General features: G+C 43.6%; 1 protein-coding gene and 1 long non-coding RNA gene across 3 annotated transcripts; one reads left to right on the top strand and one right to left on the bottom strand.

Annotated features, from left to right (window-relative positions):
• Positions 1–24,740: 24,740 nt before the first annotated feature.
• Positions 24,741–225,174, bottom strand: LOC136621800 (uncharacterized). 2 transcript variants are annotated; one of them, XR_010791274.1, is made up of 4 exons: positions 225,092–225,150; positions 212,919–213,087; positions 173,257–173,365; positions 24,741–24,908 (listed from the first exon to the last, which is right to left on the bottom strand). It is a non-coding gene; the product is annotated as an uncharacterized lncRNA (long non-coding RNA). The 2 variants fall into 2 exon arrangements; XR_010791275.1 differs by lacking the exon at positions 212,919–213,087 and having other exon boundaries at positions 225,092–225,174.
• An 11,801-nt stretch (positions 225,175–236,975) lies between these two features.
• On the top strand, positions 236,976–239,346 carry ID2 (inhibitor of DNA binding 2). Its single transcript, XM_066597502.1, has 3 exons — positions 236,976–237,391; positions 237,883–237,947; positions 238,610–239,346. Exons 1-2 carry the CDS (start codon positions 237,044–237,046, stop codon positions 237,937–237,939), a joined length of 405 nt encoding a protein of 134 aa, XP_066453599.1. The 5' UTR covers positions 236,976–237,043; the 3' UTR covers positions 237,940–237,947; positions 238,610–239,346.
• The last annotated feature ends 22,389 nt before the right edge of the window (positions 239,347–261,735 follow it).

Raw genomic sequence — 261,735 nt, 5'->3', positions numbered from 1 at the left:
TTTTTCCATGACCGACTCCCGATTGCAATTTGCATATTTAAAGCCATTCATATGGGGCGCTGCTGTGTGTATTTTAAAAAAACATGCTGAAGCAATGACACAAACGATCGGACTACAATGCTCAGAATGACAATAAATCTTGTTATTTGTATAGTGCCAACTTATTCTGCATGTAATTTATTTATTAACCCCACCAAGCTGGGTTCTCATTTTACTAACCTTGGAAGGATGGGGGACTGAATCAACCTTGAGTCAGCTACCTGAACCACAAGGGGATTGAACTCTCAACCTTCCGGTCATGAGCAAGAGCTTAGGCCTGCATTTCTGTGAGCTGTCTTCTTTTCCCAGCATTGTACACATGTAACTCCCTCCCCTTCCCTTTTTTTCCAGCTGCCATAGAAGTCTATGGGAGCTTGCAGCATAACATGACCAAACATAGAAAACGGATCAGTGCACCATTTTCTTCTGCAGGGAGTTAGTAAGATATGTGTATATTGATTTTCCATGCACGCAGGTTCCAATAGCAGGCTACCTGCGAATACTGCTGCAGAACTGAAAATGGCTTAAACCTACCTGCAATCAGACCTCCAGATTTTAGTCTGCAATTCCATAGCTGCGGATCTGGCTGCGTCCTGCGGCGAAAGGTCACTAAGGCTCCCTCCCTAAAACAAAGCAAGCCGCTCGCTTTTCCCGTTCTCAGCGCTGTTTCCGGCATCGAGGGCCACTTATTTTGATTTCATTCCTATTTACATGTAATGAAAAGCCTGAAGGCCTCCGATGACAGATCCTCTCCTACTAATACAGAGAAATATGACATTTTGCTGACATTTAATCAAATATTACGCATGAGTAGAAAAAGGAAAAAAAAAAAACTGCGATAGAGAAATACAAAAACTGAGGCATGTTTTCAGCATTGCAGATCTTACCCTGCAGTGTTCAGCGTCCCCAGAGATAGTATGTATCAATTTGCCGAAAGGTTAAACCTCCCCATCGGAGAATTTCTCTCCTCGGCCTTTCAAGCTGCTTTTGCTTTAAGTATCATATTCTTGAATCATGCCTGCAAAGGGAGCCTTCAGCCAGCATGCGTCTTAAGTGATAATCAGAGAAATCCTCTATCACATGTTTGTGTACTGTGAGTTGGCATTACTGGGATGAAAAGACATGCAGATGTTGCCCAAATGCTTCCATTAAGTTAATCTTGCTCAGAAGAGCCCTTATGCTGCCAAGTACTTAAGATTGTCACTTGGGATTTAGATGACATTTTTGTTCACTGCAGAGGACCGGTCATGTGGAGGAATCTGCAGGACTGATAATAGGGTTTAGGGAAGAGCATGAAAATAGATTACTGACTGCAATAAAACAAAACACAATGCAGCTCTTTATTGGTTTCAAAGTGCATCTCGTCTTCTAAGTCCATCGCTGCCCTCTGCTTATTCTTCCCCCAGTCTGCACTTTGTTAACCTAGATAGTACCTGCTGCCAGTAATCCCTGGATTGTGTGTCACTGCTGTGATCAGAGGGCTGTTGGAAGCACGGCGGAGTATCCGAAGGAATGGACAACACATGGCACATCCCTGTAAAAAGGGATGGATAGATAGGCAGACAGCTAGCTAGATAAGTAGATAGATGTCTGCTGCGCTTTTATATACGTTAAATGCCAGCATATGACAACTCAATGGAAGCCAAAAAGACACTCTTTTAGCTTCCATAGGATGAAGTGGCCTCTATGTATATATTTTTTGAAAGTGCAAACTTGGCCACATAACATGATGTGAACACAACCTTAAGAACACAGCCTAAAGAATACAGCCCTATGAATACAGGCTTAAGAACAGAGCCTTAAGAATATCCACTGTCCCCGCCTCTCGGACGTATATTTGCATGCTGACCGATGCAAGTTGCATACGAGAATGTTGGGCACAACTTGCATATGGACTCGTGAATTCAGGGTTAGGCTGGATGTACACGTACAGTGTGAATGAATTGCACCAAAGAGAGTCAGGCATAACTTGTATCTGACATCACGCGGATACCTGTCCGATAAACAGGGGTCCTCTGCTTTAGTGTCTAGATAGGAGATAGATAGATAGAAAGATAGATAGATAGATATGAGATAGATAGATAGATAGATAGATAGATAGATAGATAGATAGATAGATAGATAGATATGAGATAGATATATAGGAGATAAATAGATAGATAGATAGATAGATAGATAGATAGATAGATAGATAGATAGATATGAGATAGATAGATAGGAGATAAATAGATAGATAGCTAGCTAGATGGATAGATAGATAGATAGATAGATAGATAGATAGATAGATAGATAGATATGAGATAGATAGATAGATAGATAGATAGATAGATAGATAGGAGATAAATAGATAGATAGCTAGATAGATAGATAGATAGATAGATAGATAGATAGAAGATAAATAGATAGATAGATAGATAGGAGATAGATAGATAGATAGATAGATGGATAGATAGATGGATAGATAGATAGATAGATAGATAGATAGATAGGAGATAGATAGATAGATAGATAGATAGATAGATAGATAGATAGGAGATAGATAGATAGAAAGATAGATATGAGATAGATAGATAGATAGATATGAGATAGATAGATAGATAGATAGATATGAGATAGATAGATAGGAGATAAATAGATAGATAGATAGATAGATAGATAGATAGATAGATAGATAGGAGATAAATAGATAGATAGATAGATAGGAGATAAATAGATAGATAGCTAGATAGATAGAGAGATAGATACGACATAGCTAGATATATAGATATGAGATAGATAGATAGAAGATAAATAGATAGATAGATAGATAGATAGATAGATAGATAGATAGATAGATAGATAGATAGGAGATAGATAGATAGGAGATAGATAGATAGAAAGATAGATATGAGATAGATAGATAGATAGATAGATAGATATGAGATAGATAGATAGATAGAAGATAAATAGATAGATAGATAGGAGATACATAGATAGATAGCTAGCTAGCTAGATAGAGAGATAGATACGACATAGCTAGATATATAGATATGAGATAGATAGATAGATAGATAGATAGATAGATAGATAGATAGATAGATAGATAGATAGATAGGAGATAAATAGATAGCTAGATATGACATAGCTAGATAGCTAGATATGACATAGATAGATAGATAGATAGATAGATAGATAGATATGGAATAGATAGATAGATAGATAGATAGATAGATAGATAGATAGATAGATAGATAGATAGATAGATATGAGATAGATATGAGATGGATGGATGGATAGATAGATAGATAGATAGATAGATAGATAGATTTGCCTGCATCACATGACCTAGCCACATATAACATAGGCAACAGTCATTTTACAGTTGAGCACGAGACAGAGAAGCTGCATCACATTTATATGCCCATATAACACGGGGTCTGCTGTTAAGGCCAGATATTCCACAGAGGATATACTTCTGCTGGTGTGCGAGCTTTTATACTTGGGTTATATTGGAGGATACAGAGAAAGAAGCCGTGCTTATATGCCTATAGGAAATGTGGGCTGTACATTAGAAGAGGGTATAATTCTGCTGTTATCAACGCATATACAGCAAAGCAGACAGCCAAACTGCACTTTGACATAGGGAATATTGCAGTTTTCCATTTGTGGCCTCAGACATCGTTCAAAGTTGCCAGTCCGGCCTCTACAATTTATTTGCTGACCTTACGCAGCTAGCAGTTGGATTTGGGTTATTCAATTATGCTGCTTCAAACAGGGACAGATGACAAAAATACAAGCTATATTCTTTGGCCTTCTGTTCTCACATATCGTATCTCCCAGGGATTGCAGCTTATTTAGTTAATATAAAACAAAACAAACAAACAGGGAAACAACAAATACATACAGTGCCGCAACATCAACATCAGTCTGACAACTACATCTGCTCATGGGACTTGTATGCAGCCTGAGCATTCTTTGAAACCGCAGGTGATGACATAAGAGTGGTCACCTGTGCCCGGGTCTCCATAGGAGGCTATGGGCAGTATTTGCTGCAGAACCCGTGGGCAGTCGCCGGCCCTGGATTCTGCAGATGCAGCATCTGTACATGTATAATAATCATCCCATAAAGAACATTTTTTGCAAAGGCAGATAGGGCCAGGATAAAACAGACTAAAATCTGTGCCTGGGGGTAGCTATTTTATGTTTGGGGTAACGTACAGAAGCATATTAATGCTTGAGCACCTGACACTTATGCAAAATGTGCGTACTCTATGTCATGCAGAATGCCTTAGAGCAGGCCCTGCAGCGCGCCTTTTCTTGTTATCGGGTTATGTGGGGTATTGATAAACAGAAAGTCTCATTAGACATTTTCAATATGTTGTGGATTGGGAAATTTGTGTGCTTGATTTTTTTTCACCCCCCCCCCTTTTTTTTTCTCTAATAACACATAATCCTTAAGATGTCATCTTTTTGCAGGATGTTTGCCAAATCTCTCCACTCCTCACTTTTCAGCAGATTTGGGTATTCCCAGGGGCTTCCAGAACAAGATTGTAGTAAAACACCTAAAAGATCTGAGGCAAAAGGATTATATGTATTGGTAATTACCTCCCCGAACCTTCATGTATTATTTCATGTACAATGCAGCTTGAGAAAATAGTCAAAAATAATTGCTCCTGTCATGTGATTCTTCTAATAGACTGTGCAAACTGACATAGGGCAAATGAGGTCACAGGCAGAGATATCGTGACAGTGTTTAGAGCTGTAAGCCAAAGGACCCGGGCACGATGTTATTAGGTTATGTTGTTGGATGTAACCTGTCGGCACTATATTCACTACTATGAAATGTTCCCATATTGCACCATGCAGGATCCGGATCCTGTGTTGATAAACTGCTCAAAAATCTTCAAGCTAGGACGGTTTTATATCTGCGTCAGAACCTCCAACCGATGTATCCGTCGCAGATCCAGCTCAAAATACCAGAGGAAAAAGTGCTACATGCAACACCCTGTTTTTGTCCAAAAGCCAGTCCACTGGGCAGAAAGATGTGCATCCACATGTGCTATGGGGCTGTCTCTATGTTATGCATGCCCTTCTAATTAACATTATTTTACTAAGCATACAGAGTAACAACTGATCTATGTAATGAAGGCATTGTAAGGGGTTAAATAATACACATGCATATCTATGTATATTATATGCTTCTTCTAGGACCTTCAGAAAGATCACATGACTTTGTTTTTTCCTCAGACTTTGCTGCTGTGGTTCAGCTGCCTGTTGATTGTCTGATGGGCTAGGTATAAAAGACAACTAGGTGGTGACTCAGCAGTTTTTTCCACAGTGTGGAGAGCCTTGTGAGGAGTAAGCTGTCCCAGTGCTGATGGAGAGCTGGGTTTTCCAGTACCAAAGAGAGAGTGAAACTCAGATTCTTGAAGTGGTGCTACCCAGCTGTTGCAACACGAATGCCAGAGGGATATCTGACGATCATCAAAGGAAACCACCTGAAATTCACGTTATGCATGTCCTTGTAATTAACATTATTTTGCTAAGTGTACACAGTAACAGCGGATGTATGTGTTGAAGGCATTGTAAGGGGTTAAATACACATGCATATACTGTATATCTATGTATATTATATGCTTCTTCTAGGACCTTCAGAAAGATCACATGACTTTGTTTTTTCCTCAAATTTTGCTGCTGTTGATTAACAAGGAGTGAGCTTCCTGTTGATTGGCTGATGGGCTAGGTATGAAAGACAGCTAGGTAGTGACTCAGCAGTTTTTCCACAGTGCGGAGAGCCTTGTGAGGAGTGAGCGGTCCCAGTGCTACTGGAGAGCTGGGCTTTCCTGTACTGGAGAGAGAGTGAAACTCAGATTCTTGAACTACTGCTACCCAGCTGTTGCAATGCGAATGCCAGAGGGATATCTGCTGATCATTCAAGGAAACTTTACCTGCAATTGCCAACTGCAACTGCCGAGCATTGCCTGGAGAGAGACCACCAACAAGAGCAGATATACCAACAGCCAGTAGCCAGTTTAACGCCTCCCTCACACAGGGCGTTTGCAGAAACGCAGCGTTTTTCAACGCTGCGTTTACTGCAGATTCCACCCCGTTTCAGCATACTTTATGCCAGCGTTTTGGCTGCGTTTTCAGCTCGGCTGAAAACGCAGCCAAGAATGCTGAAAAGAAAAAAAAAAAGCAATACTCACCTAGCCGCTGCAGTCGGGGGCACGGCCGCTGGTCTCTGCCGCTGATCCGGGCTTCCTTGGCACTCCCAAGTCTATTGCCAGAGGCCAAGTTCGAGAACCTCGGCTCCGGCAATAGAGTGCTGCGATTGGTTGTCGGTGCTTGCTCGATGCCCAATCACAGCCCTTCATTGACTGTCTCAGCCAAGCAGAGCTTGCCGGCGCTGATTGGCTGAGACAGTCAATGAAGGGCTGTGATTGGGCATCGAGCGTGCCGACAACCAATCACAGCACTCTATTGCCGGAGTCGGGGTTCTCAAACCTGGCCTACGGCAATAGATTTGTGAATGCAGGGGAAGCCCGGATCAGCGGCAGAGACCAGCGGCCGTGCCCCCGACTGCAGTGGCTAGGTGAGTATTGCTTTTTTTTTTCTCTAGCCAGCTGGGACTGTTTTTCGGGGTAGGGCTTCTATTGCAAGCCCTCACCCCGAAAACCGGTGAGCGGTTAACGCTGACAAAAACGCGGCACCAAGTGTTCCCCGTTTTCAGCAGTGCTAAAACCGCTGCCCATTCATTTCAATGGGCGACGCAGGGCTGAAAACGCCCTAAAATAGAACATGCATCGCTGTCAAAGCGCAGCGTTGGAAGGCGCTGCGTTTTCAGCCCTGTGTGAGCAGCCCCATTGAAATGAATGGGAGTGTTGTACAGCGTTTAGCGCTGGGCTAAAAAGGCAGCGCTAAACGCTGTATAAAACGCCCTGTGTGAGGGAGGCCTAAGAGATGTGTATTCATAAGTATCATCTCCCAGGCTCTACACCAGTAAATAATAATTTCTTCCGGGGACAGTGACTGCATATTTCACTTAGTGGATTTAGTCATTTGGTTAACCGAATTTCCTGCAAGAATAAGTTACTTCAGAGCAGACTCCTATTTTTAAACAGCATCTGTGGAGCTATTCACCTCGGGCCAAGGTAAACCATCTATTGACTGTGATAATTCTATATTGCATGCACAATATTAAGGACCATATTCGTTGGGCACGGACTTAGTTATAGCGTTGATTCAATGTTTGAAGTTAACTGTTTGCATTGTATCCAAATAATACTGTTGCATGTTATTGCCATATTATTCTTTATTGTACATTCAGTAGAGCCTCGTTGGTTCAACTAAACTGGTGTAAAGCCTTCTATCACCGGCGTTACAGAGGGACATAATGGCATAACTACCAACGGAGGGATCATCTTCACTGAGCTTATATATTCTGCTTTGGGTTTCCTCTGTAAATTGGTTTACAGCCCAGCATGTGCACATGTATGTGTAGGGTCCTGGGGTAGGAAAACTTAGACTTCCAAGCTCCATTGAGGCTAGGCCTGATATGAGTGCATGCAACCACTTTTATAGAGCAACATTAAATGTTGGAGCTAAATAAATAAAGAGCTGGAATAATAAAACGGTAATTTATGGTGCTATAAAATGTAAAGCCATAGCCTGCATGCCATTATGCACCTACTTTGTGATATTACAGTCTTATATGTGGCAACACGAAGGCTGAGGGAGTGGAAAATTGTGCTACTTCTGAGAGCAGGAGCCGAATAGATCAAGGTGGTCCATGCTGAACGCTGGCTTGGTACCCAGCTGCTATAACAACCATTAGGGTTAACCTGAAGGCTGCAAGTCTTCATAGAAAGGGTTATGGAATTTAGATCTTTAGGATAAGAGTACCCCATTTAGTGCCAACACCACATACGCTACAATCTGAACTCTTGTGATAGACAAAGGGGTTCTGTCCTCACTGACAACCCCTTGGCTGTCATAGGTTGGCAATGAACTGACCGCTGCAAGTCTAGCATCCAAGACCATGGCAGATCATACATGTTTTAAGACAGATGTTGCTTGCGACCAAAAAATTTGGGCATCCTTTTTGTGACTTGCTGTTGCACAACTGTTTTAGAGCTGTGTTAAAAAAACAGCCAAATCATAGATGGGTTACAGGTAGAGATGAGCGAGTATGCTCACTAGGGGCAATTGCTCGAGCGAGCATTGCCCTTAGCGAGTACCTGCCCGCTCGAGACTGCAGGTTCGGGTGCCGGCGCGGGGGAGCGGTGAGTAGTAGCAGTCAGCAGGGGGAAGCGGGGGGAAGAGAGGGAGGGAGAGATCTCCCCTCCATTCCGCCCTGCTCTCCCCCGCAGCTCCCTGCCCGCCGCCGGCACCCGAACCTTTTGTCTCGAGCGGGCAGGTACTCCCTAAGGGCAAAGCTCGCTCGAGTAATTGCCCTTAGTGAGCATACTCGCTCATCACTAGTTACAGGTAAGTCACAGTCAGATGTGATTTGCATTGCAGTCTATGAATGCAAAGTCACCTGTGACTTGTGACTTTAGTGTCGCGAGTAGCAAAAGTGGGAAACAGGCATTGCTGCGCAACGCATTGTAGTGTATAAAAGGTGCTGTTCTGGAAATGGTCAGGACTGTGCGCCAGTAGAGACGAGGAGAAAAAGTTGGGTTCTGCGCTATGGGCAGGCTCCATAGTGAGGCTATGCCAGGGAGTGAAAGAGATGAGTCCTGCTATTGTGGATAATTACTCCTCCGGAGTGAACCCGATATTGCTTACCGATTGCGGAACTCGGGCATCTCCACATGCAGGTTCCTAGGAGAGACTCAAGATGAAACATTGGCCATTCCCAATAAAGATAAGGCTTGTTTCACATCTGGGTTGGAATCTCCGGTCAGAGGTTCCTCTGCAGATGCGGCGTGCATGCAGCACTTCTTCTTCTGTCTAAAAACCAGGCAGCTGAGTGGAAACCGAATGCACCCTATTATAGGCAATGGGATCCATTTGGTGCTGTTGAGTTCTGTCCTGAGACGGAGCCATTCGGCCACGGGTATTCCCTTTTCCAGCTCCCTGAGCAGGAGCTACCTGGAGCTACAATGGAGCAGGAAAGTGGAACCTGAGTGCAGATGTGAAACCACCCTAAACTGCGTGTTGCATCATAGTGCAGTGAACCACCGCTCGACACCAATAACCTGGACCGGGGTCTGGGAAAGTCCTGTAACCAATCATTTACATATAGGTTTCCGATTGCAGTGAACATCATGCCTGCTTTGCTTGGTGACATCTACCCTGCACCAAGTGCCGTTGAGCAGCCTGAGACCTCCCTGTTGCGAGAAGTCCGTAAAACCGTCCTATCATCACCTCCCCCTGCTGGTCCCTTAATTTATTCTTAGCCTGCTTCATTTATTTTGCCTGTTTTAGAATGTGTTTAAATCACAAGTTAGATAGTTTTGAATTGCTCGGGAGAGGTGGAGGTAGGGGGGCAAAAAATTTCCGAGTCTGTCTAGCCCACCAATATACCTCGTCTCAGCCTGGATGTAATCTAGCATGTAAAGGGTCACAAAACATATCCTGAGTTGTGTTGAAAGTTTCCGCGGCGCGTGCACCTGCGTGTAATGTACGCGTACGTTCTGTTTATCTACGACTTGGTTTTTTACAATAACATTAAGTGAGCAGTAAAACTCATATGAGCTGCCAAAAGAATTTGAAATGACTTGACAGGAAAATCTCTAGGCTACAGAATGCTATTATAAGTACAATATTCTCATTAAAAACTCCGTGCTTTCTTTTCTCCCAGAGGGCAGAGTCCTCGTGAGACTGTCCCTCTGGCATAACATGTGATAGAGCTAATCTGTCTTCACTTGGACAGCACTGTGGATATGCAAACCCAGGTGGCACTAATAGGTTTACTGTAATAACTGTGGAATTGGATACAGTATGTTACACTGAGAGAAATTCCCACAGATCCATTTTATCTGCAGAAAAACTTTAACCACCAGGCAAAGCCGTTTCACAGAAAATGAATGGAAAATGTGTCCATACTGCGCGCCGGGTAGAGCGGGCTATAGTATAAAGACGTCGCCGCACTAAGGACAACATCCATATATTAGACAATGGGATTCCGGAATGGGTGCTAACGGCTCTACTGTCACTTTAAGAGTATCGTTCTTGTCTTCCCCATCTGATAATGGATGCCTTAGGGGGGTAAATAAAAGAATGAAATACCTGCAATACTTATATATATGTTTATTGTATGCAATACCCAGCAGCCGAATTATAATGTATGGATGCTGTAAAGTACCACTGGAGAGTTCGTATAAGGTAAAGTATGGCTTCAAGGGGGTGTATAAGAATACAGAAACTTGGCTTACATCCAGAAACAGCGCCACTGTTGTCTAGAGAGTCATGCTCAACTCTAGTGAAGTGAGCTGCAATACCACACACAACCTGTGGATGGGTGGGGCGCTGTTTTGGAAATAAAGCAGTCATTTTTTAGATTTTTTCCCAGAAATAGTACCACTCTTGGCCATAGGCTGTGTCTGGTATTGTAGCTTAGGCAAGTCTCCCACGGGCATATTTGCACACGCTAAATTTGCAAGCACAATACAAAGTGAATAGAACCCATTGATTTCTATGGGTTTGTTCACGGGTGTGTATTTTTCCTGCAGATTTCGGGCGCGCAAAAGAAAAGGCAGTATGCTCTATTTTCCTGTGCATTTGTGCATAAATGGTTTCCATAGAAATCAATGTGGATGTGAGCAAAATGTGTTTAGAGATGCGTAAAAAAAACTGCGTAATTGTGCCGGAAAAAGAACACACCTGGAACTCATTCGACTAATTAGCCATTTCAATCGATGCATTTTTTTTCCTGCATGCAAATGAAAATGTCCTTGCACGCAGAAAGAATACAATAAAATACGTTGATACGCGTTCGAAAAAAAGATTGTTCATCCTGCAAAAACGGCATGCTCATGTGAGCGCAAATACGTGTATGCTTGTGTGATGCCAGCCTAATACCCATTCAAGGGAGTGGAACTGATCTGCAATACCAGTGGACAAATGTGGCACTGTTTATGTAGAAACAAAATAAACCCCATTTTCTAATCTCATGCAACCGGAGTAAATATCAGCTTCATTCATTTCTATATATTGGTTATCTGAATGGAATATGTTTAGAATGCTGGACGAGATTCAATTTACTAAATGGAAGTAGATTTTAGACATGGATTGATTGGATGGTATGAATTGTAATCAACTGATTGAGTTGTGACCATCTGCATCGGATCCACTGGTCATGAAATGTGAGGGGGAGGAGCAGAGATACCTGGAGGCGATTTGGAAAACATGTTCCAGAAGAGATAGGGCACTTTTTCTTGGGTTGAAAATTGCCCAAAAAATCATTTAAAAGAGCGAATACAGGCCACTGTGGCCCCATGATAGCAAAGAACCTGACAGAGAAGTGAGCAAGAATCAATCACTTGTTGGAGTCGCTCGGTTTTTAGCATACCTAAAAACCGAGCAACTGTCAACCCTTTTATACATGTGGTCGTTCACCTATGAATGACTGCCTATTTACTCTGAATGTAGACAGAAGAGATCTCCGGCGTTCTCTGCTTCCATTCAGTGAGCAATCATCGCTGGACCCAATCAACACAGGACTGATCATCATTACCACGGCTGTCGGGCGCTTAAGCTCTCAACAGTTGTCCCATGTAACAGTAGTCTTTGGGTGTAACATTCTAAGTGAAATACTGTACTTCTTGTATTGACTTTCTTGGAGTTTTACCTGCAAAAAACATTGTAACCAGATGATGACTGTAGGTCAATAGAGTGTTACACAACTCACTGCAAATGGTTTTGCGAGTTACTACCCTGTTTTCATGAAAATAAGACATACCCTGAAAATAAGACATAGCATGATTTTCCAGAATTTTTGAGAATGCAAAATGATTTTTCTGGCTTTTTGAGGATGCTTGAAATATAAGCCCTACTCCAAAATTAAGCCCTGCTAACAGTTAATTAAAAAAGTCAATTTAAATAGTGTCCAGGCAGCTATACATGTAAAAAAGTTAAACCTTTTTGAACAAAAATTAATATAAGACACTGTCTTATTTTCGGAGAAACACAGTATTACAAAATATGTCAGTTTTCTTGTGCCAGGTAGCTGTCTTATATGATTTGCACCACATTTATGATACGGTTTAGATACTTTAGGAAACTTTTTTTGTTATGTTTCGAAAATAGATGTGGTTTTGAAAGAAGTGAATGGGCAGGACAGGGTGATAATGGGGACAGAAACCTAAAGGACATTGGTGAAGCTGAAGAGTAGGACAAGGCCCATGATCTTCCGTATAAGCCGGGACCAAATTGTTTCCAAACTTCTTTATTTTAACAGAATGACAATAACAGAAAGTTCTTAGGTATGGCTGAACGTTAATAGTATTATAGGCAACAGCGGTGATCAGAGGAAAGTTCTGAGCTGCAGGCTGCTACTGGCACAGTACCGCGGTAGCAGAAGGAAAACGAGTCTCTTTGGCTGGTCTGTTGTTTTTCTGCTAACGATAGTGCACCAATGGAAAATGCTGTCAAGCAGGAAGTGGTCTCTCCCACAAACAAGCACTGGAAGTGAAGAGCGTGAAGCAGAACCCAGTCTTCACTAGAGCGGTATTGTGCTGTAGCTATCCAACTTTACAACTTGCTTTTCTCAACGTCTACCACAAACTGGTCTTAGGCCCTCCTCACTTACGGATCTCGCTCACAGAACAGACCTCCCCTAGCTACCCAAACATTCCCCTTAAAGTTACAGCATATAACTAACAATATAAGGCATATTCAAACTACAAAACAATATAACAGTGACACTACACATACAAAACACAAGCGGTATCTCCTCTTACAGTGTCATGCTAAGAGTTGTGTTATCTCTGGAAAGGAGGCCTAAATGTGTGATTGTGAGCTAAAATTAAAGCCAGAATGGCATAAAATAAGCCAACTAGTAAGTGATATAAAGACCACTTATTCTTAAGCAGAACTCAGCCTTTACTAGAGCGGTATCGTGCTGCAGCTATCCAACTATATAACTTGCTCTTCTCACACTCTACCACAAACTGGCCTTAGGCCCTCCTCACTTACGGATCCCATTCATAGGACATGGTGCTGCTGGTGTCTGGTATGTAACAAATATGGCATTGTTCATGGCAGTTATTGGCCATGTGAAGGAGCCCTCATTGAGACCATCAATATTTTTGTTTTGCTTTCCACAGTACCAATGGGTTTCACTGAAAATTGATTATGTTAAAGCTCCTCTCCATACAGATAAAACCTAGAGTATTTCACTTGTGTATAGTCCAGGGATGCTTTTCTATCTGCAAAGAAGATGTCTAAAACCACAGTCAGCCGCTCTGGAGGATAAGGACAGCTGTCTTCCGGTCATCCAGTCACCCACCTGCATGTAAGTGCATGTAGACGTTTGCGTGCACTCCATCTTATTGTCCGTCTTTTATATATTACTGCCATGTAATTTGCTTCTTCTGTACACAGGGCATGAGACAAGACACTTCTTTACATACATATACGTGTTAAATGTAGATAATATGTAGACACGTCTCTGGAAAATACTTTGCACTAATAGCTGGAGATATAAGCCATTATAGACATTATGGAATATATGTAGAAAAGTCTATTTTTTCCATAACTGCATTCATTTTTGTAGGAAACTCATTATTGTGTTTCCTTCCAACAACCACAACTGCGTGCAATTCATGTAGACTGATATAATAACATCTGTCTGGGTTTACACCAAATTGTATTGCCAACTCCCTCCCAGATATAAGACTCTGTTTTCTTCCTTTAGAGGAATATTGCAATGGAAAGTAGCAAAGTATAGGAATATACAGGCATATACAATGGCATATGTTGCCTATTGACTCCCATAAAAAGTGGGGAGTTACTTAGATCGGCGTTTCACAAACCGGTCTTAGTAGAAGCAGCTCCCAGCTATGAGCAGCACTAGGTGACACTTCATGACTACTGCAGTTTCAGAATAATTCAACAGAATCCCTCATGGGGGCACACATTTGCCAATCAGGTGTTGCCTCGACCACGCCTGATGCATCTAATTAATCATTAGTAACATCAGGTGTGTTTGAGATAAAATACATTAAATATCTGGACTGGCTAAGGCTTTGTTGATTAGGCCATTTGGCTGCATATTAGAAATATGGCTAAGTCCTTTTTACATGGGTACGAGAAATCATTTAGATTCCGGAAATCATCGAGAATCGAAAGAATTGTTCAGTCTAAATGAATGCATGATTAAGAAAAAAATGATAAATTTATTCAGTTTCCACATGGATGAAAACTGTATGACAGATCAACACAGGTAAACAGGTAGTCCTCCATCCGGCAAACTGGAATAATCCCTAGCACATTCTGCCTCCATTCACTAGCAACGGTTATTCCTGGTTAGGCCTCATTGCCGCAAGAAAATTGCCACGAGCATTGCTGGTCCATACAATATTGCTGAGCAATGGGGATGGGGCTTTAATATGAGCCATACCCCAAAAATAAGCCCCAGCTGCTGTCCGCGGCTCTGATGCATCTTCTTCCCGATCCCCGTAACAGTTTTCCATCTCTTTTGTCTGGGGATTGAAAAATCCCCACCTCCTGGAAGCATTGGCTGTGATTGGCTGACGCTTATCCAATCAGAGCCCCGGCCAGAAGAGATGCAGAAGAATAGTGCCGTGGACCCGGGGAGAAGCTGCACGGAGATGACAGCATATCTAAGGTGATGTGTACATTTTAAAGAAAAAATGTCCTGCAGTTAGGGCTTAGGTTATGGGTTTGACAGTAGGATTTCCTACTGTCAAAGTTGCATTGCACGAAAATTGCGTTTTCATGCAATGCGATGCAACAGAGAGGAAGGCTCCATAGGGAAACATGAGCTACAAAACCTCACGAGTCACGGGAATATCGTGGGACCTGCGAGGTTTTTGTGTCGGGATGTAGCATGCTACAAAACAACGCATGTATGAAGTAACCCATAGGAAAGCATGGGCTTCACATACATGCGATTTGTAGCATTGTAGCAACGTGACAAAATCGCATGACTTTGTTATCCGTGTAAACAAGGCCTTAAAAGCAAAGGACGATCATGGCTGGGAAAGCCTGTCCCAAATAAAAGCCCCTCGACTCAAAAGAGTAGTCCAAAAAGTGAAGCGATCATATCGTTGCACGAACAAGGAAAACAATACAAAGAGATACCAAAGGCACAGAATGTTCCTAGTAATACAGGTGAAAGCAAAATTTGCTAATTTAAAGCTAAATGAACTCTGGCTACACTGGACGTGGAAGAAAGAGTCAGCTATCATTGGCTACCAGATTCCTGAGGAGGAAGGTAATCAAAAAGCCTAAAATGACTACAAAAGAACTGCAGCAAGATTTTGTGTAGGGATTTGCTGACTCCATTGATGTGGTCTAGGGTAAATATACTCATCGGTGTTCTCAAAGCTTCTACTATCGAATGTTCTACTAGGATCTAGAGTTGTCGGGAACTCATGACACACGAGCTCACAGAAAGCTTTATTTCTTGAGTTTCTAGTGTGCGTGCTCTAGTGGGATAACATTGAACTAAGTAGTATAGTGTCCACATTGGCTTCTAGATAGAGATGACCATCACCACTGTGCATTACACGGTTGTAGGGTGCACCAAAATTTTTTATAAGCAGACGGCTCACAGAAGGTGAGCTTTTAAGAGACTAGCTGTAATATAAAGTTGATGTCTATGGTTTATTTACTTTAAGCTGTTAAGGGGTAGATTACATTAATACAGTATTTTCTATATTGAGTCTTTAATATAAAGTCTGCGCTCCATTGAGTTGGCTCATTTTCCAATTTTTTTGGAAACAACTTAAGAAAGCTGGATTGTATTTTTATTTCAAGGTCAAATCAATATTATTTTAATTAGTTTTTTCAAGGGTCCCTAAAAAGTGGGAGGTACATAGGTCGATGCCTACTTTGCCTATTTGGTAATCCGGCATTGAAATAAGCTACTGAAGTTTTGGGATTCTGTTCTGTGGAGCGATGATACAAATCTGGAAGTTTTCAGTCCTATGGATCAGCTGTATGTCTGCTGGCTGAAGAATGAAGGCTATGCTGAAAACAAAACCCTGCCTAGAGTGAAGCATGGCGGTGGCTCGTTGATGATCTGCCAATGCTTTGCATCCTCCGGCACAGGTTTACAGTGTGTGAAGGGCAAAATGGATTTAATCAAGGAAATCCTAGGAAAAAAACTTCATGCCTTCTGTAAGGAAGCTGAAGCTTGGGCATCATTGGACCTTCCAACAGGACAATGATTCCAAGCATACCTCATAGTCCACCAAGGCTTAGTTTCAGTCCTGGAAGATTCTGGAGTGGCCGTCACAGTCACCCAACTTGAGCTCTGTAGAAAATCTTTGGTGGGATGAGAAGGAAAGGTTTGCAGCACACAAACCCAAGAATGTTACTGAGCTGGAGCAATGGCGCCCATGAAGAATGGTCTTAGATTCCTCTGCTATGTATCATGTATCGAGCAGGTCATAACAGCAAAAGGTGCTCTACTAAGTACTAAAGCTGCTTGTCATGAAGGGGTTGAATAATTCTGAGACTTCAGTAGTCGTTAAAATTGGCATTTTGTGCTGAATTTGGGGAAAACTCTTGTTATCCCACTTGTGTTGAGTTTTTAAATTGCTCTTGTCTGATTTTGTTTTTCGGGGAACAGCTGAAAGTTTGTACATTTGGCAAATAAACCTAATTTTGTAATGGGGGTTGAATCATTTTGATTGCAACTGTAATGGAAATCCTGTGATATTTTGATCCATTCTAAGCATACACAACAAAAGAAATCCCTTTCTGTATTTTACCTTCCCCAAATGAGAACAAGTGTAAATCCGAATACCAAAATTAAAAATGACAATCTGTAATACCGTCCATATAAATAAAAGGTACGGTATGAAGATGATATAGTCGCCCGGGTAAGTTACCCACTTGGAGACGTCCCTTTGTGTGTTGTGAAGTACGATGGTGTCCAATAATGTATTCTGCGCCTTAAGGCCAGTCACATCTTAAAGTGTCCCTGGTTTTTCCTGATAATTTCCAGTAAATTAAATCATGTGATTAGTTCATGTTGGAGTACAGAGCCAACAGGAAGTGTTTTGCTCCTGGCATATACACTTAACACATACCAGCCAGCACTTGTTCATGATTAAGGAGCCTGAGATAAGCATGCCGCTTGTTTTTTCTATATTTTTGTCTCCTATTTTTATTACTTGCAATTAAGCAATATCTTCACTGATGTCACAAGAAAATGCCACTAAAATTCATATATGAGATATGGGAACAATGTTGGTTTTAAGAAAATTATTTTTATTATGTTTTTAGCTATTTTAGGATTTTTACATGCTCCGTTTATCATTTGATCTCAGAGAAAGAGTGCATTTATTAGCTTGTAGCAGTAATGGAGACCCTGGGCAATAAGCAAGGTAGGGCCCCCATTTATCACTTTTAGGTTGGTATCTTACATAGACCTTCTGCATACAGGTAGATTTGCACATGTATATCAGGGGACAATACAGAGATCTCTCCCATCACCTATTCATACCCAGGACTGTAACAAGGGAGCGTTCTCTATATCTAGAGGAAGGAAGGTTTCTACACTAACATAGAAGGGGGTTCTTTACTGTAAGAGCGGTGAGACTATGGAACTCTCTGGCTGAGGATGTGGGGATGGCGAATTCGATAAAAGAGCACAAGAGGGGCCTGGATGTCTTTCTTGAGAGATACAATAGTCTATGTTATAATCATTAATAAATTCAGAAGGGTCGGTGATCCGGGGATTAATCCGAGTGCCAGATTGGAGTCAGGAAGAAATTTTTCCCTAAATGGGGAAAATTGTCTTCTACCTCATTGGGTTTCTTTGCCTTCCTCTGGATAATGTTCTTTCCACAATAATGCTGCGCTCATGCGTGCGCAAAGAAAACTCGTGTGAAGCCGGCCTCATTTTTATTTTTCTTTTCAAAAAGACTGCAATTTCTGCATTCTTTTTTAACGCCAGTGTTTATTTTGTGGGAAAAAAAATGCTGCGACCAGATGTTAATCTTAGGTCAATAGGTGATTATCGAATATGCTACAAACAGTGCATTGTTTGATTTTTTTGAAGGCGCACGTGGCTTCAGCCAATCACACCCATTCAATGATGTCATTGAATAGTGTGATTGGCTGAAGCCACGTGCGCCTTGAGCCAATCACAGCCATTCAATGCTGTCATTGAATGGCTGTAACTGGCTGACGGCGTGTGTATTAGCTTTTACTGGAGGCGGGGATTTCAAGCCCCGCATTCAGAAAGCAATGCTGCGCCGGGGACGAGGAGCGAGCGACATCCTGCCGGAGCGCGACAGAACACCGGGGGAGGTGAGTAATGATTTTTTTTATTATAAGACATACCCCGAAAGTAAGACATAGTGGGGCTTTTGGGGATAAAAAGAAAGTAAGACACTGTCTTACTTTCGGGGAAACACGGTAGTCCTGCATATTCATGAGTTAGTCACACCGACTCAGCCCTCCAGCCAATGATTTGCAGCTCTCTCTGCATGCACAGTCAGGGGCGTAACTATAGAGGATGCAGTTGCACCCGGGCCCAGGACCCTTAGGGGCCCCATAAGGCCTCTCTTCTCCATATAGGGAGCCCAGTACTATGAATAAAGCATTATAGTTTAGGGCCCTGTTACAAGTTTTGCATCGGGGCCGGGAGCTTCAAGTTATGCCTCTGTGCACAGTAATAGACAAGCTGGAGGGCAGGGTGGGTGGGTATAGCTAGCCTGCAGCTCATGAATATTCAGTATTACTTTAAGTAGTCCTCTGTGCATGTGCTGCTGCTGATAAAATATAATGTTCTCCAAATCTACAGCACAGATTGACACAGCAGACACATCACTGCAATCAGCGTGCCTGTTGTAATATAAAGAGATGAATAAAGTGTCCACCCAGCTGTCCAGTATCAATCAGCTGCCTTCAGGACACTAGGAAAGTTGGGTTGACATCCTTCCCACTTGAATTTGACCTTACTAGATGAGATAGAAATTGAGGTGAAGAGACTTTAGGCTGTAGCCTGTCAGACATTCTGTGTGTATCTCAGAGTTCATTTTTATATTAGCCCATTCAGTATGACGCGGCTACCTTAGTCCCACATGGTTTTGTAACACTGCTGTGCAGCTTGTAGGTGCAAGGGTTAAAATCCTTTTCAGTATCTGGGAAAGCTGAGTACTGGAAAGGAGCTTTGAAGTAGACCAGCAGAGCCTGTCACATCCCCCCAGGGGGGTCGGTGGTGTCCTTGCTAAACTATAGCTAGCAAATGTTTATGTTAGGAGATAAGGATAGGAATAAGTCTTCACATCCCAGTAAGCTTCTCCACCACATTTCTGGGAGCTGGACAGAAGATCTGATAACTTTTGGTGGCCAGTCCTAACAAAGAGATTTCACTCTGAACAAAGAAAAAATGTAATCTGGAAATTATGGCTGATTGGTAGGTCGCACCCCGCTGACTCCCATCCATGTGAGACGTTCAGAGACTCCAGAACCGCATATCTGGAAAAGGATATACCCGAAGATACCCATGTGTAGACTCAATGTGTAGGTAAAATCATGACTAAAATAGGCCAGGCCTATATTACCGATCAGATACCCGATTGTAAAGATATGACTGAAAGTAGGGAATTATGATTTTTCAGAGTTCCTACAAACCCAACGCTCTCTTCTCTGTGTGACCTCAGAGGGTGTGTACTGAGGGATCCTTTAAAATGTGGGACCCCAACATCCCCAAATGGTCAGCCCCTTGGAGGTACGATATGTGAGAACTGTCCGATTTTCTGTGCGACTCCACACAATAAAATGGTAACACTCTTACTCAGAGGCGTAACTTGAAGCTTCTGGGCCCCATGGCAAAATCTGTAACGGGGCCCCCAACTATAATGCTTTATTCATAGTACTGGGCTCCCTATATGGAGAAGAGAGGCCTTATGGGCCCCCTAAGGCTCCTGGGCCCGGGTGCAACCGCATCCCCTGGCATCCTCTATAGTTACTCCCCTGCTCTTACTTTAATCCCTGTTATTTTACTGTCTGTGGATATCATATGTAAGTCTCTTGCCGATTATCTTGTAACGTAATTTTTGTATTTTTCTGTAAATAAGCACTGCTACTTTTTAGGATTAAACTTTTAATTAATTAGAGAACCTCATCCATGTTAACACAAAACCATATCTCTAAAGACATAATTGTGGGTAATTAGCATTCGGGTCCAATGCCTATCAGCATTGGTGGTGGCAGCATGTTTTGTAAGAGCATTGTAGAGCTCTGGAGTGCGCTAGAACGGCTAGGTGGATGATTAGAGCTTTCACTTCGCATGCGTGCAGAAGCCAGGGAAAGCTGGGTACAAGTCAGCTGGTATTCTAATGACTTCAAGCTTGCAATCTCAGCTATATTGGGCACTGGGCTAGGCGGTTTGCTGTAGAGTTGTGGCAGAAGGTGATTGTTGCTTGTCCGGTTGACATGCAGAGTCTTGGAAAGTTGGGTACCAGTCACTCCACAATCTAAGACTTCCTCTCGCCACGTGACACCCGTACTACCCGTACTACCTTATGGTGCTCTCAGAGAGGGGTGCAGAACGATGGTGATAGTCTCTTTAAAATGATTTAGTCTAAGTTTGCACTGCATAATTATTAGACAGTATTAGTAAATTTGCCCCTATGTCTGTAGGAAGCCTTAGGGCTCTCTGATATTGTCCTGCGTGCTGCAGGCAGATCTTCCATGTAGGGAGGACACAGCAGTACGCAGGGCATTGTGTACTGCTGCATGCCAACAAATCCCCATATACAATCTTGCGTGTATGTACGTGTAATATGCACCAAGGTAATGCATGTCGCATTCTTTCTTTCACGCAGTGTGAGAGGCGCCAGTGAAAGTAATGTAAAGTTACCGTATTACTTGTGCAAAACCCGTGCTCTTGTAAGAGCGCCCTTAGACACTTGTTTGCAGAATATTAGCCCACACAATACTGCTATACTGTCTTATAGTGCTAATATAACATTGCCATATATGCAGCCCACATACTACAAGCATATAGAGCCCAAATAATATGCAGCATTGAATAATACAGGGAGTAGTATTTGAATAGTGCATATTATTTGGGCACTATGGAGCTTATTTATGTAGACCAGCATTTCCCACACCGATCTAAGTAAACTTTGCGCCTGGCTTTGAGTAGAGAGCTAGGTTGGGGGACAGAGAGGTAAGTGCCCCCATGCCGGTCCCCCAAAAGTACATGTTAAAGGCTGCTACTCTAATCCCTTCTGGCACGGCGTGGCCTTCAGTGGAACTATCATGCCGACTCCATAAGCTGATTATAATACTGGCTGTTTGGGTGGCCACTTGGGACTCTTTGCTGGTCCATTGCCGTCCAAACTACCCATAGACTTAACACACGACTGTGAACTTAACTATTGGCCACCAGGAATCCTTTGTGGTAGCCGGACTGACAGCTGACTTCAGGAAGGAGATGCTGATGCACGTTTTTTTGGCAGCGTTGACTCCTCTCCTCACCTCTCAGCAACGGTTGCTGTGATGTCAGTAGTGCATCCCGTGGCCACTATGGCTACCTATTGGTGATATTTAGAGATGAGCGAGCGAGTAGTGCCTTAGCCAAGTATCCTCCCGCTCGTCTGTAAAGATTCGGGGGCCGGCGCGGGTGACAGGTGAGTTGCGGCGGTGAGCAGGGAGGAGCGGGGGGGAGAGAGTGAGAGAGAGATCTCCCCTCTTTTCCTCCCCACTCTCCCCCGCTGCTCCCCGCCCCCTGCCGGCCCCAAATCTTTAGAGACGAGCGGGAGGATACTTGGCTAAGGTACTACTCGCTCGAGTAATGTGCCTTAGCGAGTATACTCGCTCATCTCTAGTGATATTCTTACCGGCTGTAAACAAAGATGCCGGCATTGACTCACTGGAAGAAACAAGTTGAGTTGAGTAGTTTTTTTTTTCTTATTTTATTCCATTTGCATCTGTTTTTAAAAAATGTTTAAAGTTGTCTAATAACCCCGTTCCTTCTCATCTAATAGGATTTACGGCTAATACTAATTACCAGCGTAATAGTAATAGAAATAATAAAATATTAACACACAATGTCAGGTCCACTTTAAGTCTTATCTCATAAAGCCTTGTAAAAGGATTGAATTTATTTCACCGGCGAAATACTGCAAAATGTGCCAGCCGGGAATAATAAGAAATGGAAACTGACAAGAACAGGAATAAGAAACCTTAGAGGGTCTGTAAGCAGGCAGCCTATCTCTTGAGGCAGGGGCTTATAATGAAAGAGCGGACGTGCAGGGCCCAAGTGCCAGCCGGGAGAAGGAAACATAAAGAATTCTTTGGCATTTTCTCAAAGGGTATTCTTCTTCTGGAAACAAACGTGAACTTCTCCGAGATGAGGAAGCATATGCACTAGAGAGGAAACTCTGATAATGAATCGAGGTATACACCTGTCACAACCTAATGTTTATTAAGTCGTAAAATATTACTATTCGGCAAGTGACGGCGTAAATTCTCTGTTTGTTAGTAAATTAAAACAACGAGTTGAGACATATCTCATATCTCCATCTGGAAGGGGTCTCTGTGGTACTGCCATCGCTCTGCTTCGTTTCCCGGTGCAATGTGTTTCGCTATGACCATGTGGCTTGGTAGTTAGCGAGGCCCAGTTTTTAAATCTCTTTTTCAGGATTTGTTCTCCATAGGGACAATCATCTTCCCAGAAATAGTCTTAGTAAATGGAGATCTTTTAAAACAGAACTGTCAGATCCAGCCGCTTGTGGGAAGATTTCCTCTCCAGATTTGCCCTAGATATATTAGATTCTTGTCTTGTACTTCTCATCGCTGCCCTACTGAAATGAGATGAAGTGCATAAATATAGAAAATAGACCACAAGATGTGACACGTATTCTTAGGTACAATTAGGAATAGATAGAACACCTAAAGCTTATCCTACTATATGCAATGGCGGTTGACCCTTTAGGTGTATCTGTCTTCAAATGTACTTCTTCCAGGATGGAATACATATATTCTGCACTATGGGAGAGGTACAGGGGGTGGACGAAAATATGGAAACAGTTTACGAAATGCATACCTTGAATTACATGAGATTTTTAAATGAGACATGCAGAGACCGATTTTAAGTGGAGGTACTATGACACGGATACTGATGAGTGGAAGTGAACATCTGCCCGAGCAACAAGGTTTCATTGGTCAGGAGTTTAAGCCACTCAGCTGCTGTTGCTCCCCAAACCACCCAGAGCAGGGCAAGAGGTGAAGTAAACACAAATTTGGTGGCAAAGCTCTCAACCAAGTAAGGGTCAAATTAAAATGTATTAAAATCCCATGCATTTCCAAGGTGTTTCCATATTTTTGTCCACTCCCTATAGTTTTCATATAACTCACACTGCGGTTCACTTATACTTTATATGTATGGATCAGTCATTATGACTGATCATGAATATTAATAAGGGGTTAGGAACGTTTTTAAACATGTAATTAATCAGTTTTCTCTACAAGATGACTTGCCTTTCATTCACTTCTATGCAGGGGCCAATTTGATTGGCTAAGGGTCCTTTTACAAAGGATGATTGACGGGCGCTTCAGTGATAATCGCTTTACATGGGCTGATCATCGTTCGATTTTTACAATGAATTATCGTTCGTGGTTCAGTTGCTGCCAGCATTTATATTTGTTCAGATTCTTGCAGAGAATGGAACCCATTGATGCCAATGGGTAAGTACACATTTCCTGATTTTGTGTGCTCGCAAAAAATAGAACATGCTCCGTTTTTGTGCGCAAGGGTCCCCTTAGAAGTCTATGGGAGGTAGAAAATGCACACACAGATGCACAATATGCTATGCAATTCTGTATTGAGCAGCAAAGGCCTGCATAGAAGTCTATGGGAGGTGCGCAAATATGTGCGCAAAATGCAGGAACGTGCCATACAGTCAAAAACAGAACACATCCGCACCTCATTAGGCTAAAGTGCCTTTTAAATCAGGGCGGGGGTGTATTGCACGCATGTGAACATGCCCTCTGTGCGCAAGAAGTACAGTATCATGCGCCGATGCACGTGCAAATCTACCACATCAACCTCGTTCACTGTACAAATATGTTGCCCTGAAGCGTGTGCAATTGCGCATACGGTCGTCTGAAGGAGCCCTTAAGGCCCCTCAAAAATGCTTTAGTAAGCACAACACATTTGCGTCATGAATGATACACTTTTGCGCATATAACTCTACTTTTTGCACTTGTAGGGCCAGTTCACATGCACACAGGACAACCCCTCCCCCCCCCCCCCCTCCATCGTGATTTTAAAGTCTATTTAGCCTAATGAGTTCCAGATGTGGGGTTTTTTTTCCACATGGAACTGGGCACCTTTCATAGACTTCTATGGGAATCTTTAGTGTGCAAATACGCAGAAAAATAGAGTATGGTGCGTTTTTTTTTACACGCTTGATATGCACACGCAAAAAAGAGTGATGAGAATCAACCCAAAAAAATCAAAGGCTTCTATTCTCTTCGTATTACATACACAAATACATACAGTTTTTCACTGAGCCAGTTCTGGTCCCGACCCTCCACCCCAAGCAGTGACCTACCTCCGGTCCCGACCCTCCGCTCAGAGCACATAAATACTTCCGGACCCAGGCATCATCCATTGACATCACCCAGTCATGGACAAGAGCAGAAGAAGAAACTATGGGCATGATGTCAGCGGAAGATATAAAAATGCTGCTGTAGAACACAACGTGACTGTCTTCAGTATGGGGATCCTAGCAAGTAAAAAACACTTTATGGACACGAGACATTCGAATGCTTGGAGTAAAAGTCAAAATGGTCCCAGAAAAAACCCTTTAAATTAATTTACTAGGGATAGAGTTTTATAGCATGACAATTCTGAAGCTCAATATTGTGGGAGTTCTGTAACTAAAATTACAGAATTCAGCAATTTCAGTGTTTTTGCCTCTCGTCAATGTGCAGTAGTTGGCTGGCTGGGTAAGAGGCCTATGATGTGGGTCAGGAGGGGTACAGCTGCTGCTTGTGGAGACTACCTAGTACACATGAGGAGATCTAAAAGGCAGTGCAATGCTCCTCTGGAAAGTTTGGTATGAAAATAGCCAATTTTACAATGCCTTGGCAGTAGCACCTATCAGAAGATAGATTTCCTGCAAGTCAATCACGTGCAATGTTTCAACCTCCAAAAGGCTTGAGAATGACTTCTATGAGGCTGAAACATTAAAATCAATCAAAAGATACACCTAGCGAAAAATATAATTTTTATTCGGTATATTGTAAAAAATTCCAACCAATACGCATTCCAAATGACACAAAGGACATCCAAAAGTGATATTGCTAGAGCCCTCTGGTATCTATTCTGAACCTAAACATTGTCCTAAGAGACCCTGTAGCGTAACAGCCCTGAAAGAGGCAACCCTACACTCCAACTTCATTCTATTAATCCTTATATTGACCTATTCACAAAATGACCCTGTGGGTGTTACAGACAGGGGGCACATAGATATTAAGATACACCCTATGGAAAATACCAGATATCTACACAATATCACAAAAGTATGCAAATGTGTCAAACAACAAAAGTAGCAAAATTTTCCAACCAATCAATATCTCTGTATCAATGCATTACTACTAGAGATGAGCGAGCATACTTGCTAAGGACAATTACTCGAGCGAGTATTGTCCTTAGCTAGTACCTGTCTGCTCGGAAGAAAAGATTCAGGTGCCGGCGCGGGTGAGTTGCGGGAATGAGCAGATGGGAGCGGGGGGGGGGGAGAGAGGGAGAGAGGGATCTCCCCTCCATTCCCCCCTGCTCTCCTCAGCGGCTCCCCGCGCCCTGCCGGCACCCGAATCTTTTCCTCCGAGCGGGCAGGTACTCACTAAGGACAATGCTCGCTTGAGTAATTGTCCTTAGCGAGTATGCTCGCTCATCTCCATTCGAAATGAGGTCCTCCAGCAGATCAGTAATGATATAGTAGAGAAGTATTGGAATAAATGTATTATAAACTCTATGCAGTTTCTTGAGTGCTATTTTTATTTTCTGCATCTTTATAACTCTCCAACTAAATAATAATAGGACCCTATTATTGCCAATTTTAGTCCCATCCTTACCATTGTGACACTGATGACAGGTATCATCGAGGCTGCACCCGGCAAACCCGGGAAGATGACAGATCCCACTAAGCCAAAGGGGCCCACTATTTCTGGAAATGGGGAATTATTTTCAAAAAGGGGGCATTAAAAGGACATAAACAGGGACATTATGTCTAAAAGGGAATATTTTTTCTAAAAGGAGGCAAACTGGTGCATTATTTTTGAAAGGGGACAAATGGGGCATTATTAGTGAATTGGGACAAAAGGGCAACTATTACTGAATGGTGGAAAATAGAGTATTATTACTGAGTGGGGACATATTGCCCACAGGGGCACAAAAATGGGGACAGTACTGCTGTGTGGAGTACCACAGGTAGCATTATTACTATGGTATCCTGGGTACTATAGAAGGGGGGATTGAGTAAAGGAGTAGATAATGCAGAGAGGGTGTCAAAGATGTTTGTGTATCAAATTCCAGAGAGACAAGTTGTAGACAGCAGAAGTTGTCAGGGCAGTCTGGGACGGCTAAAGAAGAAAACTCCAATTAGAGGGGACATCACTTGTGATCACTGGATATAACAGTACTGTAATCATTTATATGGTCTGCAAAACACCTGTATAAATCTGGTATGTACTGTTGTATGGTCACTGTATCCGCTGTTGCAGATTTACTGCTGCATGTATCGTGACACACTACAAAGGGGTCCACTAAGATTCTGCCACCCAAGGGCCCGCATTTACTTGGAGCCAGCCCTGGCTATCATTGACGTATCATAATTGTCTGTAATTGTAAAACTATGTAAAAAGTAATAACTATGTTGGGTATTTTGCAGCTGGACTCCATGTAGTCAAATAAGTAAAGATGAAGTAATTGCTGCTTCATCCAGACCCTATAGACATAATATAACATCAATATACCATTTAACAGGCACTTGATGCCCATATTAATTTCATGTTGCTTTAGAGAGCTAACATTAAGCTGATATTGAGCAATGGGACCAGAATATATGCCAGATGTATTTTTCAGAGTCCATTGACTATGGAGATATTTAGACTGTTATGGGCATAAAAGTGAATAGCTCCACTGACTCCTATTGGGCCATTTTACCTTCCCCATTGATGGGTGTGAAATAATTACTTTGGACATTTTTCCTTATGTTTCCTCTCTGTAGTACTCGTTCACCCCAATGCTATCGTTTTCTCTACCCCTATTACAGACTTTCACATTACGAGCTGCATCAACAAGCACTTGTTCTTTGCTTACATAATGACAAATAGGATACCAGAGAGGAAGTACAAAGAATTCATTCTTTGACCCTTAAGTATGGAAATCCAATGTTTTTGTCCATGCCATTGTTAAAATTGTAACTAGTTTCTATGACAAACAGGCAGGTAAAATATCAGTACAACTGTCATCTGTTACGTCCATGCGGCGCACTAAAGCGCCATGGCTCAGCATGGACGCAAGTTGATGTCCCAATAAAACCGCAACAACTCTCATAATGTTGCATAAACCAATTACACCTCTCCAGGTAAAGATGGAAGAACACCTGTCCCTTACTAATCAGGGAAAGTGGGGAACGCCTGCCTAAAAGCGGGGTGCTCGTCCCAATAAGATCGGCCCCACTGTCTTCATCTGGGAACTGGCTATCCCTGATTAGGAATCTGGAAATATGTACAAAACACGGGACACGACACTGTTCACACACACTGAACACGACTGTTCATAGCTCATGTCTGGCCACCTGCACAGACATTCAGAACATGTTGCTGTTCACAACTACACACACAGTAATGCACACCACACAGAACAGGAACCCCACCCAGAGCACACATGCATACAGATAGAAAACAATAGCTGGTCCAGGTGTCCTCACACCAAGGGGTAGAGGGTCAGCCACCGTGCTGACATACAGAGAACAGTGTCAGGCATCACCCACCTGACACACACATAAGACACCAGACATCTGAAGGCTGCACCTATATAGGGATAGAGAGAAACCTGTGGGTGTATGCACCTGTGCGGTCACCGTACCACACGCTACTCGATGCATGCACCCCAGAATGCAAGGATGGGAAGGACAACAGGTGTCCAGACCATCCTCAGGGAAGGTGAAAGAGACACTTTAGATATGCATGCATAACCAGCTCTGGGTAGAATTAATACACAGTGCAAAGAAAAGATAAAATGAGTAAAGTGACCAGCATATTCTACCAAGAGATGCTGGTATTTATGTGCAGCAGACCAGAGTAGATTGGCTTGAAAAACACCACACCCAGCCAACTTAATAACTCACCTGTGAAGCTGTGCTCATGGAAACCTGTAGAACCACAGGTCCCAGACACACAACCTAACATCATCTGAGATGAGTACTCAACATTAGAGCTAAAGCTGAAAAACAATCTCCACAGTCAAGGCTCGAGGCTGAAATTGCTTTAATTCACTAAACAGTTTTGGGTACGTTCAAACCACAGATTACCTCAAGAACTTGGTGTCTAAGTATGGAATATCTGACCAGGAATGAAAAAATACTAATTATATTACTATGAGTTTTAGTTTAGTTAGGCTCCCACAAAATGGGCCAACACCAGTTGTTATCTACATATCTCAGCCTACAAGAGTACTGTGTACTAGAGAATAAAGGCCCATTTACACTGGAGGAGTGTCGGGCAAACCATGCCCAACACTCGTCCCTGTGTCTCTACGCTCCTGAACTCCTACATGGGAGCTTCCACAGCTGGCTGGGTCATGGAGCGGCCAGCAGGGGGGCAGGGCAGTGCAGGAGATTTCTCTCCTCTCGCTACCCCACCCCCTCCATTGAAACAACACAGCGGCCATTCGCTACTGAACGGCCGCTGTTTAAACTGCATGATGAGCAATGAGCTTCGTCTCTCATCTTTTATGCTGCATAAAAGAATTTGGGAATACAAATTTATAACAACTTTTGACACTTTCAAAAGAGGGTTAAATTCTTCAAAAGAATGGGAAGTATGAGACATCTATAACACAGATAACACTGCTGACCTGATGATCTCCTAACACTAATTCAGGGAAAATAAATTTATGTTTTTATTTCTGTCATAGTATTCTTTTAAGGGCAAATTAATCCCACCATGTCTGTGCCTTGTCATAAGTATGTGTGTGTGTATATATGTATGCTTCTTTGTATCCATTCTATTATACCTTGATGAAGAATCCTAAAGAAGATGAGGAAAATGGCAGCATGCAGAAATCTCATAAAAAAGTTATGATCTTTATTATTCCATGATCATTCTATCAAAAAAAAGGGTAAGCTACGTTTCGACCCACATGAGGCCTATTTCAAGGCTTGAAAATCGGTGGGGATTTGTCGCTCCGAATCGCTGCCAATCATTTCTAGTGAGCATTGTGACCTTTTCTCATGCTAGTGACGTCATGTTCTTTCATCACATGACCTAAAAGCAGCTTTGTCCCATTCAAGTGAATGAGAGGCAGTAGAGAAACCAGGCACAGCAACTACACAATGTACTATTTTTGCCAGATATGGACCATGCAGTGTGAAGCTGTCATTTCAATTAGCTAATGGACCCTCACTGATCAATGACCTATCCTGACAATGGGACTGAGAGAGAAATGTCCCCAGCGGCTGAACTGTAAGTTACTGAAACTCTTGTGATGGGGTGTACAGGGGGGATACACTAGTACCTCTTTGCAGCCACAGAGATGGGACACAGTCACTGTGCAGGGCCTGTATCTATTGCATGGTGACTGCATTATTTAGTTTTGGGGTTTCACAGATGAAAATCCACGTCAGAAACCATGTCAAAATCCACACCATTGCTGTGGATTTTGACAAAGATTTTTGGTGTGGAACCGGAGCTTATTTCACCCTTTCAATAGAAGGGGTAAAGTCTGTTGCCAATCCACATCAAAATATGTTGCCTATTGTTGTAGATGTGACAAAAAGACTGTTTCATACTTCACAGGAGACACTCTACTTAAAGGTCCATTTACATGGGACCAATGTCGGGCAAACGATGCCCGACACTCGTCCCTGTATCCCCGCGCTCCTGCATAGGATCTAGCAATGCTGGCTGATTCATGAAGCGGCCAGCAGGGAGGCGGGGCAGTGCAGGAGATTAATCTCCTCTCGCTCCCATGCCCCTCCATTGAGATACACAGCGGCCGTTCACTACTGAGCAGCCGCTGTTTAAACTGCACAATGAGCTTAAATAATACTGTGTGAACCCTTCCCATATACTAGAGGTGAGCCGCTGTATCTAAACCCCATGCATTGTAGATATGCTGTCTCTAATATAACTTTTTTTTGGGGTGGTGGGGCTCTAAATTTTGCTATGGAGCCCCATGACTTCTATATACACCCCCGCTAAAGACTGAAGAATGAACCACCCAGGGAAGAAAATCTCTGTACTTTCCACAAAGCAGTGAAAGGACTAGTACCATATTGTATTACCCACAATCGTCAGCACACATCCTTATTTGGCGTGTTCAATACATGAATACTTTGAAGAAGAAGACTTTATGTATTTATGGATTTAGTACAACTCATCAGGTCAATAGTTATCATTCATTAAGCTGGTTGTACGTAATTAGCAAGGCACTGACGTCCGACACTGAATTGTGCTATTGTGTAGCTGCTAGAGCTGACCGGAGTTCAGATGTTGCAACCTTTCTACGGTTCAGGCCAACAGATATGATTTAATATGTATTGTTATACAATAGGCACTTCTGTTAAGCGGAAGGACATGATAGAAGGGAGTAAAGAGTTTAAAGGGAATGTGTCACCTTTTTACTATTAAAATATATAATGAAGCATATCCTACCTCCTGATTGAATATTATTAATTCTGTTATTATGGGCCATGTTACCGGAGCTTTTGCAATAGTTTTTCCAGTGATTTCCTATGCAGTAAGTACATCGACATAAGAAAACTCAAAGGGTTGTTCCGAAAATTGACTTTTATCACCTATCTACAGGTTAGGGGATAAAAGTAAGATTGGTGATAGTCTTCTTGCTGAGACTCCCGAGATCTCGTGTTCTCCCCTTCTACTCACTGCACCCTCCTACAGTGAGGAGGAGTTTGAATGGAGCAGTGGCCGCGCATGTCCAGCTGCCGCTCTATTTATTTCAATTGGTCTGACCGAAATAGCTGAGTACAAGCGCTCGGCTATCTCCGGCAGTCCCATTGAGAAGGAATGTTACAACAATTCGTATACTCAACCGCCACGCAATTCAATCTCCTCCTCACTGCTGCTGTATATAGTGAGGAGGAGAGGGGGACATGGACATTCGTTCTCGGGATCATGAGAATTTCAGTGCTGAGACCCCTATTGATCAGACTTTTTTTAGCTTTTTTATGGCCCTCATCAATGTACAGTAGGATGCTGACTGCATGCGTGAAAGGCCTATGACATGGCTCGGGAGGGGTGTAGTTTCTCCTTGTGGAGGACACTTATAAGGCCATTAAATGCTCCTCTGGGAAACAATATGCAAATGGCAGATTGATTAATGCCTTTTCCCATTTGCATATTAAAATTTCCCAGAGAAGCATGCATGACCTTATAAGTCTCCTCACACCAACTAGGTGCTCTCCACAAGGAGAAACTATACCCCTCCTGACCAACTTTGGGAGAACATATGGACTCTAACTAGGTGCTGGTCCAGCCTACATGTAAACCCAAAGGCCGGAGATGCAAGGAAATATTAGTAGTAATCACTCATTTTGGAGGGTATTGCGCAGTTACGTTATAAATCATAACAAGCTAAGGTTATGTTATGCTGTAAGCTGCGTTAGTCTATAAATACATTCTTTGTCAAAAAATAATCTAGCCCCAAGAAGTTTTCATTTTGCTGCAAAACTCGGCATGCAGTTCCATCTCAGACAGATATGGTTAGAGTTGTGGCGTGATTAGATGAACAGTCTTGTCATCCGAAGACCCAAAAAGTGGTTCCCCCCTTGGCCTATAAGAGGCTCTCGGAGGCTCCTGGTATGTAGTGACCTCTTCTTCTGCTTAAGTAGAGCTTTTGACCACTAGACGCCTCTACGACGCAATTGAAGAGTGGCGGCCCAACGGGGTACTAGAACCTCCCTTCAAGTGTTCAGTTTGCCTTTTGCTCTGATATTGTAATCACATGTAATATTAACATTACAATCACACATAGTTTCATTTCATCTCGACAATTCCTTCTAGGGGAGGGATTTTTTTGACAATGTGCGTATTTGCTATGTTTGCTTGTGAATTGAATTATGGAAGGGGAGGTGGGTGGCAGACGGGAGCTGTTGGCCCTATGCTTGTCATGTAGTACATGAAGTTCAGTTCTTGTGATTAATTCTTAAAAGTGTGCACTTGCTTACACTTCCGAAACTTTCTGTCAATCATGTGCTTTGAAGGTGCTGCGGGGTTTGTAGGTATATTACCTGTCAATCAACGTAGGGATGACTGCTACAACTCACATACATCCTCTTAAGCAGCATGATGGAAACATAGTGAAAATTGCTTGAAAGAAAAAACTAGTAAAAAGTGCCCACGTTAAAAATAAAAATGGCAATTATGTTTTGATAACTAGAAAAATACTATGAAAAACATAGGACTGTAACATAGAGAGGGCTATATATTTATATATTTATCCATAGGCTCCTATCAACCTTCCACATGCCCAAAGGGTGTCCCTTTAACATACAGGTAGGAGTATTCTCTGGCATTCCTATTTTTTGCTGCATTAAAAAGTATACATTTTGTAAAAGAATTTGTTTTTATATGTGGCCCTTGACCTTCTGGTAGGGCCCCATTCAAGGATGGTTCAATAACAGAGGTGTACATCACTGGCAAGTATAAAGTGGTTTTGTCATTAGAAAAAAAATCAATACTTACCTATTCCTCCCCAGCCAGTCTTCTTGCAACATATTCTCCTCGCCGATCCTCAGTCCCCCAGGTCACCTCACCGCAAGCAGGCCGGAGCCTCTTCTTCCTGTTTTGGAGCCTCCATTAGCTGCAGTTCACTTCCTGTAGGGCAGTGAATGCTACGAGAGACGTAGTGTTTACTACCTAGCAGGGAATGCCGAATCCTTTGCAGCTTGCTTTAGCACGCATGTGCGATATCTCGCTGCTAGTGTTTCATATAGTATATGAAACACTAGCGGCGAGACATGCGCAGTCACGCTAAAGCAGGCTGCCGAGGATCGGCATTCACTGCTAGGCAGTGGACACTATGTCATTAGTGATGTAGCATAGATTGACCTGCAGGAAGGAGAATGCCGGCAATGTACTCTTCGTCACCGGAAGAGGATCTGGACGGCTGGAGGTTAGGTGAAGATCAGGAGGAGATTGTCGAGGTGAAGATCTGGCAAGGAGACTGCATGGGGAGGAATAGGTAAGTATAGAGTTGTTGTTTTTTTTAATGACAGAACCCCCTTAAGAATACTTTAATTCACAGGAAGCACAAAGCACAGCAGTTACAACCACAGTTGGCATAAGCTTAATGGTTTATTTAAAGCACGATGCTTGATGGTTGCAGTCTCTCTATGAGGGCACTCAGTTTGGCAGTTTGAGCAGAATACAGGGTAGTAAGTTATGCCCAATAAATTGGTCTTCTTGGCAGCCCTCACAGGGTTCTGGGTAGGCGTTGAGAACTTTACCCAGAATAGTTGCTAAAAGAAATGAAGCCCTTCTAAATTGCTCTATGGTGGACTTCATAAGTAACTTGTGCCCAGCTCACTCACATCGGACCTGGGCTCCTTGTTATTATGTAGCAACCACATCATATAATACTATTGCTTTGCTTGTCAGATAAGCCTTCTGATTGCTTAAAAGTGGTTTTACACTAGACTAAATCAGTGATGGGCAACCTTTTGAGCTCGGTGTGTCAAAATTCGCCAAAAAAACGAGCATAACTCGGGTGGTGTGTCACTTCGAGAAAAAAACCATATTTATAGTTTAAATAACAAAAATGTATAATTGTAATATATAACTGTATTTAATAAACCCAAAACACCCATAGCACAGGCCCTCGCCTCTCGCTGCCTCCCCCTCACTTATCTCAGTAATGATGAGCCCCCAGCAGTGACAGTGCCCCCACAGCGGCCCCAAGCAGTGACAGTGCCCCAAACAGCGGCCCCCAGCAGTGACAGTGCCCCCCCCCCCCCACAGCGGCCCCCAGCAGTGACAGTGCCACCCACAGCGGCCCCCAGCAGTGACAGTGCCCCCCTACAGCGGCCCCCCGCAGAGACAGTGCCCCCCCTACAGCAGCCCCCAGCAGTGACAGTGCCCCCCACAGTGGCCCCGAGCAATATTAGTGCTCCCAGAGCGGCCCACAGCAGTGACAGTGCTCCCCCTACAGTGGCCCCCAGCAGTGACAGTGCCCCCCACAGCGGCCCCCAAGCAGTGACAGTGCCCTCCGGGACCATAAACTTACCCTCTCCACGTGCTGGAAGCTCCACTCCTCCTCTGCCCAGCGCCCCGCTAGCAGTGATGATCTCTGGCACACACTGTAACGTCAGTGTGCTGCCGGACGCCTCCTCCCCCGGACGCTCTTGTGGAACCAACAGGTAGGAGACGTCGGGGGATGGGGGAGGAGGATCCCGGCTGCAAACTGACATCCCGGTGTGCGTCGGGATCAGTGCTGCTAGTAGCGCTGCTTAGTGAATATCGGCAGGGTCAGCACTAACGGGGTGAGCGGCCGCATGTCAGCGACTATGGCTACACGTGTCAGTGCTGACACGCGTGTCATAGGTTCGCCATCACGGGTCTAAATAATCACTCGAGACTGTTTGTGTGCTATTACACAAAGCAATTGTTGGTCACTTATTCGGTTTCATGATCATTGAATGCATTTTTTAGAGCATTTCCAGGGTCCAAATATTGTTCTTCAACTAACTATGAGGTGCGAGGTTCTTTGGCGGGTGTGTATTTGCAATTTTGACTACTCCCCATAGCATACTCATTGGTAGCCAAGTCTCACTGAACACACAGAAATATGTCTGAATGGTCTTTGAGTGAACACTCGTTGCTAGCCACAGAACCAAGTATCCTATTGAAGACCACAGCAGCGAGTATATCTTCGAAGATCAAAACCAGCCAGAGATGGCAGCACTGAGTCATCTTTTGAACACTAGCAGGAACTGTTTATGTGTTTTCAGGAACCAATGAGTGTTAAGCAGGGGGGCAAAATGTTCAAAAAAAGTAGGGAGCCAATCAGCATTCGATGGGAGGCGCACACCTCTGTACAAGTTGTCGGTTAGTCGTTGAAAGACAACAATTACCTGCTTACATCAGACGATAATTAATCAACCAGGAACTATTTTTAGTTTACCTAATATGAAACGACTAGTTAATGAATTTTTGCTCGTCACCCTATTGGTGGCGACAGAACAAGTGTCGCTTACATTCACTCTATGGAGTGACTACTTGTACGATAGTTATACCTTATAAAGCCGCCATAACTGATCAACCTCTGGATTATGGATAATATCGTAGTACTGGAAACATGTACCAGTCCATAAAATGACGGATTAAAGACAGTTTTGGAGACTAATTAACCTTTTGAACAATAATAGAATAGAATTGTGCTTTGAGGCGCGGTGTATTATATTCTGTGCCCACCGTTCGCTGGTATCTTGCAGCGGTGGTCATTATCAGGTAGGATACAAGTGCGCTCAGTAGTCTGGATGGCACTCCGCAGACATATGTTCTTCTGTTCTACTAGCTCTGCCGTGATTAGTGAAGCTGCACAAACAGTTTTTTTTCCTTTTTCTTTAACAAAGTGAAGGTGTGATTTTCTCAGGTTCTGTGAGAATAGACACACATATTTTTACAAACCAATCTGTTTTTCTGTAGATAGATGTCCGCAGGGTCTGTGAGCCTCTGTGAGGTGTTGGAGTCGTACCATGAAATTCTGAACGGTGAGAGAAAATAAAGTACAAGCAGCAAAAAGTGAATGTCAGGCCCAACCAAGCCTTATGAATAGAAGAAAAGGATAGTCTACACTTCCGACTCAAGAACTGTTGTGGTACAACAAGTCTCAGCAGGCACTGCTAGCTGTAACTTAACCGGATGCTGGAATTCGTAGTCTCATGATAGCTGTTAGAGATGAGCGAGCATATTCGCTAAGGACAATTACTCGAGTGAGCATTGTTCTTAGCGAATATCTCCCCGCTCGGAAGAATAGGTTCGGCTGCCGGCGCGGGTGAGATGTGAGTTGCGGCGGTGAGCAGGGGGGAGCGGGGGGGAGAGAGGGAGAGAGAGAGATCTCCTCTCTGTTCCTCCCCGCTCTCCACCGCCGCTCCCCGCCCGCCGCCGGCAGCCGAATCTCTTCTTCCGAGCAGGCAGGTACTCGCTAAGGACAATGCTCGATCGACTAATTGCCCTTAGCGAGTATGCTCGCTCATCTCTAATAGCTATATAAACTGCCAATAACGATGTGTGGATTTCATATTTGAGCGCGTTTTCTGTGCATTGCATCGGACAAAACTCGCGCCAGAATATTGCTGGGGTGAATAAACCCTTAGTCTGTATTTACGTGCACAGGTTTCCTGTGTGAGTTTTGTGCGTTGCAAGGCGCACGAAAATTGACCCCATTGTTTTATACATGCGATCTTTCTCTCGCAGTGATGGGGCGAGATGGAAAAGTAGCAGCCTGTTGTATTTCTCTGTGATTTTGCAGAAAGCGCGCCATTATTTCCTATGGACGAGTTAAATGTCGCATCGCATTCATATCTATATGCGAGTACGATGCAATACAGTGAGACCTTGGGTTAAGAGTGCCTCAGCTTACAAGCTTTTTGACTTGCGAGCAGGCTCTCTCCCGAATTTTTGCTCTGATTTAAGAGCAAAAACTTGGGTTAAGAGCCTTGCTCCCAATAGGGCCCCTGCTGCTGCCGGCGGCCCCATTGAAAGCAATGCAATGCCGGCAACCCTTGCAGTGATTTTTGGGGAAGGGTTTAAATATAAGCCCTTCCCTGAAAATCATCCCTAGCTGTAGTAAAAAATATATACTCCCCTGTCCGCCGCTGCCGGCGCTCAGGTGTGTATAGCCGCCACTTGTTCTCCCTGCACTTTTAATCCCCGCCTGCTGAAAAGCTTCAGAGCAGTGCAGGGAGAACAAGCGTCGGCTAGACACACCTGAGCCCCGGCAGACAGGTGAGTATATATATTTTAATTTTTTTACTACAGCTAAGGAAGGGCTTATGTTTAAAGCCTTTCCCCAAAAGTCACTGCGGGGGTGCCGGCGTCCTATTGCTTTCAATGGGGCAACGGCAACCCCATAAACAAGGCACCACTGTATATTCTTCCCATTGAAAAAACATGTGATTTTCACTCGCATGAAAATCTCACGTGATAACTGTCTGATCAGTGATGCGATGTCATTTGCCAGAAAACTCGCATAGAACATCGCAATTCTACAAACGCGATATCAGTCCAAGTTTCTTGGATTGATATTCTACTACTGTGTGTAATTACAGCCTTAGCCCCAATTTCATAGAATTTGCTCTCCCTACTGGTATGTGCATTAATAGATAAGATAATAATGTGCAATAATTACATCCTAACATAATACCACCATACAGCGACTAACAGCTCATTCACTAGAGCTCTGTGGCGTGCACTATAGCCGAGAGAAAAGATCGCGGCTCTACTGCTATAAAGATCACACCAACAGGTTAATTCCGGCTACTTGAAGTAGCCTGCTCACACAATCGGAGGTGCGTGTTTTCCAGCTCCCATAGGAGTCTATGGAAAGCATGCAGCAAAGATAGGTCAGGTCCTATCTTTGCGTACGCCACGGAGCTTAGATGCAAATTTGCACTCGCATGTCCTATCTTTGCTAGTTGCGCGACTTTAGTATGTCTGACAATCGTTCATGTGAATGCTTCTATAGGGACCCGTTGGTTCCTATCGAAGCGCGTTCTGTGCGTGCCTCTATTGTAACTTCTGTACAATGATGAAAATTACCACCTTACATGGAATGAATATTACCAACATATACCCACTGAATCATACTACCATACACCGACTGATTTATGCCACCACACACTGACTGATTACTACCACTATACACCAACTGATTAATCACTCCTATACATACTGAATAATACAACCATACATTTATCACATACAACTACTGTACCACACACTGGGCGAAAATTACTGTCATACATAAACCAAATAATATCACCATACAATGACTAAATAATACCACCATATATGGAATGAGTAATAACCACCATAGACATACTGAATCATACCATCATACACTGACTGCTTAATACCACTATACATTAACTGAATAATATCATTATATTTTTATTAACCCCTTAGTGACCAAGCCTGTTGGTGCCTTAACGACCAGGTCAAATTTTGGAAATCTTACGTGTCACTTTAACATAGAATAACTCTGTAAAGGTTTTGCATATCCAAGTGATTCTCACATTGTTTTTTCACCTCATATTGTACTTCATTTAGGTGGTAAAAATAGACCGATAGAATTTGTGTATATTTATTAAAAGTGCAAAATTAAGAAAATTTGGGGAAAAAAATGTCTTTTTTTTTCACATTTTTAATTGCAATATCTCAAATATGTGCAAACATACTGTACAAATTTTTGATCACATATGTATTTCCATCTGTTTACTTTATTCTGGATGCACATTTGAAAAACTTCATTTTTTTTTTAACCATTTAGAAAACGTACAAATGTAACCTTAAAGGGGTTGTCTCGAGGAAGCAGTGAATTTTTTTTTTTGCCCAGTCCCCCTAATTAAGCATACATTACTAAGCCCCCCTGTAAATGACTTTTCTAGCTGGTTTCTACTTACAGTTCCAGCGTTTCAGCAACTTATAAAAGTTTCCCCAAGATGGCCGCCGGCTCTTTTCCCGTCGCTTGCTGTAGCCCGACGTGCGCGCTCCCGAGACGCTACCAGCTGTGTCTCCCTGACAACCAGACGCCCCGCAGCCGCCGACCGGACCCCTGGATTGAACGCCGCCGACCAGTCACCCACCGCCAGGCAGCAGGTAACCGGCGCTAGCCCCCGGCTCCCCAGCGCTACCCCCCGGCTCCCCAGCGCTACCCCCCGGCTCCCCAGCGCTAGACCCTGACAACAGACGAAGGCCCCTCGGCCCAGCGCTAGGTTCCGGAGCCCAGCGCTAAGCCCCGGAGCCCAGCGCTGGGCCCCGGAACCTAGCGCTGGGCTCCGGGGCCTTCACCTGTTAGTGAACATCACCCCCGACCCATCACTTACCTGGGCGGCTTCTCGGGACAGCTGGGCGGCTTCTCGGCTGGGCAGCTCCAGTTTCTGCACCTTCCTCTAACAGAGGATGGTACAGAATGGCCGCTCCAGCGCGCTCCCGAGCAGTGACAGCTCGTCTGCGCATGCGCAGAAGAGCTGTAGCGGGGAGCACACTGAAGCGGCTCGTGCTGAAAGGAGAAGAACGGACTGCGCAAGCGCGTCTAAAAAAGCAAGCTGCCAGCGAATTTAGACGGAACCATGGAGACGAGGACGCTAGCAACGGAGCAGGTAAGTGAATAACTTCTGTATGGCTCATATTTAATGCACGATGTATATTACAAAGTGCATTAATATGGCCATACAGAAGTATATAACCCCACTTGATTTCGCGAGACATCCCCTTTAATTATCAACATTTTGAGGAACACTTTGTTTCCCTACACCAAGGCAAGATTGCAAAGGCTCATGATAGATATCCCCACAAATTACCCCATTTTAAAAATTACACCCTGGTTCTCCGGCACTCTTCTGAAGCATTTTCTCCTGGCCAAGGATTTAAAAATCCCCGCCTCCTGAAAGCTCTAGGTCTGATTTGCTGAGTGCTGTGGCGAATCACAGGCAGCGCCGCTCAGCATTCATTGAATTCAATGAATGGCTGAGTGCTGCCTCTGATTGGCTGAGCGCTGTGACCAATAACAGGCAGCACTCAGCTGTCATTCAATGAATAGCTAAGCGCTGCCTGTGATTGGTCACAGCGCTCAGCCAATCAGACCCAGCGCTTTCAGGCAAGGAGAAAATGCTTCAGAAGAGTTCCGGGGAGCCAGGGAGAAGGCGCACCAGAGTGCGATGTATATTTATTTTTTATTTTTTTAAGCAGCTGTGTGGGGGTTGCCTTTTCCCCATTGCTTTCAAAGGGGCAGCAGCAGCGCCAGCCCCATTGAAAGCAATGGGATAGCATCTCGGGCCTTTGGTCATGCACATTTGGCAGATCATTGGAGCCCTTTTTTTTGTGCACAAGGATACGCAAAAAAAATCGCTCATTTGACCGAGCCCTAACATAGTATTTTAGGCTGAATGGAGACAACAACCATCTAGCTCAGCCTGTTGATCCAGAGGAAGGGAAAAACACCCAATGAGGCAGAAGCCAATTAGTCCTTTTGGGGGAAAAAATTCCTTCCCAACTCCCTAATAGCAGTCAGAATAATCCCTAGATCAACATTTGAAAATTTCTAACTGACTCCAAGACCCGGATCAACAACCCCGCTGATTATTAATGTCTATGTCCTGTAATATCATAGCACTCTGGAAATACATCTAGTCCCCTCTTAAACTCCTTTATGGATTTTGCCATCACTACGTCCTCAGGCAGAGAGTTCCACAGTCTCACTGCTCTTACAGTAAAGAACCCTCTTCTATGTTGGTGAGGAAAACTTTGTTTTTCTAGACGTAGTGGATGCCCTCTTGTTACCATTACAGTCCTGGGTATAAACAGATCATGGGAGAGATCCTTGTATCGTCCCCCCATGTATTTATACATAGCTATTTGGTCGCCGCTTAACCGTCTTTTTTCCAGGGTGAATAATCCCAATTTTGATAGCCTCTCTGGGTATTCCTGTCCCCTCATCCCATATATTAATTTAGTTGCCCTTTTAATGCACCCCAAGACTTTATTTGCTTTTGCAGCAGCTGATTGGCATTGATTGCTCTAGTTAAGTCTACAGTCCACTAGTACCCCCAGGTCTTTTTCCATTTCACTTTTGCAGTATCCCATTTAGTGTGTATTGGTGACATCCGTTTCTCCTGCCCATGTGCATAACCTTACATTTATCAATACTGAACTCCATTTGCCATTTTGCTACCCAAGCCCCAAACTTATGTAGGTCTGTTTGTAGCCGCACATTGTCCTCCGTTGTCTTGATTACCTTGTATAATTCCGTATTGTCTGTAAATATCGATATACATAGATTAGTATGGAGCCCCTATGCTTGTAGGGCCCCCGGGAAAGTGTCCATCAGGCCCCTGCGTTAAGATAGCACTGCTTATAGTGACTAAATAATATTACCATACACTGCCCAGAAAATACCTCTATTCACTGACAGTCTAAGGCCATATTCATATGGGCAAGCTTAACTACCGAGATCTGTCTGAAGGCGACTTCAGACTAGCGTATGCGCAAATACGTTTGCCTCAGCACAGCGTAATTGCGCAGCTAACGAGATTGAGTTGCACGCATATCGGCGCATAGTAATCTACTTTTTTGGACACACAGGGTCAGCTCACATTAGTGACGCACCCCCGCCCTGATTTAAAAGGCTATTTAGCTTAATGAGGTCCAAATGTGTTCTACTTTTCACAGAGTTGCACCCTTCTTTGGGGCCCTTTGGTGCGCGAGTACCAAGAAATATAGAGCAGGTACTTTTTTCTGCACACGTAAGGCTCGTTAATTAGAATGAACTTATAGACATCAATGGATTCTATTCTCTGCGTATTGCAATGTGTGGTACAAATATGTCCGTCTGAAGCATCTTGAGTTTGCAACTGACAGAACTACAACCCATTAAAGAGAATGCAGTTATTCAAGAGTACAATTTTTTTTTCACAGACCATGCTAAAAAATCGCAAACATGCCTTCTTTTTTTTTACGAACCAAAATCGCCTATTAAAGAGGTTGTCCAGGGTTTTAAAAAATGGCTGCTTTCTTCCAAACATAGCACCATCTTTGTGCATAGATTGGGTGTGGTAATTCAGCTCAGCTCCATTGAAGTGAATGGGAGCCGAGCTGCAATACCAGACGCAACCCACAGACAAGGGTGGCGCTGTATCTGAAAAATGGCAGTCATGTTTTTTCCCTGCCCTGAACAACCCCTTTAAAGTTAATTGGTGCTTGAAAGAAATAAAAATACATTTACATGGCAACACAAAACTGATGTAAAACACACCTACACTTGCAGTGACATCAGTCATTTTTCCACTGACTGCAATTGCATTCACCCATATGAATTACTCCTCATTCCGATGGCCCAAGATCTCCGTGCACAGTGGATATTGCATATTCTATTCTCATCTATGATATGGACCAGAGTAGGGCATGCTGCGATTTTTTCACATGGATTCCCACAATCAGATGCTGCCCTATTGTTCTAGTTTTTCACATGGACTATCCATCCGTGTAAAAACACACCCATGTGAAGCGCATCATAGGCTATAATGGGTCCATGTATTGTCCGTGATATATACAGACAACATACAGACGTAAAATATGGCCGTTTGAATAAAGCCTAAGGCTAGGAGTACACGATGACTTTAGCTATGACACACATCACTCTACCAACCCTACTAGCATTACGTGCAATGGAAGTCAATGTCATATTGCGATTCACAAGTTGCTGCGACCGCAATCCAAAGTTGCAAGAAGTCTCGCAGCTATGATATTTACACGTGACTACAGGATAAGGCTACACGGGGTTTGTTTTGTTGTCTACAACTATGGACACCACATTGTTGCTAGTGTTGTATCAATGGACTTCTTAAGAGAACCAACGATGCAGAGGAAAGTTGTGGGAGGGCCTCCGTGCTGAACATTTGCAACTTGGCTCACAAGCCCTTGGCTATGCCAAGGGGCATAGCTAAAGGCTCATGGACCCTGGTGCAAAAGTTTCTCTTGGGGGCCCCAACTTCTCTTAACCCCGTAACGCAGAGACGTAACCTGAAGCTCCTGGGCCCCAATGCACAATATGTAACAGGGCCCCCAACTGTAATGCTTTATTCATAGTACTGGGCTCCCTATATGGAGAAGAGAGGCCTTATGGGCCCCCTAAGGCTCCTGAGTCCCAATGAAAAACCTGTAACAGGTCCCCCAACTATAATGCTTTATTCATAGTACTGGTCTCCCTATATGGAGACGCCTTATGGGGCCCCTAAGGTTTGTTAGCCTCCACTGCATCCCCTATAGTAACGCCAGCGGCTATGCCTCTGGTTGGACTGTAGGGTTCCACAACCACATGGTGAGGGAGAACTTATACTACGATGCCCAGGTTCTCTCGAAGAGTTCCTCACAATCACTGAGAATGGCCGCCAACTTCTCGTTGACCATTATCCAGGCCAATTTTATTTTTACCAGGTCTATAATGACTGATGGTTTCCTCTAGGAGCGTGCAATAGCAATACATGCAGGAAGAAAACTTTTGGACTGTGGGAGGAAGCCCACACAAACACAGAGAAAACATAAAAACCCCATCCAGATGTTGTCTTTAGTCAGATTTGAACCTAGGACGCCTATGCTGTGAGGCAGCAGTGCTAACCACTGAGCCATCATACTGCCCGGAGTTTTCCATGTTTGCTTATTTTATTTGATATTGGAGCATACATACAATAACTAAGTGGTTGTAGAATGAGACATACCTATTAAAACTAATTGGACAAGCCTTGCTCCTTTGTTTAACACGATTTTTCTTCCTCAAACCTAGTTCCACCAGGAACTAAAAATTCACAGAATTCCCTTCAGCTAATGGTGCTAAAAACAGAAGAAAATAAATATATATATAATTGTATACAATACGATGCATTGACAGATCTCTCCTTTTATGGTTTTGCGAAAAATATTGACAAAAACACAAAGGACCATTGAAATGTGTGTGTATTCATACGTATTTGGCTTCACATGGCGCTCTGGCACCCCTTCTAAGCCCCCACAGCAGTCAGATGTGCGCACTAATCACATCCAAGGTGGTTGCTATAGAAGTCCTAAAAAATTAGACGTCTTCCTGATTAAATTTCAAGGTGTCTGGAGCAGATATCGTTCTCCTTGTGTTCCTGCTTTGTGCAAGGCAGCCTCTATGTCATGTAATATTACTTCATTGCGTCTACAGCACTTGTACAGTGAGACTTAATTTTCCATCTGCACATTTTCCACAAGAGTAGATACTTCTTTCTCGTTCATATCTGATAAACAAGTTGATGAAAGTCTTCTTGCCCCCAGTGCACCTGTTATCACATCCTGCATTCCTGCTACTCGAATCTCTGAATGAGTCATGGCAGCAAACAAGACAGAAATATTGAAATCAAAGGTATCTGTGAAGCGCTCGTTAAATAAAGATGTTATTGGAAAGTGCAATGCAAATAAGTTGTAAAGATTAAAGTGCACCTGTCATAGGGCAGTGCACCTCAAACATGGGTTTCTACAAGATGCCCATAAAACATTTAAAGGGTTTACACACAACAACCATACCTGTCCATATATGATACCTAATTGGGGCATATGGACAAGCGAAGAGAGACCCTATGTAGAAGAATATAAAAAGAGAGAACAATAGAGTGCTGCTAAGTGTCTAAACATTAAATGCAAGGATTCAAAGCAACTATATTCCACATTTGCAGAGGATATATATACATGCACGTATCATAGATGGCAGTAAAAATAGTTACAAAAAGTACAAAAATAAGTAAAAATAAAATAAATATATATAAATATAGATAGATAGATAGATCTATATATAGATATATCTATATATCCATATATATGAATGTATATAATATAGGAATGTATTGCCTATATTTTTTACTAATTAAAACCAGGTAGTGAGACATATTCTATATTTCTAATATGTTTTTATATATTCTGATTGTAGACTTTTGTAATTCTCTCGCCTGTACATAAATACAATGGTGGCCAACTTGCCTGCACTGCAGTCAACAGCATTTACAGCAACCATATGGGCCATAGACACCATAAATAGAAGGAGACCCATTGATGTCTATGGGAGAGTGTTGTGGGCATGCTCTGTTATCTGTGCAGGGAGAGGTAGAAGGTGAGCTGTGATCATCACTTATTGAGAAAAATAGAAGAAGGGTCTCTGCAGCACACCAAAAAAGCCCTAAGGCTTGTAGGAATAGTGAGATATGGCGATAAGCCCAAAAATAGCGTAAGAGCAAACAGATGCACGCTTACCGAGGGATCCGGACTAGAAGATACTAAGTAAATCCTGGAAAAATGTCAAGGAGAGCAGCATCCAATGGAGCATATCAAACAGAAATTCTGAAGTCCTCAGCGGATAAAAAATCCAATAGCCATCTTTATTGTTTAAAACAACTCCATAGGCAGAGCACAAAAAATGCGACGTTTCGTCCTATGCAAAGGACTTTGTCAAGCAGATTTTTTTTGAGTAGCTATTTAACTGCTTCTGCCTTCTTTCATGCAGGCTACAAAGTGCTCAATGACCACTGGTTGCCCCTTGCCACAGCAGGGCTGCAGGGTCCTAGCAGACCCTGATTAGCTCTGATAGTGACTACTGTTACTGCAGGGGGATATTTTCTCCTGTAACTTGGGCTCGTATAGATACCCCAGCTACAATGGAAAAGTGTGAAATTAAAAAGAAAAAAACACCATGTGAATGATCCCCAGAAATTGTTAAAACTGTTACAAAAATAAGTAAAAATAAATAAAATTATATATATATATATATATAATTTTATTATGTATCTTCTTTTTCCCTATATTTGTAACTACTTTTTAACATCTATGTCCCCCTTGACATCATACATATATATATAAAGAGAAAACAACCCATTGCTAATACCAACCACATCCGCCGCCACATGAGGAACCCACTCCTGTACTTTTTTTTAGTGTAAATATACTCATTTTAAAAATCTTTTTTTTTTTTTTTTTTATAAATCAGATTTTTATTGATTTTAACAATAATGTTACATGGGGGAGAATACAATCATCACAAGACCGTATAAGCATAGTCCTAAGCACATTCTTACAGCAATACTATCCATTTATAAGCGCCAGAAGTAATGCTGTTACTCTGAGGTCCACAATAATAGCATACAGTATAGTGATAACAGGGTAGGGGTTATCTGTAGAATAGGAGTTCCATTACAATCCAATAGGATTTACTTTAAATCTCTGACCCATTCAACAGAAAACAGTGTGGGGGAGGGAGAGGGTGGGTGATATAAGGTAGAAGGGGGGGAGGGAAAGAAGGGAAGGGGGGGGGGGAGTAGGGAGAGTGTAGCAGGTGAGAGTATTATCTCCAGGTACCTAATGCGGTTGATAGCGGGATACCCATACATCTTGTGTGAGATGGGGTTCTTTCAGTGACCATTATTCTGTGCGTCCGCAGCCTGGATGTGGTGGGGCAAGAGAAGGAAGAAGGGGAGGAGCATCTCGTACAAACGCCACTGGGTATGCATAGTACAGGGATGGAAATGGGGTGACCATCCTCACGCACGCCCGGCGTCCAAGCCATGGGACTTATTTCTTATATACTATTTCTGATCCTACGCCAGGGGTTCCAGGTTTTTAGGAAGCTCTCGTGCGTACCAGCATGCCAGCTAGAAAGCTCTTCTAGATTTGATAATAGGTCAACCCTATCCCTCCAAAGAGACACCGTTGGGGGTTCCTGTTTTTTCCACATGAGCGGAATCAGCGCTTTGGCTGAGTCTAGCATAAGTGCAATCAGCTTGTGCTTCAGAGGGTGGAAGGCAGGGGACGGTCTCCACAGGAGAACCACCTCAGGGGAAAGGCTTAGAGTTGGAGCAAACCTTTTCAAAACACCCTCCACTCCCTTCCAAAAGGGAGCAATAAGGGGGCAGCTCCACCAAATATGTACGTAGGAGCCAGGGAATGAGTCGCACCTCCAGCACTTGTCATGTGAAGCCAATTTATGGTCAAATAGCCACTGTGGAGTCCTGTACCACCTTGCCAATAGTTTGTAGTGCGCCTCCTGGGAGGTGACACACGGAGAGACGCCAAAGGCCATTTTAAGGATAAGCTTCGTTTCCTCCTGGGTGAGCGTGATTCGGAGTTCTCTTTCCCATGAGGTCAGGAACATCGGCTTCGTGTCCCTGGGCGGGGAAATTAGGTTTTTACGTATAGAAGAAACCTTCTTCAGGGCACCCGAGCGTCCCTTAAGCGCGTTCTCGAACGGAGTGTAAGGTCTAGATGACTTGAATTTTTTAAGGAAAATGCTAAGCATTTTTTCGAGGTGTGAGGACACTAAAAAGGGTAGTGTTTGGTTGGGGAGAAGTTCTTTTAGAATCTCTGCTGTGGGCCTATGAGCCAAGAGCATCACGTCATGGATGCTTTTATCCGCAAACAGCCCCCAGACCTGCGCTGTACAGGGATCCAAAGGTACCTCCAGTAACTTGTAAATTGCACGCATTGGAGTACATGGGGAGGGTTTGGGCGCCAAGGTCTCTCTCATACTATCCCATATTTCCGCGGGGCCCTTTAGAAGCGGAAAAATCTTTTATTTTGTTAGCGTTTTACCCTCAATAAAACTAAAAAACAGAAAAAAATATGTGAAAAAAGCTATTAAAAAATAGCCCTATATGTCACGGGAAAAAAAACACCAAAAATAATCTTGGTAGCTGGAGAAAATAAAATAGGGTCGTAAAACCACCACATGGGTAAAGTCCCTAAAAAGTGTCTGCTCCTTTTGGACCAAAGCACCCCTATCCTTAACCCTTTCCAATCCAATTTGTATCCTGGTTTTCCTAGGGGGCTTACTCTTTTTCTGCTGTTAAACAACGGCGCTATATGCTGGCTAAAGCCAATACTGCACAACGTGACACGTTGGAAAGGCTCCGACAGCAGAGAAGCTGGCAATATGCAGCAAGAGAACCCCGACGGACATCTTCCAACATCGGAGCTGTACAGCCTTAAATCATAATGTCTTCAGAGGTCAAACAGTGGATTTGAAAGGGTTAAGAGGTATGTGTTGTGAGCAACACATACACAGTTGTGTTCAGGCATAGGGATCAATTAAGTCAATACAGTATGTGAGTAATATTACCATCACTGAATTCTTTCTTTCTTCTCTGTAGGGGTTGCAGGTGAATTCGACTGTTTGAACAAACTCTAAAGTTCGGTCTACACAGCAATTTGGGCTGTGACAAGGGTTGCACAACCAAAACCCTTGACATCATTGAACTCCATGGGTTTGCAATGTGATTCGCAGGTTGCTGCGACTGCAAAAAATCTGACCTGGGTAAACTTTGTTGCAACCGCACAATTGCAGCAACCTGTGAGTTCACTGGAAATGGGATGTTGTTACTACACATCGGTAAGACCCCCATTGCTAGAAGAGTCAACATGCAGCCCCAACATTAAAGTCATACACTTGAGTATGACTAAATCAAAAACTCAGCATTGTTATAAAAAAAATAATTGTGTACATGAGGAGCCTTCTCCATATAGTACAAAGCTAATAGTTTATAACCTGAGTCACATATAACACATGCATTTTATCCATCTACTCATCCATCTCCTATATACTTGACGTCAATATGCAGCTAGGTAACTTCACTGCTACTAAGGTGTAATCCCATTACCATCGAGCGCTGACTGCACAGCACATGACTAAGTCCACCACAAGTTTCATTAAACACAATAATATGGCACATTAGTAAGCGCTGAATGACTGGATGCTTCCTCCCACTTCTCTATTGTAAGCAGTGCCAAAAACATTGTAAATGTTAATGCAGAATTGTACGTGAACACCTTCTACCCCCTTAAGCCATCTGGGAGAGAACAACATGGCACCCATTTTTCTAAGATAAAGCATAGCTTTAAAGGAAATATTTGATAGAACATTAAAGAGGTTTTCCAACTCCATGATTTTCTTTACAAACAGTGGATAATAGTATAAAATAACAAAAGGACTAATAGTCACCGTACTAAATCCCTGCCGTTCTCATGCCGATGCCTTCATGGTCCACTGGTGGTCACTCTTCACACGGTTCAAGTGACATTGTCTCAACGTGTGACCACTGAAGCTAAAGACTGGCCGAAGCAGTGATACCACTTCATTGCTAGAGACTGGTGAGGGAGCAGGTAAGAGCGCATATCTGTGAGGTCCCATTGAAATCAATGGTGGCGTTGTACCACGGTTCGCACTGCGCTCGGGACAGCGCACAAATCGCAGTAAAAAGCGGCATGTGTGAGAGTGGCCTCAGTCTAGGGCCATTTGACACTTGCATTTTACATTCCGTTTTCCATTTAGCTGTTCTATCATGGGAGAGAAAACATTCGTTTTCCAGCCGATAGGAATGTATTGAAACTGAAGAGCTTTAATTTGAATTCATTTTTGTATTTTCTGTATCCATTCTGTTTTTCTCAGTGGAACAGACTGCTGCGCTTTCGTTTCTAGTTCAAAAAAAGAGAGGCAAAATGGATTGCAATAGGTCCTTTTTTTAACATTGCTGGTAATGGAAAACAGAAGCAAACAGTAAGCTTTCCGCTTGCTTCCGTTTTTCATTTCCACTTATCTTCGCCTATAATGGAACAGCTAGACAGAATCAAAAAATGATAGTGTGAACTTAGCCTTGCAGATACAGCCCCTTAGGAAAGTATTCTTATATTACTATGAACAGTAGGATAACTGTATTATATATCAAAATACACTCATATGCGTGCGACTGAGTATGAAGACTGTTACTTTAAACCAGCGTCCAACAGACCACAAATGCTGAATATCATCTACTTATTTCCTGCTGTTACGGCACTCCACTGCCGCTCGTCTGGCTCACCTATCACTGGAGCCATGGTCAGGCGCTGCCATTCTATACGCGCTGCATGGTGCATCTTGTCCAATATTGGGTCTCTTCAGTCTGCCCATAGGACACACACAGCCAGTGTATGCACTCCTAATACGTTCCCTGTCAGTCACCAGTCACCCATGCTATATTAGTCAATAGAGATGAGCGAGTATACTCGCTAAGGCACATTACTCGAGCGAGTAGTGCCTTAGCCGAGTATCTCCCCGCTCGTCTCTAAAGATTCGGGGGCCGGCACGTTTGACAGGTGAGTTGGACGGGGGAGAGAGGGAGAGAGAGATCTCCCCTCCGTTCCTCCCCGTTCCTCCCCGCTCTTCCCCGCCGGCCCCCAAATCTTTAGAGACTAGCAGGGAGATACTCGGCTAAGGCACTACTCGCTCGAGTAATGTGCCTTAGCAAGTATACTCGCTCATCTCTATTAGTCAACCTTCGCTCAAGGAGGATGCTTAAGTAATTGGTTCCATCAGCAAAGACCATATCCTGCTTCGAATATAATTAGAAAAAGTGCAGCTCCAAGATCCAAAAATGTCAAAATAAGTCTCCTAACTGGAGGTAACTCACCTGCTGTCCTGGGTGACAGACTGTTACACCTAAATCCAAGATGGCCTAGTCAAATTTGGGCCTGTAGGATCTCTGAAGGGTAATACACCTTAGTCGTATACATATAAAACCAAATAAAGAAATGAGTCCCATTAGTAAAAGCCACTACTACAATAAACCAAAATGCTTCTATTAAAGGTGCCATTACTCCAGCACTAGTGGCCACCGTTTTACAGATAATTGTCAAGCTGAACTTCCAAGTGCTGAAGCACCCTGGAAATTAGCCCTAAATTGCGAGCACTAGTGGCAATTGTGTACAGGCGCCCACATAGTACCCTCTATAAATGGTGCCAGACCAGTGCCCCCATAAACAGTGTTGAAACACTGCTCTAAATAAACCACAAAGCTAGCAAAGTCTCTCACATAGATGGTGCCAGCTAGATGCCCGCAAAAAACTAATAATGTCAGCAATGCCTCCCACATAAACTGTGCGGGCAGAATGCCCCCTTACAGACAGTGCCAACATAGCGCTTAGAAACAATTGAATCCCAAATCATGGGACATTTTAGGCCATGGGTTGTTCCAGCCAAAAAATCCCCAGAACAACCAGAAATGCTTATTCATATACAAATTTACATAAATCTCATCTTGTTTGCTGGACTGTCCCACAAAAATTGGAAATTTTGGTAAGTTTGATAGTGCTACCTTTTATACAGGAAAAGAGTAGGCACATATGAGCTAAGGATATAACATATGCATTATAATATATGGGGAGGGCCAAAATAAAAATGGGGCCCCCTCTTGGATCTGAATCAATAATTTCCCTTCCCTTCTTTCTCATCCGTTTACTTTGCGCCCCCCTGCCCTTCTTCACAAGCTTCATAACCTTTATTGTATACATGCCTTTGAGCATGCACAAGAAACAGCTTGTGCCACTTTTGGAATATAAACCTTTTGTACCATCACACCACCTGTTTTTTTTTGTCCTTTTTGGGAAAAATATGGCTTTACAGTAATCATCTGGATGAATCACTGCCATCAACAATACTGGAGTTCCCATAACTTGGTTGAAGTGACCTACAGGCACGGTCTACAACATTGAATATGTTTGACAACTTAACCAGGTGACAACACATCCACTCACTTATCCTTGCTTTCATCTTTCTGATACATGTTAGGATTGGCGCTCACTATGCTAAGATAGCGCCCTTTGGAAGGTCCATCTATCGCCAATGTTTACTAAGTTTGCATCCAGAGTCATTGGATGGACGAATGCTTCATTTTGAAATAAAGATATGCCCTATGCTATGTACCCATCACCATTCTTGATGGAATAGGTTGGTAGTGTACACACAGTGATTCAGGGGCATGGCTAGTGGGCCTGGTGGAACATGTGCCCAAGTGTTGGGGATGCCAATAAGCTATTCTACTTTGGACGAGGTGTTTAGATAAAGTGCGAGGGCAATAAAATTAATGTTTGCTCCAGGTGAAAGAAGACTTTTTTAGGCCTTAGTCACACGGGCGTTTTTTGCCGCGATTTGCGGATCGCATGACGGATGCGCATCCGCAAATCACGTGACCGAGGCCGAAAAATCGCCCGAAAAAACTGCTCCTAGCCGCGTTTCAATAGAAACGGGCCGGAGCTGTCCAGCGCATTGAAATCAATGGAGCCGGCAATACATGAATTCATGAATGGGTGTGAGTGAGAGCTGCCTCTGATTGGCTCAGCGCTGAGCCAATCAGGGGCAGCTCTCACTCACACCCACTGCAGGCTGGCCGCGCTGAACTCCGTCTGCCGGGACAAGGTGAGTATATATATATATATTTTTTTTTTACACATTTCTGGATGAATTGCAGGGAAGGGCTTATATATTTAAGCCCTTCCCGACAATTCATCCCACGATCGCCGGCAGCACATTGCTTTCAATGGAGTCGGCTGTATTGCTGACTCCATTGAATTCAATGGGCAAACATCGTTCTTCTCTGCCACAGCTGTTACAGCTGTGGCAGAGAAGAATGATTTGTCTTCTATATGTTCTCAATGGGGTCGGCGCTGCTGCCGCCGGCCCCATTGAGCGCATATAGAGAAGAGAACAGGAATCGCAGATCGCAGATAGGTGCGATCTGCGATTTCTGTTCTATGATTTATCGGACGAGCGCATAAAAAGCGCTCATGTGTCCGATACCATTGCAAAGCAATGGTTTTAAAAAATCACCGGACACATGCGCATGCACAAATCTCGCGAAAAAACGCCCGTCTGACTAAGGCCTTACCCATATCCCTGTGAACAGCCTGATGTTGTATATTCGTTTCTGGAATACAGTTAGTCAAATACAGTTGATAAAAACTTTCCGAACATCTATCAATTGTTCCGTATGGAATCTCCTGCATGTTTGCTTCCGATTCTCTGTTTTAGATCATCCCAGCACAGGACAGGCTTATTACAACAGTTACATATGAAGAATAACTGCCAGTGATGACATAGCAGAATTACCCATTTTTTGTAGATTTACAGGTTGTCATAAATTGCCATAGACATTTAGAGGTCTCTTCAATGCTTGGACATATATTCTCCTGCTGCTTTGTGGTAGCTGTTTGTCACCACAGTATTAACATATTATGTTATTCCCTCATTAGGTCCTTCGGAGGAGTCTGAGTCAATCATAGCAATGATTTTCGTCCTGGGAGCAATAATTCTTTTTGTGGTTGTGTTTTTTTACTTTGGGGTTTTGCTACAAATCTTCGTAATTACTGTCTTGTCCCGGTATGGGAGTCGACTTGATTTACTGGCCTCCACAGTCAGGAGAAGGAACCATAAGGGGATGTTTAAAAACTTTCCTAAATGTCACTAATGGCTATAAACATGAAGAACATGTAAAGCACAAATCCTGAGCACTACTGAGTCCATATTTTGCTGATATCTGCGGTAACTTGTCATTTGTCACTCTGTGAAGTCCTTTGGATTTACATAGCACTGCAGATAAGCGGGTACAGCATTATTTCTACTCTGAGAGCTGTCATAGTGCACGAACAATGCAAAATGATAAAAGTGAAAAGAGTATTAAACACAAAGTGGCTCATACACCTTCAATAGCTTTCAGTTAAATGCTAGTCTGGCCAAAAGTTATCCCTTCCAACGCCCCCATACACGTGCATACTCCGTTAGGACAAGAGTTCATGTGTTTTTTATAGGGAGTAAGCCGCCTCCGCCACCCTTGGGTAGCGTCCTACCTCCAAGGAGAATAAAAGGATTGGGCACTGGAATTCAACATGCTTGATCCTCTTTTGCTCTAACATGATCTGTCAAGGAAAAGTCAGAAGGCCTCAATGAGAGTGCTAGGTTTAAGGTTTCCACAGATGTCTGAGTCGGTCTTGTTCCAGCAGGAGGCAAGCAGATCTAGCTCCAGGGCAGGGAGTGCTAGACCCAGCTCCATGAGGGAGGTCATACTTCCCTTGTCCTGCTGTGTAGGGAACAACAAGGCCTCATGGCCCAGTTCTAGTCATACCAGTTGGCTGCTCTAGCATGGAGGTGCTGTGGGAAGCTAACATAGGCTCCAGAAAATGATATTTATGCTTCCAAATGATGAAATTTAATATAACGGCAATTCAAAGAATGAATTAGGTCCCGGGTTCCAGGGTTGCTGAGTCTTTAAACCGAACAACCGTCTCCGTTTTCCATGCTAGTTGTAAATTCAAAAGGAATGATAATTTTCTTCTTCAAACTGACATTGTTGGAAGGGAGGGAAAGAGGATCCACTTGACTCTGAATTTTCCAGTTTCACATACCTCAGCTTGGGGCAACATAATGCATTCCTACTGTTGCACAATCCATGGTAATTAACAGTTAACAGCAATGCCACGTCAAATGGTCAACAATAGCCATAAGTACCCCCCTTATATGTCTATACACATAGGAGAGTCAAGTCTCACTAAAATGCACAGGTTTATGCAAATTTTCTCTACTGTATATGGGAGTCTTAAAGGGTTTGTCCAAGAGTTCAATAAAATGCCGACTGTCCAGTCAGCCTGCGGCAATCCAACCTAGGATAGGAGAATGCATCTCTAGGCTAGAATATATGAAGCCTAACACAATACTGTTCATTTCTGTTAGCTTTGCAGCACCAAATAGTGTAGAGTTAGGCTCTGCCCCACCCATTAGTGGTCTGACTCCACCCCTTTCCAGTCTAACGATGCTTTCTCCTGTCCTAGGATGGGTTTCCACAGGCTGCAATGATCGGAGCCATTTTATTTAATTCCTGGTCAACCCCTTTAAGAAATAAGGCTACAAGAGTGCAGCACAAAACCAGTCACATACTGTATATGTATATAAGGCTCACACGATTCATCAAGTAGTCTATACTGCTCTGACTGGCCAGTGCTGCTCATATAGAGGAGAACACCGCATAATACCCCCCACCCCCCACCCCAGCCCCCCAGTTCCTGGATAAACTTTATTCTCAGGTCCAAAATGTTGCTTTTACTTTATTAGATCTTTTTATACTACTATATTGTATATTAAAGATTGTTACACCATATGTATATATCTCCAAATAATTCTCTCTTATCCTCTCTGTGTCCCGTGTATTTTCTTGTGACTATGTATCACTCATTGTACCTTATGACCAGCCTATTAATCACTGCACTGAACTGATGTTTTCTATAGAAGTTAAAATACTTTAACTATATTCACAACTGTGAACGCTGGTTATATGATTACCGTCAGAAAACGACATTATTTAAAACTCTTTTTTATTATTAACAAGATATTGAACTATACAAGCTGTTGAATTCAATTGACTATCATGATTATGAAAATACTTGAAATATTGCAGGTTTCTCTTTAGCCACAGAGTACTTGTCATCTTTGCTGTATAGACTGGAACAGAATCAGCAGTCATCTCTTTTTCATTAGATGCGGGATGGGGGGGGGGGTTGTGACAGCTTTATTACTCTGCTGGAAGTCTAGATAAAGCAGGAAATTAAGGGTGGAGATTAGAGTTGAGCGAACATGCTCGTCTGAGCTTGATGCTTGTTCGAGTATTAGCATACTCGATGGTGCTTGTTACTTGAGCGAGTACCACGCCGAGTTCGACCCCTCCCCGCATTACCACTTCCTGCTGTGACATGCCAGCGTGCGCAGGAAGAGAAAAAAAAAAAAAGCCCAACAGCCGGCAGATCCAATACAAAAATGCTCAGGTCTCCCATTGACTTCAATGGGGTTTGTTACTCGAATAGAGCTTTAAAATATTACGAAAAGCACGACTCGAATAACGAGCACCTGAGCATTTCGATAATCACTCATCTCTAATGGAGATACATAATAGACATCTGTCCGCTGGACATTTATCTGACAGCTACCTACTGACATTCCAATACACATGCATGCTCAGCCAAACATACATGTATTCTGAATGTAGAAAATAAAGAAAGCCACTGACAGACTTCTATAGTGGTGGCTTATCTCCCTGAGAACAAAAGGATCAGGCAGTTGAAATCCAATTGTCTGATCCTTATCTCCCCCAACACCTGCTGTTGGAGAAGAGTCAGTATGCCCCCATACAAATTAGATGATCATCTGTACCCCAGTAGTTGTGGGGATGTGAACCAGAACCAGGCAGGAGAAGCCATTTTGAAATATGTTAGCCCTGTAAGTCTGAAAAAAGAATTTGGTACGGTGTTAGCCAGTAGAGCAAAATGTGATTGTCCCCAGTAAGAGAAACCAAGTAATCTTGTAGACATGATGTTATAGCAAGCTTTCGAACCTACCTTGGCTTCTTCCTCAGGCTTAATGGAATAGATCCAAAGATGCTTACTTATATATATATACACACATACATAAGAAAAGGCACAGACATGGTGTGATTAATTTGCACTTAATACAATACCAGAACAGGATGAGTAGAGGAGTAAATACTTAATCCACTGATAAGGATGTGGAAGTTTTATAGGCGTTATGTTGGTGTTAGGGGGTCACCAGGCCAGCGTGTTATCACTGCTATAGATTTCTCATATTTTCCAATGATGCATGAAGCCTCTTGAGATGTGTATTCCTGTTTTGAGAGTGTAAAAGATAGTTATAAACTTGTACTTCCAAATTATTCTATGACGTTGAGATTTGAAGTTGCCTTTTAATATAGTAACCTTTTAATATCCAATTATAAGAAACCTCTGCTTCCATCTAGTACCTGCCGGATACTGCAGTGCAGAGCATTGTGACACCTGTAGCTAAATGACAGCATCAGCTGCATCTGAAGTCAAATATTAAAAAGTAAAATAGGACATAAATCCATATTCGGGTAAATCATTGAATGGCTGAATCAAAATGCTTATGTTGCAATCAGTGACCAGACTCTGACTATAGTTTACGGAAGAAGAGGTTAATCCTATGCATCACATATAGCAATGACCTTTTTCCATAGAACATACTTCCTTCTATTTATGTTAAGGACTTCCAGTTCCCACAGCATTCTCAGAGCTTTCTCATAAATACATCTTCTGTTCCCTTTTTGAGTAAATGGTAAAAACTAGCATCATAAGTACTATACAGAAGTCTACCCACTCATGCTACTTAAAGTGGACCAGTCAACTGTGTGCAAGGGAGTAACCGTAACCTATATTTTTATAGTATAGACAGGCTGTCTAATAGCGCATGTCTACAGTAAAGTACAGTAGTAGATACGCTGTAATCTCCTTTACCTGAACAAGGATGAGCTGTTTCTTTGAATACAAGGTAAAAACAGCTCCATGTTATTTTCTGGTACACTGTGTTTTCTGTACAGCACCCTGAAGACATTCCTCTTTTCATCAAAGACAAAGGGTACTGTACCTAAAGGGGTTGTCCCACTTCCAGCTGTTTTGCTGCTGGAAGTAGACAGCTCTATGCATTGTGCAGTGGCCAGAGTTGGTACTGCAGGCTGAGTCTCATTCACTTTGATAGGACTCAGCATGCGGTGGCGAACTGGTCCTCTGTGCAATGTACAGAGCTGTCTGCTTCATGCATCAAAATAGCTAGAAGCGGGACAACCCCTTTAAACGTTACATAATGTATTACCACTAAAGAACACAAGGGTTTCATTTCTATTCTGGCTCACTTTCATACACAGGCTTATCACTGAGAAGGGTATGTTTTTCATCGCTCCTCGTACTCAACAACATCATCTTCAGAACTTGGCAACATGTCTTTAACTGGTAACATCCTTACCACCCAAGTGGAATCAAGTTACAGTCTCTTTTGTCATACAGTGGAACTGGTGTAGGTTTGGAGTCACAGTCAACAATATAGAGATTGGCGCTTGAAATTTCTCTGGTGTTAAGGCCTCTTTAGTCCTGCAGGTTCGTGGCTTTCTCTCTTACAGCCCAGTGCTTTTGGCTGTTTCAGTACTCTTGAGGCTCCAGGGCTTTTCGCAGTTAGTACCCAACCTTTAACTCACACCGGTCTCTGACTTGCAATTTTCTTCTCTACTCTCTCTCTGCTTGACCATTGCTCTTTTTATACCTGACAACTAACAGACCCTTCATGGAATTCTCATCAGCATACAATCCCCACCACTGAACAGTTCTCTTTTCTCACTTCTCTCTGATATTAGGACTTCTCTTCGCTTTTCATTTAGCCTTTCTTTCTTTCTGTCATGGAGCTCTTTTTCTCTCTCCATTCTCTAAACAGGCCTCACCTTCCCTCTCTGGAATGCACAGGAGCACCCTCCTTTCCTTTTCTCATCGTGTGTCACTTCTCTCTCTCTTCATCTGTGTAGCACCTCCTACACAGAACTTTACAAGGCCCCTCAGTTCTGTAGGCCCTTCTCAGTTTGCAGGTCTTCAGTCATTTAGCCTCTGCTGCTATCTGGGCCCCTAGATGTTTCCAATATGGGGATATGGTTGCATGTGTGGCTAATGCCACTCTCATACAGCTGTCTCTGCTCAACTCCTCTGTCTGTCGGGGGTGGCCTCTGCCACTTCAACTGTCTCCTCCTCTCTCTGCACCATCACTGCCCTGCATCACTTACTCTAAAATGGCACTTTAATGCTGTCCCCTCCAACCAGCCCATGTCATTGTTGATGTTCTAGTCATGTTACCAGGGGAGGCAGAACCTTTCCCTAATGATCATCTATCTTCTTGGCCAGTGACACACTAGCCGCATCACCAACCACATCACTGAGCACGTGGGCTTCCCACCCAGTGCTCCAAGCCCCTGTCAGTCCCTCTTTTCTCGACCGCATCAACAAGTAGCCAGGCTGCAGCCGAAGCTTGTCAGAGTGGCTGATGCCGCTCAATCTTTAATAGAGGAGTGGATAAACTCCTCTAACACCTTACACCATGACCCCTCCATTGCAAGACCAACACCCCCCGTTGAAACCCCCATTGCAAAATCGTACTAAGTGGCTAACATACGACTTCTAACCAGAACTGCAGTCAGTATGACACTACTGAAATACATCATTAGTTCTTTTTATTCAACAGCCCTGTATTTTGAAGCATCATATAGTGAAGTGATTTGTATTCTGGTAAAGCATTGCTTGTTTCGTATTAAGTAGTGGGGCTGTATGAAGTAGATCTAAAATCATCATTCTACTATTGTTTGAAGTATTTTTACACTGGGCACTTCCCAATGACTTGTTCGTTTTCACTATGATCTCATTATAAATTTTCCCTACTTGCCCTTTGCCTACAGGTCTCCATAAACTTCTCTATTTCTACTGAAAACAAACACATCTTTAAATAAGACCCAGGAAGTCATTTCCTTTACTTATTGAGATAAAGGTGGCTTAATTATAATTATATTACACTCAATTTAAGATATCCTATCAAAAAGTATTCAGCAACCCCATTATCAGATGTTCATAGAATGAAAACCCTCTTGTTGCAGCCGTTCTGGGGCCTGCACCTGGCTTGCAGGCCAGACCAGGTTTTGGGTGTGCCCTTGCTTCTCCGGGAGCTGAGGGGTGTGATAGCTGCAGGAGTAATGTCAGTCAGCACCAGGTGCTGAGTAGCCTCGCTCCTACTTAAACAGTGCCAGCATTATCTCCTGTGCTGGTCAATTTCTTCAGTTGCCTTTGGACAGCGACGGAGCAACACAGCTTGGCTGAAGCTCTCCAGACTAGCTAAGTGCTTTTCTGTTTTGGGTTTTCTGTTTCGACTAGTCAGTGGCCCAGGCACGCGTGCGGGTTCGCACTTTTCAGAGCGATCGGTCCGCCGAGTAGGTAGGGCCCCCTCCCGGGTTAGGGGGCTATAGGGAGAGAGTTCCCCCTAGTTTTATGTTTCCTTTGCACAGTTGTGCCTTTTGTTTGTGTTATTGAGGTTGCACGTCCGGAGGACGCAACACCTCTAAGGTTCAATATCTCAAGTCTCAGATCACATTCAATACAAGGAGTTGTCCCGCAAATAAACACTCATCTACTTTGTTAGGTCACACAAAACATAAGTTATAATAATGATTATGTAGTTGCAAACTTCTTTTTGCCCCTTCTGGTGTCTTTAAACCCCTTTTGAGAACATCCTCCTAACATGTCCAGTGCTGGTGGTCACACATGCTCAGTAGCCCCATTGCTCCTCCTATAGTTGGATGTGAAGTGACAGCTGCTATTATGCATGTGCTAATCAGAATCAGTGCACTAGAAGCAGAATCTTTTCATCAGCAGTGGAGACATTAGGTGGATATTCACAGAGCGATTCAAAAGGAAACCAGGGGGCGCTATAACAGGTAACAGCAATCTCTAGACACAGGAGCATTTTTAAAAATGCCAATTAAAAAAATTGTTTTAGAAATATAATTTTCAATAGTGGAACAGTGCTTTCCAAGTGGTATTCCAGGTTTTTTATATTGGAGGGAGTCTGGCACCCTACTAATCTATTGTTTGCAGGATCCGTGTTGCTCTGGAACTAGCAGAGCTCCATACATTGTATAGTGACAATGAATAGTAAGTACTGCAAGTTCCATTTTGTTCCTTTGAATGGGACAGAGCTTGCACTGCTATTCACAGCTGCAACACAGTGAGGCGTGTTTACTTACAGTGGCGGTTAATACGCTGGTCTAAGTATACTATCCACTGGTGTTCCTGCCACAAAGGTATTAAGAATCTTACTCCTCTTAATACATTTGTTGCACTTACCGATACCTTGTGCACCAGATGGAAACCTATGACAGCTCTGAGCTGGCATAGGCTTCTGCTATAATGTATGTCCGGTGTAAATTATAGTAAATATGATGGCCCCAATGATTTTCGAAAAAAGTGGCAGGGCCCGATGTAAAAGTCAGGAAAACTGACATACAAAAGTTAATAGCTATGCCCCAGTGTACCACATTGTGGGAAATTCTAGTGCTCCGCTACTTCTACAAACAGCTAATCCATGGGGTTGCCAGGACTCAGGCCCCCAATAATCAGATATTAATGAACTATTTTTAGGATATAAAAATCACAGAATACATTTTTTTAGTGTAAGAGCTTTGTTCACACATATCTGGAGCCTTTCAGCTTCACCTTGAGCTCTTTCAACTTGGCGCATATTCATCATTGCATTCCGAGCATGCTCAGAGCATGGAAAACAAAGAAACCAGGCTTGCGGTACTGGGCAGTGACTGCTCTCAGCTCTATCGCTCACACTCCTGGTTGGCTGTATTCCATCTCTCCTCAGTCTTGGTTTTTAGGTTTTTTACACGCCAAGCATGCTCGGAATGCAATGATGAACATGCCCTTGAAGAAGGCCCATTGTAGAGCCAAATCCTATTAAGGCTCCCTTAAGTTGCAATATTTATTCGTTCTGGGATGACCATTATAACTCAAAATTAGTACTAGTTTCCTAAATTGTCAGCCTAAAGTAAGAAAAAGTCCCTACATATTCTCTATTGCCCCCCGCATTCATAAAATGGTTCTAAATTGCATTGCCTTTTAGATTCATATACTGGATGCAATTATTTCGAGTCTCCATTAACTTCTATGGGCAATTCTCAACGGCAAATCGCATCGGATGATGCAAGCTCCACTTTTATTTTTACGCCATCTGAGTTGAATTATTATAGGGTCGGTGTGCAGACAGTATGGCGCTTGTTCTAGACTAGGCTACCACACAGACATAAAAATGGTTGTGTGAATCAGCCTTAAGACTGATATCATTTTACAACTTATGATAAATATCACTTATTCTGAATTTTACACCTATAAAATTACTATTTTACACTTTGTGTTGCTTCCAGTTTCACCCTCAGGCTGCTTCGCTGTAAGCCTACGCCTGCCTACACTATTCTAAATTATATCATTAAAATTAAGTAGTAGCCATAAAAATATGTTTAAATCACACCCTCATTGAAGACCCCATAACTGAGCTGACACCAGAGGAAAATACCCATCATATTTTATGAAATAAATTGAAACTGAGACATGTTATAAGATACATTTCTGGGTGTGTACTAATTGCTTGCAGATCATTGCAGCCACAATATTACGTATATTTGCATTTTTGCTTTTGCAAGCAATATATTTCTGTAAGGTGGCATTAACAAATCCATTAGAAACCACTAGAAAACCCTAACACAAAAATATAAAGCATGCATATTGATAGAACAGTTCATGGAAAAATAAGTGAAAATTATTAGTAAGTAACGTTGCTGTAAACTGGATTCCTTCTTAATTTTCAAGAACCCGGTCAACAGGATGCAATGCCAACCAATAATCTTATACTGGCATGTTGTGCCAAGTGAGTATCTGCTGTTCATAAAGATGAAGCATAGATAAAGCTGCCCTAAATGGGTTCTCCAAGTGAAAACTTAGGATAGGTCACCTATAGCAGAGGGTCCAACATCCGGGTTCCTCACTGATCAGATGGTGAGAAGAAGCATAAGATGATAGCACTTCCTTAAAGGGATTCTGTCACTATGATTATGAAATTTGACTTGCAGTTGAGGTCCGAGTCACGGAGGTGGCCTGCCCACAGCATGCAGAATGACAGCTCTCTCCCGATATAAAAAGGGGAGAGATCTGTCAGTTTACATAATGCTGGCAGGGCTAAGTCACCATAGCTCACCTCTGTGACTTGGAGCTCAAATTCCAGGAACTTGGTGACAAAATCTCTTTAAACCTGTTTCACACAAGCATATTACAGGAACATTTATGTGTCTGTTATACAGACGAGTATCCTGGCCTGACCACAGGTATCCTGACCTGAATGCAAAACATCATACACTAGTATGAAGCTGGCCTTAGTAATGTGATCCCTCTTTCTAGAAAAATTGCAGTCCAGAATATTCAATGAAGACCACACACATGGATGTAGATGCGATAGTAGCGCAAAAATTGTAATAGTGGCTCCAAATATACAAAGTAGCAATATTTCGGGCCAGGGCAGCCCTTTATCAAAGGCTCCACAGCGATTGCTTATCCCATTTTCCTACCTCTCCAGCTTTGTAAAAGGCTGCCCTGGCCCAAAAGATTGCCCGAAAGATAAACTTTGTATATCTAAAGCCACTATTAAAATCTTTGCACTACTATTGCATCAACATTGGAGTGTGCTCTCCCCATTGTATGTTCTGATCAATGATGAGAAGGAGCTGCAGACATTTGAAAGGCTCTAAACACTGTCTACAGCGTGGTGACCAGGTATGGTAGTGCAGCTCTCTCCCACTGAAGTTATTGGGACACGCTGCGCTATCATACCAGGCCACTGTGCCACAGATAGAGTTTTGAGCCTTCCGGTCATCTGCAGTTCCTTCTCATCAGCTGATTGGAAGGAGTCCCATGTGGCATACCGCCGCTGATCTGCTATTGGTAACCTTTCCTGAGGATAGGTAAAGTGACCTGGAGGGTCAGATACTCAGAATTCCTTAATACCTGTCTATGAGACATAGCAGGTATCGTACAGGAGAGAGACCTAGTCTTTTCCCTAATTCATGGGTTAAAGTTTTTCTGCCCGGCAACAGCTTGCTTCGGATTGGCTGCTTGTCAGTAATTTCCCTGATTTGTCAAGGGAGAGGAGTTGTGAGAAGCCCAGGAAAGTGAGCAGCGTAAGGCAGGAAGTGCATCTGGGTTAGGAGAAGAAGTGCGGGAAAACTAAAGGAAGTAGAAGAGGAGTCAGGGGAGTCGTCGTTGGGAGGCGGACGAGAGAGGAGGTGGTGTGCAGGTCTGCAGTCATTAACAAGCTACCGGAGAATGAGAGAGGGAGGAAAAAGAAACAGAAAGAAACACAGTGTGGAGGAAAAGACCCGAGTACAGTCTACACAACAATGAGTGTAATTTGTCCCTGAGAACTGAAAGTCAAAGGAAGTGCAGGAGGCCCAATTTTAGTCACACCGTATCTCTACTACAAAAGCTATGTGGACTTGCATCAATTGTTTCTTTACCACCAATCCAGGTTCACCACTCAAAGGTACTGTGTCATGTGACATTTCACCAATAAACACCCTCATAGCTAGCTTGACATTGCCACTGTGCGCGACCGAGCTAGGCCCCTATTTAGCCATTGCGGGGAGGGATCAAGGAGCCACTGATGACCGTCATATTGTTTTTCCCTGAGGTCTCACCTGTAACGGCCGGCGCTCCACTCGGGTGCCGCATAGGTCAACAATAGTTTTTATCTGGAACACCCCTTTGAATGTTCTTATAATGTTTAATGTCTGACTATGCAATGATTTGGGAGATTTTAATGGCCTTCTCCCTCCAGATGTTGATAGTGAAAGGACCGATTTGCAGTGATTTGATATTCTATCCTCATCTGATCTGATTTATTTTGTAATATTTAGCATAGGGATTGTATATTTATGCAGTAACTCCAAGATGTCCTAACAAGAGTGAAGAGTTTGCCGAAGATAACACCTTCTGGTGAAGATCAGGTTGTACAAAGGAATGTCCTACAGAGGGAACCTCAGGAGGAATATCAGTATTGGTCAAACTCCAAATATTTATAGTCAGCTGGTCAGTGAAGATAGTGACTGGAAATTTTTCACCTTCCAAAAGATGTCATCATTCCTCTAGTGCCAGCAATGGAATGATTGTTTTCAGCAGAAGAAAAATTCTTGGAGAAGAAGCCATATGAAATGTGCTGTATAACCTTGGACTGTTGAAAGAGAACCATTTAGACTGTAGAAAGCATTATCCTTCAAGTAGAATGCCTTACTGGGGTGAGGATGATGATGAGGATGAGAACTAGAACCAAAGATAAACATGTCTTGAGAGACAGCAGAAGGCTAGAACTGCAAAGGCTGACCAATCTTGGGTATTGGTCTCCTTTTAGGGCAGTGGTTGGCGAGACCACCTGAGAGAAATTTTGAATGAATAGATGTTAGTAGCTTGCAAATCCCAGGAATCTCTGGAGAGCCTCGAGACCTACAAGTTGAGCCCAATTATGAATAGCAGAAACCTTCATCAATCTGAAGACTTTTGAAGAAGATGATATAGCCCAGGAATACATTTTCAAACAGACACTTCTCCAACTTGACACTTTTTTTCAGAGCTGAAGCAGCACAGAATGAATGTGAGAATGATGAGTTTTGAGATCTTTGAGATGTCATCGAGATAGACCAGGTTACACTGATTGACTACATCCAAAAAGAAATCATTCACAAACTGCTGGAAACCAGCAGGGGCATTGAGGGCCCAAGACAGGACAATCACTCCAGTTGTCCAGATGCTAGCTTATCTTCTTCTGCGGCAGTCTTTACCAGACAGCTATGCTCGTTGCACAGAGTGGATCATGTCACTGCTAGGGCATCTGCCCTACTGCTTTTGGTGATGCTTTACACACTTTGACACTAGGTCCATGTTGGAAAGACGGTAATTACGTAATCACAGTGTAGCTCCCTACCAATCATGGCATCTGGAGCTGGACTTCCCCAGTGCCATGTTGGTTAGGCAGGAGGACCACAACTCTATTACAACATAGAACATATATGTTATGCAGTCAAAGCAGCATTACTAACTTGAGGACCTGCACAGACATAAACATATGACCACAGGTCCTCCTCACATATAACACAATGTAATACAGAACAATGTAGTCTATTCACGAGGTGGCAACACGGCAAGGGACTTTATATAACTCAGTCTCTATGAAATGACATATAAGCTGTAAGAGCTCCACAGATATATAAGACACAATGAGCAATACACATATCTATGATTCAGGGGCATAGCTAAAGGGGTTGCAGAGGTAGCAGGCCCTTGAGCCTTAGAGGCCCCTATAAGGAAGGATCAGTATGGATGGTTGAGGGACCATGCTACAATTTAGCCTATGCCTAATCTTTTAAGATTCTAGCGATGTTTCTGGCTGCTAATGTTGCATTAATGAGAATCTTAAGTGACCCAACGATACAGAGGAAAGTTGTGGGATAGCCTCCATACTGAACTTCTGCATCCGAGGCTCTGAGCTTTTAGCTACGCCTCTGCATGTAGTCTACTGAGTGTTGGAAAACGTCTCCCCTCAAAATCTCAACTCTAGCTGAAATCTCTTCTGTTCTGAAGCATCTACACAAGTCGTAACTTAAAGCTCTTGTGCCCTATTTCAACTTTGTAACATGGCCCCCTACCTACCATGTGCCATTTGCAATAACAATATGTCTTCTTATGTGGAAGAGGCACCTTTGAGCCCCTCAGGCACCATGGCCCAAGTTCAACCTTTCACATCTGCAACCCCTATAGTTAAGTTCCTTACATCAGCCTTTGGCAGCCCTCTCAAGGTGTAATAACACGTAAAGTCACAGTATATACACTATCAACAGAAACATTTATGCAATATAGTAAACGGATATTATATTGATACCCAAAATATACAAGTGAATGTACTAACCCTTCCATTCTAATGAAATCAGGTGCAGAGACCTTTTTACAAACCACATCATGTCAGCTTTTTTCCCTAAGAAAAGGGACTTTATTGGAGGAGGAAGCAGATGTTAACGGCTTGTTTGCAGATGTATAGCGCTCGTAAAGGAAGAAACAAGGTGCTGTCCCCATTGTAGTATATACTTAACTGAGTATTAAAAGGTAACATCTATGAGTCACAGACATGGCTGCGATTGCTACCATGCACTTAGATCACAAGCACAATTTCTGAAGTCCATACGACAGCATCACAAAGTTCTTCTAGTCAGTAGGTCGTCTCTATTTGGTAGGTAGAGACATATGTTCCAGATACATTTATAAAAAAAAATATGGAAGAAATGAGAAAAGTTGGCATGGTTTTTGTGTGTTTTTCTTTTAAATCAGCTTACTTACTTAAAGGGGGTGCGTAAAGAATTTGGGCAGGACTTTAGTGATTTTAAGCGCTGCGGAATAAGTTGGCGCTATACAAATAAAGATTATTATTATTATTATTTTTCTTATTGATGACTTGTCCTTAGGATGATCTGCCGCTCAGGATCCCGGCCGACCAGCTGATTCCCAGCACTGTTGTCAGTACAGAGAGCGGAATTGTTCCATGTTGCAGCTGCCCAGGTTGGTAGAGTACAGTTGCTAAACTGAAGCAGGCACTACCAAACCGGGCCACTGAAATACAGACAGCGCAATCTACTTCCTGTGCTGTCTGAACTGACATTGTTGCCTACTGGGAATCAGCTGGTTGACCTTGGATCCGGAGTGGCGGAGCATTCCAAGGACATGAATAGAAAAAAATCACAAAATTCCCGCATGAGTCCTTTAAGTACCCCATTTAAGTAAATAGGCTGATTTACCTCCACTGAGCATGTATTGATGGCCGATCCTGAGAATACTGTAGGTCATCAATAGAAAGAAAATCCCAAAAGTCCCTTTAAGTGTTTGAGTGATGGCTGCTACTACCCTGTTTCCCCGAAAATAAGACGCGTCTTATATTACTTTTTTCTCCCAAATATGCGCTACGTCTTATTTTCAGGGGGTGTCTTATTTCGCCGCGGCAAATCCGTCTGTGGCCGCTAATCCCTCAATTGGCCAGCTTTGTGGATGAAATTTCTCAGAAATCTCGTCCACATGGGACAGCAAATCTGTCACGGCAAAGCTGGGAGAAGCCGGTGTTGTGGTGCGGATTCACCGGCCACAGAAACGGAAAAGCGTGCAGCCAGGTCGCTTCAAAACAAGCGGCTGAGTGCCGTGGGTTTTAAGCAGCGCTTTCCCGGCGGAAATCTCGCTGTTTATCGCTGTGGTCAAACCGCGACATTTCTGCTGGAAATACGCTCTGTGAGAACCCAGCCTTAAGAATCACACACAGGTTGTCTGACTCACACACAGAGCCATAAAAAAATAAGGGCTGTAAAGTAACGTACCTGTCTGCAGACAGAAGTTCCTGTACCACTTGTAAGCAGGGATGGTATTGCAGCTTCTGGCCACCAGGGGGAACTCATCAAAGCAGACATGTACAGCAGGAACAGAACATACAGTATGGACTTTTCCAGCCAGCAAGGGGAGCTCACAACAGCACACTCGTACAGCACAGCAGGGACAGGATAACAGCAGACTGTCTGCAGATCTACCTATACATCTGGAGGTAGGAGACAACGGGGATGGCAGTAGGGGACAGGCCTCTTGACTTGCCTGCACACTTTACTATGCCTTACTATTGGGGGGTGCCTTATATTTGGGACTTCTGCAAATTTCAGGGGGTGTCTTATTTTTGGGGAAACACGGTACTTACTGACTGGGCTCCTTATCATCTTTTCACCCGTGGACTTCAAAGGGAGGTGACCATCAATGTGTAACTTCCCCTCCACCAGGAACAAAGCAATGGCCAGCCAACAACGGCATTGTTGAGAACCCCCTTAAGGGCGCCCACCCACTGGCGTTTGCGATTTTCGTGCGTGAAAAACGCCGCGTTTTCGCGGCGTTTTTTGCCGCGTTTTCGCGGCTTTTCCATTAATTTCCATTGACTTTCATGGGTGCATTATTAGAAAAATAAGGACACATATGCAACTGACAGTTCCTATGTTAAAAAACGCAACGCAACGCAAAACGCCAGTGGACAGGAGTACATTCAACTCTAATGGCTCTGCAGGAAAAACGCAAAACGCAAAGAAAAAAAAAACGCCAGTGGGTGGGCGCCCTAACAGATATATCTTTTCAGTATATCTTAAAGTGTACCCCCCCTTTCAGATAACTTTTCAGTATAGGTTGCTATGTGTGTACATGAAGAATAACAGTCTCTGGCCATTATATGATTTGTAACCTGCAATTTTATTCAGTTTTCACATTTGCAGGCTCCATCTCTAATTCTCAGCCTTCAGCAAGTGTTGGGTGGAGACTAGCTCTTATGATATCTTTCATGCACTGTACACATAGGAGAGCAGGGTATTTCTATCTCTCTGTAGCACACTCTCTTAAGTAACAGCATCATAGAGAGAATTATACAGCAGTACTGAGCAGTGTAGATGTGATTTAAGTAACCATGACACAGTAACACACTCACTGTTAGCTGCAGCAGTATGTATGTGTGAGTCTGTCAGTTTCTCTCTCACTCTTTCAAAAGCTCCCTCCTCCTCCTGCTAATCTAGCTATAGACTTATATGGGTAACATAAGACAACACCCTCCCCATTTTCCTGTAATCCATCTTGGTGTCCCTGTTACTATTGACGAGCATCACTTGGCAACAGGCAGTGGACAGCAAATTAGAAGAAAGGGAGACCTCTAGTGGCTAGCACTTTGGAGTTACTTTTCAGCACAAAAACATAATTTTAGGTAAATAACGTGATTTGCATTTTCGTTAGTTATCACATTGGCTATCATATTAACACAAGATGTTTCAAAGTGCAGTGACCATTTTTAAATGACTCTAGCGGAAAACTCCTTTCAACAGAATAAATGATATCAAATATTTAGGTGTCATCCAAAAACAGAACATTTCCTGAGTTGACTTCTTGAACAGTTTTTTTAATATTCAACTGAGGATTTTTTGGGTGATCATAGATTGGTAACATCTTCTGGGTAACCATCATTAAAGGCAGCCATTAAAGTGTCTATAAGGGGTTGTCAACCATATTTCCTTAGATCCAATTGCAGTTCTGCTCTCTCTCCAATGAAGCAAAAATTTATTGCATGTGTATTGAAGACCTCGTACTATCTTAAGGGCGAATGCCCACGGATGAATTGTCGCTGCAGAATTCGCGGTCAGACACACGCCACGAATTTCGTAACAATGTCCATCCATAGACATGCCATGTTAGACAATTCTTCCCTGCCTACGGGTGAAAATCGCAGCATGTTCTAATTTGTGCGTAAAATCGCACGGACGGCTTCCATTGTAGTCAATAGAAACTGCCCGTCCCGCGATACTTCCGCTGTGAGCACAGACACTCGCGGCAGATCCGGGCACATAAGTATGGGGTCTCTGGGGAGCACCGGGTCTGATTACGCTGTGAGATTTCGCAGTCGGAATCCATTTCGGCCGTGGGCATGAGGCCTACATCTATTGTGTCTCCTCAATTTTGATCTCAAATTGTGAGAAGCAGGGGCGTAACTAAAGACTCAGGGGCCCTGATGCAAAACATGAGCTGGGCCCCCCGTCTATCTGTAACCGTACCCATACCTAAACCATGCTGCACAGAGACATAATTTGAAGCTTCTGGGCCCCAATGCAAAACCTGTAACAGGGCCCCCAACTATAATGCTTTATTCATAGTACTGGGCTCCCTATATGGAGAAGAGAGGCCTTATGGGCCCCCTAAGGCTCCTGGGCCCGGGTGCAACCGCATCCCCTGCACCCTCTATAGTTACGCCCCTGGTGAGGAGCCATAAATCCAATGATTAAGCTGATTGAGGAGGGCAACGCTTTCTATTGCTGCTTCCCTGGTTGGCCAATCAGGATTCTCATCTGGGTGGCTTTGGCTTGGAGTAGTCCACTAAGATAGTTGGATATTGGGTCTCAGTAGAGTTTGGCAGGCAATTGCTCTAATGCATGTAAAAGAAAGCAATTTCTCAAACAGTCCTAGTTAAAAAAAGATCCTACCATTTTGTGTATACAGCTCCTATGCAGAGCCATGTTTTATGGTTACAGACTGCAAACAAACCCTGTGTATAAACTGATCCTGCATTTTTTTTATAACTATTGCTTTCCTATTATTCATAAATGACTTCATGGTCTCAGGAAGGTTTTTTTAAATATATGCACTGGTCCTTAATATAAAGGCCATGCCCTCAAAACACTCCCCAACCAAATGCTGTTGATTCCTGACTGTGCACATGACTGCTGATCCCACAAAATCACACAATAGTGCAAGTTACTGTGTCCCAATAAGTGTCAATTTAAGTACCCACCACAATGCTCCTAATACAGTCCCAACCACAGTCCTTATAAAAGTGTCAGCAAAGAACCTCTACAAGACTGCTAGCCACAGTGTTTATAAAATAGTGGAAACCACAATGCCAGTACCAGCCACTGTTCCACCAAAAGCTATGAGCTTGTCTCTGTTGCTGTATTTTTGTTATGAGCTTGGTTCAGCTGCTGTATTTATGTTATATGTTTTGTTCTGCTGCTGTATTCATGTTATGAGTTCGGTTATGATGCTGTATTTATGTTATGAGCCTGGCTCTGGTGCTGCATCTATGTTAGGAGCTTGGTTCTAGTTCTGTATTTATATACTGAGCTTGGCTTTGGTGCTGTATTTATGTACTAAGCTTGGTTCTGCTGCTGTATGTATGTTATGAGGTTTGTTCTGCTGCTGTATTTATGTTATGAGTTTGGGTCTGGTGCTGTATTTATGTTATGAGCTTGGTTCTAGTTCTGTATTTATATACTGCCCTTGGTTCTGGTGCTGGATTTATGTACTGAGCTTGGCTCTAGTGTTGCATTTATGATTTGAGCTTGGTTCTAGTGCTGAATTTATGTACTGAGCTTGGCTCTGATGCTGAGTTAATGTTATGAGCTTGGTTCTGGGGCAGCACGTTGACTCAGTTGTGTGTAAATCCCATGTTCTCCCTGTGTTTCCATGGGTTTCCTCCAGATACCCTGATGTCGTGGCTTGTTGGTCGTGACAGCATCGTGGCATGGTGGCCTCAACGCAGGCCAAGACCTGTCGGCTTGTTATGCAGGACAAGGGTTAATGCACCATGTGCAGAGACTGCTGGTTGCTGTCTCTCTATGCTGCATGAATGCACGCTGATGATTAGTCATTCCTGGGAGAAGGTTGGAGGTGTGGTTCTCTAGTTGCTCTGCCAATCATCAGGTGTGGATAGCCTTATATTCCTACCCCTTCCTTTGCTCACCGCTGCTTATTCAGTTCCATAGAGGGGTAGTTGGAGAGTGGTGTTCCTATGTGCTTGGTGTATTGCTACTTCCAGATAAGTGTTTCCTTTTTAGTTGTATTTGTTTTCATTTTTGTATTGCTTTGCTGTGTTGGTTCATCTCTCCAGGGGTTCCTATAGTGACAATCAGGGCCCAGGAAGCAGACCATGGGGCTGCCTTTATCAAGGCGATAACTCCGCTTCTGGGCAGGGATCCTTCATCTCCCTGCTTGGTTAGGGCCAGGCTTCCTTCTCCCTGGAGTGGTGCTACTTATCAGCATAGTGTGGTGTTCTACTATATCCAGCAGTGTGTATGTTATCCTACGCCATGCTGAGCATAGTATTCTTGTGCCGCACAGGCTTTACATACTGGCACGGACGGTTTCCATCCACACTCCAAAAATATACCAATAGGTGAATTTAAAAATTGTAAGCCCCAATAGGGGCAGAACCATATATCACATGATATAAGGTGCTGCAAACATTATATGTGCTATATAAATAAAGATGGTTTATTACTGTATTTATAATATGAGCTTGGTTCTGGTATTGTATTTATGTACTAAGCTTGGTCTCTGTACCATATTTATTCACTGATCTATCCTGGTGTGAGGATGCTGCTATCTGTACAAGCAAAATACAGGCAGACTGCAATATATATCATGAGAAATAGGGGGCACAAAAAAACCAAAAAACTCTGCACATGGTGCCATCCAACCTGAGGCCGGCGACATATGTTCACAGTCAGTGTCCTGGGATAGAAGGGATATTGAATGTACTGTTCGGCCATGAAGCTTTTTCATACTCTGCTTCTTCAGCTGTTGTAGAACTACAACTGTAAGCATGCCTTGACAACTGGAGCTTGCCCTGTAATTGTAGGTGCAGGATGGAGATTAGCAGTCTATATCAGTGTTCCCCAACTCCAGTCCTCAGGGATTGCCAACAGGTCATGTTTTCAGGATTTCCTCAGTATTGCACATGTGATGTAATTATCATCAGTGCCTCAGACATTGCCACAGGAATTCTTACCATAGGATATCCTGAAAACATGACCTGTTGGTGGTCCCTGAGGACTGGAGTTGGGGACCCCTGGTCTATATTATTAGACTCTTCCTCCCGTTAAGGGGAGCTCATCCTTGTTTTAGGAAATTGCTATTTTACCAATTTCCTTACACCATCCCCGTCTTAGCAAAGTGACTCTGAGTGAAACTTTATAAACTTTGTCTCGCTACACAAAACATAGTGACCTACATACTTTACCTGCTAATTCAAAAATCAGAGCGCAAGGCCAAAGTGCTCTGTAAGATACACATCCATAAAACTCAATGCAGCAGTTATTGCCCCATACTGCAGCATAAGACCTTTTTTTTTTACAATCATGGGAACGGAGCCATTGAAGTCAGGGTTCCCTGCACTGCTCAATGACGCAATGCCAAGATCCAGGTGTACGGAGCAGGGGTTCATATTATGATTTCACTTTATAGTCTCTTTAATAAATCAAAAAGTTTATTGGCAGGCGCTCGGCGCCTAAGAGGTTAATCCCTTACATAAACAGAACAAGACTATTAAAAAGTGAGAAGTTCATGAAACTTTTTTTTTTTTTTTTGCTAGGCCTTTTCACTGTACATTCCAGTGGGACACAAAGCCCCCAGTAACGGGGCGAGCCAGACCTGCAGACAGAAATGTGTGCCATCTCCCACACAGCCCGCCAAAGAGTTTTATGGCATTTTTGTTCATTGGTGATTGCTATAGAGATCCCAGCATTGCAAGTGGCAAGACCGTCTCAAGTACTAGGCTGTTTCAGAAGAGCAGATTTTCTTGATTAATAACAAAGGGTTTTGTTGGGATCGGAGCTGTTTCCCACCATTTCTATGCAGTCCCAGCAACACAAACTGTGTTCATTAGCATTTCAAGGAGCTTCATAATAGTGATGCTAAGAAAGGCCACTCTCGATGGGTGAAATCCATTTTGTCCTCTCTGGTGACATCTGTTCTAACTTTTAAAGCCAGAAAGGAAGCCAGATAATGCCAGCGAGCCTTTTGATTTACTGTATTGGCACTTGTAAGGATTCTCCTGCATCTTGCACATAAAGACGCGTAACCTCAGTGTTTACACATGAATGTGTAAGTGTAAACATCCCGCTATTCCCACAATAAGCCGAGTGCTGGAATCTGTACCTTTCCGCTGGGAAGCCGTAATCATTCCGATGGGCATCATACCCCTATACATGACAATAGCCGAAAGAAGAAATGTTCTATGCAATGGGTCTAGCAGCCAGCAGAGTGCATGTGCTCTAAAGCCAACAGATTATGGCTGCCCATGGATTTGTTCCATCGAAGATGAATGTATTGTTTAGACACCTGTGTAGGATTGGCAAGGATGCATATATAATAGATAGACAGACAGACAGACGGATAGATAGATGGATAGATAGATAGATGGATAGATAGATGGATAGATAGATGGCTGGATAGATAGATGGATAGATAGATGGCTGGATAGATAGATGGCTGGATAGATAGATGGCTGGATAGATAGATGGCTGGATAGATAGATAGATGGATAGATAGATAGATGGATAGATAGATAGATGGATAGATAGATAGATAGATAGATAGATAGATGGCTGGATAGATAGATGGATAGATAGATGGCTGGATAGATAGATAGATGGCTGGATAGATAGATGGATGGATGGATGGATGGATGGATGGCTAGATAGATGGCTAGATGGATAGATAGATAGATAGATAGATAGATAGATAGATAGATAGATAGATAGATAGATAGATAGATAGATGGATGGATGGATGGCTAGATAGATAGATGGCTAGATTGATAGATGGCTAGATAGATAGATGGTTAGATAGATAGATGGATAGATAGATAGATAGGTGATACATTGTATTTCTTCTAAGAGGGTCGGTTCTTGTGTGTGGCCCTTGTTCCACTCGTAGATGACTAGACACTAGCAATAAACTTAAAGGGGTTTTTCCACTACTTAAAATCACTCCACCCTGTACTTCCTGATTGCTGATGATCAGGACATGTGACTGCTGCAGCCAATCACAGGCTATAGAAGATCACTGCCGGGGCTAATGATTGGCGGCATGTCCTGATCAACAGCAACTAGGAAGTACAAAGTGATTGTGAAGCAATTTTAAGTCATGGAAAAGCCCTTTAAGAAAAATTCATTCTATGCTTAGCATTCACACCCATGGCGGACCAGGACCAATCACATGCATTATAATATAACAGGTAGTTAACAAAAAACATGGCAGACAATGCAGCAACAAATGGTGATGTAACACTTACCAGTCCCAGTCATGGTCATTATGACTTAGGGCTCCTGCCCACGGACATATATTTGATGCCGACTCCACGGAGGGCGTCCGCACTGCGGATCCGCAGCAAATATCGCCCATAGCATGCTATGGAAAATCGGTTCTTCCTACACACTTGTGGAAACCAATTGCGCTTTCCGTAAGCGGAGGAAAAATCGCAGCACGCTCCATTTTTTTACAAATTCGGCGCGGACGGCTTCCATTGAAGTCAATGGAAGCCATCCGATCCGCAGCACTTCTGCAATCACATTGCGGAAAGGTTGCGGATTCTAAGTCATCGCTAGGTGATGACGCAGGAAAAGCAGAAAGTTCAAAAGAAAAAATTCTGTACTGTGCATGTCCAATGGCGAACTGTGCGAACCATCTGCTGTACAGAAAAAAAAATAAACTAACCAGGTACGCGCAGATGCTACTGCTGGCAGAGATTGATTCTGCTGTGGGATTCCACATGCGAAATCCGGCTCTACTGTGTGCATGGGGCCTTAAGGGTAAAGTTGGGATGAAGATGGACTGAACAAAATGTGACAAAAATTGCACTAGAATTGAAACATACACCAAACTTTTTGTCAAACTTTAGTGCAGTGGAGCTGAGCGTGCCCTATGTATGCTTGATGATTCCTGATGCCTGGCCATAAAAGATGACAATTTCTTCCTTCGCAAAAGGGAGCACAGGAACTAAGAATGGAGCTGGATGCAGGGTTGAGAGGTGAGACGGTGCCAAACCAGGACACCCAGAGGCTGCTGACTGCAGAGGACAATAGACAGTGACTTGGGGAACAAAAGGCTGGAGCGGTTCCAACCAGAGGACTGAGAGCGGAAGTGTAGAGGAGCGTAGCTGTGAGATCTCTGGTGTAGGTAAGTGTTGCGCCCCCTGCATAACAAACCGTAAGTGAGGCCAGCCTCAACACGGACGCTAAGTGTGCATTTTGGTAGGGACACAAACAGTGAACCAACAGGCCTGTTGCAAAAGCCAAAAGTCGTCCTGAGGAAAGTGCACTGTTTAGCAAATTGCTCAAGCTTTCTCTACAGACTGAGATATTTTTACTGGAAGCAACGTATGAGCCTTAAAAAATAGAGATATTGCGAGTCGGTTCGGAACGTTGTATTGTTAACAATGTATATTGGTAGTCACAGAGTGTTGATGCCATTGTACATCTTGGTTACCCCATCTGCTGCATCGTATCCTGAATCCTGCACCACTATACCTACAACTGCGACACAGTCATTACTTTTTACCCGAATGTAAGCCAGCACTGTATCAGGTTCTCCAGTGTTTGTGGACCAAGCATAGTGGCTCAAACAAAAAAAAGCTTTTCCCCCAAAATGAAGAAAATATCTTTGGTATCGCCATGCCCGTAAAAATCAGATCTATCACAATAACATATTATTTGTCCCACAAGGTGAACGTTGTCAGAAACAATTTGCTATGCCAGAATTGTGCTTTTTTTGGCCACCCAGGTCTCCAAGAAAAAAATAATAATAAAAAAGCAATCAAAAAGCTATATAAACTCCAAAAGTACTAACAATAGAAACTACAAGATTTCCCACAAAAAACGAGCCTTGCATTGCTACATCAACAAAACAAAAATAAAATGTTATGGCGGTCAGAAGACGGCGACAGAAAATAATTTTACTTTTTTACAAAGATTTTTGATTTTTTTAAAGGTACTACAGCAAAAAATACAAACATACAAATTTAGTATTAATGTGATTGTACTGACCCCTAAAATAAAGTTATGTTATTTTTGCTGCAGTGTGTAGGCCCTAAAAACAAGAACTCCCAAAGATAGCGGATGTTTTTTTTCCACTTCACTCCACTTAGAAATTTTTAACCCTTTCCAATCCAATTTGTATCCTGGTTTTCCTAGGGGGTTTACTCTTTTTCTGCCCTTGTACAATGGCGCTATATGCTGGCTAAAGCCAGTACTGCATGAAGTAACACGTTGGATAGGCTCCGGCAGCAGAGAGGCTGGCAATATACAGTAAGAGAACCCCGACGGATGTCTTCCAGCATCGGAGCTGTACAGCCTTAAATCATAATGTCTTCAGATGTCAGACAGTGGATTGGAAAGGGTTAAAAGTCTTCCCACATATTGTATACAACTTGTCCCACAGAAAAAAAAAATACCCATGTCTACAAAAAAATATAAGAGTTTTGATTTTTTTAAAGCGGGGAGGAAGATATTTAAAAAGGGCCATATCATTAAGGGGGATCCCACTCATACAAACCCACCTGCTTCACCTCATCTTCAGTCCTCTCAGAGCTGATGGGAGGAGACTGGCAGCTGTGCAGTGTTCTATAGGCTGTACAGACAAAACTGCAGATTCTGCTCTCTGTCTGTAACTGACATACAGAGAAATAACATCATCATGTAGGTCAGAGTACAGCAAAAATGAGTAGTGTAGATGTGAATAAATAGCAGCGGATAACTTACCATTATCTCCAGAAGGATGTCTGTATGTGTCTTTCTCTCTTCCTCTCCCCTTCCCCTCAGTTCTGATTGCCCTCCTCCACTTCTTTTTCTGCCATGGGGATGTCTCCAGTAATATACTGGCAGCTGGCAAAAGACAGCAAGTTAGGAGGTAGACACACCTCCTAGTGGCCAGCATGTTTAGTGGGGGTTTTTTCAGCACAAAAAGATCATTTTAAGTAAAGAAAGTAAATTGCAGTTTTGCTAGTTATCACACTGTGAAACTTTGAACCTGTGAAAAGTTAGTGACCATATAAGGCTAAGTTCAGATATTTGTTGGACGATTTCTGTCACTGGTTCTGTGTAAAATGCTGGAAAAATTAGCACAGCATTTGTGCAGTAAAATGACAGAAAATATGAAGGAATCCAAATGAAACCCATTATGGTCCATAGTAGAACAGAATAATGGAAATCCAAACAGAGTTTAACTCCTTAAAGGGGGCATACCAGTATTTCCAGTTATCCCCTATCCACAGGATATGGCATAACTTGCTGATCAGCGAGAGTCTCACCACTGAGCCCCCACCGATCTCAAGAACAGGGGTCCCGTGCTCCTATATACTCACTGTTGGGGTACTGCACCCCCACCCCGTCAGTGAGGAGGAGACAATGGAGTGCCGTTCATGCAAGCGCAACAGCACTCCACACCCTTTCAATGGGACAGCCAAGATACCGGAATGGCACCGGAGTCTTTTACACTAACTGGTGTAAACTGTATGGGGACAAATGATCATTAAAAGGATATTCCAAGACTTAACTATCGATGACCTATCCTCAAGTTTCGCCACTCGGAATCTCTGCCAATCAGCCGTTCGCCTGGCCCGCTGTCAGTGCGGATGGAGCCAGGAACAGATAGCTCTGACACTGCTGCAGCAGTATGGGTTGATATTGCAAACGCACTTCCCATTGAATTCCATGCAATACCAACCGCTGCAGAGCAGTCTGCTCTGACAGCGGGATGGGCGATCAGCTAATCAGCAGGGAACCTGAGAGGTGTATCGCAGCCGAGATAGGTCATCAAAAGTAAATCCCAGCAAGCCCCTTTAATGCGATCATGTGGGCTCCATACAGTTTTCATATTTTTGGTAGCACATCCTGTCTACATGGGTAGAGGAGTTGAAAATAGACAATTACATATGCATATTCAGTCTGAGGCCCCCTTTACCTGGGTGTATTTGCGTGTGTATTGGTGCACACAAAATTTGCGCGTGCAATACTCCAGAGAATAGAATTCATTGATTTCAATTGCTTCGTTCACATGCGCACATTTTTTCAGGCGCATTTTCGTAGAAAAAAAAAAGCAAAAATGCAGCGTGCTCTATTTTCCTGTGCATTTGTGCAGCAAACCTTCCCATAGAAGTCAATGGGGAGGCACGCAAAATAAGCAAGGAGATGCATGAAACACTACGTAATTGCGCAGAAAAAAGAACTCAGACTAATTAGCCATTTCAATGGGTGCCTATTTTTTTGCCGCATGCACATGCACATGCGTTGCACGTAGAAAAAGTACAGTAAAATACGCCGATGCATGTGCAAAAAAGCAAAACCTCTACGCTTATGTGCACACAAATACACCTACGCTTGTGTGAAGCCCCCCTTTAGGCTTCCAGAGGGGTTGCCACCTAGCTTTCCTATGTCTCTTGACTGAAAGCTCTCACTAGCTATTCATTCATACAAGCCTTAATCCTATGATGATGCATGACTGTGCGCATCAGAAGACTGAAAACGCTGGGTGACAAGTTGACTCCCAGCTCTAATGGCTATAGGTATATAGATATTTATGATACAACTTGACAGATGAGGAGAACCGAAAAATGTAAATGTATTGTTGCATTTTTATGGAAATGTCCCATATTAGTGATAATACACTGAAATGAGGACTTCAGTTTACAAGGATTCTAACTTTATAGAAAAAAGTTCCAGATCGCATAGTTTTCAGAGCAGCAACAAAAGTAGTCAGACACAAAAAAAAACATATCCAAGCAAGATTAAAAGCAAAGTAAATCCTGCCAGTTTGTACCACTTCAGGCCATCTGTGCAGGATCGTTCCTGGGTCTTTTACACTGGTCATCTTGAGAACAAAGTGGAAACCAGATTCCAGCAGTTTTTTCAATTCACTATTCATTGAGGGTCTCATCGACTCCATATGGATCCAGCCAACTGCTGTGTTAAATCAGGACCTTTTCCCAGAATTGACATGGTAATGAAGTCATGGTATTACTTGCAGAAAAGACCTCCGTAGGTATTCCCTTTTCTTACAAATCCAGCCTTTTCACCCCATTCTCTCCCGAAAATTATCTCATATCATTACAACATCTGTGGCCAGTGTTTTCCTTCCTTTTATGTTTTTCTTTCCTTTTTTTGGGGAGGGGGGTGTTTGGCATGGTTTATCGCTCTCATATGCCTATTCAAACTAGTTAACTGGGGGGCACAGGAGCCTGACATACCGATTATTAAAAAAGGAAAATAGAAAAAAATTGCTCCCCTCCTGACCCATAATTACCCTCCGCTCACAATTTACTGTATATTTAACATTCATTATAAATTCGGCCTTTTGTTATTAATAGGCTTTTAAATGGCTTCCTTTTTCTCTGTCACAACAGTTGCCTTCACTGTTTGCAGCAGGACTTAAAGGGCACCAGACCGCGGAGGGAGTTTTTTTTTTATGATTTCTTACATTTATTATGTAGTAAATGGATGCAAAAAAAATATTGCAGAATTGGAATTTTTGAGTTAAGGGCATCAATTCTGTGATCCGTATCACGGTCAAGAATAGGACATGCAGCGTCCACTGTCCACAGATATCAGATAGCACACGTGTGTCCGTGCGCTCTCCAATGCAAGTTGTGCCGGAGAATCTCAGATGCTACTCACATATTGCCATTTAAATGGGGCCTTAAGGCTCCTTCGGACGGACATATTTGTGTGCGCAAAACACAAAAAACGGAACCCACTGATTTCAATAAGTTAGCTCTCATTTCCCCTTTTGTGCACGTGCAAAAAAATAGGACCTGCTCTATTTTCCAGTGTATTTGCACATCAAGGGTCCCATAGAAGGGCGGGGCGCAAATGCGCAAGCAAAACACAAGAACATGTACATTATGCTGCGCAATTCTGTGAAGCATAGAACACATTTGGACTCCATTGGACTAAATAGTCTTTTAAATAAGGGGGGGGGGTCGCACTCGCATGTGAACCGGCTCTGTGTACGCAAATCGTACAGTACTACGCACCGATATGCACACAAATCAACCTCCTTCACTGAGTAAATGCTTTGCGCTGAGGCATTCATAGGAGCCCCAGTTACAGGGAAAACATCCCCTGTAGTGACAATAGTCACTGGCAAAGCTGATCAGGATCTGCTTTGACCCTGCAGCTCTGCTATAGCAGGGAATCCGGGTGGTCACGTGTCTGCTGGCTCGTGTAGTAGACGTCATACTTCCACTTTCACTTTTTAGTACATAGCGTTCATTGAGCGCTGTGTACTAAAGAAAGGGGGAGGCAGAAAGGGTTAAAAATCCCTCCTGCCCTCTCCTCCGGGTTATCAGCTGTGACTAACAACTGACAACCCAACATGCTTCTGATTTATTGCAGAAGCAGGGGCTTTAAACCCCCACCGTATTTTTACTACCGGCTGGGTTTAAAGCCCAGGACCAAATTTATTGTGCTTGGTCCTTAATGGGTTAAATGGCAGAACTTGACTTCCCCATTAGCAGTCGTCTTTCTTGGGTACTAACCTTGTTTCTCAGATACCTTCAGAACTTACAGTAGGGTCAAATGGTGTAACAACCGGAGCATTTCATGAAAAATTTAGATGATGCACGTATCAGCGATATAGAAAACACAAATACAAAACTAGGGACTGACAATTAGATGTCAAGGGCAGAAGGTGATTGTAACCAGAGGATAACGATGAAGAAGAAACTAGTAGAGACTGGAGCAGATGGTATGGAACAGAAATAACAACCAGAGAAATCCTGTCCTTAATTCTAACTCTCCCTACTCTCCCTACATCTTTCCCTAAACTCTCTCTCTGACCCTAACACCAGACACCATTGTCCCCAAGAAACCTTCAGTTATCCCTACTGGTGATCCTTATCTGAACTACTGTCTCTGAAAACAAGGGAACACTGTGACCCAGACAGGAAGCCTAACATACAAGCTGAATAATGAAGCAGGGCTAGGCAAATACAAACAAGTAAGGCAGACAAAACCAGAGACCAGAAAATAAGACAGAACTACAGAATTATAGGAATAAGACCACACTGACAAGAACAACCTAGACTAGAACAAGGTAATAGAATTTAAACAAGGAATACTGGATTAAATGCACATTGTTACTGCTATCACAGCAACCACACTGCAGAAGCCAGGGATACTTAAAGGGAGACTAACCAATGAGGAAATCCTCCCTAAATGATATTGGCCAAGCAATGAGGTGAACTGATCCACTCCAATGGATCAGCTATAAAGGAACTCTCCCGACAACAGATCAGAAGGTAGGAGATGATGATCCAGCAGGAGATTTCCTGCTGCTAGTAACACTCCTATAATGAACTTATAGAAAGTTATATATGATGTAAATGACATGCAAGCTATATAAATATACCAGACAGAACTTGAGAACTGAATGGATGGGTATTGTCTCTCCTTGAGGAGAGCATCTAGAAAGTGAGTGAGGAGATGTATAAGGCCATGCATGCTCTTCTGGGTAATATGCAAAAAAGGAAGATGGAACAATACCTCTGGAGCGCCACCTATTGGATTGCAGCATTCCTGTAAATCAATGTCCAACCCTTTATATAGGTCTTAACAAACATTGGTAATTCCCAATCTTTGTTAGGACCTGTATAAAGGGTCAGACATTGATTTGCAGGAATGCTGCCATCCAATAGGTGGCGCTGCAGAGGTATTGTTCCATCTTCCTTATTTGCATATGTCTGTAGGCTACACGTGGAGACTGTGCAGCTCTATTTGCACTCCTCTGCAGGAGCTCCTATCTTGCAGCATCGGGGTTTAATGTAAACAGGGAAAATGACAGAAATCATCTTCCCATGTTTTCGTTGCTTGCTTTCATGCTCCAAAAATATAGTGCATTCCGGGTACGCCGTGAATCTTTTGATAATACTCCTTCAAGAAGTCTAGGCTGGGAACTGAGCAGTCACACTACAGTTGATACAGTCAGTCAACAAGTTCCCTAATTACTCATTATTGTTGTTATGTGGATGTGGCCACCTACTGGGAACAGTCCTAATCATTATAGATTCCTGCCATATGTTTAGACTTGTACCAGCAAATTACTGGATTTACCAACTCCAATTAGGCTACAACTAAGGCGGGGGTCACACGAGTGTATTTGCGTGAAGAAAACTTGCGCGACCAATGTTTAGAGAATAGATCCCATTGATTTCAATGGGTTCGTACACATTAACTTTTTTTTTCCCGCGCATTTTGGTCGTGCAAAAAAAGTGCAGCATGCTCTACTTTTTTGCACATATGCGCACCAAAGGTCCCAATGGAAGTCAATGGGGAGTGCACAATACGCTAGGAGATACGTAATACGCTGCATAAATCCACTGGTAAAAGAACTCATCTGGAACTCATTAGGTGAATGAGCCATTTAAATCGGTGAGTCTTTGTTTGCCGCATGCAAATGAGCATGCCTTGTAGGCGGAAAAAGTACATTAAAATTTGCCAAAACGTGCACAAAAAGGCCTCGTTCAGTACACAAAAAAGTTGTGCTGAGGTGTGCGCAAATGCTCATATACGCGTATGACATCGGCCTAAGGGGCCTTTTGCATGGAATGATTACCGTTAATAAAAAATCGCTGCATCTCGCAAATTAGGGCTTCAACAGAGAAACGTATACGCAAATACATTCTCAGCTTTTGCCCACAGGTAGCGCTGAGCGGGGAGCGAGAAGCACTGCACGAGTGCTGATGACCTTAGTAGTGACGTCAGCGTTCGTGCAGTCACTGAAAAGACTGTTAGGCCTCAGTTACACGGGCGTAAATATGCACCTACGCGCGCGTAAAAACACACCTACAACAGATAGAACATATTGGTGGCAATGGACATGGGCACGCATTTTTTTTACGCGCGTATTTACGCCCGTGTGACTGAGGCCTTAGGCTGTATAAAAGGGGATGGCCATGAGAAGCACCGCCCTCTCTGGCCTAAGACTCGGCTGGTCGGAGGGGAGAGCTGTCCTTGCATCCCTGCCAGTACATGAACCCTCCTGTGGCGCGAAATAACATTTTCATTGTTGTTCATCAGTAAAGTCATTTTGTAAAAAAATGCCGCCTCTGTCGGTCATTGCTGCGCCATTATATAACCTGCCACTGGGTACATACTGTCAGCCCCCTTCAGCGGGATAAAAGGGGCACTATTACTTTACGGGGGCACAAAGAGAGGACTAATACATTATGGAGGCACAATGGTGTGCGTGACCGCTGACATACAGTTCTAGCTGACATCTAGTTCCTCGATCGGAACAGCAAACTGCGCATTCTTTAGACTGGCACCATCTTCTGTTCCTGTCCGCCCCTCATGCTATGCATAATTAAGCTGGAACTGATACGGACAGGAGCAGAAGTTCAAAGACTCTGAAAGATGAATATGATGTCGGCGGGAAGCAGAAAATTGTTAGATAACACGACGGAGGGATGAAGAGGCAAATTGATCGGATGTCAGTAAATTGGCAAAAATTAAAATGACCCTAGAAGAACTTGAAATTAAATAGTAAAGCCTGTCCCTTAATACTCCTTTAAAACTTTTTAATATGCAATGCAATCAACATAATTATGCAAAGCCAACTATTATCGACACGTTCATTGATCCTTTCTAAATTTTGGCAGACAATACGACCAAACCAAAAACTGAATGTCATTTGGTCGCCTTCCCCCCCTACTGCAGTTCAAAGGATGTACTAATCTGTTCTCAGTGAGCGAAAACAGTAGGACTCAGCAAATGCAATGGACTCCATCACAGCGCAGAACAAAGTCAGCTCCCTGGCTGTGACCTCTAGGCCAAAGCATTTGTAAACCATCAATTTCTGCCAGGAAGAGGAATAGCTGGACATAGAGTCGGACAATCCCACCACAGCGTTATTCAAATGAGTGCAGTTGACAGATTGGTGTCCATTGACTGAACATAAATGGGAGATCTACTACATTTCACTGACCCGACCCGACCTGACCTGTATTGTTCATGGCCCAAGATGCTTGTAGGTCTCCGTATAAATTATACATCTAGATGCAAGGAACAGATTAGGGTCATATTTAACAGTTTTACGATTTTTAATATTCTTTAAAAAATGTTAAAGTAAACTCCACAAAAATGCGACTCAACCTCCCCCAGAATGCGTCTGCCACCTAGTAGACGTCTCATTTTTCTTTACCCAGATGTGAAACAACACTCTTCCTTCTCTTGGTGCCCTCACTCCCTGTTGTTCTAGGACAGACCGCACAAATCACTTTCTAATTAGCAGCACAGAGGAGCGTAGGGGTAGGTTAAGTAAAACAAGTTAGTGAGATTCATTCTGTTACCCTAAATAACGTACAACTATTTGGGTAAACATGCTTTGGAGAGCTGGGGATCCATGATCCATACATAGTTCTGTCTTTCAGGCAGTGATGCACAACTTGAGGCCACCATACACGTTAGGCAAAAATTGTTCCAAAACTGATTGACTGTCTAAGGCTGCCTTCCCATTTGCAGCAGGGATTCCGCTTTCCTGCTCTATTCGTGGAGCAGGGAAGGGGAAATCCCCTGACCGAACAGGTCCATCTTATGATAGAACAGAACAGCACTGAATGGACCCTACTGACCACAATGGTGTCCATTCGGTTTCCGCTCAGCTGCTCGGCATTTTGCCAGAAGAAAAAGTGCCGCATGCAGCGCTATTTCTTCGACTATTTTGTGCCGGATCTGCGATGGAACCTCCGACTGGATGTGAAGGCAACCTAATATGTATGAGAGTTTCCTGAATCTCTCCTAATATTCAATGTTGGAGAAAAGAAAGTTTGAGACTGTTGGATTCCAATAACTGTTTGTTATTGTACATGCATATGGGGGTGGAACAGCTGTTAGCTGAATGAGGGCTTCTAAAACACATGACTTTTATATAAACCAACCTGGTAGCAAAATTAAAAAATATCAGTTATTAAAGCAAAATAAAAGCCAGTTTCACATCTGTGTTGGAACCTCCAATGGAGGTTTTGCACAGATCCGGCTCGAAATACTGGAAGAAGCACTTGCATGCAGCACTTTTTCTTCCCTCCAAAAGCAGGGCAGCTGGGCGAAAAGCGGAGAGACTTTACTATAGTCAGTGGGGTCCATCCAGCGCTGTTCGGTTCCATCCAAAAACTGAACCATTCGCACACAAAGGGATTCCCTTTTCCTGCCCCTCAAATGGAACAAAAAAGCAGAATACCCAACGCAGGTGTGAAACCACCCAAATAGACTGCTGGCACAAAAGCTTCTGCACTTGTCTAGTATCACTGGAGTCCTTGGTTTTGACAAGTCTAGCAAGCCTAAAGTAACTTATAGATGAACACACATCTACCATTCGGATAGCAGCCCTGCCACCTGCATGGGATCACACATACTACTGTTACGTTTCAAGTTTTTAACCTGTCACCATGTTAATCCATAGGCTATTCCTAATATTTGATCTAGCAAAGTAGAGTGAGAAGGTTCAATTTACATGAAGCGATTTGCTACAGCAGAAAAGCGCCAATCAACTAGATTGGCGCTTGTCTACCCAGCCTTTACACGGGCCGATTCAGACTTTATGCTGTGTAAATGATCATTCACATGCGGAGATTTACAGCCAACAACAATGATTTTTTTGGCAACACAAAAGAAACGGTGAGCGAATGTTTACTTGTTCATTGGCTAATCAGATATAGCTTTACATGGGCTAAAAGTCAACAAACAACTGTCTGTATAAAAGTTGGTGCCCGATTGTTGGCTTAAAGGGGTTGTCCCCCGCCGAAACGTTTTTTTTTTTTTTTCTCAATAGCCCCCCCGTTCGACGCGAGACAAACCCGATGCAGGCATAAAAAAAACAAACCGTCCAGTACTTACCCGAATCCCCGCGCTCCGGCGACTTCTGACTTACCTTGTGAAGATGGCCGCCGGGATCTTTACCCTCGGTGGACCGCAGGTCTTCTGTGCGGTCCATTGCCGATTTCAGCCTCCTGATTGGCTGGAATCGGCACACGTGACGGGGCGGAGCTACGAGGAGCAGCTCTCTGGCACGAGCGGCCCCATTCAGAAGGGAGAAGACCGGACTGCGCAAGCGCGTCTAATCGGGCGATTAGACGCTGAAGATTAGACGGCACCATGGAGACGGGGACGCCAGCAACGGAACAGGTAAGTGAATAACTTCTGTATGGCCAATATTTAATGCACAATGTACATTACAAAGTGCATTAATATGGCCATACAGAAGTGTATAACCCCACTTTGTTTCGCGGGACAACCCCTTTAAGTTAAAAAAAACCTTAAGAGTCACTTCAAAGAATATTTTGGCAATAACCAACACCAGTATTGCTTGACTTTACAAGAGTGAGCATCCTAATAATACACGAGGCTGTAGGCAATACTTTGTAGGCCTAGTAAGCGGTTTAGCTATGGTTTAAGGGAGCAGAGGTGGTAATTGCATCAAGGGATAAAGGCCCCTATGCCATCAAAGGAACCTTTAGGTCAAGATACAGAGATGCAACTTACACATAATGAATACGATAGAGAGATAGATAGATAGATATGAGAGAGAGAGAGAGATAGATATGAGAGAGAGAGAGAGATAGATATGAGAGAGAGAGATAGATAGATATGAGATAGATAGATAGATAGATATGAGATAGATAGATAGATAGATATGAGATAGATAGATAGATAGATATGAGATAGATAGATAGATAGATATGAGAGATAGATAGATATGAGAGATAGATAGATATGAGAGATAGATAGATATGAGAGATAGATAGATAGATAGATAGATATGAGAGATAGATAGATATGAGAGATAGATAGATATGAGAGATAGATAGATATGAGAGATAGATAGATATGAGAGATAGATAGATATGAGAGATAGATAGATAGATAGATAGATAGATATGAGAGATAGATAGATAGATAGATAGATAGATAGATAGATAGATAGATAGATATGAGATAGATATGAAATAGTTACATAGATATGAGATAGATAGAAAGATAGATAGATAGATAGATAGATAGATAGATAGATAGATAGATATGAGATAGATATGAAATAGTTACATAGATATGAGATAGATAGAAAGATAGATAGATAGATAGATAGATAGATAGATAGATAGATAGATAGACAGACAGGACATAGATATGAGATAGATAGATAGGACATAGATAGATAGATATGAGATAGATAGTTATGAAATAGTTCGTTACATAGATATGAGATAGATAGATGGATGGATGGATAGATATGAGAGAGATAGATAGATAGATAGATAGATAGATAGATAGATATGAGATAGATAGATATGAGATAGATAGATATGAGATAGATAGATAGATAGATAGATAGATAGATAGATAGATAGATAGATAGATAGATAGATAGGAGATAGATAGATATGAGATAGATGGATAGATATGAGATAGATAGATAGATAGATAGATAGATAGATAGATAGATAGATAGATAGATATGAGATAGATAGATATGAGATAGATAGATATGAGATAGATAGATATGTGATAGATAGATAGATAGATAGATATGAGATAGATAGATATGAGAGAGATAGATAGATATGAGATAGATAGATAGGAGACAGATAGATAGATATGAGATAGATAGATATGAGATAGATAGATAGATATGAGATAGATAGATAGATAGATATGAGATAGATAGATAGATAGATAGATAGATAATCCTGAATGCTCGTATATAATAAGCAGAATAAGCAGTGATATTCTCACATAGCAGATACATGGAAGTTCGCAGCACTAAACCTATAAAATTAGAAATACCTCAAAAGAGTGTATTCTTCTCAGTTTATGGATTAAGATAAAAGCTGCATCTGAGCACACACAGAGGAATATTGCGGAAAAGGACATCAGGCAGGAAGGTGGATTTGTTTGAGGAAGAAAAATCAATAGCAGCCATAACTAATGCTAATTCCCACAAGACCTTGTGTAAGTGCTGCAGATATTGCTCCAGAAAAGCAAATATTTTGTAGTAAAAAGTCCCGGTGTTCAGATCTATGCAAACTGTGTGTGTTCCATAGTGAGCGCAGGCCTATCTTATACAGGTTTAGTTGCTAGAGTAACTTTATTGCACTTTGTACTTTGTTTTAGGAAGGTTGTCCCAAGCCAGTAATGTTTTGATGATACAAGGTGACTGAAAATTCTAAGAATGGTTATCGGTTGATCTAGTTTTTGGACTTGCTATATGTTTCTGATTCTGCAACAGTAAGAAAGGGAATTGTGGGATCAGCAATCGCAGTGATGGCCCGCCTGAGGTCAGCTCTTATGTTCAGATACACCTGACCAAATGACATTTTCATAGACAGTATAATGGTTTTTGGCAACAGAATGTGCCAACTTCTGACTCTGTCCTTCTAATGTTGTAATAAATAGGCTCAACTGAGATACTCTAGAAGGCTGAGGTACTCATGACGGCATTTAGGTTACTAGTTTCTCAGACTATATTTACTTCAGTACTCAATCTGAACATCCGTCTGCATTTCCTCTTTCATTTCCTCCTCCAATTATAACAGTATTTGCATATTTGTTCCGTAAATACACAACTCTAATCATATACTGTCAATTTCTAAAGTAATCAGCATGAAAAATAATAGGATTTTTTTATTTTTCCCATACCAATAAGTGTATCCAACCATTGCTTCTTTATGGCAATTGTAATACTTGTAAGTGGGTAGATACAGGGAGTGGACAAAAATACGAAAACACCATACGAAATGCATAGGAATTTAATAATTAGCACTGAGCTGCCCTTTTGACTCTTGCTTGGCTGAGAGCTTTCCCACCAAATTTGTGTTTACTTCACCTCTTGCCCTGCTCTGGGTGGTTTTGAGAGCCAGCTAATAACAGCAGCTGGGTGGCTCAAACCCCTGACCAATGGAAGCTTGTTGCTCAGGCAGATGTTCACTTCTGCTCTGTAGCATGTGTGTCATATTACCTCTACTTAAGTTACAGGAGATTATAAATCATATTTCAATAAAACATGTAGAGAGTGATTTTAACCCCTTAGTGACCAAGCCTGTTTGCGCTTTAATGACCAAAACAAATTTTGGAAATCTGACATGTGTCACTTTAACATTGAATAGCTCTGTAAAGGTTTTGCATATTCAAGTGATTCTGACATTGTTTTTTCACCACACATTGTACTTCATTTAGGTAATAAAAATAGACCGATAGAATTTGTGTAAAAGTTCCAAAGTTGGGAAAATTTTGAAAAAATTGTTATATTTTTCAATTTTTAACTGCAATATCTCAAATATGTGCAAACATACTGTACAAATTTTTGATGAGGTATATATTTCCATCTGTTTACTTTATTCTGGATGCACATTTGAAAAACTTCAGGGTTTTTTTTAAAACCATTTAGGAGACGTACAAATTTAACAATAATTATTAACAATTTGAGGAACACTTTGTTTTCTTACACCAAACCAAGATTGCAAAGGCTCAAATGATCCCATTTTAAAAAATAGACATCACAATGTATTCACTGAGGGGGGTCAGGAGTATTTTGGCTCCAGTTTCTTTTCAAGATTTAATGCAAATTAGAGAAGAAAAAATGAAATTTCATATTTTTGAAAATATGTCATTTTAAAGACCGTTTTTATTTTTCTATAGTGCATATGAGAATGAGGATTTGCACCCCAAAATGGATACCCCTGTTCGTCCTGTGTTCAGAAATATATCCATTGTGGCCCTAATCCTATGTCCGTATGTACAAAGAGGCACAAACCAAAAGGAGCAGCAGGTAGCTTTCAGAACAGACATTTTGCTTTTAGAGTCCTTGAGTGGCCAAAACGATGACCGCATTTTGAAAACTAGACCCCTTAACAAATTCACTGAGGGGTGTACTCTGTTTTTTGACTTCACAGTTTTTGAATGAATCTAAGCAAAGCAGAAGGCAAACATTTTCTTTTTCCTTACACTTTTCTACTAGTAGCTAGGGCATCTATAGGGGCCCCAGTTACAGGGGAAAATATCCCCTGTATTAACAGTAGTAACTAGCAGAGCTGATCTGGATCTGCTAGGACCTTGCAGCTTTGCCTTGGCATTGAAGCCCTGGCAATTACCTGATCAGTGGGTCGAATAGCAGAAGTAATACTTCCACTTTTTCTCTTCATTGCATAATGATCATTGAGCACTATGTAGCCTGTAAAGAAGAAGGCAGAAGCAGTTAAAAACAGCTTCTGCCTTCTCCTCCATATCCTCGTCTTTCACTAACAGCCAAGCACCCAACCTGCTCCTGCTTGATTGCAGGAGCTTTTATCCTGCACCGTATTTTTACTATCAGCCAGGATTAAAGCCCAGGACCAACTTATTTCTGCAATATGTTATTCCGAGCCATTGAAAAGTTATTGTTATCTTGTAAAGCTATTCAAAGGGCAAATAATCTGGTGAACAAGAACTTAGTGAAGAGTTTGAAACCCGTTCTCTGTTTCCTGTTTTTTTTTGGCACTTTTTCTAATAAAGCAGAACACACTCTTTCAAAGAGTCAAATCAAGTTTTTGTGCTGTGCATTGTCTTGCTGGAAACCACCAGGACTGGGCGGGTGGATCTGACACGGGAAGTTTGTCTGCAATAGCAGTAGAGTGCAGGCTCCTAAGAACAGGTGAGCTTCTCTACTTCTTTTTCTTTCCATGCATCATAGAAAGTTATCACAACACGTGGAGTCAAGTTAAACTTTGCCACATTTCTACGTAATAGGCTACGGTTGGGTTTGCAATTTCCAAGAAATGGGTTTTAAAGGATTGTTGAAACATTTTAAAAATGGTGCCAAGACTAATAGTGAGCAAGAAAGTTCAAAATGATAGGGGCAGCTCAAGAGGAGTCATGTGGTCCTGTATTAGAAGAAAGAGGCGGTATTTGTGGAGGTGGTATGAGGGTTTGAAATTAGATTCACAGAGAGTCTTATACACAAATCAGCATGAAATTCCCACAAGAATATGGATTCCCACAAGATAGGCCATAAATATCTGATAGATTCATGTCACACTTCTGGTACCAACATCTAACACGAGAAAAGAGGTCTTCCGACTCCAGCTACACCGTTTCTGTCATTTCTATTTACTTTAACGAAAACAGCAAACTTGGCTGTTTCCATAATCCCAACCACCTCTGCATTCAATCAAAGCATAGATGTTGCCTCGCCAAGCAGGATAATATCGGGGGACCTCCATTCTTGAGATAGGTGTTGCTCTCATGGGTGGTATTTAGGCATTTAGCAGACTTTTATGACATATCCTATAGAAGGAAATATCCCTTTATAGTTGTCTCTATTTTACAATTTTTAGCTCAATACTTGTGTAAAGCTTTTCATATGTCTCCTCTGCGTGCGCTCCTCCTTGTGCAGCCGGGGAACATTATTTTCCATTATTTCTAACACTTTATAAAAACACGTGGGACTTAAGCCTCATCTTTGACCATTTCCTAGACTGTGTGTTCTTAGTCAACGTGACTGATTATATGAAGCAGATGTGAACAAAAAGAGAAAAAAAAACATCAAATCTTCTAAAACTGATAAAATCTTAAATCCATCATGAAACCTCTTTGAAGACCACAGCCTAAATTTCCCCCTTAAATTAACTTTGTAGCTTAGTTCAAGATTGGAGACTGGGGGCTACATTGTATTTACATTGCACAGATAATAATACCACCTGCAAACACAAGCCATATAACAGATCTACAACATTGTAGACATAGAAGACTAGAGAGCATCTCATGGAGCAATGCATCCTATTCAATGGCCTCAGCTTCTCTTTTCTGTCTGGCTACACAAATTAGATAGCTGTAGGCCAAACACTTGTTCAGTCGACAAACATGATTACTTTAGCGGGAACAGGGGAATATGCTACCCCTAAACAGTCCCTATGTAGCTAATTGAAGGTCTAAGTTCATAGTAGACTTGGTATGTTGGTCACCAGTAAGATAAGTAGTTGCAGGTAATGCCAAGCAGCAGCTGCAAAAGCAAATACAATTTCAAGGTGCAATAAAAAAACATGTGATCGAAATATAATGTTGCCCCTCTATAAATCCTCCGTAAGGCCACTTCTTAAAGAAGTTGTATCAAGATTGCATTCCCTATCTCCAAAACAGAATGCCTATGTTCATTTCTTCCTGTCACTGTGGGGGCCGCTTCTTCACCCGCAGTGATGTAAGCATGAAGGGAATGTTGCCCAAGCATTTGCGGCTCATTTCAATGGGCCTTACAGAATTACCAGAGCGGCTGCAGCTTGGGCATCTCCACAGCCCCATTGAAAGTGACTGGAGCACTCATGTACTTATGCGACCAGCACTCCATAGGCTGGGTTCACACAGGGCGGATTTGCTGCGGTTTTGCCGCGCGGAATTTCACCGCGGCAAATCCGCCCGCGGCCGCTAATCTCGGGATTAGCCAGCCATTTGGACGAGATTTCTCAGAAATCTCGTCCACACGGGACGGCCAATCCGCTGCGGTAAGTCCGGCTCGAACCGCGGCTGCGGTGGCCGCAGCCGCGGTTTCAGAATATGCAGCATGTCCATTCCTTTTTTCATTCCGCTGCGGCTGCACTCTCCCCTATGGGAGCGCCGGCCGCAGCGAAAGAGTGAGCGGCCAGGCCGCTTCAAAGCCGCCGCGGCTTTTTCTGCGGCGGTTCTCCCGGCGGAAATCTCGCGGTTTTTGCTGCGGCCAAACCGCGAGATTTCCGACAGGAATCCGCCCAGTGTGAACCCAGGCATACTGTCTCCTCTTGACTGTGGGGGGTGGAGTAACCCTGTAGTGAGGAGGACAAGAGACAAGGGACCCCTGATCTCGAGATTGGCAGCGGGTATCAGCAGTGAAAGTTTTGAACTTTGGACTTTGTGCTATAAAAAGGATATAAGGACACATTCACATCTGCGTCTGTTGCTTCGAACAAAAAAATACCAAAACCGCTGGACCCAGAACATGCCAGATCTGAATGCTGCTAAACAGACCTAATTGAGTACAATGGGGCTTCAGGCACTGCATTCGGCATTTTCCGAGACAAAATAGCACAGTGTGTAGATTTTATGCCTGATTTGCACTGGAGGCTTTCGAACTGAACCCCCAATGTATATGAGAACCCAACCTAAGAAAGCAAGAGAAAGTAGGTAATTAGATTAATAAATGGGATTGGAGAACTCAGATAATAAAAGGCTGGAAAACTAAGCTAGTTCAGCTTGACAAAACATAGTAATGATCTTGTTATGTTTAAAGGCGTTATGCAGCCCCCCCCCCAAAAAAAAAATTTTAAACAAGCCCAGGGTGGTGGAAATTTCATGAAAGAAGTCATACTCATCTCACCTGATCCACCATGACTCCAATTCCACTGGAACCCAATCCCTGCTGCTCTCTACTCCTTGCTGCATTGTGACAATGTGATATGTGACGTCTGCAGCCAATGACCGGCCAAAGTGATCCAGTTATTGGTTGCAGCGGTCACTTGTTCCCGATGTTGGTGATATCATCACTACAGCAGGAAGTAGACAGCAGTGGGGTTCAGGGCCTCATTGGAATGGGATCAGAGGGAGATTAGGTGAGGTGAAAATGACTTTTTTGTCTTTCCACCACTATGAGCAAGTTTGAAAAACTTTTTTGGGCTGGATAACCCCTTAAATATATACAAGGTTGACACCAAGGATTGGCACATGAAATAATTCCCAGAACTGAACAAAGTGTCAGAAGACCTCATGCATTTTTGGACGAAAGGTTTTATTGTCACCTCTAAATCAAACCATTAGGACTATAAAGGTGGCCACACATATCTGGTAGAAGTAGGTTGATAGTTGAACAATAGTTGAATGAATGATCGTCTGGTCAGTGATTGTTGAACGAATGATCGTCTGGTCAGTGATTGTTGAACGAATGATCATCTGGTCAGTGATTGTTGAACGAATGAGCGTCTGGTCAGTGATTGTTGAACGAATGAGCGTCTGGTTAGTGATTGTTGAATGAATGATCGTCTGGTTAGTGATTGTTGAACGAATGAGCGTCTGGTTAGTGATTGTTGAATGAATGATCGTCTGGTTAGTGATTATTGAATGAATGATCGTCTGGTTAGTGATTGTTGAAGGAATGATCGTCTGGTCAGTGATTGTTGAACGAATGGTGGTCTGGTCAGTGATTGTTGAACGAATGGTCGTCTGGTCAGTGATTGTTGAACGAATGATCGTCTGGTCAGTGATTGTTGAACGAATGATCATCTGGTCAGTGATTGTTGAATGAATGATCGTCTGGTTAGTGATTGTTGAATGAATGATCGTCTGGTCAGGGATCATTGAACAAATGATCATGTATTTTTTATTGGTACAAATTTGGGATACATATGGTTTTTTGATCATTTTTCTTGGATAATAAGTGACCAAAAAAATAATAGTTTGGCATTGTGCATTTTTTCCCCCCCCGATGGCGTCACAGTACAGTATTAATAATGTGATATTTTAATAAATTAGACTTTTACAGTCACAGTAATGCCAGTTTTTACTTTTTATTTTTCATTTGTTTTATATTTTGATGTGATGACTAGGAAAAGATTTTTTTTAGCATTTAATATTTATCTTTTCTAAGAATGAACAAATCTTTACTTATTTTTCCTTTTTTAATACTATAGTATTGCATTATACTGTATATTGACTGGGGTTCTTTTAAAACATGCGACAGGCACGTCTTAATAGGCAATCATTCATGGCAGCCCTGGGGGTCTTCAAAAGGCCCCAGACACGGTGGCACCCAGAGAGGAGGTGGGGCATTTGGGATAACTGAGTCTTGGCTGGGACATTTTAAACACTGTTGTCAGAATTAACAGCAGCATTTAAAAAGGTTGCAATTGGTATTATCTCTAATCATGGCTGTTCCATGAAGGTGTTGGCTGTCAAAGATAGCTGACACCCACAGTGTATGAAACGGGCTCGGGTCCGAAGCCCACTTCATACAAAGACACCAAACATACACTATACGTGTTGACAAGGGATTAAATTACTGTATGTGGATTCTGCACCAGAAATCTATGGAAATTCCCAGTATAACTTTGGCTATAGATGAGCGTACGCGTACATATGCACGCTTCAGCACAACGTATCTGCGCAGTGAACGATGTTGATTTTTGCGAGTATCAGCATATTGTACTGTACTTTTTGCGCATACTGGCTCTGTTGATATGCGTGCACAACACATCCCTGACCTAATTTACAAGACTATTTAGCCTAGTGATATCCACATGTGTTCTTTTTTAACGTAATTCTGCAACGTACTGTGCATCCCGTTGATAATTGCGTACCTCCCATAGACTTCTATGGGACTCTTTGGTGCGCAAATAAGCCGTAAAATAGAGCAGGCACAATTCGCGTACCAAAAATTCGTTAGTGTGACTTTACCCATTGAAGACGCCCTAAGACACGTGGATTCAGTTCTATGGATATGAACAGCAATACCACACACAACCCATGAACAGGTGCGGCACTGTGTTTGGGAGAAAGCAGCCATGTTTTTCCTAATTCTGTACAACCACTTTCAAATGTAATACAGTTTTTATACCAAGTGCTACAAGTTTCAAGCCATGATGTCACTAATGAGTTTGATGATTTTCATTCTCGCGGTTTCATGTTTTTACGAGAAAAATGCTTAAAATGGTTTCAGAGAATAAGAAAAAAAATATACTTCCAGTAAAAAGTGCTTTTCTCGAAAAAAATAAATAATTCATAAATGAGATGAATTTGGCGATACTACAGCTTTTTGCTAGGCTCATGCAGAACTCATTGCCCACCTTGAAAGGAGCAATTAAAAAGAAATATGTTCAAAGTATGACATTTATTGGTTTTTAAAAGCCACAGTGAAACACAGGGAAAAGCATGACTTTTTGGGTTAAGAAGCCCTCCATCAGCCTAATTCCTTAATTGCCACTTTCATGGTGTGCACCTGGCTCTTGCAATGTTGTTCATCTCTAAACGCAGAAATGATTTTTCACTGTTAAGTCTTTCAGGGCCATTGACATGATATATGTCTCCACTGTCAGGAGGTGTTAATTTACTGTGGCTGGGGGGAACATGGAAGACCTACAATGTTTAGATTACCGCATACCATCCAGCGGCTCCCAATTAGCGGCGACACAATCCCCGGTTCTAGCTATATCTGCTCTGCTTTATTTAATAATTGGCATGGAAAAGTGTGCTATGTATCAAATCAATGGAACTCTATTTAATTGGCGCTGCAGCGGGAAACTAAGGACAATTTGTTAGTCCTGAAACGCGTAAGCACTTTCCTGCAACCCCTTGTTTTGTACTAAAGATGTTTTTAACCTAATGAAATAAAATTGGAAAGACGAGAGCTTGATATTGCAAATTCTTCAGACTAATGCCACTGCAGTGAGAGAGCAAGAGCAAAGTCTTGCAGAGGAAGCAAAATTAGGTTTCGTTAAGACGGTGTATTTTATTCTTTTTTTTTTTATATAAAATGTTCTGAAAGTGTAGATTTATAGTGCACATGGGTGGCTGGGGGCTTTTTGGCATCCATGATTTAAAAAACTAAATTTCTGGACATAATTAAAATATATAACATGTCGTGATAGATAGATACATATTAAATTGATCGACAGATAGATGGATAGATATGAGATAGATAGATAGGAGATAGATAGGAGATAGATAGATAGATAGATAGATAGATAGATAGATAGATAGATAGATATGAGATAGATAGATAGATAGATAGATATTAGATAGATAGATAGATATGAGATAGATAGATAGATAGATATGAGATAGATAGATAGATAGATAGATAGATAGATAGATATGAGATAGATAGATAGATAGATAAATAGATAGGAGATGGATTGATAGATAGATATGAAATAGTTAGATACATAGATATGCGATAGATAGATAGATAGATAGATAGATATGAGATAGATAGATAGATAGATAGATATGAGATAGATAGATATGAGATAGATAGATAGATAGATATGAGATAGATAGATATGAGATAGATAGATAGATAGGAGATAGATAGATAGATAGATAGATAGATAGATAGATAGATAGATAGATAGATAGATAGATAGATAGATAATAGATAGATAGATAGGAGATGGATTGATAGATAGATATGAAATAGTTAGATACATAGATATGCGATAGATAGATAGGTAGATAGATATGAGATAGATAGATAGATAGGAGATAGATAGATAGATAGATAGATAGGAGATGGATTGATAGATAGATATGAAATAGTTAGATACATAGATATGCGATAGATAGATAGATAGATAGATAGATAGATAGATAGATAGATAGATAGATAGATAGATATGAGATAGATAGATAGGAGATGGATTGATAGATAGATATGAAATAGTTAGATACATAGATATGCGATAGATAGATAGATAGGTAGATAGATATGAGATAGATAGATAGGAGATAGATAGATAGATAGATAGATAGATAGATAGATAGATAGATAGATAGATAGATAGATAGGAGATGGATTGATAGATAGATATGAAATAGTTAGATACATAGATATGCGATAGATAGATAGATAGATAGATAGATAGATAGATATGAGATAGATAGATAGATAGATAGATAGATAGATAGATAGATAGATAGATATGAGATAGATAGATAGATAGATAGATATGAGATAGATAGATAGAGATAGATAGATAGATAGATAGATATGAGATAGATAGATAGATATGAAATAGTTAGATACATAGATATGCGATAGATAGAAAGATATGAGATAGATAGATATGAGATAGATAGATATTAAAATAGATACATAGATATGCGATAGATAGATATGAGATAGATAGATGGATATGAGATAGATAGATATTAAAATAGATACATAGATATGCGATAGATAGATAGATAGATAGATAGATAGATAGATAGATAGATAGATAGATAGATAGATAGATATGAGATAGATAGATATGGGACAGATAGATAGATATGAGATAGACAGAGATAGATAGATAGATATCCATATGGAAAATGTATAACATGTTATCATTTATACTATAGGGATACTTTATTAAAGAGAATCTGTCAGCTGGAACACGCTGTCCAAACTGCAGGCATTCTGTTATAGAGCAGGAAAAGCTGAGCAGATTGATATATAGTGTTATGGGGAAAGATTCAGTATAACTTGTCATTATATTCATTTAAATCTCTGCAAATTTAGAGCTGAACAGTCCAATGGGCGGTCCTATCAGTATTGACAGCTATCTGTGAATGATTGTATATGTAGGTGTAGCTGTCAATCACTGATAGCTCCGCCCATTGGACTGTTCAGCTCAGAATGTGCAGAGATATAAGTGAATATAATGAGAAGTTACAATTAATCTTTCCCCATCCATACTAATATTATAAATGTGAAAGTAACTCTGTCTGTTTGTTACCTTTTCATGGCTAAACCGCTGACGCAATTTAGGTGAATTTTGGCAGGAAGATAGCTTGCATCTTGAGAAAGGACATGTGTTACGTTTCATCAAAAAAATGTATAGAGTTCTCTATGGAGTGCAAAAAGACAGATTTGTTTTCGTGATGTGCAAGCACACCTCCATGGCCGGCGTTCACGCCATGTGGCAAGGCGGAGGGGAAGGGGGTGCACATCATAAGTTGGCCCACCGAAAAAGGGCAGACACGTGACGGGAAACTTTGTTGCCACAGGTATGTGATTATTGAGCTAGCTGGGATACCCGACATTGCCCTAGATTAAAACTTGAACAAAAGACACATTAACATGGATTGAGATTTTAAAGAAAATCTGTGTTGCCGATAGCAACCAATCACAGCGCAGCTTTTATTTCACCTTAGCTGTGTAAGAAATGAAAGCTGCGCTCTAGCAACCAATCACAGCGCAGGTTTCATTTTACCTCAGCAGTATAACAAACAAAATCTGGGCCTTATGACACAAACAGACAGATTTCGCAAGGCTTATTCTCAACTGCAACCTAATATGTGTAATAAAGAATGTTTGTGTCAAAGGGCAATTTTGGCAGCAACTAATGAAACTGTAGGACAGATGAATGAAAAAATGATTTCACAAGTCAAAGGAGAAATTGTAGAGTATCTGTCGGTGGATAATATTATATACACTGAACATAACAGTGACCGCATACGCTGTAGAGGTCCTTAAAGGGGTTGTCCCGCGCCGAAACGGGTTTTTTTTTTTTGAATAGCCCCCCCATTCGGCGCGAGACAAACCCGATGCAGGAATAAATTTAAAAAAAACGGCCAGTACTTACCCGAATCCCCGCGCTCCAGCGACTTCTTACTTACCTAAGTAAGATGGCCGCCGGGATCTTCACCCACGGTGCACCATGCGGTGCACCATGCGGTCCATTGCCGATTCCAGCCTCCTGATTGGCTGGAATCGGCACACATGACGGGGCGGAGCTACGAGGAGCCGCTCTCCGGCACGAGCAGCCCCATTCAGAAAGGAAGAAGACCGGACTGCGCAAGCGCGTCTAATCGGGCGATTAGACGCTGACAATTAGACGGCACCATGGAGACGAGGACGCTAGCAACGGAACAGGTAAGTGAATAACTTCTGTATGGCTCATAATTAATGCACAATGTACATTACAAAGTGCATTAATATGGCCATACAGAAGTGTATACCCCCACTTTGTTTCGCGGGACAACCCCTTTAACTCTTTGGAATTGTCAGGGGTGCCTTACCATTAGCTGAGGTTAAAAGTTGGTGTTCCGGTCCTATTAATGCGTAATCTTGATGCACCGCAAAGTGTTTTAATTCCACGCATTCTGATAATACCAACGGATTTGCTTGTCCAATTCTAAAGGCTGCAATTCCCTAAAAAAATAGCATTTGTGATGATGATCACTAAGCCTCAAGGGCAAACACTTAGGGTAGCGGGTGTACATTTAGAAAAAATATGTTTTTTTTTCATAGGCAACTGTATGCGGTGTGCTCTTGTGTATGCAGCCGCTGGCACCAAATTCTAACCTTCCCATCAGCGTGAGGCAACAGAAATCTGGATCTATCTGACCAGGTGATCTTTTTTCACTGTTCAGTAATCCACTTGTGCTTTTTTGCCCACTGGAGTCTCACCTGTCTATTTCTCTTAGACAGCAATGGCGCTGGAACTGGTTGTCTGCTGTCATAGTCCATCCGTGCTAAGAAACAATGAGTTGTGCATTTAGATATGTTAGTTGGAGCACCAGTGTTGTATTCTATTGCAAATTGCTTGACTGTGCACCAACTGTTCTCTGCTGGGGAGTGCTGTTTGTACCTGCCTTTGAATATCCTTGTATTAGGATATAGGTGAATATGACTGCTGGCAGTAATTTTTGTTTTCTGATTATAGATTCTTTTCTTTTATCTTCTCTGGGCTACCATCTTACCTGAGCTGTGAACTGCTGTTCCAGAGATTTACTTTACAGCAGGTACCTGGACATACAAAAACTAAAGGTACGCCATACGCATTAGATATATATTGGCCAAATCTGCCAATTTCGACAGGCCCAGCCAAGCCTCTAATGTATATGGTGGCCTGCCAACTCTCCCCTGATGGTAGATGTCTGGGGAGATAAGGAGCATATAGTTGGATGTCAACTGCCCAATCGTTTTGCTTTCAGGAGAAGAGGCATATTGTAGTGGATTTCTTCACTCACTACATATAAAATATATGCCCGCTTTGCCAAGCCAAGCATGTATGTATATGGGGGTACCATGCAAAATAGTTGTCGGCTGAACACTTAAACAACTATACTACTCATTGACGCCTATAAACTCATTGACTCCAGAGTATAGTGGGCATGCTATCGGGAGTGGTTACTGTGTAGGTACTTGACTTGATGTTGTGGTATCTTCCTTCTGGTAGGGGTGTTATCTTTCATTGTAATGCAAGCCAGATTTTTAATTCAAATGTTTAATTTTAATTTTTAATTCTCTTATGGTAGTTTTCCTTTAGCATTGAGAAAAGAATGAGTCTTGTAGGTAGAGGAAGAGACTCCTAGGAGAACTTTAGAAGTGCTGCAGTTGTCCATGGGAAGATGTTACGAGAGAGGACAATAGTATGCTGGTAAAGGACATGACAGGTACACTATTCTACCAAAAGTAATTGGACATCTGAATCAAAAGTAGTGGTGTCAAGCAGCTTCTGAAAGGGGCCTAATTTTTATCTTGGCTATGAGGCCACTTTCTCTTTATGTACTCCACTCTTAATAAACGGTAGCTCTGGGAGCTAAACTATAGGGGATGTGGTTGCACCCGGCCCCAGGAGCCTTAGGGGTCCCATAAGGTCCCTCTTCTCTATATAGGGAGCCCAGTACTATGAATAAAGAATTACAGTTGGGGGCCCTGTTACAGGTTTTGCATCGGGGCCCAGGAGCTTCAAGTTACGCCTCTGGTCAAGAATAGTCAGTTTACCGACACAGTGATAAACTATGAGAAGCAGAAAAAGTAGGCAAAAACTTTTAATCTTTCTAAGATCAGTAGCATGAAGTAAACACTATTTTTGAACTGATGAACATATGATTTACTATTTTTACATATCAGATAGTAGGAAAGAGATCCCAAAAACAGATATGAAGAAAACCTGCAAGCTGACAACATCATGTGCCCAAAATAAAACCATTACGTGGTGATAAAACTGAGTTATCAGCACACATTTACCAACCACAGAAGTTGTGCATATGCACTGTGTAAATACTCCCAGCTTATATCATCATTGACATCAGCCATCACGGGCGATGATGCAAAGGAGAAACGCAACAGCATCTCTGTTACACCAAAAATATGTGTGGTTTCCAGAATTAATGAGCCGAACTCGGAGGAATTTGCACTTTTAGTATCTATGTTTGCTTTTTTAATAGTTAAAAATCCTAAAATGGTCTTTTTTAAAGATGAGCGAGCGTACTTGTTAAGGTAAATTACTCGAGCGAGTATCGCCATTTTCGAGTACATGCCTGCTTGCCCAAAAAGATTCGGGGGCCGGCGGGAGGCAGGGGCATAAGTATAGAGGGTGCAGGGGATGCAGTTGCCCCCGGGCCCAGGAGACTTAGGGGGCCCATAAGGCCTCTCTTCTCCATGTAGGGAGCCCAGTACTATGAATAAAGCATTACATTTGGGGGCCCTGTTACAGGCTTTACATTGGGGCCCAGAAGCTTCAAGTTATGCCTCTGCATGGTTTAGGTATGGGTACAGATAAAGAGAGAGGGGGGCCCCAGCTCACCTTCTGCATCAGGGCCCCTGAGCCTTTAGTTAAGTCCCTGGCGGGGGGGAATGGGGCGAAGATCTCTCTCTCTCTCCCCCCCCCCCCCCCTCTCCCCTTGCTCACTCCCACAACTCACCGCTCACCTCCGCCGGCCCCCGAATCTTTTCAGGCAAGCAGGGATGTACTCGAAAATGGCAATACTCGCTCGAGTAATTTGCCTTAACGAGTACGCTTGCTCATCTCTAGTCTTTTTCTTTTATGCTAATTTTTTAGATGGCATATAAAGTGTTCAGGTGTTGGTTGTGGTAGCGGTTTGGTTTGGGCTGGCTGTGTTGTATATTTATTTTTACTTTATTTGCATTTTTATTATTTTTGTTTTTTCTTCATAAATACATTTTTCCTAATAAAGTCATAAAGTAGAATTTGTAGGTAATTTTTATTGCTTACATAATGTTGTTCACATGTTCTGTTGTCATATCAGTTTGTGGCTTTGGGCAACCCGCAAGCTGTAGGAAATAAGACTGCTTCTATATAGAACAATATGGGTAGTAAACATGACCCATTACATAGAATTGGGGGAAAATGCCATAAAACATCTACATCTAGAACATATAGGAGATAGATTAATTTTTTCCGCCCAAGTCAAGGTTCGACAATTCTTGAATTGTTTTGCGGTTTTACAGCTGCTAAGATGCATGGATGATTTGGGTTTGAGATTCAGCTGCCACTACATGTTTTGTATGCCTGCTATTTTTTATCTCCTAATCCCCACATTTAAGCTGGGGCCGGACTAATAGGCAGGGTTTAGTAAAGGGGTGTGTCTTAACATGCCTGGCTTATCTTTACAAACAAAGCAAAGGGGAACTGCCCCAAGTTAACAAACTATAAGATAAGTATGAAGAGAGGTCTGGGAAAAGAAGGAGGCTAAATGGATGTCTGCCTTTTGCCACCATATACTTTTCAATATTGGTGACAAGGGTGCTTTTATAAGGGCCTGAGTGATTGCTTAAAAGACCAATTACGGGCAATTGTCATCTTGTGTACCCAATAGGGCAAGTGAGTAAGAATCACTTGACTGCCTGTTTACTCTGAATAGAGGCGGGAGGCCAGTTGAGCTTTTCCATGCTTTCTGCCTCCATTCCGAGCGTGATTATCACTCTTGTGTAAAAGTGCAGGACTGATAATCATTGGGACGGCTGTTGGGCACTTAAGTACTCAACAATCATTCTGTGCAAAAGTCTTCTAAACTAATCCAGCTAATAGGTGGTAAAACTAGACAGTCTAAAGATGCTCCAGATTTATTATCCATTATGAGATATAAATCTGCCCCTTTATTTTTCTATATTTTTATGATATTTCCATTTAACTATGAATTTCCCATTTTCCCATACAGCATCCTACATGGGGAACAAGACATGTGTGATAGAACAGTTTCTTCTCATTTATAAATGAACCGTATTAAACGATGTGAATGCTTCTGACACATAGTTACGTCGCCTGATAGGTGTATAATTAGAAGGAATAATGAGAATATCTCAGTATATCTCTCTAAATTTATATGATTTACCAGAAGAGCTTCAAATAAAGAACTGAAGGGAATAATATGCTCTCAATGTCGTTGTCATGATTGAGTTTGACGCTCGAGCTAGCACCGAGACAAGAAGTGGCGACAAAAGTATCTAATACTTCTTAATTACGCAATCTGCCAGCGGTATCTTATGACTAATTAAATCAGACTATGTTGAGGATAGGCGGAATCACAGAGCTTATGGCAAGTCTTCAATTATTATATACACTACCGTTCAAAAGTTTGGGGTCACCCAAACAATTTTGTGTTTTCCATGAAAAGTCACACTTATTCACCACCATGCGTTGTGAAATGAATAGAAAATAGAGTCAAGACATTGACAAGGTTAGAAATAATGATTTGTATTTGAAATAACATTATTTTTACATCAAACTTTGCTTTCGTCAAAGAATCCTCCTTTTGCAGCAATTACAGCATTGCACACCTTTGACATTCTAGCTGTTAATTTGTTGAGGTAAGCTTGAGAAATTGCACCCCACGCTTCTAGAAGCATCTCCCACAAGTTGGATTGGTTGGATGGGCACTTCTGGCGTACCATACGGTCAAGCTGCTGCCACAACAGCTCAATGGGGTTCAGATCTGGTGACTGCGCTGGCCACTCCATTACCGATAGAATACCAGCTGCCTGCTTCTGCTGTAAATAGTTCTTGCACAATTTGGAGGTGTGTTTAGGGTCATTGTCCTGTTGTAGGATGAAATTGGTTCCAATCAAGCGCTGTCCACTGGGTATGGCATGGCGTTGCAAAATGGAGTGATAGCCTTCCTTATTCAGAATCCCTTTTACCCTGTACAAATCTCCCACCTTACCAGCACCAAAGCAACCCCAGACCATCACATTACCTCCACCATGCTTAACAGATGGCGTCAGGCATTCTTCCAGCATCTTTTCATTTGTTCTGCGTCTCACAAACGTTCTTCTTTGTGATCCAAACACCTCAAACTTGGATTCATCCGTCCACAACACTTTTTTCCAGTCTTCCTCTGTCCAATGTCTATGTTCTTTTGCCCATCTTAATCTTTTTCTTTTATTGGCCAGTCTCAGATATGGCTTTTTCTTTGCCACTCTGCCCTGAAGCCCAAAATCCCGCAGCCGCCTCTTCACTGTAGATGTTGACACTGGTGTTTTGCGGGTACTATTTAATGAAGATGTCAGTTGGGTACCTGTGAGGCGTCTGTTTCTCAAACTAGAGACTCTAATGTGCTTATCTTCTTGCTTAGTTGTGCAACGCGGCCTCCCACTTCTTTTTCTACTCTGGTTAGAGCCTGTTTGTGCTGTCCTCTGAAGGGAGTAGTACACACCGTTGTAGGAAATCTTCAATTTCTTAGCAATTTCTCGCATGGAATAGCCTTCATTTCTAAGAACAAGAATAGACTGTCGAGTTTCAGATGAAAGTTCTCTTTTTCTGGCCATTTTGAGCGTTTAATTGACCCCACAAATGTGATGCTCCAGAAACTCAATCTGCTCACAGGAAGGTCAGTTTTGTAGCTTCTGTAACGAGCTAGACTGTTTTCAGATGTGTGAACATGATTGCACAAGGGTTTTCTAATCATCAATTAGCCTTCTGAGCCAATGAGCAAACACATTGTACCATTAGAACACTGGAGTGATAGTTGCTGGAAAGGGGCCTCTATTCACCTTTGTAGATTTTGCACAAAAAACCAGGCATTTGCAGCTAGAATAGTCATTTACCACATTAGCAATGTATAGAGTGCATTTGTTTAAAGTTAGGACTAGTTTAAAGTTATCTTCATTGAAAAGTACAGTGCTTTTCCTTCAAAAATAAGGACATTTCAATGTGACCCCAAACTTTTGAACGGTAGTGTATATGCAGGTGGAGAATTAGCTGCTGTGTAATTGGTAGTGATGATCCACCTGACGGTCACTTGAAGATAAATGGAGAAGATTGTTCTTCAAAATGAAAATTGCAAATAAGTTACAAAACTATACTAGATTTATTTTTTTAGGAGACCACAGGCAGCCATTTCATTGGCTGGACCAGTATTAAATGGACTCTCCGGTTTTCAGACAAAATTATGTCCTAGGACTGGATGGTGGGGATGAAGGTATATTACCTACCATTATTCTTCTCTTTTGCCTCTCCAATCTGTCATTAACAGGGCCTGTTTGGGCTGTCCGAATACACACTGTGCACTGCTGTCTGATTGGCCAGTGCTGATCATATGAGCAGCACTGGCCAATCAGTGAGCAGGTATGATGCATTAGTAGTAGAGATGAGCGAGTATACTCGCCAAGGCACATTACTCGAGTGAGTAGTGCCTTAGCCGAGTATCTCCTCCGCGGCGGGCGGGGAGAAATGGAGGGGAGATCTCTCCCCCCCCCCCCCCCCCCGCTCCCCGCCACAACTCACCTGTCACCCGCGCCGGCCCCCGAATCTTTTGAGGTGAGCGGGGAGATACTCGGCTAAGGCACTACTCGCTCGAGTAATGTGCCTTAGCGAGAGTACTCGTTCATCTCTAATTAGTAGTCTAGCACTATCAATGCATAGTGGGGATTAGGTAGCCTGAAGATTTTGTCAGCCATTATGGACAGCTGAAAACGGGACCTAGAACCAGCCGATCAGAGGGATGGCATAGATGAACAACTGCAAGTAATATACCCCACTCCCCTCCAGTCCTAGGACAGAAATGTATCCCAAAACTGTGGAGTTGCTTTAAAGAGGTTGTCCAATGTTAGAAAAAGGCTACACTTTTTTCCTGAAACAATGCCATTCTTCTATATAGGCTGTGATTGGTTTTACAACTCACCCCCTTTTAAGTGAATGGGACTGAAATGCAATACCAAATGCAGCCCTGTTTTTGAAAAAAATAGCAGGAGCAGCCTTTTTTTATAACCTTTTTTTAATGAAATTGAAGCCAATTATTAAAAGTAGCTAATTACATTATTAATTTGCAATGACGGGCCTTTCTATTTTTCCCCACTACTTTTAGTTGACCCATGTTTAAGATACACTTCTAGTTTAGGCCCAAATACACATGAACCTCCCCTAAGTTCTCACTGTTACAACAATATGAAAAGTACAGTACAATGTAGCCACAATTAGGCATTATACTGTATTTTCTTCAGTATAGTTCCGTATGATGCTCAGTATGGGTTCTGTATAAATTCTGCATGAAATCAGAAAAAAAAATGATTTTCAAGCTGTTTTTCTGATGGAAGCATCAGGTTTCAGAGATGAAAATGGTAGCCATATATATAGGTTTATCCATGTACACAGATCTGATTTTTTTCCCACTGATTAACATGGGGAAAGCTGTCATCCAATTGTTTATGTCTTGATTTTGTTTCAGAATGACAGTAAACAGGCAGCATTTTGAGTATTAGCATAAGTGCTCCAATACAACTTCACAACTGGACACAAAGACTTCCTTAGGATAACACTGGTCTAGTCATCTGCATCAACCTAATGCTGCCCACATACATAAGATGGCTATTGGCCATACTGATAGTTATTCCTACTAACCTCAACAAACATGTGTACTCGGATCTGCCAAGCGTGCATGTTATTTTAATAAGGAGAAGGAAATAAGTCGCTGCCAGACTTTTCTAATAGCATTTTATATTTCGTGGAAACAAAGGATTGGACATGTTGAAGTCCAACATGTCCAATCCTTCTCCCCTTCATCAGGGTAGGTGGGCAGTCTGGAAAGACCCCCAGTCCATTCCTCCTCCAATCACTGGAATGAACATCGCTATGGCAATTTGTCAGGCATCTGCGCCCGACAGGTCGTCCCATGTAAAAGGACCTTTAGTCAACACATGACCCCAGTTCCTGGACGCAGACATAGGCCATCTAAACATGTGACTGCTGCAGCCATTCATTTGTTTCAGCATTGGTACCGCTGAACTGCAGCGATCACAGCATGTGATCACACTACCTGAAAGCAGGTGGAGGCCAGAGTAGACCAGAATGGCATAGTGACACTCAGATAAGTATAGGCTCCTTTAATAGTTTCTTAGAAGTGACCCTTTAAACTTAAAACTGCTTAAAAAAATAAGGATCAAGTAAATACCACAATAAATTATGTGTTGAAGAGGTCATACGTTTATTATCATCCACTGTGTATTACATGTATGTTATTAGTAAACAATGATAATCTCCTAGTTGCCATAAATCAGGTAAACATAATTAAGTGCCATCAGTGTCCTCAGTAAGTAACAATATAAAAGAGAGAAAAAGGAAAAACACCAGCTCACTAATCTTGGCCGAAGACAGAAGTACGGACATTCTTAACTAGGCACAGCAAAGATGCAAAAATAAATAATATGCCATGCACAATCACCTCCCAGTAAGTCTCATGATTAGAGATGAGCGAACGTACTCGTCCGAGCTTGATACTCGTTCGAGTATTAGCGTGTTCGAGATGCTCGTTACTCGAGACGAGTACCACGCGATGTTCGGGTTACTTTCACTTTCATCTCTGAGACGTTAGCGCGCTTTTCAAGCCAATAGAAAGACAGGGAAGGCATTACAACTTCCCCCTGCGACGTTCAAGCCCTATACCACCCCCTGCTGTGAGTGGCTGGCGAGATCAGGTGTCACCCGAGTATAAAAATCGGCCCCTCCCGCGGCTCGCCACAGATGCATTCTGACAGAGATCAGGGAAAGTGCTGTTGATGCCGGAACTGCTATAGGGAGAGTGTTAGGAGTATTTTAGGCTTCAAGAACCCCAACGGTCCTTCTTAGGGCCACATCTAACCGTGTGCAGTAGTGTGGAGGCTGCTTTTTGCAGTGTTGCACTTTTTTTTTTTTTTTGTATATCGGCCGTGCAGAGCATTGCGCCCTGCAGTAATTATACATACTCCAGGGCCAGTAGTGGTGGTGAGGCAGGGACAGAAGACATATATTTATTGAATATAGGCAGTGGGCCTTTCCAAAAACATTTGGGAAAAAAATCTATTTGCGCTGCCTGTGACTGTCCTCAGTGTACTGGGTCTGTGCTGGGTGTAGTTGTCCTCCTAATTCATACGCAGCCAGCTAAGTGTTACAGCAGGCTTGCGCAAAATTATTTCCTGGCTCTGTGTTGGCTGTTACATCACCGCTGTATTCCAGTCCACAGTGCAACAGTCTGCAGGTATTTTACATACTCCAGGGCCAGTAGCGGTGAGGCAGGGACAGAAGACATATATTTATTGAATATAGGCAGTGGGCCTTTCCAAAAACATTTGGGGAAAAAAATCTATTTGGGCTGCCTGTGACTGTCCTCAGTGTACTGGGTCTGTGCTGGGTGTAGTTGTCCTCCTAATTCATACGCAGCCAGCTAAGTGTTACAGCAGGATTGCGCAAAATTATTTCCTGGCGTTCCGTAAGCGAAGTCAGCCTCCAACCACAGGCCACTAAGCGGCACATTTAATTACAGCGTTCTGTTTCTGCACTACTGGTAATACACCATGCTGAGGGGTAGGGGTAGGCCTAGAGGACGTGGACGCGGGCGAGGACGCGGAGGCCCAAGTCAGTGTGCGGGCACAGGCTGAGCTCATGATCCAGGTGTATCGCAGCCGACTGCTGCGGGATTAGGAGAGAGGCACATTTCTGGCGTTTCTGGCATCCCCACATTCATCTCACAATTAATGGGTCCACGCGGGAGACCTTTATTAGAAAATGAGCAGTGTGAGCAGGTCCTGTCGTGGATGGCAGAAAGTGCATCCAGCAATCTATCGAACACCCAGAGTTCTGCGCCGTCCACTGCTGCAACTCTGAATCCTCTGGCTGCTGCTCCTCCTTCCTCCCAGCCTCCTCACTCCATTACAATGACACATTCTGAGGAGCAGGCAGACTTCCAGGAACTGTTCCCGGGCCCCTGCCCAGAATGGGCAGCAAGGGTTCCGAATCCTCTTCCACTGGAGGGGTTTGTCGTGACCGATGCCCAACCTTTGGAAAGTTCCCGGGGTCCAGGGGATGAGGCTGGGGACTTCCGGCAACTGTCTCAAGACCTTTCAGTGGGTGAGGAGGACGATAACGATGAGACACAGTTGTCTATCAGTGAGGTAGTAGTAAGGGCGGTAAGTCCGAGGGAGGAGCGCACAGAGGATTCGGAGGAAGAACAGCAGGACGATGAGGTGACTGACCCCACCTGGTTTGCTACGTCTACTGAGGACAGATCTTCAGAGGGGAAGGCAAGGGCAGCAGCAGGGCAGGTTGCAAGAGGCAGTGCGGTGTCCAGGGGTAGAGGCAGGGCCAGACCGAATAATCCACCAACTGTTTCCCAAAGCGCCCCCTCGCGCCATGCCACCCTGCAGAGGCCGAGGTGCTCAAAGGTCTGGCAGTTTTTCACTGAGAGTGCAGATGACCGACGAACAGTGGTGTGCAACCTTTGTCGCACCAAGATCAGCCGGGGAGCCACCACCACCAGCCTCACCACCACCAGCATGCGCAGACATATGATGGCCAAGCACCCCACAAGGTGGGACTAAGGCCGTTTACCGCCTCCGGTTTGCACCGCTGCCTCTCCCCCTGTGCCCCAACCTGCCACTGAGATCCAACCCCCCTCTCAGGACACAGGCACTACCGTCTCCTGGTTTTCACCCACACCCACACCTCCGCTGTGCTCGGCCCCATCCACCAATGTCTCTCAGCGCACCGTCCAGCTGTCGCTAGCGCAAGTGTTGGAGCACAAGTTCGCCGCCACGCACCCGCACGCTCAAGCGTTAAACGTGCACATAGCCAAATTTATCAGCCTGGAGATGCTGCCGTATAGGGTTGTGGAAACGGAGGCTTTCAAAGGTATGATGGCGGCGGCCCCGCGCTACTCAGTTCCCAGTCGCCACTACTTTTCCCGATGTGCCGTCCCAGCCCTGCACGACCACGTCTCCCGCAACATTGTACGTGCCCTCCCCAACGCGGTTACTGCCAAGGTTCACTTAACAACAGACACGTGGACAAGCACAGGCGGGCAGGGCCACTATATCTCCCTGACGGCACATTGGGTGAATTTATTGGAGGCTGGGACAGAGTCAGAGCCTGGGACCGCTCACGTCCTACCCACCCCCAGAATTGCGGGCCCCAGCTCGGTGGTGGTATCTGCGGCGGTGTATGCTTCCTCCACTAAACCACCCTCCTCCTCCTCCGCAACCTCTGTCTCGCAATCAAGATGTGTCAGCAGCAGCACGTCGCCAGCAGTCGGTGTCGCGCGGCGTGGCAGCACAGCGGTGGGCAAGCGTCAGCAGGCCGTGCTGAAACTACTCAGCTTAGGAGATAAGAGGCACACGGCCCACGAACTGCTGCAGGGTCTGACAGAGCAGACCAACCGCTGGCTTGCGCCGCTGAGCCTCCCACCGGGCATGGTCGTGTGTGACAACGGCCGTAACCTGGTGGCGGCTCTGCAGCTCGGCAGCCTCACGCACGTGCCATGCCTGGCCCACGTCTTTAATTTGGTGGTTCAGCGCTTTCTGAAAAGCTACCCACGCTTGTCAGACCTGCTCGGAAAGGTTCGCCGGCTCTGCGCACATTTCCGCAAGTCCCACACGGACGCTGCCACCCTGCGCACCCTGCAACATCGGTTTCATCTGCCAGTGCACCGACTGCTGTGCGACGTGCCCACACGGTGGAACTCTACGCTCCACATGTTGGCCAGGCTCTATGAGCAGCGTAGAGCTATAGTGGAATACCAACTCCAACATGGGCGGCGCAGTGGGAGTCAGCCTCCTCAATTCTTTACAGAAGAGTGGGCCTGGTTGGCAGACATCTGCCAGGTCCTTGGAAACTTTGAGGAGTCTACCCAGATGGTGAGCGGCGATGCTGCAATCATTAGCGCCACCATTCCTCTGCTATGCCTCTTGAGAAGTTCCCTGCAAAGCATAAAGGCAGACGCTTTGCGCTCGGAAACAGAGCCGGGGGAAGACAGTATGTCGCTGGATAGTCAGAGCACCCTCCTGTCTATATCTCAGCGCGTTCAGGAGGAGGAGGAGGAGCATGAGGAGGAGGGGGAAGAGACAGCTTGGCCCACTGCTGACCGTACCCATGCTGCTTGCCTGTCATCATTTCAGCGTGTATGGACTGAGGAGGAGGAGGAGGAGGATCCTGAAAGTGATCTTCCTAGTGAGGACAGCCATGTGTTGCGTACAGGTACCCTGGCACACATGGCTGACTTCATGTTAGGATGCCTTTCTCGTGACCCTCGCGTTACACGCATTCTGGCCACTACGGATTACTGGGTGTACACACTGCTCGACCCACGGTATAAGGAGAACCTTTCCACTCTCATTCCCGAAGAGGAAAGGGGTTCGAGAGTGATGCTATACCACAGGACCCTGGCGGAAAAACTGATGGTAAAATTCCCATCCGACAGCGCTAGTGGCCGAAGGCGCAGTTCCGAGGGCCAGGTAGCAGGGGAGGCACAGAGATCAGGTAGCATGTACAGCACAGGCAGGGGAACACTCTCTAAGGCCTTTGACAGCTTTCTGGCTCCCCAACAAGACTGTGTCACGGCTCCCCAGTCAAGGCTGAGTCGGCGGGAGCACTGTAAAAGGATGGTGAGGGAGTACGTAGCCGATCGCACGACCGTCCTCCGTGACGCCTCTGCCCCCTATAACTACTGGGTGTCGAAGCTGGACACGTGGCCTGAACTAGCGCTGTATGCTTGCTTGTCCTGCGGCTAGCATCTTGTCAGAGAGGGTGTTTAGTGCGGCTGGGGGAATCATCACAGATAAGCGTACCCGCCTGTCAACCAACAGTGCTGACAGGCTTACACTCATCAAGATGAACAAAGCCTGGATTTCCCCAGACTTCTCTTCTCCACCAGCGGACTGCAGCGATACCTAAACAATACGTAGGCTGCACGCGCGGATGGAAGCATTGTTCTCCATCACCATCAAAAACGTGGACCTTTTAGCTTCATCAATCTGTGTATAATATTCATCCTCCTCCTCCTGCTCCTCCTCCTGAAACCTGACGTAATCACGCCGAACGGGCAATTTTTCTTAGGCCCACAAGGCTCAGTCATATAATTTTTGTAAACAATTTTTATACGTTTCAATGCTCATTAAAGCATTGAAACTTTCACCTGAACCAATTTTTATTTTAACTGGGCTGCCTCCAGGCCTAGTTACAAATTAAGCCACATTAACCAAAGCGATTAATCGGTTTCACCTGCCCTCTTGGTTGGGCATGGGCAATTTTTCTGACGTACATTAGTACTGTTGGTACACCAATTTTTTGGGGCCCTCGCCTACAGTGTAATCCAATTAATTTTTTGCCCACCTGCATAAAAGCTGACGTTACATCAGCTGTGTTGGGCACTGCAATGGGATATATTTATTTACCGCCGGTGGGTTCCAGGGAGCCACCCATGCCGTGGGTCCACACGGAATTCCCATTGCGGAGTTGTACCTGCCTGGGACTATTTATAAAAAACCGCGGTCTGACTGGGGCATGCAGACACCTTGACAGAATGAATAGTGTGTGGCACATAGGTTCCCCATTGCTATGCCCACGTGTGCAGCTCCTGATGGCGGTGGCACAGGATTATATTTCTCATTGCTTCTGTACAGCATTGTGGGCTATCGCCCCGCCCCTTTTAAAGAGGGTCGCTGCCTAGCCGTGCCAACCCTCTGCAGTGTGTGCCTACGGTTCCTCCTCATGGCAAACGCACTTATAAATAGGCATGAGTGTGGCGTGGCATGAGGGCAGCTGAAGGCTGCGCAGGGACAGTTTGGTGTGCGCTGTGGACACTGGGTCGTGCGGGGGGGGGGTTGGGCAGCATGTAACCCAGGACAAGTGGCAGCGGAGTGTCATGCAGGCAGTGATTGTGCTTTGTTGGAGGTAGTGTGGTGCTTAGCTAAGGTATGCATTGCTAATGAGGGCTATTCAGAAGTAAAAGTTGTTGGGGGGGCCCACTCTTGCCGCTATTGTGGCTTAATAGTGGGACCTAGGAACTTGAGATGCAGCCCAACATGTAGCCCCTCGCCTGCCCTATCCGTTGCTGTGTCGTTCCCATCACTTTCTTGAATTGCCCCGATTTTCACAAATGGAAACCTTAGCGAGCATCGGCGATATACAAAAATGCTCGAATCGCCCATTGACTGCAATGGGGTTCGTTACTCAAAACGAAACCTCGAGCATCGCGATATTTTCTTCCCGAGTAACGAGCACCCGAGCATTTTGGTGCTCGCTCATCTCTACTCATGATGGCTCATCTTCATTCCAAGATACCTAGAAGAGTCAAAAAAGAAAAAAGGAGGTCCAGCTCATCCAATGGGAAAAAAGTTATAAAAACATGAAACTTTTATTTGACATGCTTCTAGGACATGTAGAGCAAAAACAACCCACTGATGCATTTCCTGTGCCATCCAGCACCCTTCGTCGTAGCTCTAAATTAAGGTGTAGTGTTTTTGTACATTTTTCCATTGAAAAAGCAGGACCTCCTTCTTTTCTTTTGTGACTCTTCTAGATACCTTGGAATGAAGATGAACCATCATGGGACTTACTGGGAGGGGCTTGTGCATGGCATATTATTCTATTAAATCCTATGGTTTTATCCTAAATTAATAAACAGCAGCTGTTTGATGTTTCCAGATGATACTGCTAAATAACATGCATGTAGCTCATGGACAAGCTTTGCAGATTGTAGAACATGTTTTTACAACAGCAAATTAAAATAACGTCGCCATAATTATACGTATACACTATCCTGCCAAAAGTAATTGGACACCATAGCAAGAATCAAAAGTAGTATTTACTTATGCATGTTAATACTTACTAGGGCTAATGACTCATCGGATACTCCCCATGGCATACATTCTACTAACGTCTGATATACTTAAACTGGTATTTCCCTCCATTCATCCTGCGAATGTCTAGCGAGTGCCTTTAAAGAATTTATATATACATATGTGTGTATATATATATATATATATATATATATATATATATGACATACATACTCACATTATATATATGTATACATACATAAGTATATACATCACTGACACTTCTCCAAAAATGCAAGTCTTTGATAGGATGGAATTGGCTTAACAGACATATCCTTCTCTTGTACAGCACCCGGAATTTGCCTAAGATACAGCCAAAAAACAGGTTGGCATGCGGTTTTGAAAAGCTTGTTTATATCCTTGCTGAGCGTTTAAAGAGCGGGCCAACTACACCATGGCAGATACATATGGCTTTAACCCCTCTAGTTTCAGACTGGGTATTGCAAGCCAAAAACTTTTTATCTGAGTTTTATGCCCTTGATTGAAACTTATTACCTTTATATTCAATTTACTTTTCATCTCTATGCCGGCTTACACAATAAAAACAGATCGTCTGTAAGAACGGGACAAAATAGGACAAACCTCAGTGGCAGGCAGGTGAATAGGTTGGTGGCAGATGTTGTGTGTCAACAACCGACATTAGAGAGGCTGTTTATGTCCCAGTAGCTATAATTATGCCGCTACCCTACATTACTTAACAGCCACGTATAACATCATCTAAGTAACGCATCTCCCTCATACTGTACTCTTAGACTATTCAGCACGTCAAAGCCATTAATGTAGATTTGTCTCTACATGGGTGAGAACCCCGACAGTGGTAAATTAAGTTCTTTTTCATCAACTCATCCCGTCGTGAAATCATTGGCCTTGCTGCACCTTCTATACAGGCAACGGCACCAACATCTGGTTGTGATAAAGTAGGCCGCCGTGTTATGCTAAGCAGCCAATTACCGGCCTACAGGAGGTAATCTGCTAAAGTAGGAACCAGTGGATGCACTCTGCGACTTTTGTACATGAGAAATAGCAAGGCTCCATTTTCCTTCTAATAATAGTTTAAAGTGGAAAAAAAAAACTCTCAAAGTTCCCCGTCTCCTGTCAGCGTCTCTGCTCTGTAAGCAATCAGCTACCATCTTGCTAATATTGAGCTGTCTGCAGATGTTACCAGGGAGGAAATGTGTCAGCACCTGAGAACAGGACACGTTCTGACGGAAACAAGCTAGCAAATTGCAGACCGAGATAACTTGGATCAAATGCACATGTCAGAGGATGCATTGTCTCTTTTAACGCTTCCAAGGAAAGGCTGCATTGTTACATCTACAAGCCTTTGTTTCGCCATCAGTCTTATTCTTGGCTTAAAACGTTCAAATAGATTCACTTGCTGCAAAAACAGCTTTCTTGAATATCGTTCATTAACTTTTAGCCCGGAGAATCTTACATTTCGTGATGCTGTAAGGCATGCTTTGCATACCAACTGAGTTTGTCCTTGGGCAGATAGCTTCGAAGCAGGTGAGCTAACTATCCTACAGCCAAATTCGTAGGCACATACTAGATGTTGGCTTCCAAATTTCTGAAATAGCCCGTTTCCCGCTATGAATGACGCTCCATGGTCCCTTTCACTATTGTGTTTTACTCAATTGAAATAATTAAATTTGGGTTACCATTGACTTTTGCCACTATGTTGAGGCATGGCAAATCACTAAGGATCCTTTGAAAGGGAAAGATTATTATTAGATTTATCGGTGGACTCCACTTGTAACCATGCTGGCAAGACACAATGCAATAGAACTTGACGTCTTCTTTAGCAGTTGCCTCTCCAGGTACTAACTGTGTCTTCCAGTATTCAGATACTGGAGCGCTGTCTTCTGCATGCTCCTGCTGTGTTCACGGAGTTCTCAGCTGGTATACAGCTGAGCGCTCCGAGCGGGCTATGCAGAACACAGCTGGAGCACTGTCTTCTTCATACGCCTGCTGTGTTCATGGAGCGCTCAGCTGGTATACAGCTGAGTGCTCCGAGCTGGGTATGCAAAAGACAGCGTTTTTAGACCCAACGAATTTCGCTCAAAAGAAGGCTTTGAGTGAATTTTGAGCAAGAATCATTGGGTCTAAATGGCCCTTAATAGATGATGGTAATCAAATAATGAAACAGATGCTGAACAGATAATAAGCAAACTGGCAATAACTGACTCTTAGGGTACGTTGTCATGGGACGGAAATGCTGCCAGCGGAAAATTCCATGGCAAATTCCGCAGCCTTTCTGCATCCAAAACAGAGTCAAAATATGCAATGTTAGTGTGACTTTTGACTTGATAACTGCGTAGCTGCAGTTGATTTCAGAAGATACAGCGCTCCTCCCCACCTCCAGTCTTCACGCTATTTGTGTTGTGTAAATGGTGCAGAATTTTCCACTGTGGAAATCCTGCAGCATTTCCATCCCATAGGAATGTACCCTAAGGGTATGTTACACTCGAGCCACTTCTTTCTTCTCTTAGCTAATGTTGAGAGGCCTCACCTCACGTAAGCTTTGTGTAGGTTCAAATCACCCACAGAATATGGGGTAAAGACTTCTTTTAACTATCTTGGACTGGTCTTTGCTTCCCTAATGAGCGTCATAGATTCCTATGATGCTGTGCCTTCAAGTTAGTATACCCGCGGTTCAGTAAGGACACTGATCCATAATATGTTAGAGTGAATTGACCTTAATCATAAACCTCACCAAAGTAACACAGAAAAGTACATAGTGAGAGGGGGTGAGGAGGGGATGCAGCTGCAGTCTCTATCTCTTTTTCTGTTTCAGGTATGGGTAGACATTTGATTGGCTCAGAAGATGCATCACAGTTCAGACATCACCCCACGACAACTCTACCCACTCAGTAGGCATGGAGAGAGACGATATGTATTTTCAGGCATGTGGAGGGATAGAAAGGACCCCAAAACAGAGCGTAGACTGATAATATACATCTTAGTGATTTTGTTTTCCGAAAACATACCATTGAAGGAGTTTTCTGACTTAAAAATAAATAAAACAGCTGCCATTGATATGAAACCCAAAAAAAGAAAACCAGTTCTCACTTCTTGTTTTCCCCAGTGATCCAGATCTAAAGCTCCAGCAAAATCCCCCACCAAGTCTCTGTTCACTATGAGCAGCAATGAAGTTTCATATTGCTTGACACCTCTACAGCCAATCAGTGACCTCAGGGGTCTCATGCTACACTCCTGGCATCATGGCTTCCATCAATGAGCAGTGATTCCAGTAGCACAACACATGACTGTTGCAAACCTAATCACCGGTCACATGCTATCCACTTGTAAGTAAAGACTAGAAGGACCGCGGTGTTACATCCAGCAGAAATGCTCTTGCTGTTTTGTTATATGATCCTGACTACTGATTAGTTATTTAGTCAGTCACTGTGGGACTGTCTCACAGCTATGGAAGTGGGTCAGTTGACCACACTGCCGCAACTCAAGCTTATTGAACTTATGAAGAGGAGTTTCTGACTGGCTAGCCTCTTGTTACATTTGTGCTTATTTTCCTTGCCTGCACACAGAAACTAAAAAAAGGGGTTCCCGTAAGACATACCAGTCCAACATGGGCGACACTGACAAACAAAAGAAAAAGTTATCCCTAGCAACTTTGTGGGGCCCCTTTACATGCAAAAATAATCGCTTAAACGGCAGAATAACTGAACGAACTGATGATATTTTTGTATAAAATAACACGTGCAGTTAATGGCTTTAATCTCCTGCATTTTCCTCCACGAGTTGTTTGCTCAGCTGGGCGTGTGTTTAGGTGATTGTTATTGCACATTCCATTGTTCTCCAGGCTGAGTAAACATTGTTCTTATTCAATATACAAAGCAAAACAAAGCCATCACTGGCTGCTGGAAACACTGAATGAACTGCATTCAAACTGAAAGAATTTCCAGTGGTCAAACAATGGATTTTATGCCAGAGACACAGCCCCTACAGGGTGGGAAGAGGTTACATCAAGTTGATTCGATAGTGGCCAACAACCGTCACAGTGTGTAGCTGACTTGCTGTACCCGGAGTTCGAACACACTGTACCTTCTGCCATTAGTTGAAAGAGATGTTGCTAAAGTTATTGAGAAACATTTAAAATACAGCAACCCTCCTACCTGGTGACAAAACTAACTTGAGTTAGAAAAGTTTTGTTTTTATAAGTGCCGCATCCATCTCTGTCTGTCACCGCTGTGCTATATTACGACCATCAGCTTGTTTCACTGGATAGCCGGAGGGAAAAGAATAAGTGAATAATGTTTCCTTTTTTGCTTTATACTCTTCGGTCACAATGGTAAATTAATTTGTCTTTTTTGTTTTTTATACAAAAAAACTATTTTTGTATAATGGTATGGTATCAATTCTACTCTACTAGTCCGATTCTCCTCTACTAATACAATGATGTACAATCTACTATACTAGTCCGATTCTCCTCTCCTAATACAATGATGTACAATTCTACTCTACTAGTCCGATTCTCCTCTACTATAACAATGATGTACAATTCTACACTACTAGTCCAATTCTCCTCTCCTAATACAATGATGTACAATTCTACTTTATTAGTCCGATTCTCCTCTACTAATACAATGATGTACAATTCTACTTTATTAGTCCGATTCTCCTCTACTAATACAATGATGTACAATTCTACTCTACTAGTCCGATTCTCCTCTACCAATACAATGATGTACAATTCTACTCTACTAGTCCGATTCTCCTCTCCTAATACAATGATGTACAATTCTACTTTATTAGTCCGATTCTCCTCTACTAATACAATGATGTACAATTCTACTCTACTAGTCCGATTCTCCTCTACCAATACAATGATGTACAATTCTACTCTACTAGTCCGATTCTCCTCTCCTAATACAATGATGTACAATTCTACTTTATTAGTCCGATTCTCCTCTACTAATACAATGAAGTACAATTCTACTCTACTAGTCCAATTCTCCTCTACTAATACAATGATGTACAATTCTACTCTACTAGTCCGATTCTCCTCTCCTAATACAATGATGTACAATTCTACTTTATTAGTCCGATTCTCCTCTCCTAATACAATGATGTACAATTCTACTCTACTAGTCCGATTCTCCTCTACTAATGCAATGATGTACAATTCTACTCTACTAGTCCGATTCTCCTCTACTAATACAATGATGTACAATTCTACTCTACTAGTCCGATTCTCCTCTACTAATACAATGATGTACAATTCTACTCTACTAGTCCGATTCTCCTCTCCTAATACAATGATGTACAATTCTACTCTACTAGTCCGATTCTCCTCTACTAATACAATGATGTACAATTCTACTCTACTAGTCCGATTCTCCTCTACTAATACAATGATGTACAATTCTACTCTACTAGTCCGATTCTCCTCTACTAATACAATGATGTACAATTCTACTTTATTAGTCCGATTCTCCTCTACTAATACAATGATGTACAATTCTACTCTACTAGTCCGATTCTCCTCTACTAATACAATGATGTACAATCTACTATACTAGTCCGATTCTCCTCTCCTAATACAATGATGTACAATTCTACTTTATTAGTCCGATTCTCCTCTACTAATACAATGAAGTCCAATTCTACTCTACTAGTCCAATTCTCCTCTACTAATACAATGATGTACAATTCTACTCTACTAGTCCGATTCTCCTCTCCTAATACAATGATGTACAATTCTACTCTACTAGTCCGATTCTCCTCTACTAATACAATGATGTACAATTCTACTCTACTAGTCCGATTCTCCTCTACTAATGCAATGATGTACAATTCTACTCTACTAGTCAGATTCTCCTCTACTAATACAATGATGTACAATTCTACTCTACTAGTCCGATTCTCCTCTACTAATACAATGATGTACAATTCTACTTTATTAGTCCGATTCTCCTCTACTAATACAATGATGTACAATTCTACTCTACTAGTCCGATTCTCCTCTACTAATACAATGATGTACAATTCTACTCTACTAGTCCGATTCTCCTCTCCTAATACAATGATGTACAATTCTCCTCTATTGGTCCCCGCCACGATTAATCTGTTCACTGTTGGATATGTATTGTTATTTACTCTATATATTTTTGTCCTCCACATAGTGGAGTATGACCCTAATAAAATTCAGTAAGAAAATGTAATTATGGTAAATTGCCTGAATTACTATCAGCCACACCAAGACACGCATACAATGACACATCGGTACTCACTGTAAATAATACCGGCTTCATGACACTGAAGGCTTTGTGTGACGGCCATGACTAATGTCACTCAATTGCAGCCTTGTCATCCATAACACATATTTTATCTTTCATGTTTTCTATTACAGATTTATAGAGCAGCAGAAAAGGTTTTCGCACATCACTCTACTGTAATAAACTTTGCTTCTGAAGTACAGAATGCATTTTATCAGTTTTCTCCCTTACTTATAGCCAGTAGAAGAAATATTTGGGGATGGCGCAAACCATTATTTGGGGATGGTTGGTCCTGAGGCATACTTGTACGTCTTGGGCTCTAATGCAAAATCCATAGCATATTCTTCTTGACTATGCTCCAATCCACCGAATCTGGGTCCTGATTTTGGCCATCCAAGATAGCCAACGCAATCATCGGACTACCTAATCCCCCACAGTGCATTGGTAGTGTTAGACTAGCTATCAATGCACTATAGCTGCTCTCTGATGATCAGCACTTACCAATCAGACAGCAGTGCATATTGTGCATTAGATGGTCAGAAAATTGTTGCGGCCATCTTGGACTGGCGAAAATGAGACCCAAAACTGGCATGTAAGAGGGATGGTAGAGAAGAATAATTGCAGTTTATCTTCTCCCCACCCCCGTCTTCTGTCCTGGGACAGAATTGTAGAAGGTTGCTTTAAAGAGCTTTGTGTGGCACAGAGTGTTAAAGTAGCCCAATACAGTCTTAAGCTCTCACTCATGACCTAAAGGTTGCGGGTTCAATCCCTGCGTAGTTCAGGTAGCTGACACAAGGTTGACTCAGCCTTCCATCCTTCTGAGGTCGGTAAAATGAGCACCCAGCTTGCTGCGAGGTAATAAACAAATGACCTGAAAGTGCTGTGGAATAAGTTGGCGCTATACAAATAACAAGTCCCTTCCCCTAAAGAGGAGTGGTCAGGTCAACGGGGCTGGGTGATTAGCTTTGCAGTGGCATAGCTGACTCTAGTGTAGCTTTTAATTTTCTGTACTCTACCTGTTCTCCCACACCAATCTCTGTTAGTTTTTAGGACCTGTCAAGTGAGCAGTCTCCTCTACTCATTATCAATGACATCAGGTTTCCCCTATCCACTGAAGTCATCCATTGACAGCGTGCAGAAGAAAAAGTTAGCTTTAGGACTCAGCACTGTGAATTTGAGTTCGGTGCGAGAGAATGGAAGGGAAGAATGCAGACGATAGAAAAGTTTCACTAGAGTCAGCGGGGCCACTACTGCAAATCTAAGCACCCAGCCACATTGATTCAAAGACGTAACAGGACCTCTTTAAAAAGAAAAATGGCCGATTATGACTCCAACTTCCTTCCTCTGGCTAAAGTAGGATGACCAGCTCTGGAGAAGAAATGCTGCTCTGTTTAGTGACATACTGGGGAACAAGTTGGGTGTATAGATGAGCGCAATGGAAAAAAGCATATTAAATTGGTAGATGGAACAGCTGCCTGCAGTGTGTTTATTATCTACGTAATGGATTCGTGTAAAAATTGTGTACAGTACGTGTGACACTATTCAGTCTTTTCCAAGACAAATGGCTATACACAATCGTTGGCTGATCCCGGCCATGAGAAACAATGCATTTTGCTTCTGTGGGGCCGCATAATTTTCAGGATCATGACATGTCCTTAATTATTCCCTGAGAATGGACAATAGAGGGTGTGTATCCAAGTCACATATCATTTTATTTAAATCAGATGATTCCTTTCAATATGACATTTGTACACACACATTCAACATTTTAATATATGCATAACATGATATGGAGCAATGTCTATAATATACAAGTTCCTGTAGGGCAATCCTCGATCGGATGTGTGCAATCCTTGCGCTATCGATGGCATATAGGTGAAAGGTATTACAAGTTGCATGATAGGGTATTGTCTCTCCTTAAGGAGTGCACCTAGAAGGTGTGTGGAGACACCTAATAGGTGAGTGAGGAGACGTAAGGCCATGCATGCTCCTCTGGGAAATATATGCAAATAAGGAAGATGGAACAATACTTTTGCAGCGTCACCTATTAGATGGCAAAATTCCTTCAAATCAATGTAAGACCCTTTAAAGAAGTCTTTAAAACAATGATTAGGAATTGAAAACCAAGCCAGAAAACCATACACAGACAGCTGTTTCAGGGTTTTTGCCCCTCATCAGTGTGCAGTAGTTTTCTGGCTTGGCTAGTGAGAGGTCTCTGACGTGGGTCGGGAGTTGCATGATGGAACATCAATGTCTAGGACATCAAATTATGAGAAACGTACAGGGGCTCATATACAGCCAAACACCCAACCACGGAAGTCCAGGTTTTGAGTAGCCGTCATCTAAAAAGCATTTAAGCCTCCATCACAGTTCATTACCCCTGGAACTGGTTGCCCAATCAAGATAAGAGAATTCCTTTAACTACCTGGATCTCCCCCTTTACCATAGCACATTAGATGTCTATATTTCTGGAATTGTCTAGGACTTCTTCCCTATGCTATAGCAATATCAAATTTAACACAATATTCTAAGAGCCCCACCAAAACCTTCAAAAGTGTGACAGTGCTCTAACCTCTTTAATACCAGAAAGGCAGTTTTTATTGAAAAGTCTATTAGTCCCTATACTTCCATCTCCTGCCTTCAGATAAGTTCCTACCATATCTGCTGCTAACTTTCGGCCTACATACTTGTGTCAACTCTTGGCTGCAAATCCTGTACAACCTCCTTAACGCCTTCCCAATATAGGAAGTTCAAAGGAATTGCATGGAGCGGGCTCCGGAGCTGAACCCATTCCAAATGCGGTGGGTGCTAGGTGCGTTACACAGCTGACTGCTGCCTGCAGCAACTGGAAAAAAAACTCTGATCCCGGCTAACTAACCCTTAGCCCAGGTTCACACATGGCGGATTTGCCGCGGTTCTGCCGCAGCAGATCCGCCCGCGGCCGCTAATCTCGGGATTAGCCAGCCATGTAGACGAGGTTTCTCAGAAACCTCGTCCACACGGGACGGCTAATCCACTGCAGTTTCAAAAGAAGCAGCATGTCTGTTTACTTTTCTTTTTTTGTTTATTTACATCGCGGCCGCGCTCTCCTCTATGGAAAAGCCGGCCGCAACGGAAAAGCAAGCGGCCGGGCCGCTTCAAAGCCGCCGCAGCTTAAACCGCGGCGGTTCTCCCGGCGGGAATCTCGCGGTTTTTGCTGCGGCCAAACCGCGAGATTTCCGACGGGAATACGCCAAGTGTGAACCCAGCCTTAGATGTCATGGTCACTAGCGACGATGGTATCTAAGTGATTAGACAAAGAGAGGGGATGTCTTCTGTACCAACTGATCCCTCTCCTATAGTACATGATGAATGCACAGGTACAATACACTGCAATACAGAAGTAATGCACTGAGTTGCACAAGTGAGCAATAAATTAACTGGTTAAGTCCCATTGTGGAACTGAAAAAAAATGTAAATACATTTTTAATAACATTTTAAAATATACAGTACATTCAAAAAATATTAAAAGTTAAAAAAATAATTGTTTTCCAATTTTTCCCAGCATTAGCAATATAAAATTATAACTGGTTTGCAATGTCTGTAAAAATACAAAAGATTGTGTTATTTATCTTGAACAGTAAATGTAAAAATTGCCACTTTTGGTCAACTCAGTCCCCCCCAAAAAATCGACTAAAAAAGCTCAAAAAGTCATATGAACCCCAAAATTTATTAGACCAATAAAAACTCACACAGCTCCATCAGGGGGAAAAATTGAAAAAAGTTATTGGGATACAAATACAATGACACAAAGCAAATGTATTTTCTAAGGCTCCTTTCACTCGAGCCTATGCGTATTTGTGCACGCCTGAGCTCTGCGTATTTTGCGCCCACAAGAGATGGTCATTTGTGTGTTGCAAATAAAGACGCACTTATTGAAATAGTTAATGTCTGAGTTCCAGATGTGCTTTTTACTGCACAATTACGCAGTTTTTCACACATCTCCTATTGTATTTTGCACATGTTTGCGCATCCTAATTGACCTCTATGGAGACTTCGGGTGTGCATGTGAACAAATCCATTCAAATCAATGGGTTCTATGCTCTGCGTATTGTGCGCGCAAATTTCGTGTGCCCAAATATGTGAAGGGGGCCTAGAGATTTTTTTATGTTTAACGCCTTAATCACCGCCCTTATGTCTTTTGACTGTGGCCATTAAGGGGGTTTAGTCTGGCGCGGGTCTCATTGAGAACATACAGTAAAGCTCGCAATCCTCTGGCACAGTTGTGACAGCTGTGGCGCAGGAGCACTGTTCTCCCATTGAATTCAATGGAGTCGGCTACAGCTGGCTTCGTTGAAAGCAATGGGCTGCCAGCAACCCTTGCAGTGATTTTCAACGAAGGGATTTAAACATAAGGAAGCAACGCCAATCCCATTGAGAACATACAGTGAAGATCACGATCCTCTGGCACAGCTATGACAGCTGTGGCACAGGAGTGCGATGTTCTCCCATTGAATTTAATGGAGCCGGCGCTACAGCCGGTTCCATTGAAAGCATTGGGCTGCCCGCAAGCCTTATAGTGATTTTCGGAGAAGCCCTTCCCTGAAAATCATCCCTAAAATGTGTAAAAAATAAAAAATATATATACTCACCTCTCCGCAGCTACCGGGGTACAGGCGCATTGAGCCAGGTCTTCTCCCTGCACTGCTCTATAGTGCTTTCAGCAGGCGGGGATTTAAAATCCCCACCTGCTTAAAGGGTTGCCTCTGATTGGCTGAGCACTGTGACCAATCCGAGCCAGCACTTAGCTATTGAATGACAGCTGAGAGCTGCCTCTGATTGGTCACAATGCTCAGCCAATCGGAGCCAGCCCTTTCTAAATTTTAAATCCCCACCTGCTGAAAGCACTTCAGAGCAGTGCAGGGAGAAGACCCAGCTAGATGCGCCTGAGCCACGGCAGCTGCAGAGAGGTTTGTATATATATATATTTTTATTACAAATTTTAGGAATAATTTTCAGGGAAGGGTTATATTTAAAGCCCTTCTCCGAAAATCACTGCGGGGCCTGCCGGCAGCCCATTGCTTTTAATGGAGATGGCTGTAGCGCCGGCTCCATTGAATTCAATGGGATAGCATTGCGCAGAGGATCACGATCTTCTCTGCATGTCAATGGGACCGCTGCTGATACCGCTGGCCCTATTGAACAAAGGTGAAAGCCCTGGATGTCACAGCATCCAGGGGTTTCACATCCAGCTTTATGTGCGCATAAACGCTGCCAGGTGCGGTTTTTTCAGCATGACGCCTGCTTCAGTCACGCAAATTTTAAACGAATGCGTTTTTGCTGATATAAATTCGCACATACAAAAACGCCCATCTGACTGAGCCCTTAAAAAGTACAATTCATCCCAGAAAACAAAAACCTCACATGACACCGTTGACCAAAAAAAGAAAAATATTTGAGTCTTCGAATGCAGCGATAAACAAAAAATACATTGCAGATTTTGTTAATCTTGCCTATAGAAAAAAATGGAATAAAAACCAATGAAAATATTATATGCTCCCAGAAATCAGATAAATGAAGACTGGGGCACTTTTGTTCTATAAGACGCACTCACTCCCCCTCACCCCCCCCCCCCCCCCTCCTAATTTGGGGGTAAGAAAAGTGTGCCTTATAGAGCAAAAAAATAGGTCCTCCTATGGCTATGTGGACGGAAAAATAAAGGCAAAGATGAAAAATGTAAAAAGAGGCTGCGATGGAAAGGGTTAATAGTTCTGACAATAACATTATATGAGGGAATTATTTAGATTTCAACTTCCAGGAAAAGTTTTACTCCAAATCCCATTAGTCATTCAGCTGGACTGTGAATCGAATTCCCTGATATTATTCACCTATTATTCCATAGAATCATTTATAGAATGTAGTAATTCTGTAGAGGGGATGTGACGGCTCTCCTCCCACGGCTCTTATACCAAACACTTACATTCCCCCATTAAGCCAGAGCGTATGTTCTTAGAAATCTGCTTAGCGCCGTTGGACTGAGTGTACACCTCATCTGTGAGCTTAGCCTTATGTATATGCCGGGGGAAGTCCCGAAAGATATGGTAACATTTCCATAGGCCCCCATTCATCAAACGGAGGTCAGAAGTGTGTCCTCTGGGCCTTCAAATGGGAGTTTTCTTTTTTTCTCAACTATATGTGTATGCTGCAATGTGGTGGATTTGCTACAGCAGACAATTCTGCACTGTTTACACTGTTTGGGGCAGATTTTGCAATGGATCCTCAATAAATTGAATTAAAGGGGTCAATTCTGAATCTACATCAAAATCACACCAAACCGCACTAGTTTCTTTTTAATAATTTTTAATAAAAAGTTGAGATATTTGTAGATTTAGACTGGGATTTTGGTACGGATATGCTGCAGATCTTTCTGTTGTGGAAAATCTGCAGCAAATCCACCATGTGGGAACACATTTTCTATAGGAAAGCACAACAGATTGGGTTTGGCGATACAACTGGCCATCATAAAAAAAAGTTTACTGTGTGTATACGCAGAACTTGAGTGTATACGCCAATGGTATATTCACAGAAATAAGTGTATGGGTTCTGGCTTGGTTTTTAATTCCCAATGTTTGTTAAGACCTGTATAAAGGCTTGTACATTGATTTGAAGGAATGCTGCCATCCAAACGAGGAGCATGCATGGCCTTATAAGTCTCCTCACGCACCTTCTAGGTGCTATCCTCAAGGAGAGATGTACACACGCCTGTGTGAACATAGCCTTAGGGCGCCAGCACACGAATGGGTTAGATTTTGCATGTGGGAGCATTGCAAAGGAATCCGACCCTATACCCAGCTGGTGGGCCACCGAGCGTACCTGTCATTTCTCTCCTTTTTCTGTATTGTGAATGGTCGGGGTGATTCGCCATCGGTCATGCGCAGTACAGATGTTTTCTTAAATGTTTATTTTCCCGCGCCGTCTCTAGGCGATGGCATGGGTACCCAGAGCTATCCGCAATGTCCGTGTGGACACCGCATGCGGCGATTTTTCTTCCGCTTGTGGAAATTGCAATTCGTTTGCATAATTGTGCAGGAAGAATCGATTTTCCATTGCATGATATGGACGGTATTTGGTGCGGACACCAAAAGTGGATTCCTCAAAGCAAATCTGTTTATGTGCAGGCGGTCTTACAGTTAAAAAAACAGTGTACACTTGGTGGTTACAGACTCTATAGCAGACACAGAGCTTGGTGGTTACAATTATGGCATACATCTTGGTAGCTACAGTCTCTATTGGGCACACTAAGCTTGGTGGTTGCAAGCAGTCTAACAGGTCAGAAAGCTTAATGGTTATGGTCTCTTTGCAGGGCGCTTAGCTTTAATGGGTTGTGCCAAGTAATAAATGTATCCACTATGCACAGAATAGTGAATAACTTTATGATCAGGGGGCATCAGAGCGCTGCAATCCCCCCTGATCCTTAGAACAGGTCCCAATATGAATGGAGAGGAGGTTGCACATGCGTACCGCCAATCTATTTATTTAATTGACAATGCCAGAAATTGTCGGAACAAGAGATCAACAATGTCCGGCAGTGATGCTGAAAGACCGTCGAGAGAGATCTGAGAAAGCAGCATTATTACCATTTCCCTCTCCTCTGGTATTTCATGTGTATGTTGTAGGAATGAGTATAAAAGATGTTGGATAGGTGGGACCCTCTGGGAATCTGACAACACCCATGGTGTGAAATGCTCGCCCATCTTCATCAATATTTATCTGTCAGTAGGGAGTTTAAGAAGAGCAATGTTCCAGTAAGAAAGGTCAAGAAATCAATACACTCAGAAAAAGGACTCCAAAATGTTAGAACTGCATCTAATAATCCACAAAGTCTGTTAATCTGGCACTTTTCTGTAGAACAGAACTCAAAAGGTTAAGGGGCTGAGCCTAGTGTTGTCACCGGGCCGGTAAAGCTGATCCGGCAGTCATATTCCCTTCTGTCTGTCTTCTACTTCGGACTAAGGGACCTTTTACGTGGTCAATAAATTGTTCAGATTCCTACATGCAGCGGGGATTTGAACGATTATATTGACCAGACTGAACGACGAATGAGAATTCCTTCACTTCTCTATCAGTTTTATTAAGGTGACCAGATTTTCTCAGGGTCAAAGCAGGACAAAGGGGTGTGGTCAGGGGCGGGGCTAATCATGACCTATGATTTTACCTCCGTTGTTATAAAAAGTACAGGGCCGGTTCAAAAAAAGACAAGAAGCAAATTCTGCAGCATTTCTGCATCCAAAAAAACTGTCAAAATCTGTACCATTTGTGTGGATTTTGACTGGAAATCAGTCGCATATCCGCAGCTGATTTCATACCATGTGGCGTTCCCCCTCACCTCCTTCAAAGGCTTCCCACTGTCAGCGCTCCCCGCTTCCAGTTCCTAGTGCCTGTAGTGGCCTCACCCAACAGCATCACCTGACCAGCTGTGTCGCACCTGACCAGGCTGCTGGGAACCTGAAACTGGGGGAGCAGACAGCGGGAAGCCCTCAGAGGAGTTGAGGGGGAGCTCCGCTGCGTATCTGCAGCTGATTTCTAATCAAAATCTGCAGATTTTGACTGCTCTTTTAGATGCGGAATTTGCTGCGGAAATTTACGCTGTGGGTATTCTGCAGCATTTCTGCCACGTGTAAACATACGCAGCTTGCGGTGCAGAGTGGCCTTAGTAGTAATAGTGTCCCCTGTACCAGCCTCAGCAATAATAGTGACCCCCACAGTGACCCCAGTAGTATTATCGCTCCCCTATACCAGCCCTAACAATAATAGTAACCCACACAGTATCACCAGCAATAATAGTGACCCCCACAGTATTCCCAGCAATAGTAGTGACCCCCACAGTATCCCTAGCAATAATAGTGACCCCCACAGTATTCCCAGCAATAGTAGTGACCCCCACAGTATTCCCAGCAATAATAGTGACCCCCACAGTATTCACAGCAATAATAGTAACCCCCACAGTATCCCTAGCAATAGTAGCGACCCCCCACAGTATCCCTAGCAATAATAGTGACCACCACAGTATCCCAAGCAATAAAGTGACCCCCCCCCCCCCCCAGTATCCCTGGCAATAATAGTGACCCCCCACAGTATCCCCGGCAATAGTAGTGACTTCCCACAGTATCCGCAGCAATAATAGTGACCCCCACAGTATCCTCAGCAATTGTAGTGACCCCCACAGTATCCCCATCAATAATAGTGACTCCCACAGAAGCTCCATCAATAATAGTGACCGCCCCACAGAAGCGCAGCTATAATAGTGACCCCCTGCACAGAACCCCCGCAATAGTAGTGACCCCATAGAAGCCCCAAAGTATTAGCACTGCCCTATACTAGCCCCAACAATAATAGTGACCACCACTGTAGCCCAGTAGTATTAGTGCTCCCCTATACTCACCCCAGCAATAATAGTGACCCCCACAGTGACCCATAGTATTAGCACTCCCTTGTACCAGGTCAGCAATAATAGTGACCCCCACAGTGACCCATAGTATTAGTACTCCCCTTTACCAGCCCAGTGACCCCCACAGTGACCCATACACTTACCCTCCTGGTCTTAACAGCGCCGACAATCCTCTCAGCACTGCTGCTGGTGGCCGGAAGTGTGTGTGCACCTGCAGCGCCTCCTCCCCTCTGCACTTGTCTCCTCTCTAGCGGAACCAAAGAGGAGAGGTGAGAGGAGGAGAGGAGGAGGATTCCGGATGAACACACTCCATCAGTGTGTGCATGAGGTCCGCGTCATCTAATCGTCAACCGTTGTCCGGTGTTAAAACAAACCATCGCTGTCGTACAAACATGTCACCACAGAGGGGTCAATGCCGCTGTGAAGCTAATGCAGCTTACATGACACAGCGACCAGCTGAAATTCAAACACCTCGTGCAGCAGATATGCGAAAGCTACGAGCGAACATGTCTCCTCAGCAAGCTGCTGAAGTTCGTAAATTACATGCAGCTCACATGCAAAGGCAATGAGCTCACATGTCTCCACAGCGAGCTGTTGACGTTTGTAAATCACGTGCAGCTCATATGCAAAAGCTACGTAGCAGAGCTGTGTGTGTGTGACCTACATGTAGCAGAGCTGTGTGGCACATTGTGCCACCAGAAACACTGGTACTATAATGTCCTAATAATTACTAGTAAATAACCTATTCAACAGATGTCTTATCAATTAGGAAATAACAATATCTCGCACATAAGTATCCTCGTCTATTATGATCCATTATGTTTATAAGCAATTGACACCTAGGGAACCAAGCCACATGTAGAAGCTGGTCTGTGATCAATCCATTCATTGTTCCAAACAGGGTCATAGTGGGTAAATAACCATTAGTTTACATCTAGGGAGAGTGATGATCTATATATTAGTAATTATGGACCTCCGTTTCTACTTATCACTACTTATTTTGTCAAAAAGTGTATCCCAAAGTGATGTGTGCCCAAGGCTCTCTATTAAAGCATAAAATCATTTATCATCTAACTATTTATCTAACCATCATTTATCCATGCCTAAGCCCCCATATCGAGACATCTCAAAATGAGAAGGCAGGTCGACATCCATCCTCATTTATGACCCATAAGATAAGGAAGTCCATAAGGTTTATTAAAAAACCAAGGTATATTCTAAGGAAGAAGAGTATATTCCACCATAAGCAGCTAACATCGAGTTAAGGGAGCCAAGTCGGGGCACATAGACATCCTACATTCCTCATGTCCCTACATATTGTGGAAATAAAATCATATAACATAAACCTCATATCCCTACCTTAAAAACAATACACACTTAGGCATAGCAGTAGAGAGATATCTAATTAAATGTATGGTAAGGCATTGTACTCCAAATTCAATCCCTTTGGAGCTAGAGTGTCCAATGTATAAATCCATCTTAATTCTTTTTGTTTGAGTAATTGGACACGATCCCTGCCCCTCATGGATGCAGATGCATGGTCAATAACCCTAAAGCGTAATTGGTCGATGGCGTGTCCTTTTTCTAAAAAATGTCTCGATACAGGTAGTTCTCTATTATTCGTACGGATTGTACTCTTATGCTTACTTTTCTTGATCTTACTTCCATAGTGGTTTCACCTATATAGCATAGGCCACACGGGCGTGTTATGACGTGAACCACAAATGTAGATTCACACGTATACCTATTTTTTTATACTATAGGTTTCCCCCATCATGGGATGCTTAATTTGTCCCCCCTCTCTAGATTCCCACAGCAGGAGCAATTCATACAAGGGAAGCTCCCCATTTTCATTGGAGCCAATGGCATCTTTTGGCAGTATCCAGTCTACATATTGAATGGACCAGTTTATCTCTCATGTTAGGATTAGAGATGAGCGAACGTACTCGTTTAAGGCGATTTCGCAATTGAGCACCACTTTTTTCGAGTAACTGACTACTCGGGCGAAAAGATTCGGGGGGGCACTGGGGGCGGGGGGGCGTGGTGGAGCGGGGGGTAGCAGTGGGGAACAGGGGGGAGCTCTCCCCTTCCCCCCCCACTCCCCTCTGCAACCCCCGGCGCCCCCCGAATCTTTTCGCCCGAGTTGTCAGTTACTCGAAAAAAGCAGTGTTCAATTCCAAAATCGCCCTAAACGAGTACGCTCCCTCATCTCTAGTTAGGACCTTTCTGTACGACATGATAGGGGCAGATGCAAATTCAACAATCGTTACATTCCCTACACAATAGTGGCCAATGTTTCCTGATAATACCTGTAATCCTGCCATTCATCAGCCCAAAAGTAGAGACAAATGGTATCCGATCAACTTCCTGTGCCTTTTCCTTGGTGTCAATATTTCTTCCCACTTGGTCAATTTGACCCTATTGGAGGCCTCATGGAGCAACGTTCTTGGATTGCTCATTTGTTCCAATCTTATACCTAATACTTGTTCATTCACGATATGTCTAACCCTAAGGAGTTGACTCCAAGGTAGGGTGTCCAACATATTCCTAGGGTGACAGCTCTGATAAAGAAGAAGGCTTTTTGTGTCAGTGGGCTTTACAAAGGCTCCCACTACGTTTGGACACCATGATATCAGGGAATGGAATTTTCTGTATGAAATATGTTAATGTAAATTGTAATTCTGGATGTACTGCATTCAATTCTGATTGGAAGGTGAAAAGATTACTTTGGGTACCCTCCCAAATCACAAAAATATCATCAATATATCTCCACCATGTTTTGACATTTCGCTATGAAGAGGAGGCATAAACCACATCTTCTTCAAAGGTCTATATTAGCATGCATAGGGGCCACATTTGACCCCATTGCAGTCCCCTGTCGCTGCCAGAAAAATATGACCACCAGATCGACAATCAGACAGCTACTGCCAGAACACAGGAAGATATGAGGTACCTGGTGGTAAATATATTCTGCTGGTGAATATATCTCATTAGGGCCTTGCATCATTATTTATTTTAGATTTATTAGGGTGCTTTCAAATGAACCGGAAATCCGCAGCAATTCAGCCGCTTATCCTCATCAAAATCCATATGCTAGACATGTAGATGTTGCTGCAGATATGTTTCACACGGAATATTCTGTCTTATGTGAAGGCATCCTTAACACAACAGGACGTAAGTTTACATCCTGGCCATCTGGTACTTATGTCCTGTGCATGGCATGGGCTCAGCAGCTTTCTGGTTTTTGGGGTGTATAGTGTATTTTCAAAATTGCACCATGCTCGGGGCCTGCGTCTTTTCTGATAGGCATCTCTATGGGAAAAATACGGTTCGGAACAATGCATGTGTAACCAAAAACATCACCCAAAAAATGCCACTAAAAATGCAGGCATCATCCAAAAAATGCACCAGAAGGAAAAAATAAATTGAAGAACACCTTGGGATGGTGATGTAAAGGTGTATTTTGGACGCATCTATGCATCGGAAATACGGATGAGTTCCCCAGCCTGATTTTGGGTAACTAAGGAGATGTGTGAAACACTGCATAATTGCGCTGGAAAAGAACACACCTGGAGCTCATTAGCCATTTCAATCGATGCGTTTGTTTGCGCGCAAATGTACATGCCATGCGGTCGGAAAAAGTACAGTGAAATACCCTGATACGCATTCAAAATAGCCTAGTTTAAAATGCATAAAAGTTGCGCTTAGGCATGCGCAATTGCACTTTCGCTCATGCGAACCTGGCCGTAAGTAAAACTGCGGTCATCGATTTTGTCACTTTTTCAAAAGTTTGATTTTTTTTTTCTTTGCGGGTTAGGCTTTTCACCCATAAGCGCTTTTTCACCTGTACCAAAATGTTCCACGGGGCGCTGCTGAATATTTCGCCACGCAGAACAATCCGTAGCAAAATCTACATTTCTAATATGCAGATTTTGATGCAGAATTGAAAATGCGAGAATTCCGCAAGCAATTCCGTGTCGAAATCTGCATTGACACCTGTGGATCTTGGAAAAAGCACCATGATTCTACTATCGCAGGGAGCTGCGGCCGACAGCTGGGTTTAGCATACCTCATTACTGATGAGGTACGCTAAACGCCGAAAAATAGAACAGACTCCGCTCGGAGATCGCAGATGTCTGAGAGGCTCCATTGATAACAATTGCGCAAAAAAGCGCCTGTGTGAGGGAGGCCTTAGGGTAGTTTCACACGTGCGATAAAATCGTGTGATTTTCGCCTGCTGCGATAGTCATTTATTTACAATGGTTTCCTTTCCATTATCCATGTTTTTACTCCTGAGATGCTGCGAGAGCAAAAAAAAATCGCGGCACACTCTACCTTTCTGCGATGTGCGTTTTTTTTATATCCCATGTTTTCCTATGGAGCCTCCTTTTTACAAACTTGCATTGCGGTGCCATTTTAACATTAGGAAGTCTTATTGACTTTCACTACGAAATCGCGCGAAAAAAAATCGCAAGCGACAGCAATCATGTAGCGAGAAAAATCTGAGGCGATGCTTAAAAAATTGCGGGGAAAAAAAAATACGCCCGTGTGAAACCAGCCTAAAAGCCAATAGTGAAAACGAAATAAAACAATGCCATGTGTGGCCGACCGCTACAATAACCAAAAACAAACAATTCCGCCTCCCAATGTGTCTGCCTTTTGATTTAATTTGGGAAGGAGAGGGTTAAAACTCCAAATGTCTGGCATTCCCTCGCCGTCTTAAACAATTAAATAATTCTATCCCAAGGCGCAGACAATGTAACACTTGTGAAGAAGAATGGAAGAGAGAAAAAAAAATAGTATACAGGTTTGATGTATGCACAACATCATAATATCAAGATGTAGCGGCGCTCCGAACAAATCGCCTCTTGTTGGAGAAATGGAAATGAATTCCCACAGATGAAGCGGGCCAAACACTGCTTGGCTTGTGACGGGCTTTCCAGTGTCACGATGAGAGGAATCACTGTAGTTTAAGAACTTTGAAGGAAGAGGCCTGATTGTGTCTACAAGCTAATTGTACTGAGAGTGCAGCTGCATAGAGCTGGATCAACTGCAATTGAAGGAGCTTGCAGACTTCCTGACGCCAGCCTGTAGTGCTCCCACCAACATACTGGCAAATCCATATTGTTTTGCAGACATTATCTGGTCGGCTTCATTTTTCACTTGAATTTGTGACTTGAATGAATGTGGAGCGGCGTCCCTTTGAATTAAAAGGAAAATAAAAATCTGCTGTGGATCAGACCTTGTGGGAAAACACATTAGAAGCCGGGGAGCGACGCTGCTTATTTATTGAGACGGCATTTACTGCAAGTTCAGCAAGCTCTGGTATAAAGAGGAGTGATCCTTGGCATAACCCCACACTCACCCCCCCCCCCCAAATACCAGTCCCAGGACGGTCTACCGGCATTCATTCCATAGGAAATCCATATGTATATGGAACTCTAGCAATGAGCAGATGTAGCAGCGTTGAGTTAGTTTTAGACTTTATTACTTACTTTTAGCCCTGTTAACTAAGTTTATGGGCTAAAAGTAGTGACCCTTTGGGTCCTTTAGGCCTCTTTCACACGGGCTACAAAATCTCACTACTAGAGATGAGCGAACGCACTCGGTTCGGGTGTTTTCGCACTCGAGCACCGCTTTTTCCGAGTAACTGACTACTTGGACGAAAAGATTCGGGGGGCGCCGGGGGTGAGCGGGGGGTTGCAGAGGGGAGTGTGGGGGGGAGAGAGAGAGCTCCCCCCTGTTCCCCAATGCTACCCCTAGCTCCACCACGCCGCACCCCGGCGCCCCCCGAATCTTTTCGTCCTCGGAAAAAGCGGTGCTCAAGTGCAAAAAAAACCCGAACCGAGTACGCTCACTCATCTCTACTCGCTACTAATATATTGCTACAAAACATGTGTACGTGAGGCCTCCTTCACACAGGCGATACGAGAAAATGGCAGTGGTATCGCATCGATTCTTCACGGCGATACTGCGATTTTGTGGTGCTACAAAGTCACGTGACTTTGTAGCACCACTTGCGAGAGTTTTCAAGGGAGGGCTTGAAATATAAGGCCCAATTTGGACGGATGTATTTGCACTGCAGGATCCGGAGCGGGCGTTCGCAGCAAATACTGCTTATAGCACATGCTACGCAAAACGCTTTTCCATGTGACGAGTTGAAAAGAAATGAGATTTTCCGCTCACGGGGGAAAATCGCAGCATGTCTTATTCTAGTGTGAGCCTCGCACAGGCTCGCGCGGACGGCTTACATTGCAGTCACATGGGCATGTGTGATATCAGGCTGCGATGTACCCGTGGATGAGAGGCAATTTTCATGCAACAATGCCTCGCATCACAACTGTGAAGGTCTGATCCTCTTGCACGAGTTTCATGGGAGGTTTTGAAGTGTTTCCCACTGATTTCAACAGGAAACCTCACATGCACATCGCACGGCATGCGAGGCATTAAAGCTTTCATTGAAATTAATGGGCGATGCATTCCGAAGAATGCGAAAAGTTAGAACATGCCACAATGTTTTCCATCAAAAAGAATGGCGTTCATATTCGAGCGAGATTCGTGCGTCTTAGCTTAAACTTACCTTCCTCATCACTCCCTTCGTGGTTAGCGCTGAAATCTACCGCTCAATGCATTGAGCGGCGCTGATAAGTAGTCTGCCCGTTCTCATTTTATAATGGTGGGACTACTTAGCAGCGCTGTGTGGTGGCTTCTGGGGGCAACAATGGAGAAGGTAAGTATAAGAGAAAAGAACCCAATTGCAAAGTTGAAGAGTAGCATGTGAGAAGCAGAAATCTAAGTCCCGTGGGACCGCTGCTAAGTCACGTGGGACTGAAGAAGGAAACATAATTCCTGGTAGCATGACCTATGTGAAAGCGTACTTGAAGGCGGCCCAACGTGGATCGGTACTTGAATCTCCTGCAAACGATGGTGGATGATCTGCCCCTATCGCAGCGGGAGGAGGCCACATTGTGTATGCTACCATAAGTTATGTTTCCTTATTACAGTCATAGCAGTGGTCCTATAGGGTTAGGGGGGTTGCATGTAAAATATGCACGTGCCAAAGACAGATAGTAGAATCCACTGATTTCAATGCGTTCGTTCTCATGAGCATGTTTGGCAGCACACATTTCACACACATGATAAAAAGTAGGACCTGCTCCATCTTTCTGCTTTGTGCAACCAAGACCTCCATAGAAGTCCAAGGGAGGTGCACAAATACGTGGTGAAATACTGCGCTAAACCATGGGGAAAAGAACATATCTGCACCTCATTAGGATAAATAGCATTTTATCCATGTAAAGGGTATGTCGCATGCGTGTGGACTGGCCATGTGTGCGCAAAAAGACATGCAAGCAAATCAACCTCATTCAACCTAGCTCATGTGTGGCGAGCGTTTTTGTGCATACGCTCGTGTGAAGCCGCCCTTAGAAAGATGCGGAGAGCGGATTTCTGCTTCTCCCACACTACTTTTTCAACTTTGCAGTTGGCTTTTACTCTCTCTTACAGGGGTCACAACATAAATTGACATCCATGTTCTGGGGCCCCCAGGAGCCCGTGCAGCATACCATTGTGCAGCACATCCATGCCTTCATCAGTCTTGTTCACCACACCCTATACTTGATCTGCGTTTTTACCTAGGATGATATATATCCTATAAACTGGCTCCCTAGTACAGAAATTCCGATAGTCTGTACTGGTTTCTGGCGCTGAAGTCTATAGTAATCAAAATAATCTGGAATTTCTTATGACCAGAAACAGAAGACTGAGCGGAGGACGCCAAGTATGAGACGCCTCTGATTAAAAAACAAGTGATAGCAGCATGTTATGTGAACGTTTTTATTGGACGGTTTCCCTGTATGTTATTTATTTTCATAGACTTTAAATACTTTTTGTGACCGTCCGGAATATTTGATAATCCGGCACTTCTTAATTTAGGTCCATGGAAATGTATTGCATGGGGGTTTATCAAAAATGGACAAACATCGCAGTTCCAAATGATAAAGTGTTCAAAGGAGTTCACTGCATTTAACATGAGATATTGCATGAACTATACGCCTCTAGATCGCATGATATTGCATCTGAGCATCCAATGTCATGCGTATGCAATATTGCAACAGTTATGAAGTCCCTCCCTAACTATGAAATAACGCAGCTAATATATTGTATGTGAGCAGGTTTTGTGTTCTTGTATGAGATCAAAGAGTAACAGATATGTTGTCACAAAGCCCAACGTAAGGAGGTTGAACTGAGTACCCCCATTTTCAGACTATTGTTTGCCCATGTATCTTTTTCCATTCGCCTGTTCCTTGAAATGCACTACATTTGTTGGCCTCCGTCATACTAGTGTATTTTGGGGATGTGTACTCTCCATGTAGTCCCATTATAGCCTATGGGACTATACAGATGGACATGTTTTCTCATGGACCCATCGTCTGTGCGAAAAAACGCATGGCATGTCATATTCCTATGTATTACACGGACAAGAAATAGGAGCTGCCAATGCATGCCTATATCAGACAGCACATATAGTCGTATTACATGGCCTGATCATCATTCGGATTCTCGCTGGATCGCAGGAATCTGAACGATGATCAGGCCCTGTAAATTCATTCGTCATTCTGTTTCTGGAGGCATAAAACTCAAACAATGATGAGTATGTGTAATTAGGCCGTTGTTCATCCATGAACGACGGCCTATTAACTGTAAACTGAGGCAGACGAACCATAGATCATTCCAATCATCCACCGCCATTCAGTGATCGATCCTTGCTCCAGGAGCGACTATCGCTGGAACAGATGTCGGGCACTGAAGCACCCAACAGTTGGCGTCCCAGATGGTCCCATAGACCCGTGTGCTGTCCAATGCGACTTGCGCCCAAGTTTCTAAGGCACAACTCACACATAGGGCTAATGTGCATGTAGCCTTTATCTGAGAGACTGCTCAGTGGTTTATATTAGGATAAACCTGAGAGGAGGGATATGGCCATTCCATGGAGCAAGGATTGGTAGTCATTGGAAGCAGATGGTGAGCTAACTTGTAAGATATGGTTAGGGAGGTAAGCCATGCAAGAGAACAGTTTGTAGGTGCTGTGTGCAGACTGCCGCTGAATGCGTATTGACTATCAGCCTGTTGATGGTTAGCATGGTGGGAGTCAGCTGTGGTTACAGCTATAATGCAGCTTGGAAGGAGCCAATGAGGGGTGAGTAATGCTGTGCTCAAACCTGGGGGAGAAAGACTGGAAGAAGAGACCGTCCACTGGGACTACAAATGGGCTATAGTGAAGACTTTGTTACCTGCAGCCATTGGAGCGGCCTGCTGGGTTCAGTTGCATGACACAGTGGACTGAACTTATTTGCCACTGGATGGGGTGGTATGAAATAAGTCCTGATATAAACCCTTGAAAGAAGGGTGTTAGGTGGCTAGAACTACAACCCTTGGAAGACAAGGTCTACTGAAAGTTAAACTGATACTGTGAGGACAGGCTCAGGCTCTGGAGAGTGAGATAGAAGTGGTGGCTCCTGGAGGATAGGGCCCACTAAATAGACAGTGTGAATTATCCATCATTATGAGGAAAGGTTAGATTTACACCACCATTAAGGTCTTCATTCAGTTTCTGTTTTATTACTCTGTTATGGGTGCAGGAAATTGGGTTCTCTGATAAAAACAGACCCATCCTATGATGGAACCAAATAGCACCAAAAGGATCCCATTGATCATAATGGGTCCATCCGACTCTCATTATGCTGTCCAGGATTTTACCAGAATAGAGCAGCATGCTGTGATTTTTCAATGGCCGTGCACTAGAGGCTCCAAACAGAGCCTCCGACACAAACGCGAGCAGCGCCTAATCTGCTTGCTTGGTGCGACTCCAGTGGAACTAACAAGAACCAAGTTACGAGTGACACAGTTGAAGTTTATTATTCACTGTTATAAAATGCTCAGCAATGTTCCAGTATAGAACCACTTTGTGTGATTTGAAGCCATTAAGCTTTCATGCCACTTTTGATGACTGTAACCACTAAGTTTCTCTGCCACTGTAATTAAAGTTGTCAAATTAAATTGTCTTCACTGAATCTGGTCTGCGAATTCAAATGAATGGGCGACCATGTAATACAATGTTTCAGTGACACATGCCAAGTTTATGATACTTATTACACCTTCTGTGACTCTTCAATTTTTATTTTTTTTAATCAAATCTTTATTTATGAAAGCTAGTTTATACATACTGTAATAAGGCATGCTGGCAAGCATAATGTCAATGGAATGGAATTGCCTGCAAAAAATTCCATGTTAAGTACTACGGGAATATATAAAAGCAAAGTATAGTTGAAATTGGGAGTGTAGTCAACAGGTGAAGAAGTAGATTAATTATTTATCAGAGCTGAAGTGTGATACAACAACATATTAGAACCATTGCCTGGATACGTGATGTGATACAGGCAGGCATGGAGGCTCTAGTACCCTGTTGTACCGCCTCTAGCTTGGATACAAGATGTGATATGGGTGGGCATGGAGGCTCTAGAACCCTGTTGGGCTGCCTCTAGCTTGGATACAAGATGTGATATGGGTGGGCATGGAGGCTCTAGAACCCTGTTGGGCTGCCTCTAGCTTGGATACAAGATGTGATATGGGCAGTCATGGAGGCTCTAGTACCCTATTCTACCACCTCTAGTTTGGATACAAGATGTGATACGAGCAAGCATGGAGGCTCTAGTACCCTGTTGTACCGCGCTATAGCTTGGATGCAAGATGTGATATGGGCGGGCATGGAGGCTCTAATACCCTGTTGTACCGCCTCTAGCTTGGATGTAAGATGTGATAAGGGTGGGCATGGAGGCATACAGGTTTCATATCATATCCTGCGGCATATCGCTCCACAATTGCTGTAACTGAGCCTAAACTCGTAGACTGTTGAAGTTGATGTCACAGAAGGTCCCATACATGTTCTATTGGTGATAAATCTGGTGACTAGGCGGCCACGAAAGTGTGACAATGTTGTGGGGACATTCCTGCGACCCCCTTGTGTGTGCGGCGGGGCATTATTCTGCTTGAAAATTTCTCTTGGAAGCCACCATGAGAGAAACACATGTGGCTGCAGGATGTCCTGAACATATCACTGAGCTGTCATTGTCCCTTGTACCACTGCTAGGGGTGACCTACTGTTGTATGCGACACCCCCGGACCATCACACCAGCAGGGGGCAGGATTGAGGAGCTCACATTAGGTCTGCAGACACAAACATAGCCATGGTCAGTACCCAAACTAAACCTTGGTTCATCATGGAAGACACCCTGTTTCCACTTCACAGCAGTCCAATTTTATCATTCATGATAACAATGCAGTACACGTGTTAGCGAATATGTATATTCTTGCTGTTCCATATTAAGGGTTAAGACAAGCAGCTCGGAGAATCATTGATACGCCACACAGCACTTGTGTAAATTGCAAAAGATTCCCTTTATTTCTCAAACAGAGAATATACAGTCCTTTAAGACAAATACATTGAAGTCAGGTGACCAAGAGTCATCTGATATCACATATGCATAACTTGTTACACCTTTTAGCTGATGCAGTGAAGTCCGTCTTTTGGTCACTTGGTCACGCGCTGTCTGAGATCGTTAATTGGTAATCTATAAGTACTCCTAAACTTGGTCAAGGTCTAAATGTATAGGAGATCAAAGAAAGTAAAACAGATAATAAAAAGTTATATTTACCAATACATTTCTAAGACAAAGTCCATATTTAGCAAGATATGTGGCTACAGAACAGAGTCAGCAAAAGGTCAATCACAGATCCTTCTCCTACTTTTAGGCCTTGAAATCTTTTTTACAACAATAACTGAATATATAACAAGTAAACCAGTAGAAATTGCAGGATTGTGTTCAGCACACACTATGGTTTCTCTAATACATGTAATGGGCACCGTGAGGCCAAATGTCCTTCAGTTAAGCTCCTGGAAATAGTTCTGAAAAACACTGTGGTCTATAAAGATGGTGCCACCAGTTTTTGGATGGCGGACAACGAAACAGTTGGAGCTGCTCATATTTGTCGGACAATCAGATAAAATCCTCTCCACTGGTGGTCTGTGGAGGGCATCCTAAGCCCAGTCACCTTGTGTGCCAGAACGGCCTAGGTGCCAGGCAATTCGTGGATATGAGCCTCCAGCTTCTTGCATTACATTAATGCCCCCTCTCTCAAACTTTGTTAACTAGGCAAAATGTCTTCAATTGCAGAGCAGAAGCAGAAAAAGAGGTCCACTACAAACAAGTAACCCCTAAGAGCCTTTTTAGAGGCCAAGGGTGTAACTACTTTTAGGGCATCAGGTGGCAAGACCTTTCATCTAATCACTCTACAACTCTAATCATTTGCTTATATAAGTTGAAGGAAAAATGACAACTTCTTCTAGGTGTTTGATCGTTTTGACAAAGAGTGTATTAACCAAGTTTTCCATATTTACAAATTCCAGAAAAGTTCCTCAACACATGGGCAAGCGTGATATTGGCGCATGAAACTCGGCCCAACATCGTGCTCTTGAATATGCAAGGTACCTATGGATGTGAGGTGTTTTTCTGTCCAAAACGCCTCCCATCACTTCTGCGTGGTTGCAATTTTTTTTAATGGGAAGCCTCGCATCCCACTTGCGTGTATATTGCACATGCGGTATGTTTTACTGCCCCACTGAAAGCAATGAACAATGTGCTTCAAGTAACGCTCAAAGGTAGAGCAAGCACATGACTCCTTTCAAGAGAATGGAGTTAATATTCGCGTGAGAGTTGTGCACCTCACAACGCACAAATCTTGTGTGATTTTCTCGGCCGTGTGAAAGTGGCCTTATAGTGTTGGCTAGTGCTAAGGATTGGTAATATTATCTGGTCACAGGGACCATAGCCTTTCAGCAAGCACTGCCTCTCCTTTATTCTTTACCTAGCGCTGTACAGTTATTTGTGGCTGTGCATGGTACTGCACTTCAGTCCCATTAGAAAAGAATGACACTAAGCTATAGGATCAGACACAGGCAAATCCAATTATATGCTGTTGTGCCTGGGTAAAGCATGAAGGAGTCTTGACACTTCAGGTGGCTTAAATATCCTGTAGAAGGGCTGTAACTATAATGGATGCAGAGAATGTGATCACATTTGGGCCCCGAAGCCTTAGAGGGCCCATAAGGTTTTTTTCTACTCCATAGAACAAGACCAGTTTAAATGAAGCTTTATAGCTGAAAGTCTTGTTACAGATTTTGCATTGAGGCCCAACAGCTTCAAGTTACGTGTCTGATCCTACAGATGACAGTAAAAGCTACTCCAACTTGACTATCAACGTTGATGGCCAAATCTACAGAGTGAGAGTCGTCCCCACCTGGGTACAAGGCCAGTGGTACAGACGGATCAATAGGGTTCATGTTCCTTGGAGAATACCATAATCCCCATTTATTGTAGGCGTCATGTTGTACATACGGAGATAAATTAGGATCAACAGTAAAGTCTGAAGGTTCAAAGCCAGGAGCCCATTATACATAAATTGGCAGTATTCTGAGTAGGAGTAGCGCAGTAATTTATTGGTAAGGCCACTGTCTATTCAGAGTCTTTGAAGTAGGTCAGCTTGACTGGAATTGTAGTTTCTTTGCATCTTATAACCTTGGAGAAGTTTGTTCATCTTATTATGCTAACATAAATGTGAAGGTTTTATGTTCTGGTAAATTCTGAACCTTCTCTTTACCCACTAGATCATGAGGAGTACCAGGTCATGCTTGGTACTTGCTAAGAGTTTCCATAATGCAACTTCCATGCAACATAAATTCAAAAAGTTCTTTCTTGATTGTTCAAGAAAACCAAGTTTTTCTTCCAGGAGAAATTTTGTTTTGTCAGCCATTGGTCATATGGCGGATCGACTTTCTTCTGCGGAATTCTACAAAGATGTCAAAGCTAATGGTATTTTTTATTTATTTGCCATTGGATATATAGTGCTGGCATATTCCACAGCACTGTACAAAGGATGCCACTATTCATATTACTTGCTGTCCCCTATGGGCCCACAATTTAATCTCAGACACACATTAGGGTCCATAACATAGGAAGCCAGTTAATCTATTGGCATGTTTTTGGAAGGTGGGAAGAAACTCACATACATGGGAAGAACATACAAACTCCATGCAGATGTTGTCCTTGGTTAGATTTGAACTCAGTCAAGGCAACGGTGCTAAGAGAGTGGCCTTAAAGTTCTTCTTACCAACTTTTTTATAACTCCAGCATAAATAATAAAATAATGATTTAACCCATTAAAGGGAATTTACCATCTGAGACATAAATATCTCAAAGGGCTCCTCCTGTCCAGCCAACCAGTCATGGGCTAAAAGGAGAGGTAGCCACACAGCTGCGTTTTCCATTAAACCCATCACTACCTTCCCTGGAGGAATAGAGGGGCACAGAACATGCCATAAACAGGCCTAACTCAGATGAGAAGCAACCTTTAAGACTGTTTTTTACACCTTGTTTACTTAACCTCTTCCCCTCGCAGCCATTTTAGTTTTTTTCGCTATCGTTTATTCATCTTCGCATTCCAACAACCCCAGGATCAGGGCTTGCATTTACTGGGCAAGTTGTACTTTTTAATGGTACCATTTAATATACCTTAAAATGTATTGAAAAACTTAAAAAACTTTTACGTGGGGTGGAGAGAAAAGAAAATATAATTCTGCCTTAGTTTTTAGAGTCTCGTTTTCACAGTGTTCAGTGAGCAATAAAAATGACATGTGAACTTTATTCTGAGGGTCAGCACGATTACGACTAGATCAAATTTATGTCGCTTTTTTCTGCTTAACTACTTGCCAAAAAAGTTTAAAAAAATAAATACAGATTAGCTGTGTATTGCGAAATTCGGAGTCCCATAACTACTTTACTTTGTTATCAATAGGGCTGTGAGAAGCTGTAGTTTTTTATTGGTAGCATTTTGGGACACATGGGACTTTTTGGTCACTTTTATTCCATTTTTTGGGGAAGAGAGGTGACAAAAAGTAGTAATTCTGGGGTTGAAGGTTTCTTACACTGTATAGATCTGAACAGATTCATTGATTTACATTAGCTCCGAGTTACGGTCCATAAAACACTGACCAAATTTGGGGCTAAAATACCCTCTTCTAAAAGCAACCTTTAAGTTGAACTAGGAGAATATGAAGCCATAGATGAACTTTATAGTAAATGCATAGACATAGCTAGCATTCAGCATGCTTTTCTATATTGATTCTCATCCTATAATTAATTTCAGTCACAGCAATGTTATTAGGATGGGAAAAAAAAGTTGTCATTGGAAATGGCAGGAAATGTATAAACTGTGGTCGCGGCAGACGTGAAATCACATATGAAATGATCTTTTTGCATGTGCTACAAATTCCCCATCAAGACAATCACAACAACCCTACTAATGAGTTCTCCGTTTTCTTTGTCATTCCACTTGGCCAGATCCCACATACTGGAATAATTACATTTCAGTGTAATATAAAATAATAATAAGTGTGAACTGAGTAGACACTTTATCACTGATTGTTAAATGCAATACCTTGGGTTTTCAATACCCAGTAAAGTGGAACCAGTTGCCTAGACATTGACCACACATCAGGGTCACCTATATGAAAAGTGCCTTTTCTATCAACTCCTTGTCTGTGAAAACAGAGGAGATTTTATTGGCCGTGCGCCATAATCACATCAATGTTGCACATGTAAATTTGGCGTCTCCCAGTCTTCCCATATTGTAAAGCCTGATGAAGGACTGATGGCCTGAGAGTTTTCTGTTCATTGCAGAGAACGGCTGAGCAGAGGTATAACTTGAAACTCATGGGCTCCAATGCAAAAACACAACGGGCTTCCTCCCTACTATCACATGTCATTCATAGTACTGGTCTCCAAATAGCGAACAAATGGATGTCTTGGGTCCCCGCAGTGGTCACATGTTACTCATGCACACATGACCGCCAAGGCCACTTATTGGCTATAGTGGTTGCGCAAACGATAAATAGGAGCATCCGGCATAGGAATGCTGGGGTCTGAAGCAGTGGAAGATTTAAAAGGTGAGTAATGTTTTTTTTATTTCTTTTATACCTTTATCTGCAAATTTTAAAAGAATCTTGGAAAGCCCCTTTAAGCAATCCACATAAAAGTCACTCATAGTGCCTCCTTTGCAGTGGTTGTATGACCAGCCCTGTTAGAGCTATAGGACACAGATTAATGAAGGTAATGGACAATAATGCAAAATTACGAGCCCAACCATCATATGGTATCTATAGCAGTGCTGTCCTTTTGTGTCCTTTTATCTCTATAAGACACACATGTCAAAAACAAGGCCTGCGGGCCAAATATGGCCCTGCCACTTCATTTTATATGGACCGCCAGCCATGTAGCAAACTAATAGGCATTTTACTCACCCAGCCTGCAACTCCAGTGCAGCAGCAGTGGCAGCCGCTGCATAGTCTGTGACCACTGGCCTCTCCATGCCCTGGTGTCTGCATGCGCCATACTGTACGCAGCACAGATGCTGAGGGCAAAGATCAACAGTCATGAACTCCGCAGCGGCTGCCATCGAACTTGAGATGCAGGCTCGGTGAGTGGAAAGACTATAGGGATGCTTCTCAGCTTGAATTCGAAAGGGAGTGTCACTATTACTACTGGGGCTACTATTGGGATTACTATTATTACTGTACCCACTATCGGGGACACGACTATGACTGAGGCTACTATGGGGGTCACTATTACTACTGGGGTCACTACAGGGGCACTATTACTACTGCAGCCACTATGGGGGTCACTATTACTACTGGGACCCTTATTACTACTGTGGCCACTATGGGGGTCACTATTACTATTGTGGCCACTATGGGGGTCACTATTACTACTTGTGCCACTATAGGGGCACTACTACTACTGTGACCACTATGAGAGTTATTATTACTATACAGTCTTACAATTACAATCGGTCCTTTAGGCCTTATTCGCATGGGCAACAAAGTCGCACGTTTTTGTTGCGTTGCGACAATGGGACAAATCGCGTGTTTGTTCTGCCCATGCTTTCCAATGGGTTGATTCACATTTGCAATGTTTTGCAGTGTGCGACATCGCGAGACAAAAACCTTGCGGATCCTGCGATATGCACGTGACTCATGAGGTTTTGTAGCCCATGTTTCCCTATGGAGCCTTCCTCTCTGTTGCATCGCATCACACGAAAATGCTATTCTCGTGCGGTGCGATGCAATTTTGACAGTAGGAAATCATACTGTCAAAGCCATAACCTAAGGCCTGGCTGCAGGAAAAAAAAAATAGTATACATCGCCTAAAACAGTTGTCCGAAGGCGCTGCAGCTTCTCCCTTGTCTCCGACACTGTTTCACTTAATCTCTTCTGGCCGGGAATTGAAAAATCCCCACCTCCTGGAAGCGCTGGCTGTGATTGCCTGATGCTTAGCCAATCACAGCCAGTGCTCAATGAACCAATCACAGCCATTCATTGAGCACTGGCTCTGATTGGCTAAGAATCTGCCAATCACAGCCAGCACTTCTATGAGGCGGGAATTTTTCAATCCCCAGCCAGAAGAGATGAAGAAGAAGAAGAGTGCCAGGGACTGGGAGGAAACTGCGTCGGAAACGGACAGCGTTTCAAAGGTGATGTATACTTTTTTTTCCTGCAGCGGGGGCATATTTTCCAAGTAGGGCTTATATTTCAAGCCCCCCCCTGAAAATCCTCACATGGGGTGCTACAAAGTTGCGCGACATTGTAGCATCACATGGGACTCTGTAGCATCACAAAATTGCGGTATTTCTCGTGGCAACGCCGTGTCATCCGTGTGAAGGGGGCCTTACATGCAACCATAAGGCTCATATGACCCCTGGTGAAAATGAGTTTGACACCGCTGCTATAAGACATCAGGACTTCTACAGCTACTAGTCAGACTGGCGGTGTGGAAAGCCGCACTTGCAACCACTTTTTCTTTTCTTTTTTTAACCAATCCTCGGATATGATCCAAAACAGAAGATAGTTATAAAGCAAAGCTTTATAGTCTATTTCCTTGTTGGATCTGATCCTCAAGCTGAGATGTGTGAAATAATTGTGCAATACCACACTGCAATTGTGTGACTGCAGCCTAATGACAGTTATAATGGTAGTTGCCACTCTTTAATAACTTTTTAATGGGGAAATATAAGCTGGTGATCAGTTGTTATATCGCTGTGGGAAGCCCGCTCTAGGCAGACATATCTCGCAGAGCCCCGCACAGAAATCTCACTCCCCGCCTGCCGGCTCCGGTTTGCGCATGCGCCGGCTGCCCGGCAGCCAGCACATCAAACAGCCAGAGCCACGGAAGCAGGTGAGTACGCTCTGGTCCCTGCAGGGGCGCAGGTCGGGTCCCGCTGCGAGAATTCTCGCAGCCGGATCCGACCCGGCCGTCTGCAGGCGGCCTAAGTGTGCTTTCACATTTGCACGGGAATTCCGCTTTTTTGCTCCATTCAGGAAGCAGGGAAGAGGGGTCTCCGTAGTCAAACACAGACCATTGGCTATAATGGGGCCTGCCCGCTTTCCGCTCAGCTGCTTGGCTTTTGGATGGAAGAAAAAGCGCTGCATGTAGTATTTAAAGCCACATCTGAGACAGAACATCCGGCCGGAGGTTCGAACTAGGTCTGAAACCACCCTAAATCATCCTTCCAAAATGGTGGTTATTCTCTGTGATTAGCCTCATCCATTGTGACAAAGCAAGGGCATAGATGCATCAACATTGCTCATGTAAGGGAGGATCTCCAGTTTATTGTATTATAAGATGTAGAGATGAGCGAACCTACTCATTTCGAGTATTTACTCGATCGAGCACCGCGATTTTCGAGTACTTCAGTACTCGGGTGAAAAGATTCGGGGGGTGCCGGGGGGCGGGGGGAGGCGTGGCGGCGCGGGGGGTAGCAGCGAGGAACAGGGGGGAGCCCTCTCTCCCTCCCTCTCCCCCCCCCCACTCCCCGCTGCAACCCCCCACTCACCCACGGCGCCCCCCGAATCTTTTCACCCGAGTACGGAAGTACTCGAAAATCGCAGTGCTCGGGCGGAAAAGGGGCGTGGCCGAGTAGGCTAGCTCATCTCTAATAAGATGGCTAAATGTTGAAAAGCCTGAGGTTGAAAAAGTAATACTATACCTTTTTAAGGAAGGGTGGGGAGACAGGAGACCCAGAAACTGTGAGGCTGGTGAGGGGAGTTAAGCGGAAGGAGTATAGAGACAGTATGGGTGCGGAATGAGGGAGTAACTCCGAGGAGCAGTGTAGTGCTGCCTCTCATCTGCATTCACCTTCTATCTTTTCTGGCTCTTTAGCACCCCAGGTCCTCCAACCTACCTCAGTATAGGGGTAAGGTGAAGACTATTGCATAACCTGTTAATAAATATTCCCAGTTACAGCATGAGCCGCTAGCCTCAGCATGACTCCTTTACCCGCACACTACAGTGTACTCCCTGCAGCCAAGCTCCTTTTCCTGACCTGTCCTCCCACCACCACCCATTGACCGAATGTGGCCGGATCCCATCCTTGAATTATTCAAGACACTGTTACATAGAGCATAGGAAGCTCTTATTTTCCACCAATTCTGCAGCTAGGGGGTTCACTCCCCTGGTCCAACTTTACTCACAAGGTGTAATTTATAATAGGGGTAGTTTTGCTGCCAAGTAGTGAGTCAGTTTGTAAAACAATGAGAATTTGTTGGGACACAGCAAACCACGTGGGTTAGCTGGGGACGAAGCCATTGTCCGGTGTACATTCTTGCTACATCTTCCTCTGGGGAAGTTAGTTGGGCATAGTGATCCAGTAATAGTGCCCGAGCAACAGTGAAAGCGTAGAGACACAGATGGGTCAGGAAGAGGACTATGATCAGGTATATCATGTTTGAAACAACCAAAGGCCAATCAATCGAGACTGTGACCAGAGATGCAGGTATTGTGGCTGCAACAGTAAGGAGACCTAGGCCACCAACACAGCACACATTTGTTGGAGGTCGCATGGATAACCACCACTCCCATAATAATCTTTATTTATATAGCGCCAACATATTCCGCAGCTCTACAGATCGGTTTACATTTGTAATGTAAGGATGTTCCTCTTCTGCTGGAGAAGATAGTTATCCATTCTCGTAATATTGTTTGAGTATAATGACTGGCTTTACATGGGGCAACTATCATCCGAATAATTGCTCAAACAAGCTAATGGAAGCGATAGCTGTCCTGTGTAAATACAACCATCAACAGGGTAACGAACGATAATTTATTGACTAGTCGCTTTATTTCAACTCACCTAAAAATAGTCGCTGGTTGATTAATGATCGTCTGGTGTAAACAGGCAATGGTTTGTCTTTTAACGACTAGAAAATAAACTTTGCAGGGAGGTGTGCGACTGTCAACAACAATCGCTGTGTGAAACAACAGTCATTCATATGCTAACAGTCGTATGTTAACAACTCTCTGTAGTGACTATTTTGAGGGATTACTTGAACAATAGTTGACAGGTGTAAACCTAGCCTAAGTGGCCGGAACAAGAAATTGTTATCATTTTCCAGTGTTGGTCAATTTGGTTAGTAAAAAGTTCAAAAGTCTGATCTGAGCCTCCCGCACCATTTTGAGACTATCCAGAAATTTCAGGCAGCCCTCGCTCCACAATCTTTATATTGCTACTGTGGTTGTAATTGGTGGAGGCAGTGAGTGCTGGCTATATATATCAGGGGTGTAACTATAGGGGATGCAGAGGATGCAATTGCAACCGGGCCCAGGAGCCTTAGGGGGCCCATAAGGCCTTTCTTCTCCATATAGGGAGTCCAGTACTATGAATAAAGCATTAAAGTTGGGGGCCCTGATACAGATTTTACATTAGGACCCAGAAGCTTTAAGTTATACCTCTGGTGTATATTATAGTACCATTCACTATCCATATCAGTGCTTGTAATATCAGACACACTTAATAGAATGTGTGAGGCTTTTGGAAATTCACACTATGTGTGCCGCTATGTATTACAGAATTGGCATAATACAGATAAGCCCTTATTAGAAGATAGTCCCACATAGGCCAAGTCACTTCATACACACAAATTCCAAATTCTAATGTATATATTAATTAAACATCTGGTCGGACCTTATACTTGCACCACCAGTTTACTGTACCAGGTAGAAGACAACTGTGCACTGAGCAAGTTCGTCATCCCAAATCCAATTTTACAACTAAGGTTTATAGACAAGCAGCCCTTAAGTCTTGTAATGTCCTATAATTGCATGACTCAGGGACAGGAAACCTGTTCTCGTAAGATCTTACGCTGCGTAATTATCCATCACATAGACATGACCTTATGGGACTATGGAAGACTGATCAGTGCAGCTTGACGGGAATACTTTGGCTATGAGTGATACATTCAGGGCTGACAGTATCAGTAATAAATCATTGACTGGAGCATATCCCTTAAGTACTGGACTGGACATAGATTTATTAGAGTGCATACTGCACGGTTCCCATCTGATCATCTTTATCAAAATGAGACAAGCAACACCTGGATGCTCCGAGATTCCCCCGCAGAGAGGAGCGGAGCTGCACATCTGCTGAGCTGTCACGTGAATGCAACAACGTGGGTGCAAACACCATTACTCAGTCCAAGTCACCAGCTACGCTGAGTCCTGCACACAACACAAGGCTGGAAAGCCTGATCTTCATACCTTATAACCAAGTAGGAGCATTTTTATATATAAAATTACCATTAAAGCATTTAGATAATAAGAAACCATTAAACGCCCAACTCCACTCAATACTGCAACATCCATTTGGGACTGCACTTGACTCCAAAAGTCAACTCCTTTATGTCATATTTATAGTGTTTCGGGAAGTTGAGTTATGGCACAGTGTAGCATTCACTGGCACTATGCATTCTGCAAGGAGTGTTCCTAGATTCTGAGAGTACAGATTCTGAAGACTGAACCAAGCTACTAGTCATGTCTCAGCTTCCGGAGCTCTCTTGATAGCTGTCAGTTGACTCCTCATTTGGCCAACGTCATTCCTTCCAAGCCCTCCAAACACATGCATGCCCACTATAGCCGAGCGTGCATGTATTCTGAATAGGAAAGCAAAATAACCTGCTGCCAGACACCTATACACATTAGATGGTCAGCCAGTTCCTTATAGCCAAATATAAATAGAATGTACTGTATTCAAACTAGAGCTCTTAGAACTAGAATTTTTGGCTGAATATTGGACTTTTTATCACCTCTTACTCATATTTTTAATTTGAGGTGCCTAACAGTAGGGAAGCAAGGTAAAGTTGGCACACTCTGAGCAGGTAATCCAAAAGCTTTGCCCCAATGAACTCAATGGGTGACATAATCATGCAGCTTTCGACCTGGCTCCCTACATTGGTAAACTACTTGCACATGTCTGACCCCAATTTTGTCAAGTTCAACCTGTTTTTTCCAAATGCTTGATTTACAGTAATACACTTTTCTCGGCTTCTCTCAAACAGCCCTCTCTGTGTATTCCACTATCACAGCATATATATGTTATGTGAAAGTAAAACTGTACAATTGGAATCACATGCTGTTTTTTTTTACTGTGAGCAATACAACCCGTCCTGGCTGTGAAAAAAGTAGGAAAAAGGTCCCATGTAATTATGGAGACTGCATATTAACCATTTACGAGATACCTATGTTTTAGAGCCGTGCCAGTATATCATGTAACAGGAGGTTGGGCCATATGGCCAAAAGTAATACTGAAAAGTAACAGCTCCAGTAGAGGAATTATTTGTCACAATGGGGTGTTTTCTGTGATTATTGGAGGTAAGGCAATTTTTGTCAACTTTTTTTTTTTAATCTGGCTATATGCATTAGATGCAAGTGGTGCGAATCCACAATTTTAATGTGTATAGACGCCTTCCAAAGGCAGAAGGTTTCAACATGCTGACCTCTTGTTCCCGTGGAGTTAGGTAATGGCTTCAGTTTTACCTACCTACTTCTGTGTGTCCGATCTTTATCTCCCCTCGTATCTGCCATTGGAAGGGGTGTGGGGGGGGGGGGGGAGGTGGCCGGAAGCCCCCATGCATATGAGATGGCCATCTGGCCCTAGCAGGATATCTGTTGTGTATGGCCAGCTTTATTATATCTCTGTCTCTTTGGACTGTAAACTCATTTGGGGAGAGCAATCCATTCAACATTATCTTTTATCATGACAATGTATGATTATTGTCTGACTGTCCCCTGATACCCATAGTTGGTCAAGACAACACACCTACTGGCTCCCATCCCACTTCCCAGGGAAGTGTCTGTCTCCTGTCCCACTAATTCTGGAGTAGGGAATGCCAGCTCAGGGTGACCACTTTTGTAAGCCTTATGAGCCCATGCCTGCACCCATGTGGCCTCTGGGACAATCACTTATACCCCAACTGTATTCCATGACTATCAAAGGCCAACCAATGGAGACCTGACATACCAGGCCATGTTCTCTAACAGATGGGTGGCCCTGCTACAACAGGTTAAAGAAGGGACTTTTACTAGTGTCTGCCACTCGGAATCTCCTCTTTCTGAGGTAAATAAGACTCACCTTACCAAACCTGTCCTATCCTGGTTGTCATATAGTTAGCAGCATCTTTGATCCCTCATGACTACTAACTCCAGGGCCCCAACAATTGTGTCCGGCCCTGGCCTCACCGCTCTTACAACTCGTTGCGAGTATTTGCCTGTTCATCGCCCATTATGTATAATAAGTAACCCATAATTATCTTATGGTTTCCTACTTCAAATTATAAGTTGTGTGAATGACAAAAAGTCATTATAACCCTCCATATGCTTTTTTTTTACTACACAAAGCATGACCCCTGAAGAACATGCCCACCCATGCCTATTATCAATAACTGATGTGCAGGAAGTTCAAGGGGACTTTCTCAATGAAAAACACCATTCACATCAAGGAAGAGCCAGTGGTTTCTCAGAACTGTTAATAATAAAAATAAGGAACAGACAAATTGCATTAAGTTATCAATCACATCATAAATTAGTTGCTGTTAATTGTGATTATCCCGTTAGTAAATCTGGCTACATCCGATTTCCAGAAATTTTGCAGCATGAGGTCTTTGATAAATGCCCCCACGATTACATTGTGCCTGGATGTCTCGCAAAGGAGAGGAATGTGTAATTATCTCAATAGAGTCAGCATCTGGCTGGATGGGAAATGAGTATGTTTTTTTCTAGGTCGGTTACTGCCCTATCCAGCTTGACAGGATCTGTAAGGATGTTTCCCAATGCTTTTGTATTGCATTATTGTTGACAGTGAAGAGAAGGAAATAAACGTTGTGTTGTATAGGGGAGCGCAAAACCAACAGCAAGTTCTAAGTGTGCTACATGAAAGTGAAGAAAATCAAAACCCTTCTACAAACAGCTTAAGGTCTAAGTAGAATATAAACAGAGCGAAGCGCTGGGATTACATGGTCGTGTGTGCAGATTGACAGTCTAAGTGCTCATGATGCTGTGCTTGGCAATTTGTGGTTGTTTTACGATAGATAGATAGATAGATAGATAGATAGATAGATAGATAGATAGATAGATAGATAGATAGATATGAGATAGATAGATAGATAGATATGAGATAGATAGATAGATAGATAGATAGATATGAGATAGGTAGATAGATATGAGATAGATAGATAGATAGATAGATAGATAGATAGATAGATAGATAGATAGATAGATAGATAGATAGATAGATAGATAGATATGAGATAGGTAGATAGATATGAGATAGATAGATAGATAGATAGATAGATAGATAGATAGATAGATAGATAGATAGATATGAGATAGATAGATATGAGATAGATAGATATATAGATATGGGATAGATAGATATGAGATAGATAGATAGATAGATAGATATGAGATAGACAGATAGATAGATAGATATGAGATAGATAGATATGAGATAGATAGATAGATATGAGATAGATAGATAGATAGATAGATAGATAGAGAGATAGATAGATATGAGATAGATAGATAGATATGAGATAGATAGATAGATAGATAGATAGATAGATAGATAGATAGATAGATAGATAGATAGATAGATAGATAGATGTGGGATCTATAGAAAGGGTAGTACCAAGAAGGACACATTATCACAAAAGATAAACTGCAACAATTCAACAATCAACTCATTGTGCAGGGCGTATTGAGTGCCTGTAGCCTGCTAGAAATATTTAACTGCCCCAAACTGCAGACCATGTGGGATACTGCTGTATGATGCCTCAACATCAATGGATGCCAATAATATGTTGTTATCCACCAAGACACCATCAAGCCTGAAGAGTAAATCAGGGGTATAACGTATATAAGAAGGCAAGGCTTGAAGAAAGTCATGGAGAATCCTATCAACATAAATACTGATGTTCTGAGGGATAGAATTCACCCCTGACGCTACTGGTCTGCCCTTCAACTTGTGGAGACCCTTATGTACTTTGAGTAGTGCACAGAAAGTGGTCATTTCCGGGTTACCGAGTATCAAAAAATCAAATTCTTTCTTATTAATCAAATGTGACTCTAATGCAGTCAAAAGCATATTTTTCAGATCTATCATGAATAGAGATGAGCGAGCATACTCTCTAAGGCAAACTACTCAAGCGAGTAGTGCCTTATGCGAGTACCTGCCCGCTCGTCTCTAAAGATTTGGGTGTCGGCGGGGGAGAGCGGGGAGGAACGGGGGGGGGGGGGAGGAACGGGGGGGGGGAGATCTCTTTCTCACTCTCTCCCCCCCAGCTCCCCCCTGCTCACTCCCGCAACTCACCGCTCTCTCCTGCCGGCACCCGAATCTTTAGAGACGAGCGGGCAGGTACTCGCATAAGGCACTACTCGCTCGAGTAGTTTGCCTTAGCGAGTATGCTCACTCATGTCTAATCATGAACCATTCAATGTGTTTTTTTAAAACCTCATAGCAATCTTTGTCCGTTAACAAGTCCTGACACATGGCTACACATTGTTTATGATCAAGGATGACTAAATACCCACCCTTATCTGACGGTTTTTAATAATAGATGTATCTTTCTCTAATGTAGTTAAAGGGGTTGTCCCGCAGCAGCAAGTGGGTCTATACACTTCTGTATGGCCATATTAATGCACTTTGTAATGTACATTGTGCATTAATTATGAGCCATACAGAAGTTATAAAAAGTTTTTCACTTACCTGCTCCGCTGCTGGCGTCCTCGTCTCCATGGTTGCCGTCTAATTTTCGCTGTCTAATGGCCAAATTAGACGCGCTTGCGCAGTCCGGGTCTTCTTATCTTCTCAATGGGGCTCCGTGTAGCTCCGTGTAGCTCCGCCCCGTCACGTGCCGATTCCAGCCAATCAGGAGGCTGGAATCGGCAATGGACTGCACAGAAGCCCTGCGGTCCACGGAGGGAGAAGATGCCGGCGGCCATCTTCACCGGGTAAGTAAGAAGTCACCGGAGCGCGGGGATTCAGGTAAGCGCTGTCCGGTGATCTTTTTTAACCCCTGCATCGGGGTTGTCTCGCGCCGAATGGGGGGGGGGGGGGAGTTGAAAAAAAAAAAACCCGTTTCGGCGCGGGACAACCCCTTTAAGCCAATATTTTCAGCCTTGGTCAGATTGCTTCCTTCTAAATTTACAGACATATTGTCCCATTACCTCCAAGTCATTACTAACAATCTGAAGGAATATATCAATCTCTGGACATTCATTGGGGGGCATCCTTATACTCCTTTTACCTAGATCATGGGCCCAAACCTTCTTTTTTATCAGCCTCATTCAGAAGCCCCACAAGATCTCTGAAACTATCCAAATCATTGATTTTGATACCAGTCACCTACATTCCTGTTCATCATGTTTCTTAAAAAATTTGTATCACTTTAGACGTCTTACAAGTGAATTAAGACCTTTAATCCATGAAAAAGCACTGTATCTGGTTGTTGGAACAAATAACAATCATGTAAAAGGACCATTAGAGACTATGTGGCTGTTTGAGACTTATGGAGAGACTGTAGATTATATGGGACTTCAGCCCTGAAAGAGTGAGAATGACCAGCGGAAAGTTGGAAATTGGCTGTCAAGTGGCCTAGGATGAGGTCTATTACCTCTAGTTCTGCAAAGCTAGTGGACCAGTGGAAGTTAAAAGGAAAGCGTTAGCACAATGGGTTCTTGGAAGATGCCCAGCTGTCAAAGAGTATTCCTCTTTCTGTGTAAAATAAAAACTTCAAAGTGTTGCACTACATACTGCAAGTTAGGGTTGACCAGTGAACAGTGTCAAGTTTAAAGTTGGTCGGCGTGACTATAAAGATAACTTAAGTGAAGATAAAGTTATTCCATTTGGAGAACTATTACAATTGCACTTCTGTATTGCTGTGGTCTAAAACCATACTATTGTTGTACAGAGTGTTAAGTTTCGTGCACATTTGCATGCTTGGAGTCAATAGTCAGGGGTGAATTCAGGAAAAGTAGTGGCCTCACAGTCATACGAACCCACTGAGGAGCTCGGCAGACCTATACAAAATGGCTTGTGGAACCCCATCAGATACGCCTAAGTGGGACATGCTGTGGCAGAAGGTAGCTTCACAGAGACCCTCAGTGCCAATTTGGAATGAGCAAAAGCTGACAGCCACTTTGGGAACAACCTGACGCTCAATGAAACCATGTAGCACAACACAGTGACACAGCCCCAGAAGGGGACCACAGAGAATTAAACGTGAAATTAGTTTCCGCAGCATGCAAGTGTTTTGTTCTATTAAGATTGACCTGTAACCATAAAATGTATTGTGTCACCCATTGTGACTGGTAACTAACAAGTAAAGTCATCAGCTCAACCATTACATCCTGTGATCATCCCAGAACACTCCCACCATTCCTTAAAAGGGTTGTCCAGTTTATGACCAACATTCTTTCTGATATTTGTTGTGGAAGATGTTGTTGTAGGAAGTCAACTGACTACTGCAACCAATCAGAGGCTACAGCATCATCCCGGGTGCCATAATGCCAGGAGTTCAGAATGGTGGCCCTGCAGCTACTGATTGGCTGCAGTGGTCAGGTGACTTAATGATTAGACATCTTTTACAACAAATACAGGGAGTATGGAAGGGCTACAGTGCTGCGTCCCCACAAAAGAATAAGGGTAGATACATCTCTTTCTGTTGTTACACAGTTTCAGCTATCAGGGGAATGTTGTCCGGTAACTGGGCAACCCCTTTAAAGTACACAATCTAAAGCATAGGGACTTCCACCTCTTACTTTTACTCTACACATAACCCATCACCTGTGCCCGATAGCCACCCCACAGACTATCGTTTATGTGCTGTCACATAGTCCTTCAAAGAATGGAGGCAAAGTGGGCCGGAGATCGCTCTTGCCGCCTGCCTCCATTCACTGCAAACAGGCAGTTGTTTATAGATGAACTGCCCAATAGTTGCTTGGTTTTTAGGTGAGTTGAAAACCAAGTATGTTCGGCAAGTGAACAATTTCTTGTTCAGCGCCCTGTTGGATGCTGTGTGTACACAGGATGGCTATCACCCAAAAATGACGCCGACGATAATTGTTCCGTATATAGGTATCTTGAGTCTATTCACTCATTATTCCACCGTTACTTCACACCAAAACCTACCAGGTGAACAAAAGATGGGTAACAGCTGCACCCTCCTACCCTGCATAAACATTCTATAGCCACGGACCATGCAGTTACACAGTACTCAGTCTATGCCCCCTATATAACTTCCTAGGTGACAAGACTGGTTGGCCCACCTCAAGGTTCCTCACACATGTCACTCATTCTCACCAAGAGAGAAAAAAAAATGCCAAGAGTGACTTATTTACAAGAGCTGAAACCAAATAAAACGTTCTCATTTTTGAGTTCACAATTTTTTTAAATGACTGGGATCAAAGAGTAAAGTAGAACACACAGAAGCAGAACCAACACTTTAAAGACATATATTTAAAATGAACCAGCAGTAGCTTATCCCCAAACTAATTATGCACATTATTAATGAAGCCAGGTGTTTAATTGCATGTAAGTACGGAAATGGAGCCTAAGCTTCTTGTAACAATAATCCACACATGTTCTGCATTTCTATAATAAGGCATAGTTACAGAGGAACTAAGACTAAAAAAATATTTTTATATGTTGTAGAGGAGGCTGAACTCGATGGTCTTATTGTAACTTTTCTTGAAGGCTAACTTTGAAATTCTTAATATGGCTTATAGTTGCTCAATACCCTCTTCCATATCCACGTGAGTGTGCCTAAAGTCTTAGTGTAGGTACAGTCCCTGGCATAACTGTTAAACTTATAAGTCAACCTAGAAGGAGAAAACAAAATAATTTCTTTAAAGGGGTGAGATCCAGGGGCGTAACTATAGAGGATGCAGGGGATGCGGTTGCACCCGGGCCCAGGAGCCTTGGGGGGCCCATAAGGCCTCTCTTCTCCATATAGGAAGCCCAGTACTATGAATAAAGCATTATAGTTGAGGGTCCCGTTCCAGGTTTTGCATTGGGGCCCAGGAGCTTCAAGTTACGCCTCTGGTGAGATCCTTCCAGCTCAGTCCAGTTCCCCTTGATCTAGTCTTTGAAATCACAACAGGATCGCAGAATTATTTCTAGGGGCACTATCTGTGAGGCATTATTTCTAGGGGCACTTTTTGTGAGACACTGTTCGGGGGAAATATCTGTGAGGAACTATTTCTGAGGACATTATCTGCAAGCAGGTTATACGCCCATAATACGCACCAATATAGGCAATGGGAATTTAACAAATGCAGCAAATACATTTGCTGTGTACCGCATATTTTACACGCATGAAAAACACACGTAACTAGAGATGAGCGAACGTACTCGGTAAGGGTGATTTCGCAATCCAGCACCGCGATTTTCGAGTACTTCACTACTCGGGTGAAAAGTACTCGGGTGCGCCGGGGGTGAGCAGGGGGTCGCAGAGGGGAGTGGGGGGGAGAGGGAGAGAGAGAGGGCTCCCCCCTGTTCCCCGCTGCTACGCCCCGCTCTGCTGCGCCCCCCACTGCCCCCCGGCGCACCCGAGTACTTTTTACCAGAGTAGTGAAGTACTCGAAAATCGCGGTGCTCGATTGCGAAATCGCCCTTACCGAGTACGTTCGCTCATCTCTACACGTAACATTCGGGCGACATTTACCCGTGTGAGTCTGCCCTTAGACTGTGTTTACACATGCAAAAATCTGGGTTTATTGACTTGCTATGAAATTAATACCAGCATATGTGAAAGCTAAGAGCAGAGACATTAGCAGATGAGACCCTCTGAGAACAGTGACTGATGGGATGTTTTCTGGCCAGTTCTGCAGCATACGATGGCACTTTATTAAAAGAAAGTCATGAATGTATTATATTTGGATGGAAAACCTAAAAGAAGACGCCATTTAGCACTGAGAAGCTTACTGTGCAGTCCATCCTGTAGTTCAGCCTACAATTATCTTTTATTGCTCCTTCCTGCTACTCAACTACAACCTGACCACAATCCCTTCCTTCCCCATCACTTGGTTTATACCTTTAGGACCTCCAGACTTGACTACTGAACAATTAAATCTGCTATTTTGCACAGATGTTGGACTAATGGGAGTTCTGGAGTATCAGTTGCCATATAAATGGAGTTTTACAGTAAGAATAATATTACTATTACTGTTTGTTTTGATTACCTAGTGGATCACTTCCTTTACTTTTTTAGGCTTTTTCAAGTGATTTTAATTGACACTCATTGTCAAAAAAAAAAATCCATCCCCCAGAAGGAGTTGTCAGAATGGAATGAGACTTTCTATATGTGATACTAACATTGATATTAGAGATGAACAAGCGTACTCGTTAAGGCAAATTACTCGAGCGAGTATCGCCATTTTCGAGTACATGCCTGCTCGTCCGAAAAGATTCGGGGGCCAGCTGGGGTGAGCGGTGAGTTGCGAGAGTCAGCAGGAGGGAGCGGGGGGAGAAAGAGATCTCTTCCATGCCGGCCCCCAAATCTTTTTGGGCAAGCAGGCATGTACTCGAAAATGCCCATACTCGCTCGAGTAATTTCCCTTAACGAGTAGGCTCGCTCATGTCTAATTGATATAAATAAGTGATTACAATATCAGAGCAAATTCATTGTTCCCTCAATTATCACCAGGTGTCCAGGCCCTGAGGCAACAGAGCCACAAACCACGAGGCTCCCTCTACCATTTTTCATAATTGGATGAGGTTTTGCTGTTGGCGCGCAGTGTTCTTTTTCCTGTAAACATAGAATTTTACATTTGCCCTAAAAAGTTCCACTTTTGTCTCATCTGTCCATAGAACATTTTCCCAGAAGCATTGTAGAACATCCAGGTGGTCTCAGACACACTTACGATAAGCCACAATGTTTTTTTGGACAACAGGAGCTTAATTCGTGGCGTACTTAATTTTTGTCACTGTTTTTCTAATAGTGGACACATGAACAGGGGTTTTTGCAGCTTTTAGAGTCTTCTGTAGGTCTTTTGCAGTCAGGTTAGGTACTTTCTCCCCTCTTTCATCTTTGATCTTAACAGTATGCACACACCTACGTAGAGTGGCATGAGTCTAGAATAGTCTTGATTTGTCTGTGGATTGATATACAGGTATTTAGCAATGCTTGTGTGGCCTTTTCCAGTTTCATGCATCTCTACAACATGTCTTCTGAAAGTTGTTGAAATCAAGGCATGGTTCACACTAACCAATAGTTCATGCCAAGAACAGATTTGTCAGTAACCAGGCTTTGTATGCATTAATTTAATGGGCAAAGCACATGTGAAACCCACAATTCCAATGCCCTCTCCTCAACTAAAACACTTTTTGAAATTAGTGTAGGAGAGTGTAGGCCTCTTCTCGTTTGTTGCCCGTTGCATTAGCGCTTGGAAGTTTTTCGTCGCACACTGGATGTTTGCTCAATACACTCAATAAGGGTCAATAAAAGTCCATTTACACGGCACGATTTATCGTTTGAACGAGCAAATGATGTCAGAGTTTGCTCGCTCACTCAGGCAGCCTGTTTATACTCGGGTAGACTATTTTTCTTGTTTGTTGACTCGTTCAAACAAGAAATCATTCATGCGTTCTCAGTGACTGTATAAGTGAATGGGAACGACTGAACGATCGATATTTAACCCAAACGATTAGTGAACGAGCCAATGATGATTTTTATGTCTTCATAAGTACGATGAACAAAAAATGAAGGTTTTGTTGCTCGTCAATCAATGCATTTACTCTCTACAATTATTGTTCAGTTTTGCTCACTTGAATGATTTTTTTAAACGCTAATCGTTCCGTGTAAAAGGGCCTTAAAAGACAAGAGCAATACAACCGTTAGTGTGTTATTAGATCAGGTAGATTGTGAGTATCTATATATGTGACCGAGATAACAAATCCAGGTAATTCCAAAGGTTCACTTACCTTTAGCAACTGTATATAATAATAATAATAATCTTTATTTGTATAGCGCCAACATATTCCGCAGCGCTTACACAGACAGGGGGAATACAGAAAGACAAAAAATACAAAAATTACAGAACCACGGTTACATTGTAATCAGTTGATGGAAACAATAGGGGTGAGGGTCCTGCTCCAACGAGCTTACATACTACAAGTAATGGGGTGATACAGAAGGTAAAGGGCTGGAGCTGTGCACAATATGGTGAGGTGGAGAGTGAGGGATGCTATACACATAGACAATGGTCAGACATTTAGCCGTGTGACGGCAGAAACGGTATGACTGCAGGAGCGGTTTATGATGGCTAGCAGGGATTGCAGTCAGTAGGTCAGGGAGCATGTTATCAGGCGGAGTACAGAGGGGTTTGTTTAGGGAATGCGGTATGCCTCCCTGAAGAGGTGCGTTTTTAGAGCACGCCTGAAGTTCTGCGAGTCCTGGACTGCCCGGATAGCCTTTTGTAGTGCGTTCCAGAGGACCGATGCTGCTCTGGAGAATTCTTGGAGGCGGGAATGGGAAGTTCGAATTAAAGGGGCGCTCAGTCTGGTTTCGTTAGCAGAGTGGAGAGCCCAGGCTGGGTGATGGATTGAGATGAGGGAGGCGATATAGGAGGGCGCTGCACTGTGGAGGGCTTTATGGATGAAGGTAGCGAGTTTAAATTGAATTCTGTATTTAATGGGCAGCCAGTGCAGTGACTGGCACAGGGCAGAGGCGCCCGAGTAGCGCCTGGACAGGAAGGTGAGCCTGGCTGCTGCATTCAGGATGGATTGGAGAGGGTAGTGTCTGTTGCAGGGGTGGCCGATCAGCAACGAGTGGATGAGGGCAACAGTAAGCGTTTTTAACGTGTCCACGGTGAGAAAAAGTGGATTCTTGCGATGTTGTTGAGGTGCAGCTGACATGTTCAGGCGACAGATGGGATGTAGGGGGTAAAAGAGAGATCTGAGTCGAATATGACCCCAAGGCAGCAGGCATGTTGTCTAGGAGTTATGGTGGCACCACACACTGATATGGAGATGCATTCTATACAAATCAGATATATCAGATGCCTTGGCCATTCTTTCTTTGCAATCATCTGTGTATGGACTTGCAGGCCACTGATGTGTATTAGCAACATCATTTTCTTAGTATCACGTCTGTATATGGGCCCATTTTCACCTACGACAAATGTTTGTACTTTTGGTGTCCATAGCCATTCCACTTTCCATGGAGTGCGTATGGGCAGCTGTAGGACAAATCAAATTAAGTGTCCGTTATTGCCCATAGTGTATAAACAAGTAAACATGGAAGTGTTACTTCACTCTTACAGGCTGTGTAATTGGATTGATCAATCATGATCCTGTCACATAGTTGGTGTTATTTTGTTTGTTTCTCTTGCACACTTCCAGTTTGTTAATAGAGACTGGATAGTCTTATGTGTAAGTTGTTTGTCTGCCTTTATAATCAGTTTTGGTCCAACTGAGTCCTCTTAACAAATGGTCCCCATGTGTTCCTGGGGATTGTTGATGAAGATGGCGACATGGCTCCAGGAATCAAAGCTTTCATCTTAGAAGCAGCAGACACAAGTTCTTGTAGTTGCTGGAGAACACTGGAGATCATTACCTCTTGCACATGTTTTCTGATATGTGACCCACACATTTCATATACTACCTTGCCTTCTGATGGAACTATTTACCTAGTTAAAAGTAAAGGGACATGAAATACTGACAACATATTATTGAAATGATCTGAAATTTGGAATCAATGGTCTCACTAGCTAATATTGGCTTTAGGTTCCTTTAGGACCCTCAAAATCACTTGAATGACATGGTTCTTGTCAGTGTCCAGACTTTAGATCACAGATGACCAGATCTAATGTTGATTGTACTGTCCATATGTGTAACTTGAAATTTCTGGACTCCTTATCCAAAATCTGTAACAGGAAGTCCTAGCTACAATGTGCCTTATATAATATTGGTGTCTTTTGTCTTCTTATGTGACAGATGGGACTTCTCCGGGCACTAGTTACAACTGATATCTCTGTACCCCCTAAAACTACATCCCTGCTATTTTAGCCACTGGATTCAATGTGATTATAAGTTGTAGTCACACACTGGGGTACCCTTTGTTCTATCAAGCGGTGGGGTCCTAGTTCAAAGACTCCCATCAATGTAGTCTTGACACCATGACATGTTAGTGGATTTTTCATAAAGTTTTTCTAAGGAGGAGTGGCTTGATAACATGCAACATCCATTTGCACAACCCGTACAGAGACGTTAATTGAGGACCACATGTTTATATTAAAGAGCTAGTACTGTTATAAACTATTGATGGCCTATTCTGAAGATAGCCTATCAATAGTGGATCAGCAAGGGTTTGGTGCCTGGGACCTCCGCTGATCAGCTATTTAACTGGCCTGTATGCTCCTGCATTGAGCTGATTTCTGCAAAAAGCAGACAGCTCTGTTCCCACTACAATAGCCTGACTTGGGTTTACAGGCAAAGTTTCCATTCGCTTCACAACAATGAGAACCGAGCTGTGTGCTTCCTGTAGAAATCAGCTTAGGTGAACCGTTGATTGGGGGGGGGGGCAGGCAGTGGATCCATGCTGATTTATGATTGATGACCTATCCTGATGAGGGCCAAAGGGACCTCATCGAATATAATGTTGTCTGTCTGGTGTCCACTCATGCAGGCCTATTTCTTCCAGCACTTTGGGCCGGATCTGTGATGGAACCTCCACATAGAGGTGCCTAACGGAGATGTGAACATAGCCTAAGTTAAACAAGTGGAGAAAATTACAGTCACTCTTAGTTGTTCTCTAACCTTATATAAAAAGACAGACATTAGGTCTAGCAGCCTTTTCAAGTGGTAACAACCTTTAGTTTAAAAGGGCATTTTTCACACAGAATTTTCAATAATGTCTCAGATATTTATAACATAGAAAGATTTATAACAGAACTTATCATAAATGTCTGATAAATATGGATGCCACCTCTGGGGCCACACTTATATAGAGGCACGTTGCTCCCATATTAGAACTGTATAGCCGCAAATTCTCCATATTAAGAACAATGTGGTGACATCTATGACCAGGAAAGACCAAAAACTCAAGTTGACTTGTGAATAGAGTGCTACATGAATGAAGGTCATAGGTTCTCCATCTATTGTTCACTATTGAATGATTTACAATATATTTTATATGAAGTTTTATGTTGTTGATAGGATAAGCACCAATAGACAAGGAGTGATGTGCCTCAATAAAATGAAAGGCACAGGCTATAATGCTTGCAAGGAACCATAAGCAACCAGGTTGACCCCAAAGACAAATTACGGTGTATGGTAAGCAAAATAGATGATCCATGAAGACACGGTCAGTATTGTTAGCATACGGTGGGGATTAAGGTGAGGCTTAAGGAGGTTTATAAGGTGAGCCAGAGTGGGTTAAGGTAGTCATACACATTAGATGTCGATTGCATGAACCCGCCAATTTCAGCAGGAAATGCCAATCATCTAATGTGTATGGAGCCATCATGACTCCCACTTGTGGGCAGATGTCAAAGAAAGCAAAGATCAGGCTATTGAATTTCAACTGTCTAATCCTTTTGTTCTTGGGAGCTAAACTGCCACCAGAGGTGCCTGGTAGCGTCTTTCTCCACTTTCTACATTCAACACATGCGTTTGGCTAATAGCTACCTAAAATGTATGGGCAGCCTTACAGCAGTGTTGCTTTTACTTAGATGGAAAAGCATTTCCCATCCAATTATCCTTATTATTATATCTGCATCTATTGGGATTGTGTTACAAGCTTGTCAAACAATGTCTTTTGGAAGGGGAATGAGCAAGCTGTGCGCCAGATCGCCAGTTAGATAGATCTAGGCATCTACAAACATAGTAACATGGTACGTTAGGCTGAATGAAGACAATGTCCATCTTGTTCATCCTGTTTCAACCCCCTTGTTGATCCAAAAGTTGGTAAGGCATGACCAATAGCTACCCAATGGATGCAATATCGGTACCGCTGGCTCTTTTGGTATGCGGCTGAAGCAGGTACTGTAGGCTTGGCTGCAAAAAGTTAGGATGAGCGGCAGAAGGCATGAAGGACCTATGTAAGTTACTGGAAAGAGTTTAGAGTTAGAGTTAAGTAAAGCTCCATAAAATGTTGACACACATGGCGAGGTTTGCCTGATTTTTTCTGACAGGTCATTTGAGAAGTTAATACATGCACACTTTATAGTAACTAAACACAGCTATGGAATATTTAGATGCTAAAAACAGTAGATATTTGACTATTCTTGGAAATATATATTGAGTCAGTGCTTAAAACATATAGTCGTCTTCCTTTTGAAACCTCCCTTTGTACGGTGACCTAGATCTAATAGATACACCATATTCCGGACTGTTAGTATGTGACACTATTAAAGAGGACAGAACCTTTAAAAGGTTAAACCACTAAGTAGGCGCAAGCAGTTTGCATAAATATTTCCTCATCCGGTGGTTGGCTCACCACGGTTTAGAGATCTATAGAAATGTATAAGAACAACAGGGAAACTGGCAATACAAGGAAGGCAACATTCTGACCACCGCTGATCTTCATATCTTCTTGCGTACAAATTCTTAGTAGCCGTTTCTTAGAATTTTAGATTAGATTAAAGATAATATTTGCCAACTGATGCCAAGCATATCAGGCAAATTAACTCATTATTCATTATGTCAAAAATACAGGCAGAATTAACCTTGCAAATTCCAATTAGGCAAAGATTCTGAATGTTAATAGTAGTATAAATTTAAGCTCAATTCACCTGTAATCGGGTGTTATAGGCAATCCATGATGCTTCCATATTCCATATGGCTCCATATCTCAGAGGTACTTTGCCAAAGAAGCAATGCATGAAGGAGAATATAACTTTGTAATACAGTGTCTAATGGAACTTGGCAAGTAAATAGTTGTGGATGAAAGAGTTACGTGGAGGCACGGTAGAGCCCCATAGATTGCTAAAGCTGTCACATGCCAGCTCCATATGACTCCGTAGAGAACCATAATGTGCTCAAGTGCAAGGGCCCTAAAGGTCCTTTCACAGGGGCCGATATCTACCTATAACGGGCACCAATCAACAATATAGTAATTCAGGCAGCATATTTGTTTAATGTTGTCAAAGTCCAAATCAGGTTGGCTTCATGCCTTATTTTAATGGGTAGTTAGATCTATGAAGGGATCACCTCTCCATAGGCCTTACAATCTTAGCAAACAAGGGTGTGGAATGAATCCATAGATCATGGAAAGGAGATGAGCAACACACAAACATTTTGCCCTCCTATCTCAGGTGATAAAGGGGGCACCATCTTAATCTTTACTGTGGGCTTGGAGTCTCGAGGTTTGTATGGAGCAGGATTGGGGGTCGATCCCGCTCCATACAATGTGGGTGTCGATGTCTTTGACAGCCAATACCTGCCCACAACAGCTCACAATGATCTCAGCTGTTAACCCTTTAAATGTCGCCATAAATTCTGACAGCAGTATTTAAATGCCCTGATTGGAATTTGTGGGACTCGAACAGCCCCTTGCAGGGTGCCGTTCAGATGCCATGGCAGCTCGGGCCTTCAGAAGGGGCTGCCATTGCAGATTGCCTATGAAGCCATGACTGTGGTGTAGCTTGATAGATTTCCTGTTAGATCGTAGTATAATGTAATACAATGGTATTGCATTAGACTGCAGGAGCAATCAAACGATCACAAGAAAAAAAGAATGTTAAAATGAGCCAATAATTGACTGCTGTCTCTCTATACACAGTAATAATCAGACAGCCATTAATAAGTGAGATGGTGGGACTACTTCCTGTATTCCTCTCTGTCTTGCTGTTGCAAATAAAATGCAAGTCTCTGCTGAACTACTGCACAGATACGGACAGCAAAAACATCACTATAATCAGAGTGCCCGTGTCTACCTTGTACTGCTCTAAATGAGGGCTGTGAAAAGACTCCCTTTAACAAGTCCGTAAAACAAAAAATGGACCATCAAACCACACCTTATAGAAAATCAGGTAATAGCCACAGGAGAACACCCAACTAACTGCGAAGCTGGAACTAAAGGCCCATTTAGACGCAATGATTCGTTCGAAAAATGGCAAATGAGCAATAATCGTTGCGTGTAAACGCGGCCATCATTCACTTTTCGTCTGAACGATGATTTTAAGGTGAGCTTAAAATCCATTGTTCAGCCGGAGAGAAAGATTGCACTCTGTGTTCTCAGTGGGTGCTGGAGATTACATTGTATTCTGCCGACAGCCCGTGCTAGAACAATGCAGCTGTGTGCAGAGCCCACATGGTGGGCTCTGGAAACAGCTCCCAGAGGCCCTTTTACACGCAAATGAAGGTGATAACGTGTTAATAGACATTAGTGTCCATTAACAGTTGATGTAAAATGATGGCTAAAGCTGTTAATTTTTCAATCGTTTGAAAGATTGTCTTTGCGCTGAATGGGCCATTATTGTCTGTAAATCTACCCGTGTGAATGAGGAGATGCACAGCCAGCCTATGGGGACAAACAATTCTTGGCCTATGTTAAAAGAAATTAAATGAGCGCCAAATTAGATTGGGCAGACAATTCAGCCAATTTAAAAGGATACCTAGGGTCTTTTTAAATCAGCTGAATTTTCTAGTCAGTGAACAAGTGTCAATCGACATGTCGAACTGCGCTCATTTAATTCTCTTTTACATGGGCCAATAATTGGTATATGAGCACGAATGATCATAGCTGTGATCATTCTCTCCCACAGGCTATAGCTTTTACATAGCCCAATTATTGGTCCCAAATGTTCCTTCAAAACATTTATTCGGCCAACATTCAAGTCGTGTAACAAGAGCAACTTTCAGCCAATGAATGCATAAAAATGCTTGCTGATCATCAGTGCCCATTCACAATAGGATAAAATTGATGAAAACGAACCCTGGGTGAAATTCAACAATGAATGATTGCTTCAACTGACAGATGACAGACAGTCTATGTTACAATCATGTGGGCAAACTGAGCACGGGGCCCACACGATCACGACCAAAGGAAGGACTGGGTACGCACACGGGTTGCACACGGGATTCTGGCAAACTGACCCTTTTCTACATAGGAGGATGGGAAGGCCCTACCTAAGCGGGGGCATTGCCCCAATAAGAGCAGCCAAGCGGTCTTCGGATCTGGGCCCTAGCTGATCCTAGGAGCCACGCACCAGAACAGGACGCATTCCATGCCACATGACAGGGATTGAACCACAGGACACACAGAGCCAGAATACACAGCATACAGCAGCCACAATGCAAACACTAATAGCAGATGATAAGCTGAATATAAATGCGAGGTGTTAGTTCGTACATTGGCCAATGAACTTAAGCTGCAAGGCCCCTCATATCTTCCAGTCCCTACACTAGCAAGACACATCTACTAGAGGGCCCTAGGGGCCAACCTAGCGCAGACATAGCAAACAAACTCAGCAGACCAAACTGACATAAAATAAATGTACAAACAGACATGAACCGCAAGACACAGATCACACAGCAAGCTGCAACAAAACACAGATAGCAGGTTACACAGCAAACTTCAACAGACAAGAATTCATGACTGCTCACCCTGAACATCAGACAGACTGACCAGGAGCTGGGTTTATATGTGAGAGCACAAACTCAGGAGATTGGCTAGCAGGAATGACCACACCCACCCAGCTCAATCAATTAACCCTGTGAGGGCTGTGCTGCTAGGAAGCTTAGAACTACAGATCCCAGCAGCACATGTAACAGTCATCATCTGGAAAGAAGTTGGCCACATTTAAAGTTTTCATGGAAAAAAAGATTTTTCGTCCCCCCCATGAAATATCTTTCTTTGAAAAAACGTTTTCAGAAAGATCTTTGGTTCGTTGCCCAGTGTCATTGAACATGTCTGGCCAATATGAAGGATTGTGGTGGCCAATATAGACTAAAATGGGTGTTCAACCATCAACTTACTTATATCTAATATATGTGGCAACCTTTACCTGTCAATGCACAAAGGCCTTTATAACCCTATCCAATCCTCCCCATCTTCTCCATGGGGGGCCCACATGGCCTTATTGCCCTATTGCTCCACAAGAGCATTTTTCGCTGCTCATCACTTTTCTATATTATAGGTCTTCCTCTGGGAGAGAAATCTTCCAAGATTGAGTATGAGGTTTAATTGAAGCATAGTCAGCAGCTCCAAACTAGCGTTTTCTTACCATAAAGACACAAATTATTGCAATTAATGTTCATTTTGGTCACACCTGTAGTCAACAAAAGTGTTGATGGCTCGAAACTACTCATTAAGGCAAGAATGTTTTCTTTCGTGTTTGTATAGGTGACATTATATGTATGCTTTATAGAGCAATGCCTGACTTGAAATTCAAAAGAAAATGTGATATCTATGTATGGTCTGCAGCCAGTACATGCATTTTTCATTTGCTTTGTGGCTTTATTATCATAAGCAGTACATGCATGAACACGATAGTGACATAACAATACAAGGCTGGCTTGCAAATATTAATTATAAAAAATTATAAAAGATGTGTAAATTCCTGCATGTTTTCATAATTGTGTCTTTGTTTCAACAGGAAAAGGAGATGGAACATAGAAACAAAACAGGTAAGAAGGAATATTGTGAGGGGGGGGGTTATTATACTGTGATAATCAGTGGTGTCTCTATGTTTAGGCATCTTGAGTCTCCTGTGTGGTTCCTTGTGGCCACCACCGTTCAGTGTCCACATGGCAACACTATCATCAATATATAGAAGTAGGCACAAATACAATATTAGCCTCCAGACAGCTGTACATTATAGAGCGTGAGGAGCTGAGCAGATTGATATATAGCTTTGTGGGAAAATATTCAATATATTTTGTAATTTATTGATCAAATCTCTGCTTATGCTGGGCTTAAGAGTCCAGTAGGCGGTGCTAATTAGGAGTCCAGTAGGCGGTGCTAATTAGGAGTCCAGTAAGCAAATACCTTTTCCTGTATGAGTTTATGAGAGAAGAGCAAAGCAAAGAAACCATGGCGCTGCTGAAAGAGAGTACCCGGCTGAGGTTTAAGAGTGTTGATACCTTCAGTGGGCCACATACAAGTGTATGTAACATAGATGATTTAAAAGCCAGGGGGCTCTAGTGGCATGTGTGTAATAGAAAATATTTTGCAGTTCAAATAAAATTTGATCATTAATCCAAAAAGATAAGAACTGAAAGTTTTTTTTTTCTTTTTATATATTTTACCTTTTTGGATTAATGATCAAGTTTTATTTGAACTGTAAAATGTTTTGTATTGCAGGAGTCATCGTGTTCTGCCCAGGAGCGCATTGGGGGCAAATATCAATGCTTCTATTACCTTTGGCTTCTTTTTCTCTTGTCAGTTGTCCCTCTGCACTATGCAGCACTGCGTTTTCTTTTGATTACACTGTATGCGTTTACAAACAGTGAGTCCTAGGACCGCCCACTGGACTCCTAAGCCCAGAATGAGCAAAGGTTTATATTACAAGTTTATACTAAATCTTTTCCTACAGAATGATATATCAACCTGCTCAGCTCTTCCTCTTCTATAACTTGCTTTCTGCGTTTTCATTGTGACCGGTGACAGGTTCCCTTTAACTGTCATTGCATTCATACAAACACATGTATATCAAATACACATACCACAATATTGGGTTCCATGTGATATAGCAAACAAAATCCTGAATGATATAAAAGGCTAAGTAAAAGTTGCTAACAAGAATTTGCCAAAGGGAGAATGCCAACAAAGATTAAATCTAATACCAGTACCAGGATATTGAAAAAAGGACAAACAAAAAAAGTTACCTGCACACAAAATATGCTTGATCATCTTCCTTGTGCAGGCCAGGTCTTAAGAAACGTCTTATAAAGCAGATTACTGCACTGGGTGAGTGACATCTCTTATTGGTTGTCCCTGGAATGGAAAGCAAAACCTACTGAATTGACCATAAGGAATTTTCATGCACTAAAACAAAAACTAAATTGAGCCTTTATATCGTGGTGGATGTGATAAGAAACTGATCACATATTATATCCCTGAACGATAATAATAACAGTGATCTTTATTCATATAGTGCAAACATATTCCAAAGCACTTTACACTATAAAGGGGAATATATATAAAGAAAATCAGATATTACAAAGTGACAAACTAATTAACAATTCACACAATAGTAGTAACTCCTTAGTGATGGCCAATCCACCTTTTTACTGACCTGACTAATGGGCTTTAAACCTGTACATACGTCTTTTTAAGGCAGTGACTTGGTTGACTACTGACAGCCAGGCTCCTGCTCTAACTGTCAAGAGAGGAGAAACCTCAGACATGCTACAATCAATAGCAACAGCAGCCTGTAAGCAGATGACAGGTGTCTCTTTCCGTCACCCATCGGCACGCTGCATTGCGATCGCAAGATACCAATGGCTTCCCAAGGCAACCGGAAGCCTGACAAAGACCTCCACGTCTGCCATGTAATTCAGTCTATTAGGCCCGCTCTCCGGCAGAGACTAATATGCTGCTGTCATAGGCTTAATAAAATGCACTACATAAGTAATGCAGTGTACTATCCTAGTGATTCAATGACTGCATCTTCAAGTCGCTTTCAGGGACTAAAAAATTGTTTGAAAAAAAGGTTCAATAAAGTTTCATCCAATTTAAAAAAAAATACATATTTTTTCCCCACAAAAAAAAACCTTTTTAAATACATAAAATACCAAAAAAACGTTTTAAAAAAGCAACACCTAATAGGTGTTATTGCGGTCGTAACGACCCAGACAATGGGAATATTTTGTTATTCATCACGAATGGTGAATGCCAAAGAAATAATTTTTAATAGTAACGTCATTTTTTTTTTTTGTCTCCCAAAAAAACTTAATAATAAAAAGCAATCCAAAAGTCACATTTATTTCAAAATGGTATTAACAGCTACAACTCTTCCGCAAAAACCAACTCTTCACACAGCTCCATTGTTGGAAAAATAAAACTGTTATGGGTCTTAGAACGTGATGATGGAGATCCAAATGCTTTTCTTACTTATTTTTATTGTACAAAAGTAGTAAAAAATAAATATAAAAATAAATAAAATTGGTATTACAGTAATCGTGCTGTTCCAGCTAAGAAAGATATCAAGTCGTTTTTACCAAATGGTGAAAGCCATAAAAACAATAACCCCAAAACAATGGTGGATTTTCTGGGGAAGGGAGTGTCCAGTCTAATAATTCTATAGTAGTAGCAATGACAAGCCAGTTGTGAAAAGTTTTAGCACATGCAAGATAAATCGTCCTACTAATGTAACAGATTAGAGTATATTAAGTACTCATTAGCGGTCATATCTTCCCAATTATCTCTGTGTCAATGGATGGCTGTAGAGTCATTGTAAGCTGTTCTGTGCCTGATGCCAAGTCCAATAAAATATAACATTATAGAGATATCTGATGCCAAACCGAAACGCGTCTCGTATTATATTCAGATCCAATGAAGCAGTCGGAGATCCATACATCCTGTCATTTTTACACCAGCTGGAGTGACGATGTTTGCTCATCCCTGGGTAAAAGTAAATGCAGTTTATACATCTGTTCAGAAGGACTGTCACCACGAGCTATTTACTAACCTCCAGCACTGTTTCCTTAGCGAGGTGGTAAACAGTGACTAAAAAGCAGCATGTGCATAGATCATCCGATATCTCATGCGCAATTCATAATCTGCTAATAGACCAAAATAAATAGAAAATGATGTTAGGGCAAATAGTATTAAGCTGAATACAGCGGCCAATTCAATGTGTCAATGGCCAGAGACACTATCAGCCATCTGATAGTCAACCGATCAGCTTTTTAAGGATGCCATAAGGTGACCAAGCAAGAACAGATGGCCCATGGACAGAGAGACATCCGTCAGTCCTTGGATACTAGAAGAGTGGGTATAGGACCTTTTTGTTTCGTAGGAGAAGATGGAAGTATTGGATCACAACCGGATGTTGAAAAATCTCCTTGTAAAATATTAAGACATCGCGGTTGTGTGATATTAAAATGCCTTATTGCATGGCTATAGGTGTGCAAAAAATTCAGATGGCATGAACAGGAAGATAGCTGAGTACAGGAGGGGCCTGAACGCCTTTCTTGAGCATTACAATATTACATGGTATAGGTGAACAATAGAGATGAGCAAGTATACTCGCTAAGGCACATTACTCGAGCGAGTAGTGCCTTAGCCGAGTATCTCCCCACTCATCTCTAAAGATTCGGGGGCCAGCGTGGGTGACAGGTGAGTTGCGGCGGGGAGAGAGGGAGAGAGAGATCTCCCCTCCGTTCCTCCCTGCTCTCCCCCGCCGCTCCCTGCCCCTCGACGGCCCCCGAATCTTTAGAGACGAGCAGGGAGATACTCGGCTAAGGCACTACTCGCTCGAGTAATGTGCCTTAGCGAGTATACCCGCTCATCTCTAGTGAACAACGATCGCTCTGTGTTAAATCATGCAAGCAGCAGTCATTTATTGCTACTTTAAGCAACTATTCGGATGATAGTTGTCCCATGTGAAGCTTGCCTGAAGGCCCTTTTACACAGAACAATTATCGTTCAGTAAAGGTGTTGGATTGTGCAAATGTAAACGATAATCTTTTAGGCCTCATGTCCACGGGGAAAATCAGATCCGCTGCAGATTCTACATGTAGAATCTGCAGCGGGTCCCTCCTGCCCCGCGGACATGAGGGCTGAAAATACAAATAAACGACAATAAACTCACCTCCGATCCGCTCCGTTTCTTCTCTTCGCGGCGGCGTCATCTTCTCTCGTCGCGGCCGGATCTTCATTCTTCGGCTCGGCGGATGTGCACGATGACGTCGGTGACGTGCCCCGCGCATGCGCCGAGCTGAAGCAAAATGATCCGGCCGCGGCTGAGAGAGGATGGCGCCGCGGCGAAGAGAAGAACCGGAGCGGGTAAGTAAAATGTGATTTTTGTGTCCCGCGGATCCGGACGGCTTCCATAGGCTTCAATAGAAGCCCGCGGGAGCCGTCCCCGCGGGAGACCCGCATGAAAATGGAGCATGGTCCAGATTTTTTCATGCTCCATTTTTTTTTAAATCACTTTTATTGACGATCCGCGGGTATTTATCTACCCGCGGGTGGTCAATGCATCCCTATGGGGTGCGGATCCGCGGGCAGAAGAAGAGTTAAAATCCGCTGCGGATTTTAATTCTTATTTTGCCCGTGGACATGAGCCCTTAGTGTAAACACGGCCAACGATTGAATGACAAACAAGAATTCGTTCCCTTCTCATTTGTTTATTTTACGCAGACATAAAGATAAAGGGTCCTTACTCGATTGATATCAGTCAAGGTGGCCGTTCCACATCCACTCCAAGGGGAAGATGCCACCACTACCCAAGCAGCCTTTTTGTAATGTTAAAGGGACTGGGCCTTGTTATGCAGCCTTGTGGACAATTTACAAAATCTACATTAAAGAATTAGTTTGCAGTTGCCATGCTTTTGTTTCTTCCTTGGGCAATTGAATCCTTTGGCGATTCAGCTTAAATCAATATGATACACAGAGTCTTCCATTGGAGGTATGTGTTGGGAAATACTGCCAAGTTATACCTCTGATGGAACGCTCAAATACAATACAAACATAACCTAACTTAGCTTCAACCAGTATTCCACCATGACCTTCAAATGACATGTCTGGAGCTGTTTACTCCTTTCCCTGACCTTTAGTATCTTTTGATTATTCTTCATAATGAAGGGTACATTTTCATGGAAAGTCAAAAGTGCAGAAAAAATAAATCTGTATATGTACATCATAATAAAAAATGTTCTCTCAAAAACATAGTAGCATACATAGTATGTTAGGCTGAAAGGAGCCTAGTTCAGCCTGTTTCCATCCCTTCTTGTTGATCCAGAGGAAGGGGAAAAAAAACAATGAGGCAGAAGCCAATTTAGCCCATTTGGGAGACAAAATTCCTTCCCGGCTCCATAACAGAAGTCAGAATAATCCCTGGATCAACATTTTGAAAGTTCCTACATGACTCCAAGACCCGGATCAACAACCCCGCTGGTTATTTTGTGTCTATGTCCTGTAATAGAAAGGTATCTAGTCCCCTCTTACACTTCTCTATCGATAAACTTTGGTGCCTATCATAGGTTTTGGGTGCATTTCATGCCCTGCCTTTTTCATTGTCTATTGAATCTTCTCAATGCATCTACTATCTATTGAAATCCAGTTATTGTCAAAATTAGGTTAGTTATACTAGTAGCTAGACAAACCCCATAGATGTTTGTACCTTTAGCAACATTAAACTGAAGCATAAGAGCGTTATATGCAAGACGTGTGTTAATACCACAATGTTATCCTATTTCTAATGCTGACACGAATGTCCATATTTATGCAAGCAAACACCATTCACCGGTGGTTGAAACCTCTTAGACTTCCTCCATTATCCCCAAGCAAAATGGGACATGAAAGTCTAGGTCACTTCCTCTCTGAGGCATCTTGTCTTACATATGACACAGAATTTTCCACTTGCAAGACAAATTTACAAGACAGGAAACAACAACTTACAAAAACCATAGCACCTTGGTTCAACACATTATCGGAATTTTAGGTATTTAATCAGACATCTAGGTAAAATTGTACGTGTAACATAGAAGCGTTGCACAGATGCCTATCTCTGAGCATCCAGTTATCATCGTATTCTATGGTTTATGATGGCTCTTTGGTAACTTCACTACTAAACTGTGAGCAGAAATGCAAATCATAGACTATTGGAAGCATCCTGCCACTTTGCTGAGGACAATGTTTCAAAGGTGCATAGGATATCGAAATTAAAGTTAAGTTTAATGACAAAACAACATGTAGCTTTTATAACATACAATACACCACGTAACATTAGTAGAGTCATCTTCCTGCCTGTGTGGTCCCCCCTTCTGCTCCAAATAATGTCCTCCCTTCTACATTTGTCAATCAAATGCCATCACTTGCTGTATCAGTGACCAAATGGTCAGTCTCAACTGTGTTCACCCCTCTTTTTTGTCTGTGTCCCTAGTTTCTGTCCTCAGGTTCCATTGGGTCTCCAAGAATGGTATTTAGATGGAACCCTGGACCGAACCATAGATTTCAATTAGTCAATGGAGACCAAAGTTGTATACTATGGTCTCCGTTTGATAAGGTTTCTGTTAGTTTCCATGTACTTTGGAGGATAGAATGGCATAGTCAACTGGTAGCGCCTTATCTTTTATGGGAACAGAGCTTCAGGAGTGTTTGAAATTAGAGATGAGCGAACCTACTCGTTTCGAGTAATTACTCGATCGAGCACCGCGAGGTGTGGCGGAGCAGGGGGTAGCAGTGGGGAACAGGGGGGAGCCCTCTCTCTCTCCCTCTCCCCCCCACTCCCCACTGCAACCCCCCACTCACCCACGGCGCCCCCCGAATCTTTTCGCCAGAGTACGGAAGTACTCGAAAATCGCGGCGCTTGGGCGAAAAAGGGGCGTGGCCGAGTAGGTTCACTCATCTCTATTTAAAATTTAATGAAGCTTATTCATCCTGGTCAGGAAATCTGGCCAAACTGTGACAGTAGCGCATGCACTTACTTTTCATGGGTGTACCAAACGGGAGAAACAGCACCATGCCATCAGGGGAAGTGGGAATGACGTCGCAGCCCCTGGAAATAAGTGGATATTTAAAGAAGACAGGTGTAACTCTTAAGTAGGACTCTGTGTGGCTCATACTTAGCATCAAAATATGTCTCAGCTTGGGACTATCTATCCATTAATGGGAGGCCTCGCATAGTATTTGAAGGGACGTGAGTTCTTCATTAAAGGCAATTTTAAGTCCCAATGTCACAGAAGAATTTGGGAATATAAGTTTATAACCACCTTTGGTATCAGAAACGGTATGAATCTCAGAGGAAGGTTTTTACATCAGTTGAGATTATGAGATATGAGCAGCCCAGAGCAGAGGTAACATGCTGGCCTAGTGCTAACATCAATTTAGAGACTTTCACATTCCTTGTCACTGGACTAATTATTTACTGTTATGCTCATCCCTCCCTGGTATTGAAGGCTATAAGTGCTATTAATTAAAACCTGTCTGTGCCCTCTTATCCTGTCTCTGATATTTCTCTAAGTGAAAATTTAGTTCACGATGTCTGTGCCCTCCCATGTGATCATGTGTGTATGTTTTTATACAAATACATCTTTAGATTTGTTCCATTATGCCTGAGGAAGAACCCTGTGTAGGTTGGAAAGCTCACTATAACATCATTTATTTTTGTTAGCCATTAAAATGTATCATATCTACAAGATAACTTGGTTTCTCTTACTGATAACAATCACACTTCTTTATATCTTTAATGTTTTTGAAATCTACAATGCATGTTTGTCCAAGATATGCGTACCTTTATTACATCATGCCTGTGAGATTAGTGAGGCATTGTAGTACTACACAGTATAGCTTATATGAATATCAGTTATAACTAGAGATGAGCGAACGTGTTCTTCCGAGCTTGATATTCGTGCGAATATTAGGGTGTTCGGGATGTTCGTTATTCGTAACGAACACCATGCGGTGTTCTGGTTACTTTCACTTCCTTCCCTGAGACGTTTGCGCGCTTTTCTGGCCAATTGAAAGACAGGGAAGGCATTACAACTTCCCCCTGTGACGTTCAAGCCCTATACCACCCCCCTGCTGTGAGTGGCTGGGAAGATCAGGTGTCACCCGAACATAAAAGTCGGCCCCTCCCGCGGCTCGCCTCAGATGCCTGGTGAGTTAGATGAGGGACAGTGCTGTTTGTACCGGAGCTGCTGTAGGGAAAGAATTGGTAGTTAGTGTAGGCTTCAAGACCCCCCAAAGGTCCTTATTAGGGCCACTGATAGCTGTGTGTTGGCTGCTGTTAGCAGTGCCATTTTTTTTTTCTCAAAATCGGCTCTGCAGAGCGTTGCACCTGGCATTAGGGACAGAAGTGCTGCATAGGCAGGGAGAGTGTTAGGAGTGAGTGTAGCCTTCAAGAACCTCAACGGTCCTTTCTAGGGCCATATTTATCCGTGTGCAGTACTGTCCAGGCTGCTGTTAGCTGTGCTGCATTTTTTTTTGGCTTCTCAAAATCGCCTCTGCAGAGCATTCCACCCTCCATTGATACTGCAGGGAAAGAATTGTATAGGCAGGGCCACAACACAGTTATTATTCATTGAATATACGCAGTGCTGCCTTTTGCTTGTAAAACAAGTGAAAATAATTCTATTTGTCCTGCCTCTGTCCGTCCTAACGCCGGTGGACACGTGTCGGCTGCGTCTGCAACCTGTAAAAATCATACGCACCCAGCTACGTTTTACTCCTGGCTTCGCCATTTGCTTTCCTTAATTGGGAAAAAAAATACCTGCTCTGCCACAGTTAATAACTCTGCTACCCTCACGTTCTGTGACACATTAGCAGGAAAACAGCACAGTTATTAAACTTCTCATGTTCATAGAATATACGCAGTGCTGCCTTTTGGTGGAAAAAAACTGAAAACAAATCTATTTGTCCAGCCTCTGTCCGTCCTAAGGGCTGTGGACACGTGTGAGCTGCGTGAACAACATTGCTAAATCATACGCACCCAGCTACGCTTTACTGCTGGCTTTGCCATTTGCTTTCCTTAATTGGGAAAAAAATACCTGCTCTGCCAGAGTTATAATAACTCTGCTACCCTCACGTTCTGTGACACATAAGCAGGGACACAGCACAGTTATTAAACTTCTCATGTTCATAGAATATACGCAGTGCTGCCTTTTGGTGGAAAAAAACTGAAAACAAATCTATTTGTCCAGCCTCTGTCCGTCCTAAGGGCGGTGGACACGTGTGAGCTGCGTGAACAACATTGCTAAATCAGACGCACCCAGCTACGCTTTACTGCTGGCTTTGCCATTTGCTTTCCTTAATTGGGAAAAAAATACCTGCTCTGCCAGAGTTATAATAACTCTGCTACCCTCACGTTCTGTGACACATAAGCAGGGACACAGCACAGTTATTAAACTTCTCATGTTCATAGAATATACGCAGTGCTGCCTTTTGGTGGAAAAAAACTGAAAACAAATCTATTTGTCCAGCCTCTGTCCGTCCTAAGGGCGGTGGACACGTGTGAGCTGCGTGAACAACATTGCTAAATCAGACGCACCCAGCTACGCTTTACTGCTGGCTTTGCCATTTGCTTTCCTTAATTGGGAAAAAAATACCTGCTCTGCCAGAGTTATAATAACTCTGCTACCCTCACGTTCTGTGACACATAAGCAGGGACACAGCACAGTTATTAAACTTCTCATGTTCATTGAATATACGCAGTGCTGCCTTTTGGTGGAAAAAAACTGAAAACAAATCTATTTGTCCAGCCTCTGTCCGTCCTAAGGGCGGTGGACACGTGTGAGCTGCGTGAACAACATTGCTAAATCAGACGCACCCAGCTACGCTTTACTGCTGGCTTTGCCATTTGCTTTCCTTAATTGGGAAAAAAATACCTGCTCTGCCAGAGTTATAATAACTCTGCTACCCTCACGTTCTGTGACACATAAGCAGGGACACAGCACAGTTATTAAACTTCTCATGTTCATAGAATATACGCAGTGCTGCCTTTTGGTGGAAAAAAACTGAAAACAAATCTATTTGTCCAGCCTCTGTCCGTCCTAAGGGCGGTGGACACGTGTGAGCTGCGTGAACAACATTGCTAAATCAGACGCACCCAGCTACGCTTTACTGCTGGCTTTGCCATTTGCTTTCCTTAATTGGGAAAAAAACACCTGCTCTGCCAGAGTTATAATAACTCTGCTACCCTCACGTTCTGTGACACATTAGCAGGGACACAGCACAGTTATTAAACTTAGATTATTCATTCACTAGAGGCAGTGGGGCCTTTCGTTTTCCAAAAAGGGCAAAAATTATATTTGGCCTGCAGTCTTGCGCCAATTTATTTCCTGCCTTTGAAATCAAATCACTGGTAATACAGCATGCTGAGGGGTAGGGGTAGGCCTAGATCCCTACCTTCCTGATCCCGGTGTGTCGCAGCCGACTGCTGCGCGATTAGGAGAGAGGCACGTTTCTGGCGTCCCCACATTCATCGCCCAATTAATGGGTCCACGCGGGAGACGGTTATTAGAAAATGAGCAGTGTGAGCAGGTCCTGTCCTGGATGGCAGAAAGTGCTTCGAGCAACCTATCGTCAACACGCAGTTCTGCGCCGTCCACTGCTGCAAATCCGAATCCTCTGTCTGCTGCTCCTCCTTCCTCCCAGCCTCCTCACTCCACTACAATGACACCTGCTCAGGAGCGGGAACACTCCCAGGAACTGTTCTCGGGCCCCTGCTCAGATTGGGCAGCAGCGGTTCCTCTCCCACCAGAGGAGTTTATAGTCACTGATGCCCAACCATTCGAAAGTTCCCGGGGTCCGGGGGATGAGGCTGGGGACTTCCGCCAACTGTCTCAAGAACTTTCTGTGGGTGAGGAGGACGATGACGATCAGACACAGTTGTCTTGCAGTGAGGTAGTAGTAAGGGCAGTAAGTCCGAGGGAGCAGCGCACAGAGGATTCGGAGGAAGAGCAGCAGGACGATGAGGTGACTGACCCCACCTGGTGTGCAACGCTTACTCAGGAGGACAGGTCTTCAGAGGGGGAGTCAAGGGCATCAGCAGGGCAGGTTGCAAGAGGCAGTGCGGTGGCCAGGGCCAGGGGTAGAGGCAGGGCCAGACCGAATAATCCACCAAGTGTTTCCCAAAGCGCCCCCTCGCGCCATGCCACCCTGCAGAGGCCGAGGTGCTCTAAGGTCTGGCAGTTTTTCACAGAGACGCCTGACGACTGACGAACAGTGGTGTGCGACCTTTGTTGCGCAAAGCTCAGCCGGGGAGCCAACACCAACAGCCTCACCACCACCACCATGCGCAGGCATATGATGGCCAAGCACCCCACAAGGTGGGACGAAGGCCGTTCAGCGCCTCCGGTTTGCACCCCTGCCTCTCCCCCTGTGCCCCAACCTGCCACTGAGATGCAACCCCCCTCTCAGGACACAGGCACTACCGCCTCATGGCCTGCACCCACACCCTCATCTCCGCTGTCCTCGGCCCCATCCAGCAGTGTAGTTCAGCGCACCGTCCAGCCGTCGCTTGCGCAAGTGTTCGAGCGCAAGCGCAGGTACGCCGCCACGCACCCGCACGCTCAAACGTTAACCGTCCGCATCGCAAAATTCATCAGCCTTGAGATGCTGCCGTATAGGGTTGTGGAAACGGAGTCCTTCAAAAGTATCATGGAGGCGGCGGCCCCGCGCTACTCAGTTCCCAGTCGCCACTACTTTTCCCGATGTGCCGTCCCAGCCCTGCACGACCACGTCTCCCGCAACATTGTATGCGCCCTCACCAACGCGGTTACTGCCACGGTCCACTTAACTACGGACACGTGGACAAGCACAGGCGGGCAGGGCCACTACATCTCCCTGACGGCACATTGGGTGAATTTAGTGGAGGCTGGGACAGAGTCAGAGCCTGGGACCGCTCACGTCCTACCCACCCCCAGAATTGCGGGCCCCAGCTCGGTGCTGGTATCTGCGGAGGTGTATGCTTCCTCCACTAAAGCACCCTCCTCCTCCTCCTCCTCCTCCTCCTCTGTCTCGCAATCAAGATGTGTTAGCAGCAGCATGTCGCCAGCAGTCGGTGTCGCGCGGTGTGGCAGCACAGCGGTGGGCAAGCGTCAGCAGGCCGTGCTGAAACTACTCAGCTTAGGCGATAAGAGGCACACGGCCCACGAACTGCTGCAGGGTCTGACACAGCAGACCGACCGCTGGCTTGCGCCGCTGAGCCTCCAACCGGGCATGGTCGTGTGTGACAACGGCCGTAACCTGGTGGCGGCTCTGCAGCTCGGCAGCCTCACGCACGTGCCATGCCTGGCCCACGTCTTTAATTTGGTGGTTCAGCGCTTTCTGAAAAGCTACCCACGCTTGTCAGACCTGCTCGTAAAGGCGCGCCGGCTCTGCGCACATTTCCGCAAGTCCCACACGGACGCTGCCACCCTGCGCACCCTGCACCGACTGCTGTGCGACGTGCCCACACGGTGGAACTCTACGCTCCACATGTTGGCCAGGCTCTATGAACAACGGAGAGCTATAGTCGAATACCAACTCCAACATGGGCGGCGCAGTGGGAGTCAGCCTCCTCAATTCCTTTCAGAAGAGTGGGCCTGGTTGGCAGACATCTGCCATGTCCTTGGTAATTTTGAGGAGTCTACCCAGGTGGTGAGCGGCGATGCTACAATCATTAGCGTCACCATTCCTCTGCTATGCATCTTGAGAAATTCCCTGCAAACCATAAAGGCAGCTGCTTTGCGCTCGGAAACGGGGGCGGGGGAAGACAGTATGCCGCTGGATAGTCAGGGCACCCTCCTGTCTATTTCTCAGCGCGTACAGGAGGAGGAGGAGGAGCATGAGGAGGATGAGGAGGAGGGGGAAGAGACAGCTTGGGCCGCTGCTGACGGTACAGCGTCTGATTGCCTGTCATCCTTTCAGCGTGTATGGCCTGAGGAGGAGGAGGAGGATCCTGAAAGTGATCTTCCTAGTGAGGACAGCCATGTGTTGCGTACTGGTACCCTGGCACACATGGCTGACTTCATGTTAGGATGCCTTTCTCGTGACCCTCGCGTTGCACGCATTCTGGCCACGACGGATTACTGGGTGTACACACTGCTCGATCCACGGTATAAGGAGAACCTGCCCACTCTGATTCCCGAAGAGGAAAGGGGTTCGAGAGTGTTGCTATACCACAGGACCCTTGCAGACAAGCTGATGGTAAAATTCCCAGCCGACAGCGCTAGTGGCAGAAGGCGCAGTACCGAGGGCAAGGTAGCAGGGGAGGTGCGGAGATCGAGCAGCATGTACATCCCAGGCAGTGCAACAGTCTTTAAGGGCCTGGCCAGCTTTATGGCTCCCCACCAAGACTGTGTCACCGCTCCCCAGTCACGGCTGAGTCGGCGGGAGCACTGTAAAAGGATGGTGAGGGAGTACGTAGCGGATCGCACGACCATCCTTGGTGACGCCTCTGCCCCCTACAACTACTGGGTGTCGAAGCTGGACACGTGGCCTGAACTCGCGCTGTATGCCCTGGAGGTGCTTGCTTGTCCTGCGGCTAGCGTCTTGTCGGAGAGGGTGTTTAGTGCGGCTGGGGGAATCATCACAGATAAGCGTAGCCGCTTGTCAACCGACAGTGCCGACAGGCTAACACTCATCAAGATGAACAAAGCCTGGATTTCCCCAGACTTCTGTTCTCCACCAGCGGACAGCAGCGATACGTAAGCAATACGTAGGCTGCACCCGCGGATGGAAGCTACGTTCTCTCTCACCATCCAAAACGGGGACATTTCTGCTTCATCAATCTGTCTAATATTCCTCCTCCTCCTCCTCCTGTTCCTCCTCCTGAAACCTCACGTAATCACGCTGAACGGGCAATTTTTCTTAGGGCCACAAGGCTCAGTCAAATAATTTTTCTGAACAATTTTTATAAGTTTCAATGCGCTTAAAAGCGTTGGAACTTTAACTTGAACCAATTTTTTGTTACACTGGGCTGCCTCCAGGCCTAGTTACCACTTAAGCCACATTAACCAAAGCGATTAATGGGTTTCACCTGCCCTCTTGGCTGGCCATGGCCAATTTTTGGGATGTACATTAGTACTGTTGATACAGCAATTTTTGTGGGCCCTCGCCTACAGTGTAATCAAATTAATTTTTAGCCCACCTGCATTACAGCTGACGTTACCTCAGCTGTGTTGGGCAATGCAATGGGATATTTCTATGTACCGCCGGTGGCTTCCTGGCACCCACCCATGCTGTAGGTGCACACGGAGTTTTTACTACATCTGTACACTTATAAAGAACCCCAGTCAGACTGGGGCATGCAGTGTGGGCCGAAGCCCACCTGCATTAAGCACGACATTACTACCTCAGCTGTGTTGGGCAATGCAATGGGATATTTCTGTGTACCGCCGGTGGGTTCCAGGGAGCCACCCATGCTGTGGGTCGACAGGGACTTCACAATAGGGAGTTGTACCTGCCTGTGTCTATGAATTAAAAAGCCCGGTCTGACTGGGGCATGCAGACACCTTGACAGAATGAATAGTGTGTGGCACATAGGTTCCCCATTGCTATGCCCACGTGTGCAGCTCCTGATGGCGGTGGCACAGGATTCTATTTCTCATTGCTTCTGTACAGCATTGTGGGCTATCGCTCCGCCACTTTTAAAGAGGGTCGCTGCCTAGCTGTGCCAACCTCTGCAGTGTGTGCCTGCGGTCCCTCGTCATGGCAGACGCAATTCTAAATAGACATGAGCGTGGTGTGGCATGAGGGCAGCTGAAGGCTGCCCAGGGACACTTTGGTGTGCGCTGTGGGGGGGAGGGGGGGCGGTTGGGCAGCATGTAACCCAGGAGAAGTGTCAGCGGAGTGTCATGCAGGCAGTGATTGTGCTTTGTTGGAGGTAGTGTGGTGCTTAGCAAAGGTATGCCATGCTAATGAGGGCTTTTCAGAAGTAAAAGTTGTTGGGAGGGGGGGGGGCCCACTCTTGCCGGTATTGTGGCTTAATAGTGGGACCTGTGAACTTGAGATGCAGCCCAACATGTAGCCCCTCGCCTGCCCTATCCGTTGCTGTGTCGTTCCCATCACTTTGTTGAATTGCCCAGATTTTCACACATGAAAACCTTAGCGAGCATCGGCGAAATACAAAAATGCTCTGGTCGCCCATTGACTTCAATGGGGTTCGTTGTTCGAAACGAACCCTCGAGCATCGCGGGAAGTTCGTTCCGAATAACGAGCACCCGAACATTTTGGTGTTCGCTCATCTCTAGTTATAACAAATATTGTCCCCAGCATGGGACTATCCATTTATCAATGGGAGGTGTGCCGTAGTAACTGAAGGGACATGAGTTTCTTACATTTGTAATGCTTTTCTGCAATGTTTCTTTATATCTACATTGCATGTTTGTCCAGGATTTGTGTACCTTTATTACATCTCACCTATGAGATCATTGGGGCATTGCAGTACTACATGGTACAGCTTATACTAATTATATCAAATATTTTGCAGCCTTTATTTAAAAGCATTATAGCCGTCTACAGCGAGTGTAATGTACCATTCTACCCTCATCAGGGGTGGATACATTATCACAGTTTCACTCCTGTTGTGAAATAAGAATTGATTGATATATTGAGACATCCATAATTTAAATGTGAGTGCTTAGTATATGAAATTTGGTGCATATTTTTCATTGTGTTTATATTATTTGGTATACGATTTTTAGTATCTGACTTAATACACAATTGTTGTTGATGATTGGAAGCCATATAGATACAACCATGACTTGAGATTTTTGTCTATGATCCCTCATGAGTCCTTTGACTTAAAGGGTGAAACCCGTAGGATGTGAGAATGTGAATATGTCATCAAGGTTTTGATTGTGTCATTTGTTTTGAATCTTTCAAAGTATCCTATATATGTATTTAAAGGATAATAGCACCATTGATTTGGAGTACAAACCTAAAAAGTAATTTCTACTTTTTCGTAGGTAGGGCCATTGGCCAAGTGCGGCCCGTCATATTAACTATAACCTGCTCCAGAACCATAGCAAGAACCTACTCCAACTCCTAGCTGAAGTAGGTTTTTTTACTTGGCACATAGTAGTGCCAACGGATGAAACATATGTATTAGGAGTAGGGATGAGCGAGTATACTCGCTAAGGCACTACTCGCTCGAGTAATGTGCCTTAGCCGAGTATCTCCCCGTTCGTCCCGAAAGATTCGGGTGCCGCCGCGGGGCGGGGAGCTGCGGGGGAGAGCAGGGAGGAACGGAGGGGAGATCTCTCTCTCCCTCTCTCCCACCCGCTCTCCCCTGCTCCCCGCCGCAACTCACCTGTCAGCTGCGGCGGCCCCCGAATCTTTAGGGACGAGCAGAGAGATACTCGGCTAAGGCAAATTACTCAAGCGAGTAGTGCCTTAGCGAGTATACTCGCTCATCCCTAATTAGGAGGTTTCTGCCTCTTTATACATTTGTCGCTCGTAGCCACATGCTGCCTTTACCTGGACCAGCGTGTGAAACGCTGGTCTAAGTAAATAACCGCCAGTATGTCTATTCCTTTTACCACTGACATAAGCCTTCGAGGAAAGTTGAGAGGCCTCATATACATAAGATCATCGAGTGTGCACAATGGCCCTTTAAAATGTGGACTGAGAGCGTATACCCTACGGGTCCGGGCGCAAGCAGGAGTATTGATCTGGCACTGGCCACGCAGCAGATAGGAAGGCAGACTGAAAGGAGGCGCTGTTGGTCTTTGCTGGCAGCCGTCACAATTGCATTTTATGGGCAGCTTTTCATTTGGTTACTTGCGAATGGGTGTTTTTTTTTCTTTAGCTGTCCAACCACCAAACCTTCTTCTAACTCATGTGTTGGGCCACCTTTTTGGAAAACCTATAGGAGAAAAAAACTGAGGTTTCTCCAGGAAGCAGCCCATCATAAGGAAGTTTTCTGCTTTCAAAAACAATATTGAATTCTCCAAAGAAAACAGAACTTTATCTCCAAGTTAAAGGCTCACTGCCCAATAAACCAGGATGTAGAATCAATAAAGATCCTTTTGTATTTGTGTTTTGTAGTTCAGGTTGTGAACAGACTCTGCACACATTACATACCTGGAAGACTGAACATTACATTTTGTCCGATTCAATGGAGAAATGTATTTAAAAACAGAATATCACATCCATGGCTGGTTGCATTACTATCCTGTAAACTCTATTATGGTTCCATACGACCTCCAAGATGTCTGTACGGCACAATAGACCTCACTACGCCTCTGATTTTACATGGAGGTATTCTCCATTGGAGGCTGTAGAGGTATTCTCCTGTGAAGCATTGCTTCTAGGAGAGAACTAACCATGTTGTGCGAAGCACCATACACCAGAACATGGAGTGCCTATGGCTCCCTAGTAGGGAACCAAAGTGTATCAGTGATTCACATGCATGCAGGGTTTAAAGGAAATCATATGGTACAACTTGCCCCCAATTCTGTGAATGTTCCTATATTGTTCATTTTCAGAACATTAGATGTTAAAGGAAATATGTCATGTGGACAGAACTCTTTCAGAACCCTAAGGTCAGTGGGTGGTCCTGTTGAGTGTAAACTCCCGCCCTCCTTCCGTTAAAGTCACTTCTAAATAGCGAAACCTGTAAGTTTACTGAACGTCCTAGTTGTCCAATTGGCTGGGCTACACAAAGTGGTTGTATCTTAGGCACCTTGCAACCTAATTCCAGGGATCTGGTTATTTTATCCTATTTAGCCAATCAGCTGAGTGGGACCATGGATTGGCATATGGGGAATGCTATTTCGCCCTACCCTAACCAATGGTGGGGGCAGGGGAGTAACTATAGAGGATGCAGGGGATGCGGTTGCACCCGGGCCCAGGAGCCTTGGGGGCCCATAAGGCCTCTCTTCTCCATATAGGAAGCCCAGTACTAGGAATAAAGCATTATAGTTGGGGCCCTGTTACAGCTCTTACAGTCTATACCTGTGAAGGGCCCTGTTACAGGTTTTGCATTGGGGCCCAGGAGCTACAAGTTACGCCTCTGGGTGGGGGCACTCATCAGCTGGCTTGTTTTTCTCAGAGCATCTGTTTAAGGGGTCTGTCCTGGTGACAGAATTGCCTTTTGAAGAAGAATGTATTGCATGATAATTGTAAAGATGACAATAGTTCTGAATATAGAAAATTGTTCCTACTCTTGCGGATATTATTTACATGCTTTGCTGCACTTGCATATTTTCATTTGATAGCTGAATGAGTGCTACAATTCTAGATTTTAATCAGTAACCGCCAGAAAAGAAATACAATTTCCATCTAGGGTAATCATTTATTTCAACTTACAAATAATATAAAATGTACAAAATTTAAAAAGGCCCCTGAGTGTACATTAAAAATAAAAAATCATTTTATAATACCTTATTTCTATGTGGATATATGGTCACTTTAAAGGGGTTGTCCAATTGTAAACTATTGAATGCCTTTACTTAGGATGTACTTAAGATTGACGAGGGTCTGCTGCCAGAGACCCCTGCAGAGCAGCTGCCCATGAGGCCAATGTACTAATGCACTGTTCTGATTTCTGCAAGAAGCAGACTGCTGCGTTCCCACTGCAGTGATCAGGCTTAGCATTACAGGCAAAGTTCCCATTAATATCTATGGGAGCTTTGTAATACCAAGCCTGGCCACTGCAGTGGGAATGGAGCTGTCTGCTTCCTGGGGAAATTAAATCAGTGCATGAGCAGACTGGCCTGGCGAACAGCTGATTGGTGGAGTTCCCGGGCGGCAGACCCATGCTGATCTACTATTTATCGCCCATCCTGCTGGTAGGCTATCATTAATTTACAACCTTTAAGTTACTTTCTCTATGCCTGAGGCTGCATTACTGGCAGATTATGACAACTTGCCTCTTTCTGCAGGGCTGTCAGACCTTATGTGGATTCAAACCAACATCTACATCAATATCTACATCTAAAGTTAGCTTCAAAATGGTGTAATTATTTGTTTGAGATTGGAAGGTTATATATATACAAAGACCCCATGGTGTATGGTAAATCATAGGAACTCTAGTGATGCATTCGTTCATTCAGCTGCCAGCTATTTCACTTGACTCCGCCATATACATGAACATTTAACTTGACTGAGGAAAGTAAAGTTTCTTGTAGACTGGCCAAATTCTTGGCTCGATGTAATGAGCGCCGATCAACACGTCAATTGGCGCTCGTTTAGATTTCTTATACATGCACCAGGAATCAATTTATGGGGATGAAGGATCGCCAGTATAATCATTCGTCCCTATAGGCTGGTATACATCTCCCAGTTTACATGGTGAGATATACAGCTGAGCAGCAAGTATTTTTATTCTCACTGAAAATGGACAATCGGCCAAAGAGTCGGCTGATCATCGGTCATTTTACAGGCCCTGATTGTCAGGCAAACAAAAGTTCGGAAGAACGATCGTACGTTAATCATGATCAATCCTTCCTTTTTCTGACATCATCTATTAAGGCAGAGTCGGGAGGCCCACATACACATAAGATACTTGGCCGTTTCTGCTGAAATTGGTGACTCTTTTCTTATGTAAATGGCGGCCTTTGGGCTCTAGTCAAGAAATGGCTGAAACTTGTAAACTCCACAATACCATTCTTGGAAAACCCTACTGACCTCAAAGGCAAAATGTGATCACGTGAGTCACTGGTCCACCATTGAAAGGGATTTCATTTTGAAGCTATGTCAATGAGTCTACATAATCAAAACATCTGCAATGAAGTTGATTGGCTGTACCATATGTATGCTCTTCCATATGTATGGCCACCTTTGCATCATCTAACTAGAGAAAATCCAATGCCATTCTTTAGTCTTCTCCTTCATAAATCCATTGCTCAGTGGTTGTCAGCTAGAACCCATAGCCATCCTGAGACAACCACTTAAGGACACCTTAACATTCCTTAAATTTGTTCACACTTAACAACTTGGCAGTAGTTGACAAGTCTCATGGAGAGCTAATCCATAGCATTGATGTTTGAGCGTGAGATCCATTATTGTCAAACTTGTCAGGGCTCAGACTGATAAGACATACTAAACCATAATGTACATTCAATTTAATGTGTGACTCGGTGCCTCAGTTCTTATCAGAAGCTGCTAAATCAATATACCCTTCAGTGGTTTCCATTGTATTTCAAGTCTGTCTGAGCACCTATGGAGACAGGGCTGGTTTGACTCTTATAAACTTGGTTATCAGGTGTCTTTTTTCTTCAAGAACTCACAAAGCAACAATGTACAGATTAGGAAATAATTGCTGAACACTTTAAGAAGGGAGGAAATAAGCAGCTTCTTCGCCACATTAGCTGATTTAGAGCCTGATAATTTGTTGTATCTGAGATGTAAATAGATGTTCTTGTTTTGAGTCTTGCAACTTTTTACACCTAGAACAAACAGTGCGGAGGTCATGATGTCGCACCATCTACCACTGAGTGCTCTTGTGGCAATTGTAGAGCAAAGAAAAATGTTCAAGTCAGAAGGGAAATTCCCTCGCCCTATTACATGTTAAAAATAAAATATCCCCGTTTAGATGGTGGCATCCGATTAGGCCTTGTAGCTATAGTGAGAAACACAGGTCTCTGCAGCTACGATAATATAGGAGCTCTGTACGTTATTTCATGCACTCCGGTCTGGCATTCGAATAAGACCAGGAGCAACATCTGCATGGAGTTTGCATGTTTTCACCATTTTTGCGTCGGTCTCTTCTTGGGTTCTTCAGATTCTTCCCACATCAGCAGTTTACTGATACACTAATTGGATTCCTGTGGAATGAATCCTAGTGGTGCGTAAGTACATAAGATGGGAAAATTAGATGATTGATCCATTTATTGGTAACAGTGACCAAAGGAAATAAATAAGTGACTTCGGTCAATGAAACACATCCCAACAGTGAAAGGGGTTGTTTCAGCATGATTAGTTGAGATGCTGGCTGGCCGTGATCCCTATGGGTTCAACTTTAGAAACTGCAAAGGGCCATGCATTTCAGAGGAATTGCAATGTTACATTTCACCCACTCAAAATAATTGGCCAACTATGGACATGGAAGTGGTGGGTCCACTGCTCTTTGTTAGTGGCTCTCCGATCTTGCTCACAAGGGGCAACCCTCTTTGACTTTAATATGTCTTCCCATTCCATATCATCTATGAACAACTTCCTGTTTACCCTGAGTGGAGGCGGGCAGCCGGAGTGATCATCAGCCTGCTCCGCCTCCATTCATTTCGAAAGCTTGCCTGGACATTTTGACTTCAGGTCTATAAAATAATAAGGTTACAACTATAAAATTTAGGTCACACTAATAAAAAACAAAAGACTTGGACATGGTTAGAGTTTCATAAGCATAAAAATAGGTGAAATAGGAAAAGCCAAAGGCTTATTAGTACCCCATTGTGAGCCCTAAGGACAGATACAGATAATATGACCAGACAGCCCTGAACCTTGGAGTTATCTACCCATACATGGTATGGTCTCCATAGAAGGTATTCCACCCGTGTAATCTTCTCATATGCATATATGTAATATCAGAAGATCATTTTTAACTGGATTTTCCCTTTAAAGGCATTGTCTAATTTAGTAAACCTATTTTCATATAGCTTATTAGGGAATTCTGAGTTTAATAGAAGGGGTCCTCTGTTCAGGATCCACATCTATTCGCCAGAGTGTACAGCAGATACAAAAAGCGTCTTGGATTTGAATGGGCACTGTGTAATGCTTAATTACCTCTGTGTTGACACAGTGGGGAACCTGAATACTTTTACTTTTACACTGGTCGATAGTCTTCCAAGTGATCGCTCAAAAGAGCGATTACGAGCACCAGTCATCCAATGGAAACATAGGACTCTACAGGGCAAGAGAACAAGAATCACTTACCTACTGGTGTCACTTAGTTTTCAGTTCACCTAAAAACTTCTGGTTTGCAGTGAATGAAGGCAGATGGCTGGAAGAGATCTCTGGCATACTCCGTCTTCATTCAGTGAGTGATTATCACTCCTGCGTAAAAGTACCCTTAAAGTACCTTCACATGGGATAGCTTTCAGGTGCATAAGGGTCCGACAGCTGTCCCAGCAACTATCACTCCTGTGCTTTTACACAGCCTGTCAGAGAATGGAAGTGGAGCACGCCAGAGATCTCTTCTAGCCATCTGCCTCCATTCACTGTAAATAGGCATTTGCTCAAAGATTGAGCAACTCCTATTTACACTGAGCGAGAAGTTGCTCAGCAGTCCTTCTGTTTCAGTGAGCTGAAACAGAACGGCTAGTGACTACTCAGCGAGTTCTTGCTGAGCGCCTTGTCAGGGATGTGTGTACATGGGCCGAAAGTCACCTACAGTCACCCGAATAATTGCTCAGACGTGTAATTATTAGTTCCTGTGTGGCTGGGCCCACACGGGGCTTCTTTCCAGCAGAATGTCTACAGCGGGCACTCTGCTGCAGAATAGGTGCGGAATGCTTGCCTCCAAACCCGCACCCAATGTTTTGATGCCGGTTTTATCGTGAAATCCGCAGCGGAGACGCCGAAGGAATTGACATGTGACTGATTTGAATTCCGTGCCACAGGTCAATTTTCTACATAGGTTTTGTGTGGGTTATTTTTAAAATCCCGTCCACTTTGCTGCTACAGTAAATTCAGCTAAATCTCCGTACGGAAATCCCACTACAATTTCGTTCCTTGTGACCCCCCCCCCCCAGAGGGACCTTTACTTTCAAGTTCTTCCCAAGCTATTGTCACTTTTCCACAAACGACCTCCACAACAAAATAGAAAAAATGCTAATATCCTTCTAACGGCTCTTTCACACAAGCGTGACGCTTCTCGCCCAGCCGCGCCACAGCATGGCCAAAAATCGAGTGAGCGGGCCGAGCCCGAGAGACCGTCAGATGGTGGGAGACAGTTTTGCTCTGCTAAACTGCCTCCCTCTTTCCACCCCCTCGCTGCCTCTCAGCAAAGGGAGGGAGCTAGTGTACTATGCTCCCGCCCCTTGTCAGCTGCCAGCAATGGGAGGGGGCGGGATGGGAGCTTAGCCCTGCCCGTCCCATTGCAAACAACCAGCAAGGAATGGAGAGGAGAAGGAAAAGGGGTGGGAGTTTAGCAGGCATGCTGCTAAACTCCCTCCCACCTCCCTTCTCCTGCAGCTGCAGTAGCAGTGTATGGGAGCCGCCACCGTATTTCGGCCAGGAAGATAGTTCCTGAACTATCTTTCCTGGTCGATGTAAAACTGCCTGGCCGAAAAATGCTCCTACGCGCTATCTTGGCCGGCCGGCGCTTTTACTCCGCGGGAATACGCCCATTTGAATTGATGAATTGTAAACCAATGCATCAGATGGGCAGCATACATCAGCTGGGTGTGAAAGCGCGGCTGATATACGCTGGAGTGAAAGCAGCCTAAAGAACGGAAATGTAATTTTTTGGGAGTGTGGGAGGAAACTATTGGAAACTCAAGCAAACTCAGGGAGGACATATGACCTCCATGCAGATGTTTTCCCTGGTTGGGTTCAAAGCCAAGAAACCCCTCAGTGCTGCGAGGCAACAGTGCTAACGAGTGAGCCACTGTGGTGGTCTCCTCTGGAGTCCCCATGCAATCAGTGCCCACAAAATCAGCAGAATGCTCATTATGGTGCCTGCTGTTCATTCCAAGCATACTGCTCATATGTTGCCAGTTGGGTAAAGTGGTCTCCTCATCTGAAATCAGCCATAATAGATGTCTCTATTACACATCTTATAGTATAGTAGTAGTAGCTGAGGACCTCCAAGGGGCTGGAGAACAGCAAGACGTACCTGTTTCTACAGGTTTCTGGCCAGAACTTGGACACTTGGGTCAAATCACAGGTCAACATCTTGGTGCAAGCATCCATCAAGCCCAACGGTTATCCTACGGCATTTATAGCCAATGCAAAGTTGTCTTCTTCAGAGATGTGGAGTCATTGTGTCATGAACAAGTCCATCGAAAGCAACATATGGAGGCAGGCTTAGAAATAAAAGATAATATTATAATGTGGTTTCTATAGAGTTATAAATCATTCCTATCTTCAACTGTCATGCCTGGAGTAGAAATAGTAAACCGAGTCCACTCCGGGAACTGGCACCTGGGAATGAGTTCATTCCAGCAGGACACGGAAAACACAGATGTTTCTCAGACATGCCTGGCCTCATGATACAAGTAGACTTTCCAGTAGTTATTGTGGTAACATTACATTTTCCACATTCTTTGCCATTATATGATGTTTCCTTATAGCCAAGAGCAGCGGACCCTTTACCCACTGAAAGTGCTTATTCATCAGATACATGGAATTTAGGATTACAAGTGCAGCCATGCTTCTTGTTACATCCTTTGCACTGCGAATACGGCTTGCTGAGTCTTACTCAAACCAGTTACTCCGAAACATTAACCCTTTGCAATCCACTGTCTGATGTCTTCCTCCATTCTGATTGATGCTTGTACAGCTCCAATGCAAGAAGACGTCTGACAGGGTATTCTTACCATCTATTGCCTGCCACTCCGCTGTCAGAGCCTCTCTGGCGCACACACATTTTGAAGTGATATTACTAATTTGTGATGTTCGGTAGATATGGCGTAAGATTATGATCGGTAAAGCATCCCCGATCCCAAGAACGAAGAAGCCGAGCCTCCTACAGCTTCTTACTTACGTAGAGGCGCTACTGTCCACCTGCTGTGCAGAGAAGTGCAACACATTTCAAGTCAAGTTACATAAATAAGTACATTTTCCCTCATTTATGATCTTACTGTCTAAACAGTTTGCACAATTGTGAATGAGTTAAGACCCATTTACATGCAACGATTATCGCTCAAAACTCGCTCAAATGATGTCTTTTGAGCGATAATCGTTGCGTGTAAATGCTACCATCGTTTGCTTTTCGGCCGAGCGATGATTTTATGTTGAGTTTAAAATCCATCACTGATAGCAGGGACCGCACACTGTGTTTCTCCATGGGAGCGCTGATAACATTGTATTCCGCTGCAGTCCAGCGGGAGAACAAAGGGTCTGTATGCAGAGAACAGGCCACCTGCTGTTTTCTGCATACCGCTCAGGTACATGCAAATGAAGCTAATAGGCTACTAATGTGCATTAGTGCCCATTAGCAGCTTATGCAAAATGATCGCTCGAACTGTCATCCTATCTTTTGAACGAATTTTGAGCGATCATCTTTGCATGTAAATGGGGCTTCATCAGCTACGTCACTTGTTCGGTCAAATGAGAATCAGCTTGTCTAAAAGGGGCATTAAATGGATTTTCTCACTTCTTGCGGTTTTGCTAAAGGAAGCAGACAGCTCTGTGTATTGTGGAGTGGCTCGGATTGGTACTGCAAGCTGAGTCCTACTCAATTCAATAGCACACAGTCTGTAATACCAACCGAGGCCACTGCACAATGTATGGCGCTGTGAGCTTCCTGCAGAAAAACAGAAGTGAACCAATCCTTTTAACTCCCTTTTAAACGGCAAGATATTTTGGGAAACATATACAACCAGCAGTGATGTAGCGACTGTGCACTGCTTGCTTGCCAGGCATTTATACTGAACAATAATTGGGTAGCTTTGATCGTTCCTTGGATCATAGCCACGCATATAGTTAACCCTTCTGCCACTGCTTTCTATTCGACAAATCGCATGACGCCTGTTTATATCAAACGATGCAGCGACAGACGATTTTCAGGTCCGCATGAAAGATCCAATCAGTCTTAACAATTTATCGCTGATCGTTAGTTCGCTGCTAGAGATGAGCGAGCATACTCGCTAAGGGCAATTACTCGAGCGAGCATTGTCCTTAGCAAGTACCTGCCCGCTCAGAAGAAAAGATTCGGGTGCCGGGGGGGAGCGGGGAGCGGAGGGGAGATCTCTCTCTCCCTCTCCCCCCCCCACCCCCCACCCCCGCTCCCCCCTGCTCACTCCCGCAACTCACCACTCACACGCACCGCCGGCACTGGAATCTTTTCTTCCGAGCGGGCAGGTACTCGCTAAGGACAATACTCACTCGAGTAATTGCCCTTAGCGAATATGCTCGCTCATCTCTATTTGCTACATGTGTTTACACGTAACAATTATCAAGCAACCTATGTGATCTAATGAATATCGCAACTGGTTTCGGTCGTGTGCATGAATAATCGTTTTTTTTCATAGCATGCTATGAAGGACTATTGCTGCGGAATCCGGAACGGAATGCCCACTCCGGATTCCGCAGCAAAAATCGGCCCGTGGACATTGGGCCTTATGCTGCAGATTTCTGCGGTAGCATTCAACACTGAAATCCAAGGGTTAAATCCTGCGGCAGATCCGCAAGAACAACCGCCACCATTTTCTTGCGAATTGATGACTACGATTTCCAGTGTAGTTGCTACAGAAAGCCCACAAGGCAGCCTTAAAGGGGTTTTCCAGAGAGAATACTATTGATGACCTGTCCTCAAGTTGATCATCTTGGTCCATTGCTCGGAATCCCAACGATCAGCTGACAGCGCCACAATTACACAGAGGTCGGGGTGGAAGTCTATGTTCTGACCTCCATGTAGTGGCCGGCGCTTGTAGCGGTAACTGCAGGAACAGCTTGTATTGATTTCAATGAGTACGTGATAACACCCGTACCAAAATGGTGCAGGTTCAGAGGCAGACATTCCGCTGCTGATCTGCCCTGTGTGAACACAACCTAAGGCTAGTTTTATACTGGCGATCGTGATTTTGCCGCAAGACAATCGCGGCAATATCCATGATTTTTGAGCGTCAGCGATGCTTTTTCTTGAGAACAGTCCCGCATCGCTGCCGCCGGCGGTAAGATCACACAATTTTTTTATTGCGGAAGTCTAAAGGATGCGGTAAAAACGAGGCTACATAGGGGGAAATGGGCGATAAAAAAAATCGGACATCGCTGAAAGCTAGGGCATCACATGACTGAAACCATCGCATATGTGAAGGAAACCATTGAAAATCATTGGTTTCGTAATTCTGCTCCTTTACTCACTCTCTCGTTGCATGAAAATCGTGCGACTTCATCACCGTGTGAAACCTGCCTCAGGGCAGCTTCTCACGAGCGTATGCGCAAAACGACAGCGCAATTTTTTTGCAGCGTGAACCTCATGCTATTAGGTGCGTGTCTGTGTATTTAACTGTAGTTTTCTCGTTGACCAATCACATGCGACCTAGCTGCTGCCCCCAATTTAAAAGGCTATGTAGCCTAATTAGTCCTCGGCGTGTTCTTTTCCACGCCAAACTGTGCATTGTATTGCGCAATTATATGGTTCTCGGGTGCGCCTATGACTCCTCTGGGACCTTTGATGCACAAATGCGTAATAGAGCATGCTGCGTGTTTTTTTGCGTGCGTGAATTGCGTGTGCAAAAGCGGAAAGGAGACTAAACGCATTGAAAACAATGGGTTCTATTCTCTTTGTTTTGTGCGTACGAATCCGCCCGTGTAAAATCGCCCTAAGGATGCGTTTACACGTAGCTGATTTGCTGCGGATTTTATTGCAGATTATACCCTTTCATTCGAATGAAATCTGCTGCAGATCTACCCCACAAGCCACAGCAACGTGTAAACGCACCCTAAAACGCTATTCACACTTAATTTTCCGTGAATGCTTGGAACTTTTTTGGTATATCTGAGTCAATAGGGACTGACGACGCCATCAGCACAGATGCACATGGCAAATTTTTTAAAAAAGATGCATTTTTTAGTGGCGAGAAAAATGTATATTTTTTTAGGATTTTAGCACGCTGCGCTTCGATACAAACGTTACTGCCCCTTAAAATACACAAAACCAAAAACATGTGGTGAGATTTATGAAAAGGTCTAAAAAAGCCAACTTGTCCTTCTTGCCCCAACAACCAATCACAGCTCAGCTTACATGTTGGAGACCAAGGAGCTGCGCTGTCATTGGTCAGTCGCGTGCCTGTGTCTCTGCCTGTATTTACGAGGTGCAGACATGGCGGCTCACTAGCGCGGAGACATGAGCTCAGTCTGTGCAGAGCTGAGAAGTTAATTCCCTCTCTCTCCCCAGATTATACATTGTAACCTAAGAAATGCAAATGTGTGCAGGTGTGCGGGCCCTGGAGCGGCGCTCCACACACAGGGGCCGAGGTGACGGAATGTGAAGGCTCATTTCTCCCTTCTCCGCCTGTGATTGACAGGCCGCGTCTCCATGGCAACCGCCTCGGCGGCGCCGGCCCGGGGACAGCGAGCTCTGGGAGTGGGCCGGACATGAATGGAGCTGAGCGAGCGGGAGCGGGGAGGGGGCGGTGACGTCACGGGGGCTGGCGCCAGAGAGTCTGCAGCGGCTGCGGCCCCTGCTCCTTTCTGTGGTGCCAATTCATCACCTGTCAGGGGGATCACTCGGGGGTGTCATGTACACAGCTGCGAGAACAAAAAGGAGGAGGGAAGAGAAACTCGCCATTGGGCCAGATGTGTGTGTGTGGGGGAGAGGAACAAGAAAGAGAAGGGAGGATGAGAATCCCAAAGTCTGCATTGCATCACATGGAGTCCCTGTGCCTCTCCTGCACAGTATGGCTGCAGGGAAGCTGCCCCGTATAATACATGAGAGCTGTGGATTACATGTCCGCCTCGTACCCGCGCTCTATAAGACAATATGGCTGTATATAATACATCAGAGGTGTATACAAGCTGCCGCTCTATATAGTGTGACTGTATATAAGCCGTCTGCTCCCTCCTCGCTCTCTATATAATACATTATGGTCGTAGATAAGCTGTGTATATATGATATGGCTGTATGTAAGCTACCTGTGCCCCCTCTTCACTCTATATACTATGTTGTGGCGGTATATAAGTCGCCTCTCTATATAATATGGCGGTGTATAAGCTGCCTCTATATAATATATTATGGCGGTATATAAGCTGCCTCTATATAATATATTATGGCGGTATATAAACTGCCTCTATTTGATATATTATGGCGGTATATAAACTGCCTATATAATATATTATGGCGGTATATAAGGCGCCTCTCTATATAATAAATTATGGCGGTATATAAGGCGCCTCTATATAATATATTATGGCGGTATATAAGGCCCCTTTCTATATAATATATTATGGCGGTATATAAGGCGCCTCTCTATATAATATATTATAGCGGTATATAAGGCGCCTCTCTATATAATATATTATGGCGGTATATAAGGCGCCTCTATATAATATATTATGGCGGTATATAAGGCGCCTCTCTATATAATATATTATGGCGGTATATAAGGCGCCTCCCTATATAATATATTATGGCGGTATATAAGGTGCCTCTTTATATAATATATTATGGCAGTATATAAGGCGCCTCTCTATATAATATATTATGGCGGTATATAAGGCGCCTCTATATAATATATTATGGCGGTATATAAGGCGCCTTTCTATATAATATATTATGGCCGTATATAAGGTGCCTTTCTATATAATATATTATGGCGGTATATAAGGCGCCTCTCTATATAATATATTATGGCCGTATATAAGGTGCCTTTCTATATAGTATATTATGGCGGTATATAATGCGCCTCTATATAATATATTATGGCCGTATATAAGGTGCCTTTCTATATAATATATTATGGCCGTATATATGGCGCCTTTCTATATAATATATTATGGCTGTATATAAGGTGCCTTTCTATATAATATATTATGGCGGTATATAAGGCGCCTCTATATATATTATGGCAGTATATATAAGGCACCTCTCTATATAATATATTATGGCGGTATATAAGGCGCCTCTCTATATAATATATTATGGCCGTATATATGGCGCCTTTCTATATAATATATTATGGCTGTATATAAGGTGCCTTTCTATATAATATATTATGGCGGTATATAAGGCGCCTCTATATATATTATGGCAGTATATATAAGGCACCTCTCTATATAATATATTATGGCGGTTTATAAGGCGCCTCTCTATATAATATTTTATGGCGGTATATAAGGCTCCTCTATATAATATATTATGGCGGTATATAAGTCACCTCTATATAATATATTATGGCGGTATATAAGGCGCCTTTCTATATAATATATTATGGCGGTATATAAGGCACCTCTATATAATATATTATGGCGGTATATAAGTCGCCTCTATATAATATATTATGGCGGTATATAAGGCGCCTCCCTATATAATATATTATGGCGGTATATAAGGCGCCTTTCTATATAATATATTATGGCGGTATATAAGGTGCCTCTTTATATAATATATTATGGCAGTATATAAGGCGCCTCTCTATATAATATATTATGGCCGTATATATGGCGCCTTTCTATATAATATATTATGGCTGTATATAAGGTGCCTTTCTATATAATATATTATGGCGGTATATAAGGCGCCTCTATATATATTATGGCAGTATATATAAGGCACCTCTCTATATAATATATTATGGCGGTTTATAAGGCGCCTCTCTATATAATATTTTATGGCGGTATATAAGGCTCCTCTATATAATATATTATGGCGGTATATAAGTCACCTCTATATAATATATTATGGCGGTATATAAGGCGCCTTTCTATATAATATATTATGGCGGTATATAAGGCACCTCTATATAATATATTATGGCGGTATATAAGTCGCCTCTATATAATATATTATGGCGGTATATAAGGCGCCTCCCTATATAATATATTATGGCGGTATATAAGGCGCCTTTCTATATAATATATTATGGCGGTATATAAGGTGCCTCTTTATATAATATATTATGGCAGTATATAAGGCGCCTCTCTATATAATATATTATGGCGGTATATAAGGCGCCTCTATATAATATATTATGGCGGTATATAAGGCGCCTTTCTATATAATATATTATGGCCGTATATAAGGTGCCTTTCTATATAATATATTATGGCGGTATATAAGGCGCCTCTCTATATAATATATTATGGCCGTATATAAGGTGCCTTTCTATATAGTATATTATGGCGGTATATAATGTGCCTCTATATAATATATTATGGCCGTATATAAGGTGCCTTTCTATATAATATATTATGGCCGTATATATGGCGCCTTTCTATATAATATATTATGGCTGTATATAAGGTGCCTTTCTATATAATATATTATGGCGGTATATAAGGCGCCTCTATATATATTATGGCAGTATATATAAGGCACCTCTCTATATAATATATTATGGCGGTATATAAGGCGCCTCTCTATATAATATATTATGGCCGTATATATGGCGCCTTTCTATATAATATATTATGGCTGTATATAAGGTGCCTTTCTATATAATATATTATGGCGGTATATAATCCGCCTCTATATATATTATGGCAGTATATATAAGGCACCTCTCTATATAATATATTATGGCGGTTTATAAGGCGCCTCTCTATATAATATTTTATGGCGGTATATAAGGCTCCTCTATATAATATATTATGGCGGTATATAAGTCACCTCTATATAATATATTATGGCGGTATATAAGGCGCCTTTCTATATAATATATTATGGCGGTATATAAGGCACCTCTATATAATATATTATGGCGGTATATAAGTCGCCTCTATATAATATATTATGGCGGTATATAAGTCGCCTCTATATAATATATTATGGCGGTATATAAGTCGCCTCTATATATAATATATTTTGGCAGTATATGTCGCCTCTCTATATAATATATTATGGCGGTATATAAGTCGCCTCTATATAATATATTTTGGTGGTATATAAGTCGCCTCTATATAATATATTATGTCGGTAGATAAGTCACCTCTATATAATATATTATGGCGGTATATAAGTCGCCTCTATATAATATATTTTGGCAGTATATGTCGCCTCTGTATATAATATATTATGGCGGTATATAAGTCATATCTATATGATATGGTGGCATGTAAGTCCCCTCTCTATATAATACATTATGGTGGTATATAATCTGACTCTCTATATAATATATTATGGCTGTGTCTAAGCCGCCTCTCTATATAATATGGCTGTATATAAGCTGCCTGTGTCTGTTCCTCGCTCTCTATATGATTTGTTATGGTGGTATATAAGTCGTTGCTGTATATAAGTCACCTCTCTATATATTATGGTTGTGTATAAGCTGCCTCTCTATATAATATATTACGACTCCGTATAAGCCGCCTCTATGTATAATATGGCTGTATATAAGTTGCCTGTGCCCTTTGCTCGCTCTCTATATAATACTTTATGGCTGTATATAAACTGCCTCTCTATATAATATATTATGACGGCGTACAAGCTGCCCATGAGCCCTCCTCGCTTTTCATTTAATACATTATGGCTGTCTATAAGCTGCGTCTGTATATATGTCATGGTGACTGTATATAAGCTGTCTGTTCCCTCTTATAGCTGCCTGAACCTTTTCCTTGTCTCTATATAACACATTATGGCTGTGTATAAGCTGCCCATGCCCCTTCCTTCCTCTGTATATAGTATATCCTGAATGTGCATGCGCTGCCTGTCTTTCCTCCTTGCTTATTATGTAATATATTATGGGTGTATATAAGCTGCCTGAACCCTCATTCTTTATATAATACATTCTGGCTGTATACTAGTATATAGCATAAGTTGGCTGCACTTTTTTCTATATATGATATCCTGGATATGTATGCCGCCTGTGCCCCCTTCTAGCTGTATGTATGCCACCTGTGCCCCCATATAGCTGTATGTATGCCGCCTGTGCCCCCGTATAGCTGTATATATGCCGCTTGTGCCCGCTTATAGCTGTATGTATGCCACCTGTGCCCCTTTACAGTTGTATGTATGCCACCTGTGCCCCTTTATAGCTGTACGTATGCCGCCTGTGCCCCCTTATAGCTCTATGTATGCCGCCTGTGCCCCCTTATAGCTCTATGTATGCCACCTGTGCCCCCTTATAGCTCTATGTATGCCGCCTGTGCCCCCTTATAGCTTTATGTATGCCACCTGTGCCCCCTTATAGCTATATGTAAGCCGCCTGTGCCCCCTTATAGCTGTATGTAAACTGCCTGTGCCCCCTTATAGCTGTATGTATGCCACCTGTGCCCCCTTATAGCTCTATGTATGCCGCCTGTGCCCCCTTATAGCTCTATGTATGCCACCTGCCCCCTTATAGCTATATGTAAGCCGCCTGTGCCCCCGTATAGCTGTATATAAGTTGCCTGTGCCCCCGTATAGCTGTATGTAAGGCGCCTGTGCCCCCGTATAGCTGTATGTAAGGCGCCTGTGCCCCCGTATAGCTGTATGTAAGGCGCCTGTGCCCCCGTATAGCTGTATGTATGCCGCCTGTGCCCCCGTATAGCTGTATGTATGCCACCTGTGCCCCCATATAGCTGTATGTATGCCGCCTTTGCCCCCGTATAACTGTACGTATGCCGCGTGTGCCCCCATATAGCTGTATGTATGCCGCATGTGCCCCCTTATAGCTGTATGTATGCCGCCTGTGCCCCCTTATAGCTGCATGTATGCTGCCTGTGCCCCCTTATAGCTGTATGTATGCCGCCTGTGCCCCCGTATAACTGTATGAATGCCGCCTGGGCAGAAACCGCTCTTACTAAAGTGAGAGGATCGAATAGTGACCACTCTCTTGTGATTCTTCTGGATGTCTTTGCAGCGTGTGACCCCGTAGATTATCGGCTCCTCCTCAGTCTGCTCCAGTCTTTAGGCTTTCAGGCCTAGCCACGCGTTCAGCGTATCATTTACTGACTCTGCTTCTTCCCCCTTCTTCTTGCTGTAGGGATTCTTCAGGGCTCGGTCCTTAGTCCTCTCCTCTTTTCCATCTACAGGGCCGCTACTGGAGACCTGCATATTTGCGCAACATTTCATTGAGCCTGTTTGCCTTTTTTGCATGCGCTAATACTCACCATATTTGCAAGACTGAAATGTGCTTACATCTGTGTGAACAAGCCCTAATAGTGACCCCCATAGTGGCCCCAGTCGCAATAGTAACTCGTATAGTGGCCCCAGTAGTAAAAGTAACCCCCATAGTGGCCACAGTAGTAACAGTGATCCCCATAGTGGCCCCAGTAGCAATAGTGGTCCCAGTATGATAGTAAACCCCATAGTGGCTGCAGTAGTAACAGTGTCCCCCATAGTGGCCCCAGTAGTAATAGTGAACCCTATAGTGGCTGCAGTATAATAGTAAACCCCATAGTGGCCACAGTACTAACAGTGTCCCCCATAGTGGCCCCAGTATAATAGTGAACCCCGTAGTGACTGCAGTATAATAGTAAACCCCATAGTGGCCACAGTACTAACAGTGTCCCCCATAGTGGCTCCAGTATAATAGTGAACCCCATAGTGGCTGCAGTATAATAGTAAACCCCATAGTGGCCACAGTACTAACAGTGTCCCCCATTGTGGCCCCAGTATAATAGTGAACCCCATAGTGGCTGCAGTATAATAGTAAACCCCATAGTGGCCGCAGTACTAACAGTGTCCCCCATAGTGGCTCCAGTATAATAGTGAACCCCATAGTGGCTGCAGTATAATAGTAAACCCCATAGTGGCTGCAGTAGTAACAGTGTCCTCCATAGTGGCCCCAGTAGTAATAGTAAACCCCATAGTGGCCCCAGTAGTAACAGTGAACCCCATAGTGGCCGCAGTACTAACAGTGAACCCCATAGTGGCTGTAGTACTAACAGTGTCCTCCCTAGTGGCCCCAGTACTAACAGTGTCCCCCATAGTGGCCCCAGTAGCAATAGCGACCCCCATAGTGGCCCCAGTAGTAATAGTAACCCCCATAGTGACCCCAGTACTAACAGTGTCCCCCATATTGGCCCCAGTAGTAATAGTGTTCCCTATATTGGCCCCAATACGGTAGTAATAGTGACCCCTATAGTAGTCGCAGTAGTAATAGAAGCCTCCTTTTGGCCCCTGACTGGGCAGCATCCCTACAGGCTTTCCACTCACCCAGCCTGAGCACTGGTCTGGCGGCAGCGGCTGCTGAGTCTGTGACTGCTAACCTCTCACCTCGGCATCTGCACTGCATGTAGGATGGTGCATGCAGACGCCAGCGGTGTGAGGTCAGTGGTCATAGACTCTGCACTGCTGCCGGCAGGACAAGAAGAATTCCTGTTGGGCTTGATACATGGCCGGCGGGTCACATAACATGAGGCTGCAGGCCTTGTGTTTGACATGTGTGCACTACATAATTTATTACATGAACCCCCTTATTCCTGCTTTCTGTATTCCACCATGGCTATGTATGATCTACCTGTGCTCTCTGTATGTATGAGCGGTCCACATGCTGCTATCCTTGGGAGTGCACAGCCAGCGCAGGGGCAGCAGATGTTCCTCTCTGGGCACCATACGTTCCTTCAGAGAATAATGAAAGAGTACAAAGCAGGATGGAATCCTGAAGGCTTTTCCCACCCAGATTTCTCACATGCCTATAGTGTCCCTGGTTACTCTTTTCTTTCCTTTGGCCATAGGTTTAAGTGGTGGGAGAGACGCAGGTGGCCATAGCAGCAGTAATAGCCGGGATCTCCAGGGAAATCTGAATATAGCTAAGCTAATGCTGAACATAGACACCAAACATAAAGTGGCCGACAGATGGATGATTACTATACTCCTGGACACTGCCATTATAGGCCTACATAAAAGGATCATCAGATTGAGAAGTGCACACATATGAGCAGATTCAGGGTCCATGTTCTGTGTCTTCCACATGTGCAGCCCATAATACCCTACCTTCTCACATGTAGAGTCATGCCATAGTCTTACATTACATGAGGAGAATGCTAAGAGCCACACTAATTACAATATAGATACGTATGACGCCCCTGACTGTATTGTAGGCCATCTGCATTCACACTTCATGTGCATCCTAAATCAGATACAGGACTGTGCAAAAGTTTTAGGCAGATGTGGAAAAAATGTTGTCCAATAAGAACGCTTTCAAAAATAGTGTTAATATAAAAAAAAAAGTATAAATCGTTTCTATATTTTTCAATTACCAAAATGCAAAGTGAATGAAAAATTAGAAATCTAAAATCAGTATTTGGTGTGATCACCCTTTGCATCATTTCCTCTAGGTACACTTGTAGGCTGCGGTCACACGGGGCGTAAATCCCGCGGAAATGCGGAAGGACCGCACAGAAATACTGCAAGACTTCCGCTACAGAAATGCAGCTTAAAAACCTGACCAGCAAGGGCTTTGAAGCAGCGAAGCCGACTGCATTCCGCTGCAGCTGCCTCTCCCCATAGAGAGGATCGACAGCGGCAACAGAGACGGCAATAAAATTGACATGCCGCGGCTTTGAATTCCGCGCAGCATGTCCGTTTCATCACGGCTTGGAGAGCGGTACAATAATGAGTGCCTGCAGGCAGCAGTGAAGCATGGACAGCGGTACAATAATGAGTGTCTGCAGGCAGCAGTGAAGCATAGCAAGCCAAGGTCACAAGCAGCACACCTCTCTCCCAAACATGGGTAGGAATTAAATATTCAATGCAACAGCCACATGGATCCGAACCATATCCACCAGTGCATTAGCCAAATAAGAAGAAGTGGCTGCATCCATTGGTGCAAAAAAATCTCAGTCTTTATTCCCCCATAACAAAGGAGACACGGTAAAAAAAAACAGCGAGTGCCAACTCCCCTGTCAGCTCCGTGGTGCGCAGCGGTGCAGGGTGCTTTCCATAGGCTCCTATGGTAACCGTGGTAGCACGCAGCCCGTACCATGGATGTGTGACCGGGCTGCTTTACGAAGCTAGAAGCAGCCCAGTCACGCAATCTTTTTCACGATGACAGCGGCGTGTAAACTACGCTCGTCTGACCGAGCGCTAAAAGTGCAGCATAAGGACTTAGGGCGCCCACCCACTGGCGTTTGCGATTTTCGTGCGTGAAAAACGCCGCGTTCTCGCGGCGTTTTTCCTGCGTTTTTCGCCGCGTTTTCGCGGCTTTTCCATTAATTTCCATTGACTTTCATGGGTGCATTAGGAGAAAAATAAGGACACATATGCAACTGACAGTTCCTATGTTAAAAAACGCAACGCAACACAAAACGCCAGTGGACAGGAGTACATTCAATTCTAATTGCTCTGCAGAAAAAACGCAAAGAAAAAAAAAATCGCCAGTGGGTGGGTGCCCTTAAACAGACGAACGTGTTTGCGCTCGTTTTTGCACATGGGAAACTCATGCCTGCAAAACGTGAAAAAGAGAACCCATTGATTTCAATTAGTGCGTTCTCACGAAGGTGTTAAGCAGAAAGCTGCAATAGAAGTCTATAGCAGGCGTATGTGCGCATACGTTCGTCTGTTGAAGCCCTAAGGCTAATTTATACAAGCATATTTTCAGTCTGTGTGCTGTCATAGTCTACAACAGGCTAGACTTGGACAGCCCATGAAACCATAGTAGTCAGTGTGCCAATTCGCACGTTACTTTTGACACACGGACTATGGATGAGACCTGGATTTATTTGTATGACCCCGAAACCAAGGAGCAGTCAAAAGAGTGGAGGCACAGTGGTTCTCCTCACCCAAAGAAGTTCAGCCACTAAGGTGATGGTGTCTGTGTTCTGGGGGTAAGGAGGGCGCGCTGCTAGTGGACTACCTTTAAAATGGTTCCACCATCAATGCAAGGTGTTACATTGAACTTTTGGACCAATTGAAGGCAGCTCTGGGGGCCAAAAGGCGCAGCAAGCTGTGCAAAGGAATCTTGTTCCTGCAAGACAACGCCTCTGATCACACTGCACAAGTGACCACGGCAAAACTGGTGGAGCTAGGCTTCCAGCTGGTTGACCACCCACCTTTTTCACCAGATCTGGCTCCCTCCGACTATCATCTGCTTCCAAACCTCAAGAAACACCTCAAGGGCACCAAATGTCACACCATTTCTGATGCCATGGCTGCTACGGATGACTGGTTTGAGGCACAACCAAAATCCTTCTTTTTACAAGGCTTACAGAACTTGGAATCCCGATGTAAGAAGTGTGCTGACATCACTGGAGAGTATGTGGAAGAAATGTAAAGTTTCATCTTCCTATCGCGTTTCTTTATGGGTAAAGCCAAAGATTTATCAGCAGCCCCTCGTATAGTGACTACATACGGATGTCATATAGAACTGCACATGCATGGAAAAACATACTTCTTTTGCAGACACAACATAGATGAGTTTTTAAACGCTTATGTGAATTAGGGCTAAGTGCCCCTTTACACGAACATATTGTTATAGTGTATTCCACGTACAGGTTTTGCTCATACGCTGTACCACTCTGCCATAGGCTCCCATACTGTTGATCACACATATTGCGGGAAATACACGCAAAATAAAAATAGGGCAGCATGTTCTATCTCGGTGCATACACGCCAAGGTAGTGCATGGTTAATGGCAGCCCGCAGCAAGTACACAATGTCATTACACCCGTGTGCAGCCGCCCTAAGGATGTAGTGTCCAGTCTATATGGGTAACGACATGAAAAATACTCAATATGTCCTTTTCCACCTTGAATTTTCTCATGCCAATATAGTCTACGGTTACTCTTCTATTTCGGTCGCATTCAGACAGCCGTATATTTAGGCTGTGTGCTGTCCATGTATTCCACAGACGGTGCACAGACCCAATATAGCCTTTGAGGCTGTTCACACGGACATTCTTTCCCATGTTCCAATGGTCCTTGTAAAAGAATTGGCTACATGTCCTATTCTTGTCCATTTTTACGGACAAGAGTAGTACATTCAGTGTACCGGGTCTAAATATATCGGACAGCATGTAGATGGGTCCAACTATCTCAGGTGCAACTTGCATATGCTGCCTGCTAACTACAACAAGAGAATAGTGGTGGGAGAAACCTATCAATATACCTCGCATCTGTGAGGTATCATGTGGCACAGTGAGCCTTGTGTGGCACAGAGTGCAAGCTCTTGCCTACGACCTGAAGGTTGCAAGTTCAATCCCTGAATGATTCAGGTAGCTGGCTCAGGGTTGACTCAGCCTTCAATCCTTCTGAGGTCGGTAATAAGTACCCAGCTTGGTGGGGGGTAATAAGTAGTAATTACCTGAAAGTGCTGTGGAATAAGTTGGCACTATACAAATACCAAGATTTATTTATTTTTAATCTATGGACAAGACATCGGTCAACCCCCCCCCCCCCCCCCTTGGTCTTGACGCTCAAGATAAACATTTGAAAGTGGTATTTTAACATGGAGTATAATAGAAAATTAGAGTCTGTAGTCCAGACCCCTTGCAAGCTCATTTTTATGACATGTCTGATTTGCAGGTTCTAAAAACAAAAAAGGGATTGTCGAAACTCTAGAACTAATTGTGCCAAGCACAAGGGTGTCATGGGACTTGAGTCATGCGATAGTAACAGTGCATTCGAAAAAGTCCAGTCGGTATTTGTTGGTTTTGCGTGCGGCTGTACAATTTGAGTGCCGAGTGTGTCATTTCTTGAAGTCTTGAAATAACTTCACTGCAGGTGAACAAGTTAATGTGACGAAGGTTGAAAGCAGTAAACTTTATTTCAGCCCATGTGAGCACCGTGTGTGTTTTTTTTCTTCTTCACTCGTTGACCTTAATACCCTGCATCCATTCTAATAAACTTGTCATGAGGCAGTAAAGATGTAAATGGAAAAAAGTGTGTTGATGCTTAACGTTTAGCCTCAAATTATCGCTCGACATGAATTTTTTAGTACTCTCTTTACAGCACAACCTTACAACTACATTCTCCTACCAAAAGTATGTGGACACCTTTATCACTAGAATGTCTTATTAGTACGTCACGTATTCTAAACCGTACTACATAAGATGCAGACTCTTGGAGGTGTCAGCCATAGTTTATGGCGGGAACTAAACGCTATTGAAGATATGGGTTATACCGCTGCACACAAGCCATCTATCACAAAGCACAATTCATGTTCCCATCTACAATGCTACGAGCAGCTTCATCATTGAGCAATGGAAGAACGTCCTATGGAGTGATGAATCACGCTACTCCATCTTCAGACGTACCTAGGTGTGCAGGATTTTGGAGAACGCCTTTTTTCTGAGTCTGTTGTGCCAACAGCTAAAGGAACATGTAACGACCCACAACACCATGAACTACGTTATTGGACGTGACAGGGAGCTACTTGATGTATTTTTGAGACTCAAATGACCCCATGATCCAGAGTTGTCACCTGGTGAAGTCGGCACACGGCAGGAAAATCTGGCTCTTTTCAGAGTCCTGTGCATGAGTGCTCAACTCTACAGGTTCATAGGAGAGTGCGCTCCCACTGTCGTCCCATGTAAAGGTACCCTTATTCCCCTATCCATATTGAAATAAACATGCACACTCAGCTGAGCCAAGTGTCATCAAGCCAAGTAGAGTAACCAGACATAGTTGTTTGCCGAATGATTTTATGGCAAGCTAATGGTGGTCATATGCATTAGATGTAGATAGGCAAACCCAACAATTTCGGCAGAATCATGACTGTAATATATAAGTGTATAAACTGGTCACAGGGCCGTCATCTCAACAACTTTCAGACCAACTTGGACACTGGTTGGAGAGGACATATGACTTCCTCAAGCGGACATAGCACAGTGGCTCAGGGGTTAGCACACATGCTTTACAACTTCCGCACCAAGGGCAACATCTGCATGGAGATTGTATATTCTTCCTGTGTTGCATGGGTTGGGTAAACTGCTTTGCTACTCGTCCCTTTAATAATATTGTACACTATCTCTTTAAAGAATGCAGCAACCAATTAGATTGGTTAGTCATTTGGTGCCCATGATATGTCATAGTAAATCACATTACATATATTTTTATATACTATGAATTTATGTATTTTCATTATGGGTGCTCATTGCGCCATGTCACCCGATGTATCACACATCAGAGTGCCCACCCTTTTCTCTCTTTCCCATTCTCTCTACATCTTTATATTATAGAGGTATAAGCTGAGTTAATAGATGTCACTCACTGTAGTAAAGGGGACATGCCTGCTACTGGCAAGCTTCTATGAAGAATATTTCTAGGAATCAAGAGATGTTTGTTTATGCCGAGTCCATCCTTCAGCAGTCAGAGAACAACATCATGTCTCCAAATACTGTCACAACAAAATCTGTTTCGTTGAGCGGTGACAGCAAACACTGGGGAGAGAGAGCAAAGAGACATGTTCTATATATGACATGCCAGAGACATTCTATTGCAGATCATGGGCTCGTGACCTCAGATGTCTGCACACCATCCTATGACAATATGGCAGCAAGCTGTGCCTCCATACAAGAGAACTATTCAAATTACCACCATACGATGAAGTCTGTCTCTTGGACAATGTCATGGACTTCTCCATAACATCCCACTGGTCGTGTCACAATTTGATGTGCAGTCTATTGATCCATGTTATCCCACCCAATTGTCATTTTTGAGTGGCATACATCTGATCCATCATTGAATATATTGGTAATGTTTTCCATGCAGATGTTTGCTGGCATGAAACTAATACACTGAATAGCCACTTTATTGGAGACACTGGCCCCTATATGGAAATTAGAGCCATGACCCCGGAGTGCAACATAAAATCACATGAACAAGCTTCCTGTGGATCACTTTTTGTGTGAATTCACATTCGAAAGTGAATGATTTCCAACGAGCATGGCCATTATTGCTAGACTAGCTGGAGACAGTATTTTAAAGCTGCCAACCTTGTGTAGAGTTAATTCCAAAAATGATGTGATTGAGAAAAAACAGCAAAAGGAGATTCTGTGGATGGAAACAACTCATCGATGAAAGGGATCAGAGGAGGAGGTCCAGGATCATTTTGACGTATAGGTAGTGCACAGTGAAGCAAATTGTAGCCGAATTCAACACTGATGCCCCCAACTAACGTGTCCGAATGTGCAACTCATCGTTCCTTGGCATGGATGGGCTATAACAGCAGACGACCAGTTTCATTGCCATTACTGTATAAGAGAAACAGAAAGCCAAGACTCCATTGGGCAAAAGAGCACAAAAAGTGGATCACTGAACAGAGGAAAAACATCACCTGGTCAGATGAATCTAGATTTCTGGTGCACCATGCTGATAGGAGGGTCAGAATTTGATGCAAACACCATGAAATGACGAGCCCTTCCTGTCAGGTGTCAACCGTCCAGGCTGGTGGAGATGGAGTAATGGTGTGGGGAATGTTTTCTTGGCGCAACTGGGGACTGATATTCCTGCAGAATGATTTCACCAGCTAGGGGAATCAGTGCCACAACAAATTGCTGGAGTTCTAAAGGGCAAAAGAGGGCCGACTTGCTACTAAATGGGTCTCTAATGAAGTCGCGATTCAGTGTAATTTTTGAAGGGTAACTTGGCCTGAGCTATGCAGACAATGCGAGCATTAAAATAAAAAAAATAAGAATTGGGAGAAAAACTGGTACACTCTATGAAGAGGCCATTTCCAATAACAAAAAAAATTCAGCTGTTGAATCCCCAAAAATCTCTTGTGTCCATAAGTCCGCATTACACACAGGCATCCTGAGGCAGAAGAAAAACAGTAAAGCTCCACATTATGGGTTTCAAAAAGTGATGGGTTGCAGCAAACACTTATCGCCTAACTCCAATCTCCCACAGCTGTCTCTGAATGTGACCACCCCGGAGTGGAAGTGAGAACCATTGTTATCAGTAACTGAAAGAGACATAACAGGCAATGCACGTTGTGATAAGGATCTGTCATGACCCAAAGCCATGTGGGCAAGAGAAAACAGCATTCAGGAAAATGAAGCTTTGCTGTAGTCTTCATTACAAAAACATATAGGGTTATCTACTTAAGTAGTAGTGTTGCTAATGATGCTAAAAGGTACAAGTGTATAATACATTTTTTATGCCTGAGTCTTCTACGGTTCATTTATTTCTACAGTTCTCATAAATGCAACCCCTTTGCATATTGCCTACCAGGGCATATGGACTTCATAGAATGGGTTCCTCTGTTGGGGACCCCTCTTTATGAGGTGAAGGCAGTAAGAGAAAGTGGCTCTCATGATGGTGGACCAAGCCTGTCCATCCTTTACTATAGATGATCTACCTATGGGGATGGATTATTGGTTGGTTACACATCTTGCCAATGCCAAACATTTCCTACTACAGGGGAAATGTTTGACATTGGCAAGATGTGTAGCCAACCAATACTATAATGGTTATATAGGGAAGAGCACCCATTTTGTTAAAAATTGTTCATCCCCATATGGTAGATGATCTACCCATGTGAACAATATGAACAAACGCTGACCAACATGCTCCTTGTCAATCAATGCTCAATTGTACAGGCAAATGATCTGGCAGAAGCACCAAACAGTTGTCCCATTGATAATCAGTCTTAAGGCCCATTTACACGGCCCGATGATCGCTCAAAGATTGCTCGAACGACAGTTTGAGTGACATCTCTGAGTGATCATTTTGCATGAACTTTTAAGTAGCTACTCAGCTACTTAGTAGCAATTAAGTGTGCAAATGAAGCCTTAGCTGAATGCAGTTAATAGCCCGAGGGCTCTTATCTGCTTTCAGTTCCTTTGTTCTCCAGCGGGAAACTATGCTATCAGCACTCCCCGCGGACAACTGCTGATAAGGCTTAAAGATAATTTTTAGGTTGGGCTGAATTCAACGATCATCACTCCATGTAAATGGGCTTTTATGCTTTTACATAGGAGCAATCATTGCTCAGTGAATAGAGGAGGAGCGGCCCAGAGATCTTTTCTGGTCGCCTTCATCCATTCACAGTAAACAGGCAGTCGTTAAAGGGGTTTTCCGGGGAAAATACTATTGAGGACCTATCCTCAGGACAGGTCATTAATACTTGATTGGCTAGGGCCCATCTCTTGGGACCCTGACCGATCAGCTGATTGTGCGCCCGCGGACAGTGCGGCAATTACACAGGGGTCGAAGCAGAAGCAGTGGAAGTCATTGAAATCAACGCAAGCCATTGTAATTGTGGGCACGGCTTGCGTTGATTTCAATGACAACTGCGTAGAGATGAGCGAGCATACTTGCTAAGGCAAACTACTCGAGCGAGTAGTGCCTTATGCGAGTAACTGCCCGCTTGTCTCTAAAGATTCAGGTGCCAGCGGGGGGCGGGGGAGAGCGGGGAGGAATGGGGGGGGGGGGGGGAGATCTCTCTCTCACTCTCTCCCTCCTGCTCCCCCCTGCTCACTCCCACAACTCACCGCTCACCCCCGCTGGCACCCAAATCTTTAGAGACGAGCGGGCAGGTACTCGCATAAGGCACTACTCGCTCGAGTAGTTTGCCTTAGCAAGTATGCTCGCTCATCTCTACAACTGCGCTTACAGTTACAAGTGCCGGCCACTACACAGTGGTCTAAGCAGAGACTTCCGCTCCGACCCCTGTGTAATGGTGGCTCAGCTGATTGGTCGGGGTCCCAAGCGACACAAGCCAGCCTGTTGATAACCTATACTGAGGATAGGTCATCAATAGTATTTTCCCTGAAAAAAACCCTTTAATAGATGAACTACTGCCTGTTTATACAGGCCGATTGTTGTTTGGCTTTTATGCCTGCACGATCCGAACAACGAACAATAAGCAAATTAATTATCGTTCGTCAGTCAGCTTGTGCCGGCATTTACGCTGAACGATTATTGTTTAGATTCCAGTAATCTGAACGATAGTCGTTCTGTGTAAAAGTGCCCTTAGAGAAGCTGGATCTGCCGTCATCTGCTAATTGTTTGACTGGTTTATGAAGATGAGCTCTTTGGGACTAGAACACTGATCAGTGCTTCATCAGTGGGGTCATCTCTGGGACTCCTGCTGATCTGCACAATGAAGGGCCCTCATCTGCTCAAGTGGATGGAAGGAGCTACAGCACCAGGCACAGCCAATTTGCAGACCTTTTTCATGAACTGTGATGCACTCATTTAAATACGGCTGAAGACCAGTGTCGTTTAGTTAATGATTGCAATTGACTTTTCATAAAGGAATCCCAGTGCATTTTGGTGAATACTTTTTCATGCAATAAAGCCCATTTTAACTTGATCTTCATGAAAACAGCCGTTCTATTTTAACATCTCAGAAAAATGTACAGTACCTGCCAAAGGGGCATATTTTACTAGTGGTGGATTTAGAAGAAATTGTCTGTCAGCTGGTTATACAACAGTTTTCCAAGCTTAGCATTTTAAAATTTGTCATTTTTTTGCCATCTCAAATTAAATATTCTACAATGTTTGCTTATTGAAACATTTAAAAATAGATGATCTTATTAAACGAATTCCAGAGAATAATACAGAGAAACTCTCATCACCATAGCACTAAATACATCTTTAGAACGTAGTAGAATTTTATAGTAAATCAAATCAAATATTACAAAAAAACTATATATCAAAAGAATATGTATTTCACTGTATATATTACATTTTCTAATCTATAAAAAAAATAGAGCTCTGTTTTGTTTTCTAGCAATACCACTTGTTGGCTTATTCCTTTCAAGATCGCGTAAGGTAGACTTGAATTACTGCAGTCCTTTACTCTCCCCCTGCTGTTGTCAACCTAAAGAGCAGATGTTCTAAGAAGGTATTAAGCAATTGATATAGCTAATATAACTTGAATATCTAACCCAAACTGGGAATTACAAACTGTATTTGTGTCTGTAGATAAACCTTGCTAACTAATAAAGTTCTGTACTTACAGCAGCCTCTGTTTAAACAGTGTGCAGAAATATACTAACAGGTACAAGGAAGGTTGCAAGTGAAGAGTCTGATGTCAACCAGAAGGCATGTTGAAATGGTGACCAGACTTCATCTTCACTTTATCTTTAGTATGGCAGGCGAATCATTGCCTGTATTAAAATTTAAGGCCAACTTCACTTGCGTTGGTTCTAAGGCTAGATTTCTGTACAATTTAGCCTATATACTGCGTACATAGCCAGTGTCTGACCTGGCAGGTATGACAAGCATTTTCCTACTCTAAGAGTACATAATGGTATGCCACTTCTAACTATCTGACTTCAATCACAAGGAATTCGGGGTCAATCAGAAAATAGTTATGGCTTAGAACAGAAGCTAAAGGCTGGGAATTAAGACAGGAGTTTGTGAAGGATACAGGAAACATCTGGTGAGAAAGAAGCAAGACTGGAACAAGAAGGGAAAGAAGTGGCCATGAGAAGCATTTGGGTTTAAGAAAGGACTCGCTCACTAAACAGGAAGGATGCCTGGGATGCATTTATAACATACAGAGAGCTGAGGATGAAACCATAAACTAATATGCATATTGTAATTTTGTATTTCCAGTGTCATTGAGTAGACATTAAAAACTTGTTGGTTGGGTTAAAGTGGCATTCAGGTGGCCACTTGGTGTGTTCGGGCCACAGATACATGCAAATTGTTGACTGCTCCAAGTACAAGCAAGGCAAGCAATTTGGTTAATATCCAGTTACAAGTGAGAACAATCCATCATGGTCATTTATAAAGCATTTTCTACTGTAACACGATTAACTGTCAAAGCAATAGATTAGAATAAATCCCGCGCACATATGTTCACCGTGACTGTTTCTTTATTCAAATTAAGTATGTACCTAGCGTAGATGCCATAATGAGAGCAGATTAAAGGGGGATATTTCTTTCAGGTTTAAATACATTTAAAAATTTTAAAAAAAAAAATCTGTCCTAGAAACTGGTTACGGAGGATCATTTATCATCAGGAGAGAAAGAAAGGACCATCTAGCAGTTTATGAATGAAGCCTGATGTTCTAATACAGAAATACACATCAGCATTCTTAGAAGAATTAAGCATATGTTTACACATAGCGGAAATGCTGTAGATTCTCAACAGCGGAAGATTCCGTGGCAAAATCCACAGCATTTCCACAAAAGGCCATCGTTGAGGATCTTAACTCCAAATCATCTGCGCTTCAGCAGCTGATTTCAGAAGATTCCGTGCTTCCCCTCACATCCATAGTCTTTGCGCCCTTAACCAGGCACTCGGGGGCGTCTAGTGAGTGCAGCGCCGCCGGCCAGCTGATGTGGAAGTGATCAGCAGCGCTGCACTCACTAGAGGCTACCGGGTGCCCGGTGAAGAAAGCACCGAGAGTGTGAAGACTATGGAGTTAGAAAAAACTTTCTGACAGTGAGGGTCAACAATGAGTGGAACAGGTTACCACGGGAAGTGGTGAGTTGTCTTTCAATGGAAGTGTTCAAACAGAGGCTGGACAAATATCTGTCTGGGATGATTTAGTGAATCCTGCACTGAGCAGGGGGTTGGACCCGATGATCCTGGAGGTCCTTCCAACTGTACCATTTTATGATTCTATGGAGGTGAGGGGGAGTGCAGGATCTGATTTCGAGTCAAGATCCGTATTGATGGTGCATATTTTGACTCTGTTTTGGATGCGAAAATGCTGCAAAATTTGCTGCAGCATTTCTACTATATGTAAACATACCCTAAAGAGTATATTTTCACGGGACGTAAATGCTGCGGAATGTCTGCAGAGTAAATTCTGCAGAATTTCCACATCCAAATGCACAAAATTGCACTCAGTGGTCTGTTTATGTAGTGTATACAGTTGCAAGAAAAAGTAAATGAACCCTTTGGAATTACCTGGATTTCTGCATTGATCACTAATAAAATGTGGTCTGATTGTTATAGAGAAATAATTATAGACAAACACAATCTGGTTTCAGAAGATATAGTGCTCACCTCTGAAGACTTTGGCTGTCAGCGCTTCCTTCACTTCCGCATCACCTGACCGGTGGTCGGTACGCTGTTGGATTGAGACAATCTGATTGTTATCTAAGGGCTTACTCACACAGCTGTGAATTTGGGCTTTGTGCTGTTCGTGTTTTTCAGAGACAGCAAATTGATCCATTATAGTCAATTAGGCTATACACACAGCTGCTTTTACACAGTAAGCAATGGTCCATGTACAAAAAATTGCAGCAAGTCCTATTTTCATCCATATCACAGATGAACATGCCATGTCCACTGCCCACAGAGATCGGACAGCATATGAACGTAGGACCGTGTGCTGTCCAATGCGAGGTGCACCCGAGAATCCTGGACACAACTTGCATAATTATAGACAAACACAATGTACCTAAACTAATGACACACAAAAAGTTGTACAGTTCATGTTTTTTAGTGAGCTCAATGAATAAACATCCGCTGGGCAAGGACAAAAGTAAATGAGTCCTTGAATTTAGTAACCTGAGATACTTCTTTAACAGCAATCGAGAACAGGTTGAAAAATAAGATTTTGGAATTGAAAAGTCCGAGTCCTTAACTATTGGAATGCTCTGGCATGAATGAAAGAAAGTTTTGCATTCAAGGCATCCCAGAAATACTGATGATCGAAAACACATTTATAGGGAGGAATGTTCCAAAAGTCCTCCTCAACATTGCGCTAACCATATTTGTAGCTACATGAAACATTTGGTGAAAGTGATTGCTGGTAAAAGGAGATCTACAGGTTACTAAATTCAAGAGTTCACTTTTTCTCTCTGCACTGTGAATGTTTACTCAATGTGCTCAGTTAGGCTTTACTCCCATGAGCGTATGGTCGCGTGCACATGGGCGGAAATTCCGAGGATTTCCGCCGCTGTAAGCCTGCATAGGATTGCGTTAACAAACGCAATCCTATGCAGACGGCCGCGGTTTGGCCGCGCGAAATCTCGTGCGGCAAACAAACCGCAGCAAGTTCTATTTCTGTGCGGGGCTCGCTCACCCGCCGCCGGCTCCGGTCTGCGCATGCGCCGGCTGCCCAGCAGCTGGCACATGAAAGATCTGGAGCTGCGGGGCGTGCGTGAGTACACGCTGCTCTCTGCAGGCGCTCGGGTCGGGTCCCGCAGCGAGAATTCTCGCTGCCAGATCCGGATCCGACCCGGCCGTATGCCGGGGGCCTATAATGGCCGCTGTTTTCACGGCCAGACGATATACGCTACGATGTGAGGTGTAAAACCTTGTGAACAAGCGCACAAATCTAACGTTTGTGCACCCGTTCAGACGGCATGGGCCCCGTTGCGTATGCGCCAAGGCTGCCATGCAATTGAGCCTTCTCCTTCCCTCCTCCTCGCCGGCTCACCTCCTCTCTCCTCCCCTCGGGCTGATTCCAATGGGAGTTGGCGGAGCTAAGCACCGCCCCGCCTCCTCCCATTGCTGGCTGTGGACAAGGGGAGGAGGCAGGAGCTTAGCTTCGTCCCGCCCCTTGTCCCAAGCCAACATTCGAAGGTGGCAGGGACGGGGCAGCGCTTACCTTTGCCCCCATCCCACCCCCTCCCGTTGGAATCAGTCAGAGGGGAGGAGAGAAGAGGGAGGGATTTTAGCAGTCACACTGCTAAACTCCCTCCCACCTCCCTCCTCCGGCCGCTGATATTGGCTCCCCTAGGAGCCCATGCAGAGGCCGATGTATTCCAGCCCAAAAAATAGTTCCAGGACTATCTTTTCGGCCCAACGCTTTTACGTCACGGGAATACGGCCATGTGATCTGATGCATTGGAAAATGAAAGGCCGATATACGCTTGTGGGAAAGAGGCCTTAAGGGCATGAACGGTACAACCATTTGTATGCTATTACTTTAGCTGGATTGTGTCTGTCTATAATTGTGACTCAGATAACAATCAGAACGCACTTTATTAGTAATAAATGCACAAATCCAGGTAATTGCAAAGGGTTCATTTACTTTTGTATTGCCACAGTAGTGCCACAAGTGGCATTAAACACTTGCAGATAAAAGGTGATCACTGGAGTTTCTAGCAGAAGGACACCATGTGGGCAATGGCCTTCATTCTATTAATTAAAGGGCTTGTACCAAAATAGACTATCCTATGGATAGGTGATAAAAGTCTGATTAGTGAGGGGTCTCACCAAGACCCCCACTGATCTTGAGAACGTGGGTCCCATGAACCCTTCTTCTCCTCACTGCACACCACTCAGTGACTTGAAAACTGAATGGAGCAGCGGTCGTACATATGCAGTATTCAACCCACGTTACCAGGAAGAGAATGCTCTCTCAGTGCTGAGGACGACATGGAAGATTGCTGCAGTACCTGCAGAGCAGGGAGAAGGACGGGGATGGCGCCTGCGAGGTGAGTATTAAGACACCCCCCAAAAATAAGACACTTTGCCTCTTTTGGGGGAAAAATTAATATAAGACAGTGTATTATTTTTGGGGGAAACACGGTAGTAATATAGTATGTTAGGCCGAAAGAAGGCAATGTCTATCTAGTTCAGCCTGTTTCAACCCCCCAAGTCCCGGTTGATCCAGAGGAAAGCAAAAAAAAACAAAACAATGAGGCAGAAGCCAATTTAGCCCATGTTGGAGAAAAAAATCTTTCCTGACTCCATAATGGCAGACATAATAATCCCTGGATCAATGCTTTGAAAGTTCCTACCTGACTTTATTCATTTCGACGGGCTTAGGCCTCATGTCCACGGGGAAAATCAGGCCCGCTCCGGATTCTCCATGGAGAATCTGCAGCGGGTCCCTCCTGCCCCGCGGACATGAGGGCTGAAAATAAGAATAAATGAGAATAAACTCACCTCCCACCCGCTCCGTTTCTTCTCTTCGCCGCGGCGTCATCTTCTCTGCGTCGCGGCCGGATCTTCTTTCTTCGGCTCGGCGGATGCGCATGATGACGTCGGTGACGTGCCCCGCGCATGCGCCGTCCCGAAGAAAAAAGATCCGGCCGCGACGGAGAGAAGATGGCGCCGCGGCGAAGAGAAGAAACGGAGCGTGTGAGTAAATTCCGAATTTTGTCTCCCGCGGATCCGGACGGCTTCCATAGGCTTCAATAGAAGCCCGCGGGAGCCGTCCCCGCGGGAGACCCGCATGAAAATGGAGCATGGTCCAGATTTTTTCATACTCCATTTTTTTTTAAATCCCTTTTATTGACGATCCGCGGGTATTTATCTACCCTGCGGGTGGTCAATGCATCCCTATGGGGTGCGGAACCGCGGGCAGGAGAAGAGTTAAAATCCGCTGCGGATTTTAATTCTTATTTTGCCCGTGGACATGAGGCCTTAGGGAATTCGCTGAGTATCTCTGGTAGTCCCATTGAAGATGAATGGAGCAGAACCACACATGCACAACCATTTAATCTCCTCCTCACTGCAGTGAGCTTACAGTAAGAAGAAGCGAGAGGCATGCGACCCCCATTCTTAGGACTGGTGGGGGTCGCAGTGGTAAGACCTCCACTGATCAGGCTTTCATCACCTATCCTTTGATAAAAGTCTACTTTGGTACAACCCTTCGAATATACCTTTTTAAAGTGTAAGTTCCCTCTTGGGAAGCCAAAGATGAGCCTACACTTATGGGAACTGCATATATGATAATCTGTATATATATAAAGACGAAAGCCTTCACTGACTCACTCACTCACTCACTGACTCGCCAAAAGTTCTCCAACTTCCCGATGTCGTAGAAACATGAATTTTGGCACAAGCATAGATTATCTCCAAAATAGGAAAAGTAATTGGGTCCCAACTCGATTATTCAATTCTAGCGCAAAAGAATTGGCGTCGAAATTTAACGTACATAATCTAAATCTCTCATTTCCCAATGTCATAGAAACTTAAAATTTGGCACGAGCATTGAATATGTCATAAATAGGAAAAGTTAATAGGTTCCAACTTGATTATTCAATTCTATGCGCAAAAGAATTAGCGTCCAAATTTTACGTACGGAATCTAATTTTCTCACTTTCCGGTGTCATAGAAACGTGAAATTTGGCACGAACATTGATTATGTCATAAATAGAAAAAGTTCATAGGTCCCAACTCGATTATTCAATTCTAGCGCAAAAGAATTGTCGTCAAAATTTTACGTGCGGAATGTAATTTTCTCTCTTTCCGTTGTCATAAAAACAGGAAATTTGGCGCGAGCATTGATTATGTCATAAATATGAAAAGCTAATGGGTCCCAACTCGATTATTCAATTCTATGCGCAAAAGAATTGGCGTCGAAATTTTACGTGCGGAATGTAATTTTCTCACTTTCCGGTGTCATAGAAACGTGAAATTTGGCACGAGCATTGATTATGTCATAAATAGGAAAAGCTAATGGGTCCCAACTCCATTATTCAATTCTATGCGCAAAAGAATTAGTGTCCAAATTTTACATGCGGAATGTAATTTTCTCACTTTCCGGTGTCATAGAAACGTGAAATTTGGCACGAGCATTGATTATGTCATAAATAGGAAAAGCTAATGGGTCGTAACTCCATTATTTAATTCTATGCGCAAAAGAATTAGCGTCCAAATTTTACGTGCGGAATGTAATTTTCTCACTTTCCGGTGTCATAAAAACGGGACATTTTGGCACGAGCATTGATTATGTCATAAATAGGAAAGCTAATGGGTCCCAACTCCATTATTCAATTCTATGCACGAAAGAATTAGCGTCCAAATTTTACGTACATAATCTAAATCTCTCACTTCCCAATGTCATAGAAACATGAAATTTGGCACAAGCATTGATTGGGTCATAAATATGAAAAGTTAATGGGTCCCAACTCGATTATTCAATTCTAAGCGCAAAAGAATTAGTGTCCAAATTTTATGTACGTAATCTAATTCTCTCACTTCCTGATGTCATTTTATATAAAGGAAACGTCGCATGGTTACCTCCACGTGGTGTTTCCGGGGTAACGCAGAGAACTATGCAAAATGGTGAACATATGTTTTTCCTCAGTATCTCTAAAGTAACCACGACTTCATAGGATTTTCCATGTGAACACCAGATAACCAAATTAACTCGGGCGAAGACGGGTATATCAGCTAGTTACCTTATATGTTTCTAGTATCACAATCAATAGCTGGAGACTGTCAGCCAGCACACACTGTTTTTGCTGTCAGTGAAGAGTAGCCTGGAAGTGATATCCTCGTTGTTGCCTGGTTCTAGTATTCTTGATCTCTTGCATCAATACAAGGATTCATTCTAATATCAGAAGTACATCAGGGAATTGCAGTATAAGCAGTAATGAAGGTCTGTAGGAAGCATGAGATGCCATTGAACACGATGGACCCATTATGTATGTACCTTTTATGTTTATGTTTCAGCTTTACCGACACTCTATGAAAAGGTCACCTGCTAACGTCTCGGCTGAATAGTGTAAGACGCTCTCTAATAGAAGACTTGGCCATGAACAAACACCGTCATGCTCAGGATCACTTACATGTTTAGATGCCGTGATTGGAAGATGTACAGGTGTGCAGAAGTCACAGGGGTCAGGATACAGAAAGACTGGGCTGATTGTTAGGTAGCAGGTAGAATTATTTGAGCGCTGCCCTGATTACCGGCCAGATCTGGATTGTTGAACCACACCACAAACATACTTCATAGAGAGCTCCTCAGCCGGTGTTACCTGATATGTAAATCAGGAAACACTGAGAGGCTTTTACTTAGCGACTGATATGTGTTAATTATAGTAAAGAAGATAATCTTCACACAGCAGGTGTGTAGTAGAGGTCACAGGCTCTATAAAGTCAGCACTGTAAACCAAGATCAGAATACCATCACATACCCAAGCGGCCACGGAGCTATGGAGACAGAAGCTTTGTTTCCATGGCTGATCTGTTACCTGCAGCCCAAATCACTAATTAATAGGGAAACACTATCGTCTGAACCGACACCTGTGTACACTATTCTACCTATAGCAATTGGACACCTGAGCAAGAATCAAAAGTAGCATTTATTTGTATATGCTAATATTTAGTGAGCCCCTTTTGGCCCTAATGAGAACGGATACTCTCTGTGGCATGCTTCCTGATACACTACAGTTGGGTTTTCCCTAAGTTCATCCTGCAAATGTCTGTCGAGTTTTCTCAAAGAAAATGCATCAGCCAGTCTATAATGGTGCAGGGAGCATTGTCCTTTGACAGTTGAGAAATGGAAGAACGTTCTATGGAGTGATGAATCACACTACTCTATCTTCAAATCATAAGGATGGACCTGGGTGTGGAGGATGCCTGGGGTACGCCTTTTGCCTGAGTGTGTTGTGCCAAAAGTTAAAGAGAATCTGTCACCTACTTTTAGCTCTATTAGTCAAGCTTATGGGCTGAAAGTAGGTGATTAGATGAGTCCAAGGATGTAAGCATTATACTTACCGTGTTTTCCACAATTATAAGACCTACCTCGGTTTTTGTTTTCTTTTTTTTCAGGTGGGGTGGGCTTTGAAATATAAGTCCTCCCCCAAAATAAGCCCTAGCTAGACTACATGAAAAAAAACCTCACCTACTAGGCGGCGTTCGGGTCCCTCGCGCTGGGCTGTGCCGCTGCTGCAGGCTGCCGTGTTCTCCTGAACGCCGACAGAGCATTTCTTGAATACCCCGCCTCCAGCAAGCTAATGCTCTGATTGTTTAATCGAACGCCATGTCAGCCACTCAGAGCCAGCGCTTGATTAACCAATCACAGCCATTCATTGAATTACATCATTAAATGGCTGTGATTAGTTAATTGAGTGCCAGCTCTGAATGGCTGATGCGGCGCTCGAATAATACGCTATCGCCATGGGGAATGTGCGATGTACCCACGGATGTAAGGCGTTTTTACGTCAAAACAATGGGTGAGGCATTTCGAGGGAACACGTAAAGATAGGACTTGCCGCATTTTCCCCCCACATCACTCATGTATAGATCCTACTTAGTTCCTATGTAGAATCCGAAATACTCTGGAACTCACTACCCAACCGATTAGACTCTCCCCACCTTTGAAATCTTAAAAAGCATCCTGAAAAACCACCTTTTCAAGAAAAGTCTGCAACCTACAATAACCCCAGCTTCTACCTTTACCTATTATGTCCTTCCCTCTTCCCTTGTAGAAAGGCTCTGATGGGTAGAGTCCTCTCTCCCTCTCTACTACTAGTCTGTCACATATTGAGTCATGTTTATTGCACTTGTTTTTTTATCTTGTGTTATGTACTTACACCTTTTTTTACATAGAGAGTGCCCTGGTAAACTATTCATGGCAGCGGACCACCATCGATCAGGTATTTTCCAAGTCAGCACGCTCATGCACTGATTTCTGCAGTAAGCAGACAGCTCCGTTCCTACTGAAGTGGCCAGACTTGGTATTGCAGGCCAAATTTCCATAAAAATGCAACATCCGGATATCAAACTAATCTCAGATACAAGTGCAGCTGAGTAGAAATTGTTGCAGCGGTAACATAGACCCTAAAATACATCTGTATTGGGAAAAACCGACCTAAATTAAAAAAAAAAGGAATACTGGAATAAATTACATTGTAGCCATTTGTCACGTATTGTATGCCATTAAAGGAATTCTATCCCACTGAATGCATTGTGTGCTTCAGCTTATCGGATGCGGCAGATTAAGTGAAGTCGTTCCGTCCATATGGGAAGAGAACACGCCAGCCTAATGTATGTTTCTAATATGTTGTGACAATTCACTGATACCTCCTGCTGCTTTTCCTCCAAACCACTCATCAGGCTTCTCCAGAGCAGGAGGAGAATCTAGCAGGCAGCTCTGTATCCTCCAGAGCGGTGTAGGGTCCTGAACCGCTACTATTACCGGATCAATTTGTTACACTTTAAAGACACTCAATGTCATCCTATAGTGCCAGCATGAGATAAATGGAACAAGATTAACCTCACACAGAGCGGAGGGGAAGAACGCAGACTCCTGCCTGCTTTCACTTCTCAAGACCTTGAAGTGGAAATGCTTGCTCTATTACTCAGCAAGTGAGCTGTCTGCCTCCAAACCGCTCCACGGCCACCTTTATTTACCCATAACACGGGGCCGCAGCTTGGCATTCCTACTAGGAGTAAAGGCTCCTCATTATCTGTGTTTATACAATGATAACCAAATATGTCTGTTTATTTCCAAATATGACTGTGCTATGAGGAAGCACCGCAAGGAAAACTCTAAATATTGATATGTACCAGTCAGAAGTCCGGAACCACCCATATAGCTGTGCCATGCTCCACACTTAGAAGATAGCCATCATCCTTTTGATTGATCTCATCAGCATATTGTTGCATGCCATCAGGTGTACCTATTCTGTTGGTCACCCTTCCCCTAAGAATAAGAAAATAGAGGAAAAATATCAAAATGGGCCCCTTATTAATGGTTTGCCCAGTTGTAATCTATTAATGGCCTATCCATAGTAGATCAAGGGGGGGGGGGTGTTGTCTGGGCTCCCCAATGCTCAGCTGTTCACTGGGCCAATGTATTTCTGCACTGAGCTAATTTCTGCAGGAAGCAGACAGCTCTGTTCTCTCTGCAGTGGCCAAGGTTGGTATTGCAGGCTTTGTCCAATACGATTCAATGGGAACTTTGTCTGTAATACCAAGCCTGGCCACTGTATTGGGAATGTTGCTGTCTGCTTAATGTGTGAGTGCTCCAATTCTGAGAATGACTGATCGATGGGGATCCTGGACGGCAGACCCCACATACCTGCTATTGATGTGAATAAACCATCAATAGTTTATAACTGTGCAATCAGAACTTAGCTTTGGTTTCTTAACCTAATCTAATTGTACATATCACTGTGGTCCCTGAGTTGAACTTTTTGGCCCCCTCCTATGTTACATATCTATACAAAGGAGCAGATTTACTGTACATGAAAAAAATATGCAAGTGGAGTCCTTGCCCATCTCTACAGCTCAGAATGCTGTGTTCTGCTTCCAAAGTCATCCTTTATATACTGGAGGTTAGAATGATGCCTGACCATTGTGAATAACAATAGGGAGTATAGAGCAGACTATTCTGACCCAATGGGAAGTTCTGATAAATGATAAGAAACTAATCAGTGTATTTCCGTATAACTGTAGAATAAAGTGCACGTTTGATGATATTCATGTCCCGTACAGATATACAAGGGTATATCTTATCATATAGAACAATATTTAATACACTGTAGAACTGTATCTGGGAAATATGCAATGGGGTTACCATCTATCACAACTTATTGCATTTTATAAAGAATAGTTGTGTCATTTTATTCAGATACTAAGGCCGGCTTACACCACCATAAGCGTAGAATACTGCGGGGGTCCCACGACTGTTTTATAGCTGTGGAGCCGGCCATGACCCTGCGTACTGGCGCATATGGTGGCAAAATTGCACTGTGCATGGCTGTGTACTCACGCACGCCGTCATGCGCAGTACACCTATTTTTTTGCTTATATTTCCAGTGCTTTCGCTGGTAATTTTGTATGGGTGCACGTATGTACCCACCCATAGAGAACAATGGGCTTCATCTTCCTTATATATGTGGTAAAATAGAACATGCTGCTTTATTTTTTGCCATGCTTGCGTATTACGCAATTCTGACACGCTAATGGGATCGGAACTGCGTAAGGCAATATAATTGATTGCCAGCGAGTACCGCATATCACATGGGTGTACAGAGCCATCATAATATGCAGTAAGGCCTCCTTCACACGGGCGACAAAGATGCGCAATTTTGTCGCGTTCCGACAATGCTACAAATCGCATGTATGTGAAGCCCATACTTTCCTATGGGTTAATTCACACGTGCGATGTTTTGTAGCATGCAGCAACCTGACACAAAAACCTTGCGGGTCTGGCGGTATGCCCGGAAATCCTACTGTCAGAGCCTAAACTGAACCCTAACTGCATGAAAAAAATTAAAAAACAGTATACATCACCTTAGAAGCGCTGTCTGACGCTGCTGCAGCTTCCTCTCGGTCTCCTGCACTGTTTCTCTTCATCTCTTTTGGCCGGGTATTGAAAAACCCCGCCTCCTGGAAGCGCTGGCTGTGATTGGCTGACGCTTAGCCAATCACAGCCAGCACTTGATGAACCAATCACAGCCAGCGCTTCCAGAAGGTGGGGATTTTTTAACCCCTGGCCAGAAGAGATGAAGAAGAACAGTGCCAGGGACTGGGGAGAAGCTGCGGCAGAGCCCTGGACAGCGCTTCTAGGTGATGTACACTTTTTTTTTCCCTGTAGCTGGGGCATATTTTCAAAGTAGGGCTTATATTTCAAGCCCCCTCCCCTGAATATCCTTGCATGTGATGCTACAAAGTCGCACAACTTTGTAGCGCTGCAAAATAGTGGGATCACCGCAAGAAACCCCAATGATATTGCATCCATAAGGGCCATTTACACAGAACAATTATCACTCAAATGCATGAAATTGAGCCATAATTGTTCTGTGTAAATGCAAAAAAATTGTTTAATATTCGTTCACCTCTCGTTATCACTGACTTTCAGTCAGCATGAAAACATCGCTGCATTGCGGGATTCTCACTCAGTGTAAATGCTCCCCATCACCTTCTATGTGAAGCGCTTAGTGAGAAGCCCGCGATCCAGCAGTGTTCTCTGCCTGTCTAAACGCTCATGAGCGCTAACAACCGTAGCAGTAACATCACCGCTCATGCAGTCATTCAGACAATTCTCATCCTGTCTAAATGGGAGATAAGGTGGCACTATGGAGATATTGTTCTCTCTTGCCATTTGCATATCACCCAGAGGAGCATGCATGACCTTATAAGACTCCTCACACCTTCTAGGTGCTCTCCCTAAGGAGAAAGGATACCCTTAATGACCCACTTAGCAAGCCTTTGCATCGGTATTATCTTGTCTCCTGATGTGACCCTTTGCTGCAGTGATTCTTTGCCTATCATACCAGGTTAGCCCAAAATCCTCCTTCAGCTCAACAACTTGCAAGGAGAAAATGGAGAGAGTAAAGGCTGGTTCAGACACAACGATTATCGCTCAAAAAATCTTTCATTGTGTTATTTTTACAGGGCAAGTTGATCACTCAAACGTTGAGCGATCACCTTGCACACCGAGCGGAGGATGCAGAAGACAAGCGGGGTGTTCCCTGCTTTTCTTCTGTATCCAGTTTTCTCTGCTCGGAGCGCCCGACTGCTATACAGCCGAGCGCTCCGAGTGGGGTATGGAGAACACAGCTGGACCGCTCTGTTCTTCATATCCCGCCTGTCATCAGGGAGCGGGATACAGCTGAAACAATATTATCAGCTATATCCTTCTGTATATTCCTGATAACTGATCGCTGAACAGATCAGCGAACAGCGACGTCTTAACAAAAACGGCACGATGTCAGTGCAGTTAGACACAACGATTATCGCTCAAAAGATGGCTTTGAGAGATTTTTGAGCGAAAATCATTGTGTCTAAAAGGGCCTTAATATTACATTTTGTTGATTTGCTGCAGATTTCACCTTTTCCATTGGAGTGCAATTAAAAGGATGAAGTCTGCCGCAGAGCCGCACTTATCAGGTACTGTATGTGTGAGCACACCCGTAGAGAGGGTTCACCTATCAGCATGGGAAGGGTTACATTGACTGCCTGCTAATGCTACAGCTGACTGCACTCCTCTCCCCCTCTCTGTAACACTTCTCTCTCCTCCAAGACTTTTAGCAGAGGTTACTGTTGCCTCTCTGCGGACAAAGTTGGCCAGTTTAGAGACTGCGACCCTGTACTGATCTGTGCCCGGTGCTGCCCATGCTGATGCCATCTTCATTTTCTCAGGCTGCATTTGTAACGGAGTCTTTTCTCCCTGCCATGACAAAGATTACTTTTTTTCTCCTAGACCAGTGGCGATGGAAACAGGGAGGTATATAAGCCGTGCCAACCTGTTTCTGGTCTGTTGCTTTGTACATGAGGCTGTATTCACACAAGCGAGTGTGATTTCAGTCAGTGAAAAACTGACCTTTTTCTGTTCGATTTTAATGCAATTTTCATGCATTTTCAATGAGTTTTTGCAATTTTCGTTATTGCCATCCGTTTTACTTATATTATTCACATGCGTTAAAAAATCTGTACTTCCTGCTTCTTTTTTACTTTTATGTGGTCCTAAGGTGACCAGATGTCCCAATTTAGGAGAGACAGTCCCACTTTGGGATCCTGTGTCCCGCTTTCCCCAGGGTCCCAAGTGGGATAGCTATTTGTACCACTTTCAAGAAGTCTATTCTGCTTTTGTCCCGCTTTTGAGACGCTGGGTCACCATGAATGTGATTACCAGTTGGGGTGCTGCGGCTGGTAATCACTCACTGGTGCTGCTGTGGGATGCACACACTGACGGCAGTGCGTGTACCCGGGATCTTCTTCCCCGAACCTAGACTCGTTGCTTCCGAAGGAGGAGAGAAGGGAGGAGGCGCTGTTGCGGGCGCACACACATCCACCCACATTCCCTCTGAAGACCAGGGGAAGGGTAAGTATATGGCTTTCAGGGGGTCACTCTTACTACTGGGGTCAGTATAGGGGATACTATAAAGAATAATGTCCCCTATATCAGCCCCAGTAGTACAGGTAATAGTAATACTACTGAGACCACTGTGGCTGTCACTGTTACTACTGGGGCCACTGTGGGGGTCACTATGACTACTAGGGCCACTGTGGGGGCTACTATAACCACTAAGGCCACTGTAGGGGCTACTATTACTACTGGGGCCACTATTATTACTGAGGCCACTGTGGTGGTCACTATTACTACTGAAGCCACTGTGGGCGCCACTATTACTACTAAAACCACTGGGGGGGGGCATTATTATGACTGTGGCCAATGGGGGGGGGGCACTATTACTACTGAAGCCACTGTTGGGTCCACTATTACCACTGAGGCCACTGTGGGGGCCACTCTTACTACTGAAGCCACTGAGGAGGGCACTATTACTACTCAAGCCACTGGGGGGCTATTATTATGACTATGGCCACTGGGGGAGCACTATTATTACTGAAGCCACTGTGAGGGACACTTTTACTACTGAGGCAACTGTTGGGGCCACTATTACTACTGGGGCCACTGTGGGGGCCACTATTACTACTGAGGCCACTGTGGGGGCCACTATTACTACTGAGGCCACTGTGGGGGCCACTATTACTACTGAGGCCACTGTGGGGGCCACTATTACTACTGAGGCCACTGTGGGGGCCACTATTACTACCGAGGCCACTGTGGGGGCCACTATTACTACTGAGGTCACGGTGGGGGCCACTATTACTACCGAGGCCATGGTGGGGGCCACTATTACTACTGAGGCCACTGGAGGGGACACTATTACTACTGAGGCCACTGTGGGGGACACTATTACTACTGAGGCCACTATGAGGGACACTATTACTACTGAGGTCACTGTGGGGGCCACTATTATTACTGATGCCGATATAGGGGACACTATTACTACTGGGCCCATATAATAGACACTATTACTACTCTGACCACTGTGGGGGGTCACTATTATTACTGGGGCTGACATAGGGGACACTATTACTACTGAAGCCACTCTGCACATGGCAGCATACCTTTAGGTGACTTACAGTATGTTTACACTTCGAGTAAATGCTGCAGAATTCTGCAGCATTTCCGCATCCATAAAAAAGAGTCTAAATCCCACCATGTATATTTCACATTTGTTAAATCAACCTTTTTTGTGTTTTTGTCCTCGTATTCATGTGCCATGTACAATAATGAACAAACTATTGTTTATGACAAACTCTGTGGAAAACGTAATGATAACTCGCATCATGGGTCGCTACTATATTTCACTGCGGATGCATACTCTTGGCAAAAGCTATATGCTACTTGGTTCTTTAGCCTGCTCAAAGCACAGACCTTGAATTTTCCAGCAACTCTGACTGCATAAAATATTTCAGTAAGAACATAGATTAAAAAAAACTGTCCTAGACGTACTAATGGGTTTTCATTTCTTTCTATTCTTCTTAGCAGCGGTTCTTCCCTTCTCGGTGGGGTGAAGCAGCGAGGCTGGGTGAGCTGTCAATCCTTCCGGTGCGTTGTAATGTAACATACTGTCACATATTATATAACGTCACGTAACGTACGATTATAATCTATACTCTCATGCCGTATAAAATAAGGGGGTATTTAGGCTGCATTCACACGAGAAAATCACACCTAAATCACACTTTGCTGCGATTTTTCTGCCATTGCGATGTGTTTTGGCATTAAAAACGCATCACACCTCTTAGGCTAACTTCACACGGGCGACCACGATATGGAGCCGTGCATCCGCAACATTATCGCACTCGCCATTTGATGGCAAAACAGCCTCGCATTAGTTCAAGGAAGAAGTGATCCTCCATGGTGGGGGCCGCGATGGTTGAGATGCGGAGTTTCTCCCATTGTTTTCAATGGAGACCTCGCATTACATGCAACTAGCACTCGGTGGGATGCTGTCGTTGGCCCCGTTGAAAGCAATGGGCGCTGCGACACACAAGATAGAACATGCCGCGCTTTTGTTTCCCGCATTGAGGTGCCATTCAGGAAAATATCGCTTGTGTGTATGACCTCATTCAAAAAAAATGGGGTTTATATTTGTGCATCTCGCAACGCACAAATATCACTAAATTTTAACGCCTGTGTACAGATGGCCTAAATCCGTTTTTTACGCACATAGAAAAAAATCACACGTGCTTCTATTAGCTGAAGTGGTAAGAACAGCATCACAATTGTATGCAAATTCCACGGTGTGCGATGCGATTTAATTTTTTTCTTCCATTTTCACGCTCCCATAGAACAGAATCGCCCAAAAAGAGGACATGCGGCGATTTTTTTCAACCTCGCATCATCCATGTTGAGTGAAATCTAGCTGATGTAAATGAAGCTGTTAACATCGGTGGGTTATTTCCCTGTGTGAGTGCCGTTGCAATCGGATGAAAGTCGCTTAAGATAATCGTTCGTGTGAAGGGCAGCTTCATGAGTTTTTGCGCGTGCCGCGGCGCTACGTTTTTGCAGAACAAATTGGGGGGGGGTGCAGACAGGGAGCGGCTGCACAAAGGGAGGGCTCGCTGTGCAGAAGAAAGGAGATGGGAGCGAACCCATGGAAATCACTTCTGTGTGTTGCACGCGCAAATTTTTACCTCGCTCTGATGCATATCGTTCGTTTTTTACACAAAATGCATCACACGCATGAAAACCGTTTCTGAAATAGCAGATAAATGAGTGCAATGTCGGTCCGATCTTTTTCAGACCTGCATCGCATTCGTGTAAATACACGGCCATTTTTTTTCCGTTCAAAAACGGACGCAGATGGCACCCGTGCGTTTCCATGGTAGTACGCACATAGGCTTTTTTCTTTTCCTCGGACGAGTAGCCCAAGTACGAAAAGATCACCGCAGGTCCTGGTCTAGTCGGAAATAGTAGACGTCCGTGTGTGATCTCCAGCGCACCAGACCACACGGACGGATGTCTGCGTGCTGACCGATGCAAGCTGCGTCCCAGAATCTCGGGCGCAACTTTTTATCCATCCGTGTGCATGTACACTTTGTCCGGATTCACACAAGGCTATGCGTATTTGCGTGTGCATTTGTGCTGCGTTTCTACTCATCAAGCTTTGCGTTTAGTGCGTGCGCAACTGCGTTTATTACTGTTATTACTATTATTTTTTTTTTTGCGTGTACAAGAAAAACATGCAGCCACATTGAAATTGTTAATTAGTCTAATTAGTTCCATATGTTCTATTTCCCTGCACAAATGCGCAGGAACAAAGAACATGCTGCGTTCTTTTTTTGTGCAAAGCAATTGCGCACGGAAAATCAATGGGTTCTATTCACTGCATATTATACACGCGCAAATATGGTTGTGTGAATCCAGCCAAAATATGCCATGAGGCTTATTTACACGAGCGTATATCGGCATTTTCACGGCCGGCTGATATACGCTTCCATCTGAGCAGTCCCCCCTCCCCTCCCCTCCTCACCGACTCTCTGCCTCTCTCCTTCCCTCCCGCTGTTTGCAACGGGAGTGGGCAGGATGGGGGCGGAGCTAAGCTTGCTTGTCCGCAGACTGCAATGGGAGTGGGCAGGACAGCGGAGCTTAGCTCCACCTCTTTCCCGCCCCCCTCCCATTGCAAACGCCAGAGTGGAGGAGAGAGACAGAGAGCTAATTTCACACGGGCGAGCGTGATATCAGGCCCAGTAACCCTGCCCGGTATCTCGCTCGGGAGCGTGCGATTTCCCCCGCGAATGCGAGGCGTTCTTGACACCATTCAGGGAAGTAGCGATCCTCCAGCCACATCCGAGGAATGGCAAGTGCTTTCAATAGGAAACCTCGTATTGGATCGCACCTCGCACGCCATGTAATGTTTTTGCCAGCCCCATTGAAAACAAATTAGGCGTTCAAAAAGAATGGAGTTCGTTCTCACCGTTCTCTTCTTGTGTGCGCATGAAAAAAAAGCAACATGCTCTATTTTTCGGTGCGTTTGCACACCAAAGGTCCCCATAGGAGTCTGTGAGGGTCTGCACATATGTAAGCGCTGCGGAATATGTTGGCGCTATACAAATAAAGTTTATTATTATGTATATGCATACCCGCGAACACTGCCACCTAATTTGGCTTAATAGCCATTTAATTCAGGGCAGGGGTGATTCTGCCTCTCACATCAATGGGCAGTGCCTGCGCAAATGCGCACAGTATTTGCGCAGGCTCGCACACAAGAAACCCTCTTTCAGAGCGCACATACATTTCACTGGAGCGGGGGGGAGGGGTGCGCTTGTGCTCCTCTGACTGTTATAAAGGTCATATGCAATGAAAACGGATTACAATCGCATCAAACATGCACAATCTGATTTTTGTTAAACACACCCATGGGCAAGTTTCGGCCCAAAATTGCAACAAAATAGATCGTGCCGCCACTTTTTTGGGGGGATGGGGGAGATTTAAAAAATTTAATCATCTGAAAAAAAAGCACTTGCGAATGTTACTGATAAAAGTAATAAACTTTTTTTCCATCTATGTTTTTTTTCTTTTTTAATGCTGTGGCCCCCCAGTGCTGGAGCCCGCTCAGGTGGTACTACGGGTGATGCCTGCAGGGAGCTCTCCTCCCCGTCGCCGCAGCCCGGACTATGTGATGTGACAGTGTGAGGCCAACTATTTACTAGTACAGCTGTGATGACACAGGCCACGCCCACACCGCCAGTCATTGGTTTAGAATGCGGAAGGAATTCACATTCCGAGAGTCTGAACTCCCAGCCAATAGCGGGACGCGGCTGACGCTTCCATCCAATCAGGAGACAGGGGACGTCCCAGCTGTCAGTCGCTCCGTGCTGGGGTATATAAGGCGCTGCTCGCAGCCGCTCAGCTCAGTCTGAGCTCGTTAGTATTGAGTGTAGGTTGGTGTGATTCATTGGGAATCGCGGCTTTATTCAATCCGGCAAGCATGAAAGCATTCAGCCCTGTACGATCCGTCCGGAAAAGCAGCCTAACGGAGCACAGCCTGGGCATCTCCAGGAGCAAAACCCCAGTGGATGACCCTATGAGCCTTCTGTACAACATGAACGACTGCTACTCCAAGCTCAAGGAGCTGGTGCCCAGCATCCCCCAGAACAAGAAGGTCAGCAAGATGGAAATCCTTCAACATGTCATCGATTACATCCTGGACCTGCAGATCGCCCTGGACTCCCACCCCAGCATTGTCAGCCTGCATCACCCGAGGGGGTCCTGCCCTTCCTCCAACAGAAGCCCCCTGACCACCATCAATACAGACATCAGTATCCTGACTCTGCAGGTACAGACCCCATGCATGCTGCTCAGCCCTAGGGGAATAAGGGGAATAAACTGCACAATGTCCCTTTTTTTTTAACTCTTCTCCTTCCAGAACGTGCTGCTATAACTTATTAGCATGATGCATTAATAGATCTAAGGTGTTAGCAACCTGTATTTTGCAACATTTTAAAGCATTTATTGCAAAGGATTAAATGCACTAAATTGTTCCCGCCGCGGTGAATAGTCCTGTCATTTATTGTTAAATTGTAACAACCATGGCCACGCTTTAATATAATGCAGGGATGCATGCTGCTTCTCTATCTGTGGTTACATTCTGCTACAGTATGGGCTTGCTCTTCAATTAACCCAATGCCAGGTGGTGGCTGATCAGCCATCCGATCTCCTCTTATGCATGATCTCCTCCCTAAGCCACCCCACCTCTCCTCTCATCTGCATCCCATTGCCTTCTAGTAACACGTGCTTGTTTTCTCTCTCCTTTTTTTTTCTCTCCAGGCGTCTGATTTATCAACAGAGTTTATCACGACTGACAGCAAAGCTCTTTGTCCTTAAACAAAATGGTGAGTGTCACGCCGCCGTACGTAGATCGTTGCTGTCTCTCTATAGATGTCATTAGCCAGACGGCTTCCCTCTTTTCTATTAAATGTTGTAATGGAATCTCCCCCACCATTTATTTGCATGCCCTGTAAGACAAGCCAGGAATTTCTTCCCTAAAGCCTTTTTAAACGTCTTGTCATCATCTTAAAGTGGCTGCATTTAATCAAATAATTGGTGCAAGCAGCCGAATGGCGCCTACATTCATTGCACTTAAATGGATCCAAACAGAACAGGAGTTTGACGCCCCCTTTTCTCCATCATATGTTAACGTTTAACCTGTGTCATGCCTGGTGAAATTTTTTTAACGTCCTCTCCATTACCCCTAAGAGTATGAGAATGCAAGGGGGGTGGTTTAATTAATTTTTTTTTTGTGCTAGCTTTGCCAAAAAAAGGGGTTTTGTCTGATGCAGTTGTTAAAGGGTTAACTGGGTTGTGTGGGGTCTTGTCGACGGACATCCAGCCTGTTGTAGATGTAGTTTCTCCAGAGCAGGAAGGGTTAAGCTCCGGCTCCTGTGTACATCTGGAGCATGAGTGTTTGGTTAAATGTGCAGTGGTGGCTTCCTCACTGGCGCCAGTCTGTCTACTGATCTCTTCCACTAAAACCCTCCTTCTCAATCTCTTGCAGGTGTTCACATTGACTGTGTTTTTCTTTGCACAACATGGCTACAAGACTTCTCTATTTCATTATTTGAGTACTGCATTTGTACAGAAGCTTGTGGAACAAGGGGATTCAATGTGGCTATGAAAAGACTCGCATCCAATTTTTTTTTTTTTTTTTTCCCTTCTCGCCCCAATTTTTTTTATTTTATTTCATTTTTTTTTTTTTTGCTCTCTCCATTCCCAGCCAAGTTCTTTGGACTGCTGTTTTTAGTTTTTATTTATGAAAAAGACTATATAATAGACCTTTCCTAACGCGGAAGGCTTTATAATTCTTACTATTTCTCTCCTACATGGGGAGTGGAAGTTTTAACGTCGTTACCACAAGGGATTTGCCACTTTTTACCATCAAAAGCTTTTTTTTTTAAAAGCCTTTTATTAATTAAAAAGGTGAAGCGCGGAGGCAACAGAGTGAAACGCAACGGAGTATCCGGCTAATAAGAGATTTTATCAGATTGGACTCAAATGACAAGTTGTGTGTGTATATAGATAAATGAGACGTTTGTGAACTTTATTCCAAGCCCACCCCCCCCCCCCCCCTCATTCCCCCTTTCCTTCTCCCCTAAACCCCTTGTACAGTAAGCAGGGATGGTTTATTTCTGCAAATGTGTAATGATGAGACTTAAATCCTGCTGAACTTTTTATAAAAGTTTGGTTGTAAGCTTTTTATACAGAATAAATCCGTGGTGTTTATTGAAATGACTACTTCTTAGTTCCGTGCCTCTTTAATCTTGCTGATACAACTTCTTGATGGTTAATGTACAAACTTCTTCCCACCGTATCTGTGTTCTCATTACTGGTCTGTGTGCCAAGACTGCATATGATTCACATTCCTTGACAAATACCAGTCAATGATTATCCAGGGGGGACTTTGATCACTAAAGAAGCTTTACTTGGTTCAAGGGTGATAAGACCGTGTTAGTAATCATGTGATAACATAAATATGGCTATTGTAGAAATAACGACTCGCTTGTGATGACTTGGTGCAATAAGTCCTATACAAAGATAACCAAAGGGATCGTATCGTTCTTGCTGATGGCTCTGTAACTTGGCAATGCGATAGAATTACAGCGTGGTAACGCAGTGGCATAACATATGGTATCTCAATGGGTTATCTAGAGAATCTGTTCAACCTACTATATGTTAATTCATTGAGTAAAGTGACAAATTCAACTCTGCTACATCTGCAATCACTTTCAGTAATGGCCTGAAGCTTGCCAAAAACTTGAATTAAAAACTTTTCCGCAACTAGCTTAGTTCCTTTTATAGGGTTGTACCTTTTTTTTTTTATAGAACTAACTTTTTCACCTTCTAGTTATATGGTCTTGACTAAATTTAAGGAATATTAAAATAGGAGTTTGCAATGACTTCTATTACAGATTAAACGCTACCCTTAAAGGTGCCAGCTGTCAGTAGCGCACACATTTTGCGAACTTGTCTTGTCGTAATTACAACTGGAAATTCTGGCAAGTCCAGGTGCAATTAGTAGTAAAACCGCATGCCGTACCTACAACGGGCATACACACCATATAGGAACTTGGGTATCTCAAATGGCCTTTACGAATACTAGAAGGTACTGTTGGGTCATCCCCTGTGTTACAGCTCTCCCCTGGTCCTACGTGGTCTGTATGTATTAGTGGTACATGTTGGGATATACTAGTATAAAGAACAGGACTGTGGAAGATGCAATAAAACTAAAGTACTGGGCAGGAATCGGTAAACTGATATCAAAGTCTACTTGGCAGTAGGATGCAGTCAGCGATTGGAAAGGGTTAATTGTGAAGACTGGGTATTGCTTGCTTCAAGGACTCTTGCTGTGAAAGGAAGCCTCCTCACCTGTAACACTTTAACCTGAGTTAAACAGGTGTTTGGGAGGCGCCGAGCAGTCTGGAACTCCTGCCCTTCCTTGCCCTTGACACAAAATCCATCTCTCAGGCCTGGAAGCCAGAGCTGTACTCTAGTTCAAACAGTGGCCGGACCGGTTGGCAGCCAGGGGGGGTCATGACTATGGCTGAACCTAAAACAAGCAATGCATTGATCAGATAAGGCTATCGACTGAACTGACTACTGCTTAGAATGGGACTTGTCATCTACTATTATAGATCTTGGAGGTTTCTTGGCACTTTCTTCCCCTCCCCCGCACACTATATACTTCACACATAACCATGACAGATAACAGAATTTGGAAGTATAAACCTTGTAATGGGGAGCTACATGGGGAAATGCTGTAACCAGGGAGTCCGGCAGCAGGAGGATCTCTGACCCTTATATAATGTCCAGTACCACGCATAACTTATTGTGACTTACCTCCAGTAAGAAGGTAATCTTGTAGATGTGATGCCTTTTAACGGCGAACAAAAAGTTGCAGCAAGCTTTTAAAACTATTTAGGTTTCTTCATCAGCCTTCTTATAACAGGATCTAATCGGTCTGAGGAAACCCAACTAGTGTTGAAAGCCTGCGGGAACATAATTTCTTTTTGTTGCTTTTTAACAGCTATCATATCCACAAGATTGTTTTATAGAGAATCGCATTTTGTTCTACTGGCTGAAACACTGATCAAACCTTCTCTCCACACCTTCTACACACTTTAAACAATGTTCATGACAACCAGCCATTACTTTAGGACTTGTTTCCAACTACTTCTAAAACTTTACATCTCAGCATGCTGTGATTGTTCCTCCCCTGCTGGAGACCACTGGCCTGTGCAGAATCCACACCTTGCTTCCCCATTCTCATATCGCCCACAGTCAACACTGCCGAACTGATTAAATATTGCCTTGAACAAGAGATGGGTATGTACTAGCGTCGGTCACGGTTTCTTAGACCTCAGGTGGTTTGTGCTGCTGCATTTTTAGTGTCTGAGCTGGGAGACCTGAACCACCCATCCAGTGAACCGAACTTGGATCACCATAAAACCTTACTGTGATCTAAGGTTGCTTGAATTGACTAGAAGTCCAGGTGTTGTGACTAAATGCACCCAATAAAAGAGGCCCTTTAATCTTGATAGGTACTACTCATACAGAGCTATGTCTGAGCCAACACCGCAAGTTGCTTTGGGTCATATGCGCTGGAATCGGTCACATCCAGATTAGGTTTTACTAGGCTTCATAGCAAAATGTCATCAGCCTATTATGCTACAATAGAAGTGAACCGGAACTGTCACAATTCTGCATTTCTTTATTTCCTATTGCTTTATTATATAGGGTGAGTCAAAAAATGGTGCAGAAGTAAAGCTGATTTCTTCATACGTGAATGGACAAACCAGCAAAAAAATGTGAAGAACTCCTGTTTTTAATGCACATTACAGATGTTCAAGGTGGGCACTGTTGGTCACAGCAGATGTCAAGTTGACAGTCCATTTCAGCTCAGACGTGCACTGCATATACTCTTTATCGATCCAATGTGATTTTTTCAGATTGCCTTGTTGCCAACAGTGCCCACATCAAACTTCTGGTGTGTGTGTGTGTGTCAAAATTTGTGTATAGATTTAGAAATCGACCTTAATTTTTGCACCATTCTCTTTGAATTGCCCGGTGCTTTTTCTGTCCAAGCAGTAAGCTTACGCCCAAAAAGTTGATAACTTAAAACACTCTAAAAGACAAAAAAAACAACCCTTTTTATAATGTTCAGTGCATGACTTCTAACATCTTTAGACTTTGAATCATGCATAGAGCCCTAATCCTGAATATGAGACCTTTCACACCTGCAGACTATTTCTGCAAGACTCCAAAAAAAATTCTGCATGTATTGATTGCAGGTTATGGAGCAAAAAGCTGCCGGCTACTATGTCGTCTTTTGGAGACTCCAAATTGGTGTATGGCGTTCTATAAGCCAGACCATGATCCCTGGGGGGAATGGGTATAGAAAATGGCTCTCCTGGATGAAAGCTATTTTCCATTTTTTTTTTTCCTGGAGTTTTCCTTTAAGATTGCAGAAGATTTAAGTTTGTAAGAAATGCTGTTCAATTTGGAGGTATACAATCCGCATATAGAAAGGCAAAATTAATGTTCATTCTAAAAGCCATGTGCCAAGCATGTGTATGCTATGATGTTCCTATAGCATTGGTATGGATGTTGGAGCCTCTGTCAATCCTGGCTGCATAGTGCAGATTTTCACTTTCTGTATTGATCCTTCCATAGTCTAAGGGAGTCTGCAAGCAGCAGCGGATCAGTAGCTCTTTGGCTCCCTCTAGCTGCCAATAGAATTATTGCATGCTGTTGTATCTGCTGCTGTAGTAGATGGTATCCTTTTGCTCTGGCCAGTAGTTTTGAAGCCTCTTCCTGCTGATAAACACTCTGGTCTCCTTCCTGTTCTGCTAATCTTAAAGCAAGGCCCCTGGAGTGTCAGAGTAAAGCTGCTGAGCAGATCCACACTGCTGATCTCTCATCTTGACAGCATCCCTTGTTGAAACACATCAGCGCTGCAGTCGGGGTATTTTTAGGTAGACGTTTCCTGGATAGGAAAAAAGTAAAGCTGCACTTCCTATACTGCTGTTGTGAAAGTGGTTCATGCAAAACGGGGTGCTGAGATAGGAGATGTGACTAGGTCTGAAGTGGAGATGACACAGGGCAATGCAGATCTAGGCAGGAGGTGTCAATGGGTGGTTGTCGTGTAACGGGGTGCAAGGTGCCCTATAGGCTTTATTATGGGCAGCTGTTTCTGTCCATTGCTTGACCGATAATGCACGCTGAGAAGGGTTGCACACTTAGTCTGGTGCAAGCAGAAAAGTCTGCAAAAACTCCTTGGCGCTGCTGAGCTGTATGGAGGCCGGTGGCACAGGCTGTGTTGGTACAATACGTGAGCAGCTCCTGATCATAAAAGTCCTCCAGTTGAAAGTGCCAATGTGGTCTCTGCCTGTTCTGTCTTATCTAGGCCATGCCTTGTGACCAGGCCCTTGTGAAAGCATGATGCCAAGCCCTATGGCCTCCATAGAGGCAGGAAGTCTAGCCCGTTCCTGTCTGAAGGACCTCTTTAGTCATAGAAAAGTCAAAACAAATCACTAGTTCCATAGAATCGGGTTTATGAAATTGTGATGGGCAAGTTATAAAGTGAACCCTAGCAGACTGTGTAATTGTCCTCCAAGCGGCGCTTCATATGGAGAGCGCATGCAAGTTTGTCTACACAACCCTTTGAGTACTTCTTATATAGACCACTGGCGATCCAGTCTTTCATGGGGTTATCTCATCATAGACATTGGTGGACACCAATACCTGATGGGACGGGCATTGACTATAATTGGCATCCATTTAATTGGCCAGAAAAAGCAGTGTGGAGCTGATAGATAACCCGGCTGGTTGATTTTGTTTCCCGCTGCTACTTTGTTCTAGTGGGGGTTATATTATCAAATTTATGCCAATCTTGACATTGGTATTGATATGCCACCAATATCTTTGTGTGCCCCTTTTCTATTTCTTGTTCTGCCAACTCCAAGTTAGAAAGTGCTTTACAGCAGTAACTCCCAAAATATGGATGTAGAAGGGCAGAGCATGTGAATTCAATAGATCGCAGCTGGGATCTGGTTCTCTCTGCAGTAGAAACAATGGCTCAGTGGTTAGCGCTGTTATCTTGCAGGCCTGAGTTCCATTCAAACCAAGGGAAACATCTGCATGAAGTTGATATTCTCCCCCCGTGTTTGTGTGGTACTCCAGTTTGTTCCCACACTCCAAGAAACATGCATATTTACTTACATTTAGATTGATCCTTAATAGGAGCAGATACCATTGGAAATGATGACTATACAGCACTGTCTAGATAGGTCGCCCATTTGAAATGGAAATAGAAGGCCAATTTTTCTGTTGGGCTTGACCATTGGGCTATGAAGAGCTGCACATCCCTTCACTCCGCCACTGGAGGGTGGTTTGCGGACTGGCAGATGTCCCATCAGTGACTGTGTCTGTGCACAGTTGTCCATCTATGTGGGCAACTGTTTACAGCACACAGTGCGTTGCAGACTTTCTCTTTTGGATAGCTTTTTCATTTTCATATTTATGTAAGGGGTTAACACAACCACTATGATGTCACGAACCATAAAGGTGAAATAGATGGAGATATAAGTGCTGATGCAAACAGGCCCTGTGATAGTGGGCTGTGTAAACAAAGACCAACCAGGGGATATCTGGACAACGCTTTCTGTTTCATGTACTCTGCGAACCGTAAGTGAGGTCGACCTCTATAAAAACTCAGTGTAATAGGGCTGTTATGTAAATCTATATAGGAACAATGCAGCTATTATTTCTAAAAGGGACATTGCTTGCAGGTCATGGAGAGAGGCCTAACGCAGCATAGCAAAGCGAGCTACAGTAGGAAAGATGCTGAGTGTGTTTCAGCAGCGCGTGGAACCTTTTCTGAGGAGTACTGTGACTTTATGACCTGTCCACTGTACATTTCCATGTGCTAGAACATATCTTTGGAAAGGAATGTTAATATTGGTTTCCTTCACCACCGATTTCTTATTACTGTGTGAATTTTATTAATCAAACTAAGTTGGTGCAGACGGCATTAGGTCGCTATAAGGTGAGAGTCAAATTGCTTGTTTATTCTCATACTTGGTCTTGTCACATGAAGGAAGACAGAGCCTGGCAATTTGCAAAAAGGGGTTTGTTACATGGAACAGTATGGTACAGTCTTTACCATTGTAAGGCTGTACGGCTAACTTGGCAGTAGCAGTATCTTACCTGGATTAGCTACGCGATGGTCACTTGTTTCCGACTTGCCAACCCTGGTTAATACGTAGGTCTTACATTGCTCCCTCTAGGCTTCCTCAACCGGACGCTCGGGCTCGGCTCTGTAGTAGGACTGGCACCCTAAGCCCAGTCCATAGATGCTACTGCATTCCAAAGCACCACACTTTCACTGAACTGTCTTAGTGTGTCACACTACTACGCCTGACTCCAAGGTGGTAACAGGACCCCTCTTACGTTTGATTACTCCCCAAAGATAGGTTGGATATGTGACATGCTTGGATCACTTATGTCCCCATGCCTGCCTCAGCATTGTGGTGCTTCCTTCCTTTTCTGACCATAACAGCTGGACCATAGTTTCCCATGTGTTACAGGTTACTATCTGATATCACATCATCTTTCAATGGGAAAATATTATAAAAGTGTCCTTTTTTGCAATGTAATAAACGTTAATATACACATTGATTACAACTAGTGATAAGCGAACTTTAGAAAAGCTTGGTTCAACCAGTTTGCCAATGTTCGGCAAAAAGTTGGGTTGGGTCGAATTAGTTTGAACCAAACCAGAACTTCCATAATACCCCTAAAACTAGTGTATAACACTGTCTAACAGCCATAAAGACCTGTATAGCTCTTAGATCTAGTAGTTGTTAGGTCAGCTACTTGAGGCAGCCGTCCTCTTGCTGTTCCTGGCAGATGTGGGCATTGCCCCACTCCCCTTTCTTAATAGTCTTTTACTTTCCATCAGCCCTGCAGGAGTTAACCCTCCCCAGTGCTGCCTGCTTTCCATCAGCACTGCACGAGTTAACCCCGGTACGCTCACCCAGCTGCAGGGTATTGGCCATTACTTCTTTATTTAGCTGCACTGGGGATCTTTCCCCCTTGTCCGAGTATTGGTGTTTGTTACCTATTCCCAGCTAGCTATTCTGATCTTGATCTACCATGTACTGACTCTTGGACCTGTTTACTGGACTTGCCTTAACTTAGCCTGCCTTGACCCTTGGACATGTGACCCAGATTTCATTTATATACCGCCTACTTTTGACACAAGGTCCGTATCCAGACTCTGTGATTTGGCCTGTCTTGTGGTGCATCGCACCAGTGTCGCCGACTCCTTGTGTCAGTCGCCAACTACACCGGGACTACTTCAGAAGTTAGTGGCCTGCTTGGTTCCCCGCAGCAAAGGCCAGATCCTTGTCCAGGGGTTAAAGAGTGAATACCCAGGAACCGCCAGGATAACACCCTCAGGTTTGGCCCAAAGCCAAACCAGTTAGTTGGCACAGTGGGTTCACACCCGTAACAGTGGTGTATCCAGGTACTTTGGAGCTGGTTTAAGGCAAAGTTGTTAAAGAAAGGAGAAGCTTTTTCCCTCCTTTCCCATCATCTTTTTCCCTTTTTTTTTTTTAAAGAAGGAGCAAAAGAGAAGGAAGAAAAAGAAGTAAGAAGAAGAAGTAAGAAGAAGAATTTTAGCGGGTTCGGCTGAGCCAAACCACCCAAGAGTCAAGTTCAGACCAAGTTGAACTTCTGCCAAAATTCAACCCAAAGCAGTGTTTGATTGTTTCAGTTTGCTCTACACTAGTTACAACCCACAGTATGCCTGTGGTGCCCTGCCACTCTCTTACACCCCAATATTGTGAAGAGTTTAGAGTAAATTCTTCTTAGAACATCACACGTAACATGTTTCCTTCAGGGTTTAGTAAAAATAAGTGATATTAAAGGGGTTGTCCGGCCCCGCAGGGTGACATTTTTTTATAATAATGCTTTTCTTTCACTAACCATTTTAAAACACCGCATACATGGGTTCAAAACACCAGGCATATTACCTGTTCTGTCTTTTTCTTACTTTGTAAACTGATGTTGCAAGCAGATTTCAAAGATGGCGCTGTTATGCTACAATCCCACAATGCCCTGCACCTCTGTGTGCGCGCTCCGGCCCACCTCCCGCCCATTCTAGTTTCACTGTGTTGACTGTCTGCTGAGCTGTGTATCTAAACCGCTCAGGTGTGGTACTGCCTGCTGAGATGCAATATCAATACAGCATCTCTTCAGACAGTATCACACCTGACAGGCATAGACACACTATCCCTCCCAACCTCCTTAGATTAGATACACTACCACCCCCCTCCACCCCCCACGTTTATTTGTTGCTGATGACACAAAACTTCACAAATATTAGTCTCCCCTGAAACCTCTTAGCATATCAGTGCTTATAAATAAAAAAGCAGTTCCCTATAGAAGGTCTGATATGACGTTTGGTTCTCCCCTAGGTTCAGTCGCTGTACAGTCTACAGCTAATAGTAAAACCCAAAGGGGATATCCTAGTGCTATTATAGTATGATCTGCAAGTCCTCGTAGGGGATTCCTACACCATCTGACTTCTAACTGCTGAGGGTAATATTGAAAATTAGTCACCTACTGTGTATTGTCTCCTGCAAACAGCCTCTATGTTACTGCACACTCTATATTCCTAGCAGCACATTGCCACCTACTGGCCACAATACCATGGAAATGTTAAAACATTTGCTTCAATTGAGTTAAAGATAAACATTTAGGCACTGGACATATTTGTCTTTAATGATGTTTCATGGCCATGTTCTGGGGTTGTATGATGTTGCTATGTAGTCAACATCTAGTCGGGCCAGATCTATATGTTGGAAATTGTTAAGCTGTCACGCCTTGTTGAATAAGTAATGGAAAAGAATGAATCCCGGAGCAAAAGTACCACCATGGCAGCTGGTGGGTGGCCTTATGCCCGGGGGATTAACTTCATATGGGCTTTCTGAGGGAGTCTTCTGGCAAAGTAACTCAGTGCTGCTGTAGTGTCCCAGAATAACATCCTGGTCCCCTCCTTAATTGTCATACATGTTCTGTCTCATGTGGATGCACCGTGCAAAACTGTCATGTCAATTTTCCGTAAGTGTGTTGCACAGCTGCAGCGTCTGAGGCAGGGGCATAATTGCAGGGGATGCGGTTGCACCTGGGCCCAGGAGCCTTAGGGGGCCCACAAGGCCTCTCTTCTCCATATAGGGAACCCAGTACTATGAATAAAGTATTATATTTGGGGGCCCTGTTACAGATTTTGCATTAGGGCCCAGAAGCTACAAGTTATGCCTCTGGTCTGAGGGGTTAACTCCCATAAAATCATTGCCTGTCAGCTCTGCTGCTAAATGTATCTTTCCTACTGTGTCATGTGGTACAAGTAAGTGTCTGAGAGTGGGAAAGGTTGCTGATGATCATCCATCTGCCCATGCTGTTGGAGACCCCACAGTGATGCAGGGAAGCACCTTTAGCTTCCCTGCATTGAAAATGGAGAAGGAGAGGCTCCCTATGGAGGAGCTGAGGATCTTCCCTCTTCCCCGATCAGCTGGAGAAACCACACGGGCGCAGGGAGACATCTCTGGCTTCCCCGTGTCTAATATAGAGGAGAAGGAGAGACATCCCTACCACATGTGAAACACATGGAAGAACAAGTGAGTTATTAAATCGCCCAGAGTGAGACCAATCCCCAATTAATTCTTTATAGAGCAACCAAGCGAACCAGGTACCCATTCACACTACAGGTATTGAATATTCTGTGTGGCCGTCTGCCATTAGGATCACCACACAGAGGTACATGATTGTGATACCCACACGGATGATGCGCGGTTCGCATCTAGGCTAAGCCTTTTTCTTCAGTAATTGCCTGCCAGAGTGTATGTGGAGAGACCCCCTACCCTTTAGCTGCTCTGGAGTATACTTAATTTCCAGGACCGGTGACCTATAGATAACATGGACTATAGGGCCGTATTGTTCCTGTGTTTGCCTCCCAACCCTGAGCTTCTGCCTGTAATTTTTTGCAAGTGAATTGTACCTGTAACCTGTTTATTCAAGTTCATTTAAGTAAAGTTTACCGGGTCTCAACCGTTCCTGAGGTCCCAAGGTACGATACACAAGTCTCTGTGTTTATTACTCCGCCTTATAGAATAAAGGTGTGGTAACGGTGGCGTCACGACGTGATATATATTTACTTCCACAAATATTCCCACTCATGTTACCACTCGGCTACACCGTGACAAGGACTAGGCCTCCGACCATACCCACAGTGAGTGGAATTGTAGCACACATGAGTCCCACTGTTAAAATGTATTACCCCAGTGTGTGTCACACTGCCATACTGGTATGCCCAAGTCTATGATGGCACTTCACTCCCCAGCTTCTTCTCGTAGACGTGTATAGCTCTCAAAGCTGGATCTCCACTGTTTAATGACTTCCATGTTGACCAAACGTTTCTCCACTCTTCGTATACTCATGATCTGACTATTTGTAGGTTTTCTCCTGCTTGTTGTGCCTTACACTAAGACCATGCAGAGTCCAGCTACGGATCCATGTGGCCTCCATGTTCTTCCATACAGTATGTATAGAACTGTCTTCTCTGAAGAGCAAAGTTCCGTAGAAATGTCATTCAATGGAGAATGTCACTTTTCTTTTTCTCTCGGGTTCCACCGTTTTTTAGTCACAGGAATGACTTTATAAATATGGCGAAACCACAGATGTGTACCTTATCAATAAAAGTCCAAGCCAGGTCACAGCTAGTTGTCAGAATATGAAACCTTCATAGACTGTGAGCAATAATGTGCTCAGTAGACGCCTGTCATCTCTAGGGTATGGTCAGCTTTAGGCACATGCAGAGTATATTAAAGGGATTGTCCAGAAAGTCAGCAAAATGGCTACCAACCCTACAGCCTGTGAGAAACCTGCCCTAGGGTGTTTTTAGGGTGCTACATTGCTGAATATTGCCGTGATTTGTGCTGTTTTGTAGCCCATGTTTCTCTATGTGTTGCATTGCACGAAAATGTGGTTTTCGCACGGTGCGATGCAACGTTACAGTAGGAAATCCTACAGTTTGAGCCCTAAAATAAACCTTAGCTACATTAAAATAATGGGTCCTAAGGGTCCTAAGGGCTGCTGTCCGGCTCCACCGCACGTCTCCTCTGCAGCTCCGACAGACTTGCTTGTAGTTTTCACCCAGCGCTTTCTAGTCAGGGGTTCAAAATCCCCGCCTCCAGGAAGCGCTGGCTCTGATTGGCTGAGCAGCGGCGCTCGAGAACCAATCAGAGCCAGTGCTCAATGAACCAATCACAGCCATTCAATGCGATGGCTGTGATTGGGTCATCGAGCGCTGCATTGATTGGCTCAGCCGCGGCGCTCGAGAACCAATCGGAGCCAGCGATATGGCTCTGATCTTCTTGCCCGTGTGAAAGAGGCCTATCAGGCATAAATAATCTGGTGTTAGGTTCCACCCTCAGCCCCTGCATCTCCAGTTTAGAGATACATTCATATATCCTAAGACGGGGTTCTCACAGGCTGCACGAATGGCAGTTATTTGATTGAACTCCTTGACAACCCCTTTAAATAATGTACAACCAGAAATGCTGCATGAAACCGGTGCTTTTGGAGTCTTTACCATCCTGGTTTGTCTCGAACAACTTGTGCTTCTGTGATAACCAGTGTAATAATTAGCAAAACTGACAGTTACTTTGTTTACTTAAAACCACGTTTCTGTGCTGAAAAGTCCTTCTAAAGTGCTGGCCGCTTGAGGGTCTCCCTTCCTTCTAACTTGCTGACCTCTGCCTGCTGTCAAGTGCTATCTCTGTTACTGGAAATGGCAGGACAGAGAATAGGAAACGTAGGTGAGAGATGAGCCATCCTGCTTATTGAAGTCTATGAGAGCAGAGTGCAGGTGGAGGAGGGGGGATTCACACAGACATGCTAGTGAGTGATTTTTCTGCTTCTTATTCATATCTCCACTGCTCAGTCCTGTTGTACATTGGAATGAATCAGTTCACCTCCTTGCTCAGCCAACCTCTTTTAGTGGGGAGCTCATAATTGACTAGCCTGCCTTTAAATAGTCACTAAGTTTTCAAGCAACTTGTGCTTATATGATAGCCAATGTGATAACTAGCAAAACTTCAATTTACTTTATTTACCTAAAATAACACCTTTGTAGCAAAAAATCCCCTAAAATGTTGGCCTGTAGGGATTTCGCTTCCTCCTAACTTGGTATCCACTGCCTACTGTCAAGCATTTACTGAAGACAGCAGGAAAGCCGAACAGAAGGTGGAGGAGGAGGGGATGAGTCCTTCTACTCATTGAAGTCTGTGAGAAAAGAGCAGAAGGGGAAGGAGAGAAGTAGAGATTCACACAGGCATGCTGTTGAGTGATTTACTGCAATTTATTCACATCTCCACTGCTCAGTCCTGTTACGAATTATCCTGCATGGTGATGACACGTTTCTCTGTGTGCTGCAAAGAACAAAATCTGCACATTTCTGTGCACAGTGGATAGAAGACAGCATAACAGTTAAACCTCCTCTCACCAGATATGATAGAACTGAGAATCAGATATACAGGCTGCAGCAGAGGAAATGGGAAAAATACACAGGGCAAAAGTCATATAACGGCCAGAAATTGTATTATTCTTCATGAACACAAAGCTTATTCTGAAATATGAGGGACATTTTATTTGATGACTTAGGGTGCATTGCGATGGCGGGAAAATCTCGCAATGCACAAAACACGGGAAATACAGCCCATTATTTGCAATGCATGATTTTTGTCTGATAGTGATGGAGACATCACAGCATGTTCTATTTTTGTGCGAGTCTCGTACGAGAATAGCATATGCAGATATGTGGTCTCCCGCACACAGAAGACGGGATGGCCTTATACTGTGTAATGTGAGTCGCACCCAAAAATGATGGGCAGGACTTGCTGTTGCCTGTGTGAATGCAGACCCGGACCGATATCGTGCTTGCCAACTTTCGATTTCCCCATCACTTCGCATCACTTCAGGGATGTAGTGATCCTACTCTGTGGCTTTTAGCCATGGCGGGGGATCGCAGTGTGTTACACATTGTTTTTAAAGGAAAACATTGCATCACACTTGCGTGCCATGCGATGCATTGCCGGCCCCATTGAAAACCATGGGTGTTGTGATGCAAGGCGTTCCGAGGGAACGCCCAAAGACAGCACATGCAGCATTTTTTTTTCTGCGCCGCGATGTGGGGAAAAAAAAACGCTCATGAGTATGCTCCTATTCAAAATAATGTCTCGCAACGCACAAATCTTGCGCGATTTTCTCGGCCGTGTGAAACAGGGGTTTGTTCACAAGTTGCTGGAACACAAGAAAGCTGCAAAAGAATGGACATCATTTAACATGTGCCTGTTGTAATTTTATCACCATGGTCGCAAGGACAATATGCGATAGCATTGCAGCAGTAGAGAAGCCCACATTTTGGGTTACGTTGACCCCTATACCACAAGATACAGTAGACGTCTATGGCAACACTCCCATTTACAGTTCTGGAGGATCCGCTACATTGGGCAACCCCTTTCCAAAAATATAGCTGCTTCCACAAATCTACGGCCAACGTTACGGCCATCAGATTCCTTTTAGTCCCCTAGTTTAGTCTCTTGTGCGGTCTACTTGTATCCATCCGCTCACAGTAGCTGTAGATGCCGTACGCTATGGAGTCACACTGTATTCTGCCATCACTCACAGGATTAAACCCTTCCATTCTATTCGCCTTGCTTGGCACTCACAGGACTTGTTTCTCTTCGTTTGCCACTGACCCGGTGTGTTGAGCGTTACGGCACCACAGGCTCTACCACCGCGAGGAGATCATTTTGATGGCATTTTCAGGACTGTGTAGGAGATGGAAATGGAATATTATGCTTGGAACCAGCCTGCGAATGCATAATATTTTAATGCGAACAACTTCCATTTACCTGTAGTAAAATCTTTTATGTAGGTTTTCATTATGATAGCGGAACTGGTGTCATAAAGCTTTATAGGTTATGTTTAACTTGCAGGTGGAATGGGTGATGGATAAGCTCATTGATACACATTAGAAACTGCGCCAAGTCTACATTTCACGGTGCCAGTGCTGAGACGTGTTACATGTTGGGGGAATGAAGTTTATTTATATGGATAGCTAGAGTATCTAGTTGGAAAGTACAAACTGGAGAATATACAGCGGGTACCAGGTGGTGCGAACAAATACATCTAAATCAGTGGTCTCCAGCCGGTGCGAAACTACAACTCCCAGCTTGCCGTAACAGCCTGTAGTTGTTAGGGCATGCTGGGAGCTTTATTTTACAACAGCTGGAGACCCACAGGGAACAGCGCCAATGGTTAGACATATGAAGGTCACATGGTGAATCACCGACTATATGCACAGAGAGCTATAGATGTATCCCATGCATAAAGCTGCATTATCTTTACAGATACACTGAATGATCGCTTTATCGGGTACGTCTACTCCATAACGGTTCGGTCCACCTTGTTGGGGCGATCATAGCTTCCAGATATTGGGGAACGGGTTCCGCAGGGTGAGGAATATCTTCCATACTCAACTTGACCCATGCCTTCTGCAACAGATCCATCAGTTGGTTCACACAGCAGATCTCACAGCCCTTTCCAGCATATCCCAAGCATGTTTAATGGAGTTACAGTCCGGTGAGTTTGGGGGCCGAGGCATTGTGGAGAATTCATTCTTCCAACCACCCCTTAGGGATCCAAGCTCGAAGACATGGAGCGTTGTCCTGTTGAAAGATGGCACGGTGGTTGGGGAAGACTTCCTGGGTGCAGATGGTCAGCTAACAGGTCCCGGTAGTGTTCACCATTCAAGGATTGTGGTATGAGGACCAACAGTCCTAGGCCATGCCAGGAATACGCTCCCCAGACCATGACACCAAAACCATCAGCCTATTTAATCCCAATGGTGTACTCATGGGATATGGCTTCATGCTATTTACACCAGATGCTTACTCACTCTCGGCACTCATCAGTTTTTGGCTATTGAACCCCAGTGAACTTGGTCATTATGAAAATTTGTCTAACTTCCTAGCTGCTGTACTGCTGGGTCAGTTGGTCCATTGTGGCATGTCATGGCTGAGATACCAGACGTGCCACGCAATGCTCACCTCTAGGATTAACCACACATGGCCTGCCATTGTGTAATCTTCTGTCGTATGTCTGTCCATTGTTCAACCAGTCTTGCTACATTCTTGACACCGTGGTTCAGGAACAGCCAACAAGTGTGACTGTTTCAGAAAAAATGGCACCACAGCTCTGGGTACCAATTCCACTTGTGATGTAGGAGGTAATAAATAAGCTGTCGCCAGAAGGGACAGGACAAGTCAGATCTACACCGCATAACTCATTCATGTGAACATGAGGAGTGCGGCTGGGTTACTGGTATAAGGCACAGTGAAGTTTGGAGATCACATGAAAACACAAGGACACGGGTTAAAGGAATTGTACGAGAGAAGAAAAACATGGCTGCTTTCTACTAGAAAGAGCAGCACTCTTGTCCATGGGCTAAGTCTGATATTGCAGCTCAGTTGAACTACCATAAGGTCCCATTCAGACTGTAAGGGACTCACCCTAAAGGGATAACTTGCTATGGAGATGGACTGTGTAGATGCGCCAAAAATTGCACCAATTGAGCATGCTCACTGGGAACTTTCTAGTAGAATGATGCCCTGATATAAAAAGGGGACAATGTGAGCTGTGGTGTTTGTGTTACTGATTTGAAGAATGGGAGGGGACCAGGAGAGCACAAGAACCTGCTGCCTTTATGGAAAAGGGTCTGCACCCAACTGAGTGGAGAAATAGCTGACCGGGAACCAACGAAGAGGATAGCATTTTTACATAATCCCTTTTGACTTTAATAAGAAATTTCGGCCTTAAATACGGACCAAGATAGGACATGTTGCCATTTTTTACACATCTGAAAAACTCATGTCTGAAGGCAATCATATTGATGATATGGCCCTCAATGAAAAGGAGTTTGACACCCCTGATCATCGCATCTTGAATCTGCTGTACTGCCACCCTCGATAACTGCATTATTTGGTCAGTAGTTTGCATCAGAATTTGTAAACCAAACCCAGAAGTGTAATGGAAAGATTTGCATCTCCTCCGGATCTTGGACGCACTCCTAGGTTTGGCTTACGATTACCGCCATCTGAATGGGGCCTACAATACTGTCGTCCACACGAGTGGTGCTGTGTGGAACGGGAGCCATGTTTTTTCTAATCTGATAGAAGCCTTTTAATCTGGGGGTCTTCAGTGACTCGCCTGTACCTCTGACCTCTGCATTTTTGTTACCTTTTTCTTCAATTTTCTTGAATGTTCTTTTGTTTCATGAAATTATTTGTATTACAATCACTAACATTTTCACTACACAATTGACATTTCTATTAGAGATGAGCCAACGTACTCTTTTCGGGTGTTTTTGCACTCGAGCACCGCTTTTTCCGAGTAACTGACTACTCGGATGAAAAGATTTGGGGGGCGCCGGGGGGGCGCGGGGGGTTGCAGAGGGGAGGGGGGGGGCAGGATTATTTTTTTTTGGGGGGGTGGGGGAGTGCTTAAAATTTAAGCCCTACCCTGAAAATAAGTCTTAGCTGCATAGAAAAAAAATTTAAAATAAAGAAATAATCACCTAAGAGGCGCTGTCAGCTCTGGCACCTGTCTCCTCTTTAGCTCCGGCACTTGTCTTTAGTCTTCTGCCAGCCCTTCCTGGATTGGAGGTTCAAATTCCCCACCTCCAGGAAGCACTGGCTGTGATTGGCTGAGCCACAGCGTTCGAGAACCAATCAGAGCCAGCATTGAATTGCCGTGATTGGTTCATCAAGCACTGGCTCTGATTGGATGAGCCATGATTTTGTAGCCCATGTGAAAGCGGCCTAAAGCCCAGAACCAAGCATTTTATATTTAAAGGGTTAAAAAATAAATCACCAAAATTCTTAAAAAACGTTAAACATAAAAATCTGATTTATACAATAGGTCATTTTTTTGATCAAACATTCCACTTTAGAGTTCGTTCACAAGTTGCTAACTTGCTGTGGAGTTGCTTGCAAACTTTGGTGCAGATCTGCAGGAGATTTCACCCTTTTTCATGGAGTTCAAATTAAAGGGGTCAAATTTGTTGCATATCTGCACCAAATCAGCGATGTGTGAACACACTTGGCCAAGTATGAAAATCGTAAAACCTAAAAAAAAAAATGATGAATTAGGTGTAGTAAAGCAAGAGCGCTGACTCGTCTTGCACTCAATTACTTTGTATCTAAGCACCGCAGTAAATGTAGACCGTGTAAGGATTTACTTCCGTTATAAAAAAAAACAAAACCCTGCAGTGCGAATGTCTAAGGGGACGACTATTTCTTTCATCCACGGATCCATAAATTAGATATCATACACAATAGGTATGTAAGTATCTAGAATGATAGAACTACAAACCAGCATGTAATAATTCTCAGATACCTTATAGACTGGCTTTCATGTGTGCAGCTTTGCCTTTCCTGTCCATCAAAGCATGTAATCCAGAGAAATAGGATGAAGGTCAACCATTTAATTACTCCAATGACCTAGACAAGTGCTACATTGGATAAAAAGATGGTGGAGGCATTGTGATGTGGACTAATGTAAGCAATACATCAGACATCAAACAATAACCACCGAGAAGAGGAAGCAGTGTAATGGAAAATGACCCGGGGCTGCTAATAAATAAAGTAAAATGTGATCACAGTGTACGGCGGCGGCGAACCACAGAGTGTGACATGAGGAATGAACTTAATTATTTTCACAGAGAAGCCCCATCACCATTTGATACACAATTTGGCAGCTTATATTGCAGGAAAAACATTACGGGACTTGTGGAGAGTTATCAGTGACACGGGGAGAAGGGCGGATATATTATCCTCCGTGCCGGAAGCGCAGGCTAGGATTCTTCCCTGGTGCCATCAGGAGTGAAGACGCTTTTAGAGATGGAAGATTATCGTTCAAACGAGTGAAAGTGAATGACAAGCATTCGGTCTAAACGCGAGCCAATGGCGAATGAAAATCTTCAATTTTCATTCGTTGTTCATTTTATGCAGATGCTAGGAAATTAATAGTACCAGTGTTTCTGGTGGCGCAATGCGCCACACAGCTGTGCTACATGGTACATCCATTATGACCCCCACACATCACATACACTGCACTACTACATGCATCCTGATTCACACACATTACACACACAGCTTTGCTACTTGGTACATCCATTATGATAACTACACATCACACACACAGCTCTACTACATGCATCCTGATTCACACACATGACACACACACAGCTCTACTACTTGCATTCTGATTCACACACATGACACACACACAGCTCTACTACTTGCATCCTGATTCACACACATGACACACACAGAGCTCTACTACATGCATCCTGATTCACACACATGACAGACACAGCTGTGGGACATCCATACTGATTTCCAGACATCACCAGCTCAGCAGACTACTGGATACAGTGATCACCCCCTAGTCATGTGACCCCAGACTCCACCCACACAGGTGATCACATGACAGTGACATCATCACAGGTCGTGGTGGCTGCTGTCAGCTTATCCAGTACTTTCTACCAAACTGCACAATGGCTCCTCCCACAGCAGTGACATCACCACAGGTCCTTTAGCCCACCGGATCTCTGTGGTGGCAGTAGGTCAGTGTCTTCTGTCAGGACTGTTGAGTTCTGTCTGGGATAATATTGGCTTAGTTGTATTCTCAGTGTGTTATTTTTGTCCTCCCCTTCCAAGAGCCCTATCTTTGTTTTTTTTCTGTCGGTCAGGCTCTGTGTTTTCTATATGTTGTAGGACCTGCGCTGACCGCACCAGGAACGGAGCATGAGAAGCACCCACACATACATACAATGGACACGTGGTCATTAGTAGTTTGATAAAAGTCATCGCTGGCTCATTCAGTTGAAACCGCATTCGTTCAGTTGGTCTCATTCAGTTATACAGCGAATGTGAGCGATGGAACGATTCTCGTTTGAACGAGCCAACAATGTATGTGCCCCATCTAAACAGGCTACATGAGAGCGAACAAGCTGGCGCTGATGGCACGCGCTTGTTCAAACTGTAATCGAGTGATGACAGAACATAGTAGGATTAGATAAACTGGGCTGAAGATGAAGTGGAGCAATGATCGTTCATTCTTTGCCGAGGAATGCAGTTCCTATTAAAGGAGATGTCTCGAGGAAGCAGTGAGTTTTTTTTTTGCCCAGTCCCCCTTATTCAGCATACAAAACTAAGCACCCGTTTAAATGACTTTTAAAGCCGGTTTCTACTCACTGTTCCAGCGTTTCAGCAACTTTTAAAAACTTTTCCAAAGATGGCCGCCGGTTCTTCTCCCAAAGTGTACAGCCCTTGCTTCAGCCCGACGTGCGCGCTCCCGAGACGCCAGTCACGTGATTCTGTTGATGACGTCATCTCTGGAGGCGGGGAATTCAAATGCTTGTAATCTCCATGGCAACCGGACGCCCCGCAGCCGCCGACCAGACGCCCCGCAGCCGCCGACCAGTCACCCACCGCCAGGCAGCAGGTAACCGGCGCTAGCCCCCGGCTCCCCAGCGCTAGACCCTCAGCCCAGGTGAAGGCCCCGGAGCCCAGCGCTAGGTTCCGGAGCCCAGGTGAAGGCCCCGGAGCCCAGCGCTAGTTCCCCCGGCCTAGCGACAGCCCCCCCATCGCAGCGACAGCCCCCCCCGGCCTAGCGACAGCCCCCCCCCGGCGCAGCGACAGCGACGACAGCCCCCCCAGCGCAGCGGCAGCCCCCCCCCCCCCCCCGGCGCAGCGACAGCGACGACAGCCCCCCCAGCGCAGCGGCAGCCCCCCCGGCCCATCACTTACCTGGACGGCAGGACAGCTGGACGGCAGGACAGCTGGGCGGCTTCTCCGGACAGCTGGGCAGCTCTGCACCTTCCTCTAACAGAGGATGGTACAGAATGGCCGCTCCAGCGCGCTCCCGAGCAGTGACAGCTCATCTGCGCATGCGCAGAAGAGCTGTAGCGGGGAGCACACTGAAGCGGCTCGTGCTGAAAGGAGAAGACCGGACTGCGCAAGCGCATCTAAAAAAGCAAGCTGCCAGCGAATTTAGACGGAACCATGGAGACGAGGACGCTAGCAACGGAGCAGGTAAGTGGAATAACTTCTGTATGGCTCATATTTAATGCACGATCTACATTACAAAGTGCATTAATATGGCCATACGGAAGTGTATAACCCCACTTGGTTTCGCGAGACCACCCCTTTAAGCCGGGGCTCCATGGCATCACTGAGTTGTGGTAAGATTGCAGCACAGCCTCAATGTTTCCCTATGAAGGAGAAAGTTATGGCGGTCTTGCCACAAGCGTAGTAATCCTGGTCCCACAGAAAAGCATTCCATAGGTCATTCGTCAGTTACAGTATAGTCTCCTTCATACACAAATTTTTTTTTTAACCCCTTAAGGACCAGGCTGTTTTGTAGCTTTTTAGGGATTTTACCCATGGGGTGGTTTTACTGCCCTACTTTTTTTTGCTTCAGCTACCAAAATTATTTTTGCTGCATTGTATTTTTTTAACCCCTTAATGACGCGGCCTTTTTTTTTCCCATTATCAATTTTTCCTCCCCCTTTTAAAAAAATCGTAACTCCTTTATTTATTTATCGACGCCGCTGTATGAGGGCATGTTTTTTGCGGGACGAGTTGCATTTTTTAATGGTGCTATGTAATGTACTGTATAATGTACTGAAGAGCTTTTAAAAAATTCTAAGTGGAGTAAAATGAAAAAAAAAACGACATTCCATCACCTTTTTAGTGTGTCTTGTTTCTACAGCGCACGGATGGCAACAAAAACGACATGATAACTTTATTCTATGGGTCAGTAGGATTGCTTTGATACCAAAGTTGTATAGTTTTTTTTTTTGTACTATATTACTCTTTTTTTTTTCAAAGACATTTAATTTTTTTCAATTATTTTCTGCGGTCATCTTGTGCGCGATAACTTTTTTATTTTTCCAACGACGTGGTTGAACGAGGGCTCATTTTTTGCGGAATGTTCTGTATTTTCAGTTAGTACTAATTCGGAATACATACAAATTTTTGATAGGTTTTTATTACATTTTTTCTGGAAGACAGGGTGATTGAAAAAGTGTATTTCTGGCGTTCTTTATTTTTTTTTTTTGGACAACTTTCACCATGCGGGGAAAATAACGTGGTACTTTGATAGATCAAACTCTTACAGACGCGGCGATACCAAATATGTATTTTTATTTTATGATTTGGATTTTTTAATTACAGATGTGGCAAAAGGGAGGGTTATATAAACTTTTATAACTTTTTCTTTTTTTACAATTAAGAAAACATTATTGATCTTTTTTTTTACTTGACTTTTAAGCCCCCTGGGGGACTACAACATGCAATGTTTTGATCGCTCCTGCAGTATGACGTAATGCTGTAGCATTACGTCATACTGCATTCTGACAGGCAGCTTATCAAGCCACCCCACGGGGATGGCTTGATAGGCAGTCTCTCAAGGCAGCCCTGGAGCCTTTTAGAAGGCCCTGGCAGCCATGACACCTGCACGGCTCCCCCAATCTCACCAAGGGAAGGGGGAGGGGGGGGCGTACGGGGGATTTAAATGCCGCTGTCAGAATTGTCCGAACGGCTGATTGCAGCTATTGCCCGAGAGTGTCAGCTGAAACCCACGCTGTGTCCAGAGAGGTCCACCCGCGACCTCTCTGCATACATACCCCGACACTCCAGGACGTAAATGTACGTCCTAGAGCGGGAAGGGGTTAAATATCTTTTTCACTGATTTATTTTTTTTCCCGTTTTTTAATTTTATAGGAGGTAAAAAGCTAAAGACTATCTATTTAAAACATTTATAGTTGTTTTTTTATTAGTATATTTACACTAAAATAAAGTATGAGAACGGGTTCCTCTTTTTGTTTCGGACATTTTGATATATAATATGTATGGTTTTAGCTAACAGGGCACAAAAAAGTTAAAGATTCAGCTCTCCTTACAGGATCAGATCCATGAGCGGAGCTGTAACTACTCACCTCTGTCCTCCGCGATGTCCCACAGCGTTCTGGTCCTTCCAGGACCTGACACTGCCTTCTGCACATGCGCGCCTGACGTCAAATGTGAAATTCATGCGCAGAAGGCCTGGGAACCTGGGAGATTTAAAATCTCTCAGCTCCCAGGTAGCATGCATAGGCGAGAGCAGGGAGATGTCACCGGGAACTGCTGTAGGCGGTTCCCGGTCACATGATCACTGCTGTCCAATGGATAACTGTGATCAAGTAAAGAGCGTTACCCTGGCTTCTATGTACACGCCCATCGCCAAAATGAGAGACGCATGTGCAAAAGCCGTGGATTGCCAGGGTAATTTAAAAGCTCAATGCATCTGGCTACCAACTGTAGTCGAGAGCCTGGAGATTTCACGGGGGACTGCGGCACACTGTCCCTTGTCACGTGATTGCTGTTATCCAATGGATAACAGCAATCACGTAAAACGTAAAAAAAAAGTTAAAATTTCACCGCCCGTCATGGA

Source organism: Eleutherodactylus coqui, chromosome 1, assembly GCF_035609145.1.
Source record: "Eleutherodactylus coqui strain aEleCoq1 chromosome 1, aEleCoq1.hap1, whole genome shotgun sequence".
NCBI classification, from domain to species: Eukaryota; Metazoa; Chordata; class Amphibia; order Anura; family Eleutherodactylidae; genus Eleutherodactylus; species Eleutherodactylus coqui.
Note: the sequence above shows the minus strand (reverse complement) of the source record. Positions and strands in the feature narration are given on the sequence as shown.

Coding starts and splice junctions, on each gene's coding strand:
- ID2 (XM_066597502.1), top strand. CDS start 237,044: ATGAAAGCATTCAGCCCTGTACGATCCGTCCGGAAAAGCAGCCTAACG. Junction 237,392..237,882: donor TCAGTATCCTGACTCTGCAG/GTACAGACCCCA, acceptor TTTTCTCTCCAG/GCGTCTGATTTATCAACAGA.